This window comes from Sturnira hondurensis, unplaced genomic scaffold, assembly GCF_014824575.4.
Source record: "Sturnira hondurensis isolate 20B ecotype Veracruz unplaced genomic scaffold, ASM1482457v3 Scaffold0019216, whole genome shotgun sequence".
NCBI lineage: Eukaryota > Metazoa > Chordata > Mammalia > Chiroptera > Phyllostomidae > Sturnira > Sturnira hondurensis.
This window is the reverse complement of record NW_028091847.1, coordinates 2,171,602-2,459,314: the sequence shown is the minus strand read 5'-3', so window position 1 is coordinate 2,459,314 and position 287,713 is coordinate 2,171,602. Positions and strand designations below refer to the sequence as shown.

The following is a 287,713-nucleotide window of genomic DNA, read 5'->3' as shown; positions in this document are numbered from 1 at the left end:
TACTCCTCTCCCTCCCTGATGCTGCTCTCTGCTCCTGAGCTCTGCTCAATGTAAGACTTCTGCTAGAATTTGGCAGCCTTCCCAGATGGGTCAGGGGAAGTGGGCTTCTAACTCCCTGCCTCTGCTCGCTTCCTGCTTACCTGGATACTTCCGTGCTCCCACCTCAGCTTTAGTAAGGGAGCACTGACATACTGACACTAATCTTTTACTCTCCCTCTTTCTCCATGAAATTTATCTTAATCGCTTCAATTCCTCCTAGTCTCTCTGTGGTTCATAGCTTAAGACTCAGGGAGGTCTTTTGTACCTGTTCATATTAGATTGACTGTAAATTTCACAAGGACAGAAGCTGTTTTGTTCATCTCTGATTCTCAGTGCCTAACACAGTGCTTGGCACACAGTGCCAAAACACAGAACAGAAATGTAATACAAATTTGCTGAACAAATATTGTTAATCTGCTCTACCCCTACTAAACCTAGACCCCTTGATTCCTTTGTGCAGTACTTTGGAGTCAGTTCCTGGCCCTCTTATTCATTCATTAGCAAGTACTTATCAATGCACCAGGTTTGCTGTTGGAAATGAAAAAGTAAATTTGTTAAAACACTTTTATTAAACATTAAATACATACAAAAAGTGGATAATATGTAAAGTATAAGACAATCACAGAATGAACCCTCTCTAAACCTACCTACCATCCCTCTCCAGTGGTAAATCTTTGCATACTGAGAACAGATCTAAGTGGACAGAAACATTTTCCCGGAGACCACTGGGAGGCTAGGGCCACCCTGAGGGGAGAGATACAGGTGTCAGGAGCAGGGTAGTACAAGGTAAGGGAAAAGGTAGGGTGGGCTCAAGAGATCCTGGGAGGAAATCCGGACTTGATAGATTGTCACTCACTAATTATGTAACCCAGATAAGTCCCAGTCTTTTGAGCCTCAGACTCTACACCTGTAAAGTAGGCAGTAATAACTATAGCTATTTGTATTCCTAGCACCTAGCACAAAGATTGGTATAAGATGACACAAAAATCACAGCCACTGTGGTTAATCCTATACTGCGCAAGTTTCATAAATGCTGGCAGAATGAGGACTCTGACAAACCTGGGGCTGGAACCCTCCACCTCCTTTGGTAGGAAAAGGATAAATGATGGTGACTCTGCCGTAACCGATGCCCATACTTCCCAGGAAAGGAGAACTGGGTAAGAGTCTGGGCCAGGATCAGTTCCCATCCTGGCTCTGCCCTCATTCCAGCGGGCCCCGCCCCCAGGCAGCGCGCGCCGCCGCGCCGCGCGCGCACGCCCTGCCCCGCCCCTGCTGGTGACGTCGGCAGCGGAGCGGGCCGGGCGGGCTGCGGAGAACCTTGTGCTTCCGTGCTCTGGGGTCGGTGGGGCTTCGTCGCGGTGGTTGCGCTTTGCGGAGTTTCGCCCACTCCTTCACCTCGCCTGTTCTGTTTCAAGGAGTCCGGCTTGGCCTGCATTTCTGTCGGAGTCCAAGGAAAGGGTGAGTGTTGGCGGGAGCGGGATGGGACCCGGCGGGAGCGCGCTCTGCTCTCCCCGGCCTTGTCTGGGCGGGGGGTGGCGCGGGCACGTGCGCACCCCTCCCCCACTCCACTGGCCACCGGCTGTGCGGACCCGAGTGTTGAGCAGAGGGAGGCAGCGTGTAAGTGCAGAGAGTAGAAGATCTGGAGGAAGACACTGGCTCTCGTGTATGTCCGGGGAGTCTCCGGAGCCCGGGGAGTGTGTGTGTCTGTTTGTGTGTGTTGCGGGGAGGGGGGTTCCTTTCCTAAGGGCCACAACGCTCACTGAGGGATTGGGGGCCCCTTGAGCCTCAGTGGCCGGAGGGTGTTAAGCTTGGTGGCCTGTGATGGGGTTGGAGTCGAGATTTGGCCCCAGGTCTAGCAAGTTATGCATTTACCAGCAAGAATACCGAAATCTCCCTCCAACCTGTCGCCATCCCTACCGTCCCCCTCCTCCATGTAGGATAAGTAGGGTTTAGAAAGATTGGAGGATCTTCCACAGATGGTGCCCGCATCAAAGCAGGAAAGTGTGAGACTGCGGGGTTGGAGTGGAAAGCTTGGGAAAGTGAGTACTTGGAAGAAAGGCTGGTTTGGTGGGTTGTGGCCAGATTGCAAAGACAATGAGATTTATATCATAACATTTTTTTCCTGTTATGAATGCAGTTGTGTTAAAAACAGAAAGTAGAGGAAAATAATCTTTAGAGTTTTATATATGTTACCTAGTATTTAAATCAAAGCTTGTAACTTATAACAATTAAAGACCACCTACAATTTCCCATTCCCTTTTCTGGTCAGAATGTAAAATGCGACGAAATCTATAGTATTCAGCACTATCATTCACTCTCTCTTAATAAACGAGTAGCAAATAATTCATCATGGAAAAATTTAAAACTAGACAAGCAAAAAGAGAAAAAGTACCTATAGTTTCCCTGTCTACGGAGATTATCATTGAGTGTATATTTCTGGCTATGTATATTCTTTTAGAGATAGGAGCAGAGACTGCCCTGTTTCAAATTCCATTTTTATGGGAATTCTTTGGAGGTTTCAAGTGGGTGAGGCTCATAATCTGCTATGTGGAGACCAGTTAAGATAGTGTTTGCAGTATCTTGAATTCCATGATGGTGGATATAGGAAGGCTAAAAAGATTAAAAAATACTTTGGAGGAAGAATGAAAAAGACTTGGAAATTGATTGATTTGGAAGAGGGAGATGTCTTTGCTTTTCAATATTCTCTTTGAGCAACTAGGACTAGATGGTGCCATTTACTGAGAAGGAGAAAAATGGAAGAGAAATTTGAGGTGGGAAAAATCATGAGTTATGAAAGATTATGCTGATGAAATAAGCCAGTCAGAAAAAGACAAATGTCATATGATCTCATTTGTATGTGGAATCTAATTAACAAAATAAACTGACAAGCAAAATAGAAACACAGGCATAGACACATGGAGCAGACTGACAGCTATCAGGAGGGAGGCAGGAGGAGGGGAGAAGGGGGACTGAATGAAAGAAGGGGAAGGGATTAGCCAAAGAACATAGGCTATGTATGCATAGCAAAGAGAGGATAGATGGGCATATCTGTAATAGTGTCAATAGTAAACTATATATATCTCATGAGTTTTGTTTTGGATGTATTAAATTTGAGATGCATATTAGTTATGAAGTCAGTATGTTGAGGAGGCAATTGAATGTACAAGTTTGAAACTCACAAAAGAGAGCCTAGAGCTGCAGATAAAAAATTTGGGAGTACTCAGTTGTATCGATGATGCCAAAGTTTTGGGACTATATGAGGCCACTTGGGGAGAAAGAGTATAAATAAGAGGTGAAAATCAAGGCTCAGGCACTCCAGTACTGTGAGGTCTGGTAAAGGAAGAAAAGTGAGCACAGAACAGGAAGAAACAGCCAGTGAGGTAAGGGAAAAGCAAGAGACAGGTGTCATGGAAGCCAAGAGACAAGTTTCTGGAAGATGGAAAATTGGTCCTTTTATCAGCATTTCTAGGATGTTTTTGATAAGATGTGAAATTGGATTTGGCATCATGGAGAGTTTATTTTATTTTTATTTTTTTTTAAGATTATTTATTTATTTATCTTTAGAGGGGAAGGAGAGAGGGAGAGAAACATCAATGTATGGTTGCCTTTTGTGCGTCCCCTGCTGGGAGTTGGCCTGCAGGGAACTGGACTACAAGCCAGGCATGTGCCCTGACTGGGAATCGAACCGCGATCCTCTGGTTCGCAGGCCCACACTCAATCCACTGAGCTACACCAGCCAGGGCCTTATTTTTAACCCTTATCCAGGTATATGTTTTTACTGATTTTAAGAGAGAGAGAGAAACATTGATCAGTTGCCTTCTGTGTGCCCTGACTGGGGATTGAACTGGCAACCAAGGTATGTGCCCTGAGAAGGAATCGAATTCACAGCCTTTTGGTATACAGGACAAGGCTCTAACCAACCGAGCTACCTAGCCAGGGCATACTGTGGAGGTTATTGGGTTTGTTCTTGGTCATTGGAAGTACTCTCCAGAGTTCTAGAAGTGGAAGGTGGGAAACAGATTGGAATAATGGAATGGAATGTGAGGAAGTGAAGATAGTGAGTATGAATTAGAAAAGTGTCCCTTCTTCAAGACACCTATTTCCATCTACTCCAAAACTAAATTTGATAGATGAAAAATGGCTTATTTAATTTTTCCATTCCTTGATTACTAATATTGTTGAAGATTTTTTTCACATTTATTGATCATTTATGAATTTCTGTTCCTGTCCTCTGTGGGGTTTTTTTGGTCATTTTATAATTTCTTGCTTTTTTAAAAAAGACTTTATTTTTAGAGCGAGGGGAGGGGAGGGAGAGAGGGAGAGAAACATCAGTGCATGGTTGCCTGTCATACACCCCCAACCAGGACCCGGCCCACAATCCAGGTATGTGCTTTGACTGGGAATTGAACCAGTGACCCTGCGGTTCTCAGGCCGGCACCCAATCCACTGAGCCACACCAGCCAGGGTAATTTCTTGTTTTTTACTTTATTTTATTTTATTTATTGATGTGTGGTTGTCTCTTGTGCATCCCCGACTGGGGACCTAGCCTGCAACCCAGGCATGTGCCCCGACTGGGAATCGAACCGGCAACCTCTTGGTTCACAGCCTGCGCTCAATCCAGTGAGCTACACCAGCCAGGGCTGTTTGTTTTTTAATTATACTTTATTGCTTACACTATTACAGTTGTTCTGATTTCCCCCTTTGCCGCCATCCACACAGCACCCACACTCCCTCAGGCAATTCCTCCACCATTGTTCATGTCCATGGGTCTAGTGTATAAATTCTTTGGCTACTCCAGTTCCTATACTGTACTTTACATCCCTATGGCTATTCTGTAATTACCTATTTGTACTTCTCAATCCCCTCACCTCTACACCCATTCCTCCACACCCCCTCCCACCTGGCAACCATCAAAATGTTCTCTGTATGCATGATTCTGTTTTTGTACTTGTTTGCTTAGTTTGTTTTTTTTTTAATTCAATTGTTGATAGATTTGTATTTCTTGCTATTTTATTGTTAATGCTTTTTATCTTTTTTAAACAGAAAATTTCTTTTATTTTTAGACATAGGAGAAGGGAAAAAGAGAGGGTGAGAAACATGAATGTGTGATTGCCTCTTGTACACCCCTTCTGGGGGCCTGGCCCACATCCCAGGCATGTGCCCTGACTGGGAATTGAACTGGTGACCCTTTGGTTTGCAGGCTCGTGCTCAATCCATGCAGTCACACCAGCCAGGGCTGATCTTTTTATAAATAAGTCTCTTTAACATTTCATATAGCAATGGTTTGGTGATGATGAAGTACTTTAGTTTTTTTTCTTGTCTGGGAATCTCTTTATCTGCCCTTCAATTCAAAATATCTTTGCTGCGTAGAGCAATCTTGGCTGTAGGTCTCTGCTTTTCATGACTTTGAGTATTTTTTGCCAGTCCCTTCTAGCCTGCAAAGTTTCTTTTGAGAAATCAGGTGACAGGTCTTATTGGAAATCCCTGTAGGTAACTAACCTCTTTTCTCTCTTTATCTTTATCTTAGGCACTTTGATTATGATGTGTCTAGGAGTGGGCCTCTTTGTTTCTATCTTATTTGGGACTCTGTGCTTCCTGGACTTGCATGCCTATTTCCTTCACCAAATTAGGGAGGTTGTCTTTCAGTATTTTTTCAAATAGATTTTCAATTTCTTGCTCTTGCTCTGCTCCTTCTGGCAGCCCTATGATGTGAATGTTGTACCTCTTGAAGTTGTCCCAGAGAGTGCTTATACTATTCTGTTTTTGTGGATTTTTCTTCTTTTGTGTGTGTGTGTTCTGCGTGGTTGTTTTTGCTTCCTTATGTTCCAAATCATTGATTTGATTTTTAGCTTCATCCACTCTACTATTGTTTCCCTGTAAATTATTCTTTATTTCAGTTAGTGTATCCTTTGTTTTTGACTGGATCTTTTTAATGCTGTTGAGGTCCTTACTACGTTGCTTGAGTGTCCTCATAACCAGTATTTTGAACACTGCATCTGATAAGATTGCTTATCTCCATTTTGTTTAGCTCTTTTTTCTGGAGCTTTGATCTGTTCTTTCATTTGTGCTGTTTCTTTGTCTTCTTGTTTTGGCAGCCTCTCTGTTTCTGAATATTAGGTAGAGCTACTTTGACTGTGACTTGATAGTGTGGCCTAATGCAGGTGTCCTGTGGGGTCCAATGGCACAGCCTCCTCTATCACCCAAGCTGCGTACTCAAGGTGCTCCCTTTGTGTGGGCTGAGTACGTCTTCCTCTTATCGTTGAGCCTTGTTTGCTGTTGGCAGATCAATGGCAGGGATTTACCCAGGCCAGTCAGCTTCAAGGATTGGCTGTGACCACTGACCACCTACCTCCATCCTCCATGGAGGATCAGCTGTGCAGGGCAAGGTGGTGCTCCAGTGTGGTCTGTAGCTGTCCGCTGGATATGCTGGTTCAGGGGTTTCCTGGGTGGTGCTGGCCAAAGTCAGCCCCCACCTCTGTTTTGCCCAGGGCCACCCTGCCTGAGCTTTAAATCGTTCTGAGATGGCTGCTACTTGTGCTGGACTTGGAGATTCCCCGGTGAAGCCAAGCTGTGAATCTAGCCTGGCTGCTGCTAGTGCTGGCCTTGGTGTTCACTGAGGCCAGTTGTTGCTTGTTTGATGGGATTTAGGAAGTCGTGCAGCCATTCATATGGAAAAGTGTCTTGGGTGGGCCTGTAAATTGGTTGGGGTAGAGTCTCTGGGGATCTTCTAAGGCAGCTCAAACAATGTTAGCCAGGTTGAAGGAGCCTGGGATATGGCATCGGCTTACTGGGTCTGTGCAGGGAAGGTTTAGAAAAGACAATGGCTTCGGTTTGCCTTAATGGCAGACACTTCAGTTTCTCCCTGTATGCCACGGGTGCCCTTCAAGCTGCTACCCCTGGTGCTGAAGCTCAGAAGGAGTGAGTGAGTAGGTGAGTCCATGTGTGGATTCTTTAAGAGGAACTGCTTGGGGCTCCAGAACTTTCTTCCACTGACTCAATTCCTGTTGCTTTTTGTAGCTGGGAATTGTGGAGACTTCTCTTCCTGGCACTGGAACCGTGGGCTGGGGGCACCCCTCCTAGCAGTCTAGATGGATGTGCTTTCTTTAATTCCATAGTTGTCAGTTTTCCATTCAGCTTGCTTTCTGATGGCTCTGAGTGATGGTTGTTCTATATTTTAATTGTAATTTTGATGTGGTTGTGCAAAGAGGCGAGTCATATCTGCCTACACTGCCATCTTTACCAGAAATCTCTTAATTTATTGTTAAGAGTTCTTTATGTAGTAAAAATATGTAGCTGACAAAATGGAGTCATACACTATTTGTCTTTGCTTATTTCACTTAGTGTAATATCCTCTAGGTTTACTCATGTTATAGTTTGTGTCATAGGCTGAATATTGAAGGCCAAATAATATTCCAGTGTATGTCTGTATCTATTTTGTTTATCCAGGTGTCAGTGAACAGCCATGTTTTGGCTATGTGAATAGTGTTATTTGTATGACGACTATAGATCAGGGCCAAAGAATTATAAAATCATTATTAACATCTTAGAAACATTTGTGTATATGGAAGCAGTTGGAAAATGATTATGCTACTTCTCCCCACCCCTTCCTCTTTTTAAAATCAGATGGGCAAAGTTATCTTGAAAGAGCACAAAATTCAGTGGTTCTAAGGAGATTCAAATGCCATGAGGACCATAGAATTTTATATTGAAAAGATACCTTATAAAGTACATAGCAGATTTTTCAATGGCCTTACTTCTCAATTTTACCACTTACCCCAAGAACTGGCCACATCTCGTGAGATGTGTCTGCAAGACAGGATTCTTGGGGCTGTGTTTTAGGTTTCCTCTGACATGAGAACTGAAACCTTTTACTAAGAATTTCTAGTGACTGTATATTATTTGGAATTGTATAATTGGAATTCCAATTGTATTATTTTGGAATTGTATAATTGGAATTATTTCTGTAATTCCAATTATACAATTAAAAATTATTTTTCTTGCCCTGGCTGGTATAGCTCAGTGGATTGAGTGCGGGCCTGCGAACCACACGATTGCGGTTTGATTCCCAGTCAGGGCACATGCCTGGGTTGCAGGCCAGTTCCCAGCAGTGGATGCATGAGTGGCAACCATACATTGATATTTCTCTCCCTCTCTCCTTCCCTTCCCCTCTAAAGATAAATAAAAAAATCTTAAAATAAAAAATTTTTTTAAAATTCTTTTCCTTGGGGGTTATTTCAAAGTATAGAATATTAAAAGGTTTTGTTTTTAGACTTTAGCCTTTTCAAAAACTCAGACTAGTTTCTTTGAATGGATGCGATACAGGGTATTTCTGCTTTCTTATATTGTAAAATAAATAAAAATATACACTGCATTTTAAAGACTAAGAACAAAGATAAAAATGTAAAATATCTTATTGCTAATTTGTTTATGTTGATTACATGTTTCAAATGATAATATTTGGGGTATATTGGTTGAATAAAATATATTACTAAAATTAATTTACCCATTTCTTTTTCTTGTTTTAAGTGTGGCTGCTAGGAGGTACTAAATTTGTTTGTGGCTCACATTTCTTTTGGACAGTGCTGGGCTGGACAGCACGTCCTACACTGGCTCAGGACATAGTAACAAGTACCCACTGAGACCAGTTTGGAAGCAGAACAGTACCCAGTAGAACTTTTGTTTGTTTGTTTGTTGAGAGGGGAAGGGAGAGAGAAAGAGCAAGATAAACATCGATTGGTTGCCTTTTGCTCCAACTGGGGACCAAACCTACAACCTAGGCACGCGCCCTGACTGGGAATCAAACCAGCGAACTGGTGACCTTTCACTTTGCGGGCCAACACCCAGCCAACTGAACCAGATCACCGAGGGCTAGAATTCTTTACAATTATATTAATATTCTGTGTCTGTGCTATCAGTATAGTACCTACTAGCTACTGGTGACTAGTTCTGAAACATGAAATATTGAAATGTGGGACAATATTTAAAAATCAAATTTTAAATTTTATTTCATTTTAATTAAATAGCCATATATATTGGTAGTGGCTGATGAATCAGGACAGTGCAGATCTAGATTTATTGGATTTTAATATAAGTCTGTACAGTGTGTTTACTATAAGTAACAATAAATGATCAGTAACAATATTTATTAAGTACCTGTTCTGTAGCAGGTACTGTGCTGAGTACCACAGAGAGGGTTTGTATAATAATAATAAATTATTTATGGAGACTGTATTGCTCATATATTGTAATATGCTCGATGCTTTGTGAATTCCGAGATACTGTGTGGGCTTACCATGTTTTCATTAAATTCTGCTCCCTTCCCTTCTCTTTCCCTTCCTCTTCTCCTTCTCTTCCCCATCTCTTCCCTTTTTTTTCCTTCTTTTCCTTTTCCTTCTGTAAGGGCCCTTCTGTGAAAACCTGGCTTCTTCTGAAAAGTCTGAATAATGTGCTGCCTTGTTAAAGGGTTTTCTGTTGAAAGGAAACCCGTGATTTGTAACACATGATAATATGAGGATAGTAATTTTTTTCTTAGTAAACGTGTGAAGTTGTGCGTTTGGCTTTAAAAGGGATATGTACACATATATTTGTAAGTACCAGTATCAAGCTATTTTATTAATTAACTAATTATTGTTTCACAGTGAAGAACGGATGTCATCATGTCTGGAATCAAGCGGACGCTCAAAGAAACTGACCCTGACTATGAAGATGTATCTGTGGCCCTTCCAAACAAGCGGCACAAAGCAATCGAGAGTTCAGGTAGAAATTCAGATTCTTGGGCAATTACTTATTTCTGTGTTGGCACATGTCTCCCTGTGAGGTTTGTAGGAGCTAAAGTGAAATGCATTTCCACTGTCGTGTATAATTCCAAGAAGTTTGTGAGCAGGATTAACTGAGTGCTCTGTTTAACAGCAGCACACCGTGTGTGGCATGCACGAAAGGAACAGTCAGGAAGGCAGTAAAAGCATCAGTAGCGAGGTAGGCTGTAAATTTTAGCTACCATCATGTGTCAGGTGGAACCCTAAAGTCTTACGATATGTGTGCTAGCATGTGGTGTTAGATGAGTATAGATGGTACATAGATTCAGGGTTGTTTTTTGTTTTTGTTTTTTTAAGATTTTACTTATTTATTTTTAGAGAGAGGAGAAGGGCAGGCGAAAGGGAGGGAGGTAAACATCAGTGTAAGAGAAATATTGATCAGTTGTCTCTCATATGCACCCAGACCCTGAATCAAACCAGTGACCTTTTGCTTTGCAGGATGGTGCCCAACCAACTGAGCCATAGTAGTCAGAACTGGATTAAAAAATTAGGACTGGCTTTTTATGTTAGTTATAAATTATTTTAACGTCCATAGAAAAGATGATGGTTTCATGAGACTTGTGGTTTCACAACTGCTATTGCCAAGATAAGGCTAAGGTTATTTTAAAATATTGTTTTAAGTAGATGTTTCATGTGGTTCTCCGATGTGATAGGTGAGGGGTGCCCTTAAGAGAGGGCGGCATGTGAACGACGGAAAGTTGGGAAACATTGGTGTGGTTTACTCCTGCACATGGGGGCTAGTAGGTAAGGCCCTGGAGATTTAAATTTCTTGTTCAAAATCGTAGGATTAGTTGAAGAGCAGATCATCAAGTGTCTATAATCACCGAGAATATTTTAAGCATATTTTAGCATATTTTAATATGCTAAATTTGAGTTTTTAACACAAATTATTACTGAAATTTATTACTCTTTCAAGTAACAAATCCATGTGTTAATACTAACAGCTGAGTAAAGAAGGCCTCAGAGCCACAGGAAAGGTGTTGGAGCCCCACTAGGATGGGCCCCTGGTGTTTAAGTATGAAGAGTTCCTGTCTCTGCTTGCACTGGAGTCGTGCTGTTCCCCTGCCACCCCCAAAGTCTTTGTGGGTTGAAGTTAACATGTCTAATCCCACACAATGAAATATTTCACTGTCACTTTCCCTCCCATTCAGCTGTAATTTTATTTACAAGGAAATGTCATTTCAGAAACAACCCAAATAAATGTAAAAATATCATGAAACTCAAATGTATCACATGGCATAAATTTAAAAAAATAAAAGCAAGAATAAGGAAACCTGAACATTTTAGTAAACTTCATAATTTCAGTTTAAATTTAAGTTCCCAAATACTCAGCCTAAGCAGGGACAGCTTTTTGTTAATTGAGTTACAATTTGCTATTTTTCCTCTTTAGATGCCCATATCTATTTAATTCCCAACCATATTTTTTTTAGGTTTTATTTACTTGTTTTTAGAAAGGGGAGAAGGGAAGGAGAAAGAGGGAGAGAAACATCAATGTGCGGTTGCCTCTCACGTGTCCCCCACTGAGGACTTGGCCCACAACCCAGGCATGTGCCCTGACTGGGAATCAAACAGGTGACCCTTTGGTTCACAAGCCGGCACTCAGTCCACTGAGCCACACCAGCCAGGGCTGTTTTGTTTTTACTTATTCCATGAAAGAGATCATTTAAAAGAGTGGGGTTATTTTGCCCTTGCTGGTGTGGCTCAGTGGATTGAGTGCCAGCCTGTGAACCAAAGGGTCCTGGGTTAGATTCCTCATTGGGTCACATGCTGGGGTTGCAGGCCAGGTTCCTGGTGGGGGGGGGGGGGTGTGAGAGGCAACCACACATTGATGCCTCTTTCCCTCTCTTTCTCCCTCCCTTCCCTTCTGTCTGAAAATAAATAAATAAAATCTTTAAAAAATAAGAAGAGTTTATTTTTGAGGAACATGGGATAAAACAGCTTTCAGTGATCTTTGTCTCTAGGGAGACTTCCGGTCTTCTCTAAGCATGTCTGCTGGTTTCTGCATATAAGGTTTATATAAATAAGAATATATACAGTAATAATAGAAAATATTCTTTACCTCAGATATGAGAAAAATCAGTCATTTGCCTCTGCAGACATAACTATAATAATGTTTATACTGCCCTAGCCAGTGTGGCTCAGTTGGTCAGAACATTGTCCCATAACTGAAAAGGTACTGGTATGATCCCCAGTCAGGGCAAATACCAGGGCTGTGAGTTCAGTCCCTGGTCCAGGTGTGTATGATTCCTGGTCCAGGTGTGTATGGAAGGTAACCAGTCATCACATTGATGTTTCTCTTTCCCTTCCTTCCTCTCTCTAAAAGCAATGAAGTAAAAATGTCCTTGGGTGAGGATTTAAAAAAATTTTTTTTGGTTATTTATTTTTTAAAGATTTTATTTATCTTTAGAGGGGAAGGGAAGGAGAGAAGCAGAGAAATATCAATATATGGTTGCCTCTCATGGGTTCCCAGCAGGGAATGCACGAGAGGCAACCATACATTGATATTTCTCTGCTTCTCTCCTTCCCTTCCCCTCTAAAGATAAATAAAATCTTTAAAAAAAATTTTTTAATAGAATGTTTATTTTATTACTTGTTTTAAATTGCCAATCTAATGGTGTATTTCTGGGAAGAAAGGGACCTGGGTGATCAGAGTCCAGATTTTCTCTGCAATTTTTCATATACCCCAAAGCATGGTTGGTGATTTTTTTTTCATCTTACAAATATAGGATCATTTTGCAAAATCTCAGGTTGCTGAAGTAGTAGTTTAGGTCTTCTTTTTTTTAATACTCTGATATGAAACTGCCTATTTTGATCATTTTACCTTTGAGTTACATATTACTTTGAGTAGTCATTATCTGAATTCTGTAACCTTCAGAGGCATTTTCTTTTCTTTTGAATTCTTCCCAACTCATTTCTTCGGATGGTTGTGATCAGAAACTGCCGAATTCCTTGTTAGATCCTTCTCTACAGAAGGAAACATCCTGTGTTTTTATGTTACTATTGTAGCTAACTCTTTACTTTCTTCCTCCTGAGTTACCAGATATTTCTCTCAGAATCTTCATGGGTTTCTTTTTATTTTTTGGTAATTTAATGTCACACAGGAAAATTGCAAGAAGTACCCGTATATTCTTAATTAAAATTACCAGTTGTCTACATTTTGCCCCATTTGGTTTATCATTCTTCCTCACCTCCAAGTGCCAGTGCACGCACATGCAAATGCATGTGTGTGTGTATGTGCATACAGATACATGCAAACAGCATGCTTTCTAATTCATGGAGAAATAAATTGGACACATATAAACACTTTGGTGTATCCCTAAGAATATTCTCGTATGTGACCACAGTCCAGTTATCAAAAGCAGGAAAATATTAACATGTATCCATTACATTATCTAACGTGTAGTGCATTTTCAAGTTCTACCAGTGGTCCTAGTACTGAATCTTATAACTGTTTCTCCCTCTCCAGGATCCAGTCCAGGATCACACAGTGCATTTAGGTGTCAATATCTCTTTTAATCTCTTCAACCTTTCTTTGACTTTAATATTGAAATAGTAATGTTGGGCCATGGCTGGTGTGGCTCAGTGGATTGAGCACTGGACTGTGAAACAAAGGGTTGCCTGTTCGATTCCCAGTCAGGGCACATGCCTGGGCCGCAGGCCAGGTTCCTAGTAGGGGGCATGTGAAGGGCAACCACACATGGATGTTTCTCTCCTACTCTTTCTCTCTCCCTTCCCTTCTCTCTAAAAATAAATAAATATTTTTAAAAGACAGTAATGTTGGAATTATGTAGGCCAGTTATTTTGTAGAATGTCCTTCAGTTTAGGTTTGTCTGATGTCCCTGTGATTCGATTCAGCTTCCTTGGCAGGGATGACACGGAGTGATGTAGTTAAAACACATGAGGTTGGCCCTGGCCGGTGTCGATCAGTGGCTTGAGCACCAGCCTGTGAACTGTAAGGTCCCTGGTTTGACTCCCAGTCACAGCACATGTCTGGGTTGAGGGGCCAGTTCCCCAGTAGGGGGTGTGCAAGAGGTGACCTATCACTGTTTTTCTCACACATTGATGTTTTTCTCCTTCTCCATCCCTTCCCTTCTCTCTGAAAATAAATAAAATCTTAAACAAAAAACACTTTAAAGAAAAACAACACACGAGGTCTAGCTTGCCCCAATGTTATGATGTTAACTTTTCATCATTGGCTAAAGTGATGGCCACTAGGCTTCTCTACTTTAGAGGTACTGTTTCCTGGGTTTTATTTGTGCTTGCTGACTTAAATGAAGACAACCACTGATAATTAGACCTTGGATTGTTTTGTGTTCTTTGTGTAGCTCGAGATGCTGCTGTACAGAAGATTGAGACTATTATCAAGGAACAGTTTGCACTTGAAATGAAGAATAAGGAACATGAAATTGCAGTCATTGACCAGGTATAATGATGATAAATTTAAAAAAAACTATTGAAAAAAATCTGTACATGATGACTTGACTTTTTTTTTAAATGAATTGCAGGAAAAGATACATTTTTAAAATTACGTCAACTTTTATCCCAAAAGATAATCCTTCTTTGCTCTTGTGCTCAAGTTTTTGTGGACATTTCAGTGACTATGTACGTGTACATATGAATAGAAATATTAACCTGTCTGTATATTCTTGCAAAAACATTGGGTTTTGTCATTCTTTCAGATCTTTTGCCAATCTGATAGGTGGAAAAGGGTCATTTTTATTTGTCTTTTATTAGCAAGGTTGAGCTTTTTTTGGTTCTCATTTCTTATGAATTACTTGTATATCTGTCTTATCATTTCCATCTTTAAAATAATGAGTAACATTTGTTTTTAGCGACTGATTGAGGCAAGAAGGATGATGGATAAACTTCGTGCCTGTATTGTAGCGAACTACTATGCTTCTGCAGGACTTCTAAAAGTTTCTGAGGTAAGTTTTCCTCATATGCAGTCATTTCTGGCCATTCATATTTGTTGAATGAAGGAGAAATTAGTGTTGATGTGGAATTCTTGCCTTTGAAACATTTAAGAATCTTTTTAAAAAATTTTATTGACTGATTTTGAGAGAGAGAAACAACAATTTGTTATTCCACTTATTTATGCATCCATTGGTTGTTTGGTGTATGTGCCCTGACCATGTATCCAACCTGCAACCTTGGCATATCAGGACACTGCTCAGACCAACTGAGCTACCCAGCCAGGGCTCGAAACATTTTTTATATTGACCTTCAGATTCAAGAAGTGTAGCTAGCTTTCCTGGGAATGTACATGAGCCTACTGTGCTCAACCATACATAATTCTTTTTTCCCCCTAATCCTCACCTGAGGACATTTTTTCCATTGCTTTTTAGAGACAGAAGGAAACATAGAGGTGAGAGAAAAATACAAATTGGTTGCCTCTTGCACGTGACTGGACAGGGATTGTTCACACCTGGACCAGGGATCAAACCCCACCACCTAGGCATGTGCCCTGACCAGGAATCGAACTTGGAACCTTTCAGTTATGGGACAATGCTCCAACCAGCTGAGCTACATGAAGCAGGGCAACCATAATTCTTTAATTCTCTTACCTCTCTATATTGTCAATAATCCTAAATAATATATTTTTCTTTTTTACTTAATCTTACTCTTGCTAATATTTAGCTATGTTGTTAGGCTTTCCACATATAAAAATAACTTGCCTTATTCCTTTTCTCTTGATTGTGGCTGGCTTTGGAGTAAGTTATGGATTGATTAATTTTCCTTTGAACTTCCCCCCTACTTTTTATGAAAAATTTCAAATACATTGAAAAAGTTAAATAAACACCTGTTAATGTATTACCTAGATTCAGCTGTTTTAAGATTTTGCCATATTTATTTATCTATTTTACTTTTCTCTAAAACAGTTTAAAGTAAGTTCTAGGCATCATGACACTTTATCCCTAATACTTAAATATGTGTTTCCTAAAGGCCATTCTTGCATGTAGTCACATTACCTGAGAGAATTATTTACTAATATTACATGTTAACCAGTCCAGATCTTCCCAATTGTTCCCAAAATATCTTTCAAAGTTGGTTTTTTTTTTTTTTTAACAAGGATCTAATTAAGGTTCCTGGCTCCATTTGGCTCTTTTGTTTCTCTAGTTTCATTTTACCTAGACTGATTCTCCCACCCTTTTTCCCCCTAGGATACTGACTTAATTGAAGAGACCAGGCCATTTTTCTTGTAGACTGTCCCACATTTTGAGTTTACATGTTTCCCTCAGGTTATTTCTTCATTCTCTTTATTTTTCTGTAAACTGGAAGTCAAGTCCAAAGATTTGATTCTGTTAAGGTTCTTTTTGTTGATAATAATTCATAGGTGACACTGTATTCCACATCGGGAGGTGTAATAGTCAGGTTCTTAGTGGTAATAAGAGTAATCATTGGTTACTGTGAGCACCACTAGATTGCACCAGTTATGAGACGGAGGCAGGCTTGCACAGAAACAGAACAGATTATTTGACATTTTGGTAATTTTAACATAACTTTGTTATGTCTTTTTCCAGTTAGAATTAGATAATTCTTCTTTTGGACAGTACTGGCTTTGTGAGAATGGGGGGAGGTACGAAGGCATACTGTTTTGTTCCACTTCCTCTGGCTTTTGCAAATAAAAGGTACTTTCATGTTTAGGCTTTCCTGTCATCCCTTGGAGATTTAGGGTGCTTGGGCATTGGTGATACTCCTATATAGATACTCTACATATGTAGATACTCTAGAGATATATGGAGTATTATTTGAGTTTAATTTTAGATGGCAGATAGTTGTTTCTTCTATTGCAGGAGTTTCCATAAAAACATTAACATCGAACTACTTCTCTGCAGCTACCATAGCGGATTACTACACCTTGGTTGGCTTTGAACAACAGGAATTTATTGTCGTGATTTTGGACGCTAGCAGTCCAAAGTCAAGGTGTTGGCTGGGCTGTGCTCTCTCTGAGGGCTCTAGGGGGGAATTCTTCCTAGACTTCTCCTTGCTTTTGGTGGTTGCTGGCAGTTCTCGGGTCCTTTGGCTGGTAGCTGCATCACTCTAACTTCTGTCCATCTTCGCGTGGGTGTTTTCCCTCGGTGTATCTTTTCTTACACTCTGTGTTCAAGTTTCCCTCTTGAAAGAACATTAGTCATTGGATAGGGCCTACCCTAATCCAGATGATTTCATCTGAACCAGATTACATTAGCAAAGACCCCATTTCCAAATAAGGTCACGTTCACAGGGTTAGGGTGGACAAGAGTGTTTGGGAGACACTGTTTCACCCAGAGCAGATTCTGATGTCATCTGTTCGTGGCTTGCTTTTGAATTCAGCAAGATGGACATCGTGACCTAGTGCCTGCATAACAAAGGACCGTAGCTACTCTGAAGAGCTAGTTTTTTATTTAATGTTTTCTTCTTTTTTTCTTTCTTGTTTTACTATTAGCAGTTTTAAATCGTGCTATTTAAAGAAAATTATGATTTCTTTCAGGACACTTCTAGTGTTTCTGGCTCCCATAAAACAGAGCAGCGGTCTAGAAATGCACTGATTTTTATCTTGTATTCTGATTAGGATGTATTCAAGGATATTTAAGTATATTTTGTCTGTTATGATCCATCATTTATTTTTAGTTTATTGTAACAAAGTGCATTTATAGCTCTAAAAGATGGTACCTTTATTCTTGAAATTCAACAACTCTGTTGCTTTGACTCCGAAACACTAGTGTCAAGCTCCTTTTTTCTTTTTTTTTTAAGATTTTATTTATTTATCTTTAGAGGGGAAAGGAAGGAGAGAGAGAGAAATATCAATGTATGGTTGCCTCTGGTGTGTCCCCTACCGGGAACTGGCCTGCAACCCAGGCATGTGCCCTGACTGGGAATCGAACCGCGATCATGTGGTTCACAGGCCCACACTCAATCCACTGAGCTACACCAGCCAGGGCTCCTTTTTTCTTTCTAAAACAATTATTTTAATAGCACAGGTTTTAAAAGCTGGGCTTCTCAGGAGGCAGCTACAGTACCACATTATGTAACAGAACGAACTTTATTTTGAAAGCCTGTAACAAGATACAGAAAAATGCCCTAGGCTTCAGCACTGAATCTAGGGCAAACTTTTTGGCAGTATTAATCATTTTAAAGCATTCTATTCTATACGTGTATATTTTTTATTTTTGTATTTCTTATAGAAATATTTTTTTCAAAGTTGTTTATATAAAGTCATGTGAAACTTTTTCAAGTCAAATTTTGCTTTTCATACGTTGCTGTGTATTTTCCATTTACCTTCAGAGGACTTGTATCTTTAGCTTTTGGTTTTTTAGTACCTTTGCATAATTACTTATCACTGTTGTTGATTCAAACCACATTAAGGAGTTTGGACTTCATTTTATGGTGGTGGAGAGATTTTGAAAGATATTAAGCATGATCCTGAAACAGATAAGGGTTTTAGAAAGATCAAAATTGTGCCTACTTTTGGTGAATTTGGCTGTTTGTTTCTATTGCTTTTGTTTTTGCAGGGATCAAAAACATGCGATACCATGGTTTTTAATCATCCTGCTATCAAGAAATTTTTGGAGTCACCATCCAGGTCATCATCTCCTGCCAATCAGAGATCAGAAACACCATCAGCCAATCATTCTGAAAGTGATTCTTTATCTCAGCACAATGACTTCTTATCCGACAAAGACAATAACAGCAATATGGATATAGAGGAAAGACTCTCACACAGCGTGGAACAGAAACCAAGTCGAAATACTGGAAGGGTATATATATTTGGATGGATGGGAGGGAGCCAAAGGAGAAGGGAGTTAGTATTTACTGGAGTGTACACATGTTATTTCATTTAACGTTCCTCGGAACCCTGGGAAATAAGTTAATTATATCCCTTTTAGAGATGGGGAAACTGAGTCTCAGTGAGGTCAACGCTGTATTTGTCCACAAGTAGCAGAACCGATGTTGTTCTGATTTCCACATTGAGGGCTGCCGTGCACGGCACAACCCCTAGTGCCCGTTCCCGTAGATCTGAAAGAAACCCTGAGGCGCTGGCTGGGCCGCGGCCTTGCCCAGAGTCTCCCACCTTGTCCCGTTTGTTCTCAAGAGCAGTGATTCTCCAGCATTTTCCTCTGTGAAACTTTATAGGATGCCTTGGTAACTGGAGGAAATGTGATGAAGAATAAATAGAATTGAAAACCATTTATTGCTCTTTGATCCCCCCGCCAGTTTGTGGAGCTGCCGTCTCACGCTGCTCTGACGTTTGGGCTGTAATATTTGGCTGTAGGGATGGAACCAATGGTTTTTCTCAGGCAGGTGTTGTGCAATGGAGCAAATTTCCAGGTTGCTTTCCACGTACCCAGACATCAAGGATATGATTTATTTTTGATAAAAATAAAATTTAAAAAATTTCTGATTATAAATTTATGTATTCATTGCTGGAAAGTAAAAAGAATAGAAAAATTATTCATAATGCCACCAATCCAAAATCAAAGTCCTAATGCTTGGATTTATTGTCAGTTTCAGTATTATTTCTGGGAAAATACCGATATATGTTTTTCTTTTTATAATTAAAAAGAGTTTAGGTTGTGTTGGTTATTGATTTAAGAATTTATCATCTTTTATGTAACATACATGCTTATGTTTATGCAATAGATGCTTAGTTCTTCCTGTGTTTCAGGCACTTTTCTAAGAACTGTACAAACAATCATGTGAGGTAAAAACTGTTACCCTTATTTTATAGGTGAGGAAATTGAGACAGAGAAGTTAAATAATTACCCAAGTTTTTTCATATCTAGTACATGGACGAACCAGACTTTAAACCCTGGCACTCTATCTCCATAGTCAAACTTTAAATTAATCATTGTGTTTATAGTACTTCTCACTGAAAATGTTCGGTAGTATAGACATTTGAAAAGAAAGTAAATTCCATTGGGCCCTTTCCCCATTCTCATTTTCCAGATGTGACCCATTGTAATAGTTTCTTGCATACCCCACCGTATCCTTTTGCGTATACAAAACAGATGTGTATGTCTATTTGAAAAAACACATACATGCACGTGCAAATATAGTGTAGAAACTTTTTGTCTTGACGCAAAAATGATAGTAAAATTGTTCTTTTATGCTGTGAGGTGCCACAAAGCCACAGAATTTTGTAATAAAATTCTGAGTTATTCTGTTCATACCTTGTATGATTTTGCAGTTCCTGCCTGTTAAAAACTTTCCAGATTGAAAGTGAAAATTATGATTTCTTTCAGGACACTTCTAGTATTTCTGGCTCCCATAAAACAGAGCAGCGGAATGCTGATCTTACAGGAGATGAGACTTCACGACTTTTTGTAAAGAAAACAATAGTAGTGGGCAATGTGTCCAAGTGAGTATCCGGCTGAATTGTCTTATTTTCAGTTACCCACTTATGTTACTAGAACTCTGGCATACTCTTATCATAGTATTACAGTAGATAGAGGTCTCAGGGTTTCTTTTTTCCAAACTTTTAGTTGTTTTAAAAGTAAACTTGGATTCAGTGACTTGAGAATCTGCCTTAGTTGTCTGTTAATCTTTGATATAGAATAAAACTGGGCTTGATAAAAGTTTCTAAGACATGTACTTTTATACAGGCATATAAGTGTGGATAAGTTCGAAGGAATTTTTGACTTTCTCTGACCTAGTTTTAACCTTAGAGGCTTTAACTAGTTCCTAAATAACGTGCATTTGGTTGCTCAAATTGAAATGTTTGAAATCTGTAGTAGACAATTGCAAAGCAGGTCTTGACCACAGAATTCCTCCAAGTTAAAGGGCTGTCTCTTTAACAGTGTGATCTCGGGCTGTGGGCTGTTTTGTGGGAACGTTAGCATTTTTGCCAAATATCTACGAATGGGTAAGGATATAAATCTTCAAATAGTGTCAGAATGTTATTTCCTCAAAAAGTCTTATTTGCCTTTTCCGGCCTCGTTAGGTACACTTCCTCTGTTTCTCCTGTCATTTTCCCCATCCAGTCATTTCCCATAGTCATACATTTTCCCCAAGTCAGACTGGGGTCGCTTTTTTTGTAAGAAGTGTGTCTTACTTGTTTTGTTCCTTAAGTAGTTGATGTTCAGTAAATATTTAATTGAAGAATAAACTGATCTACTTATGCAAGTTGTAACTAGATTCAACTATTAAAATAAAGGATTTGGAATTACAGTCATTACCTGGGGAAAAATCAAATTGGGGGAACTCTTCCAAGCCCCAGTTAATGGACAAACAAGATGCACTTTAAAAATCTCAGGATACTAAAAACAAAGATTCTTACTGGTCTTTGCCAGAGATGTCCAACCCGTGGGCTGCATGTGGCCCAACACAAAATCGTAAATTTACTTAAAACATTCCTTAGTTTTATTACTTAGATATATACATTTTCTATATTAGTGGTCACAAACTTGGGACCTGCTCACTGATTTTAAAAGATTGTCAAAAGGGCCACTATCTAATTAAGGTCGTATGTGAGGAATTTTTTTGCTTATCTGTGGTGGTGGATATCACAAAAATTATGCACGGACCGTTTTTTTGCTCATCAGTTTTCATTAGTGTTTGTGTAGTTAATGTTAACAACTCTTGAGTTAACAACTCAAAAGAGTTAACAACTCTTCTTCCAATGTGGCCCAGAGATGCCAAAAGATTAGACACCCCCTGGTCTGTATAATAGTGTGTGTTTGTTTCAAAGATTTTTATTTACTTACTTTTAGAGGGAAAGGGAGGAAGAGAGGGAAACATCAGTGTGTGGTTGCCTCTCACACACCCCCTACCAGGGACCTGGCCCACAAACCAGGCGTGTGCCCTGACTGGGAATCAAACCGGTGACCCTTTGGTTCGGTTCACAGGCTGGCACTCAGTCCACTGAGCCACACCAGCTAGAGCTATGTACTGGTATTCAAATAGAAGCAGAAAATACAACAAAAACAATTCGATTTTTTGTTTTATAAATTACTTTAGAGTTAGCATGTATTTACCTAATGGGACTAAGTAGTTTGTGTGAAGTGTTAGAGTTGAGGTCTTAACTACCTTACAGAACAGATCAGCCCAGAAAAGGCCCAAACTAGAAATCTAGATAGACTCACCAAGACACAAGAATATTGAGGAGAAACAGTCTTTGACATTTGCAAACAGTTAGTGTAATTTGGAGACTTTTAAAGATAAGCTAGAATGAAAATACTGGCTAATCACGGATTTTTTAAAAATTTATTTTTAGAGGGGAAGGGAAGGAAAGAGGGAGAGAAATATCGATGTATGGTTGCCTCTCGTGCATTCCATGCTGGGAACTGGCCTGCAACCCAGGCATGGGCCCTGACTGGGAATCGAACCACAATCCTTTGGTTCACAGGCCTGCGCTCAGTCCACTGAGCTACACCAGCCAGGGCATGGATTTTAAATAGATAGGAATAAGTGGCATGAAAGTTGTAAAGCCTGTTCTGGGAGAGGGTAAAAATACTGATATACTTTAGACTTTGTTAAGAGTGCTTGCTGGAATATATAAGATAACTCAAGGAATAGATACAGAGATTTAAACTTTAAAAGTCCTAAGGGAGGGTGGAAATAGAATTTAAAAGGAGAAAAAAACTGATTCTAGAAAAAGGCAAGCAAGAGCAGGAGAGGGGATATGAAGAGGAAAAAACAAGACAAACAGTATAAAATAATTTAGTAACAACAAATCTTTATATATCAACAGTAATAAAAATACATATAGATTTAACTAGTTAAAATATACTAATTGTTATATTGAGATAAGATAACCTAAAATTCAGATCTCTATATTTATCAGTGACATCTAATACAGAAAGATTAAAAGTAAATAAGTAGGATCTTGCTCCTGGCATTTGCCCTCAGTTTGGCTCAAATAAACTCTTAGAAAAAAATTTGTTTTAAATCTAAAAAAGAAAGAAGACAAGCAAATAAGTTATAGCCAGAACATACTAACTAAAGAAAGCCATTGTGGCACATTAATATCAGGTAAAACACTTTAAGACCAAAAGCTTTCATAGAGGTAAAGATGGTTACTATATAGTGATAATAGGTTCTATTCACCAAGAATATAAATAAGTTCTGAGCTTCTGTGTACTTGATAACATAATCTTAAAATAACATCCTTAAAGTAGAACCACAAGCAGAAACTGCCGAATGTGATATCATACTGAGACATTTTATATACATCTCTCAGTGATGGATAGATAAGCAAACTACCCATATAAGTATAAAAAATTGGAATATCAGTTAACAAAACTTGATCTAAAGTACATGTCGAGAACATTATACAGAACAATTGAAAGAAACACTTTTTAAGCCCAGAAGGAACATGGATGAAAATAGATTTTTTTTCCTGAATGCTAGTGCAGTGAAGTTGAATGTCAGTGACATTAGGGTGACCCGAACACCTTTGTGTTACCTGGAAATTCACAGCACTTCCCCAAAACTCAAACCAATGAAAAATCACATTAACATAATCAGAACTAGATAAAATAAAAAGTTGTAGGATAACACTAAAGAGATCGTTAAAGGGAAATTTATAGTCTTTACTGACTACAGTAGAAGAAAAGCTTAAAATTAATTAATGAGATGAAATAATGGAGTGGGGGAAGCAAAGACATTAGAGAGGAAAATAAGTATAGCATACATAAACGAGGCGAAATTAAGTAAGGAAAAAAGACAAATATTGAAAAATATCATAGATACTGCACTATTAAAGAAATAAGACATTATGTACATCTTTATGCCAGTACATTTGAAAACGTAGAGGAAATAGATTTCCTAGAAAAATACAACTTAAAGTGACTCAATCAATAATGGAAAACTTTAAGTCGTCTTAGAACTACTAAGTAAGTTAATTACTGATTTTTTAAATATTCTTGTGACAAAATTAAACCAAGCCCCTTGGCTAAGAGTGCTTTATAGGCTGAGCAAACAGACAATTCCAGTTGTATACAGAGTCTTCTGGGGAAAAGAGACAACACTTACCAACTTACATTATGAGCATATCCTACCTTTGCTAATAAGACCTGACATAGAGTTCATAAGAAAATGAAAATCATAGGACATTCGCACTTAAGAATATAGATGCAAAATTCTGAACAAATCCTTAGCAAACTGAATTCAGTTACTCTAGAAATGGTAGTCATGAGCAAGAAATTTAAGTTTGGATTAACAGGAGAAATCAATAAATAGACACATGAACAGATTAAAGAAAAACACACAATCACCTCAAAAAATGCAGAAATGACATTTGACAAAGCTTAGTATCTGTTGATATTTGTAATCTTCATGGCAGACTTGGAATTTAATTAACTCAGATAAAGAATATCTTCAGCCTGGCTGGTGTAGCTCAGTGGATTGAGTATGGGCCTATGGACCGAAAGGTCACTTCGATTCCCAGTCAGGGCACATGCCTGGGTTGCAGGCCAGGTCCCCAGCAAGGGGCGTGTGAAAAGCAACCACACACTGATGTTTCTCTCCCTCACTCTCTCCTTCCCCCCTCTCTCAAAATAAAAAAAAATTATTTTTTAAAAATATATCTTAAAGAAACTTACAGCAAAATATAATACTCAGTGGTAAACTTAGAAGTCTTCCCTTTAGAATTAGGAACAAGCCCTGGGTGGTGTTGCTCAGTGGGTTGAGCACTGGCCTGCAAACCAAGAGGTCCTCAGTGTTAATTCCCTGTCAGGGCACATTCCTGGATTGCAGGCCAGGTCCCAGTACCTACTTGGGGATGTGAGAGAAGCAACCAAACAATGTTAACTTCTCTCCCTCTTTTTCCCCCTCTCCCCTTGTCTCTAAAATATAAAATATTTTTTAAAAATAGGAAGAAGACGAATACCTAGTGTCACTATTCCTATTAAGCATTTCTTTTGGAGATACTAATGTGCAATTGTAAAAATTAAAAAATTAGAGATTAGAAAATAAGGTACAAAATGTCATTAACGGGTCGTGTTGTCTGTAGAAAAATCTAAAACATTTTTTTATAGTTTTAGAGTTAATGAGAGAAGTCAGCAAGATTGTTGACTATAACAATACACAAAAGTCTGTTGTTTCTGTGTGATAACCACAAAATTGGAAAACATGATTTTTAAAAGATACATTTGCTATAGCAATCAAAATACATGTTGGCCTTCCATGAAGAATTATAAAAACTATTAAAAGTCATGAAATAACTAAATAGAGCAGTACACCATGTTCATCAGTAGGAAGGCTCAGTACTAGCAAATTGTTATGTAGATATTCTGATTAAAGTCCCATAGGGTTTGTGAAATTCACAGGCTGGTTTTGTATACGGAAGAGCAGAGAGTCAAGACTGGACAAGAATATTACTGAAGAAGAACTAGGTTAGGCAGCTTCACCCACTGTATCACCAAGGATAACCATAGGCATAGACAACCCACATAGAAAGTCATTACCACATTTTCCAACAGAATGTAAGAAGGGGCCTCATGAAATAAAACAACTGCAAAAGCAAAGGTTAAAGATAACTGGTTTTACTAACAACAGGACTTAAGGGAATGGCTTGTTTTGGCTTTTAAAAGGCCAAACCAGTTGCAACATTCTTGGTGGCAATGAGTAGGAACCAGAAGAGTCCACAAAGTTCTAGCACCCTGAAACCTGCATGAAATCAACCCAAAGTCTAGCAGGAGCATCCACCCCTAACACAGGCAGCATACAACCCATGATGGCTGTGAATGCAGTCCAACGCGAAATCATAACAGGGTTTGACTTAATACCTTTTTTTGCTCATCAGTTTTTGTTAGTGTTTGTGTGTTAATGTGTGGCCCAAAACAGCTCTTCATAACAGGGTTTGACTTAATACCTTTTTTTTGCTCATCAGTTTTCGTTAGTGTTTGTGTGTTAATGTGTGGCCCAAGACAGCTCTTCTTCCAGTGTGGTCAAAAGACACCAAAAGGTTGGACACCCCTGGTAGAGGTTCCCTAACCCATGAATAAAATATTTATCAGTTTATTTCTATAATATGTGCCCACTTGGTGGAAAAAGCAAGGTTGATTTTTTAAAATCGCAAAGGAGTCAGAACATGAAACAGTGCTCCATAGACCAAAAAACAAATTTAAAAGAAAAGAATTAACTGCAATGACTCACTTTGGTTAGTTGATACAGCTGTTAAATCTTGCTGCAATTCAGATTTTTTTAATTAAAAATTTTTCAGCTTTATTGAGATATAGTTGACAAAAATATAAGTTATTTAAAGTGTACATTGTGATTGTTGGGTTCCTCTTGAGTTTACACACCTGTCATCTCCTCACATGTTGATCATTTTTTATAGTTGTGTGAGAACATTGAAGTTCTGTTCTCTTAGCAAATTTATAGTACCATGTTACCATCTGTATTCACTGTCTTATGCCTTAGATCCTCTGTCATAGCTCACAGTTAGTACCCTCCTACCAGCCTCTGTATTTTCCCCTACCCTCAGCCCTGGCAGCCTTTTGAAGGTTCCACATCTAAGTGATGCTGTGCAGTCTTTCTCTTTCTGACTTATATCACTTAGCATAATGCTCTCAAGGTCCGTCCATGTTGTCACAACTGCAGACTCTCCTTTTTTCATGTTTCATGGCTGACTAATACTCTATTGTATATACATGTGTGTACCTGTGTGTACATATAAGTAAATAAATAAAAATCACATCTTCATTCACCTGCTGATGGACACTTATTTCCTTGTCTTGGCTGTTGTAAATGATGCTGTAGTGAACGTGGGTGTGCAGATAACTCTGCGGTATCCTGTTTTCCTTGTCTTTGCACGTGTATATGCACACAAAAATGGGGTAGTTCTCTGTTGTTAATTTTTGAGGAATCTTTGTACCGTTTTCCATACTAGCTGCACCAATTTACATTCCCACCAATAGTACACAAGATTTCCCTTTTCTCCACGTTCTTGCCAACACGTGTTATATCTTGTATTTTTTAAATTTTATTTTTCAGTTACAGTTTACATGCAATATTATGTTGTATCAGTCTCGGGTGACTTCTTTTATTTTTGACGGTAGCCATTCTCACAGATGTGAGGTGATAATGCAATGCGGGTTTGACTTGCATTTCCCTGATGTTTAGTGATAGTGAACAGCTTCTCATGTACCTGTTAGCCATTTGTAAGTCTTCAGAAAAAATGTCTATTCAGTTCCTCCATTTTTAAATGTTTTTTAGGGGGGGGCTATCAAATTACATGACTCCTTTACTTATTTTGAATATTAACTTCTTATTAGATACATGATTTGCAAGCTTTTCCCCCCATTTTGTAAGTTGCTTTTTCATTTTGTTGATGATTTCCTTTCCTGTGAAGAAGCTTTTTACTTTGATGAAGCCCCACTTGTTTATTTTTGCTTTTATTGCCTTTGCTTTGGGTGTCAAATCCCAAAAGTCATTTGTCAGACCAATGTCAAGGAGCTTACTCCCTGTGTTTTCTTTTAGGGGTTTTTTCTTTGTTTGTTTGTTGTAGGTCTTAAATTTAAATCGTTAATCTAACTTGATTTGATTTTTGTATATTGTGCAGATGGGGTTTCATCCTTTTGCACATGGCTGTCCAGTTTTACCAGTTTTGAGACTATCTTTCCCCAGTTGTATATATTAGCTCCTTTGTTGTACATATAAGCAAACCCTATATGCATAGGTTTATTTCTGGGCTCTGTTCCATTGATCATGTGTCTTGTTTTTATGCCAGCACCATACTGTTTTACTTACTGTACCTTTGTAGTATAGTTTGAAATCATCAGTCAGTGGGATTCCTCCAGCTTTGTCCTTTTTTTCCATACAGATTTTTGGATTGGTTTTTTTTTTATATTTCTGTGGAAAATACCCTTGGAATTTTGATAGGCATTGCATTGAATCTGTAGACCTCTTTGGGTAGTGTGGACATTTTAACAATGTTCTTCTAATCCATGAACATGGAATGTCTTTCCGTTTATTTGCATCTTCTGTTTCTTTTATCAGTATATTATAGTTTTCAGTGTACAGGTCTCTCATCTCCTTGGTGAAAATTTATTGCTAAGTATTTTACTGTTTTTGATGCCATTATAAATTTAATTATCTCAGTTTTTCATTTTGATATTTTATTGTTAATGTATAGAACCACAACTGATTTTTTATGTTCATTTTACGTCCTGTAACTTTACCAAATTTGTTTGTTTTAACAGTTTGGGGGGAGAGGAGAGTCTTTAGGATTGTCTCTATACAGTGTGTTATATGCAGACGGAGACAGTTTTACCTCTTCCTTTCTGATTTCTTTGTCTTGCCTGATTGCTCTTGTAGGACTTCCAATACTGTGTTGAACAAAAGTGGTGAGAATGAGCATCCTTGTGTTGTTCTTGATGTTAGAGGAAAGCTTTTAGTATTTTCACCTTTGAATATGATATTAGCTGTGGGCTTGTATATGACCTTTATTATGTTGAGGTATGCTCTCTGCACTCAGTTTACTGAGTTTTTAGCACGAATGGATGTTGATTTTTGTCAGACATCTTTTTGGCATCTATTAAGATAATCATATGATTTTTATCCTTCATTTCATGAATGTGGTGTAGCACATTGATTGAAATATGACTGTCAAGCTTCCTTGCATCCCTGGAGTAAATTCCGTTTCAGCATAGTGTACGATGCTTTTAATGTACTCTTGAATTTTGTTTGCTAATATTTTGTGGAGGATTTTTGCCTATATTGGCCTGTAATTTCTTTTTTTGTAGTGTCCTTGTTTGGCTTTGGTGGCCTTATAAAATGAGTTTCTAAGTGCACCCTCCTCGTCTGTTTTTGGAGGAATTTGAGAAGGATTGCTGTCAATTCTTCCTTAAGTGTTTGGTAGAATTTACCCTTTAAGCCATCTGGTCCTAGAATTTTCTTTGTTGGGGTTCTTTTTTGATTACTGATTAAATCTCCTAACCAGTGTTCCAATTTTCTATTTTTTTATGATTCAGTCTTGCTAGGGTGAATGTTTCTAGGAATTTATTCATTCCTTCTAGGATGTCCAATCTATTGGTGTGTAACTGTTAATAGTCTTACGATTCATGGTGTTTGTGTGGTGTCAGTTGTACACCTCTTTCACTTGTAATTGTGTTTGAGTCCTTTTTTTTTCTTGGTAAGTGTAGCTAAAGGTCTTTTAGTTTTGTTTATCTTTTAACCAGCTCCTAGTTTCTTTTATCTTTTTTATTGTCACTTTAGTCTGTATTAGTCTTTGTTATTTCCTTTCTTCTACTAACTTTGGGCTTAGTTTATTTTACTTTTTCTATTTCCTTAGGGTGTAAAGTTAGGTCGTTTATTTGAGATCTTGCTTTTTTCTTAACGTTGGCTTTTATTGGCATAAACTAACTTCTTAGAACTGCTTCTCCTGCATCTTCTAAGTTTTGATGTGTTGTATTTCCATTTCAGTTGTTTCAAGACATTTTTTTAATTTCTCTTTTGAGCCCTGGCTGGTGTAGCTCTGTGGTTCAGCGCGGGCCTGCAAACCACACGATCACGGTTCGATTCCCAGTCAGGGCACATGCCTGGGTTGCAGGCCAGTTCCTGGCAGGGGCCAGTTCCCAGCAGGAGATGCACGAGAAGCAACCATATATTGATATTTCTCTCTCTCCTTCCCTTCCCCTCTAAGATAAATAAATAAAATCTTTAAAAAAAATTTTCTCTTTTGATTTCTTCTTTGACCCAGTTGTGGTTCAGTAGCATGATGTTTAATCTCCACATAATTGTGAATTTTTCAGTTTTATTTTTGTAATTTATTTTTAATCTTGTTTTAAGTAGACGATAATTATTTTGTTAGGTTTTTGAAGGAAAAAAATTCAGTTTCTTTTTTTTTCTCCTCCTTTAGGTATATACCTCCCGATAAAAGAGAAGAAAATGACCAGTCAACCCACAAATGGATGGTGTATGTTCGAGGGTCTCGTAGAGAACCTAGCATTAATCATTTTGTCAAGAAAGTTTGGTTCTTCCTTCATCCCAGCTATAAACCCAATGACCTGGTGGAAGTTAGGTAAGCGTTCTTGAATTATGTAACCTAAGAAGTACAGCTTTATTGAACTGGAAGAAACGTGATTTAACTTGTAAACATTCCCTTGAAATTCTCATATTAATAATTTACTCAGTTTTGGCTCTGAGTCACAATGTAGTTTTAGCTGTAGTTCCCCCTTAGAGATTGCTGTTTCACTGACCAGCTAGCGTCCCCTCCTGTCAGGTTGTTACCACACAAACTGTATTAGCTGACTCTGCTCTCCTCTGGAAGTAACTTGTTTGTATAGATAAAAGTAAAATGGCTACTGTTTTTTATGACTAACAGAATATAACAGAATTAAATATAGGATTTTAGCATTACAGAAATATTTAATGTTGAAAGTTCCTCATGATCTTACCCTCTCAGAAGTAATATTTTGTATATATTATAGTTGCTGCTGTTATTATTAGTCATAAAGATAGAATGATTTTCTTGCATATTTATATAAACAATTCTGAAATTTGTTTTACTAAGGTGTAGTCTTGATATTTTTATGTGATGTTACATTGTCACATATACTTTCGTTGTGTGAATGTGTTGTGGAAATGGTTGTGGTATATTATCAGGGAAATCTCCTATATCCTCAGCTCTCTTCAGAACATGCCTTCCACTCCTGACTCTTAAACAAAACATACCTATCTCCTGAGAAGGCCACTTCTCCTGAGAACAGCGTTCAGGTGGTGGCTGCTCTTTTTCTCTCACCCACCATGTACCATTGGTTGTAGGGTAGGGAGTATGTCTTTCTTGCTCATATATGTGGCTTCCATATCACCTTTTCTTTTCTCACTTAAAAAAAACCTCAACTTTTTAAAAACATTGTATAACTTGATTCTCTTCTTTGTTGCAGGCATTTACTAATATTTTAGTCACTCCCCTCTTGTAAAAGGTTTTAGTACTGAACATACGGGTTTTCTATCTACCATCATTGTTAAGCACTGACCTGCATATAGATAGTTCATCCAAAGCCCTGATCTCTCAGTTCATCGATTTCCTCACTTTAATAATAAAGATATGCTTGTGATTATACCATAGATTCTAAGCTGAATAAGGAGAGGAGAAAATTGTGTAAGAGCAGTGATGGCTAGTGAAAGTTGTGTGGGCAAGAAATGAGAGTCCCAGTGAGGGCAGAGGACAGTTGGATTAGCGGTGCAACTGGAAAGATAGGAGTTGGTGGTTGGAAAGTGGAATACTTGAGATTTTTTTGTAGGTGGTATACTTTGTCTTCTTCGTATACATGATAATTGTCCCAACATCAGTTTTATCAGTTGATCTGTCCTTTTCCTACATTTAATATACTAAAGTCCCATATAAACATACATTCAATGCTAGATTCTGTTAATAATTTTTTAAAGATTTTTACTTATTTATCTTTAGAGGGGAAGGGAAGGGAAGGAGAGAGGGAGAGAAATAGCAGTGTATGGTTGCCTCTCATGTGTCCCCTGCTGAGAACTGGTCTGCAACCCAGGCATGTGCCCTGACTGGGAATCGAACCACAATCCTTTGGTTTGCAGGCCCGTGCTCAATCCACTGAGCTACACCAGCCAGGGCTCCTGTTAATAATTTTTATTCCCATAACCAGTATGCTATTTTAGCTCTTTTGGTTTATAGTGTATTTTGATATTTGGTAGAGTATTTTACCCATTCTAAAATTTTTTTCTTGGTCATTCTTAAGTATACATGTTGTTCCATTTTGCTTAAAATACAATTGTCAGGTTACAGTTTGAAATTGCATTGAGTTAATGATTAATTTTCACATTTTTTATGATATTGTATCTGTTGCTGTCTCCAGGAAAGTCAGTCAGTGTAGTTGTTTTCCAATGCAAACAAGACTTTCTTCCTTTTGCTGTTTTTAAAACTTTATTTTTTTGCCCTGGCTAGTATAGCTCAGTGGATTGAGCGCGGGCCTGCGAATCAGACGATTGTGGTTCGATTCCCAGTCAGGACACATGCCTGGGTTGCAGGCCAGTTCCCAGCAGGGGATGCACGAGAGGCAACCATACATTGATATTTCATTTCTCTCCTTCTCTCCTTCCCTTCTTCTCTAAAGATAAATAAAATCTTTAAAAAAACCCTTTATTTTCTTGACATATTTCACTGGATAGAACCTCAGAAAAGTGTCGATAGACTGTTTTATTCTGATGGCAGAGCTTAATTACTAAAGGAACAATTTTATTCTTAGGCTGTCAAACATTAGTGTTGAAAAGACTTTGTGATTTGTTTTAAATCTGTTATGATTTGTGCAACCTTTGGGAAATGCCTTATTTAGCTCATCAGGCCTCTCTTTGAATTGTGCCAGTGACTTAGGCTTATTTTCTCTGTCAGGAATGCAGTCTTCCTGTTGTCTGTCTTTATACACTCGCACACAGTGTGGCTGTCCTAAAGGTCTGCCCTTCATTCTTCAGGACATAACTTAGAGTTTCCTTCCTCAGTTAATACTTTTTTTGTCCTCCTTTCTTCCAGAGGTTAAATTATAGCAAATGTTCACTTACTTGAATGCTTGGGATATTAAAAATGTTCTATAGTTTAAGATAGCTGCTAGAGTGATAATATTTGCTAAGTTTGGATAGCCTGACTCTAAATTAGCCCTGGATTTTAATACAGATATTTTAGTGAGTTTGTTAAGAAATAGATGAGTTTAGCCCTGGCTGGTGTAGCTCAGTGGATTGAGCGCGGGCCTATAAACCACACGATCGAGGTTCGATTCCCAGTCAGGACACATGCCTGGGTTGCAGGCCAGTTCCCAGTAAGGGACTCATGAGAGGCAACCACACATTGATATCTCTCTCTTTCTCTCCTTTCCTTCCTCTCTAAAAGATAAATAAATAAAATCTTTTTAAAAAAAATAAATAGATGAGTGTAAAAAGTGTTGTGTCTAGCCCTAGCTTGTGTGGTTTAGTTGGTTGAAGCGTTGTCCCAAAAGGTTGGGGGATCAATTCCCAGTCAATGTACATACCTAGGTTGTGGGTTCAATCCCCGATTGGGTGTGTATGGGAGGTAACCAGTTGATGGTTCTCTCTCACATTAATGTTTTTCTCCCCCTTCCTCTCTCTCTAAAGTCAATAGAAGTTTTTTTAAATGCTGTGTCTATAAAAAGATAAGTAATAAAAAGAATATATGTTTTATTGTACAGATCAGCAAGAAATTTCCTTACATCTTACATGGTAAAAAATAAGTGCACTGTTTGGTAAAACATTTCATTTAATATCAATCATGTGGATTGTTTAAAATGTAAACCATATTTTTATTGATGATAAATGTCTGATTTACAAAAAATAGCATTAAAAACTCATTACATTAACAAGGCAAATCAATGCCTATTTCTTCATTTCTCACCCCAAGAATTAGAAATTTGTAAAACACTGATTTTATGTTGTAAAAAAGTATCATGTAATCCTGCCAATGTGGCTCAGTTCGAGCGTTGTCCCATAGCCTAAAGGTTGTGGGTTCAATCCCCAGTCTGGACACATACAGGAGGCATCCATTGATGTTTCTTTCTCATATTGATGTCTCTTTCTCTCCCTGCCCACCATCTCTAAAAAGAAAAAACAGATATTATATAGTAATATGGGAAATTGCGTTCACTAAGAAATCTTTAATAATCTGTAGGTAAGGGTATGCTAAATCATACTTAATAAGATGTATTATGACAGTCTGAGAAAATGCAAGGAAAAGCTCATACTATAGCTGTTTTTTAAATTTCTTTTATCTTACTCATCTGGAGTATTTTCTGTTTACAGTAAATGAAGTTTATTTTGTGACGTTATGCAGTTTCACGTCATTGAAATACCCGCTTTTATGCCGTTTGTCTGTCTTCCCTGGTGGCAGTTCTTTCTCCTCCTGTCCATTCACTGGAGTGTAACCTATGTGTATAAACTGGGGAACACAGTTCACTGACAATGTTCATTGTAAGAGAAATTCAGCATACAGCCAGTATAATTGCTGAACATTGCAAAGTGAATTTAGCCTGTCCATTTAGCTTTACTGGAATTTAAGTGGCCATATTTATCAGTAGCATATCCTTTACTCTTTTTTTAAAGATTTTATTTATTTATTTTTAGAGAGAGGGGAAGGGCAGGAGAAACATCACTGTGTGGCTGCCTCTTGCGTGCCACAGACTGGGGACCTGGCCCGCAACCCAGGCAAGTGCCCTGACTGGGAATCAAACCAGTGACCCTTTGGTTCACAAGCCTGCGCTCAATCCACTGAGCTGCACCAGCCGGGCCTCTTTACTCTTTTTAAGTCCACTGTGCCTCTGGGCCCCACTGTGTCTCTTGCTTTGGACCCCTTTTCAAACTGTTGTCATGAGTTGAACTTCTCGTTTGACCCAAGCCTATCTTTTTTGTTTGTGATTTGGCAGCCAAGAAGGGATCTGAATCCTGACCACATGGCTTAGTTAGTTGGGCGTCATCCAGCAAAGCAAAGGGTCACTGGTTTGATTCCTGGCAGAGCACATGCCTGGCTTGTGGGTTCAGTCCCCAGTTGGCAGCCGATCAATGTTTCTCTCTTGCATCGATGTTTCTCTTCCTTACTCCCTCCCTTCCCTTCTCTTTAAAATAAATTTAAATACTTTAAAAGAATAAGAAGGGAGTGAAACCAAGCCTATCTTTTTATTTCTGTCTGAATCTTTACTAATACCGTGGCTACTTCTCACTAACTTCACTGGTGTTCAGCTTGGTTTTTCTGTCCAGGGCATTCTAGTATTCTTTGCTTTCTTTTTCCTCTGGTTCATAGTGTAGCTGTTGCTTTCTGTACTTTCTAGGGCACTTGCGTACTCAGGGATTTTCCTGGCTTGAGGTCTCCTGGTGACCTCTGGCTCTGTGCTTCATGTTTCAGGTCTGTTGTTAGACTCCCTTGGACTCTGCCCTTACTGCATTCAGGTCCCTCCTTAGTTTTCCAAAAGCACATCTTACTGAAAGTTCCTTTCTCCCTGCAATCTTAGCATCTTCATTTCAGTAACTCCAAGCCAGTGATTCATAATGATCATTTTCATTTTAAAGCATTTTCTCTTTTCCCCAGTAACTTAAACAGTACTATTTTTGAGTGCATGGAGGTCTCTCAATTAAAGTTTTTAAAAGATTTTAATTTTTTTAACTTTTTAATTTTAGAGAGGGGAAGGGAGGGAGAAAAAGGGGGAGAGAAACATTGATGTTCAAGAGATACATCAACTGGTTGCTTCTCACACGCCCCCAACTGGAGACCTGGCTCACAACTCTGGCATGTACCCTGACCGAGAATCGAACTGCGAACTCCTTGGATTGCAGGCCGGCACTCAATCCACTGAGCCACACACTGGCCAGGGCTCAATTACATTTTTAGATTTTATATTATGGAAAATGTCAAACATATACAAAATTTCAAACATACACAAAAGCAGAGTAGCTAGAACACTCTTCAAACATACACAAAAGCAGAGTAGATAGAACACTCATGTACCTAACACCAATTATTAAAAGTTTGCCAGTCTTTTTTCATCAATTTTTATTTTTCTTTTCTTTTCTTTACAGATTATGTTTTGACTGAAAATTCTTTAGTCCATTTGGCATTCACACATGTTCCTCTCTATCCTCAAAAATCATAGTCGCTATTTGAGGGAGATCATATTGTGAACATACGATCTTTTAAGTCCTCTCAGCAGATACATTCAAATAAGTTCTCACTCTCAAAATGAGTATTCATGCTATGTTTTGTTTTTTGCCAGAGTGGAGGAATAAGTATGAGTGTCTGGGGTAGGGGACACACTTCACAGCCTGTGTCTGCCAGTAGCAATCAAGGGTTCTGATTCAAAAATTGTGACATTCATCGAATTACTTGAGTTTGTTGTGAAAGGAATGACATTGGCTTGAATGGTATAAATGCCTTAGCTCTAAGTATCCAGCAATTGAAAATTTGAGCCCTGGCTGGTGTGGCTCAGTGGATTGAGTGCGGGCCTGAGAACCACAGGATCGCGGTTCGATTCCCAGTCGGGGCACATGCCTGGGTTGCAGGCCAGTTCCCAGCAGGGGACTCACGAGAGGCAACCATACATTGATATTTCTCTCCCTCTCTCCTTCCCTTTCCCTCTAAAGATAAATAAATAAAATCTTTTAAAAAAAAGAAAGAAAATTTGATGTAGGTTTGAGTTGATTTTTTGTTTTTATAATTTAGCATTTTAGCATAATGCAACATACTGATTTAACTTCAAATGAGGAAATGTGAATGACGGTCAGAAGGATGTGAATTTCTAACTTAATCCATTTTGAGAAAACTTTTCCTCTAGAGTGATCACTCATGGATAATGTGTTAATATCTGCTTTTCCCTAGAGAGCCCCCTTTTCATCTGACCAGAAGAGGCTGGGGTGAATTTCCTGTCAGGGTTCAAGTTCACTTTAAGGACAGCCAGAACAAGCGGATAGATATTATACATAATCTGAAGGTATTGTAACAAAACATTGCTCTCTGGAAATGAAGTATATCTTTCACCTGATACTTAATATAGTAGGTTAGGCCCTCTGAGGGAAGCAGCCAGGCTGAGGATAGTGGAAACAGGATAAATCTTTTGGAGTGTGCTGTGCTTGCTGCTGTAACACCTTTGTCCTGTGAAGGTTGAGGGAGGGGCCGTTTTTACAATTGAATGTGCATTTTTTAAAAAGATGAACTGGACACTTGAATTTCTAACCAGAGCTCACTATAACTGTGTTACCTGGGGCTAATCTGTTTTATTGTTTTAATCTACTTCCTTTTCTATAAAATGAGGCAAATACAGAGAGTCTTCAAACAACATTTTATTCAATGTCGTAACAATGAGATGTCATGGAGCTAAACTCTTGTTTATAGTAATTAGCCTCTAGTCTGTTTGCTTCCATTCGTTGTGCTGTGTTTCCCTTGAAGTCAAGGAACTTATCAACAGCTTTAAGTGAGGGGTTACTGTAATAATCTTTGTATGTTTATCTCAAAAGTATAATAAACATGTTTATCTCCAAGGGTAAAGATTGAACTGACCGTGTTTCAGAAAACGTAAAATACTATACAAGGTTGTCATACTTTTGATTTGTGTTGTCAGGAATCCTTCACTGATATATCCACGTGATTTGTTATGCAGCTGTTACAAATTTTATTTTACAAAGTATTTTCTATGCCTGAGGAGAAATTGCCATTATATAGTAAGCAGAAAACACAGATTATCAAACTATACGTATAGTAAAAGGTCCAACGTGATTTTAAAAAAACACAATAGAAATATGGCAAAATGTTGGAGAACATAATTGAAGTAATGACATTGTGGGCTGTTTCCCCTGCTCTTTTCTCCTGTGTTTTTTAAATTATTTTTCCAACTTTATATAATAAACATTTAACTTTTACAGTGAGAAGACTTTTTTTTTAATTGTCCTCTCTGTAATCATCTTGTATACATTCCCTAAAGTTAAACTTCTTCCAAAGCACCCCTGCTTGTGGCTCAGCTCATGGTTCCTGTTAGTGACTCCCAGAACTGAACTGAACAGTCCGAGTTCACCTGCAGAATTTCGCTCTTGTTCCCTTAGTTCCACAGGTGCCCCTTTTCACCTTACGGCGTAGTGAAGTTCGCCATCCACCGCTTTCTGCAAAGTCATTGTAAGACCACACTGCTTCACTTCATGTGCAGATTGTTTTCTGGAGATTACTGTGAGACTAGGTTGATTTATGATCTCATAGAAAGACTCAGACCAAATAAAGAACATACATCACTTTGTCCAGAGGGGCAAAATACGGTCCCGCCTAGATGAAGGTCTAAATTCATTTCGGGCATACCATCTTACATCGCACTGCACACAGCCCTTCTCCCTAAAGTAAAGGAAGTTTTTTTGCATAGTTTTCATACATTTTTGAATTGTCCATATCACTCAGAGTTCCTGATGGAAGATTGAGACATGGTGTTTTAAAATGACATTTTTAAAACATTTCTTGTCAAGTGTTGGGAAAACTTAGATTTACTATTTACTACGCATAGGTTGGCCTCGAGCCATTCGCACCTGCGTTGTGATCATGTGGTCTGTTTGGACTGGAGTATCATTTTTCCTGTTTTTTCTGTGTTAACCCTCAGAGTCATTTTTTACTCTTCTCTCTTTGTTCTAAATATTCACTTGTAGACTGTTATTCTTCCTTCATAATCTTTCTTCTGTTCTACCCTTTTAATGGTTTTTGTCCCCTCAGTTCATCCTTCACACCACCATCAGATTAGTCTTTCTGAACTAGGAGAACTGTTACGGCATTTCTCTCTGAGAAACCTTGATTAAGATCCTGTTGTTCAAGTTCAGACTCCCCGGCCTACTGTTTAGGACTCTTCACATTTTTTTAAATTTTATCTTTAGAGGGGAAGGGAAGGAGAGAGGGAGAGAAATATCGATGTATGGTTGCCTCTGGTGTGTCCCCTGCTGGGAACTGGCCTGCAACCCAGGCATGTGCCCTGACTGGGAATCAAACCGCGATCCTGTGGTTCTCAGGCCCGCACTCAATTCACTGAGCCACACCGGCCAGGGCAGGACTCTTCACATTTTTACTCAACATACTCCCTTAAATTATCTCACGTGAATACCTTGCCTGAGCATCCTGCTCCAGCCAGGTCGGTCCACTCATGTGCTGGAAACGCCCTGGGCCGCCTTCTCCTGTGATTTCTTTCATGCTCTTCTCCTGGAATGCCTGTTGGAATTCTTTCCATTCTCCAAGTTCCAATAACTTTTCTTGGTTAGTTAAGCCCATAGTGATCTCTGTGTATTCTGAATTCTGTAGTACATACCAATTTATACTTGATACTGTAATAGTTGTGTTAAATATTAAACTAGTCTAAGTGTTAGAGTTATGTAAAATTTAAAGTGCCCAGAATGGATGAAATTGGCATATCCTGCAGCCCTGACAAGCGGTCATATAACGTGTTCTCAACCATCACCGTGGGGCACAGTAATTCCCAGCTAACCCGTTTATGTATTTAGTAAATAAATGTTTGGAAGAGTCTTTCATAAAACTGCCTTTAAAGGGTTGTGATCTCATTTCTCCTAGTTTGATTCCTGGAGAAGCATAGAACAGGACTTTGTTTTGCTTTACACGAACCCTGAAAATGTTCAATGACAGCATTCAGGACTCCCCTCAGTCATTTCTTCTCCAGGCAAAACCTGCTCTTGTGACCTGTCTTGTGTTCTATGCTTGCAACTAGAAATAGTTCCTCTTGCCATTTGATAACAGTTCTGTTTTATCAATGTCTCCCTTAAAATGTGGTCCCAAGAATGAATCAATGAAGGTTACAGAGGGGCTGTTTTTATAAACTAGAAACTATGGAAATGGTGTAGCCGAAAGTACTTTTGCATAGTTTTCGTAAACATCATCTAAAGCATAATACTTCACGAGTTGATGGTTCATGGTTTACTTCTTAAGCATTCTTCTGTAGTGGAGGTTTATGTTGCTTTTGTTTTCTGTGGTTCTAGATAATCCTGCAGTAAACATCTGCCTCCATTTTTAGGTTTTTTAGGTTGTCCTTAGAATGGGTTGTTAGAAATGTATAGTTTATATCGTAAGTATAACATCTACCCATGTCTCTGGATTATTTGTATTAATTTTACTCAACTTTCCCCCAGAATATCAAGGAGGTTTTTGTCGAAGTGATGAATTGATGGTTTATATTATGAAAAAAAGTAGATTCTATGTTACTAATTGGGGTGAAAAAGGTTTTAGGTGAGATTGCATCTTAAGATTTATAAGTAAGCACAGTGAAACTTAACTTTCTCTTTGTCTTTAATAGCTGGATAGAACTTACACTGGCTTACAGACTCTTGGAGCAGAGACGGTAGGTTTTTTTCTATAGTATTTTTTGGGAACAAATAGACTGAAAATTGATTTTCATTTTTAGGAAAAAAATGAGTGCTAAAATTTAAAAAATAGTTTATATCACCCTTTTTGTCTATTTTTTAGATGTTATAAAATACTCATAAAATTGACTATTTTTAAGCATTTTCCTCTGCCCCCAGCCCCTAGCAACCACCCTCTACTTTCTGTCTATGAATTTGACTATTCTAGATACAATGTAAGTGAATCATACAATGTTGTTTGTTGTTGTTTTTGTAACGGGCGTATTTCACTTAGCATAATGTTCTCAGGGTTCATCCGTGTTGTAGTATGTGCCAGCTTTTCCTTCTAGAAAAGCCTGAGTAATGTTCCATTGTATTACATACCATATTTAGTTTATCCATTTATTTGTCAGAGAGCACTTGCGTTGCTTACATCTTTTGGCTTTGCGAATAATGCTGTTAGGAATGTGAGTGTGTTTGATTGAGTCCTTGATTTTAATTCTTCTGGATGAATAAATAGAAGTGAGATTGCTGACTCATACTGTATTCTGTTTTTAATTTTTTTTCATTGCTTTTAGAGAGAGAGGGAGAGTGAGAAACATCAGTTTGCTGTTTCATTTATTTGTGCCCTAAGTGGGGATCAAACCTGCAACCTTAGTGTATCAGAGTGATGCTCTAACCAGCTGAGCTACCTAGCCAGGGCTGTTTTAAATTTTTTGAGGAACTGCCACACTGTTCTCCATAACAGCAGCCCCATTTTATATATAGTGTGTGTAGGAATTCCAGTTCTCCAGCACTTGCCATTTTATATCTTTTTGATACTAGCTATTTTAGTGGGTATGCAGTGGTATTTCATTGTGAGTTTGGTTTGCATTTCCCTAATGTTAATTGATGTTGAGCATCTTTTCATGGGTTTATTGGTCGTTTGTATAGCTTTAGAGATATGTCTTCAAGGCCTTTACCAATTTTTGAATCACGTTGTTTGCTTTTTCATTGTTGAGTTTTAGGAGTTCTTTCTATATTCTTGACATTAGTCTCAGCAAATATATGATTTACAAATATTTTCTCCTATTTGGGGTTACCTTTTCTCTCTGTTGATTGTGTTCTTTGATGCATAAAAGGTTTTTTTTGTTGTTGTTTTTACTTATTTATTTATTTATTTATTTTAAGAGAGAGGGGAAGGAGGGAAAATGAGAGGGAGAGAAACATCAATGTGTGGTCGCCTCTCATGTGGCCCCAACTGGGGACCTGTTCTGCAGTCTAGGCATGTGCCCTGAGTGGGAATTGAACCAGCAACCCTTTTGGTTTGCAGTTTGCACTCAGTCCACTGAGCTGCATCAGCCAGGGCAAAGTTTTTAGTTTTGACATGGTTCACTTTATCTATTTTTTCCTTTGTTGACTGTTTTTTTGTGTAATTTCCAGGGAATCATTCCAAATCCAGTGTTACAAAGCTTTGCCCCTATATTCTTCTAAGAGTTTTATTGTTTTAGGTCTTATCTTTGGTCTTTGGTCCATTTTGAATTCATTTTTGTATATGGTATAAGGTAAAGCTCCACCTTCATGCTGACACATGTGGATCTACTATTTTCTCAGCACCATTTTGCTGAGAGATTGTCCTCACATTGAGTGGTCTTGGCATCCTTGTCAAAAATCATTTGACCATCTATGTGAGGATGACAGTTCTATTCCAGCGTGTCTTTGTTTATATCAGTACCACACTTTCGACTGCTGTGGCTTTGTAATTTTAAGTTTTGAAATCAGAAAATGTGAGACCTCCAACTTTGTTCCTCTTTTTACCACCTCCCCCACTTTTTTGGTATTCATGATATATCACCAGTGGCCATTATAATTAGCTAGTTAAACTTTACTCTTTTTAGGGAAATGTGCTGTTATGTCAGAAGGTATTTATTGAGCACATGCTGTATGCTAGGCACTGGTCCAGTTGCTGAGCATACAGATTTCTACACAGATAGCTGCTATTCCCAAGAAGTTACATTCTCGGTTCTGTTGAGCACAGGAGAAGGTATACAGTAAGCACAAAAGCAAATAAGGTTTCACTTACCAGTATGTGCAATAGAGAATAGCAGGGGAACAAGAGTCTTGCTTTAGTTAGGTTGGTTAGGGAAGGTCTGAAAAGGTAACATTTGATTGAGACCTAATGGTGAGAAAGAAGCAGATGTGCAGAGATTTGGGGGATGAGTGTGCTAAGGCATTGAAACAACAAATGGAAAGACCCCAATTTTATGATTGGTTATAATTGAGCAGTCTCAATTATCTATAAAGCCAGAATAGACTATTTTCTGGGGTAATTCTTTAGTTCTTGAGATTGAAATTGCCTTTCAAGTATTACTAGAAATCCTTTGTCATATCTCAGAGTACCACATTCTTAGAAGGCTTGGGGCTTTCTGGGACACTGATGTTGAACTTATGAGCCCCACTATTGCCCCGTTTCGTAGGTAGTGGACGTGGAGCTGCACCGGCACTCTCTAGGAGAAGACTCCCTTTACCCTCAGTCCTCCGAGTCAGACGTCTCTGATGCCCCACCGTCTTTGCCTTTGACCATTCCAGCCCCAGTGAAGGCTTCGTCACCAATAAAGCAGTCTCATGAGCCAGTACCTGATACCTCTGTAGAAAAAGGTAATATATTTTTCCTTGTGTGGAAATGTATGTTTTCCTTATATGGAGGACTCACTCTGGGGCATTCTTTTCTCTCATTTGCATAATATAATATTGAACTGATGCCTTCAGAGACTTAGAGTGAATGGAAATTTCCCCAGGTGGGCATGCTGCCTCTACTGCACATTTCTACTGTGAAAATACCCAAATGCTTACTCACCTCAGAAAATATTTTTCAATAAGTTCTACTAATATTTTGTAGAACACAAAACTAACTAAAAAGCATTAAATTTTCTTAAAAGAAATCACCTCTTTTCTGTGGCCGTATTGCTATTTTTGTAGATTCAACAAAAAGCTATATTCCTTCTCTCTAGGACATACTTGAGTAAATCAGTGTTATAAATTAGACCATTCCACAAATCTTCTTTAGTATGGCAAATCATTAATTAAGGAATAGGTACTACTCTTCCCACATGAGAAAATAGAACAAAACATCAATTTAATGAGAGTGAATTGGAAAAATCAATTAGCAAACCTAAGTGCGCATTAGAGAAGGAGACTGGAACACAAGTTGCAGGTGCAGCTGAGCAGGGAGAAGCAAAACCTCCTCCACGGGAGGTGCACCAATGGGGAGCAGGGTCACCCTGCCGCCCCCGCCTCACAGTGTAAACGAACTCGTCCACATTTCCTGTGTAATTGGGTGGTTGCCTAACAAAAACTTCAGTCCTGATTTTGCAGTATTAGTGTTGGGTTTTACAGCACAAACTTTGTAAAACCATTTTCTCTGTCCTTTGGGGCTTCTTTTTGCAACAGGCAACTCAGAAAAGCACAGCTTATCCAAGTCCATAAGGTTGGGGCATATCATTAAACTGACTTTCTGCTCTAGTTTGGGTTTGTGGGTTTGTGCCACGGGGGAAGAACAGAAGAATGTGGGTATTTTAACAACCATATTAGAGAGAAGATGGGCATTAAAAATACAACAAAGATGAGGGGAAAGACCTGTTTTTACCGTGATAAAGACTTTTCAATCCAGCCTAGGGAACTATCATAATTAATACCAAGCAGATAAAGACAGTTGCATTTTTAAGTTGCATCAGTCTCTTCTCAATCATCGCAGCATGGAGAAGTTTTAAATAGCCGTCCAAGAGCAGCACTGTGTCGCGACTGTGTCCGGCACTGTCAGTCACTGTCGCTTTCGCTGTCCTGCAGCACAGGGCCTAGTGTCTCCCACTGTCATTGCACTTGAACCTTCAGTAAACGTGGTGAATTCCAACTAGTTCAGTGAGTTGCCGTTCTTCATATGTAGTAGGTTCTGATTAAAGATACATGTATTTTAAGCTATTTTATGTATAGTAAATATGGAAATATATTGAATTTTGACATTTTCAGGTGGAAGAAAATTGTATATTTTTTCTGGAATTAAAAAGCATTCATTTTTATCCTTCAACGACTGCAGTAGTTTCTTCTAATAAATTATAGGAGACTTTTCAGGTCTGATTCTCTATTATGTGAACTTAAATATGAAATACTTTATTTAAAATTTAAGATTCAGCATCAACAAGTGTTTAAGTATTTAAGTGTTCACTTACATAACTTACATGTAAGAAGTAAAATTGATTCTAAGTGGTATTAGTTTAGTCTCTTAGACTGTATTTTCATGTGATATTAATATTTTAGTTTATATATAAAATTTCAACTTTATTCCTCTTTAAATTTCAGTTACATATTTATGGGCGTTTAATAAGACATGATATCATTAGATTAAGTGAATGCTTTCTTTTGAGTTTTTCCTCTTTAATATAAACAGTTTTCAATTCATGTATAAAAAATTGGGAAAACATCATGAACTCATCTACTTTTTAAAAAAATATATTTCATTTATTTATTTCTAGACAGAGGGGAAGGAAGGGTGGGAGAAAGAGAGAGGGAGAGAAGCATCAATGTGTGGCTGTCTCCCATACAACTCCCACCGGGGACCCAGCCCACAACCCAGGCATGTGCCCTGACTGGGAATTGAACCGGGGTGACCCTTTGGTTCCCAGGCCAGCACTCAATCCACTGAGGCATACTAGCCAGGGCTACTTTTTAGATTGCTTAAGATTTATAGTTAATATGTTTTCTAATTTTTCTAAAGAAGCATTTTAACAAAGTGCTACACATATTTCATGTATATTTACATTTATTAAAAATAGGACAACAGGCCTCACGTGGGGTCACTTATACCAAGCCTCATGTTACCAAACCGAAACTGAATTACATTTTCAGCCTCTCCCAGAAATGGAATCTTAAAGCAGCGAGTCAGGAATCCCCTAGTCTGCACTAGGTAGGTAGTCTGCCCCTGCCATCCGCTCAGGAAGGTCACCTCACCACAACCAGTTTGCTTTTTGCTCATACAGCTTCTTCGATCCTGCTCCCTTCTGCCTCTGAAAGGCCTTCGTTTTGTACAGCTCCTGGAGCCCCTCTCCCTCTGCTAGAGTGGATGCTGCTTTATTCGCGAATCGTTGAACATCCTTCATCTCGAAATGTATAACGGAATAATAAATAACCGTGGAGTATATTTATTTTACTACTAATAAATGGCTTAACTGCTTACTGAAATGATGAAAGATTTTTATTGTTTCATTCTTTTCTCACAAAGGCAAAGTTTTATTATTTCAAAGTGATTAATGATTTATCATTTGCCTCTTTCATTTCAAGCAGGATTCCCAGCCAATACTGAAACTGAGAGACACACTACATTTTATTCTTTGCCATCTTCATTGGAACGGACACCCACCAAAATGACAACGTCCCAGAAGGTTATGTTTTGTTCTCATGGCAATTCAGCTTTTCAGCCAATAGCGTCAAGCTGCAAAATTGTGCCACCCAGTCAGGCTCCTAATCCTGAGTCACCTGGGAAATCCTTCCAACCCATCACTATGAGCTGCAAGATTGTTTCAGGTACACAGATGATGTGTGTGAAGTCGATGTGTATAAAATTGTTCAAATGACAAAACAAAGTACTATGGTTTAAAATTTTTTTTTTTAGTTCTACTAAGCAGGGTTTTTTGTTTATTTAAACAAGTACTCACTTTTGATTAGCAAAGCAAAGCGAAGAGGCCACAAAGCAAAAACAAAAGTCATCTATATGGAAACAACTTTAGAAATGAGGCAAGAAGTGAAACTCAAAGAGGTCAAATTTTCATCTCCAAGAATCAGCACAGGAAAATGTTCACTAGGATTATGGTTGAATTTGAAGTGGGAGTTACCTTTTGGGGATTATATAAGGTACCAGAGCAACTAGAAAACATGCAGAGGCCTTTTGGTTTGCAGTTGAAATATCTTTTATGCTGTCTAGCCACATGAGAAAATTATTTATTACTGTTATCGATAGGTAGTTCTGAGGCTTCATTTTCACCAAGGTTGAATTAGTCATTGCCTGAAGGCAATTTCACATTTATGTTGAATAAACTTTTAGTGGGAATATACTTTATGGTTTTGACTCTAATAAACTTTTAGTGGGAATATACTTTATGGTTTTGACTCTACCAACTCAGAAAAGACATGAAAGTGAGTCAGTAAAAATGTTTAGGCCCTGGGCGGCTTTTGTATGATACTTACATGAAGGGGGGCAGGAATGGTCTGTGTTAAAAATAGAAAATTAAGTGGAACTATGATCCAAGGCTTTGAGATTGATGAGAACTAAAGAATGCATCATTTTACCTACCAGTTAGCAGCACTTTGGAACTTGCTGATTCAGAGGTGGAAGAGGCTGAATGTATAAATTGGCTTGAAGTTTAGAGAAATTCGTGGGTGGCAAATTTGGTCAATAAAAGACAACAGAGGGTATTTAATGGTACATTGGGAACCCGGAGCATATTCTGTGGGAATGTGACTCTCTGGATTGTAGCTGTCACATAGTGCTGAGGGAGACTTGTTTGGGGTGAATGACTTTCATAGTTTCCTGTTGGAAATTAATTGCAAATCAAGACTCCTGGTTCCTAAGGAAAGCTGTTCACTTAACTAATTTCCTTACTAATTTTAGCATCTTCGAGTATAGCCAGTATCATAACAACCTGCCTAAGTTGTTAAAGAGATTTATCATCTAGAGATTGAGCAGTTTCACACTGTTATGTAAAGCACTGCTTATTGGACTTTAACGTGCCTTCGGGGGAACTTGTTAAAATACAGATTTATATTTGGCAGTTCTGGGGTAGGGCCTGAGAGTCTGTTTCTAACAAGCTCCCCAGTGATGCTGGTGCTCACGCTCCTGTCCCACGGATAAGGCTGCAGAGGGTGAAACACCCCGATCCCTGGCCACCGCCTGCTGCTGCTGCTGAGTGCCTGACGCATACAGTCGCGTTTGCTTTCCCAGTTTGTCACCTTTGTCCTGGCAGTCCTGCCCTTCTTTCTTTCTTTTCCAGCATCTTCTTACATGTATTGAATATATCTATTTTGTTTAGTGTATTTTTCTCTTTTTAATTAATAAAGGTTCCCCTATATCAACACCAAGTCCATCACCATTGCCTCGAACTCCAACTTCCACTCCAGTGCATGTGAAGCAAGGCGCTGCCGGCTCTGTTATTAGCAACCCTTACGTTATCATGGACAAGCCAGGGCAGGTGCTGGGAGCCGCCACTCCCTCTGCAGGTGTGTGTGTGATCAGTGCTTACATGATCCAGAGACTGGGTCTTTTTAAAGATGAAAGTCTAGCGTGACTTAGTAGCCATTTAATGGGAGAATGAAATCTTTATCCATGAGCAGAAGGGACTATATGAGTAACACCAGTGCTATTTCTGAGGGAAGATGTACTCTTTGTGAAAGTTCTATTTTAGTAGTTTACTTAAGATTTCTTTTAGTTTCTAAAGATTAAAAGTAACCCATAATTAATTTTCAAAAAAAAAGTCGATTCTTTTTCATTTGGAAGACATTCTTTCTTTTTGGGCCTGCAATCAGTATGGTTACTAAGTTTTTCAAAGTAAGCTTTAGTACAAGAATAATTTTGTGAGCCTTATATATTTCACCCCAAATTAAAAAGCCATCTTTACTTTTCTGTGAATAAAATTTTACATGTGGGAGGAAAAGTGTACCCCACCATTATAAGCAGAAAATGCTGATGGGAAGAGTAAAAGGCTGTGGACTCACCGTGTTGGTCACCATCAGCTCATGTAACTACAGACTGTGTTTTTTTTTTTTAAAGATTAGATTTTTTAAAAGATTTTATCGATTTACTTTTGGAGAGGAGAGAAGGGAAGGAGAAAGAGAGGGAGAGAAACATCAATATGCAGTTGCCTCTCACATGGCCCCCACTGGGGACCTAGCCTGCAACCCAGGCATGTGCCCTGACTGGGAATCGAACCAGCAACCCTTTGATTCGCAGCCCACACTCAATCCACTGAGCTACACCAGCCAGGGCTCAGGATTGTTTTAAAAGTACTTCCACTAACATTTTACTTATTCCTTTCAATTAACCTACTTAAACATGTGCTCCTAAGTGTAAACTTTACTGTAGTTTTCACTTCTAATTAAGAGAAAGAAAGAGAGAGGACTGTAAGGTAATGAAACTTCCCCCCCCCCCAAATATTTGATTTTAACACACATGAATGTGTTGGGCCATTCCGAGTAGGTTTTTTGTTTGTTTTTGTTTTTGTTTTGCTTTGTTTTAGAAATGTTGGTTCTTATAACAGTCATGGCTATTGTGGAACTCCTTTAAAAATAAACGCTGCTTTTCTGCCCGGCTTGGTGTAGCCCAGTGGGTTGAGCCCAGAATCGAAGGGCTGCTGGTTTGATTCCTACTCAGGGCACATACCTGGGTTGTAAGCCAGGTCCCCAGTAGGGGCTGTGCAAGAGTCAACCACACATTGATGTTTCTCTTTCTCCCTCCTTTCCCCTCTCTCTAAAAATAAATAAATAAAATCTTTAAAAATAAATAAATGAATGCTACTTTCAGAAATTATCAAATAACCTTTTGAATATACTTAGGGATGCTAAATAGGTGTCCTGTGAGGATGTTTAGTTTTAGCAATCAGCCAAACATCTTTGCAGACAAGTTTGTAAATGGGTAGATGATCAGATACCATTTTTGGTCTTATTTTTTGACTGTAGATAATGGGACTTATTTTTGTCAGACCCTAATGGTAGTTGTACGGATGGAGTATACAATGTGGAATGTTGGAGGTATTTTCAAAGAGGTATACCCTTCTGGTTACTACTTTGAAGGAGCAAGCATGCACTTGAACGCACACAGTTAGGCACATTGTTAAAGAACCAATACCACTGTTCTAGTATTATCTTTTTATATAGGTAACAGAGCATGTGTATGTAGGTTTACTTATTTTACTTCTTATTCTACACTCCCTTGCCAGCTTCTTATCCCTTTTCAGGTTAGGATCACCAAACCTTAGATGACCAAAGTGGTCATCTTTGTAGAATGAATCCTTGTATTTTTTCTATAACAGCTTCAGGGTTGTAAGTTTTCAGCCCTTAAAAATGAAATATAAATAGTGGGAGAAAGGAGAGGGTGGTAGAAAATGCTTTAAGATTCCATTTTGCAAATTATTTATACTTCACTTTTATATCTGCCTTGTTCACAGGAAGTCCTACAAACAAGCTCTCCGCTGCCTCTCAGGCCTCCCAAGAAACAGGTTCCCCTCTTCCTAAAATTCACGGAAGTAGTTTCGTAACTTCTACTGTCAAGGTAACACTCTGTTGCATCTATTGCTAGTTTTAAAGACAGTGTGTTTCAGTTCAACAATAGTTTGTCAGTTGATACTGCAAATTATGTGAAATAGAACCTTTTGGTGTCAAACTCATTCTCACCAGGGGCCACATCAGTGTTGCCTTCAAAGGGCTGAATGTAATTTCAGGACTGTATGGATGTAACTACTCCATAACAGTTAAGCTAGAGCTTGGCACTGCCGCCCGGTAGAAACAAGGTGCCGGGCCAGATTCCAACACAGGCCTTGTGTTTGCCACCTGTGCTTTAGGCTAATAAGTAATAAGAATCTTAAAGACCATCCTACTCCCGAGTTCTATACCCTACCTTGATCTTTTCCCCCTGACTGGTGTGGCTCAGTTAGTTGGGTGTCATCCGTGAAGTGAAAGGTGGCGGGTTCCATTCAGGTTGGAACACATGCAAAAGGCAGTCAATCCACGTTTCTTTCTCTTTCCCTCTCTTTCTAAAAAAGTAAATAAAATGTTTATGTAAGAAGGGAGGGAGGGACGGAGGCAGGCGGTCGGTTTCTCAACACTTCTTTCTATTGGTTACCCAGTATCTCTTTGAAAACTTACTGTGATGAGGCCACCTATTTTTAGGGGTGTGGGGGGAGCAGCTTTTTAATAAATTTTTTCTTATAAAAATATTCATCTGACAAATACCTTTTTCCTACATTTTTACCAACAAGGAGTAAATCTATTTCCTTATTTTCCTATATTTTTACCAAAAAAAGAAATATGTATTTCCTTATTTCCTTTTCCACATGTCAGTCATTTAGTTACTTAAAATAATTCCTCTATCCACTTTGGTTTTAATTTTTCAGAGTAATAAGTCCTTTGAAATTTGGACCTGACTTGTTCAGATCAAAGTGCTAGATATATGCTCACTGTTTAGCAAAGACAATACTTGCTCTTTGGTTAGTCATTCAGCTTATTGATCATTCTCATGGCTGCCTTAATGCTAGGCCTTTTGAGGTATAAACTCCTGTAGGAGAGTTCCGAAGAATTCAAAGAGTATTTCTTCCATGACTGGTGCCAACATAGCATTTCTTAGGCACTTACTGATGATGATACAGGCGAATTTTGTGTCTAAATTCAGTGTAGTCTGTGAGCATTATGTTATACAGATTCCTGAATTGAAATAATTCCCATTAAGGTCCTAATTCTTTGCCAGTCTGCTTTTTAATATTTGTTAATGGTCTTTTCATTACACAGTGAGGCAGTGTTCTTTGTTTCTTGCTCCTAACATTTATTTATGACAAATTACCTCTGAGATTTGCATTTTGTATTTGAGAATTAAAGACAAAGGACAGTTTTTTGGATGTTGACTTTTGTTGTCTTTGCCTTTGCTAATTGTTTGAGTTCTTTTGTCATTTTGTGTTTTAAATGCTTATTGAAAAATCTCCCTATGCCCCGGGTATTTCTTCTGTGTACAGATAACAACTCAAGTTGCGAGCACTCTGAAACACGGAAGCACTCTGACTGCCTGTCTCATTCATTTATTTATTTAGTACCTAGCCTCTAGGGATAGAAAAGAAATAAATACAACACGTGTCTTTTAGTAGCTTACCATTTGGCAGGAGACTGGAAGTGCAAACCAGCAAGGCAACTGAATATTAGAGGTGGTGTGATAGGAGTCTCCCAGCGTATCATAGGCACAGTGGCGTGGGTCCTGCCAGGTTACCTTGGCATTTCCTGCCAAGTCTTTCTTTGCATTTGTTTTTCTAAATGATATAAAAGTGCCAGTGATACAAAAAAGACCCCAAAGAGTTCTGGGCTTTTCGTTTTGGTTTGGTTTTTGGTTTATGGTGCTAGAGAATGTAACATACTCGTATTAAATATAAGTGACTATAGAGTATCTGAAACCACGCATTTTATCCTAATTGTACAATGTGTATTTTTACATTCACAGCAGGAAGATTCTTTGTTTGCATCTATGCCACCTCTTTGCCCAATTGGGAGTCACCCTAAGGTTCAAAGCCCCAAACCTATAACTGGAGGACTTGGAGCTTTTACAAAAGTGAGTGTTTTTTAGGGAATTATCCTACAAGTCGATAAGGTCTTGTTACATGGTCTTTTTTGCGGCATATTGGCGTGGACGTATGCTGCCCCGCAACAGGTAACTTACTGGTCTATCTCAGTTCTAAGACCAGGTCCTACTTCAGAGACTTGCTTCCATTTATTCAGTGGTGTCCACAGGGCAGCCTTGGGGCCCAGCGACACAGGAGCTTCAGAGAGCACAGTATGATTCTCTGCTGCCTGTCACCAGCATCTAAAACAGATGACTGGCTCAGTTTGCAGATGCATAGGATCAAGTCCAGATCCTACTGTGGTCCCTTTAATAACTGTTGTGGGCCACCTTGAAGCAGTATTTTTACCTTTCTGGTGGAGTCATTCTTTACAGACCAAGCTTCATTAATTTATTAATTCCTACAACAAACAGTATAGATTCAGAAATTAGTAGCTTTTATCTTGGGATGTTTATTCAGTATCATTATCATATTTGTTGCAAGGTAATCATCAAACAGGAACCTGGTGAAGCCTCTCACGTGCCCACAACAGGAGCTGCCAGCCAGTCACCACTCCCTCAGTATGTGACTGTGAAAGGGGGTCACATGATAGCTGTGTCCCCTCAAAAACAGGTCATAACTGCTGGAGAAGGGACTGCCCAGTCACCAAAGATTCAGCCCTCCAAGGTTTGTGTTGGGTAGGGATGGGGAGGTCAACAGGTAAATGACCATTATTTGCCTAAATAATTGACAAGTGCTGGAAAGGTAAAGGGTGACAGGGTTGCGGTCCCAGAAAACCCTGTAGATGACAGCCCATTGGGAAGGCACGTCAGTTGATGTGAGCTCCATCTGCTCTTCCGGTAATCCTTGACGAGAGCAGGGGCACACACGGTGTGACGAGGGCTCCAGGAACAGGCACAGAGGCAGAGGGACACTACATTACCTCTATGGCAGCGAAGGTGATTGACTTCACTAACACAGCTTTCCACTGATACATCCCAAAATGAATGGGTAACTGACAGCACCAAGGTCTTATGTACGGTTTACTCATTTATTTCTGGTAGGAGGGTGCTATCGTGTGTATCTCTGATGTCCAGGCTCTGTGATCTGTGCAGTGATTCTTGGCTCTTTGGAGAGTTTCTTTTCTGTATAATTCAGAAATGTGGGGAATTAATGTGTTGGGAGAGCTGTAAATTACATGCAGATCCATGTTTTCCTACAACTAGTGACAGAGGATTTGAACCCATGTCTGCTGATTCCAAGACTCCTCATCCTAGAGCTAATTAAAATGTGTGACATTGTCTGTACTTAAATGTGCCTTTAGAACATTCGAAGTTATATAATCCCACTTAGGGGGGCAGATATGTTCTAAAGCTGTTAAGAACATTATGTGAAGTATTTGTTTTTCAACTTGAGAGCCAGCCTATCTAGAGAGAGTTAATTGTTTTTAGGAGAATACAACACAAAAAGATTTTATATTGGTTAGTCTAGATAGCTACATATGGATTGAAATAAAAATTTATAGTGTCATATAGGTGGTCCTAGAATGTATAAGAGTCCATTACTTTCCCCAGTGTATCTGGTCATAAGAACCACTTGATGACTAAAAACACACAGAGATACCCAAGTTCCTATTTCAAACTTACTGAATCAGATCTTCTTGGGGGTCTTGGGAGTCTGGATTTTTAGGAAGCTCCCCTACTTACTCATATGATCAGGCAAATTGAGGAACCACAGAGCCACAGCACCAGTTTGACTTTGTGGCTTACGTGGCCAGAATCACTAAGACAGCCGCCCCAGCAGCTTGCTGATGTGCCTTCGTTGTTTTGGTCAGGGGCAGTGTTTTGTTAGTGTCCCCTAATGAGTGAGTTATTGTCATCTGGACTTCCTACTCAGGCACTTGGTGTATGTTCTTCAAAATCTATTTTACTTCACTTAGAGATACATGGTACTACCGATTCAGTTTTTTGAGTTAATACAGCATTGCTATTGATGCTCAGATGCTCTAAATAAGTTAATTTCCACTTTGTGCTGCTTTGCATGTTGCAAATCCACTCATCCAGTAATGCTGGGGAGAACTGGATTGGCTTTCTTGTCCCGTTGCCACCCACCCAGTGGCAATGAGGACTAAGAGGAAGTGGATAGGTTTGTGCTAGAATTGCCCTGATTAAAGTTTAAGGGCACTAAAAAGAAAAGCTACAGAAGAATGTGAGAAAACTGCAAAGAAGCACTAGGGCATGAGAAAAGACATCACTGTTTATCCAGGAAATTTAGTTCGTGCTTTGGACTCAAGGTAAGGAGCTATCTGCAAGTACAGGCAGTCCCTAGTTATTGATGAAGTACATTCCTAGAAACTGCTGGAAACTAGAAAGGATGAACAAAATGGGACTGTTTTCCTTTCTGTACAACTTTTGACCTGGAAAGAGATAGGGATCAGTGGGTTTATGTGGGAAAGCAGGCAGTATGTACAGTTAAAAGAGTATTCAGACTAGAAAAAATAGAGCTTCAGACTAGAGCTTGTTACAAATCCCAGATCTCAACCAGTGATTGCTGGTGTGGCCTGGGCAGGTTTATCTCTGGAAAAATACCCTCTGTCTTTCAGAGTTGTAGAATTAGATCATCACATGTCAAGGACCTAGCACAGAGCAGGTGCTAATGCACGTGACTGGGGACAAGCCCACTATGCACATGCACGAGTACCATGGTGACAGTGGTTATCATTGAGTACTAAATTGTAATTGGCTGTAATGTTCAGTGTCTGGAAAGAAAGTCACATGTACAGAGTCTTCATCTTCCTGTCACTGAAGTGAATTCTGACTTGCAAGTACCTGTAAAGGGCACAGGAAGGGCAGAAATAGAGACGTTGAATCAAAGCATGAATCCAAGTGATGTATTTATAACAATGCAGAAGGAAGGGTGCCTGCTTTGTGAAACTAGAAGGAAATTAGGAGTACAGAGAAGGTTCTAGGCCAAAATGTTACATTGTTTGAAAAAAAAGCAAAACTAATTCGGGGTTGTTGTTTCCCACTGAAGAGCCTTCCTTGTGTCTATAGAGAGCTGAGTGTCCAGTTCCCCCCAGAAGAATGCCCAACTTCCTCACTCTCCAGTTTTTAGAACGAAGGAGGAGCTGTTAATCTTTCAAGTGCTGTGCTCCTTAGTGGATAAGCTTTGCTAGTAAAAACTGCCCTCCCGTGGCCAACCCAGGATACCACGGTTTATTTGACTCTTGGAGAGATTGTGTCATATCCTGGAAATTTTGAATCAATTAGTGTGGCGATAGAGTTTGGCATAGGAAGAGAAAAGCAAGTCAGATGCATGGAATTTGGGGGAAGTAAGTAAAACAGGTTCAATATGTATGTATTATTTTGTAAGAACTTGGCTTTCTTTTGGAACACAAAATATATCATGTGTAATTGAGCTTATGCAATTGGCAAATTTGCTGTATTTAGGGTATGCGAAGATTTGTCATAGAAAAATGCTCAGTTGCTGTAACCAAGATATCCAAAAACCAGAAACTTAAAGTAAGTTCATTTCTTTTGTACATAAAAGACCAGTACGCAGTTCTGGTGTGCTGATCCCACAATCATCAAGAATCTAGATTTCTATTTAGTTGCTTCGTCATTCTCAAAATTTGATTTTCACCTTGTGGGCTAAGGTAGCTGCCTCCATCTCATGCTGCCATCTTCGTATTTCTGGCCAAGAGGGAGAGAGAAGGGGAGCCGGGGAGAGGAGGCACAGCCAAAAAGTTGCACTCATCACTTCTTTTCACATGCCTTGAGCCAGAAATCAGATGACCAAACCTACTTGTGCAGGGGCTAGAAAATATAGGTAGTGTTCTAAGTGGCCATGTCCCTACCTGAAAACTTGGGGCTCTATTTCTATGAGACAGAAGCAAAGTATGAATTTGAGGTTCAACTGGAAATTTCTGCTGTACACTAAAGATGTTTTTCTGTTACTAAGAAACTCTTTTAAGTGAATGCACGGAAAACTTCCTGATTATGAAGAAGAGTTTTTGTGTCTCCACATCTCTGGGGGCGTGACCCTCCCCATTCGGCAGCCACGGGAACACTGTGTTGTCTGCCGAGTGAGGCCCACACGGTCAGAATAAAGCGGTTTGCATGGCCCGTGGGAATTGTTTTAACGAAGCTAGATGGCTGGGAGAATTTCTCTTCTCCATTCCAGGTCAACTTGCTTCTTTAAAATTTGTTCTTTCATTCTTTTGTTTCTTCCTTCTTTGCCCCCTCCTTTCTTAAACTTAGATAAAAATGGGGAGACTATTGTAATGATTCCCACGTGCCAATTATCCAATTTCAGCAATTACCAGCATTTTCCTAATCTTATTTCTCTTCCTAGAATATTTTAAAGCAGAGATCAGATGTTACATACTTTAATTTCTGTTTGACTAACAATCTAGGGTTTAGGATCAAGGTCCTGTGCCCTGGACAGATGCTGAACACAGTGACAAACATTTATCCTTCAGCACTCTCTCTGTATCTGTTGAGTATCCAGGTAGTTGCATAGATTACCATTCTCCAGGTAATAGTGTCATGGTCAGCAGCAGCGATCATTTACTGTGTATTTCATGTTGGCTTGCATTTTATAGACTTATTTTCTTTTATGCCTCAATTTTATGAGATAAATATTATTGATGAGATGTCTAAAGCTAAAGCTCAAGTTAACAAGTTAAATAACTTACCAGCTACTACCTGAAGAAACAAAACTGGGAAACCAGGTCTGACTGCTTAGAAAAACCTGTGTGCTCTCTTTCCTGTTACTCTGTGGCTCATGTAGGTGATTAGCGACATTTTCTTGATATCAGCCATATTATCCAAGTACATGGCAAGTCTATTTCTCTGCACTCACTTTATTTGAAAACAAACCATGTATCATTTACTAATTATTTAACTTAAAATTCCCATTTATCAGCCGTATATGGTTGATCCTTTTTTCCATCTATTTAGTAATCCTATTTTTTAATTTAATTATAAAAATTCTAAAAAAGTAAGCCCTGGCTGGTGTGACTCAGTGGATTGAGTTCCAGCCTGTGGACCAAAGGGTCTCTGGTTCAGTTCCCAGTCAGATCATATGCCTGGGTTGTAGGCCAGGTTCCCAGTGGTTGGACACACCAGAGGCAACCACGCATTAATATTTCTCTCTTCTTTCTCCCTCCTTTCCCCTCTAAAAATAAATAAAATCTTTTTTTTAAAAAATTCTAAAATTTCAGGAAGATACAGAGAATAGTATAATCAGTACTAATGTAATGAATACTAACCCTGAATTAGTGTGTTCTATTTAATTTCAGTCATTTCTTCTCTAAATAAAACATGACTGATGAAGTTCACTTTGTTCTTTTCAAAAACAACACTGTCATGAATTTGGACATGGAGCTTTCCGTTCCATACTTTTGTTGTGTAAACACATAGCTGTAAGTAACATGTAATGTTTGTGTGTTTGAAAATTTACATAAAAGATACAGTTGACCCTTAAGCAACATTGTTTTGAATTGCACAGGTCTACAGTAATGTACAGATTTGTTTCAGAAAGTGCCTGTGCTCTTTTCAGTCTGTGGTCAGGTGTCCACAGATGCAGAGGGCTGACTGTATGCGTTGAGCTGCACTGTTTTGTGTAGAGGACTTGAGCATCCGTGGAGTTGGTATCCGAGGGGCTTCCTGAATCAGTTCCTGGTGGATACTGAGGGGCAGCTGGGGTAGTGAAGTTTTGGGGGAGTTGAGTTATACTTGTTTTTTTCAGCTGTGTGTGGGGGTGTCAGCACCCCAAATGTTCATGTTCAGGGGTCACCTGTAGTCCTGAAAGTAAAATTGCTACAACATGGGTTATGTGAGTTTTTAGTTTTATTAGACATGCTGATACCTTTTTAGAGTGGCTGTACAAATTTACTTTTCTACAGGCAGTGAACAAAAAGCTCCTATTTTTTTGTATCCTCTAGCCAGTTCTTGGCATTATCAGACTTACATTTTTCCCCTCCAATCTTATGAGTAAAAAGTACTTCCAACTTTATCTTTTTTGCCTTTTTCGGGCCGATCTTTAGCCATTCTCACAAAAACCTTTTAATCTAGTTTCTGGTGAGAAGTTCTCTATAAAATAAAGACCTGAGGAGTGGAAGATAACTGCCCACCATGCCGTTAATTACTAATTACGTTGTTTCTTCTAATTGAACATCCTGTTTGTTTTAAAAGAGCTCTGTAGTGACTTCCAGTCAAGGTGGCAGCATAAGTAAACACAGCTCACCTCCTCGAAAAACCACATCAAAACTACAACTAAATTGTAGAACAACCATCACTCAGAACCATCAGAAATGGAGTTGAATGGAAGTCTGACAACTACAGAATTAGAAAAAGCACATTCATTCAGACTAGTAGGAGGGGCAGAGACACGAAACAGACTAGTCCCACATCCACATGTATTGAATAAAAAATTCTAGAGGGATATCTTGGGAGCGAGGATTCCCAGCCCAGGGTTCCGGTGCCAGGCAGATAAATCCTCATAACTTCTGGCTACAAAAAGCAGCAGGTATTGAGTCGGTAGAAGAAACATGGCCCAAGTGAAAAAAACAGATCAAAACTCCAGAAAAAAAAACAAGCAATCTATCAGATGCAGAGTTCAAATACTGGTTATGAGGACACTCAAGGAATTTAGGAACTCAGGAGTATAAAAAAAGATCCAGTTAGAAATGAAGAATACACTAATTGGAGTAAAGAACAATTTACAGGGGAAGAACCGTAGAGTGGGTGAAGCTGAGAATTACATTAGTGTTTTGGAAGCAAAAAACAACCAATTAGAACAAGAAGAAAAAAGAATCCCCCCAAAATGAAGATAGTATAAGCAGCCTCTGGGACAACTCCAAGAGGTTTAACATTTGCATCATAGAGGAAGAAGATAAAGAGCAAGAAATTGGAAATCTATCTGGGGAAGGAAGAGTGGGTGAAGAGGTGAGGGGATTAAGAAGTACAAAGAAGCAGTTACAGAACACTCAGGGAGGTGTAAAGTACAGTATGGGAAATGGAGTACCTAAGGAACTTACGCTCAGGACCCATGGACATGAACAGTAGTGTGGGGACTGCCTGAAGGAGTGAGGGATGCTGAGTGGAGGGGAGCAAAGGGGGATAAATCGGGGCAACTGCAATAGCATCATCAATAAAATACAGTTTTTTAAAGAGCTCTATAGTATTTTCTTACTTTTAAAGAGTTCATTTTACAGTATTTTCAAAACCAGATATTTCTAACTTTCGTAGTTTAGGTACTGGGGTCTATCTTTAAAAATTCTATTAAATATGTCCTGACTGTTGTGGCTTGGCTGGGCATCATACGGCAAAGCAAAAGGTTGCCAGTTTGATTCCCAGTCAGGGAGCATGCCTGGGTTTCAAGTTCAGTCCCAGTCTAGGCACATACCAGAGGCTACCAGTCGGTGTTTTTCTCACACATCAGTGTTTTTTTCCTCTCTCTTACCTCCCTTTCCCCCTTTCTAAAAATGAAATATTTTTTAAAATTCAATTAAATGGCCTTTTTGTTTACACTTTTTCATTTTTAACCAAATGTCTACCTTTAGGAAAGGAAAGATTAGAAATACATAGAAGCCCTGGCTGGTGTAGCTCAGTGGATTGAGCGCCGGCCTGCGAACCACACGATCGCGGTTCGATTCCCAGTCAGGGCACATGCCTGGGTTGCAGGCCAGTTCCCAGCAGGGGACTCATGAGAAGCAACCATACATTGATATTTCTCTCCTTCTCTCCTTCCCTTCCTCTCTAAAGATAAATAAATAAAATATTTTTAAAAAAAGAAATACATAGAAAAACAAGATTTTCTTAAAAACAGTTAGAAGAGGTCACATGAGTTGCTAGGATTTCTAGAGATGAAGGAATAATCATTTTAGATGGAGATAACCTGGAAGGGATTACAGAAGAGGTGATACTTATTTTTTTTAAGATTTTTATTTATTTATTTTTAGAAAGACAGGGAGAGAAATATCAATGTGTGGTTGCCTCTTGCATGCCCACCCACTGGGGACCTGCCCCACAACCCAGGCATGTGCCTTGTCTGGGAATCAAACGGCGACCCTTTGGTTGACGGACCAGCACTCAATCCACTGAGCCACACGAACCAGGGCTGATACTTAAATTTTTATAGTGGAGTTTACAGTTCACTAATGACAGTGTTTATTGCACAGTTTTTCATGATGTGCAGTTTAAAATTGCCTAAGTATCTAAACTCATGAAATGTTTATTTACATACATTGTGGTGTATATATATTCTAATATATTATCATTTGGTCATCTAAAAGTGTTTTAAAAAATAGTAACTGGAAAATGGTGATGTGTAGAATTAAAAATTAGAAAATCATGTGTGATTCTACCCTTTTTAAATAAATATTGAAAAGAATTGGAAGTAAATTCACTAAAAATATTAAGAGGTTTTTTTCTGAATGAGTAGGATTTTTCTTTACACTTGTATTTTCTGTAAAAACATGTATTACTTTTTATAATTCAAATAAGTGATAAATAGTAGCTGGGGTGAAGAGAAAAACTGTAACCTCTAATTATAATAATATCCAAATTGTAAGAAATATTGCTGTTTCTCACATCTAACATCATTTGCTTTCCTGCATTGGATTGCACTCGTTACTGATGCTGGGGCTTTGCTTTGTCGTTTGCTAGTGCATGTAACTGTTCTGTTCTCAGAGCTCGGGGAGGACTGTGAGAAGCACCGCTGGGCTTTCCTCTGTTTTAAACAGGTCGTTGGGGTGCCTGTCGGGTCTACTTTACCTTCAACAGTGAAACAGGCTGTGGCAATCAGTGGCGGCCAGATCCTTGTAGCCAAGGCCAGCTCTTCCGTCGCCAAAGCAGTTGGTCCAAAGCAAGTTGTGACCCAAGGAGTTGCCAAAGCAATTGTGAGTGGAGGTGGAGGAACCATTGTCGCTCAGCCGGTGCAAGCCTTAACCAAGGCTCAGGTCACTGCTGCTGGCCCTCAGAAGAGTGGACCCCAGGGTTCAGGTAACTAACACTACAGGGGCCCTTTCAGCAGCACCTGCCAAAAATATTCTATGCTGGTGATTTCGTTTGGTATTTGATTCTGTCTAGCAAAACCTAGTGGGGGGGGGGGGGTGAGTGAATGTGAGAGAGAGAGCAGTAATCATAAAGATGGAGGATATTTTTTATGATGCTGCATTCAGGTTTTAAGAATAATTCTCATTCACCCTCATCTCCACTTTGGGGTGTATTCCAGACCTCAAACTTATGGTGGTCATTGCAGCATTTGGGGGTACTTAACTAAAGCATTCTCTGTCACACAAAGGTGTAAACACCCAGAATGTGTTTTAGGCTTTGATGTGTTGTTTCTGTGGAGGCATGAAAGACATGTATATGTAAGACATTAAGTATTTACTAACTTTTGAAGGTCTTGATGAAGCTGAAGAGCTGCTGCAGTGAGATGGAAGGGTAGCGGGGAGGGGGATGTACCAAACGAAGGCTCAGAGGTGGCGAACTGCCGGTGATGATAAAGCTCGTTTGTGGCATAGAACGTGAGTGCTGGAGACGCGCTGGAGAAGTGATGTTTGCAGTTTAGAAGATCAAGCAGCTGGGAAGCCAGAGAATTAAATGTCATCTACAGTGCTGTCACTGAGAATGACAGTCTTTAGCATAGAGAGGCTTTGAGTCAGGAGTCAGTCTTCAGCAAATGAGGAGAAGTGACTGGGAGTTCAGTAAATAAGAGCGAAAAAGGGAAGTGAGATGGTATAGCCAAGCATAAACCTCAGAGAATCTGGGTGTTTTGTTCTGTTTTGTTTTTCCCAGAGCGAGGGTTGATAATGGTCTAAAAGCCAAATTGGAGAGCAAAAAGGCACCTTCTTAGTCCTGGCTCTCAGATATTAAGGTAATATAATAAACCAAACAGCCCCTGGCTAAGGGAGCTGCTGGAGAAGTGACATCTTCGGAGGATTAACAGGTTTAATTATCACAAAAAGAAATAATGTTCAAGGAGGTTGAGGTTCCAGAAGGTGCAAGGACCATAGCAGGAATTCCTGGGGGCAGGGGAAGAGGGAGGAGGGAGGAAGGGGGAATGGGACTGGTTCACGCCAGGGCTGTGAGCAGTGGAGAGGGGACCTCAGTAAGGTGGCTGAGCACAGAGGTCTGTGCTTCTGGCAGTGGCAGAAACACACAGCGGTGTAAGACGGGATTAGCTCTGATAATGGAGAAAGATGGCACTCAGTTTTAATCAGTCCCTGATAGCTGGGGACAATTTCCAGGGTTCTTGCTTCCCAAAGTTTTGGTGGTAATGAGGAGGACCACTTTAGCAGGCTGGAGAAGTCTGTGAGGGTCCGTTCCCTTGTGGTGACTCATATTGTTCCGTGGGCTTCGTTTCATGGGGATTCAAATTCAAAGAAATTAGGGAATTTGATATGTAGGTCTTCAAGACTCACGTTTTGAAGATTTGTAGCCATATGCATCAAGAAGTAAATTCTCAGGAGTAAGTGAAAGTTCTTTGGCATAGGTTAGACTTTGAAAAGACGAACTACAGTTTCATAGTGTTTGTGCCTGTTGTTGACTGTAGCGTTTTGTAGCTCTTACAGTGAGGGAGGCTGGAGGTTTAGTCTCTCATCAGTGGATTCATCCCTTACTAGAAATTGACCACAGGGGCTTTAAACAAAGGGAGAACATTGTGTGTTTATCCACAGGTAGGGTGATTATTTTACTGATTGTCTAAATCACAGCACTTTTGAGAGTAACACGAGCCACTATTAATAATTACGAGACAGAGGTGGAAACTGGAATTGTTCTGGGCAAAACAGGACATTTAGTCACCATGTTGAAATACAAATATGAATTACTTTATAGCAGACTCTAGTATGTAAATTATTTTTAATTAACAAAATATCCAGCTTTAATGCATTCTGCATCTGAGAAACGAACTTTAGAGTTCCCTGTTTGTTAGTGTGTGTTTTTGTTTTGGGCAGAGCCAGCTGAGATGTTAGTGTTTTTTAATAGTTATTACTCTCTGTTTTAATTTTAGAGATAACATTGCCTTCACTTCCATTTTGTCTTAGTGTCTTTCCTCTTTTTTTTTTCTTTTTACCATTTTAGTGATGGCAACATTGCAGCTACCAGCCACTAATTTGGCCAACCTGGCAAATTTGCCACCTGGCACAAAACTCTACCTCACAACGAACAGCAAGAACCCTTCAGGAAAAGGGAAACTGCTGCTGATCCCTCAAGGAGCCATCCTGCGGGCCACCAATAATGCTAGTTAGTTCATCATTAAGTCATTCAGTTCTTGGGTCTCTGGGTATGTTCATCTCGTTCACCTGAGGGGCAGTCCTCACCTGTTCCTGGAAGCATTTCCATAGTGCTGCTTGGTGGCATAATGGTAGTATTGGCCCAAATGCACTGAAAACATATGCATAATTTAACTAGAGTTGGCTTTAAATAGCCATACTCTTAGAGGGGTAGCACTATTATTTTGGGCTTACCTACTGGGAGTTTGGGGTCAGGAAGGAATGGCACTAGGCAAAGGCGACCTGGCTGTGGAGGTGCTGTCGGGAGCCAGCCGTCTGTGTGAACTGAAAGAGGAGGAGGACCTCTGTCCTTCACTGGGAACTGAAACTGCTGGTCCCTGGGGAGAAGTTCTGTCTCCTTCCAGAAGCTGGAACCTATTTCTATGTAAAGGAGATAAGGGTAGGCCTGGAACCAAGTGTCCCTGCCTGCCATTCTTGAGACGTTCCTAAGTTCACCAGGTTCGGAGATGGAAAGGGAAATACGGCCTCAACCCAAACACATGTCCTAAAGCCCCAGTTAAATTAGGCGATTATCCAGATATATAAACTTTCGCTTTGACATGCAGGGAAAAATAGTTTGGGTAGTGTTGAAAAGGAAACAGTAAAAGGAATTATTGCCTTCTGAATCAGAACTACGATTGGTACAGCAATCAAGTTCATTAGAAATGAGCCACTCCTGCCAAAATGCAGTGCGTAAGCTAGTCGCCATTTTATGTGTTGCCTCTAATGGGTGATTCTCACTTTCTCACCTGGTATTTTTACCTCATACTTCAACAATGTTATATCAAGAAGTTAAATATGTAAGAAAAGGATAGTGTAAGTATTCCAGAACTCATCAGAGAGCTATTTGGATCTTAGTTGATGTATGTCACCAAAAGGGAAATAAAAAGGGTCCCAAATCTCTAAAGTGGAATTTGAAGAACAAAAAATAATGAGACCCTGGAGTCATCACAAATACAAGGAAAGTCTTAATTTTTCCCGGCAGTGAGGGGGGACCGAAAAGGGAGAGCGCTGTAAAATTACCCTAAATTCCAGCAGTTTCACTAAATTGAATCAGACACCAAAAGGTTTGGAGGCATGTCTGTGCTTTAATCAACACTGAAATGTTGCTTAAAACCAACACTGGGTTAGAAAGTGTCACCACGGCTGAGTCAGAACAGTTGTCAAAGATAAGTTCTGCACTGTCCTCAGAGCCGAACTTGCCAGCTGTCATTCGGGTGAAAGTAAATAGATGTCAGTCTTCAGCTCCAGGGAGTTCTTGCTCTTGTCAGAGAACGGAAGAGAGAAATAGGAAAGGAAAGGGATTGTGCTGTAAAGGAGGTCTCTGTGGGCTCACCTGTTTCTCTGCTAAGCTTCCTGCAACTGTTCATGATGTTGTTGCCAATCGTTGTGTTCGCAGACCTGCAGTCCGGCTCAGCTGCCAGTGGAGGAGGCGGTGCAGGAGGAGCCAGTGGTGGCAGTGGAGGCGGCAGCGGTGCAGGGGGAGGAGGAACAGGGGGCGCCCAGAGCCCTGCTGGGCCCGGAGGGATAGCTCAGCACTTGACTTACACGTCCTACATCCTCAAGCAAACCCCTCAGGTCTGGTCTTCGTGACTGGTGTCTATTTCATTGTTTCATTTGTTAACTGCCTTTAATTGTAGTGGATTTACCATTACTGATCTGGGATCAGGAGTCAAATACTGACATTTTAGCCATGTTATAAATCTATATTATTTTGGGTTTGTTTTATTTTGAGAGAAGAAGTAGAGATTTAGAAAGACTTAAGTAACTTATCAAAGGCCTATCTGCTAAGCCAGTAGTTACCTTTGGATTTAAACCGAGGTCTTTCTGAGTCAAAGAAAGATTTTTCACTATGCTGATGCTGCCCAAGTCATTAATACTGTTTATTACCTATGCTGAGGTAATAAATAGTATTAATGTACAGTTGAGCCCTGGCTGGTGTGGCTCAATGGATTGAACGCTGGCCTGCAAACCAAAGGGTTGCCGGTTCAATTCCCAGTCAGGGCACATGCCTGGGTTGCAGGCCAAATCCCCATTGGGCCATGCCCGAGAGGCAACCACACATTGATCTTTCTCTTCCTTTCTTTCTCTCTCCTTTTCTCTCTAAAAATAAATAAATAAATAAAACATATTCAAAAAAGACTTAAAAAATGTACAGTTGAGTATTTTCTCTCAGAAAGAAGAAACCAAAGAGATACTATGAGGCTGTAGTATTTGGAGTTCTTTTGGATTCAAGATTAGGAAAAGGTTTCCACCCTCTTTGCCTTGCCACCAAAGTCTTGTCTCTCCTCTAAAGAAAGTAGTGAATTTTTGGTTCCAAACATTTTTAATTGAAGAGGACGAGTAGTAATCAGTCAGAGTGATTAAATCTAGCTTTGGGGACTTGGTTGCAAAACTCGAGTTTCTAACACCTGCTCCATAACTACTTTGCAGAGGTTGAGAAATGGGGAGAACTGTTGGTTCTGACACTGGACACCATTCTTTTCGGGTCTTCTGACTGAGCTTCAGAACAAGAGGAACATTGTAGCTTGTAACATGGGACCTTGTGATTTTAAGGTTCAGAGCAAGTTATTTGAATTCAAAAATTACTGATTAGGGCTTTATTTTTCTAACTTAGGGTACATTTTTAGTTGGCCAGCCATCACCCCAGACATCTGGAAAGCAGCTGACCACTGGGTCAGTGGTCCAAGGAGCACTGGGAGTCGGCACATCTTCTGCACAAGGACAACAGACACTGAAAGTCATCTCTGGACAAAAAACCGCTTTGTTTACCCAGGTAAGCACACGTGCACAGAGAGATGAACAAATATATGGTGATTGTGGCATTCACATATTTACAGCTCTCTACAAAAAGAAATTAAGGTTACATAAGAAAATGAACAATAGTCCTGGCTGGTGTGGCTCAGTGGATTGAGCACTGACCTGTGAACCAAGGGGTCACTGGTTCGATTCCCAGTCAGGGCACGTGCCTGGGATGCAGTAGGGGGTACAAGGGGCAACCATACATTGATGGTGGTCTTTTCCCTCTCTCTTTCCCTCCCTTTTCTTCTGTCTAGAAATAAATACATAAAATCTTTTTTTAAAAAATGAACAATAAAATAGTATAGAAAAATAAGAATAAACTCTTGAGATTTAGGAAAACATAAGTAGAATGAGAAGATAAAAGCCAAAGTGTTATTTAGTATGCAAATAGTAATGTCCTATATAGTTAATAAATTTGCCAAAGCAAAACAATTAGTATGCTTAGTTATAAAGTTCATACTATTAGGGAGAGAGAAGGAAAAAATTTTCTTGACACTTCATTCTAAAATTTCTCTGGAAGGACTTTATATACGAGATTCTGAATAGCGTAGTAGGTAATTTTAGCCACAAATAAGTAAATGCTATACGGAGTTTGGTACATGTTTCTATAGCATTGTTTTAGTATAAGCCAAATAATAATGACAGGGAATTTTAACTGTGTGAGAAATACCATAATCGTCTGAATCTATAGCTAGATCTCAAAAACTTAATGAAGCAAGGATGTAGACAGCATGATACCAATTATCAGTAAACAGTGCATTTGTTTTAAGATTTTATTTATTTTTAGAGAGAAGAGGGGAAGGGAGAGAAACATCAAAGAGTTGCCCCCTGAATATGTCCCAGCTAGGGACCAAACCCACAACCCAGGCAAGTACCCTGACTGGGAATCAAACTGGTGACCTTTTGCTTTACAGGATTACCCCCAACCAACTGAGCCACACCAATCAGGGCCAACAGTGCATTTTCTGTGACTATAGAAACTAACAGTTCTCAAAGCATAGAATAGATACTGCATGTTTGTCAAATAATTTTTCTGCTGAGATGATCATATACTGTTTTTCATTTTGGTTTGTTAATATGTTGAGTTATATTAATTTCTCAAATGTTAAACCAACCTTGCATTCCTGGGGTAAACCCCATTTGGTTGTGATATATTATCCTTTTTTGTAACATACTGAGTTTAAGTTGAAAAATTAATTAGAACTTTTGTAAGGGATATTGGCCAGTAGTTTTCCTTGTAGTTCTGGTATCAGGGTAATGCCAGCCTCATAAAATCAGTTGGAAACTTCCCTCTTTGGTTTTTTGGGAAGAGTTTATATAGAGTTGGTATTATTTCTTCCTTACCTGTTTAGTTTACAACAGTGAAGCCTTAATGGCCTGGAGTTTTCCTAATTGGGGACATTTTTGACTCTGATTTCAATGTATTTAATAGATATAGGACTATTCAGTTTCTTTTTTCTTGAGATAGATTTTGTAGTTATATCTTTAAAGGAATTTGTCCATTTCATCTGTCAAATATATTGGCGTAAAGATGTTCATAATTGTCCCTCATTATCTTTTTAATGTCTATAGAATCTTTAGTGATGTTCCTTTTTTTTTAAGATTTTAATTCTTTATTTTTAGGGAGAGAGGAAGGAAGGGAGAAAGGGAGAGAAACATAGATTGGTTGTCTCTCTCACACTCCCAACTGAGGACCTGGCCCCCAACCCAGGCATGTGCCCTGACAGGGAATCGAATAGGCGACCTCTTGGGTCACCGACTGCCACTCAATCCACTGAGCTACACCAGCCAGGGCCCTTTTTTAATTCTTGATTTTGGTAATTATGTGTCTTTTCTTTTTTTTTTTTTCTTGATCAGTCTACCTAGAGGTTTATCCTTTTTACTGATCTCTTCCAATCACCAGCATTTGGTTTCCTTGAGTACTGGTTTCCTTTTGGTCAGATGCTCTTAACTATTTCAAACACATATGAGGCCCCAATATTTTTAGGCAGATCTTTAAAACCTTAGCTGATTTATTCTTACCTGTTATGCTGCAGCCAGTGCGGTTACTTTCTCTTTGTTCTGCCACAGCTGAGACAATTACTGTTGCCTTTTATTAAGGTATAATTTACATAGATTAATGCACAGATTGTGAACATACTGCTCAGTTAGTTTTAACAAATGTATATTCTCATGAAGCCACTACCCCAATCAAAAGAGAGAATGTTACCTTTCCAGTTTTTTCTATCACCATTTTTCTTTTTCTGTCATCATAGATTAGCTTTTGTCTGTTCTTACAGTTCACATCAGTAAAATTATGTAGTGTGTACTGGGTTATGTCTAGCTTCTGTTGTTCAACATAATGCTTTTGAGATTTAGCCATATGTATATCAGTTGTTTATTTTTTATTCTTGAGTAGTATTTTGTTGCATGACTTTATTTTCCTATCGGTGGACATTTGGATTATTTCCAGTTTTTGACTTATGGGTGATACTGCTATGAACATTCTTGTGTAGATCATTTTATATAGTAAAGTAGCTAGGTCATAGGCTAAGTATAAGGAATTTCATAAGAAACTGACACAGTTTTGCAAGTGGTTCTATCATTTCACTCCTTCATAATGTGGTAGAGTTCCACCTGTTCTTCCTCCTCACCGCCACGAAAGGTCGTTGTTCTTTTTAATTTTACTCATTTTGTGGAGTGTGAAGTAATATCTAATTGTGGTTTTAATTTGCCTAAGACTCCAATGCAAATTATGCCATGGCTACTACTCCTGGATTCTTCAGTTACTAGCTCTGTGACCCTGGTAAAGTCACCAAGCTTAATCTTTACGTCTTTAAAATGGGATTAAAATCTACCCTGTAAAGTTTGTGAAAAGATTAAATGACATAAGCTATATAAAAGTGCTTTCTGCCATTCCTGGCACATAGTATGCCCTCAGAGACTGATAAATGATAATGCATGTGGGGCACATGAATTTTGGGCACAAAGCAATCATTTAGACCAGGGGTCAGCAAACTATACCCAAACCTTCCTATTTTTGTAAATAACATTTTATTCCCTAGCTGATGTGGCTCAGTGGATTGAGTGCCAACCTGTGAACCAAAAGGTCTCCAGTTCGATTCCCTGTCAGAGCTCATGCCTGGATTGCAGGCCAGGTCCCCAGTTGGGTGTGTGTGAGAGACAGCCAGTCAGTGTATCTCTTATGCATTGATGTTTCTCTCCCTCCCTCCCCTTGGTCTAAAAATAAATAAAAATCTCAAGTAACATTTTATTTCCACACAGCCACTCTCACTTAATGCTACAGCTCCGAATTGAGAAGTTGCGGCAAAGATTGTACGGCCCAACAAGCTTAATCATGCCATTTACATGAAAAGTTGGCTGAACCTTAGCTTAAACTACTCAAACTATAATTTGTTAAATGATTCTCCAGTATGAAATGCTAATCCTGTGCTAGCCTAGAGTACCATAAACTTACTCCTTTAAATCTGGCCCCCCTGGTTCAGTTTTCATGTTTAAAGATTGTATCTAAGAGCACTTTGCCCTGACTGGTGGGGCTCAGTGGATTGAAGGTCAGACTGCTAAGCAATGGGTCGCTGGTTTGAGTGAGTCCCAGTCAGGGCACTTGCCTGAGTTGTGAGCCAGGTCCCCAGTGTGGGGTGCGTGGGAGGCAACCACACATTGATGTTTCTCTCCCCTCTTTCTCCTTTCCTTCCCCTCTCTTTAAAAACAAATAAAATCTTTTTTTTTAAAAAAGACTACTTTGGACACAGTTATTTTGGCAACCAATGGTCTGGCATTTTTTAAGACACTGCTGCCAAACAGGGGCTTGCGATTACATTTATTGACTCATTCTACATTAGGGTTAAAGGTAAAAGGTCATAAATTTGAGAATTTTTTGGAAAGGGGCACAAACACTCTATATAGTTTTGATTAGCAAGAGTTTCTTGGATAGGCTGTAATTCTAGGGGCATGTGTAAGTAAGGAATAAATTGTGCCTGCTACTACCCAAGGCAACATTATTACTTCAACCCATTTTGTTTCTGCAGGCAGCCCCTGGAGGACAGGCATCTCTAATGAAAATATCTGATGGTACACTGAAGTCTGTGCCAGCCACCTCACAGCTCTCAAAACCCGGAACCACGGTGCTGAGAGTCGCAGGAGGAGTGATCACAGCGGCCACTTCTCCAGCGGTGGCCGTGTCAGCAAATGGTCCTGCACAGCAGGTGAGAATCACCGTGACAGGAGAAAATCATCATGAAACATAAAAGTTGTAAAAACATAAGTAAGTCATTCAGCAGGCACACTAGTGGACCATACGGCTCTCTTTTAAAATGAAAATGTAATTTCCATACCCTAAAATTCACCATTTTAAAGGGTACAGTTTAGTGATTATATTATGTTCTCAAAGTTGTGCAACCGTTGCCATCTAATTCTAGAATTTTTTTATCATTCTGGGAAAAAGTGATCTGCACCCTGTAGTGGTCAGCAGACATTTGGGTTGTTCGTACCTTTTGACTACAATGAGTAATACTGCCGTGAACGGTCTTGTCCGTGTTTTTGTGTAATCATCTGTTTTCATTTCTCTTGGCTGTATACTTAGTACAAGGATTGCTAGGTCATCTAGTAACTGTGTTGAACACTTTGAGGAACTGCCAGGCTGTTTTCTCAAACTGCTGCACCAATTTAGATTCTTACCAGCAATGTATGAAGATTCCATTTTTTCCGTTTCTTTGCTGATACTCATTTTTGTCCATTTTTTAAAACTATAGCTATTCTAGCCCTGGCTGGCATAGCTCAGTGGATTGAGCGCAGGCCTGCGAACCAAAGGATCGCGGTTCAATTCCCAGTCGGGGCACATGCCAGGGTTGCACGCCAGTTCCCAGCGGGGGACGCATGAGAGGCAACCATACATTGATGTCTCTCTCCCTCTCTCCTTTCCTTTCCCTCTAAAGATAAATAAATAAAATATTTTAAAAATAAATAAATAAAAATAAACTGCTCATTTCTTTAAAAAAAAAAAACTACAGCCATTCTAGTTGATACGACCTGTTAGTTCATTGTGGTTTTACTTTGCCTTTTCCCATAGCTAATGAAGATACTGAGTATCTTTTTCTTTAAGAGTTGTGTGTTTTTGGAGAAATGTTTATTCAGATCCTTTGCCCATTGTTTAGTTGGGTTATTTATTGTCTTTTCATTATTGATTTGGATAAATGATGTGACATAGCCACAAAACTGAGTATTAGCTGTGAAAGGGAAGGAATGAAGGAGCCCTGATAGATGCTACAGCACATTCTCTCCTGGAGCTCGTTCCACTCTCTGCCCTCCCCGGCCCTGAATGGGAACGGTTGCTTTCCTCTCATTTGACGTGTGACGGTGCCCTGCACCTCTGCTTAGTAGCCTCTGTGTAGCCTTTGTCCGCCTCTTTCTTGGAGGCTTTTATCTCCGGGCCGTGTAGTAGATGTTTGTGGAATGGATGTGGCAAGCTTTAAAGCATTATAGGGAGTTTTTAATAAAGCTCATTTTAATCTAGTTTTACATTCTGAGAGTATATCCTACTTTTTTGGTGTTGAAGTACCCTTTTTTAAAGGGAGGTAACCCAATGCTACTGCCTCATTTAAAAATTTTCTGGCCCATAAAATCTAAAAGTGTAGTATCCACCAAACTAAAGAAGCAGTCATTTTAAATGGCATGACATTTAATAGGCAGGTAGTAACAGCTAGTATATAATATTTATGAAGTGTGCTACACTGCAGTCCCTGTTCTCTGTAAGTTGCACTCTGCTTTCTTGTCAATCTTTGTTATTTCCGTCCTGTGCATGTGCAGTCGGAAGGAACAGCTCCCAGTTCATCGTCAGCTGTGGGCTCTGTAATGAAAACTTCTGGGCAGCAGCCAGTGTGTGTGGGCCAGGCCACCGTGGGGACCTGCAAGGCTGCTGCTCCCTCTGTCATTGGTGCCACGTCCCTTGTGTCCACACCAAACCCGGTCTCTGGAAAAGCTACAGTATCAGGTCAGTTGTGTTGTAAAAATATTTCTATCTCCCTTCTTTGTGCTAGAATATTTGGAAGGTCTTAAAGGTTTTATTTATTTTTAGAGAGAGGGGAAGGGAGGGAGGAACAGAAGGAGGGAAACATCAATGTGTGGTTGCCTCTCACATGGCCCCCACTGGGGGACCTGGCCTGCCACCTGTCCATGTGCCCTGACTAGGAATCGAACTGGTGACCCTTTGATTAGCAGCCTGCACTCAATCCACTGGGCTACACCAGCTAGGGCCTTAAACAATATTTTTATATTAAGTTATTAAAAATAATTCAACATTTTCCAGGTAGCTGCTTTTTAGATAAATTCTTATTTAAAAATCTATGTATAAACTTCTAAGTCTGAGATGGTTTTGTAGATTGAGTAATAAGATTTATTTTTTCTTGAATAGTAATTCTTAAGTGATACAATAAAACCTCAGCCTCTTGGAGCTCCATTGGGTATTTTAGCTGTTTTCAATTAACTTTGTGGAAAGCTGAGGGTTCACTCTCCTTAAAGTACCAGTAGCTTTTCTAAAATCAGTTTTAAATGGAATTCATTATAAAATATATGTCTCTCTGCTTTCACAAAGCATGTAAAATATCAATTAGCCTAGTTGACTCCAAGTCATGATTCTTAACATTAGTTATCTTGGTCAGTATTAAGGTGACATGCTTGAGGTCTGACAAGATGAATGGTATGTTTTTGACACTAAGGGACCCCAGAAAAGTGTGCCTTTCACTTCATTGGGTAATGCATAGAGCCCAAATCCAAATTGCCTTAATTAAAATAACTTACCTTAGCCCTGGCTGATGTGGCTCAGTGGATTGGGTGCCGGCCTGTGAACCAAAGGGTTGCTGGTTCTATTCCCAGTCAGGACACATGCCTGGGTTGCAGGCCATGTCCCCAATAGGGGCGCTCAAGAGACAACCACACACTGGTGTTTCTCTCCTTCTCTTTCTCCCCCTCCTTCCCCTCTCTAAAAATAAAATAAACAAAATATTTTAAAAGACAAAAAATAGAATAACTTGCTTTAGTTGCCTGATAATAATACCTACCTCATCAAGTTGAGAGGATTATAAAGTTGAGAGGATTGAATGATTTAATAAATGTATATTAATGTATGTCCAATATGTAGCCACTTTATAAATAATTGCTACTATTATCATTTTCAGTGCCCTCATTGTTGTTAGTCCACCTTCTTTTATCTGCAATTCTAAAATCCTAAAAACTGTGAAAACCAAAGGTTTTTTTCTCCATAATGAATTTTAAAGTGAAATCTGGCCTCCATTGATAGGCTGTTTATACTACCTAATAGCAATGTCGGTATTTTGCAAAGAAATATTAATGTATTTGATCGCAAATGCTAGATACCAGGGGCTGATATAATACACAGCATTGCTTCTCAAATTTAAGAGATTACTTTTGTTTTTCTATAATTCAATATGGACAGATACATTTTTTAAAGACTTCATTTACTTTTAGAGAGAGAGTAAAGACTTCAGAGAGAGACATCAACATGCAAGAGAAACAACGATAAGTTGCCTTTTGCACGCCCCCAACCAGGGGCCTGACCCGCAGCCCAGTCACATGCCCTGATCAGAAATTGAACCGGTGACCTTCTGCTTTGTGGGATGACGTCCAAACCACTGAGCCATACCAGTCAGGGTCAAATACTTCTATAAAATATAATAAAAATTACCCTGGCTGGTGGGGCTAAATCTTTAAAAAATATATATAATAAAAATGTCACAACAATGTCAAACTGTTACAGAAGTTTCTGAACACTCTTAATTTCTATAATAATGTGACAGATTAATGTCTTACTGTAGAATGGTAACAGTGTACCAAGTGACACTGATAAACAGACAAAAATGAACATCACTGAGCTATATATCTTCACACAAACATACATAAATACACAACTTAGTACCTTTTAGTAACAGATTGAGGCAGGTGTTATTCTTATTGTTGTGGCTGTCGTCACCACGTTCCGTACAGGACTCAAAGGAAGCCCCTCTATCTCATTTGCTTTGGGGCAGTTAGGGACCAAAAGATTAAGGACAGTCTGTTTTTCTGGGACTGACTTCCACCCCCTGGTTAAAATAGATCAAGCTCTATCTAGTATACGGAGTGCTTTTCTCACTAACCGAGTGTTTGGAGGCACTGAGTCAGGACTGGAGAGGAGATAAAGGGAGTTACTGTCATAAGAAATGAATGCCCTCCTCTTCTGACATTTTAACATGCAGTAAATGAACTCTCCCTGCTTTAAGTTCTGGATTTGTAATATGGTGCAATGACACTCTCTGAATATTTTTTAAATATGTTATTGATTATGCCATTATAGTTGTCCCATTTCCCCCCACTTCATTCCCCTCCACCCTGCACATCCCCTCCCCCACCATTCCCCCCCTTTAGTTTATGTCCATGTGTCACAAGTTCTTTAGATTCTGTATTTCCCATACTATTCTTGCCCTCCCCCCATCTATTTTCTACCTTCCATCTATGCTACTTACTCCCTGTACCTTCTCCCCCCTTCTCCTCCTCCCACTCCCCTGTTGCTAACCCTCCATGTGTTCTTCATTTCTATGGTTCCATTCCTGATCTAGCTGTCCTCTTAATTTGCTTTTGTTTTAGGTGTGGTTGTTAATAACTGTGAGTTTGCTGTCCTTTCATTGTTAATATTTTTCATCTTCTTTTTCTTAGATAAGTCCCTTTAACATTTCATGTAATAAGGGCTTGGTGATGATGAACTCCTTGAACTTGACCTTATCTGAGAAGCACTTTATCTGTCCTTCCATTCTAAATGAAAGCTTTGCTGGATAGAGCAATCTTGGCTGTAGGTCTTCGGATTTCATGAGTTATAGAAGAGTCAAAGTATTTTCAGCTGACTGATAGTTTCTTAATTCAAGTTTGTGTGTGTTATAAACCACTTTGAACAAGGCCAGTCACCATGGCGACTGGAGCAGAGGGAGCAAGCGAACGAGCACTAAGAGACGAAGCCAGAGTGGGGAAGGGGGTCCCAGATCACTCAGAGCCTGGTAGGCCATTCGGAGAACTTTGACTTTACTCCAGGGGAAGCCACGGGAGGGTTTTAAGTGGAAAAGTAACATGGTCTGTCTTACCTTCTAACGAGATCACTGGCTGCAGTCTTTAGACTAAACTTTGGGGCACAGGGTGGAAGCAGGGAGCGGACCAAGAAGTAGACACTAAGAAAGAAAATCTGATGATGTGTTAGGGAGTCCCAGGGACACCAGATTAAAAGGAGTTCCAGGCAAAAAACAACAACAAAAAATAGTGGGAAGGAAATTATCCAAGAAATGAAACAATTTATCCCAGAATGGAAGGGCATGAACTTCCAGGGTCAGATGTCTCAGTGCCCAGCACAGTGAGTGAAAGAAGGCTCTTACGGAGGCACAGTTTGTTCATGAAATCACACCACCAGGGACAAAGAGAAGATCTTAAAAGCTGTCAGAGATACGAAGTTCAGAAATTACATTCTCACTGGGCTCTGCAGTGGCAATGTTGGGAGTTATAATACAGCTTTTCAAAATTCTGGGGGAAAATTACTTTTAGTTTAGAATTCTGTAGTCAGCCAGGTCATTACTCAGTGTGAAAACTGACATATTTTCTGACAGGCAAGGTTGCACGTCTATTTCCTATGCGCCCTGTCTCAAGACATCACTAAAACCCACGTTTACCAAAGGGAGGACTGGTAGACCAACCTAGAGGGAAGGCAGAGGGGGCTCCCAGGGCAACGGCAGAGGGTATCCCGGGGAGGAGAGCTTTGCTGCAGGCCTAGAGAGCAGCAGTCCAAATTGGAGCAGGTCAGAGAGCTTCAGGAAGGGTATCTCTTACAAAAGCGGGCGCTGTCAGTTACTTAGGAGATTTGACTAGGCAGAGAATTGTATTAAGGGTGGTTTATAACCTTCTTGAAGGATATGGGAAGACTTAGTAAGATGTGAAAAGAGAACTAAGCAAATGAAAAGGAGGAAACTATTAAGCCCAGAAAATAAAATGGAATCATAGTATTATATTTTTAGATCAATAGAGAACCACAAATATTGGAGTATTAGGAAAGAAAGGGTGTAATTGCCTTAGAATTATCTATCCTAGTAGTATGTAAAATCAAAATGCTACATCATAATGAATCAAGGCCTACAATGTATACATTCTTTTTAAAAATAAAAGAAAGGACCAAAAGGGGTAAAAGTGGGTGCTACTGAGGAAATAGATGAGGCTGGGGGGGTGCAGCGGAGGGCAGCTATTTTTAGTAGTAAGCCTTCTAGCACTTGTTACTGTTCAGCTGATAAGCATGTCATATTATTATAAAAATATGATACATTAAGTCATTGCATTACTCTCTGGGGGCACATCTCAGGAAATACTTACAACAACTGATTCAACACTAATCTATCGCAAAGAAAAATTTCTTGTTTATTTACAGCTTTGTTCTAGAAAGTATTTAAGATGATTCCATTCCTTGAAGGAACTGCTTTCCAGAGTCGTAAAGTATCTTTAGCCACTGATCTGTGTTGTTTCTTATGTGTTCTCTCACGGTAAAGCCCTTTGTCTTATCTTTTTTTTTTTTTTTTTTTTTTTTTTGTGGGCACTCTGAATGGCTGGGCTAGTTCTGTAATAGGAAAAGGGAATATGGAAATGACCTTTATTTTTATTTTTAAACATTTATTTACTTATTTTTAGACAGATTGGGGAGGTGGAAAGAGGAGAGCAATATCAATGTGTGGTTGCCTCTCACACATCCCCACTGGGATCCTGCCCTGCAACCCAGGCATGTGCCCTGACTGGGAATCTAACCGGCAAACTTTTGGTTTGCAGGCTGGTGCTCAATCCACTGAGCCACACCAGCCAGGGCTGGAAATGACTCTAAAGGAAAGTGGGAGCCCTGGCTGGTGTGGCTTAGTGGGTTGAGTGCTGGCCTGCAAAAGAAGAGGTTGCTGGTTCGATTCCCAGTCAGGGCACATACCTGGGTTATAGACCAGTCCCAGTTAGGGGCATACAAGAGGACTGATCAATGTTTCTCTCCGTCTCTTTCTCCCTTCCTTCCCCTCTATCTAAAAAATAAAATCTTTTAAAAAATAAAAATTAAAAAATAAAGGAAAGTGGGAGAGGATGATCCTTTCTAAAATGGTAAGTTGAAGATATCTGATGTCTGAAAAGTAGAGGTTGCACAGAGACAGGAAATTATAAAGTCTAGTGAGTGGAGAGGTCGGAGTACCGGGTACATTGGGTGGCAGGAAGGAGATGCAGCTCAGTTGGGACCAGATTAAAACGGCCTCTGAATGCTCTGAAACCGACTTTGGGAACATTCTCTAGGCAGTAAGGAATCAGAGAAGATTTTTATGTAGGAAAATGGCAGTTATCCTAATCAAAGTACAGAATTTTATATCCAAGTTTATGCATGTTACAGCTGTATACAAAACAAATGGTCATAGATGGTGGGAGGGGGTACAGGGCAGAGGAGAACAAAGGGGAGAAAAAGATGGGACAACTCTAATAGCATAATCAATAAAATATGTTGTTTAGAAAAAAAACAAATCTGGAAAAGAAATACTCAATACTGCTTGTCTCTGCAGTAGAACTTTGGGTGGTTATTTCTCTTTTCTGCTTTTCCAAAAATTTCTGTATTTTTGATTGTGGAATAAAAATAAATCATCATCACATCATTGTTTCATTGTGAAATCTGCCACATTGCCTCATGCTTCCAGCTCTTTGTTTATTGAAAAGGTAAATGTCCTAAGAACGTCCTCTTGTGAGAAAATATAAATGCTAAAGAGGGCAGGTACTTTGAGGATGCATCTGATCTTCAGCTTGGCCCTGTCTTCCAACTTATTTTAGGATTGTTAAAGATTCATTCCAGTCAGTCCAGTCCCCAGCAGGCTGTGCTGACGATCCCCAGCCAGCTCAAACCACTCAGTGTAAATGCATCTGGAGGTGTACAGACCATACTGATGCCTGTGAATAAGGGTAAGCCCTTCACTGTGGGCCTGTTGTGGGGTGTTGTCTCCAGGTCTGTCTTGGGAGGAAGTCCATATTCTGTTAGCTGGTGACTGCTCCCCCCTTATATAGTCTGCCCTTTGGCCATCACTGGCACCTTGAACTCGGGAGCAACAGCTATAGGACTGACAGTAAAACACAAATGACTCATTGGCGTCTGATGGCTTCCCATTTGTAAAGTTGAATAGAGGGGGGATAATTTAAGCATTTATGAAGATTCAGGTTAATTAGATTTTAATTTTCTTAGTTCAGTGACAAGCTCCCATTTCCACAGCTGATGGAAAATAGTTACCCTAGTAACTAATGGTAAACAGTCCACCTTGTCAAAGATCACCGTTAAAAAGAACCTTACCATTTCTGTGGTACTGTGAATGTTTTTGTGCCATTAGCCTAAAATGGGGCCATCCTCATTAAAATAATTTCTATATTTTGCATATTTTTCCCTTTCTTTCTTTTTCTCCTTTTTTGTGTCTGCTAGTGGTTCAGTCATTTTCTGCCAACAAATCACCTACCATTCTGCCGGTAGCCGCCCCGGCTCCAGTTGTCTCCAGCTCTGCGCCAACACCTGTTACCAAAGGTACGTAGTTTCTCGCAGTAGATTTGCCTTTAGGTTTTATGCAACACTTGAGTGTAATGAGTCCCTTGAATTTTCAGCATCTGTGAATGAGCCACCTCAAAATGCGTACTGTATATAGTAGACTTGACATTGAGGGCAACATAGCAATGTAGCAATTTTTCTGCCCCCCAAGGACTTAAAATCGTGTTGAAGTGGATAGTAAGCATTGATAAATGCAGGATAAGTGATCTGGAAAGTAAATGTGGGGATATTTCTCTCTTTTTTAAGATTTTATTTATTTTTAGAGAGGGGAAGGATGGGAGATGGAGAAGGAGAGAAACATCAACATGTGGTTGCCTCTTGCATAGCCCCTGACCCCACCCCCAGGCGTGTGCCATGACTGGGGATCAGACTGGCGACCCTTTGGTGCACCCGTCAGCGCTCAATCCACTGAGCCGCACCAGCCAGGGAAATGCTGGAGTATTTCAGTCTAGGAGGTCTGATCAGAGTTGGGGGTAGAGGGGGCAGGACTGTGTGTGGGACGTGGACAGGAACCTGGACTTTAAAAGAAGGAAGCATTTTTAGCTGTGGAGAGGCCACGGCCATGCCAGATTAGGGCAACAGCAGAGCAAGGACCCACAAGACCCAAGCTAACAGCTCTCCTTTTGTCTGCTGGCTCTGTGCTGGTAGGCGCCATCTCGGTCTCCTGGCTGCGCCCCCACAGCAGCTGTGTGGCGGTTTCCTCACTGGGTTTCCACGGAAGGACTTTTGTTTCTGCCTGCACGTGTCCTTCCATCATTAAACCCTGACAGCACTCTCTTTTTTGCTCTTCCCTTGTAGTGAAGACTGAACCAGAAACTCCTGGACCAAGCTGTCTCTCACAGGAGGGTCAGACAGCAGTGAAAACAGAAGAAAGTTCTGAGCTGGGAAACTATGTTATTAAGTAATTATTTCAGCCCTTTCTGAGGGGGGGTGTATTTTGGGTGTTTCTCTGAAACTTTGAAAAAGCCATGCCTGTGACAGTTGAGCATGCACAGTTGTGTATGTGTAGTATTGGGACCTTGGCTGGGTGGAGACCTGTCCGTGTGCAGTGGGCAAGCATTGCCACGTGATGTACAGTGCAGAGTCTTCACTTTACACATTGACGTGACCGGAGGCAGCACTCGATTTGTTGCTTCAGAAGCCTCGGGTGGAATTACACATCACGTCTCCCTCCGGTGAGCTTGCCGGCATATACTCACTTTGCTCGTGATGTGTACACTCAGGTGTGTACACATTTTGTGTCCAAGCACCCACGTAATTGCCTAAACAGCTGCCTTTCCGTGGGCCATACACTCTCATTGCTTCTTCTAAAAATACTTCCCAAGATTTTCTAGTCTGTAGATTGGGAGCCCGCCTCAGACCACATATGTTGCTGTATCTCACACTGCTGGGGACTGTAGAAATTCAGCCCCTTTCACGTGACGGGTTGAACAGTGCAACTTGTACAGTGGATGTTCTGCTGTGGCAATCACAGCACAAAAAGATTGTGTTCCTATTTATAAACACAAGTAAAATGTTTGGTGTTTGCATAACTTGCCATTTCTAGGGCCTTGTCTATTTATTTAGTCTTGATGTTTCCTGCATAAGGCTAGAATGATCTTCTTTTATAAAGAAAGCTATCTGTGGAAGGAAAACCCGTCAGTGTAATGCATTTCCTCAGAAAGGGGGACGGATACATAAATTTATGTGTATATGTGGCCAGAAACTATTACATGTATTTACGACCTTAATTTTCTTTTCTTTTGTCCTTCTCAGGATCGACCATTTGGAGACCATCCAGCAACTCCTGACGGCGGTGGTGAAGAAGATCCCATTGATCACCACGAAGAGTAAGACAATTAGACTAAATATATGGATGCGTTTTTTTTTTAAAGCTGTGAACTGCTTGGGATATTGAGTCTACTGACTTAGAGCATATGTGTTGTTGATGAATATCGCTGTAGTAGTTTTCTTACAAGGTGTTAGCTGCACCTGTAGGTCATTTGCAGAGTTTTAAAATTCACAGTACCTTGGTCACTCAGTCTTGAACTGTCTTTTGCTCAAGTCTTGAACCTCCAGCAGGGAAGTCTGCTGTGTCACTGCCATTGTTAGCTAGACTGAATAATGGCTTCTCAGCACAGTTGCCCTGACCGAGCCCCCACTGAGGGGCAGACAGCCTGTGGATCCTCGGGTGTGTGCTCTTGGGCAAGATCTCCGCGAATGTTCAGAGGGAAGGGGTGAAGAATGTCCTGTTATGTCACGGTCATGTGCGTGTGACCGTGGTAGGCCAAGTACAGACTGCCTTGCTGATTTTCTTCCAACAGTAGTAACAAGGAGATTGTCTTTTTTGTTGTTGTTAAACTTTGAGGTGCATTTTGTAGTTCATAGCAAACTTTCAGCAACGTTCTCCTACCCCAGCAGGAAAAAACATTCAAAAAATCTTTAAAAATATAAATTTAGGTCAAAATAGAGTATTAGAGCTGGAAAGCAGTTCAGAAACCATCTTTCCCAACAGTCTCATTCTGCCATGAGAAAACTGAAGCCCAGGGAGGTATATGTGGCGTTCCCAGAGACCACTGAGGCAATTGCAGGCTGGAGCTGGATCGTAGGCCTCCCAGCTCCTGGGGGACGGCCATGTCCACTCACTTGAACAGTTTCATGCCAGCACATGGCCTTTTTCTACTAGATGGGCCAGTTTCCCAAGGGAGCGTGGTGGTTCTCAGTGCACACAAATGAGATGCCTTGTCTTTAAGAAGCATCTGAACTTGCCCAGTAAGGAACGTACTCAATAAAGAAGTCTGAAGAAACTTCTGGACATGCCCACAGCAAATAAGATTTCAGTTGCATTATAGCCTCATTCAGTTTGCCGGACATGTGCTTCTAGGTGAAGACGCCAGCTGTTTCTCCGCCAAGTCTCTGGAGCAGTACTGCGGCTGGAACATCGGGAAGCGGAGGGCTGCCGAGGTGAGAACCCCTGCCCGCCCAGCTGATGCCCGGCTGATGCCCGGCCCACCGCCAGGGGCCAGGCCTGCAGGGGAAAGAGCCAAAGCACACGTGCATCCTGGCAGCTTCTGTGAACCTCGTCATGTGGAACGCAGATAAAATGGGGAGCGTATTTTGTTAACTATTTGATAGGTTTTTTCCCTTGGTTAAAGAGCTTGTTTTTCAGAGACTTGTTGCTAGCCTTTGAAAACTGTCTACTTGCTTTTCTTGCATTGGTAAACATTTTTACGAATTTTTAAATGAACGTCAATATATTAAAATTAAGTCATATGTTATATTGAGTATCTACAGTGTGGCAGCTACTGTGCCAGACAGTGGGGTGGCGGGGAAAGAGCATGTACAGAGGCATGGGAGCTGGGGGGCGGTCGGCATGCCGGCTTTGGGGACGGGTGGGAGGGGAGAGAAAGTGGGAGGGGAGAGAAAGTGGGAGGTCATAGGTTGGGACCGGGTGGAAACCCTTACAGGCCAAAGCTAGGAGGTCCATTTTGTTCTATAAACATTAGGTAAAAGTTCTTTTCTTTTTTTTTAAAGTGGAGAAATAACACAGGCTTATTTTTCTTAGAAAAAAATGATTCTAACAAGATAGTAGGGTGATTTTTGATTAAATGATTTGTTTGAACATGTTGCTAAGCTGAAAATTTTGATAAAGGCTCAAAAATTCTTTTTAAGTGGCAAAGAGCAATGACAATGAGAAAAGTCTTACAAGAAATACTAGAGAAGAACCCAAGATTTCACCACCTGGCACCCCTTAAAACCAAGCACATTGCTCACTGGTGTCGCTGCCATGGCTACACCCCTCCTGACCCTGAGAGCCTGAGGAGTGACGGGGACTCTATCGAGGACGTGCTGACCCAGATCGACAGTGAGCCAGGTAAGCTGTTGGTGGACCTCACTGAGCATCACTAGCAACCCGAGGGGCTTGGCATGGCACACAGCCTCCTCTCTTCAGCCCCAGTAGGCGTGGGGCACAGGGCCCTTTGCTCTCCTCTGACCACGCGTCCCTTCCCACATGCCTCGCACTGGTAGAGTCCCTGCAGAACTGTTTGTGCCCGAGGGTCCCAAGTGCTGTGCTCCAGCCAGGAATGTGCTGGCCCAGGTCATACAGCAGGTGCACACCGTTGGTCAGGAGACCCCGCCTCCATGCCTTATCTTCTTGGCAGACTTTGTTAATCCCCCTCCTGCTTTCCAGGTGGGAGTGACTTCTCATTCCTTGTGACCTTATAGCCCCTCTCCGGCAAGTCTGTCCCGCCTCACTGAATCTGGGACACTGTCTGACCCTTACTCGTTCTCCCAACCTAGCTAGGAGGTTCACAGCCCAATGTCAGAGGCACAGACATGAACAGCGTACAGTGCTGCAGATAAAAGGAGTCGTTTTGTGACGTGGACCCAAGCAGCTGTGTTATGTGATTGGGGTGGGGGAGCAGGAGATAATGGGGAGAATATTTTGAGTTTCACTTTAAAGAGGAGGAAGGATTGTTTTCTCCTCCAAATCCCATTTCTGCAGAAAAAGAGGAGTCCTACCTCCTAGTCTGAGGGAGCCTGGCGCACAGGGAATGGAGGGCGCCCTTCAGACCTTGCACATATCCCGTTTTCTCCGTGCAGCTTTCCTGAGAACCCCAGTGCTGGGGCCTCCTCCATTCTCTGGTCTCCAGCAGCACTTAGATCAGAGCCTGGGAGTTGTCGTGCTTCTGTATCTAAGCTCTTTGGGGAGCAGAGACAAACCGTGTTGATGACTCCCGTGCTCTCTCAGTGGAACGAATTCACTGCTGAGCACCAGTCAGTACAGCAGAAGCAGCCAGGGGCTCGCTGCTCTGCCACCGTCCTCCGGTTCTCCTGAGCCCACTCTGTAGCTGGTCTGGACCTCACCGGCTCGTCCAGAAAGTGAGACGGGCTTGCTGGAAGGTGTGTGGAGCCCCTGCTGGCTTTAAAGTTCTAATCTCTTCATTAGATTTTGTATAGATCAACTATTAAAGCCTGGATGCAGGGTATGCACTAAAATGTTAGTAGTACTTACCTCTGAGTAGTGAGAATATGGGTGATTTTCATTCACTGTGCATTTCTAAATTTTGCAGATTTAAAATAGGAAAACAAATCAGTCACTAATCTTTGAAGGGTAGGGCGATGGCCTCGTTTGGGCGGCATCAGTCGGAATTGTGTGCTGCTTTGTCTCAGACTGCAGTTACAGCACACCCAAGACACCTTCTCTGCCTGTCCACCTCATGAATTACGGTCCTCACAGTTACAGATCCATGGACTGTCAGAACTGGAAAGGTGGTCTGTGCCCTTGATACTTACCCCTGTTCTCTGGGTCTCAGACCGTGTCTTACAAAGATGGAAAGTCCTTTTCTTTTGTCACTACTGCTCTCATAAGACTGGTGACCTCTCATTTAGAGTGCCTGTCGTCATTGTCCTCGGCCGACAACCTCTGCCGGAAGCTGGAGGACCTCCAGCAGTTCCAGAAGAAGGAGCCGGAGAACGAAGAGGAGGTGGATATCCTCAACCTCTCAGAGCCAGTGCAGACAAACATCAAAAAAGAACAGGAGGAGAAGCAGGAAGAGATGAAACTGTACCTGCCACCAACACCAGGCTCAGAATTCATTGGTGACATCACCCAGAAGGTAGGGGCTGTGGCCTGTGCTGCTGCCAGATCACAGGTCAGGGCAATGTGCTCGGCCATGCGGCCGTGCAAACTGGCAGCTGACTCCCAGGGGGAGCGAATAGTTTGTTTCTGCCTGACCAGCTCGGGGTCTGTTTCCCATCCCAGGGCCCTTGGGTAAGAAATCAACTCACACGTGGAAAGGCTGCTTGTTGAACATGGAATTGAAGCAAAGGCAGCTAGATAGTTTTTTCATCTCCTTTATTCCAGTGTGCCTCAGTAAAAACCCCGTTCTCTCATGAGGCATGTCAGTATTTCCAAGTCACACTTCAGAGGGTAAGCTGCCCCTCGAGTTTTCACTGCTCCCAGGTGCCCTGTCTGGTGAGGATGTACCTCGCGGTACAGGGGAGAAGGGACCGCCCCTTCAAGGGAACTCGGCAGCTGTCCACCAGCTGCCACCCGCAGGTACTTAGGACCCAGAGTGGAAGGCAGTGTGTGTTTTCACTCACAGGAGGAAACGAAAGATGGGGCAGGGTGCACATTTCAAGTGTGTCTTGGTCACCTTTGCAAACAGGGCCTGGGTCTGATTCCAGGCATCCCAGTGTGCTGATCCCACTGTCGGAATTCATGGCTAATCCCCCTCATGTTCTCCCATGAAGGGAATTTGGGGGTAAATGCGGGGTTGTAATAACATTTTTAACCGTCACTCAGAAACAGGGAGAAATGGGATATCCAGTTCCAACCAGCCCTCTCTTTGGGTGCCTGTTGAGAGAGGTGGTTTTAATGTAGAAACGGGAACAAGTGCCGCCTCCTGCTTTTCCAGATCGGGATTGCCCTGCAGCCCGTGGCGCTTCACAAGAACGTGTACGCGTCGGTGGTGGAGGACATGATTTTGAAGGTGGGTGCCTGCCCGCAGCAGAGGAGACAGCCAGGGGGACAGTCTGGGTGCCAGGCTGTCTTGAGTAAGGGACAAGGATAGAAATAGAACAGACATGACAAGTTTTAAGATTTCTCATCTTATTGAGACTTAAGTTTAGTTTTCTCTTTTTTTTCTGATTTTTAAATGAACTAAAGTATGGTTCTTCCCAGTGTTAACCTCCAGTAAGAGTTTCTTTGCTGATACCACTCTAACGTTATATTTAGTGTTATTTCCCGAGCTTTTTAAGTAGCCTGAGGTGACAGTTGATGCTCTCATTGCTGCAGGAGGTGACAAGGCAGAGCCTTGGGTTTCTCTACCTGTCACAACAGCAACAGAGAAATAGCTACAACTGTCCCTTCCCTGGCGTGTCCCCTCGCACGGTAGAGCTGCCTCACAAACCACCTCACTTGCACTCCTTAAGGGTGTCTGATGAGCACGGCCCCAGTGCCGAAGCCTGCAAGTTTGAGCCCCAGGGCACATACAAGAAGCAGCCAATGAATGCGTAAATAAGTGGAACAATAAATCAGTGTCTGTCATTCTCAAATCAAAAAATTTTTTGAAAATTAAAAAAGTTTTGATTAATGAAAATTACTCCCAGTTTCTCAGAGGCATAGCTTCTGTCATTGTGGCATGTTATTCATGGTATGTGACTCGAACCTTTAAATTTTCCTTCAAGACTTTCGGTCCTGAGATGCACTTGTTTCCAAGGTGCAGGGGTTGGAGTGGGGTCAGATCCATCCCTTCTCGCCTGCAAGCAGATGGCTGTTTTTGACAGTGACAGCATGTTCTGTTGTAGGCCACAGAGCAGCTGGTGAGCGACGTGCTGAGACAAGCGCTGGCAGTCGGATACCAGGCGGCGCCCCACAACAGGTAGCTCGGTCTCTGTAGTGGGTGGGGGCAGGCTCACAGGTGTTTCCTGGCCATGGAGTGCTTGTCAGGTACTGCTCACTTTGGCCAGTCCAGCAGGAGTCAGAGGCGTCCGTGTGTGGATGTGCTCAGAGCCCACAGGCCGAGGGTGGGCTTGGCTGTGGCGAGGGAGCTGCTTGGCTGTGCGAGCTTGGCTGTGCCCAGCGCTTGGTGGTGTCCCCGTCACTGCTGCACAGGCACAGCTCAGCAGGGCTCTGCTAGGTTTCAGGGTCAAACAGATACCAGCTCTTTGCATTAAAGATGATGCCAGTGCCCATTACCTGTCCGACGTTAGGGCCAGGTGTCACACAGATTACCTAAGTTCTTTTCATCACAGACCTTATAGTCCCTGGTCGTCAGCAGCTGGGAGACGTGGCTTTGCGGTGGTCACATCTGGCTCTCCTAGCAAATGCAGGGTAGAGTCTGGCTTCACACTTGGGTGTCACTGCTATAAAACCCACAGGCTCACCACTGTCTTCGCTGCCTCTCTAGTTATCAACAGTGAGAACATTGATTCACTCTTTTTCCTGGACCCTGAAGAACAGCAGATAGGCAGGCCTGTGTCCATGTCCTGGCAGTCCTTTCGCAGGGGACAGACATTGCGTCCCACTGGGCATAAATGCTCCGTGCATTCACAATGCTGTAGCCGTGCCTGCAGGAGTGAAGAGGACTGCGTGAGAGGAATATTCGGTCCGACTTCAAAGGAATGTAATGCATCGAGCAGCGTAGAGGAGGCCTTTAAGAAAAAGGGACAGTGAGGCTCAGCTAGTTGGTGTGGTCCCGCAAACCGGAAGTTCCTTAGTTCGATTCCTGGTTAGGGCACATTCCTGGGTTGCAGGTCAGGGTGCTTAAAAGAGGCAGCTGATAGATGTTTCTGTCTCACATTATTGTTACTCTCCCTTTCTTTCTACATACCTTCCCCTCTCTATAAAAATAAATTAAATCTTTTTAAAAAGAAAAAGGAGGAGGAAACAGGAGTTCCAGTCAGCAATGCTGCTCATTGTGCCGCCTGAAATCAGGAGTGGGCTGAGTGCCAATCTGGAGATACGGAGGGACTGGGGTGCTTTATTTTTTAAGTATATTTTATTGATTATGCTATTAGAGTTGTCCCAATTTTTCCCCCTTTGCCCTCTCTCTGCCTGGTACCCCTCTTCCCTCCAGAAACTCCCTCATTAGTTCATGTCCATGGGTTGTACATATAAGATCTTTAGCTTCTCTCTTTCTTATACCATTCTTAACCTCCCTGTCTATTTTGTACCTACCAATTATGCTCCTTATTCCCTGTAACTTTTCCCCCAGTCTCCCCCTTCCCCACTGATAACTTTCCATGTGACCTCCATTTCCGTGATTCTGTTCCTATACTTAGTTGGCTTAGTTTGGTTTTTTTTTGGTTCAGTTATTGATAGTTGTGAGTTTGTTGTTACTTTACTGTTCATAGTTTTGATCTTCTTTTTCTTAAATGGGGACTTGGGTACTTTTGATGGGAACATTTGACAGCACACTTGGCCTGGCGTGACTTCATCTCCTTCTCACCGAGAGACGGGAGACATCCCAGAGTACTGTGGGTGCTGACGCAGCTCTCGGTCTGCTGAGACGGAATTACAGAAATACCATTGTTCTGTTACACTTCACTTTTTCTCAGTCCTCAGCATCTTTTTTTCTTAATTATTCAACCAACTTCTTAAAATCCATCTCACACTTGTGACTGGGGAGACAGCTCTGAGTCCTGAATCAGACTGACCAAAGAGGGCAGGCCAGATCTTCACCACACAAAGGATTAATAGGAGAGGAGAGGGAGAACACACCTGGCCACTCCTGTCCCCAGGTGGCCCTAAACCACATTTGTCACTCAACCGTATCCCCATGTGTCAGGGCCTGTGCAGGAGTTGGTCCTTTAGATGAATTGTTTAACTTACTAGATGCTAGAGAGAATCATACCTAACAGCCTTTGTTTTTTTGAACCAGGATTCCCAAAGAAATTACAGTGAGTAATATTCACCAGGCCATCTGCAACATTCCTTTCCTGGACTTCCTCACCAACAAACACATGGGGTTACTGAATGAAGATCAGTGAGTGGCAGGAACGTGCCCCTGGAAGAGCAGGATCTGGAGCTGTATCTGAAGCTTTAAACCGCAGTCTCTTCTGTTTGGAGCCAGGGGTGGTTTTCTGTGCCTCAGAGCACCCCAGCTGCCGGCCCGTTCATTGCCTCCACCTGACTCAGTGTGTCTACCAGAGTGTCCATTCCCAGGTCAGATGCCTTCAGGACAGAGTCTCCTGATTCCAGAGTGAAGCCATGGGTGCGTGCTCTGTCAGCTTGCATTTGTGCACTCTGTGCAGCGCCACAAGAGGCTCCTGAGCTGGGCCGGGCCATGTGTCTCAGGTTCCTCTCTCCTCGGGGTGTCTTCATGGGGACACCTTGGGCCCAAGCTTCCTTCTAGGAGGCAGAACATGAATCCGGCAGGCTAGAGACTTCACCCATGTCGGGGGCTGGGGTTGCAGGCAGCCCCCGCAGTTGCCCTGGTTACATCTGGAGAAGGACTAGGCTTCAGCCTGGGGTGGGTGGCCACGGTGTGGGGGTCTGTGCTCAGTCCACGTCCATCAGCGGCAGGACGTGGCAACGTGGGAAACACAGAGGCCTGGGCGGTTGCAGACGGAGCAGAATTCTTTGTTTGCAGAGCACAGGAGCGCTACTACAACCAGTCTTGGAGACAAGGGGCAGACAAGCGCAGGTCGGGGATGGTGGATCGCAGCCCTGGCCTGGAAAGGTCTGGCTACAAGCAGGAAGCATACTGTGTTCGTAGTAGACAACACCCACACACCCGGGCTCTCGGCAGACTGGTGTGAGCTCTGCGTGTGCCCGGCAGAGAGCTGGTCCTCACCGTTTGCGTGGGCTGCAGGGGCTTCTGCTGCTGGTCTGTGCTGAGCGACAGGGACCAGCTCCTGTGACAGGCCTGCTGGGATTGTCCTTGGGTCCGTGTCCTGTTCTTACCAAGTTTTTCACAAGAAGGAAGGGGTTTCAAAGAGAACAGTTGTGAGTGCCTTAAAGGGAGAGAGATTTCTGCTGAAGCCAAAAGACAGGGGGGTCTGCCCAGAGGCCGTGAGAAAAGACTGTCCACAGTGGGTGGAGAAGCGGAGAGGAGGAAGAGGAAGGTTAGGTGTCTACCTGGATGGTGTCTGGTTCCATTTAGAGAGACTCTGGCCCAGGCTTCCTAACAGTCTGTGGAAGGAAAGGGATTGATTTATTCTATCGGGAAGCTGCTCGGAGACCGTTTGAAGCCCGGGAGCATAAAGAAACTTACCCAGGCGACCGTTCGTTTTCACCAGTCCTGCAGATGTTTGTCAGGGAAAGAAGGCGGGGAGTGACAGGGTGAGAAGTCACCCTCTTGTTCCGCATCTGAGGGTTTCAGGTGTAGGAGGGAGTCTTTTGGGTGAGGCAAGGGCAGGTCTCTGTGGGAACGCCCGGGCAAGGGCCCAGTGCACAGACCCATCTGGCCGTGGGCGTGGGTGGTGACGGCTCTGCGGGCGGAGGGTTTCATCCAGATGGAACAGGCATCCTCCAGGGGTGGAGGCCTAGAGAAATTATCTTTTTGCAAAAGAAATATTAAATGAATTAATCTCTATTTGTGTTAGTGTTTTAACTGTACTTGTATCATATTGTGTAACAAAAATATCTACAATAAATCTTTTAGTATTTGTGATGGGTTTTCTTAGTTTGAAGTGCTACATACACTTTGGGGGGTTCTTCTTACATTAGGTCGGAAAGCCAGAATGGGGTAAAGAGACAGGTACTTATGTGTTGAAGTCTTCCTCTTCTTCCCAAAAAGAACTTGAGGCTGTGCAAGAAAAGGGGAACAGTTTCGTAGAAGTCTGAAAATTTGGGGAAGATGCATGTTGACCTTGGACATTCTGATGTGTCGGCTTGGGGTAAAGGAAAACAACGCCGAGCCAAGGCCAAGAGGGAAGAGCAGCTCCTGGGTGGCAGGCTCACTGGTTTGTCTGGTGGGGTGGAGTTGACCCACACCTGTGTCCTGAAGAAGTTACTCCTGCAACAGTCCCACTGCAACCATCTGCCATCATAATGGCTAAAAAGATTGGCAAAAACGCCAGAACGTTTGTGAGAATGAGGACTTTCTGTATCCACCCTCAGGAAGAAACTAAAGGCTTCGAAAGCGCCCCCTCCTCGGCAGGAGGCATTGCGAAACGCAGGGGGCACAGCTTTCTTGGCACCCGACTTTGTGTCAACCCGCAGGGAGGAGAACCGCCTGGACGAAGGAGAGTGGGGGCTCAGCTCCCTCCCTGAATGGTGTCTCTGCCCCAGGTTTGACAGGAGCCACAGAGCAGGCAAACATTCATGCCCCAGGCAGCACCTTAACTGGGGCCTCCCTCTCACTGCAGGGGGGAGCTGGGCCAGCAGGGTCGGCTGCCCAAAGGTCGCCCCACCTGCCCAGCACAGGCTGCAGGGCTGCCTGCCAGCCGGTCCAGGCTTTCTCAAAAACTTTCTGAAGTCAGGCCTGCAATTGTGGAGTTATTGTGGGAATGGAAGTGTTGATGTTTGTGGTGGGTTTTGTTTGAAGCACCACAGAGCACGGAGATGAGGCACCTTGCTCTGAATGACTGCAGGTGGGAGGACCTTGGGGGTCCCCTTGGGCCAGTGGGCAGCGCAGCCTCACAGGTGCCACAGGCAGCTGCTGGCGGTGCTGTCTTGGGGTTCGGGTTGTTAATGGTGAGCTCTTTCAGCTGCAATCAGCTAACAGGTTGAGCTTTTTATTTTTAAAAACTTTTTACAGAATTCAATACAAAAATGCTTATATAGAACATTAGTAAATAAAGTGTAAAATGTGGGAAATTACCCATAAATTTCCATCTTGAGGCTAAACACCATGTTAGGGCTTACTGAGACCTAGCTTCAGAGATGAAGTTTCTTCCGAACCCTGATCTCCATATTTGGTCTGGTAAGGAAGGTTACCGGGTCGGATATTGAAAAGCCGTCTGTTCTAGGGCGTCCAGAAAGGTTCTTGGGCATGTGGTTATGCCGGAATGGAGCAGGCCCACCATGTCCCCGCTGGGATACAGCAGACCATGGACTGGATGGCAGAAGAATGAGTGGGCTTCCCAGACAGGCTCCCAGGGAGGGAGGGGCACTGTCAGGTGCACAGTGGGCCAGGCAGGGTCTAGTGAGAGGGGTTGTGCCGGTGGCATTGGAGTAGGTGGAGCAAAGCACAAGAGAACAGAGCCGCTCCCTGGGGAAGGGGGGAGGGGTGCCTGGGCAGGAAAGAACTGACCCCAGCTGTGCTCTGTTGGTTGTTTACGAAGCACCCTGCACCTAAACAGGAGTTTTCTTAGAGAGGTAGGGATTAGCCTGGTTGTGGAGATAGGAAATGGAAACCATGCACAGCGAATGAGCAGAGAAGGCAAGACCAGAGCCCAAGACCAGCTTCAGACAGTTGTTCTACCCTAGGCTCCTGGGAGTGAGGACATGGGTGGGGGAGGGGGGTGACAGGCTAGGTTGGTGGGTTTTGTGAAGGACTGCATGTGACACCAATGTCGACTGCAGCCCAAAGCAAGCGTTTCCGGTCTTGACAAGCCTCCAGGGATACCAGCAGCAGCAGCGGAGGAATTTACAGTCCTTATTACCATGGGGAGGATGAAGGAAGTCATAGGAGAAAGTGCTTGTTTATAATTAAAGAAATGATGAAGAAATTGAAACAGTACATTTTTGCACGTTAGTAAAATCTGAGGTTGTTCAGTTAACGTGTTCACATCCCACAGAATGCCCAGCAGGCAGTCTCTTAGAAACATCTAAAGAGCCGATGCGGTCTGAAAGAACTCTGTGAGCAGATGGTTGTGATTTTCCCTCCCAGTGTTCTCAGAGCATCCATTTCCTTTGCTGGAACGAGGGGTAGGGCTGTGCCTGCAGCGCTAGCACCTCTGCGGGTTTGCGGCCTGAGCGGGGGAAACAGCCCCACCTGCACTCTGAGGTGGTTCTGAGACCTGAATGCCACCTCTTATGGCTTAAGTAAGTGCTCCAGACTGGAGCCACCCATGGGCTGGAGAGGGACACAGATCCAAAGGGAAATTCTCAAGTTTTTTCCACCAAAATTGGCCTAAGCTGTGGCTCTGATCTTTAAGAAGGGACTAAACTCCTTCCAAGTGTTTGCAGGGCTGCAATGCAAACGGGACCAGGCTCGTTCCCCAGGCTGACCCCCTCACTCCCCATCACAAATACTGGTGGGACTTCCGGAGAAAGGCCAGAGCTTTCCAAAGACAAGAGTGAGCTGCCGGTCACTGTAGTGGGCAGGCCAGGTGGGCACGGCGGTCAAGGCTGGTCTTGCAGGGACGGAGGCTGAGGCGGTGGTCTTCTAGAAACTCCCAGCTCTTCGGGTGGGGGGTGGTTTCCTTCAAATTATCAATGTAGGGAAAAACTGGAACTGGAAATAGAATGTGGGGCTCAGAAACCTTGCACAACAGAAGTGGCATTCAGTTCCCTACTTCGAGCACTCATCCCAAGAAATGCTAATGCGTTGGTAAAACATAGTCCAAGGGATCTTGGCCGTAAATTGTGTCTTTGAAAGGGAAACCCTGTGATTGGTATCGTCTTCTTTCGGAAGTCACTTACTGATTATCATGAATCACAGGCAGGTGATAACCTAAGATTTCTTCTACAACTTGAACGCGTGGGGCCGTTTGTAGGACAGTCATTCCCTTGGGTTACCTCCCGTAGGTGATGACATTATCATGCAGCTGGGAAAACAAAGTGGACACGACTGGTTCTTCCAAGGACCTGTTAAGGCCACATGCCTCAGCCCCTCTGGACCAACTAATTCAGTTCTCACCAGAATTGGTCCTCAAGTTCTCCAGATTTAAAAACTGAAGGGTGTCTAAAAAAAGGCAATTTTAAAAGACCAGAAGCCTTCCACACACTTCCTTCTTCGAGGAGGAAGAGGATGGCTGAGGTCCAGCGTTGAGCCTGGTGGTGCCATGTCTGTCTGTGCCTCTGCTGTGCACAGGCCTCTGGAGCCTGGTGGCAGCTGGGAGAGCTGGGACGGCGCCCACGGTGAGAAAGACGAGCCCTTCCCCTCCGGCAGCAGGGGACTGTCCATCGGAGCTCCCGCCCCAGTGTCCTGGTGAGGCGGCTTTGACCCCCATCCCGGCCCAGCGGCACGCCTCGATGCTGGGCTGTCACACGTGGAGGATCCGGGGAGCTGAAGCCTGAAAAATGGCTGAGGGGTTAGGAGTGAACTTCTTCCTTGCCTCAGGCACCTAGAAAACAAAATGTGCCCACATGTCACTGGGCCTCCTCCACTTGCACTCCCCCAGCTCCAGGAAAGCACTTCCCCTTTGTCTTCCAGGAACTGAGACTACTAACCTAAAGGGTCTGCAGGGGACCCTCTGCAGTGGGCAGGGTCACTGCATTAGCAGGTCACACATGGCACATGGACTTTCCATCCTGCTCCCTGAAGCTGCCTTGGGGTGGAATCAGGAAGCTGAATGGTTCCCCTCTGCCTCCATCTTCCACAAATGCCTGTCACTGCTGCTCAGTGGCCAAGGGAAAGGCTGGGACGGAGGAGGGAAAGAGCCTGTGCACCCGAGAAGCCAGCCCTCGGGGGGAGACCCGCCTGGCCAGTAACAAAGAAGGCCCTTGTTCGTTGGGCGGATGACTGGATGCTCAGGACACTGCTGCCCCAGCCATACTGCCATTTTGCACCAGTAAATGTGACTCCTAGTCTGCAACCCAGAAAAGGCCTGTCCCCAAGGTGCCCAGCCCCTTGCCCTGCAGCACCAGCTGCTGGCTGACCTGGAAGCTGGCCCCAGGGCTGCCGTCCCATCTGGAGCTCTGGGTTGTGATAACCGTGCTGGGTTTTGCCTTCGTGGATCTTGATGGCTTCACCCCAGTCCAGGCCTGAAATTCCTGTCTGAAGCAGAGAACACGGTCACAGCCTCACACAGGGCCAGCCACCCCGTCCCCTGACGGTGCAGGGGCCACTGCCCTTGCCCTGTGCTGCTTGGAATATTCTTGGCTGTGCCCACTGCTCAAGTCCTGCTTCAGCTCCAGGTGCTCCTTTTTCTCTTCACAAAAACGACTAGGAGCCCTGGCTGGTGTGGCTCAGTTGGTTGGAGCATCATCCTGTACACCAAAAGGTTGCGGGTTGATTCCTGGTCAGGGCACATACCTAGGTTGTAGGTTCAATCCCTGGTTGGGGTGTGTATGGGAGGAGACCAATCAATGTTTCTCTCTCACACCTATGTCACATGCTTGCACTCTCCTTCCCTCCTCTCTAAAATCAACATACCTATGTAAAAACAAAACAGCCCTGGCGGGTGTGGTCCAGTGGATTGAGTGCTGGCCTGCAAACCAAAATGTCACAGGTTCAATTCCTAGTCAGGGCCAGGACCCCAGCTGGGGGTGTGCAGCAGACAACTGATCAATGTACCTCTCTCCCTTCCCACCTCTCTAAACTAAACAAAATCTTTAAAAAAAAAAAAAAAAAACATAGGGAGGAGGGGCACTCCCTAGGCAGAGCCACTTCTCTGGAGAAAGTTCGTCTAGCTGACCAGCCTGGCTCCCCGCCTCATCCACTGTAAAGTCCGCTCACCTGACCTGTGCCCTCCCCTCCCCCCAATTAAGTAGGGGAACCTGAACTCCCTTGCTGCAAATGAGCAACCGGCTCTGGCAGCTGCGGCAGGGAGTCAGGAAGGAGCTCCGTTAGCACTTGGATCTTATTCGCCCCACACTGCAGGCACCTGGTGGGCGCTGAGCCTCAGAGACAAACATCGGGCCCTTCCCTCCGGTGCTCCCTATTAAGGGAGCTCCCCAGCCACTTTAGGGAGCCTTAGAGGCCTGGAACCAGGGAAGACGGCTCACTTCCAACACGGGTCACTGGTGGCCCTACGTCCGGAGGCAGTGCTGGCCCGGAAGGACAGCGCCCAGCACAGCAAAGCCATCCATACCTGGCTGCCAGTGAGAAGGAAAGTAAGGCTTTTTTTTATGTTTAGTTTTTAATAATTTGCCTTATTATTGCAGGAACAAGTATAAAGGACACATGGATAAAAACAAGGGGGGGTGGAAACAGGAGGGAGGTGGGGAGGGCTGCAGAGGCGGGCTGGGATCGGGTAAAAGGCAGAAAACTACTTGAACAATTTAAATTAAATTAAAAATAATTTTTTAAAATATTTTATTCATTTATCTTTAGAGGGGAAGGGAAGGAGAGAGGAAGGAAATATCAATGTATGGTTGCTTCTCGTGCATCCCCTGCAGGGAACTGGCTCCTGCCGGAAACTGGCCTGCAACCCAAGCATGTGCCCTGACTGGGAATCGAACCGCGATCGTCTGGTTCGCAGGCCCGCGCTCAATCCACTGAGCTACACCAGCCAGGGCAAAAATAATTTTATTAACTGCTTCAAAAGAGAATAAATCAGTGACCATGACAAAAACCTGTAGGGCGTTCTGGCTCTTTGCAGGGCTCTGCACTTGAGCGTGGGTGCGCAGCAGGGCAAGCTGGCTCCCTGGGAGGCAGGGACAAGGCTGACCGCTTGCCTCCGTGTCCTCGGAGTAGAGCACCGAAGACTTAACTTCTCAGTTCCTCTGAATGAAAAAGACCTATTTTAACTGTACAACTCCACAACTGGCTGGTGAGCGCAGCAAGGCAGAGACCTGCTGTGCCCACCAGAACACCCAGTCAAGGCCACGTTCTGTGGAAAAGTGTCCACCTGGCTGGAGCAACACCCATGCGTGGGCTGGATCTGCTCCCTTCTCACCCCACCCACAGCTCTGGCTGGGTTTGGGGGCCAAGGTCAACAAAGCTGCCTTTTCTCCACGGCAGGGGCACAGCTGGCCCACACAGGCGGGCTGCGTGTGCAGGGCGGCTGTCTGGTGCCAGGAGGCGAGCTGGGCCGGGGCCCGGGCCCCAGTAGATCATTCTTGCTCCGGAGGCTGCAAGGTTCCAAAGACCAGATGCCTGAGCCATCTGCTGCTCCGGTTCTCCTGGGGAAGCAGGTCCTCCCTGGGTGTGCCCTTCTGTCCCCAAACATTAGCTGGGCCTTGGGCTTGGCATCCCAAACTGCTGCCCCAGGGTGGCTGCGGGCGTCCCAGAGCGGGCGTCCCTGAGTGGGAAGTGACGGGGCAGGGGCTGGAGCAGTTCCTGTGGCTGGTGCTGCAGCGGGGCCTGCCGGGGCCAGGGCCAGGGCCCCGGTGAGAGGGGCTGTAGCAGGGACACAGAAGGGACCAAGGACAGAATGAGCAGCACCTGCGGACTGATCAGGAGAGAGGAAGGCCGGTCCAGAAGGTAAAAGCCCTGACCAGTGTAGTTTGGATGGGCTTCGTCTCATAAAGCAAAACAATTCGTCGGATTGATTCTCAGGGCATACACACCTGAGTTGTGGGCCGGTCCCCAGTTGTGGGTGTGCAAGAGGCAGCCAGTCAATGTTTCTGTCACACACTGATGTTTCTCTCCCTCTCCTTCTCCCTGCGCTACCCTCTCTAAGAATAAATAAATAAATAAACAAAATCTTTCTAAAAAGGTAATGAAAATGTAGGACTGCCCTGGCTGGTCTGGCTCAGTGGACTGAGTGCTGGCCTCGGCACCGAAGGGTCCCCAGTTCGATTCCCAGTCAGGGCATGTCCTGGGTTGGGGGCACGTGAGAAGCAGCCAGTCGCTAGCACTTTGATATTTCTCTCCCTCCCTCCCCCTCTTTCTAAAGGTAAATTAAAAACAACAACACAACAACAACTAGGACTAGCCTAGGCCACTGTGCCTCCTCCCATAACCAAGCAGATTCTACCACTGCCCACCTCATGTAGGTCTCAGCAGGACCCCGAGGGCTGCCACCCCTCTCACTGAGGGCAGCGGGCCACCCAGGGCCACTCGGAGAGCCCTGGGCTGAGGACCCAGAGGCCTCTCGACATCGCTTCACACAAACCGCTTAACCTCTCAGAACCTTCATCCCCTCGGCTGGAAAGCAGGGTTACTGATCATGTCACGAAGTGTGAGCCTTCATGGTGGGCACTGGGAGACCTGGGAGTTGAGGCTTGTGGCACCCCGCAGTCGGCCCTCCGGCCACTCCCTGGGGAAGGGAGCAGGGAGATGACTGAGGAAGGAGCTCTTCCTAGAGTGGGTGGCGCTAGACCTGGGCCCAAGGTGCCGACCAGCAGGCACGGAATTCTGGGGGAGGATTGAAGAAGGGCCACGCCGGAGGAGACGGCGGGCTGGCTGCAGGCAGGACCCCGTGTGCCTGTGTGGCCCAGCAAGTGAGGCAGGTGGTTTCTCATGTGGAGACCAGGGGCCGGGCCAGGCCTGCTGGGTGCAGCGGCCACGACTGCTCTGACACTGCGGGGAACAGCTCACGTAGGTCAGGTGCACCTTGCAAGAGGGCAGGCAGGAAAGGTCGCACAGGCCAGGCTACAGCTGGGACAGAGGCCAGCTGGCCTCGTGCGGGGGGGAGCACGTGCGGCAGTGGTACTGTGTCTCTCGGGGTTTGGGGACCAGGAAGCCAAGCTCTCACGATTCACAAGTGAGAAAAGGGGCAGAGAGGCCCAGTGTCCCACCAGGTTTATACAGCAGAAAGTGGGGCCACCACTGCAGGACACCATTCAAGAAACCAAGTGGCTCAGAGGAGGCAGCATCTTAGGGGATAACCTGTGGGGGCTGCAAATTTCGTCTCTGGGCCATGACTGGCATGGCTCAGTGGGTTGGGCATCCTGCAGACGGAGGGGTTGCTGGTTCGATTCCCGGTCAGGGCACATGCCCACAGTGGCATGCCAAGTCCCCAGCTGGGGGCATGCCAGACGCAACTGATTGATGTTTTTCTCTCACACTGATGTTTCCTTCTTTTTCCTTCCCCCTCTCTCTAAAAGTAAATAAATAATACCTTTTAAAAAAACTGATCAAGGCAAGACACATGGGGTTTCACTGCCTGCTCTCCGGGAGTGTGTGCCAGCCGCTCAAGTCCCTGGTCTGTGAGATGGAGCCTGCAAGAACTGAGCCAATCCCAGAGCGTCACTGTGAAGTCAGTCCCGAGCCTGGTGCCCAGTACATGTTAAGAAGAGCAATAATTAGTGCCTCTAGTGTGACTGGAGCCGGGAGGACCAGTAGGACATTCAGACCCGCCATCTGCTCACCACAGGCGAGGGGCCACTTCTGAAGCCAAGCCATTGCTAGAACATCCCAGTGAGGGGAGCTCAGCACCACGGGAGCCAGCGGCCCCATTGTCAATTCTCATTATTAGAACGTGCTTCCCTCCCTGAGCTGAAGCTGCTCCCTGAGTGCACCACCCCCTGTTCTGCTCCTGGCACCTAGAACATCAGCCACGGGAAGGCGCTGCACACCCAGGACCTTGGCCTTCCAGGCCTCACCGTGCAGGCCCCTCCAGCCTGCTCAGGGCCACCTGGTGCAGCAGCTGGAACTGACCCCTCCTGCCCTGCCCCCAGCTCCCCCACAACTGAGAGCATGCGCCCCTGAACACACACCCACACTGCAACAACCAGTCCCTATCAAGTCCTTTTTTAAAAAGATTTCATTTATTTTTAAGAGAAGTGAAGAGAGGGAGAAAGAGAGGGAGAGAAACATCAGTTGGTTGCCTCTCGCACACCCCCAACTCAGGACCCAGCCCACAACCCAGGCATGAGCCCTGACAGGGAATCAAACAGGCGATTTTTCTATTTGTAGGCTGATGCTCAATCCTCCGAGCCACACGAGCCAGGGCCCTATCAAGCTCTTAAAAACTGCAGGCCCAGGAAGGAGCCTCTGGGGAGACAGAATGTTCTACACGCCTTGATAATGGTGGTGGTGCCCAGGCTTATGCAAAAGCCACCCAGCTGTACACTTAGAGTGGATGGATTTTACTGTCTGGAAATTGTACCTCAGTACAGTTGACTCAAAACTAAAGCTGAGACAGCATGGATGGAACTGGAGAGCATTGTGCTAAGTGAAATAAGCCAGGCGGTGAGGGACAAATACCATACGATCTCACATGTAAGTGGAAGCTAATCAACAAAACAAGCAAACAAAATATAACCAGAGGCACTGAAATTAAGAATGATATGACAGTAACCAGAGGGGATAATGAAGGGGGCCGGGAAGAGGGGGAAGGGTTTTCAGGAACATGTACAAAGGACACACGGACAAAACCAAGGTGGGTGTGGAAGCAGGGGAGAGGGGTGGGGATGGCTGTAGTGGGGGAGGGGGGAGTAGTGGGGGTAAATGCAGACAACTGTACTTGAACAACAATAAAATAATTACAATTTAAAAATAATTAATTTTAAAAAACTAAAACTGAGGTGGAAAGTTCATATCTCTTTACCCTTGAATTCCACAGGTAAGAATTTATGCTAAAAAATTATGATAGGAGCAAAGATTTAGCTATAATGATGCTTATCACGGAATTTTTTTCTAAAAAATTGCTTATTTTTAAAAGGTAACACCTGTACATTCTTTCTTAAGGTCATAGTCCAAGAGATAGAGCAGAGAGAAAAGTCACTCGGTCTCTTTCCTCTCTGGACAGGATCCGCCCTCCTCGCCCCTCTGCCTCTCTCTGGTCACCATTCATGCAGGGATACCCTGTGCTTATCTGAGTAGACAGGTGTATGTCAACATCCCTTCTGAAAAGGCAAAGAGTAGCAGGCATGGTATTTTGCACGTTGCTCGTTTGATGTGGACCTATTTTTTTTCTAGTTTTTATTTACTGGTTTTAGAGAGAGAGCGAAGCATCGATCTGTTGTTCCACTCAACTATGCATTCATTCGTTGATTCTTGTTTGATCCCCGAGAGGACTAAGCCTGCAACCGTGGGTATGAGGACAAGGCCCTGACCAGCTGAGCTCCCCGGCCAGGGCTTGATGCGTCCCCAGAAGCCAGGGCTTCTGTCATTGGTGCATCCTGGGCTTCCCAGCGGCCCATCCTATGGGGGAGCCATATTAACCAGTCCCCTTGTCAGCAAGACAGTGGGGCTGTTTCCACCTTTTGCTGTACAGTGTTGCAACAGACCTTACATCCCTTAGCTCTGCCCCACATAGGGAAAATTCCTGGAAGCGAAGTAACTGGACCAAAGGACTAGGGTTTGTAATAGCCCCAGATCAGAATATTCAATAACATGACAGTAGATGAACAGTATTTACATAGAGAAACATATCTATAGGATGAAATACTTCACATCTATTAAAAATCACGTCGTGGAAAAACGTCTGGAAGCATGGACAGACATCCACAACATACACAGTAAGAAACTAACCCTGTAACAATTATAAATGAACATGCACTCAAATGCATGTTAGCATCCCTCAGGGGTGTCCAAACTTTTGGTGTCTCTGTGCCACACTGGAAGAAGCAAAGTTGTCTTGGGGCCACATATTAAATACATTGTGGTGCGTAATCACAAAAAAAAAAATCTCACAAATTTACAGATGGCAGTATTCACAGCCATCTGGGCTGCACGCACCCCGCAGGCCACTGATTGGGCACCCCTGGTAGAAGGAACTACCAGATTGGGGTGGGCTTATTTCTGTAATTTCCAATTTTCCTACAGTGAGCATGTCTGCGTTTTGTAATGAAAAGAGGGAGAAAGCCCTCAGGTGTCCAGGGGCCGAGCTGGAAGGCGCTGGGCGTGGGGAGGACCCGCAGACCTGTCTGTCTTCAGTGAAAGCCAGGTCAGCGGCCCTCAGTGAGGTCTCCAAAGGACCAACAAAAGGAGCTCAGGTGGTCCGCCTGTGCGCGCCACTCCCATGGCTGGGCCCACCTGGTGGAAGTTAAGGGGAAGCAGATTTCAACTCGGTGAAGACATGGCTTTCTGACTCGGTGCGGCCCAAGGAGGGAGCGGGCTGGGAGTGAGGTCGTGAGCACCCCGTTAATGTTAACGGAGGTGCTCGCTCGTTCTCTCTGAGGCTGGTCAGGGAGCAGCGAAGGAGATGCTGCCGCGCTCATGGACCAAAGGGAATGAATGACCTTAGAGGCTGCTCGCCGCTCTTGAAGTCGTGTGGGATGACGGCTCCGGGCGTCCCCTCGCACCCAGCCATCCAGTCCTCACGGCTCCTGGCCCCCATACCTGTAAGATGTGGTCGCTGCTGCAGCCGCGTCCGTATCGCCGATGGGGAGCACGTAGATCCCCCGGTCAGGCGAGGCGGGGGACTTGCTCCTGAGGCCGCCTGCCCCTGGCCTGCGCCCCTGGGTCGCATCTCTCGTCCTGGCGGGCGCGGGCCACCCGCCGAAGTCCCGCTGGTACTGAGTGAGCGGCACGTCCCGGCCGGGGTCCCGGATGCCTGCGGGGAACGCACCCGTACACGAGGCAGCACCACCCGGACGCGGCTCTTCGTTCTCGAGGTCCGAGTAGTTGTGCAGGGTCAGAGGTACCGCCACGTCTGAGTGGTCGAGCTGGTTCCAGCGCCGAGCCAGGCAGCAGAGGCGGCTGATGCAGGGCCACGCCATGCTGGCCCCGGCCGCTGCTCGGCTCAGGCTCCGGCTCCGGCCGCGCCGCTCCTGCCTGGCATCCCCGCCCCCGCGGCCCCCCCCACCCAGCGCCACCGTAGCTCCGCCCCTTGGCCGGGGGTGGCCAGGTGGGAGGGGAAAGGGATCCGTGACAGCCCGGGGTGGGGGGTTGGGACCCGGGTGTGCACGGCTGGAGCGGGGCGAGGGCCAGGGACAAGCCCGCAACCTGAAGGGCGCAGAAGCGGGGATGGGAGAGACGAAACCGCCTGGAGACATTGACAAGGGTCCAACTTTTAGATGTTTAATTTAATCCAAAGTTTCCTAAATGTTATCTTATGAATCAGGCCTGGCTACACAGAGGGCGAGGGTCGGAGGATGCGATCCTTGGGGATCAACCTCAGTCAGCTCTCGGGACAGCCTGCCTCCACCTCCGCGCGGGTGTTTTTCTCGGGGGACCATCCGTGGCTGCTGCATTTGTGCCAGGCTGCACCGCGGTGACTCAGTCACCGAGTGCAGGTGCAGCGATGAGGGGGTCACAGGGAAAACTTGGGGCCACGCTTCCCAGAGAACACAAGTTTGAATCAGCTGTGAGTCACCCAATTATTTGCCTTTGCAATACTAATTTGTGACAGTCGATCGGTTTCCACTGAGAACTGGCATTAGCTCTCAACCGACCTTTCCCGGGGTTCTAATTTTAAAGCATGGTAGATTTTATTTAGTTCATAAAACTGCCACAAATTTTTGACCGCTAGTGATGCTACAAACGTTCCCTTCCCTCCTGGACCTACATTCTTGTTTTATTGCAAAGCTAAATTTGGGTAACTCTCCAGGCTAAGAGGTCAGTCTATTGCATGCGAGTATCAGAAGGTTCCTGAATATTTGATACATGGCCTCTGTGCACACCACAGACCAATTACACTAATAACGCTAATGAAACGGCACCCATTATCCAGAGCTCCATTTCAAGCACATCGTTGGATGGTATCCAATGTGTGGCAACTCAGGGAGGACTGCAGTACAGCCCCTGTGGTCACAATGCCAGTTTCTCTTCCAAACCACTGCCTGCCTGAGCCTGAAGTCACAGCAAAGGGACACAATGGCTGCCCTGGCAGAAGCACACTGTGAAGACTGGGAGATGCAACGGCAATCCCGACAGGCCAGCTGCCTTCGTGTGACCCCCGTGCCAGGTCCTGAAGTCAGCCACCTAGATTTGGTGACTAAAATATTCAGCTGTGTAGGGGAAAAAATCCCAGCCACCAAAAAAAGCAGCTCTTCTTGTGTTTACTTCATTCATCAGACAACGAAGGGCACTTGCAAGTGCCTAGAGCCTCCAGGAAGGCTCCCAACAGATGCTGGTGCCTTCAGGAAGTTCACAGTGTAGCAGGGCAGCAGGCAGGAAAACCAACGCAACACAACTGGATAAAGACAGCCAGGACTCACCCTGCGTGGGGCGAGGGAGGGTCATTGGCCTGTGGGAATGCAGGGTCCCAAGGAGTAAGGCTTCAGGCAGAGGCAGCAGGGGCCAGACAACAAAGGACGGACCTAGGGAGCCTTGAAAGTTTTTCACAGGTAACAATTGGGAATGACTGAAGTGTTTAGCACTCTGCACCCATATGGAAAAGCACAAGGACACTTTACAGACCAGCTGGAGCAGCGTCTCAACACTCCGGGTTAGGACGAGGCCCTGGACTACAGCGAGGCCCTGGGAGTAGAGAGGAGGGGCCGCATTCTAGAAGTGAGAGGTGAGAGGAAAATCCAGAACAGCTTCCGGGTTTCCAGTTCCAATGGCGGTATGGCTCCTTGAGCCAGCAGTTACAATGGAGGTGCCCGGACAGTGGGGCCCAGCACCTGGAACACACCTGGCGCACACTGGACACACTTACTGAGTCAGCGTTCAGAGACACTCACTCCGGGAGTTCAGAGCTCAGGACACGCGCTCGCCACGATGACTGAAGCCGCGGTCAGCGGCGAAGAGACAGCGGCAAAGGGGGCCTCCTGGGGATGCCGCACTGAAGAGGCCCCAGGAGGCAGCACAGCCTGAAAGGCACTCGATCCAGGCAGAACACCTCCTTGGGATGATCAAGTGTCAGCAGAGAAGCCAAAATGAGAAAGTAAAATACCCTAGGGGGCAAACAGGAGTGTAGGGGCAATCGCCAAACCCATGGACAGTAAGGCTTATGCTTCCAGAGCTGGGCGCCACCCTCCAAGGCCTCTCCTGGGGAAGACGGCAGGTACTCAGCAGTTCCCGGCTCCAGCATGGAGGGATGTGATGGAGACAGGAGTGCTGCAGGGACTGGATTTCCTAACGCTCCTCCCCAGAGCACCAACAGAGCAGGGAGAAGAGACAGGTCTCCACAGTTTCCCTGGTCTGCCCCTGGCAAGCCATGCGTTTCACTGAGCTCCCTGTGACACGTCCCTGTGATCTCAGCCTCCTATCCTATCTCTGAAAGCACTTCCTGCCTCATCCAGATGTCACAGTTTGCTGGCATCACACTCCAAAACATCAGAGCACAGCAGTGTGACCCTGGGCAGTTCTCACACAACTGCCCCAGTTCCTTTTAGGCAAAATGGGGACTGGATTAAAAAAACTCTCTCCTGGGAGTGGCATTGGTTTGCAGCAGAATCCTGTCTGGTAAGAATACTGGTACTTCACAGTCGAGTGAAAAAGACTTGAAAAAAATGCCAAATCCTGGACAATCAGATGGGAAAAAGATGTGAAACAATGCCAAATCCCAGACAACTCCTGTGCCCTGAGGACAGGCTGCTGTTCAGCTGCCCGCACTGTGTGAGGTGGGCACGACTCCCACGGCCTCACAAAACCCAGCGCTCTGTGCCCTGCACCTTGCAAGCCAGGGCCTCGACTCCTCTCCAGCGCAAGGCGACGGTGTGGTGTAACCTTCGGAGGCACTAAAACACTAAGAACTCCCCTGTAAATCTGCTTAAGAAAAACTTAAGTTCTCAAATTACGTTTCCTAGAAATACTTCGTAATCACGAGGGCAAGTTATTCCCACGAAAGTGAAGCTACTACGGGGGCCGCTGTCGGCCACGTCATTAAGATGTTTCAGCTCAAAGAACGTTCGTTTTCAAGTGAACGTTCAAGTGAGACGCAGTTAGACTCAGACTCATCCAAGTTTATCCAAGATACTTCTTGTAAGTCTTAATTAAGCTACAATTTTAACCTAGAAAGCAAAAACCTAAAAAGAGCTTTTTTTATGTCACTCATTGCCAGGAAACATTACCTTTGTTGAGGACATTTAGAAAATACTGCAGCTGTTGTTTCAGACCATGTCGGAGAGAAGATACTCTTAACTTCTGTCCGTCAACCCAGCGAAGGAGTGGGCACATAAAAGTGAGTGCTTAGCAGGGACTTGAGGAGGCCAATGTGCAGAAACCTGGGAGCTGTCCCAGGCTTCCCTCCAAGCTTCCATCAGGTCTGTCCCTGCGCCCTTGCTGGGCTCACGGCTCCAGCCGCGTCACATGTAACAAGATTCCAGGGCGGCCTCAGTGTTCTTCAAAAGAGACACACTGTCTGTTTACAAACTAGAGATACAAACCTTTATTTTGCAACTCTGTCACAGTTCACTTTCTAATAAGACGTGTAGTGAGGACACAGTTTAAAATACTGGGAAAGCTGCACATGCCGGGGCCTTCCAGGCAGGAGCAGAGACTGGGGCACTCCAGAGCCGATGGGTTCCTGGGGCTTTCGGGCCATGGACTGGGGGTGTCAGTATCGTCCAACCCCAGTTTTACTTTGAGCCGCCTCCTTTTTTGGGGCTGTTAGTCCTCATTTCATGCCAAATTTTCACTAGAGGCTCCCTGTTCTTCCAGATGAGTTCATGACCATAAGTAATATACCATCTGGGGAAAAGAAATAGTGTGACATATGAATGGTAAGTACAATGATATCAAATTGACATTGAAAAATTAATGCCAATTTTTGGTCATTTACCATCTAGCTTATTAAAATAGCTGACTGATTTATTTGCTATAAATCTATGCATTACCTTTAACATATGGAGTATGGAAAAGCTCTAGGAAGGGCGAGACCACGTGTGACTGATCTGAACAGTCTAAGCACTTCCTTCAGGCACCCGCCTCTGGGTTCACCACAGCCCGCAAGCCAAGCCCCCTTCTCCTGTTACAGACGGGAGGGACCACGTCTGAGAGAAGGTAATCTGCCCAAGGTGCTAATATAGCAGGTCAGACCAAGTCTCAACCTGGTGAGAAAATTCACAAGTGGAGTTTACTAATGATGGCTAGTTTAAACGCTTTTCATCATTTTCCACCTGGCTACACAAAGGGCCATCTGCTGATCCAAAGTCTGCCCACCTTTTAAATTACAGTTCCAATCCCCACTCTCCTGTTAAAAACTGCCTAAAAGGAGCCTGAAGCAATGAGCTGAGGAAGCAGAAGCAGAGTTTTAGTCTTAATTTGCTCACGCTGCACAGCTAGGAATCACCGGAATGCCAACATGACTCGGAGCCTGCGCTCTGACCGTTGTGCGGTACTACAGCACGAGGGAACATAAGCTGAAGAGCACAGAGTGAGTGACAGACGAGAGGGACCTGCTTTTGAGAAGTTGAGCAGTCTAGGTTCTGCAAGACCAGGCACTCTACTGAAAGGCAGCACAAGCTGCATGAGCCTCCTGTCCTGGGGGAGAATCTTGGAGGGCTTACTGGAGGAGGTGGGGTTGACCTGAAATGGCTGTCCTGAAACCTTTATTTCTGCCCTGGTTTCCCCAGATTTCTTGTCCCAAGGCAAAGACTAGGCTTTGTTCATCTTTGCATCTCTCAGACATCTGACTGGAAAAAAAACGCTCCTTTTGCTTTACATTGGTACCAAAGTAGCAGTTTAAGGTTTTGCCACTTTTAAATGTCATGAGCATTTTTTTTATTATAAGGTGATGGAACTGTACCTAAATCTTAATATTCACTCAAAATAGTTAAAATCTGATCATAAAAATAATCACCATTAAAATTTCAAAAGATTAAGAAAATTAGTAAAGTTACAGAATGAAAAAAGATACTCAAAAACCTGCAAATTAATAGGCATGTAACAGAATTCTTTTGGACTTAGAATCAAATTCTGTGGTGAACTCAGAACAAGAGAACAAGTACCACTCTAAGATTCAAATGAAATTATAAAACTCTTGCAAGAAATGAATCACTTGTCAGACGCTCTCCATTTAATAGTGTTCTTCCCCAAATTTTTTAACCTACTTATTTTAAGCAAGGAGTCAAATACTTTAATCTTATAGGTACACTGTTCTGATTATACATGTAAATTAAAATGTATCTGGTTATCTGGCTACATTTAAATTAAGAAAACATTTCAAAATAATTTAGCCTCACAGTCTGGTACTCCGTCTAAAACTCTAGGTCTGCAATGACTTTGTGACCTCGGGTAAATCCCCTTCTCTGAGCGGTTTCCTTTCTGTAAAATGGAATGCCCCACAGGACTTTCAGAGTATTCTTGTTACACTCAGTCCTCAGCTCAGGCATACAGCAAATATTCAATGTTAGCCATTACTGCTGCAATAGTTCAAGGTTAAGGCCACAAAATTTGGTGAAGGACACGAAGTCAAGGAAATGCACAGGAGGACACGAATGGACTCTTCGCCACTGTAAAGATTTTGAAACCTGGATTAAAGATGAGTTCTGGATGACTGAGATAGAGTAAATGAAAGAAGTTGAAATTAGAAACACAAAGAGAAAGGATTCCTCTGCCTTTCAGGCCCCAGACTTTAAAATGTATTTGATCCAATTATTTTCAGAATGGAAAAAGGTCATCTAATTATAGTTCAAAAGAATAAAAACCTGTTGGGGAGAAGATCCTTTAAGTATACATAGAAAGATCCAGATAAATTTAGAGTTCATAAAACAGAACCCTTGTTCATACATCTTTATGTTTCTCACACTGTAATATCAGGTCAGTTTCTACTATTTATAATGCATTGCTGTTAAAGCTAGAACTCGCATATGCTATTCTTTAATCACCACTGAAAATTAAAAATGGCATTTAATTCCACCGCCTACTGGGCAAAACTCCTCCACTTAGAATAGATTTTCCTACTTAAAAAAATTAACACTTAACTTTTCTTTAAATTAAAACTTATTGTCATGAAACAGTAAAAACCAAGTGAGGGCAAAAGGCAACATTTATACAAAGACAGCGCCCCTGCCACGGAGCCTCTGTGGTCAGAGGGCCCAGGAGCGTGGAGCCGGCAGACACTGTGCGCAGTGCTGTTTCAGGCAAACATCCCCTGTCTGAAGCACAAGCGAAAGGTCTTGTGGCCTCAATGCACCTGTCCTAAACCTGGCACAACAGGGGTTTGAATGTGGGTTAAAATCTCCGCTCTGCTACTTAAGAGCTGTGTGACCTGAGGAAGAGCACTTCTGAGCCCACCCATGCAATGGAGGCAGTGACAGTGTAAGTTCAGTGCCCACCAATGACAGATGCTCAGTGAGCGGACACTGGTGGTTTACGACGCCTAGCCCATCACTCAGCATCAGGCACACACTCTTTGCAGGCGGAGCACAGCCTTGAGCACTCAGTGTGCTCACTAGCGCCCATGTGGTGGAGGTCTGGGTTGGCTTTGGGCAGGGGAGAAGCCTGAGACTGGGGAAAGGAGAATACAGCCCACACTGGGGTCTGGGATTCATGACAGGTCAGAAGTCAGGGTGACCTGAGGTTAAAAGTAGGGTCTCTCTCTACAAATGACTGAGGGGGGTGGGGGGCCAATATTCTCATGTCCCACCTCACATGGTGAAATGGGCAAGACCAAAGCAAACCCTGTTGAGGGTTCCCCGCCCTCCCAACCCCACCTGCCCCTGCCTCACTCCGCCTTCCTTAGGGGTTGGAGAGGAAGATGCCCTGAAAAAGCCGCACAGCAATCAACAACACTCAAACTTACATGCCAAAGAGAGCTCCCCCAAGATGTGCCGCATGATCAAAAAACTTCCATCCCAGGACCATTCCTGCTGTGTCCATGGCAATAATGGCTTTTAGGGCCTGCAAGCCACAAAAGAGAACATAACTGATACAACTTTGACTTCAACAGCACTGCCACTTCTAATTTAAGGGTAAGAATAGTCAATATAGAAACATCACCACTGTCCCCACGCTTCACTTCATGAAACACTCACATTCCCTGCCGTGAATGTGAACATCGGAAGGAAGATGATGGCGAGCCTCCCTTCTGGGACCTTGGTACAGACAGCTGCAAGCACAGTCATGATGGCGCCGGACTGCAAAAGAGCACATGCAGAAACGTGAAACTCTCAACATGCTCAGAGACCACAACATCTAAAGGAGCAGTACTTTCCCAGGAAGTTAGTAAGCCACACATTTCTATGTGAGCACAGAGCTCACAAGCTTTCAGTTACTAATGCACAAAATACTGGGCAGAGGGGTTCCCAGTCTATCACATAGTAACCGCCTGGCAAGGATTTAACTGCAGGCGATAAGATGTGTAACAACCAGCATGTGAGTGCCGAATGAACTCCAGGGACCGTATTAAACATGTCAAATGCTGCGTTTCATTTAATAGCTAAAAAAGAACTTCTCAAACTTCAACAACAAAGCCCCCCAACCAGAGAGAGAGCATGAACTGCCCAAAGAAACCCTGATGTGTGGAATTTAAGTGGTGTATATCCACTGCAGTATCAAGAGCAGCCACTAAAAAAGTTATACAAGGAGATACACTCCAAAACACTACAGACAAATCAAAACGGAATTCCAAGTGAATATGCTGTAGTGACCATTTTATTTTACTTGAAACCTGTAAAGGGGAGACTAAAGAGTGCTGGCTGGGGTGGCTCAGTGGAGTGAGTGCTGGCCTGCGAACCCAAAGGTTCCCAGTTCGATTCCCAGCCAGGGCAGAAGCAGGGTTGCAGGACAGGTCCTGGGCTGGGGACCTGAGAGAGGCAACTGACTGATGATGCTTCTCTCACATCAATGGTTCTCTCTCTCTATTGCTCCCTTCCTTCCCCTCTCTCTAAAAATAATAAATAAATAAATAAATAAATAAATAAATAAAAGCAATTAAAGACATTTTCCTGACTGAGCAAGAAAATTCACTTTATGTTAAGGTTGGGTCAGTGATAGTTAAATCAATAAAATTACCACAAACAGATTATCATAATGTCAGAAAGCAAATTTGGCCTATGATAAATTTATAACTTCAAGTGAAATTTCTGTAACATTTTAACAAATACTGTCTCTGACAACAAACGTTTGACTGACCTTTGCCATCTCAAGATGAAGAATTATGTCTCACAGAAAATAAACTTTTGAAAAGCAGATTAGAGAAAAGCTTCCTGCCAATAACTAGTAAGAAACTCAATTTTTAAATAAGGTTCAGAATATGCACAGCTTTAACTAAAGAAAACCCTTGGCAAAATCTAGTGCCCTTAACAAATTCTTGCTTTCTAGTGCCAATATGGCAACTGACAACTATTCTTTAATAGTCCCCTTCATCATTTAACAAAGGATTATGATGAAGGCAATAAGACTAATATTTCACATTTTCTAATACTATTTTATGATTTGTAGCCCCCCCCCAATTCCTCGTTAAAAATACATTACACCTGGTGATTTAGTTCCCTTGACTTTTAACCAACGATGAATGCAAGTGTTTGGGGATAAAACTGCCCTGCCATGGCTCTACGGGGTTCTGATGAATGACCAGGAACCACCCCACTTCCACGTCTCTTCCTGCATGCTCCCGACTACGCTAAGCATGCTAAACCCCCTTGTATTACACATCAGAAATAGGTGTGCTTTTCCCTTTTATATGGGGAAACTGGGGTTCAGAGAGGGTAAGTAAAGTGCCCTAGAAATCACAGGTAAGTGGGAGAGCTGGGACTCACACGCAGTCTAATTCTAATACCATGCTGCTGTACTCCGTTCTGAGGAACACAGAAATCATAGGGTTATTTTACATAAGCACTCTTTACCAAAATTGAACTTTTAGAGTTGCTTTAAATATTAAATTCCCTATTTGCATTTAAGTACATTAGCATTTAAATATGTATATAGTCTCTAGAGAATATTATGTAAATATTTACATGCGCCTAGAAATCTGCCATGAAACTCAAAAAAAGGGCACATATGTAATTTAATTTTTTTCAGGCATCTGGAACATAGCTCCTGAGGGCAGGAATTTTGATTATCTTGCTCACTGGCTGTATCCCCAGTGCCTAGGAGTCTAATCTGCAAAGTAGACACTCAAATATTGTCTAAATAGATAGTACCAGATTCAAATCTACAATCAGAACTTTCCCGTGCTAGATTAGGCTTTCTGTTTTATAGGGATCAGATACCCACTGTTCTGACTAGTCTTTTTTTTTTTTTAATTTTATTTATTTATTTATCTTTAGAGGGAAGGGAAGGAGAGAGGGAGAGAAACATCAATGTATGGTTGCCTTTCATGCGTCCCCTGCTGGGAGTTGGCCTGCAGGGAACCCGCCTGCAACCCAGGCATGTGCCCTGACTGGGAATCAAACCGCGATCCTCTGGTTCGCAGGCCCGCGCTCAATCCACTGAGCTATACCAGCCAGGGCCTGACTAGTCTTTTTAAAAAATATTTTAAATTAAAAAACAAACAAAACATTTTAGCACTGGCTGGTATGGGTCAGTGGACTGAGTGCCAGCCTGTGGACCAAAAGATTCCTGGTCAGGGCACATGCCTGAGTTGCAGGCCAGGACCCCAGAAGGGGGTGTGCAAGAGGCAACCAATCCGTATCTCCTGTGCACTGATGTTTCTCTTCCTACCCTTTCCTAAAAATAAATAAAATTTTTAAATATTTTATTTATTTTTAGAGGGGAAGGGAAAGAGAGAGGGAGAGAAACATCAATATATAGTTGCCTCTCATGCATCCCCTGCTGGGAACTGGCCTGCAACCCAGGCATGTGCCCTGACTAGGAATCAATCTGTGATCCTCTGGTTCCCAGGCCCACGCTCAATCTACTGAGTTACACCAGCCAGGGCTAAAAATAAATAAATTTTTTTGGTAGGCATTTTAATCTTAATGTTTTATTTTTATTTTTTAAATATATTTTATTGATTATACCATTACAGTTGTTCTATTCCCCCCTTCATTCCCTTTCACCCGCACACTCCCTCCCCCACCATTCTCCGCCCCCCCCGATTAATTTATAACGTGTCTCAAGTTCTTTAGATTCTATATTTCCCATACTATTCTTGCCCTCCCCCTTATCTATTTTCTACCTACCATCTATGCTATTTTCTGTACCTTCTCCCCCCTTCTCCTCCTCCCACCCCCATTTCTAACCCTCCATATGTTCTTCATTTCTATGGTTCCACTCCTGATCTAGCTGTCCTCTAGGTTTGCTTTTGTTTTAGGTGTGGTTGTTAATAACTGTGAGTTTGCTGTCCTTTCATTGTTCATATTTTTCATCTTCTTTTTCTTATATAAGTCCCTTTAGCATTTCATATAATAAGGGCCTGGTGATGATGAACTCCTTGAACTTGACCTTATCTGAGAAGCACTTTATCTGCCCTTCCATTCTAAATGAAAGTTTTGCTGGATAGAGCAACCTTGGCTGTAGATCTTTGGATTTCGTGATTTGGAATACTTCTTTCCAGCTCCTTCTTGCCTGTGAGGTCTCTTTTGAGAAATCCACTGGCAGTCTGATGGGAACTCCTTTGTAGGTGACTGTCCCCTTATCTCTTGCTGCTTCTAGGATTCTCTCCTTCATTTTAGTCTTGGCTAATGGAATTATGATGTGCCTTGGTAGGTTCCTTTTTTGGGTCCAACTTCTTTGGGACTCTCTGAGCTTCTTGGATTTCCTGGAAGTCTATTTCCTTTGCCAGACTGGGGAAGTTCTCCTTTATTATTTGTTCAAATAAGTTTTCCACTCGTGGCTGTCTTTCTCCCTTCTGGTACCCCTATAATCCGGATGTTGGAACGTTTAAAGATGTCCTGGAGGTTCCTAAGCCTCTCCTCATTTTTTTTGAATTCTCATTTCTTCATTCCTTTCTGGTGGGATGTTTCGTTCTTCCTTCTGGTCCATTCCATTGATTTGAGTCCCAGTTTCCTTTCCATCGCTATTGGTTTCCTGGACATCTCCCTTCATTTCAATTAGTTTAGCCTTCATCTGTTCCTTTAATTTGTGACTATAATCAACCAGTTCTGTGAGCATCCTGATAAAGAGTATCTTGAATTGTGCTTCTGAGAGGCTGGCAATTTCTCGGTTGCTGAGAGTTATCGGCTCTAGGACTTTGAGTTCTTCTTGCGCCATCTTTTGGGCTGTTCGTGCCTGTTACGTATCAGGATCAGAGCCCTAAGGTGTTCACCAGAGCAGGGCAACTCAGTCGCTGGGTTGTGACTCTGTATGTGGGGGCGGGGTCAAAGAGGAGCAATGGTGTCCCGTCTGCCATCTCCTGCTGGGGCCCCCACAGGTGCAGCAGCTGCCACCGTCACCGGGCCCACGCGTTTCGTCCCACTGCATGTGAGTGTGCCACCACCGTCAGCCCTCGCCCCCCTGGGGCCTGCGCGGTCCGTCTTACTATGCGCAAATGTGCGACTGCAGTCTGCCCCACACCCTGACTGGGTCCGGGCCACTTGCGCACCTAGGTCGGGGGATCTGTCCTGCCCGACCGTGCTCCGCTGCTGGCTCCGCCTCTCTTACCGTCCCCGTTGAACGGTTAGTGGTTGCCGTATAATACAATTTTCTGTTTTTTGGCTGTGTCTTTGTTCTCCAAACCTTTGTTGTATTCAAACTTGGTTGTGGGAGAAGGCACAGTGTTTCCACCTATGCCTCTATCTTGGCGGAAGTCCTCAATAAATATTTTTTAAAAAACATTTTAAATTATAGCTGGCACACAATATTATATTAAGTTCCAGGAAGACGACACAGTGATACAACACATACACCTTATGAGGTGATCAGCATAGTAAGTGTAAGAACCACCTGTCACTGTAAGCAGTTATATGAGTGACTGTATTCCATATGCTGTCCATTTTAGCCCCATGATTGATCTGATCACTGGAAGTGCGTACTTCTTAATCTCATTCCCTCTTTTCAGCCACCCTTCCACCGCACCCCGCCTTTGGCAACCATCAGTTTGTTCTCTATATCTATCAGTTTGTTTCTTGTGTTTTTTGTTCATTTGTTTTGTTTTTTAAATTCTGCGTGCAAATGAAGTCACATGGTATTTGTCTTTCTCTGTTCAACTTAGTTCACTTGGCATAATACTGTATATATCCATCCATGTTGTTGCAAAAGACAAGAATTCATTCATTCATTTTTTTAAATTTTATTTATTTATTTTTAGAAGAGAGGAACAGAGGAAAGAGAGGGAAAAAAAACAGTATGTGGCTGCCTCTCACATGGCCCCCACTGGGGACCTAGCCCCCAACCCAGGCACGTACCCTAACTAGGAATCAAACCAGTGACCCTTTGGTTCACAGCCTGTGCTTAATCCACTGAGCTATACCAGCCAGGGCAAGAGTTCATTCTTCCTAATAGCTAATGTTCCATTGTGATTTTGTCTGTGTGTAATATATATAAATATATACATATATAAATTTTAAAATATTTACAATAAAAATAATAATTATTATTCATTTATTTTTTAAAGGGTTTTATTTATTTACTTTTAGAGGGGAAGGGAGAGAGAAGGAGAGGGAGAGAAACATCAAAGTGTGGTTGCCTCTTGTGCACCCCCACCTGGGGATCTGGCCCACAACCCAGGCGTGTGCCCTGACAAGGAATCAAACCAGCAACCTTTCAATTCACAGGCCAGTGCTCATTCCACTGAGCCACACAAGCCAGAGCTTGACTACTCTTGATATGTACTGTTCCAGTAAGCATATATAAATGGTCAATAGTTAAAAGCTATAACCTCAAATTTGTAAGGCTTTACAACTGTATAAATTCTAAATTAGATACAAATTAGTTAATAGAATTGTTTCGATGTTACTTTCCTGGCTTTGGTAATTATACGATCCCTCTGTCATTGACAGTAGGGTGAAGTGTATACAGAAACTCTTTCTACTAATTCTGTCACCTTTTTGTAACTCCAGAATTACTTCAAAATGAAGTTAAAACCTATATTAAAAATTTTTTAATTAGAAATACTTACTGCTCCAAGTGATGGTCCATATCTTCCTGTGGCAACTTTACATACATAACTGACAAAATTGGAAATAACACCTGAGAAATAAGTCAGAGTTCAGTAATTTTAGCGAGGTATTAAAATGATTTCCGTATCCCATCTCCACCCCAGAGACTAACACGCCAGGTTTCCACTGGAGTGACTGCAGGTGCAGGCATGAACTTATCCTGCAACTCTGTCACTACAGATATCTGACAGGGAAAGAAAAGCCTGGCCCACCGCACAAGCTGCTGAGTGACACAGGGTCTTTTACACTAGTTACCATTTCCCTCACCTACACGATGAAGAGACCAGCTTCCAAACCCAGCAACTGCCTGGGAACTCTCTGGGCTGAATTCCAAACACTAAATCCGAGTCTCTGGAGTGGGACCAGGGAGTCTATATTTTACCGGGCTTGCCCAATCACTCTGCTGTGGATTTAGATTAGATGATCCTTTACAGGTCCCTTTCGCTCCAATATCATCTGAGCCAGACGCTGTCATTTACAAAACAGCTTCCTATAGAGCAGTAATTAATGACAACTACAACAGGCTCTTTGTACCTACAACACAACTACTGCTTGGGGAAAGAACTACATAATTAATCTTTCAGGCCAGAGAAACTGCTCAGTTCCTAGTTTTAAGGGACTGGATGAACTTGAGTATTTAATTAACACCGATTAGGTACTAACTCTGGGCCTTGTGGTGGATGCTTCTATTTAATCCTGTCTACGACCCTGTGTCATAAGAGAGTATCATTATCCTCAGAAAGGTGTACAGTCTTTTCTGCAACGAGACACAGCTGGTAGAAAATGTATCTGAACCTAGGTCTTCCACGTCCAAGCTCAATGCTTTTTTCACTACAGAATAACTGCCAGATATACTGTTTTCAATGAAGGGATTTTAGAAACAATTTTTTATACTTCATGGCTTTAATTAAGTACATTCTGCAAAAAGAGAAAGAAATGGAATTTACCCAACCAAATGTCAATTCAGCAGCATCTGGGAACCTGGAATCCTGCACAATTTCCTGGCGGGAATAAGGAAACGCCACCTCCAGGACCACCACTGGAGGGCTCCCACGCTAACACATAGGCTTGCAGGAATAAACGCATTCTTGAGTCTTACTGGAGAGCTCAGATCTAAAGCTTTCTGGAAACTCAACACACTGTGGGAAATGAGCTTAAGATTCAGAGGACTGAGACAGCTGCGAAGTCTGGGAATTACTTATCTGTAAAATAAGGAGCCTGAGGCTAAAGCAACCAAGACCTACTGACATAAAAATGACATGTTTAAGTTGAACACTAAACCTTAACTCCTGTCTACCTGGCTAATTTAAAACTAAACAGTAGTTTCATAATTCAAGTAAGAGGAAACCTGCGAAATGAGAAGCAGGGAAGTCAACAGCCCTAGCCATCTATGGCACCTTCTCTACACCCAATCTGAGAAACAAACGCATACTCAGCACTTCCTATTGCGTACATAGGATGTGGCCATGCCCTTCTCCAGACAGGTGAGTGACAATACTCCGAAAGGCCCAAGAACAAAGCTCATTACCTGCAGACAAGTACACTGCCATGAACTGCTCCTGACCCAGAATGTTTACTATGCTGGAGGAGAAGCTCCACAAAACATACATATTTGCAGCCATGTGAAACAAGGAGAAATGACTGAATGTGGACAGCAACATCGGAGAACAAAGGACCTCTAAAAGAGAAAGAAAAACAGAGTCTGATAATCATGGAACACAAAGCCAGTAAAAGCTGCCTATTTAAGTTTTTCCATTATTATTGTGAAATCAAACATAGGAAACAAAACAGAGCCAGTTAAAAGGTTAAATAAGTTGGTTTACAAAAGCATTTTTCAAAGTGGTAAAAATATATCTTAAATCTCTTTTCTACTTATTAAGCAAGCATTAAAACTTTTCAGTTCAACAAAAACAACTTGTCCTTACAGCAAAAGTTGGTTAGAAGGAAGAATCAGAGTGCCCTGGCTGGTGTGGCTCAATGGATCGAGTGCTGGCCTGTGAACCAAAAGGTTGCCAGTTCAATTCCCAATCAGGGCACATGTCTGGTGTGTAAGCCAGGTCCCCATTTGGGGGCCTGCAAGAGGTAACTCATCGATGTATCTCACACATTGATGTTTTTCTCCCTCCCTTCTTCTCTCTAAAAATAAGTATGTAAAATCTTAAGATTTTTGTTTATTTATTTTTAGAGAGGGAGAGGGAGGGAGAAAGACAGGGAGAGAAATATCAGTGTGTGGTTGCCTCTCACACGCCCCCTACTAGGGCCCTAGCCCACAACCCAGGCATGTGCCCTAGACTGGAAAATGAACCAGAGACCCTTTGGTTTGCAGGCTGGCATTCAATCCAATGAGTATACCAGCCAGGGCAAATAAACCAAAATCTTTTAAAAAGAATAAATAAAAAAATTATTCTTGAAATAAAGAAGAATTAATAAACAATTTTAATTATAGACATGAGGTTGTACATAACAATCTTCTCAAAGAGTAAATTTGTAGTGATCACAAATCATAGGTCATTAAATAATATTTAGATATCAGAATGTGCAAGGTACATTGTAGGTACCTGGGACATAGTAGTAAGATAGTTGAGGTCCCTGTTCTCAAAGAGTTTACAGTCTACCCTCTGATTTTGTTTATAACTGTTAACAAGAATTCATCCTTTTTATAGTATTTCAATTAACATAGAGCATATTTTCATATTACCTCTATCTCAAAATAAAATCACACATTAGACTTACTTGAGGCTGGATTGGATGTAAAATATCTGATCATTGTCCGCTGTAGAGAAGGTACTCTCCATAAACAGAACACAAAAACATTTGCAGCTATGATACCTACAAAATAAATATTTATAATTTAGGGAGGTTAAAAATAAGAGCAAAGAACGTCTGATTAAAAGTCCACCTGAATAAGATTTTCTACCACAATTATGTAAGAGTTTTACATACTTGGGGAGAAAAGGTGGGCTAAGGAACGTAAGTGAAAGCAGTGTTCTGAAGAACCAAAACTGACATGGGTTGGTGAAGTCAGAGAATTCCTGAAAGACTGCAAATGCTCTAGGAGCTAACGTCCTTCACTCAGATCCATAGTTTATTGCTTCGCAACAGTCCACTCTTCTAAATCAATCATCAGATCTATAACTATTGTTTGAAGATGGCTGAGCCACAGACAGAAATAATGTACAGACTAGGTCCTTTGGCCAAGAGGAGAAGAGCTATATAACACCACTTCCTTTTTTACAAGGAATGGTATGCTTCTTAAATTTATGGACAGCTTATGAAACATCTATGATTATCTGTGTAGATGAAGATCCACATGTTTGATAAAAATACTTATTAGCTAAGAATTTAGTAGTACTCTGGAAGAATTTTGTAATTGCTTTTGAAAACATATTTATTTAGGGGAGTTGGGTGACTTTCATTTTTCTGTAAGAACTGATGCTACTAAAACTACCACTCAACTGAGTAGGTTTATTTAATGATAACGTTAGCTGTTTAATCACAAAACTGTTATTCTTGGAAACTACAAACGTTTAAAAGTATATTAATTTTATGTACCAAAACCCCTCGCACGCAGTAGGCACTCACCTACTTGAGTTAAAGAACTTTAAACATTTACTCGTTCTCTTGGACACAAAGGGCAACTAGCACCGGTAACACCTGCACTGCTGATGGGACTGACTCCAGCATCCGGGTAAGAGGATGTATTTCAGAGGACACTCATTGTCCAATGCCTGCCAGCTGCTACATCTTGGAGTTACCTTTTGCTTCCATGTTGCTTATTCACTAAGGCTCCCAGCTATCCCCTGGCATTCCTAGTCTCTCCAGTGTTTGTTCTCCTACTTGAGAGGTAGGCAGGAAGGGAAGATACCACTGTCATAGATTCTAAGGTATCTGTCCTATTTAATATCTGAAATCAAGATGCATCTTATAACTGGTGGTATATCATAGATGAACTGGAAGCATTTTTTTTCTTTCTCCAAAGTAAATGGTGTTTTACCGCATTTCACTGAATTGATTCCATCAATTTTATCAGTCTTACTAGTGGGGACTGAGACAGATGTGATTCCGTCTTCGGTGAAAGACAGTATTTATGAAAGGATGAGGAAAAGGAGTCCTCAGCAAGGCAAGTGTGAGCACTGTGTGTGCCTCCTAATGAGGAGCCCTGAACTCTGGGCGGGGGCAGATGAGCAGAGGAAGGGCAGAATCACCTCAGAGGGAGGAAGGGACTCCTAACTAAAGGAAATGGGCAGTGATTAGTGTGGTACTTCACCTGGGGTTTTTAGTTTCTTTGGGGAGAGTCAAACTTCCTTACTACCTAGAGAACTCTCTTAGGTCCAGGTTGTTGTACATAGTGATTGAGATATCTCAGGGTGAAAAAGACCTGAGAATTGTTTGGCCTAGGTTTCAATGATCAGAAAAATAGTCAGAGCTCTGCGGTTTGCTCCGATTGCGATTCAATACAAAGAGAGCAAGATAGGGTCCCTAAAACCTGCCTGCGAGGATGAAAAATGGCACCTATTCTGCCAGTTCCATGGGCTACTTCCCGAGACAGGTGGCACACAGAACACATGTCTGGAAATCACAAGCACCACAGCACTGTAGAGAATTAGAGAGCATCTCTGGCTGAAGAGACTACAACTAGAAGAAAGACAAGAAAGATGGAAACATAACCAAATATTTCAAGGTCAATAGTAGCCAAAGAGTTAACATTGCCAAGTTTTCAACTCAAATACAGGCAATCTTTCTGGTCAATTATGACAGAACACGGCACTGCTACACACACACTGTAGCCCAAACCCCTCACTTCACAGACAGGTGGTCTGGTCTACGATTAGGCACCCATCAGTAAACTACTGAACAAACACACCCAAACTATGTATACAAACCACTATTATTCTTTATAAAACACACTAACAAATTAAAAAGAAATGAGAAAAGTAGCAAGGATTTTCTTCCTTGCATATCCAATTATAGAAGAGAAAACTGTGGCTCTAAGAGGTACAAGTTTTCAAAGAGCCAAATTAAGTGGCCAAACCAGAATTCCTAATGTAGAGCTCTTTATTGCACATAGGTAGCCAATAGAATTTCTTTTGACCCTGGTCACTCTAAAACTTCAAACACCAGACAAAGGGCTCCTTATCTGGGAGAGAGCACAGGCCATCTGCCTATAGTAGGTGAAGAAGAGGTTGTACAGCAATCCTAGGCCTAGGAGGCAGCACGAAGGTAAGGTGGGTAAAGGAGTCCAGTAGAACTGACTCTGTCCTCCTTACACTATAACCTGGTCAAGAGGCCCAACCTCTCAGCCTCAGTTTTCCATTCCATAAAATGGGGGTAATAAAATCTACCTTAAAGGGTTGAGTGATATAGGCTTGGGGACTTCCGCCCAAGATGGAGGCATAAGTGGAAACACTGTGTCTCCTCGCACAATCAAGTTTAAAGACAACAAAGTTTTAGTAACAAAAATGCAACCAAAACATGGAAAATTGAACTGTACCAAAGTCCGACAACAACGAACCCTTCAGCCAGACCAGAAAGAGGGGCGGAGTCAGCAGCTGGCAGAGCAGGGTCTCACAGGAAAAGGTGGTCGGACCAACTCAGGTGCACAGGCAGCAGTTGGCAGATCCCAGGTGTGGGGTGGCAATGGGCGGACCCAGTGAGGGCGCAAGGCGGCAAGGCGGCTGGCTGATCGCGCAGATAAACCAGGCAGAGGAGCGAGTAGTGAAACAGACCATGCAAACCAGGGCCCCAGAGATGGGAATTAAAGCCTAAAAGCACCAACTGGGAAAACTTTCAGGGTCGAGGTGCCAGGAGAAGGTCCCAGGCTCCCAGAGAGTTTGTTGGAGAGACCCACACGGTCCAGGAGGGTGCACAAGCCCACACACCCGGGAACCAGCACCAGAAGGGCCCAATTTGCTTACAGGAAGCAGCAGAGGGGACCAAAATCCAAGAGAGACCAGAACAGACACTATTGCCCCTCTGTGACCCCGCCCCCACATACAGCATCACAACCCAGCTACTGGGTCACCCTGCCCTGGTGAACACCTAAGGCTTCGCCACTCATATGTAACAGGCGCGAACAGACCAAAACATTATGGCTCAAGAAGAACAGTTCAAAGCCCCAGAGCCAATACTTCTAAGTGACCAAGAGATAGCCAACCTATCAGATGCACAGTTCAGAACACTGGTGACCAGGATGCTCACAGAACTGGTTGATTTTAGTCGCAAAGTAGAGGAACAAATGAAGGCTGAACTAAGTGAAATGAAGGGAAATGCACAGGAATCCAATAGTGATGGAAAGGAAACTGGGACTCAAATCAAGGGAGTGGACTAGAAGGAAGAAAAAAAGACCAAACAGAAAAGAATGAAGAAACAAGAATTCAAAAAAATGAGGAGAGTCTTAGTAACCTCCAGGACATCTTTAAATGTTCCAACATCCGAATTATAGGGGTACCAGAAGGGAAGAAGAACAGCAACAAGTGGAAAACTTATTTGAACAAATAATAAAGGAGAACTTCCCCAGTCTGGCAAAGGAAATAGACTTCCAGGAAATCCAAGAAGCTCAGAGTCCCAAAAAAGTTGGACCCAAAAAAGGAACCTACCAAGGCACATCATAATTACATTAGCCAAGACTAAAATAAAGGAGAGAATCCTAGAAGCAGCAAGAGATAAGGGGATAGTCACCTACAAAGGAGTTCCCATCAGACTGCCAGTGGATTTCTCAAAAGAGACCTCACAGGCAAGAAGGAGCTGGAAAGAAGTATTCCAAATCATGAAATCCAAAGACCTACATCCAAGATTCCTCTATCCAGCAAAGCTTTCACTTAGAATGGAAGGGCAGATAAAGTGCTTCTCAGATAAGGTCAAATTCAAGGAGTCCATCACCAAGCCCCTATTATATGAAATGTTAAAGGGACTTATCTAAGAAAAAGATAAAAAATATGAACAGTGAAAGGACAGCAAACTCACAGTTATTAACAATCACACCTAAAACAAAAGCAAACTAAGAGGACAGCTAGATCAGGAGTGGAACCACAGAAATGGAGATCACATGGAGGGTTAGCAACAGGGGAGTAGGAGGAGGAGAAGGGGGGGGAAGGTACACAGAGTAAGTAGCATAGACGGTAGGTAGAAAACAGACAGTGGGAAGGGCAAGAATAGTATGGGAAATATAGAATCTAAAGAACTTGTGATACATGGACATAAATTAAAAGGGGGGGGAATGGTGGGGGAGGGGTGTGGGGGGTGGAGGGGAATGAAGGGGGGAAATGGGACAACTGTAATGGCATAATCAATAACATGTATTTTTTTAAAAAAAGAACCGAGAGTCCAGAAGTCCACGCATACATCTGTGGTCAACTGGTTTTTTAAAATGGTCCCAAGACAGTTCAATGGATAGAAAACAGGTTTTTCAACAAATGGTGCTGAGACAAGTAGATGTCCAAAATGAAAAGAATGGAAGTGAACCACTACCTCACACTGAATACAAACATTAACTCAAAATGAATCAAAGGCCTAACTGTAAAAGCTATAACTTTAAAACTTAGAAGAAAACAGGTGTAAATTTCTATGTCTTTGGATCAGGTGACAGTTTTCTTTTTTTTTTTTTAGTGTTTTTTTTTAAAGATTTTATTTATTTATTTATCTTTAGAGGGGAAGGAGAGAGGGAGAGAAATATCAATGTATGGTTGTCTTTTGTGCATCCCCTGCTGGGAAATGGCCTGCAGGGAACTGGCCTGCAACCCAGGCATGTGCCCTGACGGAATCGAACCACGATCCTCTGGTTCACAGGCTTGTGCTCAATCCACTGAGCTACACCAGCCAGGGCAGGTGACAGTTTTCTTGACAGAATACTTCAAGAACAAGTAATAAGCCCCAGCCAGTGTAGTTCAGTTGATTGGGCTTGTCCTGCAAACCAAAAGGTTGCTGGTTCAATTCCTGATCAAAGCACATGCCTGGATTGCAAGTTTGGTCCCCTGGGGCATGTATGGAAGCCAAGCAGCCATGTTTCTCTCTCACATCAATGTTTCTCCCTCTCTTTCTCCCTTTCGTCCCCTCTCTCTAAAATAAAAAATAAAGTAAAATATTTAAAAAATAAAATAAAAAATAGATGAAATAGAGCTCATCACAATAAAAAATGGTAGTGCTTCAAAGAATACTATTTTTTTCAAAGAATACTATTCATAAAGTGAGAGACTACCCACAGAATACGAAAAATATTTGCAAACCATATATCTAATAAGGGTCTAGTATCTAGAATACATAAAGAACACTTACAACTCAACAAAAGACACTAGTATTCTAGTCATTAGGGAAATGCAGGTCAAAACCACAAAATACCACTTGACACACATGGATGGATACTATTTTTTTAAAAAAAAGAAAATAATTACTGTGCAAGAATATGAAGAACTAGAACTCTTGTATATGATGATAGGAATGTAAAATGGTACAGGTGGTGAAAAACATTTGGCAGCTCCTCAAAAAGTTAAACATAGAATTATCATGTGATCCAGCAATTCTACTTCTAAATATATACCTCAAAGAACTGAAAGCAGGGACTCAAAACAGACTTGTACCCAAATATTCATTCACAACAGCCAAAAGGTGGAAACAACTCAAAAGCCCATTAACTCATTAACACAGAAACAAATGTGATATATCCTACAACGAAATACTATTTGGCCATAAAAGAATTAAGTACTGGCACATGCTACAACATGGGTGAACCTTGAAAACACTATTCTACATGAAAGAAGCAGACACAAAAAGCCACATATTATGCGATTCCACTTGTATGAAATGTCCAGAACGGGCAAATCCACAGGGGAAAAAACAGATTAGTGGCTGCCTAGGACTGAGGGCAGAAAGGGGACGGGGAATGACTGCTGATGTGTTTGGGGTTTCTTTCTGGGGTAATGACGACGTTCTGAGAATAGATGACGATGATGGTGATGATGATGGCTGCACAAGCTTGTAAGTAGAAACCACTGAACTGTACACTTTTAAATGATGAATTGTGTAAGTGAATTATATCTTTTTTTAAAGATTTTATTTATTTATCTTTAGAGCGGAAGGGAAGGAGAGAAATATCAATGTATGGTTGCCTCTCATGAGTACCCCGCTGGGAACTGGCCTGCAACCCAGGCATGTGCCCTGACTGGGAATCGAACCACAATCATGTGGTTCGCAGGCCGGCGCTCAGTCCACTGAGCTACACCAGCCAGGGCTAAGTGAATTATATCTTGATTAAAAAAAGAAAGATACACTGATTTGGGAAGCAATGCTTGGTTCAGTGACCTTGATCCATTTTCCTCCTTATCTCAAGGACCGTAGTACAATCTTTTTTGCTCTTCCTAAAAAAGGACTCATTATCCCACTTGGAGTCTAGTAGCTAAGCACAAGATTCCCTGTTTCTGAGGTGGGCCAGTTCATCCTCCCGCAGCTCCTCTATCTGAAGGATGCCAGACCTGGCCAGTCCTGACACTGACAAGCACACACATGCACAACAGCCCAAGAACTGAGACCAAGTGGGCCCCTATCTCAGGTTCTGGGAACCAGCAGTACGTGCACAGGGACCATCCTGTGGGCCTCACACAGTGGCTGTGATTTCTCATGCTGGGCCGTATCCAAAAAACTAGTTAGGGACTGGTCCTGCAGCTTCCTGGAATCAAAGAAATACAGCGAGACTACCCATCTTCCATCCTCCTACTGAGATAGAGACAGTTGGTAACTAATATGGGCAGATGGAAAGAATGGGGCAAATTCATGATAAAGGAGGCAAATACCTTTACAAGAATCACTCAACACAAAAAAGAATTATTATTTCTCTGCATCCTTCCTACAGATGAGAACCCCTAACACCTCCTCTGTGAGCAATTTTCAGAAATCAAAATAACTTACTTAAACTCCACACATTGTTAGAAGATGTTTAAATTGGTATACAGCTTCTTTTAAAGCAACTTGACAATACATAAAATTTTAAATGTATATACTCTCTGGACCCAGCAATTCTATTTCTAGTAAATTACCCTGAATATATACTTATATAATAATTATTAATTACAGTATTTATGTATATAAAGTACCTAGCATAGTACTTGAAGCCTAATTGGCATTCGAGCATTAGTTGTGCTATGCTTTCCCCAGAAATAATGTCTGAAAATGGGGGCTGGGGGTGGGGCTGCACAGAGAGAGTTACAGGAAAAATAGTGATTGATTAAAAAGTTGAGCTTAGCTATAAGACCAAGTGAAACACTACAGCAACTTCAGGAGTAGGGAAGGAGACCTAAGTCTGGCAGGTGTAGCTCAAAACCTTTGAAAGGTATCAAGGAGAGAAACTGAAACTAAAANTGAGCTATACCAGCCAGGGCTAAGTGAATTATATCTTGATTAAAAAAAGAAAGATACACTGATTTGGGAAGCAATGCTTGGTTCAGTGACCTTGATCCATTTTCCTCCTTATCTCAAGGACCGTAGTACAATCTTTTTTGCTCTTCCTAAAAAAGGACTCATTATCCCACTTGGAGTCTAGTAGCTAAGCACAAGATTCCCTGTTTCTGAGGTGGGCCAGTTCATCCTCCCGCAGCTCCTCTATCTGAAGGATGCCAGACCTGGCCAGTCCTGACACTGACAAGCACACACATGCACAACAGCCCAAGAACTGAGACCAAGTGGGCCCCTATCTCAGGTTCTGGGAACCAGCAGTACGTGCACAGGGACCATCCTGTGGGCCTCACACAGTGGCTGTGATTTCTCATGCTGGGCCGTATCCAAAAAACTAGTTAGGGACTGGTCCTACAGCTTCCTGGAATCAAAGAAATACAGCGAGACTACCCATCTTCCATCCTCCTACTGAGATAGAGACAGTTGGTAACTAATATGGGCAGATGGAAAGAATGGGGCAAATTCATGATAAAGGAGGCAAATACCTTTACAAGAATCACTCAACACAAAAAAGAATTATTATTTCTCTGCATCCTTCCTAGAGATGAGAACACCTAACACCTCCTCTGTGAGCAATTTTCAGAAATCAAAATTGCTTACTTAAACTCCACACATTGTTAGAAGATGTTTAAATTGGTATACAGCTTCTTTTAAAGCAACTTGACAATACATAAAATTTTAAATGTATATACTCTTTGGACCCAGCAATTCTATTTCTAGTAACTTACCCTGAAAATATACTTACATAATAATTATTAATTACAGTATTTATGTATATAAAGTACCTAGCATAGTACTTGAAGCCTAATTGGCATTCAAGCATTAGTTGTGCTATGCTTTCCCCAGAAATAATTTGTCTGAAAATAGGGGCTGAGGGTGGGGCTGCACAGAGAGAGTTACAGGAAAAATAGTGATTGATTAAAAAGTTGAGCTTAGCTATAAGACCAAGTGAAATACTACAGCAACTTCAGGAGTAGGGAAGGAGACCTAAGTCTGGCAGGTGTAGCTCAAAACTTTTGAAAGGTATCAAGGAGAGAAACCGAAACTAAAAAACAAACTTTTCCTGGTAGAAACAAAATTATCTACAACAACAAAAAGAACAGACTGTGGAGGTTGGGCAGAGGGTTAGGGCCTAGGGCACTGCAGTACCTCAACCTCACAGCTGATAACAGATGTGTGAACTAGCAGAGCAATGGGGGCAGTTTTGAGATTTCTCTTCTCATTCTCCTTCCTGTTCTCTCATCAATTAGATGTAATAATTTGGCAGGTTTCTCCCTCTTAGCTTTACCTAAATCCCAATATAGTAAAGTCAGGATTCTGCTGAGTTAACAGGAAAGCCTGGAAAGTACCTCACAGGTATTCCTGGAAGGTTGAAAGGCAGAGGAAACACTCTGCTTGGGTGTTGCCTGGGGGCCTCCAGGGTAGGCTTTAAAGTCTTGTAGATCAAGGAAACTAGCCGAAATGTAAAGCACAAGTCTAACTTTGACAAATGCAACCAGAATGCAACCTCATCCTACAAATACCAAGTGAGCTTGTAAAAACTTTTTCAGAGCAATGTGAAGTTTGGGAGTATTTCTGTATAACAATAAAGATTAAGATTAAACAAAAAAAGCAAAAAACCAAACCCACAATCCAGACATGTGTCCTGACCAGGAATCGAACCAGCGAACTGTCACTTTGTGGGACGACACCCAACTAACTGAGCCATACCCTTAAGGGACAGACTCTACCTTAATACAATAAATTACAGATATTCCTATGATCTGAACTGTACTTATCCAAAACTAACAACTAAAGAGATATAAATAAATCTGAGATATTGCTTGCTATAACAAGTTCAGGAACCAAATGCATTTGCATAGAACATTTTGCTACCTGAACTTAGAAGAGCCAAAATCTTGCCATCCAAATTTGAGTCCATTAGATTCAAATACCAAAAAATCTTTACACAAAATGTTTGGTATAACTGTGAAATCTTCAACCTACTAGAGCTTTCACGCTGCCATTGTCTGGGCATTAAGTACTATAAACCAAAGAAGTACATTGGTCTCACAGAGCTTTGAAATTCTAGCTCAGTGGCTTCCCAAGGGTTTGTCAAGTTCTTTCAAAATTCAAAAGGGAAAAAAATTAACACTCAGAGAACATCAATAATCCAAAGAAAGAGAGTGAAACAAGTGACTCTGTCACACCATGAAACCATCCTCAATTAAAACCAGGAGCTGAGCCAGCCTAACTTAGGATCAGCCTACAGGAAGCAATCAGGAGCGCTCAGCAGGTAAGAACTGGCACCTCTGAAGAGACAAGACATAACTAAAGCACATGTTTATTAACCATGAGAATCTTCGTATATAGTTCACTGATTATTGAGCATCACTAATAAATGTTGTAAAATTAGAATCACTACTACCAGAATAATTATTTCCCACAAGAGAAACCTGAGGTGACACTGAACCGATTCAAAGAGTTTTTCCTCAGCCTTTAGAAGTCACACAGATAATCTGACAAGGATTTAAGATCTTAACATAATTATTCACATTTTATGTGGTTGAAGCACTGTATACCTGAGTTGCAAGTCAGATCACAACGCCTGCCTCTCTATTGCTATGTCCCTTTGCCAAATAACTGACTTCTGATTAAAGAAAAAGAAGGCTAGGAAAAAAAGAACTGATTTTTAATTATATACTGACTTCTTCAAATAAAGTATTTACTGGCATGAGAAAGGTCTTAAATTCTGATCCCAGGTTTCCTCAAATGTTAAGTGACACAAAATCTTTACCATCTTCAAAGAATACTAGATATCAACTAATTTGAAGATAGTTTGAATCAACTGAAGAAAATCAAAACTTTGCTTTCCTAAGGAGTTAATTTTAAGATACTTTCAGAAAACAAGTAGACCTACAAAAAAATCCCTCAAATCCCTGTTAATTCCAATGGAAATAGATATTATAGAGTTATCTTGAAATTATATTTATTAAGACCTCCATGACTAACCAATTCTACAGGATGGCAATATACCTTTGAAAAATCTCATTCCTTTGATTCAAAATCCCACTCAACATTCATTTCACTCAACAGACTTTAACTGAGTGCCTTTCCTCTGTGCAGGTTATGTTAGGTGCTACAACCAGATGAAAAACCTTATTACTGTCCTCAAGGATGTTACATGTAAATTATATAAGGCAAGTTCTGTTATGAATGATTAAAAGGTGCAATGAGGTCAGAAAAAAAGACCTGCAGGAAGCAAATACCTGAACCATAAGCTTTAAGACCAGATCAGGTTCCAATACAGAAACAGAAAAACTGAACCTTCCTGACACAGAAAACAGCCTGAATGAAGAGAGTTAACACGTTTTTTCCACTTAGGTGGATACAGAAAATTAAGAGTACCACTAAGACTGACTATATTTGAGAAAAAGCAGTATTTTGCTATTTCCCCAGGAAGATATATTTTTCCTGCCTGCACAGTTGTTCAAGAACTTTCAAATACATTTCTCAAATTTCTTAAAAAAGTCCATAGTCAGATTTGTCTTTCTATAAAAATTTATAAACAAAAATTATCATAATATGCTCGGCATGCTTAAGAGGATTTTATAAACGACAGGGTATAACAAAGAGAAAATGGCTCTAGAATCAGACAGATCCAGGTTTTGAAACTTGGTTCTACTACTTACTAGCAGTGTGACCTTCCAAAAGTTCCTTCTCTGAAAGCCAGTTTCCTTATCTGTAAAAAGGGAAATAACTAACCTGTAAGCAACCCTGTGAGGTAGGGAGAGACAGTGTACAGTATAAAGCATTCTGCAGAAAGAAGGTATTCAATCAACGTCCCCTTTAGTTTAATAGTGGAAGTAATAATTATTTATAACTCTTTCACAAACGAGGATTCTACAACAAAGATAGGTAAAAATTAGAAAATAACTGACCCAGAGCATCATGTATACCTTTACACCACATTATTTTTCACACTTTTACATTAGCCTGAAGGTACAGAGACTCCCTATGTCTTCTAAACCATGGTGAGCACGGTACAAAAGCCATCAACTATGACATACTGTACCTTTTGGTTTGATTTCTCTTTCCTTGAATGGTTAAAACGTGTAAGCTAACACAAACCTGTCACAGTCCGCTGGCCATCACTTAGGTTATTCCACCACTTGTTAATCTAAAACAGAAGGAAAATTGCGTATCACCATAGGGTAGATGGTCAACAGACATAATAAATTTGTGCTACAGTGCAAAGCATGCAGAGGTGCCTTATACTAGACTGATTAGCTGTATGAGCTTAGATTACTTCTGAACTTCAGTTTCCTGATTATAAACTGGAGAGTGTCAGCAGTATGGTTGTAAGAACTATCGACAAACTAAAGCACTTACCACACTATCAAATATTGATAAGTATCAAGTAAGTGCTTATTCACCAAGCTCCAATCTAGTTTTAAAATTCTAACTGAGAATATTTTCTATTAACATTACCCTTTTTTAGGTGTACTAATACTATTGAGGTTTAGACAAAGAGAGACAGATAAAGAATCATAATCTTTCAGAGACACATATTGAAATCTTTATGGATGAAACAGGCCTAGGATTTGCTTTACAGTAATCAGGGGTGGGGAAGGGAGGGAAAAATGGGACTAGATGAAAAACAAAAGTGGCTATGTGTCAATCACCACGGAAGCTGAATAACAGGAGTTCATTATACTATCCTCTTTACATTTTTTATCTGTTTGAATTAAACTTTTTAAATAAAAAACATACTGTACTAAAAAATGAGCCAGGCTTTGTATATGAATACAGAAAAGAAGTCCAAGGTTAAAAAAAAGTTACAGATCAATACGCACATGGACCCATGCACAACTACACCCGTACTTCTGAACTACGATCACACTGCGTCTGAGCTCTGAGAGCTCACTCACCGCTTACGCGGTGTATGGACGGGCCTCCCAGACTTCACTTCCCACGTGACGTTAATATATTGTTTCAATATTCTCTAGTGGGCATGGATTTTATATTTTATAACCTACCATTTAACTACAATAAACAAATCCAACTTTAGATGAAGATTATGTATACTGCCTCTGTCATTTCCAACATTCTAAAGAGGCACTTTGCATATCAAATCTTTATAGTGCAGACGTGCTGGAAATCTGTAACTTTCTAAGGGACCTGGGATTATGGAATAGGTTAGTTTTACTATTTCTCAAACATACTGAATTGAATAAAACTCTCTACTTATTGCAGTTTTTCACCTATATATATATTAAACCCATTGCTCTGCTGACATAAAGCCTCTGTATAACAGGTAGGGACCATGCTTCTTATCTGTGTCTATGGGAAACCAAGGTGAAATGAATCCTTCTCCCTAAAGGAATCTTTCATTAGGAAAAAGAAAACCCAGGCTGCCCCCTCAGAATCTTGCTGACCATGATTAAGCTCTTAGGAAGGAGAAAACTGAAGAGGACACAGACCCTCTCTCCAAACTGGAGGGGCAGTGTGTCACAAAAAAATGAAGATGCTTAAAGACCACATGCACCTGGATCCACGTAATAGCTTCTGGACCCAGAACTCATCATTAGGTATAGTCAAGCGGAATAAGTAAACATTTTATCTAAAAGGTAGCATTTTTCAAAAAATCATTTAAGGGGAAAGAGGGCCATCAACTTGCATATGAAGAAAGGAAAGGGCAAAAAGCTCTGCATTGTACCCTCCTCCCGAGCCCCCACCCTCTGAGCACAGTCAGAAACACTCCGTGGGGATATTCACCAGAGGCACATAAACATCACATCATTAAGAAGCTTTTTAAAATCCACATAATTCTCTATCCCTAAGGCATAAACATTTTAGAAAACTACCTGTAATTCCAATAACCCAGCAAGCTGATGTAAGTAAAACAGGCCCTTAAACTTCAGTAAACCTGGGAGAGGCGCCAAAACATTAACAAATATCCCTGGTGATTCATGATACACATGGGTAGACGGACAAGCTGCTTGGAACACTGTCAAGTACAACACTGCCAGATATACAAAATATTAATAAATACCTGATTGTAAAGAAGAATATTAAGGGCACTGATTTCACATCTACAGATTTAATGTTGCCATTAACTAAAAACACTTCGTAAGCAACCAGACTAAGAACTGTTATCAAAAGAACAAAGAAAGCCATGTTTATCTTTACCTCCTTTCTGAAGTCTCCTTCCTTTTGTGGTCTTATGCTATCCAACCAATCAGCTTTTATGCCATCAAAGTAACTCTGGACCCTGGATTTCAGTGATTCGTATTGCCAAATAGCAGCTGTTCCAAATGCACAACCTGTAAACTACACAAAATACATCACAGAATAAATTTAAGAGTGCACGGTTCCAAGAACAGTAACTACTGCATTTTCACTGCTTTTAATGAATCAACAGAAGGAACAACTGGTGCAGTGAAACCTATTTGGTGAAAATAACACTTGTTTCCCATTTTTTAACTTCATGGTACCCTGGGGCTTGTTTATAGCTGGAAATTTTCAAAGAAAATTCAAAATATTAATTTAGTATCACATGAAATGTGATACCTAAATCCCCATAAGTTCTTCTCTAGGGCTTACATAAGTGAACAAGATTCTAACAGCAATTACTAAAATTTATGTTCTCCTGTAATCATTCACGACCCCAAGACACCCAGACCCTTCTGACTGCCCTGCCCCCATTCGTCTGTAAGGGCCCCGGCAGGACAAGCAGTACTTTGACAGTGCACCTGCAGCAGGGGATGAACTTCTAGTGGTCTGAGCTCTTACCCCCACAGTGAAAAACAAAGGCTTCACGAGAGTCCTTATAGGGTAGGGAGAAGGGTAAAAGGCTGTTTCTTCTACAGGAGGAATCAAAGCACTCCTCTTGTATGCTTCACCACTTGTTCCTGTGTCTGATTTTCGAGGTTCACCCTTCCTGGGTGCTTTTCTGAATCCACATTTTTGCTGAATAAAGAAGTTAAACCTAGAGGGGAAAATAACAGATTAGAAACAGAGCTGCAAAAAAAAAGAGAGAGAGAGACAGGGAAAAGAAACAGAGCTGCATCTTGCAAACATCAGCACCTCTATGAGCCTCCCACTCGGCCTGCATCATCACCACCTCACATTTGACAGCCCACAAAAAGCCAAAACACCTACTCCCAATTAGGATTTAAAGTCCGATCACTGAACTGTTCCCCTTTGAAAAAGGGCAACAAACTACAGCAACTTTAGAGAGAACTTATTTGGGCTGTTATTGTATATTAATCAACAAAATAATTTGTATCAATCCTCCACACAGTTTGCAGTCCCGTAAAGAGCTAAAGAAGCCCTGACTGGTGTGGCTCATCGGGTTGTGCCATCCCTGCTACCCAGGGTACATTCATATGCTGCAGGGTCTGGAAAGCTAGATAAGAGTATTTCCCAGGTGGTGAACACACAATACAGTATACAGATGATGTGTTGTTGAACTGTGCACTTGAAACCTGAATAATTTTGTAAACCAGTGTCACCCCAATGAATTCAATAAAAAGAAAAAAAGAAAAACTGTATTTTCCAGGTATCCTTTTGGTTAGGGTTCCAGATGTGATCAGGGTCTGCTAATCAGACACACTGGCACAATACCCAAATCAGAAGTGAGTTTGGTGACAAGCAGGACATGAGGCATCAATTTTTGCCACTGAAAATAATGGTGGAAGCAGCATAGTTTTACTTTTGTCAGGAGACCCTGATTTGGCAGCAGCTTCTCCAATAGTCTCATTATTGCACATACACTGCTCTAAAACCATAATCTATTATTTCTCATGAGTGCGTAAGTTAGCTGGCTCAGCTGAGCAGTTCTGCTGGTCTCACCTGGAGTCACTCATATAGACAGTCATGTGACCACTCAAGTGGAGCTATAGTCTAAGATGCCCTCACTCCCATATGCGGAGCCTTAGTACTGACTGTCAGTGCACCCTCTTTCTCCAAAAGGTCCCTTAGTAATCAGTAGTCTAGCCGGGGCTTCCACGACAGCAGTGAGAATGTTCCGAGGCAAAAGGCTAAACCTGCAAGGCTGCCTGAGGCCTAGACCCTGGACCTTGCACATTAGTTCTGCCACATTCTACTAGTCAAAGAGTCACAAGGCCAACCCTGCTCTAAGGAGTAGGGAAACAGACTCCAACTCTGGAAGAGAGGAGCTGTAAATGACTGTGGCCATGCTTTTTCATCTATCACATCAGCAGTGGAAGAGACAGTCATGACTGTGAAAGCTTAGTCTAAAACACTAATTCTCAATCCTGGTTCCTGAAGAGTAGTAGAATACGCCACCCCAAATATGCCACTTTAGCCTAAGAGTTATTTTGAACTGAAGCCAACTGAGAAGTAGATAGAAGAAAAGTGCCCTGCCCTACCCCTATTTGCTTAAAAGGATAAAAATTTGTAAAGGAGTACCCAGCCTCCCCTCTACTAGAAAAGACAGAAGTTAATCACAAGACGACTCCAAACACAGAGGAGCCCAGAGAAGGCACCAGAGGGAACTACATAACTAGCCCTTATCTTCCATCAGTTCCCTCATATAGCACCTTCCGATAATTTGCTGCTCTAGAAACTCAGTCCTTTCCTTTGTCTTACCATTTTTCTAAAACTTCATTCTTTTGTTAAAATGTATATAAACCCAAGTTCTAAACACTTCTTTGGTTTACTCATCACTGAGTACCCCTGGGTATGCACAATGCACATGTTCATAAACTGCAGGTGAAAAGGGGGGACTCCATAGAAGTACTCTAACAGGGCGATCTGATCACAAACTTTTAAAAAAGACTTTATTAATAAAAAATTAAAAAACAATTTTATTTATTTTTAGAAAGAGGCAAAGGGAGGAAGAAGGAGAGGGACAGAGACATCCATGTGTTGTTGCCTCTTGCACACCTTATTCTGGAGACCTGGCCCGCAACTCAGGCATATGCCCTGACTGGGAATCGAACCAGTGACACTTTGATGTGCAGCCCGAAATCAATCCACTGAGCCACACCAGCCAGGGCTCTGATCATAAATTCTTAATTGGGCACATCATGGTGGGTATTCACATCAAAGGCATATAACTTCTTTACTAAAAGGCTTACCTTGGTCTTAAGCAAGTTCTATTGTTTCTGCGCATCTAGGTTAACGTACCTTTGAAAATGCCCCCTACCTTTAGAAAGATTTTATCTATTCATTTTTAGAGAGAGGGAGAAAGAGTGGAAGAGAAACATCAATGATGTACAAGAGAAACATAGATCGGCTGCTTCTCCCACACCCTCAACTAAGGACTGGACCCACAACCCAGGCATGTGCCCTGATTGGGAAATTGAACCAGAGACCTTTGGGTTCCCAGGCCAGCACTCAATCCACTGATCCACACCAGCCAGGGCTGAAATTCCTCCCTTCTGACTTCCAGTCAGGATGGTGGTATAGGCAGATAGGGCTCCCCTCTTCGTACAACCACATCAAAATAACAGCTAAAATAAAGAACCACCATCACTCAGAATTGTCAGATATCAAGTTGAATGGAGATCTGACAACTACGGAATTAAAGAAACCACATCCATCCAGACAGGTAGGAGGGGTGCAGACACGGAACAAGCTGGTCCCTCATCCATATGCGGTGGATAAATATTCAGGAGGGGTTCTCAGGAGTGAGGAGTCCCAGCCCACACCACGCCCCCCTCACCCCACCTCAGTCCAGGATTCCAGTGCCAGGAAGGTAAGTCCCACAACTTCTGGCTGCAAAAATTAGCAGGGATCAAGTCTGTGGAATAAACTGCTAGAGCCCCACACAATTCCTCTAAAAAGAACTCACACACAGACTCACCTACTCAGACTCACTCCCTCTGAGCTCCAACACCAAGGTAGCAGCTTGAAAGGCAGTGACATAGAGGAAAGAACTGAAAGTGACTGGCATCAAGGTGAGCAGAGTTCACTGTTCCTTTTCTAAACCCTCCTCCCACAGAGCTCGCAAGCAGGTTCCATATCTGAGATTCAACCTGGCTGACACCGTCCCTGGAGATCCCCAGAGACTCCATCTCACCCAACTTACAGACCCACCCAAGATGCATTTCTTTATGAATAGCTGGTATTGGCTTATGCTTCACAACTTCTAAAATCCTCCCAAACAAGCAACAGCTGGCCTCAGTGAGCCCCAGATCAGGCATTAGCAAAAGCCAGCCTAAGAATCTCCAAGCCCAGTAAAAGTAGCACCCATCTGACACTGCTTTATAGCTAGGTAGGGTGGCCCCAGGCAAAACACAAGTGGGGGCAGACCTAGGCCAGAACCTCACAGGAACCCCAGAGGCAGCTCAACAATGGACAGCTAGAGACGGCTTCGGAGCACCACCACTTTTTCCCTGCACAGCTCATCGTCCATGGAAACCAGAGGTTGATGGTCAGTGGTCACAGCCAACCCTTACAGCTGACTGGCCTGGGTAAATCCCTCGCATTGAACTGCCAACAGCAGCCAAGGCTCAACTACAAGAGGAGGACACACTCAGCCCACACGAAGGGCATACCTCACATACCCAGCTTGGGTGATACGGGAGGCTGTACCACTGGACCCTATAGGACACCTACTACATTGGGCCACATAACCAAGACACGGAATAAAAACAGCTCTGCCTAATACATAGAAACAAACAAAGGGATTCTACCAACATGAAGAGACGAAAAAACAGCCCAAGTGAAAGAATAGATCAAAACTCCAGAAAAAGAGTCAAACGAAATGGAGATAAGCAATCTATCTGATGCAGATTTCAAAACAATGGGTATAAGGATATTCAAGGAACTCAGTGAGAACTTCAACAGCATAAAAAATATCCAGTCAGAAACAAAGGCTACATTAACTGAAATAAAGCCCAATTTAAAGGGAAATAACAGTAAGGTGGATGAAGCCAAGAATCAAGTCGATGATTTGGAACATAAGAAAGCAAAACAAAACAAAACAAACAAACAAACAAAAAACAATCAGAACAACAAGAAAAAAGAATCCCCCCAAAAGAAGGATAGTATAAGCAGCCTCTGGGACAACTTCAAATGTTCTAATACTCGTATCATAGGGCTGCCAGAAGGAGCAGAGCAATAGCAAGAGATTGGAAATCTATTTGAAAAAATACTGAAAGGCAACTTCCCTAATTTGGTGAAGGAAATAGACAAGCAAGTCTAGGAAGCACAAAGAGTCCCAAACAAGATGGATGCAAAGAAGGAAGCCCACTCCTAGACACATCATAATTAAAATGCCAAAGGGTAAAGACAAAGTGAGAATCTTTAAAGCAGCAAGAGAAAACAAGTTAACTACAAAGGAGTTCCCATAAGCCTGTCAGCTGATTTCTCAAAAGAAACTTTGCAGGCTAGACGGGACTGGCAAGAAATATTCAAAGTCATAAAAACTTGGGGTCTAAAGCCAAGATTGCTCTACCCAGCAAAGCTATTATTTAGATTGAAAGGCAGATAAGGAGCTTCCCAGACAAGAAAAAACCAAAGGAGTTCATCATCAATTATATGAAATGTTAAGGGACTTATTTAAGTAGAAAGATCAAAACTATGAACAATAAAGTGACAACAAATACACACCTATCAACAATTGAACCTAAAAAACAAACTAAGGAATCAAGAACAGAGACAAAATCATGGATACTGAGAGCATTTTGATGGTGACCAGAGGGGAGAGGGTGTGGGAGAATGGGTGGAGAGGGGATTAAGAAGTTCAAGTAGGTAGTCACAGAATGGCCATGGATATGTAAAGTACAGTATAGGAAATGGAGTAGCCAAGAACTTACACACATGACCCATGGACATGAACAAGATGTGGGGTCTGCCTGAGGGAGTGGGGGATGCTGGGTGGAGGGGAGCAAAGGGGGCTTAAGCTGGGACAACTGTAATAGCATAATCAGTAAAAAAGAAGTTTAAAAAAGTTAAATTTAATAGTTAAATTTAACTATTTTTTATAGTTAAAAAAAAGAAATTCCCCCTTTCAGACCCTTCCTTCTTCTTTTGTATATTTTTTATTTTTAATAGTTCACTTTTAATTATATTTTCCCATTACTATTTACCCCCCATACCCTCTTCCAACACCCCCCACACCTCCGAATCACCTCACTGTTGTACTAGACCCCTTCTTCTAAAGCCTGTGAGAGCACATAATCCTAACTATTTTGTAATCCGATCACTGTCTTACTTCCTCCCTCTTCCATGTAATCTTCCTTATTTCCCCCCTTTAATTTCAAATGCATAACGAATCTGCAAAACTGGTATTTTGAGATTCTGCTCCCCAGCATGCTACCAGTTTGGCTCAAACAACTCTTGCAAAAACACTTTTCCCCCCCCATACTATACATTAGAATTGCCTGGTGAGCTCTTAAAAATAGAGGCATACCTCATTGCATTGCGCTTCACTTTAATGCACTTCACAGATGCTGCGGTTACAAATTGAAGGCAAGCCCCTCCACCGGCACAAAGATTACAACTCACTTCATTACAGCTCCCTCTATTGCGAGTCGCTTTATTCCAGTGGTCTGGAATCGAAACCGAAATAGCTCCAATTTATGCCATACTTAAAAATGCCAGAGCTCCCATGCATACCAATGAAATACTCTCCAGGGGTGAGAGTCCCACCCAGGGGTGGGACTGAAGCATCAATTTTTTTAAGGGCTCCCCAGGTGATTCATGCCTGCTGTCAGAGTTGCCATGTACCGAAAGTATGGAAAGACTTTATTTAGTGTGCATGCATATCACTTGGAGATACTGTTAAATTCAAGTTCTAATTCAGTAGGTCTGAGGTGGGGTGAATCTGAGATTCTGTATTTTCTAAACAAGTCCTAAATTATGGACTGACAAAATATGGCTTGAAGGGTAGATTTGCCCCACCAGCTATGGCTTTTGCAATTTATTTATTTATTTAAAATCCTCACCAAAGAATATGCTCAATGACGAGAGGGGAAGGGGGAGAAAAATCTACCTGTTTCTCATGTAGATTTTTCTCATCCCTACGCCCCCAACCCAGGAATCAAACCCGCAACTTTTTGCTGTATGGGACCACGATCCAACCAACTGAGCCACCCGGAAAGGGCTCAACTATACTCAACCAACACACATTTTTTTTTAAAAGGCCAGGAAAAAAGCTTAACGAATAAGAAGGTCAAAATCTCCAAAGGAAGGAAAAGAGGAAAAAGGAGAGAGGGAGGTGGGACAAAGGCGGAGAGGAAGAATAAGAAACTGAGAGGAAGAGGACCAGACTGAGAGGGAGAGTGAAAGAGAGAAAGAAGAGAGCGAGAGGGAGAAAGAAAAGAAAGGAAGAGAGGGAGGAAATGAGGGGTCCACTATCTTCCTCGCGGGGTTAGGAGGCGTGGCACGCAATCAACTCTCAGAGATTAGTTCCCCTTCCCGTCACTTCCCTCCCAACGGGGACAGTGGGGTCTCACGGACACAGCTGGACAGGGCTGGCCACTGTGCACCCGGGGCGTGGGGACACGGCAAGAAGCGAGAACTGGACAGAGGCGAGAAAAGAAACGGGGAGAGAAGAAAAGGGACCGAAGGCGATGGGATGTGCCGGGAGCGGCAAGAGAGGCTCGCACGGCCTCCGCCCCCGAGGATGCACAGTCAGAGCTAAGGGCCGAGAGGCGAGAAGCCAGAAGCGGTGGTCAGTACCTGCGTCCGAGCAGCCGCGGCGAGGCGAGGGTTACAGGGAGCTCCCCGCAGCTCCAGCAGCCCCCCGGCGCAGCCCACGGCTGGGCACAGGCCCAGCCTCTCTGCGCCCAACCTCGCCACGCCATCTTCCCAACCTCTGCCCTACCATGGCCCGACCTCACCAACCCAGACCGCGGAACCACTTCCGGGGCGAAGGAAAAAAAAAAGAGCCATAGAGTGCCGAGGAACAGCCTAGAGCGCCCCCGCGCGGCTCAGCCGCAGCGGGATCAACCGGAGGGTCTGGGGACCAGGTCTTGGGCTGGGTTCTTCCTGGACCGCTAAGCCGGGACTTCGGAAGGGTGTGGAAGAGCGGCCCGCCTCCATCCCATTTGCAAGTTAGGAGGGAAAACTAGCGTTTATTGAAGTAATGCCAAGCACCAGGAACTTTTCCTAAGTTATTGTACTAATCCTCCCCAAACCCTTGAGGTCGATATTTATTACTGTTTTGCAGTGGGTCAGAGGTTCAAAGAGAAGCAAGTTTTCTCAATTACTAGTGTTTTTTTCTCCTGCATTTCACCATTTCATGTTATGACACACTTAAGAGAATGTACCTCATAGCTTTAATAAAAAGTCAAGCCTGAAATGAAATTCTGGATTTTAGATAAAACTCCAACTTCAGGACCCAGCCCTTACTACCTGTCAGTCAGCTTAATTTCCTGCCACTCCATCTCTCCCTCCGTCCTTAGCAGCAACCACACTAAATCGTTTGCGATTCGAAAGATACCTACTTCTCCTGGGTTTCTGTTTCTCCCGGAGTTCGCATACCATTGTCTCTCCCTTCTCAACCTGCCTAACCAACTTGTTTGGACGAACCCCAATCCCCACCTCCTCTAGGAGGCTGTAGTGAGTAAAAAGTTTCCCTTGACTAGCGAGGTCTCAAAATTAGCTGACAATGACAAATTAACACAGAAAAGTACACAAATCTTCTTACTGAATTTTCACAGTGTACATGGGGGTTTTCACCAGAGAATGAAATGAAGTGACCAGAGCAGAAAGCTTTTATAACTTTTAGACAAAGAAAGAATAATTTGTAGCTAATTGACAAGACAGTGGGGGTTTGTGCTAGGGGTAGTCCACCTAAAGCCAGGCAGTCCTTAACTTCTTTAACTCTGAGGATAAGAGTTTCTAAAGGTTTGTTTGCGGATTACTGGTGCCTGCTCTCTGGTCTCCTGGTCTGAACCAGGAAAGGAGACATTTACTTCTTTCCTTTAGGCAGAAAAGTGGAAACCTTTTCTACATTTGCTGCTTCTCAATTGCCTATAGCCCAAAATAACTTTTATGTCAAAGACGCCTATTTTGTGCCAAAGAGGGACATTCTGGTTTCCCTTAAGGCCCTTCCTAGACCTTTGCTTTAATTTAGGTGACTTTTATTTGTGCTTCTGTAGTGCTCTATGATATTAGTACAATAGCACTGCATTCATTCCATAAATATTTATTAGGCATGCCTACAGTATGCCAGACAATGTACTAATTCTGGGATGTATTTTAGAAAATACTATCTCTGACCTTGAAACTGGAAAAGTCGGCATTTGTGCAACCTGTCTCTACCAGAACCAACAAGCAGCGACTGGGATTGAATCTTTTTTTTATATTTTATTTTATTTTATTTATTTTTAGAGAAAGGGGAAGGGAGGGAGAAAGAGAGGGAGAAATACATCCATGTGTAAGAAAAACACTGATCAGCTGCCTCCTGTACACCCCCAACTGGGTACCTGTCCCACAATCCAGGCATGTGCCCTTGACCGAGAATTGAACCAGTGACCCTTTCATCTGCAGGACAATGCAGACCCACTGAGCCACACCAGTCAGGGTGTATTGAATCTTTATGGGCACTTCATTCAGATAACCTGCGATCTGAGAAGATCTCAGGTTATGTACCCTAACATACTGTCTTACATTTTCTTTCAAGCCAGCCTTTTTATAAGGAGGAAAAGTGTCATTAAGGGATTGGGAATTCAGGACGAGGTTAGTCAGATAAAGCTGCAGTCTGCAATTTCCCTAACATCCTTTCATCTGTTTGTCACCGCAAGAGGGCACAGGTAAACATGTTCTTGGTGATTGCAGACAAAGAATTGAAACAAATACACAGCGTTTGTAGCATAAAGAGATAGAGCAGATTTATTAAGTGATAGTACACTCCACAGAACATGGGAGCAGGCCAACTCCGAGCAGAGACTGACCTTTGGGTCTGGAGGGATTCTCTTCTTATAGGGTGGATCCTTCCTGGCTAGTTTTTGGCAGGCTTTTATTGCACATATACAAGTAGTTGTATTACTTTAAAGCTACTGTGCATGTGATCTCCCATGATTTTCCATGACTGGCCACCAGGTAAGGGGGGTTGCACAATGTTAATTTATTATAATGCTATTATAACGAAGCAGGGGTCATGGAGCATCTACTGAGCAGGTGCATTCATGAGTCAGCATGATGTAGCACTTTTCCGGATAGAGTGCACAACGGGTCTTAGAACAGGGTCTCTGTCCTGTAGGGATGTGCTTTATCTTAGCCCTGGGGCACCTCCGGAGTTTCCTCCCTCCTGACTATCTGCTGCCTCGTGTTGACTGGTGATTTCCCATCTAGGTCCCGTGTCTTGTGTACTGGGTGATTTTATTTGTGTTTCAGGGATGTCTCTCCCTGGACCACAATGGTTCGGATACCACNTAGCACTTTTCCAGATAGAGTGCACGACCGGTCTTAGAACAGGGTCTCTGTCCTGTAGGGATGTGCTTTATCTTAGCCCTGGGGCACCTCCGGAGTTTCCTCCCTCCTGACTATCTGCTGCCTCGTGTTGACTGGTGATTTCCCATCTAGGTCCCGTGTCTTGTGTACTGGGTGATTTTATTTGTGTTTCAGGGATGTCTCTCCCTGGACCACAATGGTTCGGATACCACCTTGATTGCTTACGGTCTCTTCTGGAGCACAAAGTTCAATTGCTTGTGGTCTCCTGGAGTCAGGGTGGGCTGTACCTTCAGTTCTGAAACAATGGCATTTTACCTGCACTAACTACTAAGCTTATTAACCATTAGCTAAAACTAAAATTTTCTAATTTTTGAGTTCCCCCATCAACATCACAGAGATCCTACTCTATTGGGAGAGAAAAAAAATCAAGTAAATAAACAGGCAGTTGCAGTGTGCTGGGGAAAGTGCTATTATCAGAGAAGCAAAAGTCTCTGCAGGAGTTTATGGAGGGGAAAATAGCACAGGTGAGAGACGAGAATGGGAGGCAGGGCGAAGGCTTCCCAGAGAAACTGAAGCCAAGAGCCAAAGTGTTCCAGGTAGAGGAAATAGCATTTGTGATGTCTTCCAGGGCATGACTTACTTGAGAAACTAAAATAAATCCCAGATGTCCAGTCTGGGATTTTGATTTTACTCTATTTGCAAGCTAATCAGTTTGGATGCTGGCAGAAACCAAGAGACTCTGGAGTCAGAGACAAAAGTTTATCGGAGTAACACTAATTCAATCATGAGGACCCCACCCTCATGACCCCCTCTGCATCCAACTATCTTCCAAAGATCCCATCTCCAAATAGTATCACATTGCAGACTAGGGCTTCAACACACGAACTGTAAGTTTTAGGGAGACACAATTCAGTCCGTGACATCTTGAAAGAAAAAGATAGTGTTGCCATATGGAACAAAGGCACGCGTACTTCCTATTCTAATGGATTCCAGTTCCCCGAACTCAGGGTTCCTCTCCTATAACACAACCCACCGAGCCTGCAGGTGTCACTGAGCCCTCCCATGGGTTCCCCCATAGGAACTGGAACTCAGGGAACTGGCACAAAAATCTAACACTCGGGCTAGTGCTATTTCTGTGACAGATAAATTGTCCTTCATCTGTGACCCCAGATTCTTGTGTTTTCTACCAGCATCCGTAAAACTGTACCAGGCTAATTTGTCAGCTCTCCAATCAGGTAAAATACCAGAGCTCTCACAGCTCTCGATTGGGACCTGTTCTCAACATATGAAACATCCAAAACCTGAAGAAAATCTTTATGAGTTTATTTAAGCCAAACTGATGACAGTTACTGGGAAGCAAGATTTAAAAATGCTCTAGAGAATGACAGTTGTACAGTTTCTTTTTAAAATTTTTTAATTTAATTTTTTAAAAGATTGTATTTATTTATTTTTAGAAAGAAGAGAAGGGAGGGAGAAAGAGAGGGAGAGAAACATCAATGTGTGGTTGCCTCTCGAATGGCCCCTACTGGGGATCCAGCCTGCAACCCAGGCATGTGTCCTGACTGGGAATCGAACTGGCAACCCTTTGGTTCACAGGCTGGCACTCAATCCCCTGAGCCACACTAGCTGGGGCTACAGTTTCTTTTACAGATGTGTAGTTAAGGAAGAGTACATGCAGGTGGGAAAAAGCGAGGTGGGGGCTGGATTGTGAGATAGTTAATAAGCATATGTGCTCCTGGAGGGTCGTTATGCTTCTGAGTGGTCTGAGAAAGGGTTTCCTGGCATTTCAAAGGTGTGTTGACCTAGATGCATAAGAAGAATGGACAGAGTTTGCTTAAGGCAAAGACAAGCCTTTTCCTAAGGAAGTTGTGGGCCTGGGGCATGACTACACACCAATAACCTGCCTAATTAGGAATTTATGGCTGGATCACCCTCATACTTTCCACAGAAAGTATCGCCCTGAGATACTTCCTGTAGAGCCCCTTTTGTTCACACTGTGAATTTTCCATCCGAGAGAGAGAGAGAGAGAGAGAGAGAGAGAGCCTTTGTGGGTACTGGCATGGTTGGTGGCTGAAGAAGAATGAAGCTGGAAATTACTAAAGGTGAGGAGGCCCAGAAACTGGGAGTCCTGGACGTTGGCTGGGCCGTTTACATTAACCTGGGTCACTATTAGGATGACAGCAGGACTTGGAATGGAATCCTGAGACATCGGCGAAAGAGAGGCCGTGAGCAGAGGATTGATAGTGCTGAAGAAGGGCTAGAGACGCAGGGCAAAGTGTCAGCAGAGAAACTCATGCTCAAGGGGATCTGTGGACATCTGATCTGGAAGAATCATTAGGGCACGATGAGGATGTGCCTGCCTCCTGAGCCCCAGGGGTCTGAGGTGGGGATGTGCTGGATGATGTTCTCTGCCTGTCCCTTCAGATCATCCTTCTACATGGTTCCAGGCCTCCGAAGTCCGACCTTCATAAACCACGTCAATGTACTGTTGCCCCCTGGCTTTCAGCTGGACTCAGCCAATTGCAGGTACCAACAGGAGACAGGAGCAAGGGGGGAGAAGAGCACTTATTTCACCCACTCCCTTCCTTCTTGATCTACATGGGGTGGTTCCTGCATTCTGCTACTAAGCTCTCCCTGTTGCTCAGTTCGAGTTAGGGTGCTCTTTCTGGCCAGAGCCTGAAATGACACAGGAAGAACAAGCAGTTTCCATTCAAAGGCTGTAGGAGAAGCAGAATCGTCAGAGGAAAGCCAGGGGTCAGGGTAAGTGAGAAGGATCTGTGGAATGTGATGACAATGGTCCAGGCACAGGAGTAATCATTATTATCATTTGCCATTATTGTGCACTTAGTATGTCCCAGCTACTGTGCTTGGCATTTTACATGCATTATCATATTTAATTAAATATTTCTATAAACCAAATGAGTTAGCCTTATTATCCCCACTTTGCAAATAAAACTGAGTTTTACTGGTATTCTGACACTTTGACTCTTGTGGGAGAGGAAGAAGTTCTATTCTGCTCTTCCAGGCTCTTCTAGCAGCTTTTTTTCATTTTTATTTATTTATCTTTAGGGGGGAAGGGAAGGAGAGAAGGAGAGAAATATCAATGTATGGTTGCCTCTTGTGAGTCCCCTGCTGGGAACCAGGAACCGGGAACTGGCCCGCAACCCAGGCATGTGCCCTGACTGGGAATCGAACCGCGATCGTCTGGTTCGCAGGCCCACGCTCAATCCACTGAGCTACACCAGCCAGGGCAAGGCAGCTTTAATAATCAAGTTGAGAGAGATGACTAAGAGAAAAATAACCAAATTTAATTACATAGGTATGTGCGGGAACCCTACCCAGAGGAGTCAGAGACCCCATATACATGAGAGGGTTGGAGACAAAGCTAAAACAAGGTACATAGGACATTCTGAGAGAAGGGTTAGGGGAGGGGCCTCGGGCTTCAGTGGGGAGGAAAGTCACCCACAGGATGGCGAGAAGAGCAGCTGTCCAGTAACTGGATGTGTTCCCTGCCCTACAGCTAGTTCATAAAATGTTATTTCTGCCCTGGCTGGTGTAGCTCAGTGGACTGAGCATGGGCCTGTGAACCCAAGGATCATGGTTCAATTCCCAAGCAGGGCACATGCCTGGGTTGCAGGCCAGTTCCCAGCAGGGGACCCACAAGAGGCAACCATACATGGATATTTCTCTCCTTCTCTCTTTCTCTCCTTCCCTTCCCCTCTAAAGATAAATAAATAAAATCTTTTTAAAAAGTTATTTCTTCTTTTCCCATATAAATATAAATATGGGCAAAGCCCAATTTATATTCTCTATGGGAGAGGTAAAGTTTCCTGTGAGCCTGCGAGATCTTGATTGCCTTCAGCTCAGAATAACCCACACACCAGAAGTAGCACACCTTCGGCTCAGAATAACCCACACACACTTCCTTAGTAGCACACCTATTCTGAAGCCCTTTCACACTCGTTCCTAGAAGTTCAGATAATAATTTCCACCCTGTCACTTTGATGACTTTGTGTGTGTCAGGCACCCAGTTGCAGATGGTTGGCTCTCAACACATCGAGGCTATCACCATATCGTCATGTGATAGTAATTAGAAACTGAGGTGGAAGCCAATACAAAGGGGGAGGGGCTCCTGTTATCATCGCTTTTATTTTAGGGCCATAACTAAAGATGTAAATGGCTTATGTGTACGTTTGGGAGAAAGAAATGCCCACCAGCATGCATTGGACACTTATGTGCCAGCCTCTGTGCCGAGTATTGTCGCTTAGGACGGGCCTAAGGGACAACTACTATTATCACCCCATTTGACAGATGAGAAAACCAAGGCACACAGAGGAAGGTTATTGATAGCAAAACTGGAATTTTAACCAAGGTCAAAGTTCAAATGAGGAAAAGCTTCCTGGAGGAGGTGGCTTTGAGTGGAGTGACATGGGCCAGGCAGGATCACAGACAGGAAGCTCCATGGTGGGTGTCAGAGGTGCTGCAAGCTCCAGATAGAGGCCCCAGTGGGTGTGTTTCAACGCCACTAAGAAATTAACTAACCTCCCTGAAGGTAGAGTCAGATTCTACAGATTAAGGGATAAGCCCCACGGGACAGCTCATCGCTCCTGCTTCTAACCGAAGGCTATGGATCTGAGGTTCTCATGATCCTCTTCTTGGTTTGATCAATTTGCTAGAGCAGCTCACAGAACTCAGAGACATATTTACTTATGTTTACCAACTTATTGTAAAAGATATTATAAAGGATACAGAAGGTTAGCCGTATACAGAGGTCTGTACAGCAAGATCCAGAAGGTCCCCAGTACAGGAGCTCCTGTCCCCAGGGAACTGGGCGGCACCACCCTCCCAGGGTATGGATTTGTTCATCCACCGGAAAGCTCATCAAATCATTTGTTCAAGAGCTTTTGCAGAACTTGATCTGTCGTCTTCCCCACACGTTCCTGTGTGAGGCTGAAAGTTCCAACCTTCTGATTGGGTCACCAGCCCCATTGCGAGGCTACCTGAGGGTTCCATCCTAAACAATCTCATCATCAAAAAGGGCTTCTTATGACTAACAAAAGGCATGCCTATCACTTGGGAAATCCCAGGGGGTTGAGGAGCTTTGTGCCAGAAACAGGAACAAAGGACAAATACGTTTCTTAATCCATCACAAGGGCTCTAAAAGAAAGAGAACTGGCAGAGGGCTGGGAGAGTGAGGCAAGAGGCGGCTGAACCAGGACCTGCTTTGCTTTCTCAACCGTTGAGCCTGCCTGGCTCACAAACCGCTGTCAGCCTTGGCTGGAGGTCTCCAGGCAAGACAGCTCCAGGTTTGCTGATGCTTTCTGGGATCCCACTTGTCTAGTGGGTCCCAGTCTAGACACTCCCAGCGTTGGGTGTGGTTCCACGCAGAAAATGAGGTATCTGGGAGAAAGCTTCAAGATTTCAAAATGCCTAGAGGAACTTGTATATTTGCTTGCAAACAGGCCAGAGGCTGACTAATACATCAAGTTCCCTTATTTCTGGCTGGAATTCTGCCAGCTCAATGGAGCAGTGATGATTGGTATCCTATTAACTAGAAACACTGGTTTATTAATATGCACATCTTCTGAATAACTCAAAAGGTAAAGGTAAGACATTCCTTTTTTAGAAGTCAGATTTATTGAGGTATGATTTATATAGAATAATATTCACCCTTTTAAGTGTACAGGTAAATGATTTTTTGACAAACACATACAGCTGTGTAACCATCACCACAATCAAGATACAGAAAATTTTTATCATCCCAGAAAATTCCCTTGTGTTGCTTATAGTCTTAAAGCCCTTTCTCTTTTCTGTAGCTTAATTAATAGATTATGTTTTATTTATGCAACAACTAATCATGTCTCTACAGCAATCCTGTTAATTTTTGTACCCACCAATGTGTTCATGAGCTGTAATAAGCCTTTGAATTTGTGCTGTAGCTTCATAAATCGGATAGATCTTGGCATCTCTCATTATTCTACAGGGTATTCTGTATTAAATCCATTACCTCCAAAAATCTGTACAGCATCAGCCAACTGATTTGCAGAATCTCCAGCAAATGCCTTTGCAATAGATGCATAATAGGTATTTCAGTGACCAGAATCAACCTCTCAAGCTGCTCTCTGGTAATTTAATCTAGCTAGTTCAACTTTCATTACCATTGCAGCCCGCAAAAATGACGTTCCTTGGCACTCTACAAGCATCTTTCCAAAACGTTTCCCTCCCGTGCATACTTGGTAGCTTCACCCAAAGCAATCTAAGCCAGTCCCACAGCCCCAGCTGCGACTGGAGGTCTGGTTTCATCTGAAGTAACCACTGCAGTTTTGAAACCAGCTCTCTCACCAACCAAAACCTTTTCTTTAGGCACATCCATATCTTCAAAGACAAGTCCTCTTGTGTCTGAACACCACTGGCCCACATTTAATTCCTTTGTTCTAATCTGTATTTCTGGGGTGTCTGCTTCCACAGTAAATCCAGTAAAGGCTTTACTAGCAGGAGCTGACTTAGAATCTGGATCACAATGAGCCAGTAAAAAAATACCAACTGTTTTTTTCTCCATCAGTTATCCACGTCTCCTGATGTTAATAACATACTGAGCTCCTTTCTCTTCTGCCTTGGTGCCTTTCTCTTCTGGCTACATCAGAGCCTGCTTTAGTCCTGTTACACAGTACACGCGTGTCGCTGGCGCTTCAGCCATCCTCCCGAAACACTCCCTTTGTTGTTGATCATTGCCAGCAATAATAGGAGGCATTTGCCAAAGAATTTGCTTCAATAGAGTCTGGACTCCTGACGATCCATAAGCCAATTCTTCAATAATTAAACAGGCATCAGAATTTCCAAGTCCAAGGCCTCCACAAATTTCTGGAATTTGTGTGTTCATTAAACCAAGTTCCCAGACACTTTTAATAGCCTGGGAACTTCCAGGGTGCTCGCCAGTTTGTTCATATTCCGCAGCAACCGGGATTATTTCCTCCCTGGCAAATTCACGAGCAGTAGCTTGAAATTATTTCTGTTGTTCGGTGAACTCAAAACTAAATCCCAATCCTTGTTCACGTTGTAGGGGCAGGTTTTGTATGTTGTGATGTCTAGTCAAAACTAGAAAGACCACGCAGCTTCACCTAAAACAACGCTACCAAGTTGAGCAGTCCAGCCACTTGGTCCGTCACCCACTTAAGTCTGTTATCAGGCTCTTCGGGCCGAGTCGGGGGGAAGAGGCCAGAGACGGGGTGGGGTGGGGGGGTGGGGGGGTGGGGAGCAGCCAAGTTGGGTCACTTTACCTTCCCACCAATAGCATACGAGAAGTCCACCACTACTTGGGATTGTTTTTAGCAATTCTAATAGTGTGTTAGTGTGTATTAGCATCCTACGTTGATTTTAATTCGTATTTCCTTAATATTACTCTTCTTTTTTAAAGATTTTATTTATTTTTAGACACAGGAGAAGGAAAGGAGAAAGAGATGCAGCGTGCCCTGACTGGGAATTGAACCAGCGACCTTTTTATTAACAGACCTGTGCTCAATCTGCTTAGCTACACCAGCAGGGGCCAGTGCAAGTTACTCTTTTTAAATAAACAAGACTTGTCTGAATGTTTGAAAACTTGGGGATCCTTTGGGGGATCTGAAGCAGAGTAAAAACTTCGAATGAAAAGAGTTGCGAGCTTGCTGCTGGCTTTGCCTGATACGGAGGCTAGGGGAAGTATTTTCCGGTCACGGGTCCGCAGGGACCTGCACTTCTTCCCTTTGGTCGGTAGAGGGCAGGAGAGGGCCGAAAATAAACTGCCCATTGTTGGCTTATCAGGCGCGGGTGTCAATCGTATTTGGATGCATTTTTATCTTTACAGTTTTGCTTGAATGACTTTCCACTGAATCTATTTAGCTACTATCTTGTGAGGCTTGACTCCCCATATTAATCTTGCGCAATGATTCAATGTTGAATCATTAACTAACCTTGTAAAATCTTTCCCTGCCAAAGCATAACTAACCTGAGCTACCGAAACTGATTCACTGTTGTAAAATGCTTAGTAAGTCTACTCTTTAATGTCACTCCAAAGAGCTTGTGTTAGAGGAAACTATGAGCAACTGAGTAAGGTGGATTCCTGCTCCTCATCTTCTCTAAATTTGTGGGAGCCAAGAGACACCAAGGAAAGATTGAGGAGGATAAGTCTCTAGATCCCCAGCGAAGACCCTCTCCCTAGGGCCTGGGGCAGGGCAGCTCGGGTGGAGTATTACACAGATCTTCTGGGGCTGGGGCTGCAGAGTGCCCCCAGAGGTGCACACCAGACTAAGCCCTAGGCTCTCCTCTGGCAGTTGGAACCAAAATGTCCTGAGCAGGGTGGTAAACCTCAGGAAGAGCTCCATTCGAGCCAGCCAGTCACCTGGGCATGCCCAATGCCCTGGAAGCAGAGGAAAAGGTCAGAGGGCAGCTGTCCCTGTCCCACCACACCTCCTACTCACCACCCATGACCCAGTGCTGTGCTCAGTACCTTCAGGGAATGGTAGGAAGGCCTCACTGCCCAGGAAGTGACTGAGGTTGAACTTTCAGGGGGTCTCCCAAAACTCAGGGTCATTGAGCACAGAGGCCAGGTTAGGCAAGATGGTGGCGCTCTGCGGAGAGGAGCCGGTGTGGCTCAGGGAACCTCCGCTGGCCCAGAGCCCAGCCCTGACACTGGGCTGCAGGTGAGCTTGGGGAACACCCCATGTGCTGGTGAGAGCTGCCCAGGGGCCAGGGGGCCCCTCGAAGACTAGGCAGGCCCTTTCCGGGTTCCCCCTCCAGGCTCGCATCAGTGACGTGGCTGAATTATACACTCTCCTGGCTTAGGGCCACCCACCCCTATTGTAAAAACTTCCAACCCAGGCCAGAGATGGCCACTGCCCCCTAAGGAGGTGGCCAGAAGCAGTAGGCACTGCTGGAGGGAACTAGTTTCTGCACAGGACAGCAAACACTGTGTGTTTGTGTGTGTCAGAGGAAAGAGAGAGAGAGAGAGAGAGAGGAGAGATGAAATGGCAGAGAGACAAAGAGAAGGAAAGACTGAGTAGTGAAAAGAAGAGACAGAAAGCTTTGCTCTAGGGTTGGGGAGAGTAGAGGTGAACCCTAAGCCTAGCCCTCACTTTATCTCAGAGGAGAAGGGAGTGATTGGAAAGAGAATCCAGCTGATCAGATGGGAGCAGAAAAGAGACAAAGGCCACTTCGGTCGGTGATTTCTGCCCCTTACCCCATGGAACCTGGGCTGCCCAGGTGACCAAAGTGGAGCCTGGACCTGGGATACTTGGCTGCGGGGTCTGAGGAGGGCTCCTTTAACAGACTCCAGAGAATTAAATTGTCCACCCCGGTGGGGACCAGGGGACTAGCTACAGGATTCTTGGCTTTAACAAAGGTGTCTGGGAATTAAAAACAAAACTAGGAAAACTCAGCAGAGTTTGAAGCCTGAACACCAAACAGAAGCCAATAAAAATGCAGAAATTCAAGCAATGTAAATATTTTCAGAAGGCACTTTCTTTCTTAATTTTTTTTTTTTTACTTTTTAGTTGTACTGAAGCTTAAGGGAAGGGCCTGGCCCTGGTCGTCCAGACCCACCGGCACTCAGACCTGGTCTCTCCGTGGTTTCAAACAGAGTGTTTGGGAGGCACATGCTTTGCTGCTGCCTTTTGAGCTCTGTTTCCTCATTACAGTCCTGGGAATTCCCCCCATTTCCCCTCCCCAGGATGAAGTAACCTCTGTGTTACAAGGGTTCTCACTTACTAATCACCTGCAGATGCAGAGGCTCCTGGTGAAATGCTCTTTTCCTCCAGAATTACTTATATCGTGTTCTGGGCGATGTTCTGGACTTCTTGCAAAGTGAATGACAGAACTGGATTCTTGAAACAGGCTCTGAGTATAACCAATCCAGTACACTAAGGCCAACCTTCCCTCCCCCAGATTACAGAGCCACCTGCGTGCTGGGTACCCCCTGGGGACTCTCTGCCAGCTTCCTCCCGGTTAATGGCAGTTTGAAGTTCATAATCAAACAGAATGTCTGAGGAGAGAAGGCTCAAAATGCCACCATGGCATTAGGAACCACTGCGGTTGTCATCACCACCCGATGGAATGGCTCAGAACGGTTCTGGAGTATCTGTAACATTTAAAGACCTGCTGTCAAGCCTCGATTTTGCCTTCAGGAGACATCTCTTGCCCAAGTTGGAAAAGCTCCATATGGATTCCAGGCTGTTCATAGTCCCCTGGAGCTCTTATCACAGAACTTGTAAAATCAGATTGGCAGGCATGAACTCTTAAAATGGAAATTTCTAATCCCAAATGACATTGAACTGAGCTGAACCCCCTGGTTTCTTCCTTTTCAACTTGACCTCATTTGGCACAGCTTTTAGACTCCAGAGCATCCTGTCAGGCCAACAAATGAGCTGATGACACGGTCCTGTCCTCACCGTCTGGGAGACATTCGTCAAACCTATGGACTTGCTGGCCAATGACTGCCAAGGGCAGTTCAGAACCAGCCAATCTGGCAGAGCCATGGACAATGCAAAACAGCCCTGCCTTGCCCACTGGTTCATTTACTTACGTAGAGGGGTATTTCTGGGGCTATGCAAACGGTAGGGAGAGTGGTGGAAAGAACAAAAGCTTGGTATCCCAGGCACAGGAATTTGAAACTCAGTTAAGTCACTTACTGTGTGTTTGGGGCAGTTACTTGAGCTCTCTAAGCTGAAGTTTCCCTGTCTAGAAAAAAAGAATAAAAATAATTTCTAAAGAATAGGGTTGTTGAGCCCTTGCTGGTGTAGCTCAGTGGATTGAGCGCGGGCCTGCGAACCAGACGATCGCAGTTCGATTCCCAGTCAGGGCACATGCCTGGGTTGCAGGCTGGTTCCTTGCAGACTAACTACCAGCAGGGGACGCACAAAAGGCAACCATACATTGATGTTTCTCTCCCTCTCTCCTTCCCCTCTAAAGATAAATAAATAAATAAAATCTTAAAAAAAAAGAATAGGGTTGTTATAAAGAAGAAATGTGTGGAAGCAGGAATCTCAAGTCTGATGAAATTAATAATAATTAATAATTGCAACCTGGCAGGATGCTTGAAGTCAGGTCTGCCCTGAACCAAGAGTTCTAAGAGTTAAACAAAGATGGTCATGATGGAGGAGACTGGGCCCCCTACCTTTTTCCCCTGTTGTTTTCATAGTGTACTACACGGTACCATCGAGGCTTCTACCATGGACAGGCTAGAGCGTCAGTGCTGAGCCAAAGCTGCTCTCTGAGAAAAGCCGTGGGGTTTTCTGGCCACGACCTCCACGCACAGAGTAGTCTCCCTACACCAGCACACCATGGTGAGTGTTTCATCTTCATTAAAATGTCAACATTGCTGCTACATTATTTTAAAATACCCCCCAATAATTCTCACCTCTTGCCACTCACTCCCTATGAAACCCCTCCTCTTGCTGGTAGGCTGGATCTAGTGACTCACTTCTAACAAACAGAATACGGCAAAAGTGACGGGGCTATCACGTCTGAGATTAGGTTACTGAAAGACCGTAGCTTCCGTCTCGGGTGTTCTCTCGCGTGCTTTCTCTAATGCAGGGGAGCTGCCATGCTTTGAGCAGCTGCATGTAGAGGCTCAACGTCAAGGCCCTGGGAGTGGCCTCCGCCAACAGCTCTCGAGCAAGCGAATCCTGAAGCTAGCCTGCGAGTGAGTGAGCTTCAGGTGGCACCTCCCCAGGGGCACCTGCAGATTCACCCTCGGCCCCAGCCGGCCACCTGATTCAGAGGCACCCGGCTCATCTGCACACAGATCCTGGTCCTCTGAAACAGGGAGACAATAAATGCTGTTGTCTTTGGGGTAATTTGTTACACAGTAAGATAAATAGAGGACTAATTCAATCAGCATCTTTTATCTCGAATCTGGATGGCCCAGTTACTATGAAACCTGACTGATGTGCTTCGTGCAAAACCCTTCTCACCCAGTAAGCCTGGGCAAAGAGAGGGAATTATTATGTTCCCATCCAACACATGTCAGAAATCCGCATGGAAACCTGTCTCAAGGTAGGTCCCAGAGAGCCACAAACCTCAACTATATTTTTTTGACTCCCTGAAGAATGTATTCAACTGCATGTTAAACTTTTATCTCTTAAAAGGCTTTGAGATAGAAGAAGTTACCACTTTGAAGACTATTTTTGCATCTTTTAAAAACTCCTACTGTAGTCCTGGCTGGTGTAGCTCAGTGGATTGAACACAGGCTATGAACCAAAGGGTTGCGGTTTGATTCCCAGCCAGGTCCCCAATAGTGGGTGCACAAAAGGCAACCACACATTGATATATCTCTCCCTCTCTCTCTCCTTCCTTTTCCCCTCTCTAAAAATAAATAAGTGAAAATTTAAACAAACAAACAAAAAACTCCTACTTAAGCCACTACCCAGTGCATTGTCCACCTTGACCCACCAGAAGGATGGTATGAATGATGGTCTTTATAATAATTTCTTAGAGGATGCTGGCCAAAGCCTTCCTGATCCAGGCTTGTCTCCTTGTGTTAGGTAATGACAGTTCGGATTGACTGGCTTTTCCTTTTTTGCCTTGACTCCAAGGAGGCTCAGGTTCAACATTTATGTACACGTACAATAGCTGTTCTTGACCTAAATATCCTGATATAACTCTCTTCCTCTTCCTCTCCTCATTTGATACTTGGTTTCCTAACCTGGTTATAAAATGAAAGAAATAAGACAGGTTAAGGAAATAATACAAAATACAGATCAAGCCTAAGGCACTTAAATTGTGAATAACCTAAACGTTCACCAATAAAGGGTAAGAATCACCACATCCATTTGGTGAAACATTCTGCCTCATTAAAAGTGATGTAGAGCAGTTGTTTTCAAAATGTGGTCCCTGGACCCAAAGCACCAGAACCACCTGGGAACCCGTCAGGCAAATTCTCAGGCCCCACCCCCAGACACTCTGGGGGTAGCTTCAAGCAATGACTATTTCAGCGGGCCCTGCAGGTGATTTCCGTGTACCTGGAAGTTTGAACCACTCATGTAGAAGAATCTGAATAATATGTTAAGTGGAATGAAATATTCAGAATTATCTATTCAGCACAATCACAACCATATAAAAGTATATGTAAACAAAAAAGATTGGGAAGAGGTGCATTCAAATGCCTGCAGGGGTTACCTCTAAACAATAAGGAACTTTAAAAATTATCCCTCATTGAGTACATTCTTTTAAGTATTTTATTTTATTTTATTTTTGATTTTAGAGAGAGGGGAAAGGAAGGAGAAAGAGGGGGTGAGAAACATCAATGTGAGAGAAACATCGATCTATACATGCCGCAGGGGACTGAACCTGCAACCCAGGCATGTGCCCTGGCTGGAAATTGAACCCATGCCTTTGGTTCATGGGACAATGCCCAACCAACTAGGCAACACGGGTCAGGGTGAGTATATTCTTTTATAATCATAACCCTCCATCGTGAGTGCCATTGATAGGAGTGGGTAAATGGATGGATGGCTAGATGATTGATTGGGAGCCCACAGACAGGCAGAAGCTGTAGCCGGTGGCTGAGCTGGGCAGGAAGACCAGGAATGGTGCTTTCCGCAGACACTGGATCAGGCATGGAGCCACTACCTCAGGCACAGGGTGGCTGAGCACATGGGCGGAGGTCATGCACCCACGCACCGTACCCACTGCCATGACGCCGCTGAAGTGTTGTACCTCGTGAAGGACTGCCTGGGTGTAGGCAGTCGCTCACAGCCCCCAGAGCGGATGCCCTGTACAGTGCCCAGCTCTGTGTCCAGCGCCTGCTGCACCCTCCCCGTGGGAGGCTTGGCGTGAGCCCCGGGAGGGTGCTGCAGCCCAACCCCCCACCACGCCCCACTGTCCTGACCCACTCAAGGCCGCCACATCACCCCACTCCACTCAGCCACCATGGTCCTATAGTAGCAGGTCCTCTCTGAGGTAGAGCTTGTGAATAAGATTTTTCAGGGTTTGCTCCTCCAGTGGGCACTGGAGGGAGGGGGAACAACCCAGACTTGAGCACCCACTGTTTGCCAGGGGCTCTGTATACAAAGAGTCTCATGGGTGAGAACTGTTGTCTCCCCCTCACAGATAGAGCAGCCGAGGCTCTGATAGAATTGTGTCTTTTTAAAAAATCCTCATCCAAGGACATTTTATCATTGCTTTTAGAGAGAGAGGCAGGGAGAGAGGAAGGGAGAGAAACATAAATGTGACGGAGAAGCATTGATTGGTTGCCTTTCCATATGCACCGGGCCAGGAATCGTATGCACCCAGACCGGGGATCAAACCTGAAGCCTAGGTATGTGCCCTGACCAAGAATAGAACCCACAACATTTTGGTTATGGGATGGTGCTCCAGCTAATGGAGCCATTTGGGCCAGGGCCCAGAATGATGTGTTTATTATACTCAGTACATTCCTCTTATGCAAACAAGATTTATGGCAGCTTTTACTTAATATTAAATATATTCAAGACGGTCAGAAGGAAAGACCCAAAATCTCATGAAGGATAAGGGAAACAATTGGAGATGAATGTACTTATGGTACCTGAGCTTCCTGTCAGTCAGAATAAGCAGGCGGAAACGATGTGCTCCAGAGTCCTCGCTCATTGGTGGGTCGTCTTCCCGACACTACAGTCTGAGAGGGAGACTCGTTGGTCTGTTATCTAGTAGACAATGTTGCCAACAGGGATTTTCTGGAAGATGTACCAGCAGCTTTCCTTGTGCACCTGTTTCTGAGGGTGACCCCAGTAATGGTCAAGGACAAAGTATTGAAACCGAAGGAGTAGAGGTCTTTCTGTGAGTATAACATGGCGAGACCAGGGTGGGTGATTGTGGGCAGGACCGTATCAGATCTAGGAATGGATGGATGACACGTACCTTCCCAAAGTATCACTTCTCTTAGCCAACCATTGGTTTTCTTATCTACGTATGAATTTTAGTGGTTGTATCACATGGGACGTGGCCAGTCTCAACCAGCTGCTGGGCTTCCAGAGGCAATGTACATGGAGGTTGCTTTGGCGAAAACCCTTCCATTGCTTTCTTCAAGGCATTGTCCATGTGTCTGTGAAGGCTGGTTGGCCCTGGACCAGTCCTGGGTGATGTCACTTCCCTTCAGGAAGTGGCTGTGCCATGGCCATGGGAGACCAGTTCCTAACCCTGACAGTTCTCACTTGGGCAGTGCCTGGCTTAGTCTTCCTAAGCTGAGTCCACCTGAGAAGACAGGTGGGAGCTTGCCTGAGCCCAGGAAGAATGTTGAGCTCAAGCCTGAGGGAGAAGATTCCAGGAAGAGAAGAGAGGTACCCTCCTCCACCCACCACCACCCAAATACATATCATCTCCCTAATGGGAGCTAGGAGTGGGCATAGTGCTGGAGTTATGCTTCTCATGAAGTTATCTGGATCCAGGTTTTTCAGGACGTATTTATCAGTCCACGTTAGTCATAGAATTGTGGCCAGGTAGCTCAGTTAGTTAGAGCATCGTATTGATATGCCAAGGTTGCGGGTTCAATCCCCAGTGAGGGCACATACAGGAAATCAACCAATGAACGCATAAATAAGTAGAACAACAAAACCAGTATTTCTCTCTTGCTCACTCTTTCTCGCTCCTCCTTTCCCCTCTCTAAAATCAATCAATTAAAAAAGTCTATGGCCATCCCACCCCGAATGCTCAATCTCATCTAACAAACTAAAAATATATAAAAAGCATTTTATTTTGCTCAGGGATTTGGGAAGGGCTCAGCCGGTGGTCCCTTGCTGATCTAAGTGACAGGAGCTGGGATGGCTGAGGCTGGAGACTCCGCTTCCGAAAGGGTTTCTTTTCCCCTGTGTCTGCTGCTGCTGCCTGGCCTCACTTTCTCTCCATATCCCATCCTCCAGGAACTCTCCATGTGGCTTGTAAACCTCACAGCATGGTGGTGTCAGTCTATTTGCACTGCTTACATGGGGGCTGGCTTCTGAAGGGCAGAAGTGTGAGCTACTAGGCCCCAGCAGGGATTTGCGTTGAACTGGCACAGTGTCACTGTATTTTATTGGCCCAAGTAGTCACAGAGCTCACCCAGATTCAAGGGGGTAGGGAAACAAACTCTACTTCTTGGTCGCAGGCTGTCAAGGTCACAATGAAGGAAAGTACGCGGGCTGAGGGACACTGCTGCAGCCAGGTTTGGGACATACACTCTGCTACGAGAGAGTACAGGCCGCTTTCGTCTTCTTCATTGCACTTTTCTGCATGCATTAGTTTTATAATCAGGAACAAGTTAGTAGAAGAAATAGGGTGCACAGCAGTGCAGGCAGCTATCTGTGCAAGGTAAGATTTCAGTTAGCTGGGACTTCCTGGGCCCCCTTGGCTCATTTCCTTTCAACACTAAGCCCTACTTCTGGGTGATCAACTGGAAATTGGGTAGGGAAGGAGTGTCACCTCACAAAGCTGTTCCCCGAACACTGGGCATTCTTCTCCTGTCTTTCCTGCAGTCGTGCCACATAAGGGTCTCTTCTCCTTGATGCCATGTCTCTGTCTCTTTGAAGCAATTAAATTTCTTTTTGCCACGACCAAAAGAATGAAAGTCTGTAACACTGATTTTTTAAATTTATTTTTTATTTTCAAAGAGAGGGGAAGTGAGGGAGAGAAACATCATGTGTGGTTATCTCTTGTGCATCCCCAAATGGGGACCTGGCCCACAACTCAGGCATGTGCCCCGATTGGGAATTGAACCGGTGACCCTTTGGTTCACAGACCAGCACTCAATCTACTGAGCCACACCAGCCAGCGCAACGCCGATTTTTATTCACATTCTTTGAGCATCCATGTACTGGCACTATCAAGAGTCAGCTGAGTAGTGTGACACTTACTGAGCTCCTATTTTGTGTAAAACATAATACTTAAGCCAGAAGTTATAAGGTCTACAAAATTAAGATGATTTGCTGCCTTCAACAAGTTTAAATTCACGGGCAGAAATATAAGAAAATAATCAACTAGATTATGCAAAGTAATAAAAGCTAAAAAACCTTAAATAGGTGTGTAAGCAATGGGCTGTAGGAAACCAGAAGAATTTGGTTTGAAGAGAAAGGCTTTGTGGAGGAGACAGTATTTGAAGTGAGTTTAACAAGATAAACATGGCTTCGTCTGACAGCATGACCGAGGGATTCCAGGCTGAGAAAACTGCAGAGATTTAAAACTGCAAAAACACTGGACTGCTCTTGGCAACGCTGAGCAGGAGGGGGAGAGCCAGATAATGGGCGCCCGATGGCCCCTCTGTCAGCACCTGACTGTCCCCTGAAGATTGCAGCCATGGGTCTAGTCTGTCTTTTTAAAAAATTGAACCTGCCGGGGGTGACCTGGTTCATAAAGCCATACAGCTTTCAAGTGTGTGACTCAACAGAAACACCGTGCGCACACTGCACCGTGTGCCCACCGCCCACAGGCTCTGTCCATCCCCATTTCTCCCCGCTTTGCCCACCTCCACCTCTGGCCATCACCCCACTGTTGTCTGTGTCTGTGTGTTGTGTATAAAAATATATACCTGTTTTTTTGGCTTAATCCCTTCACCTTCTTTCATCCAGTCCCCCAAACCCCACCTCTCACGGCTGTCAGTCTGTTCCATGTAACCGCGCCTCTGTCTCTGTTTTGCTAGTTAATTTTGCTCATTAGTTTACACATAAGTGAGATTGTTACAGACCAGGGCCAAGGGGGGTATGATATACTATTACCAAAAGGACCCCCTACTAGGTTCACTTGTCCACCGCCAGAGAAAAGACATCTCTCAACGCCAGAGATTTGTGAAAAGAAAGGAAATGTTTATTTGAAGCTATCCAGACTTAAAGAAGTGACCTAATGGCTTCATTAAAATATCAAAGTCCTTTAGGATACCCACGGATGCACATAGTACTTCCTTCTCCCTCCACCCTAGACTGGGGTACCACGTCTCAGGAAAAGCAGCAGACGTCCATGATCCAGGCTGCTGGCACCATCAGCTTACTGAGGTTCAGGATATTCAGCTAATCCAAAGCCATGTAGCACCTTCTCATGGCCTATTGGCAAGAGTTTTTTCACCCTTCTTTAAGGCAAAGTCTCATCTGCTTCCTAGGCCACACGGCCAAAGAGAGCACCCCAAAGCCATGTGGTCCTCTTCTACCAAAGCTGTGGAAGTCCCTACTCTGGCAAAGCCGCGTGGTTCTCTCTCCCAATGGCTACCAAGTCTGGGTTTAAATCCCTGTGCCAATCTTCCTCTGTACCCCCATTTCCGACTCCTCCTACAATCAGTTACACCTGCCAGCATTCCTGTATTATTCCAAGTTTACTGGGCTGCCATTGTGAGTCTGGGCAGGTGTGGCCACATGTCATGGAGCCAATCTTCTCCAAGCTCCCACGTAGGCCCTGTAACTCGGGGGACCTGCCCCCCAGTTACATCTTGGGTAGAAGTCCCTTCTATCCTCCTGGCTCAGAGCATGGCCAGAGCTATTTAACATATCTATGCAACCAGTTAAAGATTATAGATATGTTAAATGACCATGTCAGAGGTTAGCTGCAGAGCTGTTGCTGTATATGTTCCTGCTCCATGTGTCCCTTCCCCCAACTCACACCTGTGGTGGGGGAGGGGGAGGACATCTTATATGTCTTTCCAATATTTCCTGGACACCCTGAGTTCTGGACCCCATTCCAAATCCCTGTTTGGGGCCCCCCTCTTGGCTGCACTCTGAAGCAAGATCATATGGTAACTGTCTTTCTGTGAGTGGTTTATTTCACTTAGTGTAATGCTCTCCAGGTCCAGCCATGACGTTGCAAAACGTGAGTTCCTTCCTTTTTATGGCGGAGCAGTATTCGATCGTGTTAATGTACCACAGCTTTTATTGACTCATCTACTTAGGTTGTGAAATATTTCACCAGCTTGCCTTTCCGGTTTGCATAGTCAGTGGTAAACATTGTGCAATGGTTCAGAAGGACATCAAGGCAGGCAGACTAGTTACGAAGCTGTAGTTACAATTTGAATGGAGGGCGGGAGAAGGGTTGTTGGTGGTGATGCCTAGGACCTGAAGTGACTGAGTTTACTGGGAAAGGGCAGGAGAGTTAACATAACTCCAAGCTTCTAGCCTGAAGACTAAGGAGGGCAGTAGTACCACTAATTCGGACAAGGGGCGCTGATTTCCAAGAGGCTGTTTGAGGCACCGTCGAGATGCCCAGTGGAGGCACTCAGCAGGCACTGGGGACTGGTACCACAGGGCGGCCAAGCCCAGTGGCAGGTTTGACACTGTAGGTGTGGCAGTGACAGAGCCCATGCACAGAGAGAAAAGGGAGTGGACAGAGGTGGGAAAATGCCTCCTCTCATGGGCCAAGCAGGTTGAGAGAGGCGGGAGGAGACCAGAGAGACACGAGAACAGGACGGGAAGTCACGGTGCAACAGAGAGCCCGAGCAGGACCCCGACCTAGAGGCTCTCCCTGCTGACCGCGCTACCCTCCTGGGCAGTAACTCCAGGGCATCCATGCAAGTGGTGGTTTATGTCACGGCTGTCCGGCAAAGCTGCCTACGATGACGGGAATGTTCTGTATCGGCCGACGCTGCCCTACACGGCTGCCACAGGCCACGTGTGGCTCCCGAGCTCTCAAAAAGTGGAACGGAAATTTCAGCTTGAGAGCCATGCCACTGCTGTTTCAAGACAGTCGTTTACAAAAAGGGCTGGGTGTAAGACGTGATTTTTGCTGCTGGTCAGCAGACCCAGTACTGAACAGTTTAAAAGCTTTCTTGGTTGCACCCAATACTGTATTGAGAAACTCTAGAATGATTACCCTTTTGAATGGATACTTAATTCTCAGTGAGTTGGGCTGAACGAGTTGGCCGAAAGGGCAATGACATCGTTTGAAGCATTCACGCCCCCATGCCCAGCCCCCTTACTAGCAGCACAGGAGCTTCATCTGGTGACCACGCCCAGGACACAGGCTTCACGGACCAGGGCCACCACAGGTGATGTTGGGCTCACTGGGCCCCAGGCCCCCTGCACGAAACCAGCTTGAGCACTGGCCCTTCTCAGACCGAACTCCATCGCTGGACATTCAGAACCAGGCCCCAGTATTCCAAAATCATTCGAAGACATCGCTCCCTTCCAAGAGAACTACTTTATACACCAGACAGACGTTTTACAAAATCCAAAATAATTTTATTCACTTTTTCAGATTTTTGCTTCCACAAGGTGTTCAGCAAACATGCTAAGGCGACAGAATGTCTAGTTGGTCACGACATGCAACGCTGACCATTCAACTGATGACAGCAGCGACCACGCCCACCTGAGCTACTGGCCCCACGGCACGAAGGGGGTTTGCAGGAACACGCCGAACCACACAGCAATCAGCAACCTGAGGTAGGTCTCTTTACAGTACAAAAAACTTCTACACCAGTGTGAGACACTGATTAGCAAGAGCTGCTTAAAGTCGCAGACTTTGGAGAGGGAGAGAGATGGTGTGACAACTGTGGTGAGAAAAGGAAACAGACCCACGAAACCCTGAAGCCTGTCACTGGACTGTGGGGGCGGCGGGACCAGGCAAATGCAAAGGTGCCGCTGGGAAGAGCAGCGGTCGGCTCCAGGGCTCAGGACCAGGAGGCCCGGGAGCTGGAGAGCTCTGTGCAGTGGCCAGCGTGAGGAACCTGAGGCAGTGGGACACTCCGTGAACAGACTTGATTCTGCTTTAGAAACAACAGCAAAAAGAGGAAGGCAGGAAAGAGGAAACTTCCTTCGCCCAGGAATGTTGCTGGGGTTTGCATCCCTGGCGGAGGGAGGGGCAAGGGGTCTGGGCTTTGCCCCACTGCTCTGCACGCAGAAACGGGGAAGCAACACCAGGACAGAAAGCAGGAGCCCTGAGAATCCACAGCGTGCTGCCCAGCCCCCAGCGGTCCCCCTCCATCCACCCTGTCTGGGGGTGGTCATGGGGAGGTGGCAGAGCGGCGGCTGGAGGGCCCACTACTGCCACCATCTTCCTTGTTTTATACCTAGAAAACCTGGCGCCGTGAAACAACCAGCGAGCAAAGAACAATACGCTGCCCTTCCTATCGTCTAATAGCAAAACCAGATCTCCAGTACAGCAAACTGTACAAAAATGATAGAAAGGAATTTGCACTGTTATTAGCACAGTGCTTATTTTAATATAAAATAAACAGCTTACATTTTCACTGTAAATATAGGCTATGTACAGAATTATATATAGATATAGCTACACGTATAAAGCTTCATTATAGGCCTCTGATACATTTATAATAACGGTTCCCTGAACCTTTAAGAGTGCAATTAGGAACAAAAACTAAAATTTGTTTACATGAATGTGGAATAAATACAATAATCAAAATATGACTCTCCCTAAAAGTGAAACACACAAGCCAATCCTGAACTGCTGTGCGAAAAGATAAAATCGGGAAAGGCAAGGTTTCGGCAGGACAGGAAGAGCGCCCGCCCCAGGCAGGGAATGGCGATGCTCCGCAGGAAAGAGGCTCCGCGGCAGCGGGAGGAGTTAGCCCTTGACAGCGATCTTGTTCTCTGAAGCAGCAAACATGGCATAGAACCGGGAGCTGTCATTGGACAGAAGGACCGATGGGGTGTCAAACTCCACCACCTGCAAAGGAAGGAGATGGCATCAGTACGTGACTCGGGGACACTCGGCTGATATAGAGAACCCCCTGCTCAGGAGGGGGGCAAGCCTGAGAGCCCCCGACAGGGTGCTTTCACCCGGGAATTCAGGTGCTTTTCACCAGGAATTGCTAGTGGCAATTGGACTAGCCCTGCCGTGCCCAAGGAGGGTTTTTTAAAAACTAACCAGGGTAAAGGGAAAGGCTGGAGAGAAAGCCCTCTAGACCTCCTTCCTCTAGTTCTCTCAGCCTTAGGTATGAAGGAACCGATCCGCAAGACGCTACAAGCTGCAAGGGAAAACACTGCATCTCAAGTGAAAGGCATAGCAGCCAAATGTTATCTTGTTTTGCAAGCTGATCTAAACCTACAGATGGAAAAGGAATAGCTCAGGATACCTAGATGGCAGGAAAGAATGGAGGTAAGGGACAGACTCAGTCAATGATCTGTTCCTATGGACTTCTATGCAGCCACCAGAAATTGTATCGCAGTAGCTAAGTGAGCAACATGCTGGCAGAACCTGCCTCCCGTGATGTTGGCTGAAAATGCCACATACTTTCCCAGCCTCCCTTGCTGCAGGACAAAAAGCACAGGACACCACCTTGGCCAAGGACATGTAAGAGAAGCCTCCTGGGAGCTTCTGGGAAAGGCTGTCCTGCCTGGAAGAGATAGACCAAAGGACAAAGTGTCTTTCCTTAGGACTGGTTGTGTTAGGGTACAACATTGGCTGCAGACGCTGTACCATGAGAGGCCAGGTAGACACTGGCTTTCTTAAGGGATGGGCAAGTTGTGAGCAGGTAGACACGGGAAAGGGAACAAGAGGGAAGGGCATTTAGGTAGATGCCCTATAGGCAGATGGAACTATATGAGTAAAGACAGAGGTGAAAAAGCTTAAGGGATGCAAGACTGCCTAGAGCCAATAGCACCTGGCAGGAAAGAGGGAAATGAAGAAGGCAAGCCTGGGCCAGACTGTGGGGAAGCTTGGAGCGGCAGGATGACACGTTTAGCACCACTGTGCAGCTGCAGAAAGCAAACAACCCATGGTGGCTGGTCTCAGAACACCTTGTGCATTTCCTGTGTATGTGAATTAGCTACTAACTAAACACGCTCTTGGATCTAAGTCAGGCACCCCTGTTTTCAAGCAACAAAAGAACAGGCAGTAATGCAACACGAGAACCCAAGTGTGTCCCTCACTCAGTCCCTTGTTGGGAGGGACTGTATCACCCTTCCCCCACCCCCCAAAGTAACCAGACTAGAGCCACTATGGCTGCTCTCCTGGATGCTCAGACCCCGCTAAGATGTCCATCAGCCCAGTCCTCCCAGACAAGGGTACATGTCAAGCACAGGTCCGTCAGGGGCTCAGTACCTGTCCCTGGGCCAGCACCATAATCCTATCAGAGCCTAGGACCGTATGCAGGCGATGGGCAATCGTCAGCATAGTGCAGTCGGCAAAGGCTTCTCGGACAGTCTCTTGGATCAGCAGGTCTGTCTCTGAGTCCATGGCTGCTGTGGCCTCATCTAGAATCAGAATCTGCCGGAGAAGAGGGGACAGAGATTCCAGCTACTTCCTTAAGCATTCTGGCTAATTTAGGTTTTATGAAAACGTATTTTAGCATTTCAATTTTACCCCATATGTTGCTTTTTCTCAGTAGATGCACATATGTAAAAATACTGTTTTGCGTAGAACTGATGTAACGCCAAATCTGTATGTCTGCCTTGATTTCCATAAATACAGGGGTATTCGTATAATACTCATCTAACAAAACACTCACCCTACTTGCTCTGACTGCAAACACAATAAGTAATCTTTCTGGACCTCCCTCTTCCAGTTTCTAAAATGAGGGGACTGTATCTGATGACCTGGGTATGTCTTGCAGTTTTAAGATCTTCTAAGTCTACAGTTTCCAGTCTATGACAACTGGCCAGAGTCAAAGGTTGCCCTTGAGAACTGAAGGCTCGGGGAAGTGAGAAATACAAACAAACAAACAAAAAACACCCATATACCCAAACTGTTAAGGTTAACTCAGAAACTCCCCTAGGCATTCTCTTAAAAAGTGCCACTGGGCTCAGAGGCAGGAACGCAGCAAGGAAAGGCTGCCCCTCCAGCTCCTGCTCCTCCTGCCGTTGCCCTCCCCCAGCACCCACCACACTGCCTCACCTTACAGTGACGGAGCAAGGCTCTCGCTATGCATAAGAGCTGCCGTTCGCCCACTGAGAAGTTCTCCCCATTCTCCAGCACTTCAGATTCAAGTTTCAGAGGTAGCTGAGCAATCTACAGAGAAAGCAAGTGCAAGTTAGAAGGGTAAAAAAGGTTGGGGAAAAAAAACCCAACTCTGACTTTTGTCAAAAATCCAGTGGCCAAGGTAAATGATCCGGAAACAGAAGAAGGAATTACTAGCTGAGAGCTTGGCTCCCCCCCAAAACAAGCACAGGTGTGGCAATCACACCCACCAGGACCCACACTTTCTAGGACAGTCCCCATTTTGAATATGCTACTCTGTTAGCCTCTTACTCTCAGAAGTACCTGGAAATTCCAATATTTTCATGCCCACACACCCAGGCATATAGTGGGCCTAACTTTGGGGCCACCGAAAACATGGGCGTGCAGGAGGAGGTGGGGGAAATAAAACTGCTGTCTTTCTGAAGTGCAAAGCAGTGGTCCACAGTTGTCCGACTTTTGTTTTTGTAAGCTAGGCAACCTAGTCTTCAAATGAAATTATTTGAGAAAGCTCAATCTAAAAGAGATAAAATCAGTGGTGGTCTAATGGTATTAGGGCAGGGGATCCTGAGCTTGACTTCAGCAGGGACACGAGGGCCCTCCTCCAGGGGAGGGGAGTCCATCTGCAGATTTGGGCCTCTGGAGGGGGCCTGCTGAGCTACCGAGAGATCTGTGAATCCATATCTATGCTTCATGCTTTCTGCACCCTCCACAAATAATGTGTCTTTTGCACATATATACTCTGAAATCATGTTATACTGTTATGATTAATAAAATAGAAATTAATTAAAAGCATTACTGAATTCTGAGTGGCTGTCATTCATCTCTGCTCAATCAATGGATAGTAAGAAGGGCAATATGATCATGGGTGGGAGGAGGGGGAGGCAAGGAGGGGTCAGGATATAGCAACTTTTATGCCCTTACTGGGACATCTGGGAAGCCCTGCTCTAAAGTGTCCCTGCACAGACATCCTGCAGGTGGGGGGACAGACCAGGCTGGACAGAGGCAGCCCCAGCAGGCTGAGGAGTGACCACAGCATCATTGCGTTTCCACCCATGAAATTGTAGCAAAGCTCATCCTCAGTTGTTTTTTTTTAGATTTTATGTATTTATTTTTAGAGAGAGGGGGAGGGAGAAAGAGAGAGAGAAACATCAATGTGTGGTTGCCTCTCACATGTGCCCCCTCCACCCCCCCGGGGATCTGGCCTACAACCCAGGTATGTGCCCTGACTAGGAATCGAACTGGTGACCCTTTGGTCTGCAGGCCAGCACTCAATCCACTCGCCCTCGGTTCTTTACTTACACATTCTTTCATGTGTGTCCTTTCTAGGGCATCCCAAATCTGGTCTTCAGTGTACTGGTTGAAGGGATCCAAATTTGATCTAGGGAGAAACATAAGAGGACTTTCTCAGCGATCCGACACTTCATCAACCACACAGCCAAGCTGCCTGGGGCAAGCATTCAAACGCACACAGGAAGAGGGCTTCAGCCCCTCAGGGTCGCAGAGGGCTCATTCCCTAACCAGCCAGAGTGGAAGCTCGGATGCCTGCTTCTGTCTCTGAGAACAGACTTTCTTCTTCACTAAATGTTATTCAACTTTCATAATATAGATACATAGAAGAATTAAGAAATATAGATATACAAATCACAAAGGGAGAGTGTGCACACAAAGAAGACCTGAACAGGCTGGGCTCAAATCCCTGCTCTGCCACCCACCATCTGTATGACTTTGGACAAATTACTCCTGTTTCCTCCTCTGTGAAATGAGGACAGAGTGATATGGTGTGGTAGGTTGCTGTAAACTTTAGGTAGTACGTGTACAATGCCCGGAACCTGGCGGGTAATCAATAATTGGCAGCTGCAAAAATTGACAAGGTCTGTGTGTAAACATTACATGCCTTGGTTCCAATGTTTGGTGGCTTTCTGACTCATATATTCAACATATCTTCCGAGCAGCACAATAACCCCAGGATCTGGAATACCAGGACCAGAAATTGTTCTGCTAAAGCCCTACCTGTAAAGGGTCTGGGGCAGGACGATCACTCCCCACAGGCATGCCATCCAAGGTGGGCCTCTTGATTAAAGGTCTGACTTGTCGATAACCTAAACCAGTAAACTTGTCTTTTACTGTTTTTGTTTTACTTTTTAATTTGAGAGTACATTTATTAAAGCTGCAGACAGGGAAACAGGAAAGGCCTAAGATAGAAGAAGCAACAAGAGAGAGACTGGGTGGGCTGCTGTTGGCTCACTAGAGAGTCAGAGAAAAGGGGGCCCTGGAGACAGGTTCAGGGGGTCAGCTCGTGACGAGCTGCCACTGCTCTTTGCTTCCCCGTTTGCATGTCTCACGGGCACCCTTAGAGTTTAGGAAAAAAAATCACTTGAAAAGGAGATTCAGGTGGTCATGCCTCAAGAAGGGAATGCTGAAATTTCCCTTAAAAAAAAAGTCCTTACCAGACTAAGACTATCAAAAAAAAAAAAAAGTAAAGAAAGAAAAGAAAAGGGAGCTTCTTAAAGCAATAGAATAACTCAGAGACAACTGGAAGACCTTGAGATCCTAAGAATCTGCTGCAAATCTGAAGCATCTTCCATGCCACCTAAAGTACTAAATGCTTTTCTGAAGGTGTGTGGGCCCAGAACGAACCCAAACAGGAGTCACTTGTGGACTCAGCCACTGCTATTGTGATGGTGAGTTGAGAGCTAGAGATAGACAGACTTCAAAAGTTCAAAAAAACCCCCACAAAAACATTGGGTGGATCGAAAAGGAGAGAGGGCACCAGACTAGGAAGAAAAGAGAACACTGCTTCTTGGTAATGAATGCCAGGCAGAGATGCTCCAGGTGATGAGAAGGTGCCCACCCCACACAAGGAGACTGAGACTCAGAGACAGACCTGAGTGACAGCAGCAGCCAACCCGTCTTGCTGAAGGGCAGGTTACCCACCAGCCAAGCGGGGCTGCAGAGAGCCTACAAGGAGGGAAAACACTCCAGTGGGGGCTGGTCAGGGCAGGGGCAAGGGGTAGGCTTCCTGAGACCAGGAGGCAAAGGGACTTCCGGAGAAAGAAAAGTATTTCCAGGGCCACGGAAGAGGGAAGGCCAGCAAAAGTGTTCAGGGCTGGATGAGAAGGGAACTCTCTTCTTAGAGTCAGTTACTGGAGCAAAGGGCAGAGGAAAGGGACTGGCCACAGAAACAAAGGAAGGCCTTAGGGCTCAAGCCCAGACAGGCAGACAAGGGAGGGTTGGACGCAGCTATTGGAATGGACTGAGATTCCAGCTAATCTAGATGGCGCTGTGCCCCAAATGGACTATGATTTAGATTGTGGTTTTCTTTTATGTAGAATTCAGACACTTTATCTTGTGACTTTTTCTGAGTTTTGTCTGTTTGGTTTTGGCTTTACCTTGCTTTCCCTCTAAGAGTTTTTTATATGTTTTAGCTGCATATTCTTATCTCAAGAAGATGTACTCACCCATAATGCTGGTTACAAGTGATTGAGAAACAGTTTCTAAATTCAGGGTTTCTAGGAGGAAGCTGAGGAAACAGCTGATCTACCCATCCCTTGTTTCGGGAAACTCATTACATAGGCTTTCTAACTTTCTAAGAAAAGCACAAGAATTTCAAATGTTGAATGTTCTTTGGAATCCGTAAGAAACCTGAGAGTGTACAGGAGGATAGAAGGTCTGGGATTTTGTTTGTCCTCAGGGTCTACTACTGACTTAAAAAGACAAAATTACAAATAGCAGAAATGAAACTTATGATTTCCTATGTTTGCACAGCTGATGACCAAACCGTACTCTGAGCTCAATAACTAAATACTCAAGGCATAACAAAGGATCCCAACTCCCACAAAAGCTGTGCTTCCATGGCGCCCTGCGGACATCAGCTGCACAGGCCGGCAGGTCAGTGCTTAGCAGGAACTCCAGAAGCCCTGACTCCAGACCCACATGAGGCGCCGTGAATGCACTGGGCCCTGGTGGCAGCACCTCCAAGGGAAGTGGGAAGTTCAGCATGCCCGATTTCCTGACTCTCTTCCAAATGACAGCTAAAAAATTAAGAAAAATACGGTTTCATCCTGAGTCAAAATTGTAAGGCCAATTTTATTCTCAAAGGTGTTCCCGTGGCATGCTAAAGTGAGAGATACATAGTAAGGAAGAGCAGATTTAGCAATACCTCTCAATTTCTTATTTTTAGATCTGAATCTTCAATAAATTCTCTTCTCAGGTAGCTTATTTGACCTTGTTACCTTAGTGCCAAAGAGAATGACTTATTATCACCAACAGACCCAGTTTATGCTGTCCAAATTCATTCGAGTTTTAGAGAAATGTCCAATAAACACGAAGGCAGGTGAGAATTCCGTTTATCTACTAGACCTCCCTGATGAGTGAGGTGCCAATTGCAGGGAGAAGGGGAGAATAAGGGGACTAAACGGTGATGGGAAAAAATTACAATAAAAATTAAACTTTAAAAAAGTGTCACTTCCAAAGAAAAGGGGTGGGGCTGGGTAGGGCAAAGGAACTAAGTATAAACACTGCCTGTGGTTATTTGAAATTAAATTAATACTAAGTTTTGGGGGAAATGATAAAAATTAAAGAGGAAATGGTAATATTACTTTTAGAGTGATTAAAAAAAAACAAGTCCTATTTAGGTTGACTATAGAGTTAAAACTGTTTTTATTTTGAAAGAGAAGCAACTTAAATTAGAATAGACACAAATTATGGAAACCCACTGTTTTTGGAGGCAAAAGCTTAAGGCTAAAGGCAGGACAAAATATAAGAGAAGAAAACAGAATCCAACCATATTTCCTTCTTAGTTACTATTGTAACAGGTCAAGAAGAATTAAAAAAAGAGAGAGAAGAAGAACTATTTTATCTTTGGCATGCTGGCAGATTTCAGAGAGGCATCCTTCCAGACTGTTAAAGGTGGGAGAAGATGCTGGGAAATGGAAAAACGTGAGCAGTAATAGTGCCTGAACACCACCGCTGGAAGGGCAACCTGCAGTGCCCGTCGGGGAGAGGACAGCGTGAACATGGAGGATGATGGCGACAATGGCTGCTGCCATTTACTGAATGCTCATCATGTGCTAGGCTCTGGGCTCGTATAATTTGTACAAGCTTATTTAGTCTCCACAACAGGTCTTGATGGATGGGGAAGGACATTTGGGAGTGGTCGAGAAGCTTGTCCAAAGTCACAGAGCAGAGACCTGAGCGCCGGTATCTCCAACTTGCTCACCACCATGTGGCAGGGCCTCCAAGCCCTGCTTTGTTGACGAGGCGCCCAGTACAGGGGAGCTGCCCCAGCCCTCTGCAATGGGAAGCACACAGTGTAGTGGGAAAGTGCCAGACTGGAGGTCGCCAGGTCTCAGCCCCAGGTGGAGGCTCTCACGTGCCCACCTGGCCTTGAAAGGAGGCACAAAGCCCGTGGGCACTCGGGTCCTCACCTGACAGTGCCACTGAACAGCACTGGCTCCTGAGGAATGATGGAGAGTTTGCTGCGGAGGTCAGCAAGGCCAATCTCACTGATTCTCACGCCGTCGATCTTGATGCAGCCTCCAGATAACTCCACCAGGCGGAAGAGGGCCATGCCCAGGGAGGACTTCCCTGGTGAGTGAGGAGACAGGCGGAGAGGTGGCCCATGAGCAACGTACAAAACTGGTTTATGCAATCCTTATTTCAAAGGAGTAACTCAGATAACATATAAAACAATTGCCAGAAACAGGAAAAAGGAAAAAAAAGGATGAACTTTCCTGAGCTACCAAGCACATACATTTAAATCATACAGCCTCTGCCTGAGAAGGAATTTAAAGGACTACCATACTCTCCTGGGAGTAAAATGGAAAAATGCTTCTCAGCCTAAGTGAGGAGGATAGAAGTCTTATGACGAGGAGCTGGGGGCAAACCAGAGGACAAGATGTTCCCCCCTCTCTGTCCCTTAATCTAGCTGAGAGAGAAACAAGACAAAAAGCCATCCACAGCCACAGCCGCAGCCAGGGAGTAGGAGAAGCTCTGGGGTAAGTGCGCGAGGGAAGGAGGCCTGGGTGGAGTGAACAAGTGGCTGCGGACGGCTCTGCCTGGACAGGGAGCTGTGGGAGAAGAGCAGGTCTGGGGGGTCAAACAATGGGTCGGTATCACGGTGACAGGCAGAACAGCTTTTTGTTTTTTAATTTTACTTACTGATTTTGAGAGAGAGGGGAAGGGAGGGAAACATCGATGTGAGGGAGAAACACTGATCGGCTGTCTCTCATATATGTCATGGGTGGGTGCTGAACCTGCAGCCCAGGCACGTGCCCTGACTGGGAATCGAACCAGTGACCTTTCACTTTGCAGGACGGTGCCCAACCAACAGAGACACGCTGGTCAGGGCAGAACAGCTTTTCTTAATGGAATCCACATTTTTTTTTTAAAGATTTTATTTATTTATTTATCATTAGAGGGGAAGGGAAGGAGAGAGGGAGAGAAATATCAATGTATGGTTGCCTCTCGTGCGTCCCCTGCCAGGAACCGGGAACTGGCCTGCAACCCAGGCATGTGCCCTGACTGGGAATCGAACCGCGATCGTGTGGTTCGCAGGCCCGTGCTCAATCCACTGAGCTACACCAGCCAGGGCTGGAATCTACATTTTAAGTTATGTAAGTAATTCAAGAAGATCACATCAATCTCTCGCAATCACTACTGCTGTGTTCAATGCGTTTCCTTTCAGTCTTTCTCAGAGGCGAAATCATACCAGGCATGTAACATTCTAATTGCCTTTTCCACTCAATGGCACATAACAAGCATCTAATCGTATTATTACTTTCCAAGATAAAATTTTGGTGGCTGCAACACAGTCACCAAAATGTGAATGTACTGTTGTTTTTAATCCTCATCTGAAGATATTTTTAAATTAATTTTAGAGAGAGAGGAAGGGAAGGAGAGAGAGAGAGAGAGAGAAAGAGAGAGATCAATTAATTGGTTGCCTCCTGTATATGGATCAAACCCACAACCTTTTGGTGTGTGGGACGACGCTCCAACCAACTGAGCCACCCAGCCAGGGCTGGATGTACTCTTACTTATCCGGTCCTGTAACACTGGACACGTAGTTTATTTAGAACTCACTACTTAGTTACCACATATGGCACTGCTCCAACTTTGCTCCTGCCTCAGACGATTTCCTTGGGATAGACTGTCAGAACATACAAACACTGAAAAAGCTGTCTAGTGCCCCGCTTCCCTAAATCAGTTTGACCAAGTGCTAGCTACCTTCCTACAACTCAGATTCACGGTTTAGATTTAGAACTATGGGATTTCAGCTGTTAGACCACATTTCCTTGGCTGAGTGCTGGATGCCTACCCTCCTCCGGCCCCCAGGCTCTGAAAGACTACTCAGGAGAACCTCATGACTCCATCCATTCAGGGTACAAACGCGTACCTTGCCTCAGGGTCTGCAGCCACATCCCTGCCCTCCTTATGTATCCCCCAGGCCGGCCCCTGTCATGGAACCTGGAGAAGCGTCCACCTTCCTACAGCAGAATTCCCCACATCCATCTACCAGAAGTAAGTTGGGAAACCCAAGCCCATGTAGCAGGACTGCCGTTGATGAGACCTTCTCCTAAAGTGACTGGCCTTACTCGGGGATGGGGGATCTGGTGAGTGGCCCCTTACCCAGGAGTGAGGAAGGGGAGGGAGACTCTCCCTCAGTGCCCAGGCAGTGGCTTACGATCCACACTCAGAAAGGAAAGGAGCTCGAGTAAACAGGTTAAGCTGTTAGGACGAGATGCCCAGGTTTGGAACACAGGGTCTGAAGCTGCAGTTCCCGGAATCTCTGGGAACGTGCTGGTAAAAAGAGCAACAAAGCCCTCACAGCCACAGCAGGACCAGGGCCTGTGGGCCTTGGCAGAAGCTCATTAGGATTAGAGTATAGACTTTGTAAGTCAGGCTATTTATAATGATTTTATTTTTCTTGTTTATTTCTCTTCATCAGTACTTAGGGTTTAATAACGTCTTGGTGAGAACTTCGGTCTGTCTCACTCGTGTGAAAGGGAAATCACAGGAAGGGGCACCAGCCAGAGCTTTCAGGAGAGTGGGCACCCTGGGCGCCAACGTGTAACCACAGGGGCAGTTCCAGGCGGAGAGGAGCAGGTGGGAGCCCTGGCGTCAGTCACCCTCCTCGGCCGAGCAGCCTCTTGCCAGTGCAAAATACCTAGAGGCAATATCTTGTTTTGACATGAAATGATTCCTTCAAACAGGGAGCAGGAAATGACTTTTTCTTTTCCTCCTAGCACGTTCTTTAAAGCAAACTGGCCAGAAAAGATGCTGGCTTCCCCACCCCCTCCCCCCATGGCAAGAAAGAAAGCTAGAAGAGTTCTGATGAAAAGGACGCTTGGCGCCCAGAGAGCTAATGAGAACTGACCCGGAGAGACCTCTTCCACAAGGGCAGCCAGGGAAAAAGGAGACAAGACTCTCTCTGAAACCCTGTCCAAGAAGAGGAGGAAGGGATTAAATTACTGAAGTCTTGACCCTAGAAACCTAAAGGGATTATTACACAGCACACTTCTAAGAGTCAGAACAAGTAAAATGCCTAAAACAAAGGCCAGTTCGCTAGTTCTTTGCAACTGACATCGGACCAAGGAACTAATTTCTGTCTTCGAAGGAATGTGGTTCCTGAGGTGGAGCTGCGCTGGCCTCTGACACGCAGGTGGCCACACTGGCAGCACATCACACGGACCTCACACACTGACTGCATGGAAGTCACGATGCCCACTGCCACACTCCTCAGCACAGCTCCCTCCTCAGGGCAGCGGGTCGCCCTCAGTGCCCTACGGCTGGGACTTACTGAGTATAAATTACGGTGATCCATGAAATAGAATTTCCTATCACGCTGTGGAGAAACCACATCTGAGAATATTAACTGACATTCACAGGGTTGGTCGTTTTGAAAGCAGGCCATGAAACAATTGTGTGCAAAGGGACCTCATTTTTGTAAGTGCATCTGTGGCTAGGAACCGCCTGAAGGACAGCCGCTGACATGCCCACAGCCACGATCTCCGGGGAGTGGGGTTATGGGTGCCTTTCCCCTCCACAACTCGCCACGTGTTCCGTGTGTTCTGCGGTGAGAGTGTATAGTTTTATGATTGCAAGAAGCACTAGATGTTAGAAGGGCCGGGTTGGAAATAGCCCTAGAAAACCGGTTTCGGTGAGACCTGAGACACTAACCACTCATCAACGGGGGACTGGTTTGAAGGGATGAGACAGTCGGTAACTCCAACGGGTTCCAAGTTTTCGCCAGAGCGGCCTTGGAGTGTCCTTACCTGATCCCGTCCGCCCCACGATGCCAATCTTCTCCTTAGGTTTGATGGTGAAGGACACTTTCTTCAGGACCAGGGGCAGATTTTCTTGGTACCTCATCTCTGCATTCTCGAAGGTCACCTCTCCTTCCTGGGGCCAGTCAGCTGGGGGAGCCTTGTTCTTAATTCTGGCAGGTGCTTCCAAAGAGAGGGTCTGGGGAGACAGAAGCGGCCCATTCAGGCTGACCACAGACTCTGGGGGCTTTGTCATGGCGAATCAGACCAGCACAACCACTGCCCCACACGGAAGCAGCTGTAGCCCCGGCCCCTTGCTGTGAAAGACCCCCTCAGCAGTAAATGCTGAGATGGAGACAGAGCTCGACGATTTACAGCGGCTAACTACTACGCAGCCGCTGGGGCAGCGCAGTGACTTTGAATTGCCCTCTGTCGTGAGGAATTCTTCCACAAAACTCCCTGGGAGGCCAAGGGTCAGCGGTGTGAGGCCTTCTATGCCTCTTCAACCCAGCATTTCGTATTGGAATTCTTTGAAAATATTCCACTCACTACAGGATCCCCCCATTAGGAAACCACTGCCCTAAACCCAAAGAAAAGTACCATTTATGGAACTTTTCATCAGATCCTGGCATTCTGACGTATCTCACTCAATCCAGGAGACACAGACTCTGATCCCAATTCCAGGTCTTAGATTCTCATCTGCAAATTGTGGGACTGGATCAGACCATCTTGGAAAGCCAGTCCAGCTTTGGAGTTCCATGTGAATATAACCGCTCGTAATTTTTGTTATCAACACTCAAATGGAGAACTGTTTTAAAACTTTCTGGCCACTAGTCATGGGACTTGTAACCTTCTAGGGAAGAAAGGGCCAAAGACTGTAGTGCTCTGGGGGTGGAGCCGAAAGTCTAACACTCCAAGCTGGAAGGACTTGTGTTGGGACCAGCATCCAGGGTGGGGACGCGCAGGGGTTTGTGCAGGGTTCACGCTGTACCACGGCTGACGACCCCCACCCCGAACTCTCCAGCAAGACTCTGAGCAGCTGCGGCACGAAAGCAAACACTACATATTTGTATGTACACCCACGAATCCCCCACAGACCAGAGCACTGGGCAAAGAGGCTAATGTGTAACTATAAGGAGCAGCTATTAGCAGATACATTTATCTCTGTGTGCCATTTTTCAGAACAATCATTTGTAACTTTCAGAAATATTCTATGACTAACGAGATAATGAGGTTCATTGTCAAAACAAGTCAGTGAGGCATGTCTCTGCTAGAAAGTGCAGCATACACAACATCCTGGTTCTCAACTGGACAGGCAGTGTTTCAGCAGTGCGCTCCTAAGTGAATTATGTGGAACTTGGAATGTATTCTCCCCATGTAAACAACAGTATAAATGCTGGTAACGTCTCTGGGCAGTTCGCGAGGTACGTAACGCCCAAGAACTCAGTTAAATTGGAGAATCCTAACTTCTCATGATGCTGCCTCCCTCTGCAGAGAACTGCTTTCAGAGTACCAACTAGGGCACTGGCAAGATGCTGCCCACGGCAACATGGCAGGGTACTAGGGGAAGGCGGGAAGAGCCAGGTCATCTCAGTATGGATTAAATTAACTGGTTTTTAAGCGAGGAGTGCAGTTCAGAATTAGCTGTGGAGCTGTTAAAACTTCAGAAGCCAAGGTCCCACCCAAGACTTGCTGTGCCCGGATGTCTCCAGAGAGAGGCCCACATACGTTTCTGCCTTGAGCACCAGAGCGAGCCCCAAGGCAGTGTCTGGTTAACGAGTGACCCGGGCTGACACGCACACAATACATGGCTTTACACAGTGTGAGAAAAACGCTACATGGGTCAGGTTAACTGAACTAACAAGGTTCGGGACATTTTGGAAGTTAGCTGAGGAACAAAAAGTTCTTAATCACACACTTCACAAATTATTTAGAAACTCTTATGCTAATCCTCTTCTCCATTCCCTGCAGGCTGGAGAGACTGCTGGTCCACTCCTGTGGGGTAAGAGAAGGCAAAGAGGCCATGCCTCCTCCTCGCACATCCACCCGAGGCAGCAAAAGGGTAAAACGGCTCCGTGAAGGGTGAGAGGGCAGTGCAAGGCCAGTCGCAGTCTGACCTGGATGTAGTGGTTGATCCTCTCCACGGAGGTGAAGCGAGCTTCTGTCTCAGTTGCCAGTCTGACGGTGAACTGGAACAGCCCCGTCAACTGATGATGGAAAACAAAAATCCAAGACGGAGGTCATTATCAACACACGCCAGGCCAACGCTACAAAACCTCTTCCACCTAGGGGACCACAGCTCAATCACAAGAACTGGGCACAAACAGCAGCTGGTTTTAGGAGCGGAGTCCTTCTGTAAACAGCAACGCCTATGGCCCCCAATCATCTGTAGTTCTCTGTGAGTGCAGGTGGCACTGCAGTACAGCTGGCACTAATTCCCCACCCCAAAGGCTTTCCATCCATCTTTACAGGTCCTCCAACAGGTTTCTGCAGCCTCCTACTTGTACCCACACCTGCCATAGGAGCCACGACAAATAGAGATACATGTCAACCTGTGAGCAACTAGTGGGACGCTTCCAGGAAAGTCAGCAAAGAGAGGTGGGCTGGGCAGAGAGCGCGTGCAGAGCCCACGTGCACTGCAGCCCGAGGACTCTGCTACCGCCCACCCGACAAGTCTGCGTGATGCGACAGACTGCTGGTTTGGAAATCTGGGAAGATATGTGTCTCTTCTCAGGTTTCCTTTGAGTACTTCTTTTTTTTTTTAATTTTTAATTTTATTCATTTATCTTTAGAGGGGAAGGGAAGGAGAGAGGAAGAGAAACATCAATGTATGGTTGCTTCTTGTGCATCCCCTGCTGGGAACTAGCTCCTGCAGGGAACTGGCCTGCAACCCAGGAATGTGCCCTGACTGGGAATCGAACCGTGATTGTCTGGTTCACAGGCCCACGCTCCTTTGAGTACTTCTTTGTTTATCTTTTCCATATGGAAAAATGACAAGCTTATACCAGAGGAGAGAGGACTGTATAATAAATGCCAATGTACCAAACATCCATCTTAAAAAACTGTCAACTCACAGATATATTGTTTCATTTATGTCACCCCACCCTTCTGTTTTATGTGGAAGCAAATCCCAGATATTCTGTCACTTCATTCATGAATATTCCAGCTTTTACCTTTCTAAAATATAATCACAATAGCATTATTCAATATGACAATAATATCTAAAAAATTAATAGTAATTCCTTAATATCTTCAAATACCTAGTCAGAGCTCAAGTGCCTGGTTGTTCTTTGAGCTAAAAACCTTAAGCTATCCCTGAGGGCCATCCCTGAGGGCCATCCCTGAGGACCATCCCTAAGGACACAGGTAACGTCATCAAGAAAAGCAGGATCCTGAACATAAATTGCATCTAAGAAGCATACTGAGGAGACAGTATATCTTAGAAGACAATAAAGAGGCCAGAGATGGCAGGATGGTGAAACAGAAATTTATAATTAAAAGACTACTTGCAAAATCACCTTTGTGAAGAAAACAGCACTTATTTCTTAAGCACAGGCAACAGACTTAAATCCCTCTATTCCTATCCACCACTCCACCTGCTCTCCCATCCTCCCGCCCAAGCCACACCCAGTGGTACCTGTCAAAGCTCTGCAAGAAGCTCTAGAAAACAGAGGTTAAATGGTAGCTCAGCGCAGAGGCCCCTGCCATGCCACTCCCCGGCCAATAAAGGAAGGACTCCAGGGAGCAAAGGTGATGCCCTGCTCCCAGAGACTGACCTGGACAGCGTAAGAGATGGCAAGCCCGGCATAGGCGGGGGAAATGTGTCCATGCATGAGGACAACCATCAGCCCCGTGGTGGTGATCAGGGCGATGCTGATCAGGTCGAGCCGCACAGCCAGCCACCGCATGGCGCAGGTGAACAGGAAGAAAGGACTTTGGTTGTTATCCAGTAGCTCCTGGTACCTGTGACAAAGGTGGAACAAAAAAGCAAATGAACTACAACCCTACCCCGGTCACAGTTGACGTGCAAGCTCTGGTGAATAACGGACGAGAGTGGGGGCGCTAATATTTAACTACTTCCTGTTTGTCACTAGAATGATGTGGAAACTTCAAGAATGTCGTGAATGCAGAGTATTCCATGCTCCACAGGCAGGAGGACGTGGGTTTGCTAGTTTTACCCTTTCAAAGAAGCATATTAAAGATGTTCAGGGGAAAAGGAAAAACTATCTACTTTAACAGCACAGGAAAAGCATGGATGAACAAGACCAAATAAAGAAGCTGTGCTCAAGGTCAGAAAAACATCTTCAGTCAGGGGTCATTTTCTCAAAGAAAGAGAGGTCACAAAGGCAAATGGCAGAAACAGCCCAAGGCCAGGAAAAGGCAGCTCTCAGACTGGACACGGTGAAGTGGACGCTGTTTTCTGACACAGCTTCGTTGGGCAGCACGGTACCCGTGTGCCAAGGCCACGGGATGCCGAGCCAGGAGCTAAACCAGAGCAAGAAGATGCAGACCGGCCCTGCCAGTGACGGGGGAGGCCCTGCCACCATCAGGGATCCGAGAGAGCGGGTCAGACCCCATCGGGTCCACACACAACTGGGGGCCCAGGGCAGGAAGCCTTTCCAGGCAAGTGTGCTTTGCTTTAACAAAAAAAATCACATTTCTTCTTTAGAGTAAGGTCTGTGCTTACTCTAAGAAAGAAATACCCAGCTGTATTTCTTTCCAGCATTTTTCAAAGCACTTAATGTACATGTATGTATGTGTACACACATACACAGTTATTTTAATCTCTTTCACTGAAAGGTAAGATTATTCTTCTGAGTTGTTTAACCTAATCTTTTTACTCTAGATTTTCTTTTAATAATTAATCACTTAATTTTTGGAACAGACAGTTTATGAACAGGGTGGACTACTTAAAAGGTATAAAAGTTTCACCATGAAAAGTCAGTTTTTCTCCTCCCCATTCTCCAGCTACCCAGTTCCTCCCCTAGTGGCAGCTATCAGATTGGCCAAAAAGTTGGTTCTGTTTTTTCCGTACGATGGCTCTAGTCACGCTTAGTTGTCTTTAACGTCATTTGAAACAATTTGTTGGGTTGTATTGTGACAGCTGTCATATCAGTGTGCATTTGTTAAAAAAACAACATCAAAATTGGTGAATTTTTGTGTAGCTATTTTAATACTGAAGATGGAAAAAACAACATTTTCAGCATATTATGCTTTATTATTTCAAGAAAGGTCAAAATGCAACTGAAATGCAAAAAAGCCTTGTGCAGTGTATGGAGAAGGTGCTGTGACTGACTGAACGTGTCAAAGGTGGTTTGTGAAGTTTCGTGCTGGAGATTTCTCGCTGGATGGTGCTCCCTGGTTGGATGGAGCAGCTGAAGACAACGATCAAATCGAGACATTAATTGAGAACAACCAACGTTCTACCACACAGGAGATAGCCGACATACTCAAAATATTCAAACCAACAAAGTTACTGGTAAAAATGAAAAATGTGTCTTTTATTTTATGGAAAAAACCATACAGACTTTTTGGCCAATATTAGTTTCTTGTGTATCCTTTCAGAGATATTCTAAAGATTATACATACAAACCCACACTTAAATATTTTATATACAAACCCTCCCTTTTAGTACACTTAAATATTATATATACACACATTGTACTTTGTTCTCTCACTCGGGTATCTTAGAAGTCATTCTACATCAACAGTTTTAGAGCTGCCTCCTGTTTTTTAAGGGCCACATAACATTTCACTCCATGAGTATACCATAGCTGCCGCTGCTGCTTCTTCTTAAAGGTTTTATTTCATTTTTCAAATAAAACCTTCTTAAAGGTTTTATTTCAAGAGAGGGGGGGAAGGGAGGGAGAAAGAGAGGGAGAGAAGCACTTATGGTTGCCTCCTGCACAACCCCAAACGGGGACCTGGACTGCAACCCAGGCCAAGAAACAAACAGGCAGGAGACCTTCCAGTTCACAAGACGACGCCCAAACGATTGAGCCACACCAGTCAGGGATACCACAGCTTCTTCATCCAGTCCTCTGCCGAAGGACTTTAGGTTAGTTCCAACCCCTTGTTAGCACAAATCTCCGCAATGACTATCCAGGTACCTAAATGGCTCATGGTAACTAAACAATATTTAACAACTAAATAAAATGTCAGTCTACTATCAACAACCATCTTTTGGTATTCTAAAAAAATCAAACCTCCATCAAGTATGGCCGGTGAGAACCAAAAGCCAATAGACTCCACATCTGTGTCTTTGGCTTCTCATCTGCTCAGAAGGGAGTTCCATGAAGCAAGTGACTTTTAATCAGAGATCAGTAAATCCCGAGTACTCTTAGTAATGAGCCTGGTAATCCCCTATCCTGACCAACTAACCTGTGCAGAAACTCGTGCCCTTTGTTGTAGGCGTGGATGGTGGCGAGGCCCTGCACACTGGAGGTGATGTGGGAGAGGAAAGGGGACTGTGTGATGTTGTCCAGACGCTTCAGCTCTCGAATCAGAACCCTGGAGAGAGAACGAGTTCCATGTCAGAGGGCAGAGAGCAACTCTGGCTCCATGCCCTCAGCCCTGGAGGACACGAATCCTCCCTCTTTACCTGGACACAATGTGCAGAACTGCAAAGAGGATGATGAGGGGGGCCACCGCCACCAGGAACCATGGGAAAACCCCTGCGATCATTCCAACACAGAAGAACACCAGGATGATGTTTTGGATGAACATCTCTGCCTGGAAGGGCAGCCGCACGTCAACTGGGGGTACAGTAGAGAAACAAGGGTCAGGCTGTGGGGACCCGCAGACAGGGAAAGCAGACCGGAAATGTAAAAACAGAAGACATTCCCCAAAATCCGATCTGATATTTACGTGTTGTCTTTTAAATAGTCTGATCAAAGAAAAATCTAGAAACTTGGTTGCCCCAATTTTTCCCGTCCCAAGAAAATTTAAGTATTCTTTCTCCCCTGTGCCCTCTCTTGGGTTCGCTGTGCTGCCCAATCCCTTTAAACATTTTCCTCTCTAAAAAGTAATATATGCATCATTTTTACTCTTACCAAAACCAACATCATGGAAAGTTGTAAACATACACAAATTATGTTTGCATAGAAATGCAAACATTTTGTTATCCACATTTTCTTCATCTCCTTTTTGGCTATCTCCTCTTCCTACCTTCTTTTGGAGAGAAAGGAATCAGGGTATTTTCATGCAAATGCCGGATGTACCGATACCACTGACTTTTTAATTTCAGCCTTTTCTCAATTTGTGTTTGTGTATGTGTGTGCTCAGCAGAAATGGAGTCATGTTACACATCAGTTCTGTGTACCAGTGATGGTTTTGATCCCCTGCTCCCTGTGGCCATGGCTTTGCACTGCTTACCAGCATCTGGAATGAACTCCAATGGGGGCAGCACAGTGCAGTAAAAATATTAGCTCTGGGGTCAGAAAGATCTGAGCTCAATGCCGGTTTTGTTATCTAATAGCTGTACGATCCTGAGCAGATTATGTACCCTTTCTAGACATCCAATTTCTCAAATGTTCAGTGGGTGAAGCAGTACCCACAGCATAGGGCTGCTGTGAAGACTAGGATGAGGCATGCAGGACATTCAGCACACAGTAAGCCCTCAATAAATGGTGGGTGGGGTTACTGACAGTCTGGGATCTGGGAAGTATCTAGGTTCTGGTGCTGGCCCAGCCCCTGTAGCACCAGAAGACCTACTAGAGGCTGTAGGTGTCCAGAAAGCAATGAGCTACACCCAACATAAATATATGTTTTGAAATCTCAGATGCCCCTGCTCCAAAGCCTTTATACTAACTCAATCCTCTGAATTTGTTGGCAGGGTAAATAAGATTGAATGAAAACTCAGATGAAAGGTGAAAAATCAGATGGGTCCTCCGCCTGAATTTAAGTGGCATCCCAGGGGAAATGCCCAGACAGCAGTGTTCCTAGAACGGACACCAGCAGCCAGTGCACTCTCGAAATCTCAGGTGGACAGATGTGCTTATCCAGGAATGCCATTGAGAAGGCTGGACGGCACAGCAAGCAAGTGGTGAGCAATACCTTCATCCATGTCTCTGGAAAACCTGTTGAGAATCCTCCCGGTGGGGGTAGTGTCAAAAAACTTCATAGGGCTTCGAAGGATTCTTCGGAAAAGCTCATCATGGAGCCGGGAGGAGGCTCGCAGGGTGCCCTACGGAACAGAGCGCAAAGCGATCACGGGCCTGAGGCCCAGGGACACAGGCAGACTTGGTTCCTCCTCCACAGGACACCCACTCCCCAAACTGGAGAAGGCCCGATGGCCGCAGAGGAAGGTGGTAGCTGTTAGAAAAAGGCCAAGGCTAATGGGATACAGGTCATTTCAGAGAAGGCCATTATGCTTCAAAGGAGCTCCCCTCTTGCGAATAAACCCGAAAGAGAGACCTCTCGCCAGGGTGCGGAGGAGCGGAGGCCGTCACTGCATACCTTGACAAAGACCACTCCTCGGACGGCTTTCAGGACCAGCATGACAGCCATGGAGAGGGCGTAGACACTGGCATAGTACCGCATGTGAGGGTTGTCCTTCATGCTGCTGCTCACAGCGGTCTTGTTCCCATGAGTAACTGTGGTGTTCTGTTTGAAGGCAAAGCTTGGTGAGCCAGGGCTCCTACAAACTGCCAAACACCCCACTAAGGGCCTTTCTCAGCTCCAGGGGAGGGTGCAGGGTAATCACTCTGGGACCTGGTGCAGCAAACATTGGGAGAGCTCTGCCCCCTGCCTTCTCTCCTTTTTTAATGGATTTAAGGGCAGGCAGCCCACAGGTGTGCTACTGATCAGCTCTACTGCTTCTTGAGTTGGTCAGGGAGCAAGTGTCCTGTGGGGTTACATTAGAGACTCATCTTTTTCATCCTGGGTGACCCTTGTTCATTGTGTCTTTTAATCGAAAACCAGTTTCCTTAAGCATGGCCAGGGAATATGAACAGATGGCCATATTCTTCAACATATAATTTTCCCACTAATGAATAAACTTACCCCACTTCCTTCCTTGATCCAGTAACTCAACCACCAGTTGCTGAAGGCAGTACTGCCCACATTCAACATGAAAAGGGATATAATGAACAGGAAGGCCAAGGGGCCCCCAGCAGCCTGGATGTAGACACCATACACTGACCATGGCACTGAACCCTGCCCCTTCTCTTCCACTTGCACCAGCTGCCCTAGGTAAGAAAGAAAGAAACACGAACTCAGAAGGAAAAAGCCACTTTCCCAAAATTAGGTCACCTACAAAAAAGCAAAATCAAAGAGAACTTCTAGTTTCACAGATGAGAATTATTTCCTCTTTATCAGTGCATTCACTCATCCATTCAACATTTACTAAGCATCCCCTATACACAGGCCCAGGATGAGGCCCTGGAGCAGGGAGGAGGAGTAAGATCAAGTCCCACCTGTGAGATCCACCTGAGGATCCTTCCACAGTCCATTACATTCAGCTTAATAAGCACATAATGCTACTAAAATGTGTTCGATGCAAGGCCAGAGCTATATGCAGGGCAGCAGGGAAATTCAGGAGGTGTATGTAACCTACCTGGGGAATGGCGGGGTGGTGGGCAGGGAGGTGTCGAGGAAGTCTACGTGTAGTATATACTGCCCCTCGAAGGTCAGTGAGAGTCAGCCAGGTGGGGAAACAGGAAGCAGAGGAGATAAGGTGAACACTGGTAGAGAGGTGGGGAGACAGCCATGCAGCAAGGATGGGCGACGGAGCCAGCACAGCTGGAACAGGATGTGTGCCCGCAGAGTGGCAAGGGATGGGGCTGATTAGGCAGGCTGCAGCCAGAGGGATTTGAACGTTATCCCTCAGAAAAGAACTTCTCATGAGACTGGGCTACAGGTGTGTGGAGAGCTGACCCTCCCCTCGCCCCTGCAACCCTATTATTGGACTAGATGGGTCTGGGGTGGCAAGTCCAGTCACCTGCAGCAGACAGCCACCTCCTCTGTGCATCCCAGTGTCCCACACAAATAATGTCATGTTCTCTGTGCGCCACATAAGAGATTAGAAAACACTGCTTTGAAAATGGGAGGAGGCCACCGAAAGACTTCCTGCAGGAAGGTGAGCTGGTTGGTCCCGTTTTCCGCTCTATCTCCCAACTGTCAGCATGACGCACAGACAGCTGGCACACTGGGCAGGGATGACAAAGGCCACACCAGAGTCGTGGCCATGGAGTGGAGTCTCAGGAGGCACACTCACAGGAGAGGAAAGATTCAGGGATGGCTCCCAGGAACTCCCAGGTGTGGCCAGGTGACTGATGCTAAGGTGAGACCACAGAGAAAGGGCCTGGCAGGAAACCCCTTCCTCCTCGTCACACACCTTTAACTGCCTTGGAACAAGCCACACAGGCCAGGAGCACTTTAACAGTGGCAAGTGTCCAGGCTCGGTGGCTGTGTAGATAAGAACAAATATTCCCTAAGGATGTTCTGGTTTTTATACTGACTCTGGCAGGAACTGACAGGTGCCTCCACTTTGTGTTGTCTGCTCAGTGTGTATGTGAATAAGCTACTTTAAGTCACACCTGAGTTCAAAATTGAACTCTGGTTTATTGAAAGAAAGAAAAGAGGCAGGGAATGGTAAACTAGGAGGCTCATCTCCTAACACCAAACACCTGTTGCAGTTTTGCAACCAAAGGAGTAAAAACAGCGGTAAACCCAGGATTCAAAACCTCAAATACTTCAAACCTCAGACTCCAGGCCTCAGGTGAGGAGGTGACACACAGAAAGAGAACTTCAAAACAGGCCTGCGGGGGCCAGGGCTGGGGGTGGGCAGGGGACTAAGTGGAAAAGGGAAAAAATACAATAAATAAGTAAATAAAGTTAAAAAAAACCCTAAAAACAAAACAAAACAGGACTGCATTCATTGGAGGGGAGAGAAGGTGGCAAACTGACTTGCAGCTTAAAATTCACCACAATGAAAATATCGGTTGTAAATCACCTTTCTTTCTCTCGAGACTTGTTCCAGTTGATAAGAGAAAGCACTGAAAGACCAGGATTCTGCACAGGGGGCAGCAGGTGGGAAAAGCCCTAGGGGTCACTCTTTCCCAGGGCTCTGGGGCAATCTTGAGAAGTGTGCCATTCTAGCAGGGGACTACTGAGAACACAGGCACCCTTGGGGCTGGAACACCTTTGCGGTGGTTGGCACTGACTTTGAAAGAGCAGAGGTGAATCACAGGAAGGAAGGGTATACTTCTGCCCACCATTCAGTTTTCCCACATGCAGGTGACTGAGCTACCATTACCTATACCTGCCCTGCACTGCCCTGCCCTGCCCTGCCCTGCCCTGCATGGGAGGAGATAGGATCAAAAGGCTTTCTGATCCCCTTGGTCTGTTTAAGGAAACAGATGGTGCCTCTGGGTCTTCTGCTATTATGTAAGAATTCTGTTATTGCAGGAATATAAGGCCAGATACTCTGCAGCACACAATGCTATCAAACATCATGAATCACACACATGTAACTGCCCACATGCTTTAATGACAAATCTAAAATCTCAGAAAAGGTCATTACCTTCCTCTGGCTTCACTGCTTTCTCCTTCTTTACTGATCCGGTTTTAGGACCCTTGTCTTGTGATTTCTTCTGTGAGCCACTGGTTTCCTTTTTGGAATTAACCTAGTATTTTTTTAAAAGGGTCTCCAGTTATGACACAGCCATTCAGACAAATGTTCACAGACATATAGAGGATCTTCTATCAAGGGGCTGCTGTTACTGAAGAGAGACACGTCCAACTTCTTAATAGGGCCACCTACACTTCTTTCTGGGAATGACCCTCCCCCTGTCCCAAGGCAGTCACAGGTACCCCCACCCCAGTCAAACCTTACACCCTCCCTGAGGCAACTCCGAACTGTCTAGGCAATTTGTTAGAAGTAGTCTATCAACAGCACAGTTGCTGTAAATGGGACCTGGTGCAAGAGAGCACAGCACCTCGATCTTCCCTAGGAAACAGTGGGGGGGGGGGGGGGATGACGTCTCACTCATGGTTATAACCCACACAGGGCCTAATACCCAGAACTTCCCCTAACAGGGCACAGAGGAACTTAGTGAGCATTCACCAAATGGAACCTGAGAGATTGGGAACTATTTAATGTTCTCCTAGGTTCCGCTTATATCTTTATACAGAAAATTCTCTTAACAGAGTTCACTACATTGCATTCTATGCCATAGTCACCCTCATTACCGCAGGTTGCTCTCCAACTAGACTTTTGAAATAGACAGTGAAAAAACTCACAAGACGTATAAAATTTAGAGCCACGCCTGGAACATAAGTCAGGACTCTAAATTCTATAATTACTGCCATACATGAATAAATGCTCTGTCTAAAAAGAAAATTACTATTTGCTGACCACTTACTAGAGTAAGGACATGACATGTTTCATTTAATTGATGCAACAAATCAATTAAATGGCAGGTCCCATCCCCCTTTTCAGATGAGGAAACGGAAGCTCAAGAGAGCTAAGCGACACGCTAAAAGCATGCTCCTCCACCACAGCCATCAGCTCGCGAAGTGTACCGTCCTGTGGACATTTCATGTTTTCGCTTCTCTTCCTCTCATTTCCCCTCCACGTCCACAGTGAGGAAAACTAACCGGGAGGGTACTCTGAGGGTCACAGGGAGCAACCATAAACCCAAATCTGCATCAGGGTGTCTGTGGAAGTCACTGATGCCACCTGGAATATCTGAGTTACTCCAAAAGGCCAAGAACAAATCGGTCCTGAATAGTCAGTTGTACTGTACCTGAAATCAGACAGGATGACACCCACACACTCCCAGAAAAGATCCGAATAACTTCCTGCTTTTATACCTCTCAGACATCAAAATGACCTGATAGCCTTGAAAAAGCTTCTGGCCCAGCCTGAGTGTACCCCTAGGACCCAAGATGACCACACAATAGGAGTTCGTATGAGAGCAGGTTGGCAAGAACGAAGAACAAGCTCCTTGGCTGACTCTAAGTAAGTACACCCACATGTTTGCCTAACTCAGAGCCAAGAATAAAGCCATGGAAAACTGCCATCTTTCTGTGTGGCCACAGGGTTGTAAGGCAGAGTGGCAGAGAGAGCACTTTAGAGTCAAAGTGCCCTTGTTAGTGTTAAAAAGAAACGACCAGACTTCTGGCTAGGATGGAGGCATAGGTGGAAACATTGTGTCTCCTCGCACAACCAAAATTAAGGACAACAAAGACTTAGAAACAAAAACACAACTAGAACAGACAGAAAATTGAACTGTACAGAAGTCTGACAGCCATTCAACCAGACCAGTAAGAGGGGAGGATTTGGCAGCTGTCAGAGAGGGATCCTGGCAGGAAAAGGCAGTGGCAGCCAGACCTGGGAGTGCAGGCGGCGCAGGGCTGACCACAGTCACACATTAGCATGTAGATAAACTAGGCAAAAACAGGCAGTGAAACAGACCATGCAACCCAGGGCCCCAGGAACAGGAAATAAAGCCTAAAAGCACCGACTAAAAAGGTGCTGGCTTGTGGGAAGCAGCAGAAGGGACTGAAATCCGAGAGAGAGCAGAGCCAGAGCCATTGCTCCCTCTCTGACCCCGCCCCCACATACAGCTTCACAACCCAGCCACTGGGTTGCCCCACCCTGGTGAACACCTAAGGCTTCGCCACTCATATGTAACAGGAGCAACCTGAACAACAATGGCTCAATCAGAAGAACAAATCAAAGTCTCAGAGCCAATACTTTTAAGTGACCAAGAGATAGCCAACCTATCAGAGACACAGTTCAAAACACTGGTGATCAGGATGCTCACAGAATTGGTTGATTTTGGTAGCAAATTAATGAACAAATGAAGGCTACACTAAGTGAAATGAAGGAAAATGCACAGGAATCCAATAGTGATGGAAAGGAAACTGGGACTCAAATCAAGGGAGTGGACCAGAAGAAAGAAAGAAACAACCAAACAGAAAAGAATTCAAAAAAATGAGGAGAGGCTTAGGAACCTCCAGAACATCTTTAAACATTCCAACATCCAAATTACAGGGGTACCAGAAGGGGAAGGGGAAGAGCAACAAGTAGAACACTTATTTGAACAAATAATAAAGGAGAACTTCCCCAATCCGGCAAAGGAAATAGACTTCCAGGAAGTCCAGAAGCTCAGAGAGTCCCAAAGAAGTTGGAGCCAAAGAAACATACACCAAGGCACATCATAATTACATTAGCCAAGATTAAAATGAAGGAGAGAATCCTAGAAGCAGCAACAGATAACGGGACAGTCACCTACAAAGGAGTTCCCATCAGACTGTCAGCGGATTTCTCAAAAGAGACCTTACAGGCAAGAAGGGGCTGGAAAGAAGTATTCCAAGTCATGAAATCCAAAGACCTACAGCCATGATTGCTTTATCCAGCAAAGCTTTCATTTAGAATGGAAGGACAGATAAAGTGCTTCTCAGATAAGGTCAAATTCAAAGAGTTCATCATCACCCAGCCCTTATTATATGAAATGCTAAAGGGACTTATCTAAGAAGAAGAAGATAAAAAATGTGAACAGTGAAAGGACAGCAAACTCACAGTTATTAACAACCACACCTGAAATGAAAGCAAACCAAGATGACAGCTAGATCAGGAGTGGAACCATAGAAATGAAGAACACATGGAGGGTTAGCAACAGGGGAGTGGGAGGAGGAGAAGGGGGGAGAGGTACAGAAAATAGCATAGACGGTAGGTAGAAAATAGACAGCGGGGAGGGCAGGAATACTATGGGAAATACAGAATCTAAAGAACTTGTGACACATGGACATGAACGAAAGGAGGGCAATGGCAGGGCAAGGGTATGCAGGGTGGAGGGGAGTGAAGGGGGGAATGGGACAACTGTAATGGCATAATCAATAAAAATATTAAAAAAGAAAAAGAATATAAAAATATGAACAGTGAATGGACAGCAAACTCAAGAGTTATTAACAACCACACCTAAAACAAAAGCAAACTAAGTGGCCACCTAAAACAGGAGTGTAGCCACAGAAATGGAGATCACATGGAAGGTTAGCAACAGGGGAGTGGGAGGAGGAGAAGGGGGGAGAAGGTACAGAGAATAAGTAGCATAGACAGTGGGGAGAAAATAGGGAGAGGGCAAGAGCAGTGTGGGAAATGTAGAAGCTAAAGAACTTATGACACATGGACATGAACTAAAGTGGGGGAAGGTCAGTGGGAGGGGGTGTGCAGGGTAGAGGGGAATGAAGGGGGGAAAATAGGACAACTGTAACGGCATAATCAATAAAATGTATTTTTTTAAAAAAGAAACGGCCAAAATGGAGTTACTTTTGCTAAGCCACACCAGGACTTGGTCCCTATCCTAAGTGCAGTCTCATCCTCTCCTAGGAGTGGGTCTGGAATTTCCTAATCCACATTAGTAAGGCAAAGTGCCTGATAAGACCCTCTGCCTTCCCCTAAGGGAAAACGAACTTTGCCCAAAATAATCCACTCTTTTAAATCTCCTTGTCCCACCCTCTTTCTGCCTAAGGAAACCTTTTATTTTGTACCACTCCTGGGAGCATCCTTCTAAATTGCTAGTTAGGTTGCTGCTCAATTCACTAATCACTCAATAAAGCCAATTAAATCTTCAAATTTACTGGGTTGAAGTTTACATTTAACAATAGCAAGCTGCTTAACTCTTCTGAGCTTCCATTTCCTCAGCTGTAAAAGTGAGGAATGATGGACCCTATGTTGCTACAGAGCTCTGTTTAAATGACTAACTAGGACAACATCTGTGATGCCTCTACTCCAGTAACCAGGACACAACCGTTGGTAGTGAGTGCCAAGTCAGCAGCCAGGACACCATGGGTCATTTTCAAATGCATACAATGTTTAATTTCTCTTTCCTGGCTCTTTAGTCACTTGTTTATTTAAAAAGGAGCTTCATACGCTTCAATCAGCATTGATGGAGTTTTTGAAACGAAACTATGATTGAACAACAAACACACTGTGGACCCTATAAAAAATCTCACTGAAAGGAACCTCGCAGGGTGACCTAAACATTAATTCCTAATTCCTAACTGGGCAGGTCAACTTGGGTAGTAATGCCCCTGGCCCATACCTTCTTTGGTAAAAGGTTTAAGCCAGCCCTGTCCACTGTCCTTGAGCATCCAGGTTAACAAAGCTTTGAAATGCCAGAGTAATCCTGTTTCCCAGACCCCTGTACAGCTCAACTGCCCTTGAGAAAACGTATCATCTAGTTAACTACTATGTACCGGGCAACACACAGAGCCCACAATGTTCCTCTCCGTCACTGCCTTATTAACAAGTTCTCGGTGACAGAAGTCCTTGGCCCGCCAGCCCCACAGCCCTGCTCTCCTAGAGTAGAACTAGCACATCAACTAAAGCACAGCAGTCTGGTCGTCAGAGAATAGGGCCCTGCCTGTAAGACACAGGCACTGAACTTAGCCTCGACCCAGCCATCATAGTAAGGTCACACCTCCCTGGCGAGAAAGGTGGAGATGCAAATAAACACCATGTGATTCTTACCTCGACTGGGGGTGTCTCTCCCAGCAACAGGTTATTAAAAATGGTAGCATAGTCACCATTTAGATTCATTAGTTCCTCATGGGTGCCCCTTTCTGTAATGCAGCCCTCTTTCATGAAGATCACTTTGTCACAGTCAGCCAGGTACTAGAGGTAAGGGCAGGGGAAACACAGTGTCGCTGATATTTGTGCAAATAGTACGATCACTCAGACCTCAGTCTGGTGGTTCTCAGTTGGAAGCGATCGAGCACCCCCCAGCAGACATCTGGCACTATCTGGAGACACTGCTGGCTGTCACAACCTGGGGAGGGGGAGGTGCCACTGCCACCTAGTGGGATAGAAGCCACGGATGCCCAGGACAGCCCCTCACATCAAAGAGCTATCTGACCCAAAATGTCAACAGTACCAAGGCTGTGAACCCACTTTAGTTTATTATGCCTTGTGACGTAGTTTGTGCAGTTCCTCCAGTTTTTTATATAAATCTACTGGTGGAGCCACAGGAGCCTTGCATTAAACTTCACCCCCTTTTACTACACTCAGAAGTACATGTGTTTACTGACTTTCTGCGGCAGAACAGGGGTTAAACCCTGAAAGCTGACAACACAGGCAAAGCAGGTGGGCAACACTCTTGAACTGCTCTCCACAGCAGCTGCTTGTCATGGAATGACAGGCGGAGAAGACCTTGTTTTCCCTAAACCATTCCCATTTAAATTAATACACTATTTTCCAAACAATCTCAGACCCAAATTCTATTTTTAGCCTACCCCTTCTACTTACTGACTTCTATGTAGAAGCTAACACACTCCAAGAATCTCTGCCACCTGGTGCACTGGTACAACAAAGCTTTATTGTTACAATGGGCCAGTCAGCTATTTGCTGAGTTCATAAATACTCATCAGGAACTTCTAGGAGACCACAAAGGTACCAAGAAGGACCAAGCCCTACTTGCTGGCTCTGATTTCTCAAGGCACTGTGGGCAGCCTGGGGAAGGAAGAAAGCGCCATACCTGTAATTGGTGGGTAACGAAGAGAACCGTCTTGGACTTGAGGTGCTTCTGGATAGCACTGTTGAAGATGTGGTTGCCCACATGGGCATCTAAGGCACTGAGGGGGTCGTCCAGGATGTAGATGTCCCGGTCACTGTACAAGGCCCGGGCAAGGCTGATCCTTTGGCGCTGCCCACCACTCAGGTTGGCTCCTCGCTCGCCAATCTACAGGAGCCCAGAAAGCACAGTGAGGCCGCCAGCTCAAGTTCAGAACTGGGCTTAGTGATCATCCCAGTCACTGCTCCTCTCCTCCCCCTGAAACGGCTCCTTCTACTGAACTCCCCACCTGGGTAAGCAGCCGCTATGATCCACCAGGGCCCACACTGGACCTGGAAGAATCAGCCCAGATGCCTCCTTCTTTCCCACAACCACCTGGTTACTAATTGGTCCTACATCTGGCCTTGCCACTCCCCGTGGACACCACTTTCCTGTTCATTTTCTGTGGGCAGAATGAGCTTTCCAAAACACAAAGCTGACCATGTCCCGCCCCCACTTAAAACTCTGCAAGGGTCCGGAAGGACAGACTCTAAACAACCAAATATGGTGCACGAAGCAGCTCCCAGTTTCCTTGACAATCCCCTGGCACACCCTGGGATCCAAGCCGTTTTAAATACTATACATATTACGAACACACATGACTGCTTCATGCCTTTTTCTGTACTGTATCTGTTCACTTCTGGCATCCTCTCCTCTGCCAAACATGTCTGCCTCTCATTCACTCATACTCAAAAGAGAGGGGATTCTTTCATCAGCTTATGTTGTGCCTCGCGTGTATATCTTCTCAACTATAAGCTTTCTGAGGGTGCAGGTGATTGTCCTATTCGTTTACAGTCCCAATGCCCAGGAAAGCCTGCATGTGTTGCTGGCACACAGCAAGCACCTGATAAATGTTCCCTGATGAATGGACAGATGAATACATCAATTACCAACTGGTGACTGGCCTTGTAATATTTAAAAATCTCATCCTTAAAAAAACATTCAACCAATTCAAAGGTTTGCAAACTTGAGCAAGGATCAGAATTACCAGCAGGGCTTGTCCAAACAGGTGTTGGGCCCCACTGCCAGAGTTTCAGGAGGTTTGGGGTGGGGCCTAGTAATTTGCATTTCTAACAAGTTCTCAGTGTCACTGATACTGCTGATCTGGAGAGCCTGTAAACTAATCAACACATTCACCAAATGTGGTTTGAGGAATTTTACTGAAATCAGCAGAATAAAAGTGCCAGCCCCAGAGACTTCTGGGGCTGGTCAGGGAGATATCTCAGGACTCGGAACACCAGTTCCAATGATGCCCCTCTGGGAACTGTGCCCAGGCAGGGAGTCACAGATGGGTTTGTGTGGCAACCTCTTTCTACTTCTCCTTTTCCAAAAAAATTTTTATTTATTTATTTTTAAAGAGAGGAAAGGGAGGGAAAAACATCAACGAGAGAGAGAAACAGCAATAGGGTGCCTCTTGCACGTGCCCTGACCAGGGGCCGAACCTGCAACCCAGAGTGTGTCCTGACCGGGAATCGAATGGACGCAACCTTTCCTTTTGAGGGATGACGCCCAACCCACTGAGCCACCTCAGCCAGGGCGGCAGCGGCCTTCTTCTTTCTAAAGGAAGAGGGCTCTCCAAGACTACATCCGGGTAAGCAGGTTGGCAGAATGCAGTTCAGGGAAGAAGCTCAATGTGCACATGCTTGACCCACGGTGTAGGAACCAGGAACTCTGAACCAGCAACGGGCTTTTGTTAAAAATCCACCTGACATATGAAATACCGACAAGCTTAAAACCTGGGATGTTGCTATCCCTGTCCTACGGCACAAACACTTGCCTAATATAAAGTCCCCGTGAAAGTGAATCTCACTGTATAGGCTCTTTTCCCACGTATCTGAGATGCACCCCTAGGAGGCGGCTCTGGCACAGCCCTGCCACCCACTTCCAGGATCCTCTCTGCTAAGCACACACCCCGTCTGGACCACAAAGCTTGTACCTCCGTCAGGTCACTGTTGGGAAGGATGGCCAGGTCAGGCCTCAGGCAGCAGCTGTTCAGCACAGAGTTGTACCTGCAGGACATAAAGAGACCCAGCATCAGGGACGTGGCTGGAGCAGAGCCCACTGACTCGGGCTGCCTTGCGTCTCACATGGCCGAGACAGAAAGCACGGAAACCAAACACTCCTTGCCTTTCTTCATCAAATTCCTTCCCGAACAGGATGTTGTCTCTCAGAGTGGCATTGAGGATCCAGGCCTGCTGGGCCACGTAAGCAAAGGTTCCACTGGCTGCGATGCTGCCGTCCAGGAGTGTCATCTGCAGAGACGGGCACCATCCGATGGTGTCATAAGGCAAAACCACCACCCTAAGCCAACAGAGCCCCCCACATTCCACAGTGAAGCTGAAAATTTTAGCCATTTCCTTGGATGCTTTTTGGACCCCAAACCAGACTTCACCTTTGTTCCACAGAGCTACAGCTGCAAGGAAAATCAAAGTCTCCCTGCTGGTTCGCTCAAGTCATGGGAACCCAGCACAAGCCGTGATCTGAACCAACAAGCACTTCATTCAGCAACCTATAAGCTACTTTACATCCTTCCTTCCTAATTGCAAACTGTTTTAATTAAGGGAAGCACAGGCAGAAGGCCCTTTCAGAATCCCCTGGGGAGGATGCTATAAGGATTTACAGCCTCAACTTCAGGGCAGGCCAGTTCATCTCCGGAATTAATCCAGGCTACTGGCTGGATCAGCTGACACTGAAAAATGAGGACCAAAGGGAAAAAACTTCCAGTTACACATCAACTGATATTCAGAGTATCCATACCATGATGGCAACCCCACCCCACCAACATGAAGAAAGTGCACGACGAGCCATTAGCTTTGAATTGCCTTCTTAGTCACAGCAGTTGATAGGAACTATTTTACCCATTTTATCTTTGGTCAGGATTCCTTTTGGGACTGACACTTACAATCTGTCTTGGGTCAGGGCCGTTACTAGTTTGGCCAAAAAAGTCCGTCAGGTTTTTTCCCATAAGATGGTTCTAGTGCGTTTAGTAGTGCTTGGCTTCATTTAAAACAATTTTGTTAGATTGTACTGTGACAGCTGTCATTATGCTTTGAAAAAAGCCAATCAAAACTGGTGAATTTTTGTGCAGCCATTTTCATATTGAAGATGGAAGAAGATATGCCACATTTTTGGCGTTTATGCTTTATTATTTCAAGAAAGGTAAAAATGCAACAGAAACACACAAAAAGATTTGTGCAGTACATGAAGAAGGTGCTGTGACTGATCAAACATGTCAAAAAGTTTCCAAAGTTTCTTGGTACTATTAAGATATTGGCCAAATAATTCTTTGCTGTGAGGCTGTCTTCCACATTGGAAGATGTTTAGCAGTACCCCTGGCCCCTACCCACTAGAAGCCAACAGCAGGAGAGAGCCGACATTGCTGTCCAGTGGTGGGGATGGAGTGGGGGATGGGGGGAGGAGAGATGCAGATGAAGGGTTCCTTTTGTTTCTACCTTTCCTGATTCTCTCCAGGAAATAAATTCATTCTTTCTGAGACTATTCTAAACCAGAGTCCAGAGAAAGAAGCAAAAAATGCCAAGGACAATAAACAAAATCTTACCTGGCCTAAAATGGCTGAAATGAGAGATGTTTTTCCACTTCCCACACTGCCACAGATTCCAACAAGTTTACCCTGGAAAAAACCAGAGCGAGAGGGAGGTCATTAAAGGACTACCGACCACTCATCTCCGGGGACCTCCTAGTTCTTCGAGGAAAAACATGTTAATTACAGTCCATCAATACGGAAACTGCCTTCCTGAGCACCAAGCAAGTCGCTGACCTCCATTCCCCCCTGCCAGCCACCTACTTTGTAGGGCTTCTGCGGAGGTACGCTAAGGTAACAGATGTGCAAGTCTGGGGGGAAATTAAATAGGCCGCACACATTACAGTATCCCACATCACTTTTAAAAGGATCGAACACCTTTCCTACTTTGTTGGTAATCCATGTTTTTTGATTGTTTATTTGGTTGTTATTTTTGGAAGAGAGAACTCAAAAAACTATTTTATTATGATTTTTTTCTTCAGGGCCTAGAAATTATTTTCAATAAAAACCATGTGTACTATTGCTTCCATTTTTTTCCTACAAAAACACTTCTAAGAATCTGAGGAGTATCTCTGCCATCATTCCCATGTAAGAATGGAAAATCAAGCCTGGGATTAACTGAAAATCCCCAGGCAAAATAAACAATGAGTTCTCAATGGGCAGCGTTAAAAGTTCTTAAGAACGGACGATTTTAACATGGCCATCTGTTTAGCAACCTTGTACTGAATGAAGTCTTACAGCAAAGGAAGGAATGAAGGGTGGTGGTGCAGAAAGAAGATGGACTCTGGCCCTGGCTGGTGTGGCTCAGTGGACTGAGTGCTGGCCTGCAAACCAAAGAGTCACCAGTTCAATTCCCAGTCAGGGCACATGCCTGGGTTGCTGGTGTGACCCTGGTTAGGGGCGTGTGAGAGGCAACTGATCTATGTATCTCTAGCACAGCAACATTTCTCTCCTTCTCCTTCTCCTTCCCTTCCCCTCTCTCTAAAAAATAAATAAATAAATAAACAAATAAAAAGAAAGAGCACAGACTCTGGAGGCAGAAAGGTCTTGCTCTGAATCCCAACTCCACTAGCATTTGCCAATTGTTTGATCTTGGCCTTGTTACTTAAAACTAATACTCTCTCTCTCAAGGGGCTTTGAGCAACTTGAGGAATGGAGTTACCCTTGAGAAGCAAGTAGTGTCCAGTACTTAATAAAAATATGTGGCACAAAATTTTTGAGGTGGTCCCAGAGTTTGAAAGATTACAGCCTGATAGTAACGAGAGGACCAAACCAAGGTTCAGTCTCCACTCCAGTTAGGTTTTCACAAAGAAAACGCTGTTCTGATGACTAAATGGTGACTGAAGAAGATATCAACAGTGAAGTAAGTGAAGATATTGGACAACATTAAGTTCCCTTCCTGTCCCTAAAGAGGAGGGTGGGGCCCTGGCTGGTGTGGCTTCAGTGGATTTAGCCCACACCTCTGGACTGAAAGGTCGCCAGTTCAATTCCTGGGCATGTGCCTTGGTTGCCAGCCAGGTCCCCAGTTGGAGTGTGTGAGAGGTGACCAATTGATGTTTCTCTTGCACGTTTCCCTCCCTCTCTTTCTCCTCCCCTTCCCCCCTCTCTAAAAATAAATATATATATTTTTTAAAGAGTAGGGTTGGGAGAATTGTGGTCTCTCTTAGAGCCCAGATTCACAGAGCTTTAGCTCTTTGAAGAGAGACCACAATGTCCCCCACTTACTGACTCTGTCTTTGCCCAGAATGTGAGGCCCAGGAGGGCAGGGATTTTGTTTGTTTGGGTTTTCCCTGCTACGTCCAGGCCTACAACAGTGCCTGGTGTAGAGCTGTATTAAAAAAAAAAGGCTGTTAAATAAATGAATATGTTACCACCTCTGGGACCCTCTGCACGATGTAGCCCTCAACATGGTGCTGGCTCCCAGTCATATTCTATACTTTAAAGGCTTGAACCAAGGAGTCTCTGTTCCAGCCACTCTCTAAAGGAGGGCCTCTGAGAGACTCTAGTCCCATGCCACCTGGGCTGTGATACAATATACGCGAATGGTCCCTGAACACAAGCATCAAAAACAAACAATCCCCACAGAATCGTCTGGAGCAGCAACACTGCAAGTACCTATTGCGCTCCAGGCTCTGTGTTGTGCATCGCGCCACGGTAACGAGAGGCTCACACAGGGTTAGAATAACCAGAAATGGTTATTACAGCTCACATACAACTATAACAACCAGAAATCAATTCGGGGCAAAATCCTGGAAAATCCACTTGAATGCTTCATATCCTTGCTTACACAATGAGTATCTCATGAGGCCAGCTGTAACTCACTTCTATTGTTAAATGCCTAAATATTCCTTTTAGAGGTGGAGCTGGCCAGAACTGCTCAGTAGCTCAAAAATCACTCCCAGCCACAGAAGTACTTTTCTAAAGGAAACGGCAGCTGCCCGCTCCTGCCAGAACAGACACCTGGTAGACAGGGCAAGGGGAGGCCGAGCGGTTACCTCTTCGATTTCCAGGTCGATGTTGTACAGCGTCCTCTGTAAACGGAAGCTCCCCAGGTGGACGTGCTTGCCCTCTTCCTCCTCGGGACTGGGCCGCTCGTCGCTGTCCAGGAGGAGGTGGCCCTTCTGCTCCGCCAGCACTGCCTGATGCTCAGCGCGCTCCAGCTGCCTCACCTTCTCTTTCTTGCCCCTGGCAGCCCTCTTTTCTTTTTTCGTTTTGGGGGCCAGCTTGGGTGAGTTCTGGATACTGGAGTGGGAGGAGTCCCATGCCAAGGTGGCATTTTTCACCTCTATCTTGATGTGAGGACTGGCTGGTTTTTTCTTTATCATGTGAACCTCTTCCATCAGAAACAAACTCTGATAGGAGTTGTGAGAGAGGTGCAAAGATGAGACACTGGATCAAGACCAGGGAGACAAGCCTAGGGTGTACACTCACGCAGCAAAACACATCAGGCTATACAGTGGAAGGAAGCTGAAGGGCAAAAGGTAGCTCATTAGTGTAGCCCAGCCTCAGACCCAGCGAGAGGTCACAGGGGTGTGGGGACACCCTCAGGAGGGACAGGGCCTTGTTAGTGGCCCAACACACTACCAATGACATGCCTTTTCATTTCCTACCAGTCTCCTGGGACCCCAAAACATCTAACTAGCCCATATATGGGTCCTCGTTCTCCCCCAGGAGCTGCTGAGCTGCAGTGGGAAAGTGCAAGCAGAAAAACCGAAGGGCACGCTGCTTTCCTATGCAGACGCTCACCGCACGGACCACTCCAGAGGGGCCTCAGAGCCTGCACGCTTCCCTCACTCACAGCAGGCACGGGCCTTGGGGGAGAGGCTGGGCTGAGACTGTGACCAGGCCTCACGTGCTCACAGTTAAAAGAAGCGTCTACGGTTTTATCGACGGCAGAGTACACCTTCTTGCCAATAAGCTCTCGTATCTTCGAAATCCTGCCTTGGAACTTGTGGAAACTCAAATAACCAAAGGAAAGGACTGGGGTGGAAGTGAAGGGTATCTCCTTCAGAAACATCCTTGAGAAGAGGGAACAAAACTCTTTCCCCCCGACTCATTCCCAGAGGCCCTCTGAGTTCTGTTAGGGGGAGAAAACGGAAATGCGTGGAAAGACAAGTGTTTCTGAAACACTGACGGAAATGAACCTCAGCTCGGGACGCTGATGTTCCCCTGACTTTGAACCCACTTCTGACAACACTCTTAAACAAGGGGTCTTCTCTACAGAATGGCATCCCAGTTAGAGTCCCAATAGGATTTAGAAAAATGAAATTTTTAAATAAATTCAAATCATTAGAGAGTCTTTAGAGAAAAGATGATTTGTAGGGTCAGAACTCTCCATTTAGTTACTAAGAACCCCAACCTGTTTAAAGCATGCGGTACTATTAAATGTATCAGATACGATACGTTTACAGATATGATAGCATGATATATACGCTAAATGTATCAGATAACCCTCTTCCCGGAGAGCAGGCCCTTTCTGCTGGATCCTGAACTTCTAAACCTGCTCTTTTCCTCCTTTAAATCGCCAGACATCCTGTTCCCCAATCTTCCCAGAAGTGACATAGTTCTAAATCTCCTAGATAAGCTCTGGCTGGTGCGGCTCTGTGGACTGAGTGCTGGCCTGCAAACAGAAAGGTCACACGCCTCTGAGTTGCAGGCCAGGTCCCCAGTTGGGGGCATGCAATAGGCAACTGACAGATGTATCTCTGCACATGGATGTTTTTCCCCCTCCCTTTCCCGCTCTCTAAAAATAAATGAAATATTTTAAAAAATAACAAATTGTCCTGTCTAGTGTAGCTCAATACATTTAGCACGGGCCTGAAAATCAAAGGGTTGCCGGTTCGATTCCCCGTCAGGAAACATGCCTGAGTTGCGGGCCAGGTCCCCAGTTGGGGACACATAAGGGACAACCACACACTGATGTTTCTCTCCCTCTTTCTCCTTCTCTTCCCCCTCTCTAAAAATAAATAAATAAAACCTTAAAATAAATAAATAAATCTTCTACATAAAAAAAGAAAGAAAGCAAAATAAATCTCCTAGATAATCTTCACACTTAGTAAACGTAGGTTTAGTTTCTGAAAACAGCGGCTGACTTCACTGGTCCAGGCAGAGCCTTTTCCTCAAACATTTAGCGTATATATCATGCTATCATATCTGTAAACGTATCATCCATGAGCTAAGAATAAAACACCAGATATCGTGACCAACTCCATACAGAGAAACCATATGCTGACAGAACTCCCACACTTCTCTCCACTAAAGAGTTACTCCAAGGGCCTTTTAAACCTCAGTGGATTTTTTTAAAATGTGCTCAGGCCTCCAGTTTGCACAGTTTCTTCCCCGCATTTCTTCCCCATGTTTCCCTACAGCCCGCACTCCTCCCAGGAGGATTTCGGCTTCGGGTACCCTCTGCCTTGGTGTGCTGAGTCACACCACCTGAATGTATATCTACATGGGTTCGCACCCATCGGGACAACAGAATCTTAGAGGTACAGAAACCACACAACTCAACTTCACCACGTGACACTGGCCATCAAAACACTACCCTCATTGACCAGAAGAATCTAATCAGAATGTACCTGTTAAGCACGAGAGGGGACTACTCGAAGGGCTGCTGAGTAACATACAGGAATCCCAGTTAAACTGTGATTCCCGAGAAACAGTGAGTCGTTTTTCACTGTAAGTATGTCTCATGCAACTATCAAATGGGTATCTTGTGTTTTTATTTGCTAAAGCCGGCAACCCTACACTGGTGACCATTTTATCAGGAAAGTCACGAGGTGGCTTCTCACTGCCTTTCTACAGATTACCCCCTTGTGGAAGGAAGAGAAGGGGGGGCAGAAGAAGATGGAGAGAGGCAGAGGGAGGTCTCGGGGAGGAGGACACCGCCAAGGGGTGTAAGATAGACAGGGACTGAAGTCTCAGGGTCATATAATAGAGCTGTGGCGGATTCTGCTTCCATTACTAACTTGGACGCTTCCTGGATAGAGGAAGGACTATGTTGAGAAAACCCACTTGCTAACAATGTAAGTCCTTGCTAGTAAGTGAAAACAGCTGTCGAGAAACGGGGAGAGAACAAATTTATACTGCAAACTCCTATTTCTTCCCCCAAAATGCCATCAGATCAGCTCACTAACAAGGAGGGGGAAAATTCGTACTCGTTATCATTTGCTTTCTTCCATGACTGGATTTTACGGGTTCAGCAAAATAAAGCTCTGGTTACAATGCGACCACTTCTTTTTCTTTGGCTGTGGCTCTTCACCTTCTAGCAGCCAAATGGGGTGAGGGAGGGCAAGGGCTGGGGTGCATTCTTAATTCAAATTCACCAAGTTAACCATAAACAAGTAGAATAGAAATAAATTGGAGAAAGCTCTTCCTCATTCTTCTTAAGAGGTAAACCCTATTTGTTTTCTTTCAAACAACTAAGGTCATGCTATTAATCCCTGAAACACCTGTGCCTTCACCCACCAGCACCACCTGCTTTGCTGCAGGTGTGCAGGAAGCCCTCTGCAGTGGCTTTGTCAGAGAGTCCCCGCCCACCCAGGTGCGGTTCCTTTTTTTCTTTTCTTAAGTGTTAACTGCTGTCAAACACCCACCTCCTTCTACTCTTCCAAATACAGCTCCCTCTGGCATCATATATTTGTATTATGCTGAAAGCACAAAGAACCCGGGCAAGCCAAGAACCACCCCCCCAAAAAACCCTGATACTTAACTGCATTTCTCCACAGGATCTAGTTTTATGACTACCCCATGTCACTGAAGTCCCTCCCTGTATCATGAGTGGCAACCACAGGCCAGGAAAAGGAAAGAATCACAAAGGGCTCAGCATACTGACCAGACAAAATGAGGATAGCATTTTGGTGGAGAAACGCAGTTGATCGAGGAGAGAAAAAGCTGACGGTCACCTGACAGTTCTGATCTAGGTCTGAATCCCTTAAAGGCCCAGTAAGTCACACAACACAGGCCCACGTCCGATCTGGCAGAAGGGACCAGCTCTGAAGAGAAGCACTGAAATCCGGGGAGCCCCAAGCTAGGTGGGCCATCTACAGATGGCGAAAACTCACTTACTGGAAAAGGTGACTAGTTCCACCCTTAAGTCAGTCTGCTCCACTGGCCCCTTTCTTACCAATTTGTCAAAAGGCTAAAAGTGAACAATGGCCAAGGTCAGCCAGCCTGTGTGGCCCACTGGAATAAAGGTAGCAGGTAGTTTTGCCAGGGACGGCTTCTGACGTGGAGGAAGAGAAGGGACCACTCACCTTAAACCTGTCGGCAGCAACTGAAGCTTCTGAAAGGGATTTTACTGAGAATGGAGTTACTTTCAAAGCAAAAGTCATGGAATTGAAGACAGTCACCACTGTGAAAGCCTGAAAAGAGGAAAAGAGAAGAAACTGCGGTTGACGAGGCTTTGCAACTAAAATCACGGACCTCATCAATCTCCTTTCAGGAGGTTTTAAGGAAGGCTGCCGCTTGACTCTCCAATGTTGGTATGAAGCAGATACATTTTTTAAAATCCTTACCTGAGGATATATTTATTGATTTTTGAGAGCGAGTAAGAGAAACATGGATGTGAGAGAGAGAGACACTGATTAGTTGCCTCCCGTCTGTGCCCCGGGGATCAAACATGCAACTTAGGCATGTGCCCTGATGGAGAATCGAACCTGAAATCTCTTGTTGTACAGGACGACGCTCCAACCAACTGGGCAACCCAGCCAGGCCTGAATCAGATACACTTTTTTAAAGATAGAGCTTTTGTGAGCACTTCAATTAAAATTTGCAGCAAATCTGAACCACAGGATGATTTGCATTTTCAGGATCAAACCCAAAGTTGAGCCGACTAACAACGATCTGCACATCATTTGTATATCGGTGCTGAATCCTCTCTCTGCCACTTCTCAGCTTAATCACACTGATGAAGAAACACCTTCTGATTATTGGGGGAACCTCCAAACCCAGAAACAAGAGGACCAGAGCATCCCTGCACGTGGCAACTCTGAATTCCCCCAGCCCTGAGGGCTCACTGACCTGTGCCGCTGTGAGATCGAAGCCCAGGACCATGTGCACCGAGAACGTCACCACGCTGGCGATCACCATCACGATGGGAGCCACACCGACGGTGATGCTCTGGAAGTACCCGGCTTTTTCTAATATCCGCCGTTCCTCCTCTCGGGTTTCTGAGAACAAGAAGGAAGCCAGTTTCTAAAAAGCGAACCAAGAGAAACCTGCAGTATCGCTCTTCCACCACCAAGTAAGACCCAACAGGTCTTCTGCCACACACAGGTTTTAAAAAGACCCTCTAACACCAGCGGTGCAAAGACTAGGTCACCAGGACTACCAATCCCTATCATGGGCTGGCACACAAGCCTGAGGTCTGAAACGGATGGAATCACAGGAGTGACTTAATGGCAAACTGCATTGCGTATCTATACAACGATCACCTTCTGCCTCCGTCAATCCTCTTTGCAAATTTCCTCTGTACAGAAGGGTCAAACACATGTGCCTGCAACTGGCAGTTTTGCTTGCTGACCTAGCTGCTGTTTATTTTTTGCCTAGGTGCTTATAGGCAAGACTGTGCAACGGCAATGAGAACTAAAAGGAGCTAAGGGTTCTTCGAGCGCCTGCTGTAAGTGGGCACTGAGATCGGGACTTTCACACAAAAAGCAGGAGGGTGACCAACAGGTGAAATACAACTGCTTTGGGTAGGATAATTTTCTTAAATAGTTGCCACACTAAGACTATACTTTCAGGGATCATTTCTATAGTTGGTTAATAGTTGCCACACTGACACCTTTATTCACAGAGCAACCCTAGAGTAACGAGACCACGATGTAGGAAGTATGATAATAAAGTGGTGAGGTATTTTCAAACAAACTTTTCAACTTAAAGGAAGTTCTCCTGAGAGGCTATGTATGGACCTGAAGGTATTGCGCTGCCCAAGACACTGCAAACTACCTTCAGTCAGCTCATAAGCCATATTTTTAAAAAATGTGGCTAAACCAATTAATTGCTTTAACAGTTACCATACACCTTATCTGAATCTGTAATGAGCAAGAATGCTCCTTTCAAACTCAAATAAAGATATCAATGTTAGGGGTGGAAGGATGAGTGGAATCTCGGGAAAGGTTACAAAACTCCAGAACCTGAGAGCCGGAAAGGCCCATCAGTGGTCACCTTGCTAACAACATGCTTTGCAGATTTCTAGTTGGCATCCATTTTTTCCATTTTTATTGGCAACAAACTCACTACTAAATGAAGCAGCCTAATCCACTGCTGGGAGTGATCCCTCTCTGGATGACCACTCACATATGAAGTTTATGAAACTGGACACAATGCTCCTGGAGGTTTAACTGACAAACCAAGCAATGAAAATAATAATAAGAATAATAAGCTGTCAGTGCAACAAACAGCTTCCTTGATCTGAACATGGTAGTTCCATTCAACGTACAACTGCATTTCACTTTTTAGCTGTAGTGTATTTGGGTCAGCTCACTATGAGGTCGTGGTCAATGAACATATCTTTTATATGTAAATTAAGTTTATATGTAACTGTATCTTCTTTTTAACCTCTAAAGTGTCTCTAAATACATCCCTCTTAAATTTCACTTTTAAAGGCCCATCATTCCAACTTTTGCTGAGATCTGTTGAATGTCCAGTCTGTGCTAATTACTCCTCCATGCTTTGTAGCATTAACACGTCACATCTATGTCTGTGTTCAATTTATGGATCATGGATCAGAGACAGACATGGAGAGCCTTGTAACTCAACATAAAGTAATTGACTGAAAAGTTAAAAATAAAAGAACAGGCCCTGGCCGGTATAGCTCAGTGGATTGAGCGCAGGCCTGCGAACCAGACAATCGTGGTTCAATTCCCAGTCAGGGCACATGCCTGGGTTGCAGGCCAGTTCCCGGCAGGGGACCCACGAGAAGCAACCATACATTGATATTTCTCTCCCTCTCTCCTTCCCTTCCCCTCTAAAGATAAATAAATAAAATCTTTTAAAAAATAAAAAGAAATAAAAGAACAGGCCAGAAAAGCCTATAAGTGAGTCACTGAGCTAGTCCAGGGTCCATCTGCCTTGACCCCTCACCTAGCGCTTCTCCCAGCACCTCCTTCCCCAGGGTCTCACACCGAACTATTGCGGGGGTGCGTGCACCCCCAGAGTACCAAGGGTGGCAGTGGAGCTCTCAGCAGCCACATGGTACCGTTTCCTGAGATGTCACCACGGCCAGACCAGAAACAGCCTGGGTGGGGTGAGAGTACAGGACAGGGATCTTTAAAATGGAATGAAATTGCTCACAATGAGCTGAATCACCTTGGTGGGAGGGTGGAAATCACAGAGTTCTCAGGCCTCAAGTTCCTCCCTCATCTGTGAGATGAGGTCATGAGTCCAAGTGGCTAAGGTCCTTACCAATGTAAGATATTACAAGAACCTAAGTTATTATCTCCCAGGACTTTAGGGTTCCTGGAGCTAATTTGCTCAGGAAGCAGAGGAGTCAAAGTCCTCCTACCACGTACGCAGGTGGCATCTGTACACTCACTTTGGACACTTTGAGAAAATGCTTTGACCCAGGCATACATTTTAATAAATTTAATGTAGGTGAGGACTTCGTTCATTTTCTGGACACGGTCATCCGTGGTGGTTACACATTTTCTTCTGAAATATGCAGTGATCCGTGACACAAACATCTGAAAGGAAGAAGAGGTGTTAGGCCAAACCAGGGCTGACCAAAGTTAAGAACTGTCTAGTCTTCCTGGGAAATAAAATCTATTTAAGATTTTTATAAATCAAATGAGTGCCATGTAGTTGTACTGCTTTTAATAAAAGCGGTTTATTAAATTATAATAAAATATAATTTGAGATTTAATACTTAAATATTACTAATTCTTAGCCCTGTGTAAGACAAATACTGTTTTTATAGTAAGCACAGATATCAAGTGTTAGCAAAGGGGAGCAGCAGAGCCCTATCAGTTAGTATGAATTTGAGACAGAATGACTCAAAGCACTCCTGTGTTACACGGGGGCAGGGTTCACCTGCTGGTCTTTTCATTCATTCAAATTTTCTCTTTTAAAAATCTCTACTCAATCCCTGGCTGGTGTAGCTCAGTGGACTGAGGGCGGGCCTACAAATCAAAGGGTAGCTGGTTTGATTCCCAACCAGGGCACATGCCTGGGTTGCAGGCATCGTCTCCAGTAGGAGGCGCACGAGAGGCAACCACACATTGTTGTTTCCTCTTTCTCCCTCCTTCCCCTCTCTCTAAAAGTAAATAAATAAAATCTAAAAAATAAAAATAAATAAAAATCTCTACTCAAGCAACACCTCATTTCCCCAAGTCCAAATTCTGCCTATGTGAACTGGGCGCTATCTCCAGCTCCTTCTAGACTTTTCCAAACCAGGATCTTCTTTGAGGAAATTTCCAGTAAGAGATGTGATACTTCAGTGGTGCCTACTATATATAACACAATGGAAGCAACTAATCTCAGAAGCTGCCAAAATACAGTAAGAAGGCTTACTCACCATTGCTGGGTAAAAGAGGATAAAAACAGCTGATCCCAGGAAGCCTGTTGGTCCCAGAATAATTACATTATAAATCATGCCCAGGATAGCAACTATGGGTCCTCCAGCCAACAAGCTGCCAACGGCGGCGGCCTCGAACATTCTCTGCCCGTCGTTGGAGCACAGGTTGACGAGCTAGGAAACACAAAGAACAGTGAGAGGACCCTGTGAGGACAAGAGCCACTGTGTCAAGAGGAGGAAAAAGGACAAAGCAGGAATCTAAAGGAAAGAAAGAGCTTGGCCTGGGAGGCCTTCTCTTTGTCCTGAAGCAAAGACCCCTTACTCACCTCTCCCACAGACTTCTCCTTAATGTTCTTTAACTTAAGGATCTTCTTAAACGCCATGGTGAGGATGGCCCCCCGCAAGCGAATGCCAGTTCGGTAATTCAATGCCCAAGTCAGTGCAAGCGACCAAGAGCGCACGATTTCTGTCAGGAGGAGGCCCAGGACTAACAGCAAGCTGTACTTGAGATTAGAATCTGTGCCCTGGGAGTACTCCAAGAGGTGCTTCACCACGAAGGCCTACAGGGAGAAACACACACCGCCGTCAGCATCTGCACAGCACCCACACACCACGCAGCAGCTTTATGTTAAGTTAGAAAGAGGAGGCAGCTCCACTGTTCAGTGATAAGTGGACAAGCAGGGAGAAACCTCCTTGGAAGGCAATCTGCCTGCAGTCATTTACTGAACGCGTCTTGCAGGAGGTAGTTCCGATTTGAAACGTTCTTCCTTAAGGACACCACCACAACCGATACTCTTTCTAATGTAACATAAACCTGTCCATCAGCTGAAATTAATTCTACACACATGGTCATTAAAAAAAGTATGTATTTGACTTTAGTCCAGCAACTCCACACATTGACACATTTCTTTAAATGAAATTATGAACCTTTTTTGGATCGTTTCAAGCGTGCTTATTTGATAAAAAGGAACAGTGTACCTACAGTTGGACTGGGGAAGAGTGAGAAGTGCATTTGCAAAACATTCCTGAAAATAAACATCAGCAGTTTAATAGCACAGAAGGGAGCAAACAAAGCAGACTTTCACAAATCCAGAGACCCTCCCGTGGGCCCTCCCCACTCCCCGCTCCCTCCCAAAAACAAAAACATGTTACCTCAGGTAGCATATGTCTAACACCACCTGCAGTGAGGAAGGCAGCAGCCCCCAAGAACCGCCGCGTGCCACCTCCAGCTCTGAGGTCCTGCAACGCCGGAGCACACACTCATACGAGGCACATTCAGCAACAGGATTAAATACCAGCAAGTGGGAGGTAATGTACTTTTATTGAAAATGAAAAAAAAAAAGTACCATCTTCAAAGAGCATCTCACAGACACTGTACAACAGGAGGAGCATTGCAGTAACATACATGGGAACATACAGAGTCAAGTTATACAAGGCTAGCCATCTAACAGGTCATCTGGCCTCCGCCCGCCGGATTAGCTACACACAGTGGAAATACAGAACAGAGCCAGCATCTGTTTCCAGAGTCCGGAGGAGTACAGCAAGCTGACAGCACTTAATCGGTTAGGGCTCCTGACGCTGCAGTGAAGCTGCAATGGAGGAGACTCTCCCGGAATAAAGACCTTGCTGCTAAGGAAAGAGAATTAAAAAACAAAACAAACAAAACAAAAAAACCCCAAACCCAAAACTCCCCAAAGCAGTAACTCCACTTAATATTGCTGGCGCTATTGGGTCACTAGATTGTGAGCAATGACTGACTTCTGCTCAGGACAGAAGACAAAAATCTAGGCCTCGAGGAAAAACGGGTGGCATCCTTCAGTCTTTCCAAGTCCCAGCAACTAAAATGGGTCTTGCCAAAAATGAAACAAAACAAACCAGAGCAAAAGAAAGCCAAACCAATCTCCCACCCAGAAGGAAGAAAAAAAAATTAAAGAGAAACCCATCCACCCATCTACCCCGGAACCTTCTAGCAGAGGGCACTGGAGCTGGAAGCCAGCTCTGAATGACAGACAAAAATGGAGGCCAAACACAAGTGTCCTGAGGCAGCTAACGCTGAATTCCAGGACCCAGACTTGCTCTGGGTGAGCTGGGATTTCTCACTTCTCCCAGAGGAGGTTGATACCAGATGCCCACTAGACCCTAGGAGATCCCCACCCGTCAGAGGGATGTCAGTCTCTGTAAACAACCTGATCACGTCAACAGGAGATTGCAGCTGCCAAGAACTATCGTATTCCACCTTTCCCCTCCCTCGGATTTTTAGGTTTATATCCATTGTTTGGGTCACCACTGCATACGGCTGGGTTGTTGGTTTACTAGCAAGAAGATTGGCGTCTTTTCCAGTATGCAATCCAAAATGCAGAACTGAGTCACTGAGTGGCAGGGTCGAAACCCCATTTTCCTCACGTGAAGCGACTCAGTAAGATGGCGGTGCAGTAAAGCATTTTCTCACACACCTCGGCACTGACGGAACAGTCTCCAAAGGAAGGCGTGAAAGGACAGCAGGATGAAGTTGGGGGTTCTTTCTCTCCCACACCTTTAGAGTGCCATGTTTCGGCACGGTAATAGCGCGACTACCTCCCACAGGGGAGGAGCCGGGGAAGGTAAAAGACATAATGAACGCTTACACTATGCAAAACTTTCAAAGGGGGAGGGGGGAAAAAGAGGAAACAGCAGATTAAAGAATTTCCAACACAGAGGGTTTTTAAAAAAACAATTACATTTCAAACCATTTTGTATGGGGTAAAGAGAGAAAAAAAAAAGGTTTTCATGGCAAATCCAAACAAAATTTAGTTTTAAAAAGCTACAAATATATCACGTCAATTTAAACAAACTGGGAGAAAACTTGAGATGGTCAGCATAGCTGTCTGGCTGTGGAAAACATTCCCAGTGAATAAACATTACCTTACCTGAACTCTTGGCGAGAGATTCTGCCCAGCTTGACTCTCTCATTCTGACCGCAGAATACAGCCAATCCTGAAAATTCTAAAGAACAGCTTCTGTCACTGGTTCCACTACAGAGAGACTCCCCCCAAGTCCAGATTCTGACAGCACCAAGCAAGCTGCAGCTGGAGAGAGGTTGGAAGGGTGGGAAACTTACCTCTCTAGAGGCTTTTCACTGTCCTTTCCCCCAAAGGCCCTCGGGCTGAGTTAGCATTCACCAAGAGATATAGCACTGCAGGAGGCAGCCTTCTCTTGCAGATCTACAGGGCGGATGCTAATTCTTTACACACACATCATAGGTCAGGCCTGGTCTTTTAAAACTGTTTTAATCCAAGAAGGCCACAGATCATCTCTGTAAATTCAGCAATTTGGCCCCTCGTCTTAGGTCAGGACCACACCCTTACAGATGCTGGTATTCCATTAACGTGATGGTGACCCTTGGATACCCTGCACAGAGTGCCGGTCCACTGGCGTCACTGACTCCTTGGATCATCCTGATCAGAAATGTCCAGCCCTGGCTGGCCGGCAGTTGAAAACAAAACACAACCACCTGACTGGGTTGCATCTGCTCTGCATATGGCTACCAAGGTTCAGTGAGGCCTGAGGGGAGATAAGAAACATGCCATATTCGGGGAGTGGGTTCTTACGTGGATTTCTGTAAGAGCAGACTAAGCCAGTTTGGAAGTTGTGCCACATTTGCAAATGTGCAGAAATCTAAATGGGGTGTTCCTCGAAGGGATTTAAGTCCACAGACAGAAGGTATGCTCATTGCTAGTACCAATCTCGAGACCAGCCTGATTGCTCAATTTCCAATTGGAAAGGAATCAATTAGAATCGGAGCTCCAAAAAAGACGTTTTGCATTCTTTACAATTTTAAATGATTTTATCAACTAGAGAGGCTGTGGACGGCCACTGCTTTGTCAACTGTTCTAGGATGCATCTCGTGAACTCCTACAGGCCTCAAGGTGCTCTTCCCCAAGCGCGGAGAGAAGAAAAAGCATGCTGCTGTTTTCCTATTAAAGGAAGACTCTCTCAGCTTTCCCTGGTATGTAGAAGAATTTACTGAAGATTAGTATTTCAGTGAGCGGTGCCTTGAGAGAGAGATTAAGGAATACACACACAGATGCTCAGCAGAGTGACTGCAGGCCCCCAAGTAAACATGCATAGGTAATTTTTTCCCAGGTGAAAAATTAAAATCCCAACAATCTATGGAGTAAGTTTTTTTTTTTTTGGTGAGGGGAGCCATAGAAGTTCTTGCATTGTCCAAATGTAATCAAAAAGCCTGTGCAGTGTGCTACCCGGTGGATAGAATTCCATGAGGGATCAGAGCAGCCACCAGCCCTGTAGTGAAACAATGACAGAAGCTCTTCTTGGGGGAAGCTGGCCCTATGAAAACGTTTGCCATTTTGGTCAATAACATAATATTCAGTTACATGGTCCCTCTTACTTAAAACTTACACAAAAATGTGTTAGTTGGTCGATCAATGTAGAAACCCAATAACAGAAAAGTAGTTTTTCTGCTTCAGAAAAAGAGATCAAATCTTTTTTAAAAGGCATCAAACATTTAAAAAAACAGCAGAAAAATTGTAAATTAGTTTTGCCTAATCACTATGCATCTTAGGTACATACTTACCAAAACCATGAACCTCCAGCTTACCCACACACGGAAAATGCACAGTATAGTAGCAGCGCTACTGCTTCGATGCCTCAAGGCAAATATGTAGAGAATAGATTTAATCAAAGTCTCAAGGGTAAGGCAGCACAGCAGGTGTAAAAACAGGTGTCCAGAAAACAGGGTGCAGGTCACGCTTACCTACTCTGCTCCAGCACACACTAGGAAAAAACCATGGCTGCCACCCTGACACTTGCCACACAGTTTACACTATAGACCAAACTGAAAATGGACTCCGGGTTAGACACTAAAAACCTCAACAGTCCTCTAGTGTCCTCGGGACTCATCTGCCATAGAACCGTCAGACAGGTGACAATGCTGCCTCCAGGTAGCTGGTGGACCACCAGCACTAGCTCCACAGCTTATGCCATGCAAGACTCCGCTCGCCCACTCACAGCACTGAGAGACACACCTTCCCAAACCGAGACTGTCATCTCATGTCAACACACAGCAAAGGAGCACAGTCCTGCCCAGAGCCAGAATCACTCAGTTTCACCCCCGCCCCAAGACAGCAAGCCTGTTCCACTTCTTATCTGGCAACACAGGCCCCACATCCTTCCAGCTGCTGACCAGCCGCCACTCACTCCAAAATCAATTGTTCCCTTTCCTCAGACCTGGAGGCATCTCTAAGGCTGCTAACTAGCCCAAAGGTGAGCGCAACCCCTGCAACAGAACAAGTGTTAGAGCTGGCCATGGCTGGGCCCCTGGAGACTGTCAGAAAGGATGGTTAGAACTTACTGGTCCACTGAAGCCAGCCAGCTGCGTGATCATCAGGCACACGATGGAGAGGATGAGCCTGGTGCGGCAGAAGATCCACACAACCCTTCGGAGGGAAGCAGCTTCTGGCCCAACTTCATTCAGCTCTTCTTGCCACAGTCTCTCTAGTCTTAACAAGGGCACATGTCCTCCGTTACACATCTCCCCAGGGAACATACACACCCTAGCTTCCCTCCTGCCATCACTTTTTGTCTCCAGGCTTTGACACCACGCACACAAGTCTTTCCTTTGAAATTATGTTACATAGCATTTGCCTTCAGGGGAGAAAACAAAAACAAAAAACCCATCCTGGGTGACTACACATTTACTCTGCATAGGGAGCCTCTCAGGATACAGAAAGTAATGAGAACAAAAGTCTTTCCTTCCACCCCGAAAGATTATCCATCCCTGCATAGAATTTCTGGATAAGAACTTCATTTCTCAAGGGTCCCCAACCCTCTCTGAAGGGCCCCGTTGTAAAACGTAAAGGTGTAAACTAGATTTTAATCATGACAATGAGCTACCACAAAAATGTATTCTGTCACAAGGCGGCAACATAACCTCCCTGTAGACTCAGGAAGAGAAGCGGGGCTGAGAGAGAGAGAGAAAGCCCGTGGTTAAACAGGAGTAAAGGTGAAATAGGAGATAAAGCAGAAGAGCAAAGAGAAAGTCATCCCAGGCTCCCCTCCCTCCGTCGGCTAGCTCAGATCCTGAAACGACACAGAGCCGAGGACTCCACACTGCCGCACCCACACTCCTAGCTCAGGCCCTACGTATCCCGTGGGTGGGTCGCTAGAGTGGACCGGACATGCCTACCTTCTGCAGTTCACGTCGGAAGACTCGTACTTGGACAAAGACCAGACATCCTCCATGGAGAGCTCCCTCTTCTTGTGGGCCAGGCGGGCCAGGGGAGAAAGCCAAGAAAAAGTCATACAGGAGAAGAGCCCAGCATTATCCACTGGGTGCTGGTGTCTAAGGAAAGAACACCCAAAGCACAAAACCGTCAATACACACCAAGGCACCAGCCGGCGTTTATAACACCATCTAGTAAATGGAGCTCCTGACTAAAATCCAGGCTCCCCAAATGGCACGATCTTAGCCTGCATCGCCAACACCCCTTTTGGGGCTTCGCAGAGAAGTCATTAAGCAGAAGAGTCTCTTACTTAGACGTGGTCCGAATGGGCTTCAGAGCACTTAAGCTGTGGTGGTACTTCCCCTTCGGATGGTCCTCATCCAGGATTCTGAGCTGAGAATGCGTACAGACATCCAAGGAAAGGCCCTCCGCTCGGGCTGCTGTTTCCAAGGCGTCTTGGCATTCCAACTGTTTGGACAGAGAGGGAGAGAAGACATCAGAACAAATCTACCTGACACGGAGGCCCTAACTGCAAGCCAGGTTCATCTTAACTGAGAAATTCCAAAGGTTCGGGGGGCTAAATGTCAACTTGGGTGGTACGAACTCGCTAAGGAACATTAAACCAGACACCTAAAACTTCTAAACTAATTGACTTCATTTTTTTTAAAACATTTTCAGGTTCAGAAACATTGAGCAGAAAGTACAGAGAGTTCCCACGCACCTTCTCATCTGCCCTCTCTGCTCCCCATCCACTTCCCATTATAAACACTTAGCACTATTGTGGAACGCCTGCTACTGATGAGCCAATATTGACATATTACTCTGAACTGAAGTCCATAGTTTACATTAGAATTCACTCTTTGTGTTGTACATTCTAAAATGTGTATTTTGTCCCCCAAATGTTTTATCTTTCATTTCCCAACATGGACTGAGAGTCGATTACTCTACTAACTGCAAATTCTTTTACCCATTTTCTTTGACAAAAAATTCGAAATCACCCCCAATTAAACAGCCCTGTCATGCAGAAAGAGTCAGCATGTGCACAGGCCTTCTGTCTTTCCTTTCATCAGCAACAGGGAAGGCAGAACAGCTAAAGAGCTCTGATATCAGATTTCTGCACCATGAAGCAGGGGGTCTCATGAGTTGAAATACAAAGTTATACATATTTGCTATAAAGCTCATACATATCAGTTAATCAGGTGAACAAAAACGCATGTAATTCAATGTCTGACTCTGGCAGAAGAGTCTGGGCCAAGAACCAGGACACATCTGTCCCCACTTGCTGTAACAGTAACTCCAAGTGTACGCCTCCCTGTCCCCAAAGCAGAAGTATTTTTCCTCAAGAAGGATAATGAGTCCATCACCCTTTTCTCACACCGTCACAAATACTTCCAGCAATTACTGTGAAATAGAAAGAACAGAGCCCCGAACTGAGAAAGCGTTAAGAGCTATAGCACCTAACACACTGCGTGCCTGGCACGAAGTAGAGTCTCTATTGTTCCCTCCCCGCTTTTCCACACAGAACAAACGTCAGCGGAACAGAAAGAGCAGATTTCACGCGTGGGGCCCCCAGTCGGCATGGGTGCCTAGGTGCACTGCTCTTCAAACACAACAGCTTCGGTTCACAGGCCCGGCACTGCTGTCCAGGATCAGGAAACTGCACAGTCCAGGCAAAAGGGAAGCACACTTTTTTCCTTTCATCAAAGGCAAGGCAGACCAGTTTCAAGAGAATAACAACACAACGACAAGTGAGTCAACACTGAATTCAAAGAATTAAGTCCTACAAAGTCCTTTGGCATACCGTGAACACTTATTTAGTGGTTAGGGACTGTGACACCTAATAATGAACTAAGTAAAGGCTGCTGAGATTCAAACACACAAAGGTTGTGTGTTTGTTTTAAGCCTTTAGGCTGCCTATAACCACAAGGGGAAGAAAAGAAAACCTTTGGATTGATAAAAAAGAAAGTTACACTAAAAATACAAACACACCTATCATACGAAAGTAGAAACTGGGAGTATGTACGAAGTAAGAACAGACTATTACAAGGACCACCCTTATCGGATATCCAAAGCTTCAAAAGAAGAAAACAATGAAGGCAATACCACCTCACGTGCGCGCTGGGTAGCTGCCAAATTGGACCATGTGCTGGGCCATAAAGCAAACCTGAACCAAAGACTGACATAACACAATGCACAGTCTCTGATCACTCGGGAACTCAGAAGTAGAGATTCTGAGAAGGAATCTCAGAAGGAAAATCTCTCAATATTTTGGAAGGAAATAAACAGAAGGAAAATCTCCCAATATTCAGAAATTATGCAGCACACCTTCAAATAATATGCATTAAAGAAGACATCAAATGGAAATTAGTAAACAGTCTGAGGCAAATGGTTAAGAAAAAATGATAACGCATCAAGCTTTATGGGATGCTGCTAACGTGAAGGTGGAGTGAGGCTGTGAGTGCCTTAAAAGCGTGTATTAGAAAGGAAGAGTGAGAAGTCACCGCTCCAGGCTAGGGCCTGGCAGCACTGCCTACAATGGGCCAGACTGCAAATGTTTTAGGCTTTGGGGACCAAGAGGTGCAACTGAGGATATTATGTAGCTACTTACATTACAAAAGAAATGTCCACAAAATGTTTACTGATGAAATTCAAAATATAATAATAACAGTACAATTTTTCTGTAATACAGTCTACTCACAGAGTAACATTTCACTTAATTAGAGTTTAAAATGGTTTCCCTTTTCATCAAAATCAATATGAAATCTTAATCTGCTCATGCTGACTTGTAGTAAGATTTTACAATTTCCTCTTTGAAAATGTCTTTTCACCCAGACAGGTCCTGCCAAACACTGAAAAGCAATCCATGAGTGTGTGACTTTGATTGGGCATGTTTACCTCTTGGACGGCACTATAGAACTCCATTAGATCTTTCTCTTGACGGCTGCCTTTTGTATGACATTCCCTTGCAGCTGACACTGCATTGCATTCTAACTGAAAGTTGGTGGCAGCTACTGAATGACTGAATGAGATGGATTTTTTAAATTGTGGCAAAATATATATAACATAAAATTTGCTGTTTTTACCACTTTAAGCGTAAAATTCAGGGGCATTAGCTATATTCACAATGTTGTACAACCATCATCACTATTTATTTCCAAAATAATATGGAAATTTCCTTTATACTTCATGGAGTACACGAAGTAATCTAAGCTGTAACTTAAATTACAGAACGGTAATTTAAGCTCAGATTTATATATTGCATATATATAAATCTCCACTACAAATTTGCAAGGGAATGGAGATCTCAATTCTGGTTTTACCATTCAAAAGCACGTGAGGTACACAGGGTGGCGGGACATTACTTACGCTTCAAGCATTAGCTGTCACAGAAATTCATCACAGCACCATTTACATTCCCACTAGCAACATATGGGAGACCCAGCTTCTCCACATCCTCATCATCACATGTGACTGTCATTCTTTTATAGTTTAGCTATTTTAAAAGGTGTAGCTCAATCTCTCATTATTTTTTAAAAAATATATTTTATTGATTATGCTATTACAGTTGTCCCATTTACCCCCTTCACTCCCCTCCACCCTGCACACCCCCTCCCACCCACATTCCCCCCGTTTTAGTTCATGTCCATGTGTTATAAGTTCTTTGTCTTCTACATTTCCCACACTATTCTTGCCCTCCCCCTGTCTATTTTCTACCTGCCATCTATGCTACTTATTCTCTGTACCTTTTCCCCCTCTCTCCTCCTCCCACTCCCCTGTTGCTAACCCTCATGTAATCTCCATTTCTGTGGTTCTGTTCCTGTTCTAGTTGTTTGCTTAGTTTGTTTTTGTCTTTGTTTTAGGTGTGGCTGTTGATAACTGTGAGTTTGCTGCCATCTTACTTGTACTTGTTTTTTACTTCTTTTTTCTTAGATAAGTACCTTTAACATTTCCTATTATAAGGGCTTGGTGATGATGAACTCCTTGAACTTGACCTTATCTGAGAAGCACTGCATCTGCCCTTCCATTCTAAAAGCTTTGCTGGATAGAGCAATCTTGGATGTAAGCCCTTGCCTTTCATGACTTCAAATACTTCTTTCCAGCCCCTTCTTGCCTGCAAGGTTTCTTTTGAGAAATCAGCTGATAGCCTGATGGGCACTCCTTTGTAAATATAACTCATTTTCCCTTGCTGCTTTTAAGATTCTCTCCTTATCTTTCATCTTTGGTGATGTAATTACGATGTGTCCTGGTGTATTCCTCCTTGGGTCCACCTTCTTTGGGACTCTGAGCTTCCTGGACTTCCTGGAAGTCTATTTCCTTTGCCAGATTAGGGAAGTTCTCCTTTATTATTTGTTCAAATGACTTTTCAACTTGTTACTCTTCCTCTTCTCCTTCTGGTACCCCTATAATTCGGATGTTGGAATGCTGAAAGATGTCCTGGAGGTTACTAAGACCCTCCTCATTTTTTTTGAATTCTTGTTTCTTCATTCTTTCTTGATTGGATGTTTCTTTCTTCCTTCTGGTCCACTCCATTGATCTGAGTCCCAGTTTCCTTCCCATCACTATTAGTTCCCTGTACATTTTTCTTTATTTCACTTAGTGTAGCCTTCATTTATTCATCTAATTTGCAACCAAATTCAACCAATTCTGTGAGCATCTTGATTACCAGTATTTTGAACTGTGCATCTGATAGGTTGGCTATCTCTTCATTGCTTAGTTGTATTTTTTCTGGAGACTTCATCTACTTTTTCTTTTGGGCCATTTTTTTCTGTCTTGACCCACCTGTTACATAGTGAGGGGCGGAGCCTTAGGTGTTCGCCAGGGCAGGGCAACCCATGTATGTGGGTTGTGGTGCTGTATGTGGGGGAGAGGTCTGAGAGGGAACAATGGTGCTTGCTTGGCTCTCTGCCAGATTTCAGTCACTTCCCCCACTTCCCACAAGCAAAGTGGGCCCCTCTGGTGCTGATTCCTGTGTGGGTGGGCTTGTATACATTCTAGGACCCTGTGGGTCTCTCCAACGAACTCTCCTGTGAGGCTGGGAGTCTCTCATGGCACCTCAACCCCACAGATGTTTTCAATCGGTGATTTGAGGCTTTATTTCTCCGTGCAGGAGCCCTGGGTTGCATCATCTGTCTTGCTCCCCATTTTTGCCTGGTTTATCTGCACGTGAATGTGAGACCGCCCAGTCTGCCAGCTGCACTGCACACCATAGTGCCCCCCCACCCCCACCCCCTGCAATCCACTGCCTCACTGGGTCCACCAGCCGCTGCTTTGCCGTGAGTCCTCTCTGCCCGGCTGCCCATTCTCCACTCCTCCTACCGGTCTGGATGAATTTGTCTTCAACTCCTTGGTTGTTGGACTTCCATACAGTTTAATTTTCTGTCAGTGCTGGGTTGTTGTTTTTTTTTAATTGTTGTCCTTATTTTGGTTGTGTGAGGAGGCACAGTGTGTCTACCTATGTCTTCATCTTGACAGAAGTCTCATCATGATCTTAATTTGCACTACCCTAATGGTTGATGATGTTTAACATCTTTTCCTGTTTACTTGCCACCTATGCATCCTTTTTGGAGAAGTATGTGCCCCAGTCTCTTGCCTATTTTCTAAGTGGATTCTTTTCTTAGTGTTGAGCTTAGAAAGTTATTTTCTATTATGTATTCAAGTCGTTTTTCAGATGATTTGCAAATACATTCTCTCATTTAATGGCACACATTTACCTTCTTAACTGGGCCATTCAGAGAGCAACAATTACATTTCGATCAAGTGTAACTTACTGATTTTTTTTCTTTTAGGGATTGTGCTTCTAGTGTCACGTCTAAGAACTCTTCATCTAACCCTGGGTTGTGGGCCTTTACTCCCGATTTTTTTTCCTAAAAGTTTTATAGTTTTACATTTAGATCTACGATTCGCCTTGAGTTAATTTTGTATAAGGTGTGAGATTTAGGTAAAGTTTCCTGTTTCTTCCTTTCTTTCTTTGCCTATAGATGCCTCTTCGTTCCAACACCATCTGTTGAAGACTGTCTTCCCTCCCTCAAATTGCTTTTCTCCCACGTATAAACCAGGTGACCAGCCCTGCGTGGGTCTGCGTGGGTCTGCGTGCGTGCGCCGCTCCGCTGGTCCCCTCGCCGACCCTCCGCTGCTCCTTCGCCAACCCTCCGCTGCTCCCACCAACCTCGCTCCTCCAGCAGCACAGGAAGTCTCAGAACAGGGAGGATGAGTTCTCCAACTTCCTTCTTCCTTTCAAAAACTGCTTCAGTTATCCTCGTCCTTTTGCCTTTCCAGAAGAACCGAGTTCAAGAGTTGGAGGGTTTTATAGACATCTTTTGACATTACCGCATCACAAAAAGAACAGTCGGTATGCCATCCCTTAGTATTCTTGTGTAAGAATGACATAGTAGGATTAAGAGAAAATGAAAATCTTCACATCTTGATTCACTCTTTCAACAAACAGTTATTGAGCATCTACGTGAAAGACTGTTCCAGATGCTAGGAATAAGAATATGGCCATTTCTATTTATTTAGTACACTAATTTCATTTTCTTCATCTCCAAAATGCCTAGTTACAATTTTCATCGAAACCTATGAAAAATAACCCTGGCTGGTGTAGCTCAGTGGACTGGGTGGGCCTGTGAACCACATGATCGCGGTTTGATTCCCAGTCAGGGCACATGCCTGGGTAGCAGGCTAGTTCCCAGCAGGGGACTCATGAGAGGCAACCATACATTGATATTTCTCTCCTCTCCTTTTCTTCCCCTCTAAAGATAAATAAATAAAATCTTTTTAAAAAACCTATGAAAAATAGAACCAGAGCATGGAAGCAGGGAACAGACTGACAAGGACCAGAGAGGAGGGGGGAGGGGGATACGGGGGAAAAGAGGGGCAGGGACTAGTCAAGTAACATGTATGAAGGACCCATGGACATGGACAACAGGGTGGGGACTATGGGAGGCAGGGTGGGCAGGGCATGGGAAAGCAACATGGGAAAATAGGGACAACTGTAATAAAACAATAAAAAAATTAAAAAAATAAAATACCCCCTGTTGTACAATTACAGAAAGGAAAAAAACCCTATGCACAAAGATTGCTGGCAGTCTGCCACGAGCAAGAGGTTGCTGGAAAGGTGCCCAGCCACGCAGTAACGCAGGGGAGGTGCCTGAGCTCACGAGGAGCCCACGGCGAGGCCCACCAGCCAGCTGTTTATAAGTCCTTGACCTGGAGATATCACCAGTTACAAATAAGGACATGGAGGCTGAAGACAGAGGCTTGTCAGAGGCCCTGGATGTGCAGGGAAGGGCTGGGGCCTCACAGAGCAACCGTGCTGCACATGTGCAGGGATGCCAACAGGTTCTGACTTAATTTTCCCTACAGGAGACCCCACAATGCTCCGTGTGCACCCAGAGATCTGAAACCCTCTGGCACACTGGGGGAACAAAGCAAAAGCAAGGGCACCCAGCAGGACAGAGGTGCATATGTCAGGGCTCCCAGTCATTCCGACCCTGGGCTCTGCACCTGGCCACCTTCCCTGGAAACAACCCCCCCAGACACCAAGGCTCTGACCCCCAGGCTGCCTCCCCAGCCCCAGTGATGCCCCTCGATGTAGCTTAGAAACAATGTGGGATGACACAAAACTCAAATGAGCCTCAACAGAAGCAAAGCCCCCCCCCCCCCCCCCGGTGAGGCTCCTGAGGCTTCTCCTAGAACAAACACACCCCAGGCTCACCTGAGGAGTTCCCACCAAGCTCCAGCAATAGTGGAGATGGCTCACAGGACCCTGCTCAGGACTGGACCCACTCAGAGAAGGTCATCCCAAAGAGGAGGACAGCTGTGAGCAGAATGCCGTGGTGGACCTGCTAGCTCCAATGCCACCTGCCCAGGTCCCAGCCGCCACGAACATTTTGGTCACAAGGCAAGGGGATACCCTTCTGCCCAGATTTCTCAGGTACTTCCTTCTTTAGAGACACCCCAGGTACAGAACACCTGCACACAATCCCCTACAGGTGTCATATTATTTATCTTGCTGGTGTGTGTGGGGGTGTTTAACATAAAACTCCCAGCATTAGAAAATCAACTAGAGATGGAAACACATGTGAACTATGACCCCTGGGCAGAAGTACCAGCTAGAAGGACTCAGGGTCCCTGGCAGCAAACGTCCTGTGGTAGTTCTGCCAGCCTGGGCACTGCAGATAGGACACTTGCCAGGGGTTCACACCTGAGCCCTCACCACCAGCTGTCTCCACAGCCACCTCCCTGCTGGCTCCCAGGTGGCCTCTGCTCCCTCCCTGCACTTGGCCCTGCTGGCAGATCCAGGGCAGAGTCCTCCCCTCTGGAGCCCAAGGGCAGGCCTGCAGCCTCTCTGCTCCCTCACCCCCTCCTCCTGAGGACCACTTCCTACCCAGTGCTGCCTGAATCTCCTGTTTTAAAAAACCTAACTAAGTCTATCTATTGGCAATGAGAGGCTGGCTCAGCTCATCCTTCCAGAATCCTCTCCACCCACCCAAACCTAACTTGTAAAACCAGGCCAAGGTCTTGGGGGCCCAAGTTCTAAGGAAACCAAATCTATCAGAACACAACAGTGTGAGAGACACTAGGTGCACCCCCAACTTGGATTATGCCAGCTAGCTAGAGCGCATCCCAACACACACAGCGACGGCACGTGAACTCTGGAGCACTGTTCTCCAGGCTTGAAGGCATCCAGTTTCTTGCAAGAAACCTCAGTGGCTGCCTACGAAGCTGTCCACCTCCCCCAGGGCATGGGCGGAAACTCACTCTCCGGGGCCTGTTCTAAGACAGGCCAGGGGCTCTAGGTGGAGCATGAAGAGGTAGCCAGGGAAGCAAGGGAGACTGAAGGACAGCTCACACACAAGGGTCTCGCTGTGGGCACCATGAGGTTTGCAGTGAGCAAGTGAGTACATAGTTTCCAAAGTCCAAGTCACAAGTAGGTGACTAGAACACTAGAAATAGTAAACAAACTATTTCTACTTAATTGCAAAACTGCACTTCCTGATTGTTTTTAAACCAAAGATGAGCAGATACTAGAAAACATACATTACAGACTGGTATTTGAACATAAGATAAAAGCAGGTTTATACTACTCTCATCTGTACCCACAGACGTCTCGCACTTCCGACGATTCGGTTGGATGCCTCATTTCTCTTCCTCACTAGGCTTCCTAAAAAAGCTTCGCGTGGCAAGCATGCCAAGGGGAATAAAGGGTGCCTGTTTAAAGGTAAAAATAAATTTCTCCTACCACATTAACATTCCGTAAAGTGAGTTATCAACATTCTAAGGTTGAATGAATTAAAAATGGATATGAACCAAGAGAGAAGATTTAATACCTTCAAGCTATAAGGGCTTACTATAGGAAGGCACAAATAACATGACAGTTCAGTCACGGTCCACCCCGATGGGGGTTTCTGTAGACCTGCATTGTTGGAAACGCCCTGCAGATTAAACACGTTGCTTCCTTCACTCACAGAACCATGCGTTCAATCTGTGAGGAGGAACTAAGCACCTAACCAGGACTAGAGCTGCCAAAGCTATGAAATACCTGACAATCACATTTGTTTTACCATAGGGATCTGTATATCCCTGAAGACCTATTCTAGGATGTAATAACTGAGGAGTAAATAAGACCTGAACTTACTTATGATCAGAGGATGTCTGAGACTGAGATGCCAGGGGGACCCATCTACAGGGACCCTGCCCATGGCCCTGAAGTCAACTGTTTGAAGAAACTGGCTCCTAAGGATGATAGGTGAGGAATTTTTTTTTTTAAGATTTTATTTATTTATTCAATATATGGTTTATTCAATATATGGAAACATCAATGTATGGTTGCCTTTGGTGTGTCCCCTGCTGGGAGTTGGCCTGCAGGGAACTGGCCTGCAACCCAGGCATGTGCCCTGACTGGGAACCGAACCTCGATCCTCTGTAGGTGAGGAATTTTTGAAGGATGTCCATATTCAAGCAGAGAATCAAAGAAACTCAACTAAAAGAATTATAAACTGACTGCCATGGCTATACTTAGCAAAAATTATTTTTAAAAGGTATTAAAACTCAAATCTGAAAGGAACTAAGGCAGTGGAAAAAATCAGAATATGTGAAATTCCTCAAATAAAAACTTACTGATTTTAAAAAATTGTGCCTATGTCACATACAATAAAGAAAGCAAAACACTTTACACTTTTTGCAGAAAAATAACATGACAGGGTAGGGAAATGGGAGTCAGAGACTATTTGGGGGAACCAATAAATACCAGATTGGAGAGGAACTAATTGACACCCAAGTTTCACACTGCATGTAAGTCCATCTGAAATTAACCCCCAAAAGTTACATAAAAATCATAAAATAAATGGGACAGAGAAAATTAAATGGCATAATCAGTCCAACTATGGAAGGGAGATCGCCTCCATTTTTCCCCAAAGCCAGAAACTATTAAAGGTAAAATGGATAGGTTTAAATAGGAAGAGGAATACTTTTTGCATAATGAAATTAGCATTAGGGGGAGAAGAAATAAAGTAGTGACCAGGTAACTAAGGTATTTTAAATAGTGTTATAATCTGTCATTCAACAAATATCTATTGAGGGTTCCGTACCAGGCACTGCTCTCGGTCCTGGGGAGGCAGGAGTAAACAGACCCACACCTCAAAATCACCGTCCTCACACTGGTCACATCTAATATCGCCTTTTTTCTAAGTATATTTTATTGATTATGCTATTACAGTTGTCCAATTCTTTTTCTCCCCTTTATCCCCTCCCAGCCCTACACCCCCCTCCCTCCATCATCACCTCGCCCTTAGTTCATGTGCATGGGTCGTACATATAAGTTTTTTGGCTTCCACATTTCCTATACTATTCTTTTTTTTTAACATTTTACTTATTTATGTTTAGAGGGGAAGGGAAGGAGAGAAGTATCAATGTATGGTTGCCTCTCATGAGTCCCTTGCTGGGAACTGGCCTGCAACCCAGGCATGTGCCCTGACTGGGAATCAAACCACGATCCTGTGGTTCCCAGGCCCGTGCTCAATCCACTGAGCTACACCAGCCAGGGCTTCCTATACTATTCTTAACCTCTACCTGTCTATTTTGTACCTATCAATTATGCTACTTATTCCCTGTGACTTTTCCCCAGTCCTCTCCTTCCCCTCCCCCCTGATAACCCTCCATGTGATCTGCATTTCTGTAATTCTGTTCCTGTTCTAGCTGTTTGCTTAGTTTTTATCTTTGTTTTTTAGGTTCAGTTGTTGATAGTTATGAGTTTGTCATTTTACTGTTCATAGTTTTTCATCTTCTATTTCTTAGATAAGTCCCTTTAACATTTCATATAATAAGGGTTTAGTGATGACAAACTCCTTTAACTTGACCTTATGTGGAAAGCACTTTATCTGCCCTTCCAGTCTAAATGATAGCTTTGCTGGATAGAGCAATCTTGGATGTAGGTCCTTGCCTTTCACGACTTTGAATACTTCCTTCCAGCCCTTTCTTGCCTGCCAGTTCTCTTTTGAGAAATCAGCTGACAGCTTTATGGGAACTCCTTTGTAGGTAACTCTCTCCTTTTCTCTTGCTGCTTTTAAGAGTCTCTCTTTATCTGTAACCATGGATAACTTGATTATCGTGTGCCTTTGTGTGTTCCTCCTTGGGTTTATTTTCTTTGGGACTCTCTAGGCTTCCTGGACTTCCTGGAAGTCTATTTCCTTTGCCAGATTGGGAAGTTTTTCCTTTACTATTTTTTCAAATAAGTTTTCCATTTCTTGTTCTTTCTCTTTTCCCTCTGGTACCCCTATGATTTGGATGTTGGAGTGCTTAAAGTTATCCCATAGGTTCCTAAGCCTCTCATTATTTTGAATTCTTGTTTCTTCATTCGGTTCCAGTCCGATGCTTATTTCTTCCTTTTGTTCTATATCACTGATTTGAGTCTGGGTTTCCTACCCTTCACTGCTGGTTCCCTGTATATTTTGCTTTACTTCATTTTGTGTAGCTTTCACTTCTTCCCTCATTTTGCAACTGACCTCAATCAATTCTGTGAGCATCCTGATTACCAGGGTTTTGAACTCTGCATCAGATAGGTTATCTATCTCCTCATTGCTTAGCTCTTTTTCTGGAGTTTTGATCTGTTCTTTCATTTGGGCCATATTTCTTTGTTTCAGGCACCTGTAATATTGTAAGGGGGCAGAGCCTTAGGTATTCACCAGGGCAGGGCAACCCTCTTTGCTGCACCGTAGCACTGTCTGTGGAGGAGGGGTCAGGGAGGGAACAGTGCTGTTTGCCTGCTCCACTCTAGCCCTACTTTCCACCTAACTCTCCTGTGAGACTGGGACTTTCTCCTGTCATTGCAACCCGTTTTTACAGCTAGAGGTTTTCAGTCTTTAGTTTCCTGTTCAGCCAGCCCCGCCTCGCCCCATCTCCACCCCACCTCTGGTCTGGATGAATGTTTCTTGAACTCCTTGGTTGTCGGGGTTCCATGCAGTTTGATTTTCTGACAATTTTGGTTGTTTATTGTTTTTAAATGGGTTGTTATCCTTCTTTTGGTTGTGCTAGGAAGTGAAGTGTTTCTACCTACACCTCCATCTCAACTGGAACTCCTCCGGGGATTGTTCATATTCTAATATTTCTAAAAGGTCAAAATCCAGAATAATCTACTAAATTGGTTCAGAAGTTTTTCTCTCAACTTCTAAATGCAATGTAAGAAATAGAAGAAATATAAGTTATTTAAAAGAACTATAAGTTATTTAAAGAAATATGTTATTTAAAGATATAACTATATATACCTTAATAAAAATAGAGATAAATCTAATATGTGAAGAAAAAAGTCAGACAAACCTACATTATCTTAATGCTGCACCAATTTTTAATATGTTCTTAGCAGAGAGCAAACTGGTAACATGTTCTTAGCAGAGAGCAAACTGAGAATTTTAAATTCTCTGTCTCCATAACTCTACTGTATGAAGAAAATTTTTCGTAAGGAAAAAACATATAATTTAAATTGAGTGGTTTACTGGGAACTAAATGTCTAGTACAAGATTAGTGGTTAAACTACAGCTTAGTGCTGTCCAACAAAAATATAATGCAAGCCACAAACATCACTTAAATTTTTCTAGTAGTGCCATTAAGAAAGAAAAAGATACAGGTGAAATTAATTTTAATAACATATTTAACCCAGCATACAAAAAATCTTATCTTTTTAACATGTAATCAGTAAGAACTTTTTAATGAGCTGCTTTACACTCTGTTTTTCTTTCCTTGGTACTAAGTCTGCCTGGCTCACACCAGGATCACTGGGGGAATCCGGTGTGTACTTCACACACACAGCACATCTCATTCGGACCGGCCACGTTTCAAATGCCCTACAGCTGCATGTGGCTTGTGGCTACAGTATCGGACAGTGTAGCCCAGCAGTTGCCAAGTGAGGGTGATTTTGCTTGCCCAGGGCACATTTGGCAATGTTTGAAGACATTGTAGTTGTCACTACTAGTATCTAGTAGGTAGAGGTCAGCAATGCAGCTGAACATCCTGCAATGCCCAGGACAGCACCCCAAAATAAAGAGCTATCTGGCCCCAGATGTCAGCCATGCTAAGGCAGCCCTAGATAGTTAAACAGCTAGGCCAGTACCTGATGTACGCTGATCTAGGTAGGTGGATGTATTTTATGAGGCCTGTTTTTTACATTATGATGCTTTAAATAATCCTTTTTAGAAGTAACATTTTACAGACTCTCCTGAGAAGGGATGAGGATCCCCACTTCTCTTGATTTCTCTCCAGGGTCACTACATAAAGACTGAAAGCCTCTCCATGGCCAGAGGACACGGCCACAGGGACAGCAGTTGGCTCTTTCTAAGGGGGAAATACTGCTTGATCCAGGAGTTAAGAAAACGTTAAACAAGGAAATCCTAGTGCTATTTATATCTTCCCAAGGACTATATGACTAGGAGACATTGAACATTTTTTTTTCCTACTCAGGTGATGCAGACACATCAGGGTGGGGACGCTAGAGAGTTAAATGAAATAAATTTGGGTTCAGCTTGGGTTTAAACAAAGGCCAGGGAAACAGTCACACACCTGCCCCTCTAGTAAAGGAAACAAGGAACATTTGAAACATAAGCAAACAGAGATGCTTGCAAAAGAGACGTTCCCTGCTCTGTGTGTACTAACCCCATGCTCGTGACTGTGGTAACTGCCCGCACCCACCACACTGCAGGGACACCGATTACCTGGCGTGGCTCATCTCATTTTCACAGGCTGCCACAGCGCGATGTCTAATGACAAGGCAACCGTGGGCTTTCCCCCTGCGTGGAGGCCCCTGGGACAAGCTACAGGGGCCAGAAATCATCCTTCAGGCAGAGCAATCCATTCCTGACAGCGGGACAATGGCAGGGTAGCCTTCCTGAGCCTGGGGACGGAGGATTCAGCCAAGCTCTGGCGAATGCAGAGAACGACAGGCAGCAACGGGCAACCCAGAGGTGCCTCCCAGCTTCCAGGGGTTTAAAGGCTGTGCTGCCCCTCCTGTGCGGCGCGCCCCACAGACAGCCATCTCCGAGGTGCAGTCAGAACACCCGACAGCATGCTTTCCTCCCCTCTCCTTAGTGCACACAACCTGAACACAAACACAGAACCAGCAGCCTTTTCTTTTCAACCCTTCTGGCCCGGGCAAAAGCTCTTCTGTCCCATTCCCCTTGGGCGACACACTTTTAAGGGGAATTGTGCAATTTTAGGTACAGGTTCCAAGAGACTCAAAATATTAAAAACTAAATTCAAAAGAAACTAAAATTTTCTTTTAAATGAACAAAATTTAAAAAGATGAAGTCTTCCCAAGACCAGCTGACACCAGGCTTTCCCACCTCCCCTACCTGCAAATCAAGGAAACCTACCAAGGACATTTCCTCTTTCAATTCTCATCACATCTACACTCCAGCGGGTTATTTCCATTATCCTGACCATCCCTAGCTCTTCCATTAAGAACTTCCAGATGGTGGCCACTGTAGTCAAGAGGGACAGCAAAATGCTATGATGACATCCTCACGGGGAGGAAGCAGAACAGAGTAGAAGAGCCTACTCCTCCGTTAGAGAACTGGTAACCTCAGCCCTACAGCTCAGCAGCTACGAATTAACTGACACATCTCATCTGTAACTACCAGTTCACTCATCTCTGCCTGTGCTGTGTTGCACCTCATGCTGAGGACAGCTATTCATAAACCAATGGACAGAAGTGCATATCACCACCACGGTAAAACAGGTGTTTTCCCACAGTTCAGAATCTAGAATTACTCCATAATCAGCAGGAATTGGAGACCTCTTATTTGCATAAATAAGCTAACTCCCAAGGAACTTATTCAAAGTTCCTATTACATTGGGGTGTGAGATTAACTTTGTTATTACAATGATAAGGTTTCAAAGGATTACACTGAACTTGAATCCCAGAGGGGAAAACCTTACGGAAACACTTGAAGCCCCACTGATTGACGGGATAGAAAAGACTGCATCCCATGAGATCTGGGGCAGAGGTTCTGTGCGGGCTGCACAGCAGAGTCACCAGGGGAGCGTTACAACAACACGGATGCCTGAGCGCTACCCCAGAGACCAGTTTAATTGGTCTGGGATGGGGCCTTGCATCAGTATTTTTTGAAAGGTTCTTTACAAAATGCAGCCTGGGCTGAGAACCATTGATTGAGATAGTGGAATACTGTCTTTTGCATTTGACAAAATGGCTTAAGATTTTCAGGCTTTGGCTTGAAACAAAAATGCCAAAATGAAATTTATAAATAAAACTCCCTTCAGGGCCTAGTACCACGTGTGTGCTCCTGTTAAATGCTTCATAAGAGACATCAGTGGTTCCAGGATGTGACCCTCCAAGAATGAAGAACAGGCTGGAACTGCTGACAATGGTGAGAAGAAAACACAAAGTGAAAATTTGGGCAGTTTGGCTATTTTTCCACTGTGAGAATACAACATTTAAGGTAATTAAGTGCTCCACACCATACCTGCTTTAGTAAATGGAAGTTTTCGCCTACTATAATAGAGTTACGATGATACTTTGAACAGCTAATTCAAAAAGTAATCTTAACTAATTTAAACATACATAACTTCTAATTATCTAAATCAGCTAACTCCCTAAAAAGGGGGTGGGGAGGGAAAGGAGTACAAACTTAATCCTACTTATCAGTGAACTTCACTGTGGCCAGTTAACTTCACATTAGTCTGTAATTTGGATATTAACAGAGCCAACCCTTGCTACACCTTCTGCAGGCCTGGTTGCCTGTTCTGGCATTGACCTTTCCATTTCTGATTAAGAGAGAGGGGATGAATGGTGAGGCATTAAAAAGAATTTGCAGAAGGCTACCTAAAAGCAGAACCAAGATTCCACTGAAAAAGTTTTCATAGCTTCCAAGTTATCTATCTTAACAAAATAAAGACTGAGGTATTTAAAACTGCTTTAAAAAAACAGGAAGCTAGTTCCTATATCTTTTCTTCCTTTTTAACAGAAAGCTCCTTCAACTCATGCCAAAAGGCTGTATTTACTTCCCTGAAGCAGTATTTCCTAGGAAAGCGGCAGCAGCCCTGCTGCCGATGGCATAATAGAGCTCAGATCTCTACCAACCTCAGGAGACCCTCGCGCTGTCAGTTCAGTCACCGCGCAGCAGAGCCACTTGGGCTCTGCACCAATAGCAGCACTGTTGTCATCTCCACCAGGGAGCTCTGGGCTGCTATTGGAGACCAACACCTGGCACCAAGCCTGAAACCCTTATCATATGCATACCGGACCGACCGAGCTCTATACGGCTTTGTGGATGGGGGAAGTGGGGGGACCAACACACAAAAAGGCAGGTGTTCTTACTCATCCTGTCACTGTCCACAAAATGTGCTGAGTCACTGTGTACCAATTGGGAGAAAAATAATGCAGTGACTGCAAGCACTAACCCGCTTCACCCTGCCCTTCTCTTAAGTAGACTCACAGGTAATGTTCTTGACTCTGAAAACACAAGGGCATAGACAAATTCACAGGCCCTTTTTCTTATCCCTAAAGAAAAGCTTTCAGAGTCAAACTCTCTAAAAGTGCAAGGCACTAAACAAGACTACTTCATAACAACAACTATGTCTCTGGGTTGAGAGGATAATGGTGATTTATTTTTTTCTATAAGGGTCTACATTTTGCACAGTTTCTATAATGAGATCCTAATTCTTACATAACAATTCACCTTAGAATCATATTTCCTGGTAATTAAGAGATTAGATCCACATCCTGATCTCTAGGGTATAACTTCAAAATATTTCAACTCACTAATTATAAAACCCCAGCCCAGATTAAAGGGTCAGCTTCACATGAAACTAAAGGAAATGCTAAGCAGCGGTCACTGGACTTCGTGAATGTATGCTTTGTTACCTTGCCCAGAGGCAGAATATTCTAACTTGGTAGAAAGAAAACTCCACCAAAGGCACACTTTTGAGTGGAAAGGGGAAAAAAGGAGAGAAAGCAGTCATATGAGCACATGAACTTTAGCTGACTTCTGCTTATTTTCCATTCTTCCTCCTTTTCCAGATTCGACATGCTAATAAAAACCAAGTCACCCTCAGGTTTGGGAGCAGTAAGAAAACAACTACACAATAAAAAAAGCTGACAAAGCATTTTATAGTTTTATCTTGCTTTTGCTTAAATTTCAATTTAAAGCAACTAAAATCCAAACTCCTTGCCCTATTATTCAAGAACACACACACCATCTGAAACTCACCACCCTATTCCTCTACATCTACGACTTCACACTTGATGCTTAAAGCCGACCGCTCCCCGTTGGCCCTATCCACAACTCTCTGCTAGGCATGTTCTTCCTTTCTCCAAGTTCTACCTATTCCTCAAGTCTCCAGTCAATTGCTACCTCCTCCCGAAGTCCTCTGGTTTCAGAGACTGAAGCACTCTCCCCTTCTTACTAATTTCCAAAGCATCTGCCTTACAGTACTATGCACGTGTCTCTGAGCTGAAGTTTCTGTTGGAGGGCAGGCAGGCCCAGCGTCGATTCAGCTTAACCCGCAGCAGACCCACTTCATCCCCTGCTGTGCGTGCATCTCAGTGAGTGCTCAAATGTTCACTGAATTTTTTAAAAAATGAATAAGCATCACATCTTAAAATAAAGAAATAAATAAACCAGGGCTCGTGGAGTTACAGTATCTACATAGGCCAATACACGGGAGCAGTGATGAGAAAAGGAGCTGTGCCTGCAGAGCCTGCCTCAGCCCCAGTGCCGGTGTGAAGGACTGGTCTAGATGTAAATCTTCGTGCCTGCTGAAATTACGCCAGCCTAAGGCCAGCCAACACTACTACTTAGGTCAAAGAACTAGCCGCACAGAGGGCACCCCTCGTAGCGCGTCGGGATGAAACGATGTCTGCTAAGCACGGAATTGCGTGTGGCCGCAGCATTAACTAAATAGTCATAAACAAAGGTTGGTATAAAATGCATTATTTTTACCTTCATTATTTCTAAGCAGGTGTGATACATATATTTGAGGATGTGACTGATTAGAGCAATTTTCCTCAAAGGGTATTTCAAAGGAACGATGTGGCCACAAATACTAAGGAGTCGGCAGAGTCTGCCCTCTGCAACTTTGCTTACAGATTGATTAAAAAAAATCACTGGCCCATTTAAAATCAAAAGTTTTTCCTCAGCGCTTTGCTTCCAAGTTCTGGACCTCTCAAAGGCTAATGGTGGTGAGTATGACCTTGTTTTCCAATTAAGAGCCACAGATGAATTCTTATCTTTTGTTCCTTGCAGTAGTTTTGTTTTGTTTAATTTCTGAGGGATAGTAGGTACACTTGGCAACTGGGATGTTTGATCCCAGATTTCCTCTCTGTAACTACTATAGAAATGATGGTTATGATTATGTGACATGAAATTGTAATCTCTACCCTCTCTACCCAGTTACCAGCTTACATTCTTTTAAAAAAACTATATGCTTAGATAGCCATTCTGCTTCTCTACTACTTATATTATCCATTTTTATACCATCTCTGAACTAGAAATTTTTTGTCACATTGCTGATTCCCTCTATCAGCAAACTGTTAACATATAGGACAAGTTCAAGATCAATAAATCTAAGAAATTTTTGTTTTTGACATGTTAAATGCAAGAACATTCTATGTGATATGTAAACTTTTAAAAACACTTGATAGTTACGAATTCACTTTAATGTGCAGAAAAAATGGTTTCATAAGCCTACAATTTTATTGCTTAGGTCACGGCTAAGCAAAAAAGAAAAAGAGAAAAAAACTAATGGAAAGAAATATTTTAAGTAAAAAAAAAGGTCAGAGGGTATAAGAATATGATAAAAACAAAACAAAACAAAAGAGCCAGGATTCAAATTTAAAAGTTTAAGAAACATGCAATGACAATAAAAATGAAATTCATGTCAGCCTCCTGAAACTTGAAGAAAGTGTTATTTATTAGCCTTCCTGTTTCTTCCAGATGAAGCTCAGTCATATGAAGGAAACCGTCTGATGCCTGACTTCATAATTTTGGGGACCAAAGGCACAAGAGTGACTCTATTTCCAGTTCTTTTCCACCTGCACAGGAAAAGCTTACTGCTGCCACTGCCGGTCCTAATGTCAGTTCTCCTCTAACCAACTGGAGAGGGGCCCTGTCCCTAGAGACTTCACAGGGCCACACACTGGCCCCCTGGGTTCCACCTGTTCTGCTCAACACACCATCCTTGGGCAAACCTGCTCACTCCCAAGGCTTCATCTGCATGGACACACTGATGACCCTCAATTTTTTTTGGTTCTCCTTGCCTGTGCTCTATCCATCACTTTACCTGGATGCACTTCAAATTCGCTATGCGTAAAAGCAAACTCATTATTACCCCCAGTGCTAGGCACCTCAGTGTGCCCCTCCCCTTCCCACCTCACTATTATGGATACAGACCTGTGGCTTCTCCTGCGTTGTGGGCTAGCACAGGGGCCTCCCGACAGCTCTCTCTGTTTTTTTCCTCCCCTACACAGGTTCCTGCCCAGTCCCCAGCATAAGTTCCTCAAAACTAATCTTCCCAAGATAATATAATATTAAGTCTTATTATTAGCTTAATAATAAGACTCAACCTCATTAGCCATTGGGTTACACATATTAAGACTACAATGAGCTATCAGATATGCCTATCAGAATGGCTAAAATAAAGATTCCAGGGGAGGGCAGGTGGAAGAGGGTAAACGGGACAGATGCTGATGACAGGAGACAAGGCTTTGGATGGAGAGCACGCAAAGCAGGGTGCAGATGACTACTGTAGAATGTGCACTCAAAACCTATGGAATTTTGTTGACCAATATAACCCAAATGAATTCAATTAAAAAATAAAGATAACGGTAACACCCAAACTGGCAGGAATGCAGAGAAACTGGATGCATCTTACATTATGGGTGGGAATATAAAACCGCACAGCTCCTGTGAAAAGAGTACTGATGTTTCTTACGAAACTAAACACGTACTTATTATATGACCCAGCAACTGTGTTTCTGGGCAGTCCAGAGAAACAGAGCTTATCCACAAAATCTTACACAGAAATATTCAAAGCACCTTTACTTGTAATAGCCACAAACTAGAAATAACTCTCGTGTCCTTCACTAGGTGAATGGTTAAACAAACTACGGTTTACCTACAACATGGACTACCACTCACAATTAAAAGGGAAGAAATATTGATACACATAACATATAAGATAGATCTCAAGGGAATAATGCTGAATGAAAAAGCCAATCTCAAAAGAGTCCACACTGTATGACCCCCACTTATATGCAATATGCCATTCGTGGGAAAACGTTAAATTAGTAAGACAGCCAAGGAGGGGCAGCAAAAGTTAGGCTGACGAAACTCTGGTGTCAGCAGCAAAAACCACATCTTTCCCAAGTTTTTCACATAACAAAGGCACGAACACAAACCTGACTTCCTAAACCCAGTCGCCCCCCACTTCCCCTTATTAGTTACTTTTGTAAGCATGAAAAGAAATAATTTCTTTTCTTAGAAGATACTTCCTCCTGTTTAAAATGTATATTCGTTGTTTCCTTTGGAGGAAACTAGATTATTACATGGATTTACTTGAGAAGCTCACTGATTACCCTACAACAATATACAACTGTTTCAAGTACTATCTGAAATCTGAATGACTCTCTCCAAAGGAGTCATGTTAAACATGGGCAATGGAAACAAAGGGGGGGAATTTTAAGCACATGAATGAAGTGTGATGGTTCCTATTCCCCCTGCTCCATTCCTCCTCCCCTCCCACTCGTTCTCTTCTCTTCAGCAAAGCCTTTTCCGAGGGCACCGAACAGGAGCCTAAGTAGCAGAGAGAAGCCAAAGGGAGAAACAGGTGGAAGGCTGACCGCCAACCTCTCCTCTTTCATAAGTGACCATAAATTCTTTTTTTAAAGGTTTTATTTATTTTTAGAGCAAGGGGAAAGGAGGGAGAAAGACACGAAGAGCAACATTGACGTGAGAAACAGCAATGAGTTGTCTCCATGCCCCCAACCAGGGGCCTGGCCCCCAACACAGTCACATGCCTTGACTAGGAATTGAACCAGGGACCTTTCCGTTTGCAGAATGGCGCCCAACTCACTGAGCCACACCAGCCAGGGCGATAGATTCTTAACAGTTACCTAAAGTCAAAAGAAACTTGTTTTAAACTATGTGTGACACGAACAAAGATGATGTGTTCCAGTCAACAAGCAGATAAGGAAAGGGACTTGGGAAAGGACATACTGACCAGCCGCGTCCTCTTGTACTTGGAGCCCTCGTGGTCTTTGTCCTGCCGGGCAGTGCTGGTTCTCTCTCTCACGTTTCTGTAACCGGGACTGGGGATGATGTACTCTTTCCCTATGTCGATATCCTTCATCTTCTCTGAATGGAGGTGCCAGGGCTCATAGAGTCCTAGTTTCACTTAAGAATGTCTGAAATTAAAAATTCATCAAGAACAGACCTTTCCTAAATTGTGCTTAATAATACGCAAATATACTTTTAAATAGAAAAAATGGAAAAAGCACTAAGATTTTCTGCCATTATAACTATAAAAGACATTTAAAAATTTAAGTACCAAAAAAATTTAGTGTACTTGAAATAAGAATTATCTCCTCCTACTGCTAAGGAAAACAAAAAAAACATTAGCAAAAATAAACCCACTGGTAGAGACCTGCTCTCTCCAACTAAGTTCGAACCCAATGTATAGAGGCTTTGGATAGGTCTTTTAAAAAACAAAACTTACTGAAAACATTTTAAGTTTGTTCTAAGAATATCAAACTCCACAATTTTAAAATGGGTATCATTCCTCCTACTAAATTTTACTAAATGAAAACTCACAAAACACTTATTCTACAAATGATCTATCCCATCTCTGCATTTTCACAATTAGGGAATGAATTAGCTGATATTATTTTAAAGCAGCATGGAGTTACATAGCTAACACATAAAACTGTATTATACCCTAACTTTAAAAACACATTCCCCTTGGGATAGGAAAGTGTTCTAAAATTAGATAGCGGTAATGGCTGCACAATTCTGTGAATATACCAACAAAATACTTTAAAAGGCTGAATTTCTATGATTTATAAATTACATCTCAACTGAGCTGTTATTAAAAAACAAACACCAAACCAAATTCCCCGCCCTGTCCTACAAAGTCTAACCTAGTATGACCTGAAACTCTGTTCTACATCTGTTTGCCTGGCCAACTCTAATCAATATCCTATATCAACTTTGGTTACTTCTTCAAAAATAAAGCACATACATAGCACTCTGAAGCATTTCCCCCACTCTAAGATGGTTCAAAGCTTCCCAGATACAAGCTGAGAAAATCCTCTCATACCAGCCTCACTAGAAATTGAAGTATTGACGTGCTGCCTTTTGAATTCCACAAATTCCTAGCTAGCAATCGTGGTTAATTTGAAAGCACTACTCTGCAGACAAAATTCGGACTGCTACAATTCATGTTGTAAGGCATCAAAAAAAAAAAAGGAAAAACGTACTAATTCTCTAAATAAAAAGGACCAAATCTCCTCCACAGATATGTTTCCAGCACAAAGAAAGCTTGACTTCTTCTTACCTTTCAGAGGTCTGACTCGCATACCTGAGTTGATACTGCTAAGTTACTTCTTTTCAAACAAACCAATACAGCCACCTTGTCCAATGACAAGTTCCACCCTAAAGAACACCAGCTGACAACCGAGAACACAATCACATCATGGAGACCTCCACAAGCCTAAACTGTAAACAGACCTGGCACCTGCCAGTGCTCCCCATGTCTGCATGCAGCTGCAGAGAAGAGTAATTAATTATTCTTGTTACAGGGGTCACAGAAGTCCAACCTTCATCTCCAAAGGTTCCCAAGCCTAGCTAATCGAAAAGATTAGCCCTTCTTTGAGAAGAAGCAGGAGGAGGGGAGGGAATCTAAAAGGGGGGAGGCCCAAAGAACTCATTTATAATATCAAATGCCATCTCGTGAGGAACATGGAGGTCACCTCGACTGTCTAGGAACTCATGATAACCACGGTTTCTTTCCAGCACTTTATCTCACGTTATCCTACATGTGAAGGATGTGGGGAGCAGTTTCCCAACACCTCGCATACCCTTGCTTCTTTCATTTCCTGGGGGAAAAGGGCAGGGCTGAGGGAGCACACAGTTACTATCTCCTGGCCTTGAACACACAGGTGATTCCACCAGCTGTGTATCGGGGATGTAAGACAGGGCATTCCACATGGAGGCCAGCCTCGGGCTAGGAAGCCGGACAGGTCTGGGAAAGAAACAAGGCCCCAATTTGAACAAAGCCGGTAAGGAAGAATCACTAGGCTAAGCTATTTTTAAACTGATAAGAACATACTACAGCCAAAAAGACCAAGAAGCCATGGGGTAAACTATTTTTAAATACTATTGGTATTTACTTCTTTTCTTCCATTCTCCCTTGAAGTTGTTTTAAAGTCTCTTTAAAATGCTAACTTGCTTTAGTTATTAAGTGAGGAGAAGAAAGGGATTTTTGTTCAAGTTGGAGCCAGAGCTGTGGGATGGCACCAGCAGAACCACCAAAGTGGGAGGACCCCAAAGAAGTGCCAGACTAAAAATTACCAGAGCTGCCTTTTTTTTTTTTTTAAATAAAATCAAGACTCTCCTTCCAGTGATACAAGGGTACAATGAAGCAGATGAAGCTGCACGGGGCGAGGGCAGTTCCACAGGACTAAGAACTTTAATTAGCCAGATTGGTGTTTCCAAACTGCCTCAATAACTTGGATTTCCAACATCTCAGGAATCTGGATCCAAGCCCTGAAGCTGCACAAGAGGACCCGACTGGAGGCTGAAAGGAGGATTCCCATTAATCCCCCTCCTCCAATCCCCTTGTATTTCCAAGCCTTTGCACCTCTCACTTACTCATGCTGGAGACCCTGGCACAACCTTCACATCTCCCTACCCATCTCCACCTTCAAAACCTGAAACTTTGTCAGTCATTCCTGTGCCTCCTACCTCCCCACGTCTGTGCAGAAACCAAATGACCCTTGTGTAATAAATACAGAGCATCATGCAGCTCTGTGTGGTGGAAGTGGAAAGGGCGATGATGACAGTCAAGAAATCTGGATTCCATTCTGGGCTCTGCCCAGGGTTTGCTGTGCGTGCTTAAGTTACAAACCTCCATTTACCCTTTTGCAAAAAAAAAAAAAAACCCAAAAGGATGGCTACTCAAGTCCCTGGCAGCTCAGTCTCCGGTGTGCGGCTTGAGCTGGAGTGTCCCATGCCGCCCTCCCCACAGCCCTAAGGATGGGAGCTTCTCTCAATGCAACTTCGTCTGCGATGCCTCGGACCCTAGGGCGTTCCCACAGCCAGTTGGGGCCTGACAAGCGATAGCGACCCACACCCACGGGCCGCGGGCACAGCACCCCCTGGTGGCCGCAGCCGGGAATGTAGCCAGCACCCTTGACCACTCATCCCACCCTACCTGCCTTCCCAGGCCTGTACCGCACCACGAGCCCTCAGGGATCTCATCCCAAGGAGGGGTCGGCGGGAGACAAGACGAAGGCCAGGCCTTTTTTTCAGGTCTCTGGCTTCCCCCGAACTGCTCGAGTCCCGATCACAGCCGGCCGCCTCCAGGGCAAATACACGGGGGTGACCCAAGTGACAACCGAGGGGAAGGACGGGATGCGGTGGCACCTGCTACCTACCTGCGCCCCAGGACCGGGACCACCGCGCCGGCCACTCGACCACGCTCGCGAGCATCAGCTCCGTAGCAAAACAAGCCTTTATAGCGGCATTGGCCGCCAGACTGCGCAGGCGTGCTGCACAAAGACTGCCCAAGACTGAAGGGAATTGTAGTCCTCCTTCCAGGAGCCCGAGGCTGAACTCGCGGCAAAAGACTCTATTTCCCAGAAGCACCGTAGCAGCGCCGGGGGAGGTGCTGGCTGCTCCCCTCCACAGCGTTCCTACCTCTGCACCATCCTTCCCAGTACTTCGCGGTCGTGTCTGCAACCTCCTGTGAAAGCGCGCACCCCCGAGGGTGGCCGGGGGGCTGACAGTAGCCCCGTGTGGTAGGGCAGCCCAGTGTTGGTAGGCCGGGAGATGGTGACAGAGTGCGGCCGTTTATGCACCAGAAACACCGTGAAGGTCACCGTAGCTTCTATGTCCTTGTCGCCAGTCAGTTCCCAGTCTTATCTGTTATGACTGGTTGTTCTGGAAGCCACCCTGCATTCTGATATCACCTTTCTTACTTTTATCCCACTGCCCAAGGCGTGGTGTGTGCTGCCTGGTTTCTAGATAGAAATGCTATGATCACGGTTTCTAGAGTGGCAAGCCTCTTAGAAACAGTGTGCTAACTCATCCCTATCTCTTTACAAATGAAACTGAGGTTCCCTTTATCTTTCTGTGTGTGTGTTTCATCGGTGCCTTCAACATGATCATAATATAACTACTCTGTTGGGTGTCTAACTACTCAATACCTGATGCTTACATACAATTCTTGTTTCTTTTAATCTCCATGACAACACTCTGTGTAGGTATTATGATTATCCATTTCAGAGATTTAAAAAGTAAAAGAGGGTAGAGTGACTTTGCCCCCTTTATACAACCAGATAGTGTGACCACACTAGTGTGTCGTAAAGCAGAAGCAATTAGCACAGTGCTTTTGCACAAGACTGGACTGATAAGCCAGTGCGGTAGAACGGAGAGCTGAGAAACACACTCATGCATGTATGTGAACTTGAGCTTTAACAGAAAAAAATTACAAATCAGTAGAGAAAGGAAGAAGATTCCTTAAATAGTGCTGGGATATTGCTTATCTATATACATTTTTTAAAAACTCAGGGATTACTGCTTTATACATACCACTTGAAAAGTCCATTTCAGGTAAATCAAAGACCTAACTGTGAAAGGAAAAACTTTTAAGAGAGAGAAAAAGAAGGAGGAAAGAGAGGGAGAGAAACATCGATGTGAGAGAGAAACATAGATCGGTTGCCCTCCCTACTCCTCCCGACCTGGAACCTGCATCCTAGAAATATGCCCTGACCGGAAATCAAACGAGCACCCTTTCTCTTTGTGGGATGACGCCCAACCAACTGAGCCACACTGGTCAGGGTTGAAAGTGAAAACTTTGAGACAATTAGAAGAAAAGGCGAAATATCTTTGTGAACTTGAGAGTAGAAAACTTCTTAAACAAGATATAAAAACAAGAAAGGAAAAATTGGTGACATTTTACTATATTAAAATTTAACCTTTTGTACAAGACACTATATAAAGCACAAATTATAATGGACAAATGTTTAAATATAAAACAGACAAATAATTTCTATAACTCAATAACCCAATAAGAAAATAGGCAAATGATGTGGACAAACAGTTCACAGAAAAGAAACCAGAGAAGCTACTGGAGTATGTCTGAAAAGACACCCAATCTCACTAAAAATCAGGGAAATGGAAATTAAAATAGCAATGAGATGCCTTTTCGTGCCCATTTTATGTTATGGGGAAACATGAAAATCTGACAACACCAGGTTTTGCAAGGATCTGCAGAGGCAGAACACGAGTTATTTCACATATTGCTGGTAGAGTTCAATTAATGGAACTTTGGAAATGGGCTGTGTTGTTAGGCCTCAAGCAGATCCCTTGAGGGATCTGTGGCTTGCCCTGGCTGGCTCAGTTGGTTGGAGTGTCATTACCAAAAGGCTGAGGGTACCAACCTCAGGGTACCTTTTGGTACCAACCTGTTACCAAAAGGCTGAGGGTTCAATTCCAAGTCAAGATACCTAAGTGGTAAGGATTTAAAAAAGAAAAATTAAGCAGCTTGAAGTCAAGAAGTTTATTTCTAGGTGAGTCTATCAGATCAGCAGTACAGTTCTGCTTCTCACAGTTCTTCAGAGACCCAGGGCGACAGGTTCCATAGACCCGGATCGGTCAGGGTCAACATTTGGCTCCCGCAGTTGTTCCAGGAGTGTCTGACCTGCAGCCCGGCAGCCGCGTGCAGCCCAGGATGGGTATGAAGGTGGCGCAAACAAAATCTACTTTTTCAAGTAAATTTACGTGAAACCTTTTTTTGCTCATCAGTTTTCATTAGTGTTTGTGTATTTAATATATGTCCCAGGACAACTCTTCTTCCAGTGTGGCCCAGAGACTCCACAAAAGAATGTGAAGGAGGTATGAGCTGGTCTTCAGGCACGAGCCAAGAAGCTCTAATTTCTAATCACATTCTGTTGGGGACAGTTCAGTCACATGGTCACATGTGATTGAGAGGAAAACTGGGAAATGCAATGTTTAGCAGAGCAGCAATGAGCCATCTACAACTTTGTAACAGTGGAAGAAGAAAAGAAGAAATGTGGGGGAAAGCTAATAGTTTTTTTACACCTGTCCTTGAACCCAGCAATTCCACTTCGGCAGGTGTGCTCCAGACTACCCTTCCTCAGCAGGGGTTTCTGCAAGTGAATTAAGCCCTATACAGAATGATTTAAGTGACTATTTTCTTAATTCTCCCAAGGATAACACAGAGCTAGTATCATTCTAGATGTGGAGGGGAGAAGTGAATTTACTACACACGATGAGTACCTTAGGACATTAGGGGCTAATGCCATTAGCTGAGAAAAGGCGACCCTGAGGCGTCTTCCACACGTCTGAACAGAGAGATACATTCATTGTGCATGGTGTGTAATAGTGGAAAGAATCTAAATTCCACTAATAAGAGAACAGATAACAAGTTATGGTATTTGTACAATGGGGCATTATATAGCAGTTTAAAAACAAGGGCTACTATGTATCAATATGTGTAAATCTCAAAAACAATGTTGCGTAAGAATGAATTACGAAAAGACTCCAATTGTATGACTCCATTTGTATTAACTTTGCAAACATGTAAAAACATGATGTTACGTAAAGATATGCACGTGAACTGTGTGTGATAGACCATTTCAAAGTGAAACTATCTCTGCTGCCGAAGGGAGGAGCACAACTCCAGGGAGTGACACTCGAGGGGCTTTGCCTGTGTCTGTGATGTTTTATCTCTTTTGAAAAGGACTTATAAACGTCAAAATTTAGCAAAGCTAGGAGGTGGGTACATGGGTACTCCTAATATCTTTTGCTGTATTTTTGGTAGCCTTTAAGTATTTCATAATTAAAAGATTTTCATATCGTAGAAACAAACATTTCTCCTGTTGTTGGAGACGTGTGCAGTTTAACACACACAAAGAGTTGCTACTGATAAGAATCGCTGACATGTCTCTGGCCATCTGACTGGATAAGGAAAACGCCCAGCACCCCTCAAGCCACCTCACTACGGCACACGAGCACTTCTCACCGTGCCTGAAACCCCGCAGCCCGCAGAAGCTGCATATCTGATACCCTCATATAAAACAAAACAAACACTTCTAAAACCTCCCTGAAATATATCAAATGTATTAATCATAGGTTTAAAAAAAGAGGAATGGATGAGCACCGTGCGGCCCCAGTGCCAGCCTCCAATGCGCTACGGCACACTTGTGGTCGGTCTAAGGATAGCCTAGGCCACAGGCGGCGAACACAAGGCCCGAGGCCGAAGCCTGCCTCCACCTTGTTTCTACCCGGCAGCAGCACCAAGCTCCTTGCCCCTAGTTAAGGAAGAATTACATTTATACAGTCCTAAAATTACACTCAGCCCTTTGAAGGTGACGGCGAGTCTGATGTGACCCCTGGTGAACGTGAGTCTGACACCCTTATACTCATTTACATAATATTGATTGCAAAGCATCCTTCTTTGAAATGTGTTTCTGCTGTGAAGTGTTTGGGGGGTGATATTCACCAACACTCAGGCAAGGGGCTGGAGAATCTATAGCAATACAGACTTACTTGTATTTTAAAATAAGTATGTTTTAATATACTGAATATACTCATTCATTCGATATTTGATGGAAATGCAGTGGAGATAAAAGAGATGCATCTCCTGCCTTCACAGGGCTTAGCCTCCCAGGTAACCATTAATTCAAGTTTAAACTGTACTTGCATTGAGTGCTAGAAAAGGAAGGTATATGAAGGACAGTAGGAGTCAGCGAGGGGAAGATGGTGGAGGTGGCAGCGGACAGAATGCTCTAGGCAGAGGGCATGACAGAGACCAGGTGGTGGGAGAAGGAAGGATACATTTCTGAAGGCCTGTGGACTGTGCTACAGGTCTTGAGAGTAAGAGCGAAAGGCAACCACTGCAAGGTTTTAAAGGGTGAGTAGGTTAGGGCTAAGAAATCGAATGTGCATTCTGAAAACGGCGCTGCAGCCAGAGGACTTGAGACAGAATTAGAAGCAGCCAGAACAGAAGAGAAGAGTCTAGCTGGAAGTGATTGTTGTCCAGGGAAGAGGGTGACGGCTTGGGCTAGGGTGGTGGTGGGAAAGAGGACGAGACATGAGTGGACTCGAGAGCGATTTAGGAGGTAAAATCACAGACCTCGTTGACGGATTAGATGTGGCAGTACGGGACAGAGAGGTGTCAAGGGAAACACATGGCGGCAGAGCTGGATGGACGGTGGCACATGCACTGACCTGAGAGGGCTGCCACCCTCCCAGTAAGCCTCCTGACACCCTCCTCTGCCTAGCCTGTCAGCAGACAATGTCCAGTGGTGACAAGCGCCCCTGTCCGCTGTGGTGCTCACGTCAAATTCTTCTGCCAGTTATACAGGCCGAATTTCTGTTTTGCAGATCAATTTCACCATGAAAGTCATTTTCATGAAATGAGGCTTTTAAAAAATAGTTAATTGACTGAATCTTTTATTTGACATCATGGAAACAAGACAGTGTGACAGAATAAGGCACCTCTTCAATGATCTGAGGCAAATTAGAAAAGAGGATTCAAGGTGTAAACAGGGCCGGATGAAAGCCAATGACGCGGCAGCACGTTACGCACACAAAGGTTTCACCGCACTTTTGACAGAGAACTGCAGTGAGTAAGTTCGTGCGCACAGCACACTGTGGCACAGTCACGTCCCAGGGCACATCACACGTTCGCTTCATGAAGGGATCTATCACACACTTCCCATCATTGTAGTAGTAACTTCCCAAGCTCACTAGCAGTAGGGTAATAGTTAGAATGAAATAAAGAATTGCTTTAAAATGATTTTGAAGTGCTTATATTCAGAGGCACTATCAAACTGGCCCCAAACATAACAGATAGGTGTTTAAAAATTAGTTCCTTGTTAAAAAGAGGGAAATAATTTAGAACAATTATCTAATTTTAGCAAAATAATATTATACACCACACTGAATTCGTGTTGTGTTGCTTCTGTAGTCTTGTATGCATGTATTTTGTACACTGAGTTTAATTTTATAGTGGTGTAAGAGCTATAAGCATAAGAACTTTTTACATGGTTTCATGAAAGTACATATCTAAGTAATCTCATAAATAATTTAAGTAAGCATCAAGGGTTTAGGAGAATTATTCCCCTTCAAGTAGGTCTGAAGCTTATGCAGGTTTGGGAGACACTGGACATTAAACCAAACATCGTCTGGTGGACAAGGCCTTCCAGGATCTGGCCCCACGTGACACCACAGCTTCGTTTCCTGCCACTCTGCTGCTCACATCTGAGGTCCTGACAACACCGTGCCTTCCATGCCTTTGCCGGCTGTTCCCTCCACCCAGAACAAACCCAACAAACCTCAGAGCCTGCAGACATGCCTTGGGATTTTAATGCTCCCAGAATGATAATGAAGGATTATTTACTCAACTGAATGAGATGATACAGTGTGTCTGACATCTCTAATGGTCAAGTGTGCGTGGGGGGTTCTCCCCCACATTATTGAGAAGTGTGAGCTGGACACCCATAAGCCCACAATGGGGAGGCATACGGCTCCGCTGGGAGAAGGCAGGGCCAGCAGTCCAGCCAGGATGGGGCCTTCTCACCAAAACAGGTCCAGGCATTTCCCAAGTGTCTTCTTATCAGAAGAAGAGATAAACAACTTTGGGCCACATCGGTGATAACCTTTTTGGCATGAACGTCAGTTCAGAAAAATTTAAAATCTATGCAGGCTGCATTTATTTTTCATTCAAAATAGTTCATTTGTTGAGTCCTAGGATGAAGTCATTTGTATTCATTGTAAGACCACCAATGAGAAACATTACTATTACTTTTTAGCTACTAAAATGTTACTGTCTGAGAATATTTGAGAAGTAACAATACCAAAGCATCTTTTTTATTTTTTATTGTTTAATCTTTACTGTGTTGTTTTTACATTACCTTTTAGTCCCCTACCTACCTTCTTCCAGCAATCACCACACTGGTGTCCATGTCCATGAGTCCTTTTTCCTTTTTGCTCAACCCCTCCACCCACTGACGTCCCCCAACCCACTGGCTGTCATCTGCTCTCCATCTATGAGCCTGTCTCCGTCTTGCTTGTTAGTTCAGTTTGTTCATTGGATTCCACGTATGAGTGAAATCACCTTTTTAAACTCTTATCCTGAAGTTAGATCTCGGTGGATAATGGTATGTGGCTTGAGCTGGCCACTGTTCTAAGGAAAAAGAAAAGAAAAAATATCACCCCTAGATTCAGACCAAGTTTATATTCCTCAGGGATTCAGGACAGCTTATAATTCATATTTTACTTTCTTTTTCAAGTAGATTAAAAAATATTTTATTGTTCAATTACAGTTGTCTGCTTTTACCCCCACCCCTCCCCACCAACCCAGCCAAACCCTCCTCCCTCCCTTGCATATTTTACTTTCTATTTGCTAACAGGTTCTTACAGTTCTAATAAAATTTCAGGTTTTAAAACGTTTATCTATCTATCTATCTATCTGTCTATTTATTTATTTAAAGGTCTTATTTATTTATGTTTGTTTTTAGGGAGAGGGGAAGGAAAAGAGAAAGAGGAGAGGAACATTGATGTGTGAGAGAAACGTGGATTGGTTGGTTCTTGTTCATGCGTCAACCAGGGACCAAACCCGCAACCCAGTCATGTGCCCTGACCAGGAACGAACAGGCAACCTTTGGATTTGCAGGATGACATCCAACCACCTGAGCCATACCTGTCAGGCCACTATTTACTTTTAAAAAAAATATTTGGTTTATTTATATATATGCAGCTTGCGTTCTATATTCTATATTTAGTAAGTTTAAGACACTTTTTTCAACTTTTATCTTATGGATTTATTCTGTTTACCTAAAGCAGTATTTCCCAAAGTAATCCATGGAGTATTAGTCCTGCAAGATATTCTGAGAAGCAGAAATTTTCAAAGTCCACCAAGTTTGGAATATTGTGTACATGATATTCAAGTCACATGAGCAAATTTTAACTAAATACTCTGAGAAATTCTGCAATAATAAAACCTATTAAGCCTTGTTTAATTTCGTATTTCTCAGACTTATTTGAACTTGAACAAAAATAATTTTTAAAACAAAAATAATTTTTTAGAAACAGCATTTAACATCCTGTAGAACTAGTGTTCTGTGGGGAAAACTTTGAGATATGCTGATCCAAAGTCATCTTAAAAAGAAAAAGAACGTCCCAGAGGGACAGGGATTCTCAGATGATGAAGGATCACACTGAGGAGAGCAGAGGGACGGTCCTTACTGGTACCTGAGACTGAGCAGAGAGGGCTCATGGGAACTGGGGTGGCTTTTGTCACCCCAGACAATTTAAGTCCACAAGATTCCATTCCGGGTGAAGCAACCCGGGCAACCTCAGGGGAGCCGGGATAGCAGTGACAACTACTATTACTGCCATTATTTCTGCTTCAATTTATTCATTGCTCAGGACAGGGAAGGCACTATATACACATGATCTCCAAACACATAATCCCCCCACCCCCACACCACGAAAGGTTGGTTTTCTCCTCCCTATTTCAGAGAGGATGAAACTGAGGCTGACAGGAGGTGACATGATTACAGTAGAAACAGGATTTGGTTTAGACCTTCCTTGCTGCATCCCAGCGACTCAGTCCGTTAAGCTTCTTCGTGTAAGCAATTGCTCTCCGGCTGTTCTCTAGGCCACTGATCGCCCTCTCTGGAGTCTTCCCTAACAGAAACAATTCTAGAGTAAAACCAGGTAAACCACTGATTATTTTGGCCCACTTAACCATACCATGTCTGATTTCCTCTATGAACCAAATTTTGCACACTCTAAGCCAGATGAGAGGCATGAACACCTAGGCATGAAACAGTATTTTGAAATTACTTCTTAACACTCTTGAAGAATCACACAAGAAAATTAATCCTAACAGCCAAAGCCAACGCAATGCTGATGGAGGCCAGGCAGGTAACATGAGTGAAGGGAGCCGGTCAGGAACAAGACAACAGGTGGTTGGTGAGGCTGTAATGATCTAGAGAGAATATTGCTCCACCAAAGAGCTTAACTGCTCTTCTTAGCTTTGGCACATTGTTGTCAAGCAGAAATGAGAGCCTGACATTGCTTGATCTCATTTTTCAAATGAATCCAGAAACACAGTTGTTATGTAAAATCTCCCAATACCAAAGCATTGACAACTAATTTTTTTAAAACACTAGCATACCCCTGGCTGGTTTGGCTCAGTGGATTGAGCACCTGCCTGAGAACCAAAGAGTCACTGGTTCGATTCCCAGTCAGGGCACATGCCTGGGTTGTAAGCCAGGTCCCTGTGCGGGGACATGTGAGAGGCAACCAATCAATGTATCTCTCACACATTGATGTTTCTTTCCCTCTCTTCCCATCTCCCTAAAAAATAAATTAAAATCTTTAAAAATATTTTTAAAAATTAAAAATAAAACACCAGCACAGCCAAAAACAATATAACCTTGCAGGCTGATCTCTGGTGACCTCACAAGTCAACTTCCACTAAAAACAGCCTTCCCTCTGCCGCCTCCGCTCTACCCCACCATTCCCTCCCTCCATCCAGCAGACACAGGTCCAGGTTGCTTTTGATACACTTACAAAAATCAGAAGTTAAGACCTGTCAGTACTGGAGTTGTGTTTAAAACTTTAGAGCATAAAGCTGATTATAAAAAGGAGACCTCCATTTTTCTGTGAAAGATGGCAAGAGGTTTAAAATAGTGCACGTGTCCCTTGAAGACAGTGGCATTCATGCTGTGCCTTTTCTAGGATGCATGACATGCCAGAATGACTCCACAGTATGAAGAAGCCATTAGCACTGCTCCAGTGACCAAATATTTTTGCTTCCTCTCCTCCAAAGTGATTTTCCAGATTCCTTTTGGAGACTAGATTCAGGTCCCATTAGGTCACAGGGTGGGTAGTCTTCCATGGCATTCTCTTAGCACTAGGGGTGCCTGTTACAGGGGTGGCTCACGCCACCCGACACCTGTATTATTCAAAGCCAGGGCTCAAGGTGTGGCCTCCTGGTCTTTGAAGGTCAACATCATCACTAAGTCCCCAGGGAGGAGCTACGGAGAGGAAGATGGAAAGAGGTGGGCTCCATGGGGAGGGACCCCTCCTCTGCCTCCTTGTCCACCTGCCGCTTCAAGGTAAGATGGGACAAGAGCAAAAGCAAATCGGACATATAAATGCTGAGAAACAGAGAACCAGGCAAATTCTCGTTTTTCCTAGGTAGTCGATGATTGGGTGTTCATTTTGGTAAAAGTGGAAACTTAGAACACTGATGGTTTAGTACCTCTTTCTAGGATCCTAACAGCTGATTCACTCTTCTCTTTAGTTACTTTTCCACTCTCCTGCTTCTATTGGCCTCTCCTTCCCTATGTCTTTCTCTTTACAAGCATATAGTCTATCCCCATGGTTTCTGAATATCAGGTGATGTTATGTAAAAGAGAATTCTTCTCAGCGCTCTTGAAACAAATGAAATGGAACAGGAAAGATGCCAAGAGGTAGGACATGGATGAGACTCGTCATGAAAGAGGAACAGTTTTTCAGTATAATTTTCTCAGTCTAGAGTATTTTTCCTGTTCACTAGTGAAACTGAGCAGTGAGGGATAGTATAATATCAGAGAGAGATAAAAACAGATGTTACCACATCATTCTCAGTTTCTACTCCACGAAGTAAGACCAGAAAGCAGTTGGGTATAAGACTAGTATCAAGGAACTCTCTCTGAGAGAGTTTCAGGGGCTATGATTTAGAAGAGAACAATCACAGCACATAGTAGACACAATAAATACTTATTAAATTGAAAAACCGGATTCCTTCCTTAAGGCCCCACATACCTCACACTGCCACCTGACGCCGGCAGCATGTCGGGCCACACCACCCTGAACACCCAATCTCACACTACCTACCTGCCAGATTACTTCCCTTGTCGTTAATTTATGATCATCTATACCTTATTAATATAGTGAAGAGGAGAACTGTGGTGGCAAAATTCATCACTGACATCACCCAGATGGCTCAAGGACAGAGAGGAGCGATGGAAGGACATTGAGGGGAGATGCAAAGGTCTGTGGTGAGATTGCGAAGAACACAGCAGGACATGAAAAGCAGTGCTCAGGGCTGAGTTTGCATACACCTTTGGACAAGCTTTGCGTGGAGACAGAAACAATGGGATGGAGGATGGGGCCCTGACTCAGCTCACCTCACCAACTTCCACCGTTTGCCTACTTGTCCAGCCCATGGTCCCTGGCTCAGGAAGGAGGGGCTCACAGCCTCGTCCGTGCCCCCTATTCTCTCATGAAAACATCCCCTTGACCCCAGTGCCAGCACTCCTCTCACAGAGTCCCCACTCTCCACAGGAAGAGGGGACACTTTTGCCATCAATTGCTCAGGCTTTGAGCAGCATGGAGTGGATCCTGCTGCCTTCCAAGCAGCGTTTGACAGAAAGGCCTTCCTCCCGGTCACCAACTGCAGCAACCCCGTCCGTGTCAACATCTCCTTCACCCTGTCTGCCATCCTGGAAGTGGTGAGTCCTGACCGAACACTGCAATGACATGGTGGGAAGCGGTGGGTCTCCTGACTGGATTTTGTAAAATTCAGAATTCCTTCCGTGGAGTAGGGAGACATAACAGGAAATGCTACAGTGATATCGCTGCAGGTAAAATCGGTCCCTTTTGGGAATACTCCACAAGAAACATAATCCCAATGTCCTCATACTGGTTTTTTTTCACTGTTTCCCATGTGCCCTAGATTATTTGACCTACAGTTTTCAGTGGCTTATGATTAAAAATCCTAATTGCCACATAGAACAGCCTTGGAAATGAGTAAGAGGTGAGTGGTGGCATTGGACCTGGCTTCATAGAGTTAATGATCCTACATGAAAATTGTTTTTCCAGAATGTACAGCTTCAAATCATGACATCATTCCTGTGGCTAAGTATGGTATGATAGACTCAGTTTGCCCTTTACTATAGTACCTTCCTTTTTCTGCCCCTGGGTCCAACTTTGCAGATTATGATGGATAAAGCTGAGAATACCCATGAATTAGATGAGTTCAAACAGAGCCAGACCAACAGTGAAAACAACAAAACTTTTTTACCGTTTCACCAATTTAGCAGGACAGAGATGGGGCACAGGGAAAAGGCAGAATAAAGCAAGGTCAACATTTAAATGGCTCCATCCTTGGAAATCCAAAGCCAAGCTCAAGGTCTCCCTTGAGAACATTGAGGGAGAGGTGGAAGCAACACTTTGTTAGTGATACTGTGACAGCTCACCAGAGAGGAGCTGGGAGAGTGCAGAAACGAGTGGGGAAAAGAGTGTAAAGTGCAGGAGACCTTAGAGCAAGACTAAAACTAGTTCCCGCTTCATTCATCCCAGGTCATGGTTTCCTCTAGAAAAGGTACAATCGGTTTATCAGGTGGAACCCAGAGGAATGTGGGGGCATCAGGAAGCTCAGCATAGCAACCGAAAACCTGTGGCTTCCAGATATCTTCATCAAAGAGTTGTGAAAAAACAACTCTTTTCATCCCTTCATCAAAGGGATGAAAAAAGCAAGAAGGAAACCTTATCTCCAGAGAAGAGCATAGTGTAACCAATGGGGCTACACAAAGACTCAGTTTACAAAGGCGCAGTATTTGAACTTAGGAGTTTACCAAAGCCCCAGAACATGGAGATGGATTGAAGGGGGAAATCAATTTTCCCCCCAATTTTAAGTGGGGCTGGAGCCCAGGAATGGGGGAACCTGAGAGAGAAAGAAGGCCAGGTCTGACAGGGAACCCACAGCACCCACCAATCCATCCTTCTCATATACAGGTTAACTGTGGATCATGCACCTACGGGGCTCATGGCTTATGTCAACAGTGAAGGGCAAGTCCAATATGGCAGGCCAATGAAGGCAACCACCGTCTGTAACCTGGACATCTTCTGTTTCCCCTTTGATGAACAAAACTGCACATTCACCTTTAACTCTTTCATCTACACAGGTGAGTGAGGCTCATAAATAATCTGCTGAGACACAGAGAAAAGGTTTTGGGTGAGAAGAGGACGGAAAGCTGGGAACAGTGAAGGAATCTTCCTGAAAGGGGTGTGTAAGCTAAGTGCAAGAAATCCAACAGTCTGGGCAAGGGGGTGGGAGAATTTGGGGAGGCTGAGTTGTCTGGGTCTCTTTGCAGTGGAGAACATTGTCCTGGGCATGGAGAAGAACGTGCAGGAGATTTCGAACATATCACAGAACCTCATGCAGAGCAAGGGGGGAGTGGGCACTTCTGAGTATCCACCAGAGCACAAAGAAGACGACTGTGGGCACCAACCAGTACGAGCAACTTGTTTTCTATGTGAGCTCAGGGGCCCTGGTCGTGATCTTCCCCTGAGATGCATAGCTTACGTGCCCCCAGAGCATAAAGTTTTCCACTAGAAAGTAAGCTTCCTGAGCACAGAGATTTTTATCACTTTTCTACTGATAAGTCTCCAATACCTAGCACGGTATGTAGCACTCAGTAAACATTGATGGAACGAATCCTCCCTGAGGATGAAACAAAGCTCCTGGAGCAGGGATTCATGCTGCGGGGGAGCCTGCCCTCCCCCGGGCCGTCAGAACTGTCTGCCGGGCTGGGATTACCGGGTTTACTTTTAAAGAGGGAGGATGGAAGACAGTATGGGGATTACCAGAGGGAAAGTGGGGCAAGGGAGGGAGAAGAGGGTAAAAGGGGGGATAAATTGTGATGGGAGGAGACTTGGTTTGGGGTGGTGAACACACAATACAATATACAGATGGTATGTTATAGAATTGTACCCCAAAACCTATATAATTTCATTAACTAATGTTACTCCAATAAATTCAGAAAAATTTTTTCATGAAATAAAGAGATGCTAGAAAATGTATGCAACACTCTCTTGGGGATATTATGATTCCAATTCCTGGTGATCCCACGATATCTGCCACTGTCTTGCTTTCCTTCCTACTAGTCTTAAATTCCACCAGCAAAGTCACTAGATATTAGATCTTGATGAGGAGAGCAAGCAGAAACACAAGGATAAAATGCACATGCTAACCTAAGAATCTGGCCCCTCAATCCTGCTAAGAGCATATCGTAGGGATGAAACTGAAAGAAGAAATTGGAGAAAAGAAAAGAAACTGGAGAAATTGACACTTCAGGCCAAGAAGGAATGAAATATGTTTCAGTGGTAAGAGGCATGGCAGAATCACACCCTGGGAAGGCAGACTGTGGTGATTAAGATGACTTTGTTGGAGAGACAGGACAGTGAAGGTGACTTTTCCTTACTAGACAGTTTGTTCTGGGACGAATCTCAACTCTTGCTCTTAACTTGCTTGGCCGCCTCCCATCCTACTCCTCTCTTGGCCCTCTCTCCTCCCCACCAGGTGGCCATCAAACGCAGGTCAAAACTCTGTCATAAACCTTCTGGTGCCCAGTAGCTTTCTGGTTGCCATCGATGCCCTCAGCTTCTACCTGCCAGCAGAAAGCCAGAACCGCGCCCCATTCAAGATGACACTTTTGCTGTGTACAATGTCTTCCTGCTCATGATGAATGACTTACTCCCTGATACTGGCACCCCCCTCATCAGTATGGCCCCTCCCACTTTCAGTAGAATAAAAGCAGTGTGGGGGGATGGGGTGGGGAGAGGGACCAGGGGAACCAGTTCAAAGTGAAAAGGGACCTTTAAAAAGTGTCCTTTGAGATTAGTCAAACAACATATATGAAGCACCCATGGACACTGGTGTGGGGATTGACTATGGAAGTGGGGGTGGAGAGGTCATGAAAGGGTAAAATTGGAACAACTGTAATAGCATAAACAATAAAACATTTAAAAATAATTTAAAATAATAAAATAAAAAATGCCCTTCGGGCAAATAAGAAACAAGAAGTGAGGGAGGGTCCACTGGTCCTCACACAGGCCTGCCTTGACTTCCCTCCAGGTGTCTACTTTACTGTCTGTCTGTCCCTGATGGTGCTCAGCCTGCTGGAGACCATCTTCATCACCTACCTGCTGGACCTGGCCACCACCCAGCCCCCACCCATGCCCCCGTGGCTCCATTCCTTGCTGCTGCACTGCACCACCCCAAAGAAATGCTGTCCCCCTGCTCCCCAGAAGGGAAACAAGGACCTGGGCCTCACCCTTGCCCACCTGCCTGGTAAGGAAGTCAACACTGCCCACACTTCCTCTTGCAACACCTCCACTTCTCTGCTTCTGCCTCCTTCCCTGTCCCCCTCCCTCACAGGTGAACTTTGAAACCCATAGCCTGGTCTCTGTCTTTCCTTAGGTCTGAAGGAGCCCATGGAGTTTGTGGGGAAGGTGCCAGGTCCCCAAGAGGCAGAGTCAAATGGTTGCCCTAGGTCAGCAAGAATCTGTCAGGAAGATGCGGTTCAGAAGCAGCACTTGGTCAGCCTATGGATACAGTTCAGCTGCATGATGGACACCCTGCTGTTCTGCCTCTACCTGTTCTTCATGGCCACCTCCATCATTACAGTCATTGTCCTCTGGAACACCTAGGCAGAAGCCCACCTGCAAGCTCTAGCCTGGCTCTCACGCCCATTCAGATCTCAGCCTCACAGCCCTGACAGCCACCTTATTTTTCAATCCAGTCCTTCTGTGCAGTCAGACCAGACGTGGGTGATTTCCTATATCCTCCGGGTCAGGTCCTTGCTCCTGCACGCTGTCAACTCCCCCCAGCCTTCCCGCAAGTCTTGCTTGCCTGGCTTCTTTGGAATACTTCCTTGACTGAATCACCCTTAATAAATCCCTTCGCAGAAAGCACTGATTCTTCCCTGTATTACATCATAGTACAAAAAAATCTTGGGATTAAGAGTTTTATTACAGAAACTTCTCATTACCCAAAGGATTTCTTTTTTTTAAAAAATGGTTTATCAGTCAACTTGGGGAAGTAAAAGACGGGAGAGAGAGGCCAAATGTATTACAAGAAACTATAATAAAAGAGGAATTAACCTCCTAAATCCAGTTATCCTGGATTTCAGAATTAACAGTATGTCAGAACCAGGCATCTCTGTCTTAAAGAGTGAAGTCTTTTGTTACCACCTGACATATGACTCACTCATCATTAAGCACTTAGTGTTAACATATATAATCCCGAATTACTGTTAACTATGTTGCAATGAGTTGATCCACCTTTAATCACACTGAAAAGAGAACACTGGGCCAAGGAAAGCACATTTGAAAATGGCATTTGCTTTATTTGGGAGTTACAGAAAGGAACTGGAAAATTTGATTTTTGAAAGTCTTTGTCTACTGGCCGTCTCTTCCACTGGCTGCCTGGGGGAGTAGAGGCCCCTGTGTCTCTGGGGTTGAGAGCTGGGGCGTGATTTGCTGGACAGCCCAGGTTCAGAAAAGCACAGATTTGAGAGCAACTTAATTACAACCCAAACCTAATCTTCTCCTTTTAGCAAACATTCCTTTTCCTTTCTTTTCTCCTACTCTGTCTAAAGCCTAAATTTCCCAGGTCCCAACAGGCTAGGAGTGAAAACAGAGCAGTAATACTGTTCCCTAAATGGTATTTCCCTGGTTCCCCCTCTCCACTGTTCCTCCTCAAACGCCTCAGCTCCCTCTGGTCACCGCAGATGCCCAAAGGTGGCAGAGCTGCCAACGTCCACTCCCACCCCAGGGCTCTCTGCAGGCGGGAGCATGTGCCCTCTCAGCCCGTGCCCAAGACACTGGAGGGCTGACTCCTGTAGCACAGATGTTCCCAGCTGGAAGCTGAGTCACCAGGACAACCTGTTCCTTGCTCTATCCTTGCTTCCCCTTCTGCAGGCAGGAGTCCATGGGAATTGGAAATTGGAGGTAGAAATACCCCGCGATATTCCGAATCGCTCCTTTCACTCAGGCACCTGGTCTTTCAACTAAACTTCAGTCCCTCACTTCTTTTTCCCCTCTGCATTGTTTTTCCAGGAAGATCTTTGGCTCCTGTTTCTAGAACCCTGTCGAATACTCCCATGACCATACTCCAGGCACGTCCAAGACCCAGTGCAATCTAGGCTCGAATCAGGAGCCCTGAATTCACCTACACAAATGAATGTGTCTTATTATTTTGGCAGTTCCTCACCTCACAGCCTTCTACCGAGTGGGCCTTCAGAAAGGGTGTGGTATAGCAGTACCAGTATCCAACATTTATCAAGTCGTTAGCATGTGGCAGGCAGTCTCCTAAGTGCTTTATGTGAGTAAACACCTCCAATCCTTACGGTTACCCTATGAAAGAGAAACTACAGATCGACGAACACAAAGCTGAATGTGTTTTGGAATTTGAACATTTTCAGATTTTAAAAAGGTAGCAATGGTGCATACACTGTATATTCTGAACAAGCTGGGTACGGTGCGGCACCTGACCATCAAACATTAATACCGCTGCAGCGGAATCTACAGTAGCAAAAACGAAACTACAAATGGTTTCGTCCGCTCCGATCAGGTTTTGCCATGAAACAGTTTGTGAAAAATCATTTGATTTTCAAAGCTCTTTAGGTTTTAGAACTGTGGTTTTGTTGTATTATCCCAATTTTATATATTCAAATAAATGAGGTGAAATAAACGAGAAAATGAAGCACAGGGAGGTGATGTAATGGCCAGTGAGCTGTCACCTCTGGCTCTACAGCTAGTTAGGTGGCAGAGCTGTGGTTTGAACCTAGGCAGGCTCTAGATACCGGGCTCCTACCCTCGCTGCCCTCCAAGCCAAGGATGAGAACCAGACAGGTGCTCTAAGAGTCCTGTGTTGAGAGGTCAATGCCACTTCAAGACTTTATCAGGTAACACGTTAAGAGAATTAAAACAGAAGGAGCAAGGCCCTGATTGGGGTGCCAAAGACCAATTTTCTTTTCCTCCCTCCCTCAGTTTTCCCCACTTCTCCCGCTGTCCCTCCCATCCCCATCATAAGTCATAACACCCAAGTTCATTGTTCCCACTTTATCCACTTCTTTCAAGAATGTACTTCCCTAAATCTAATCTGGGCAATTCATCTTACCTCTGTGCTCCCTCAGGTTTAGAGTCTGCTGCCGATACCCATCGTCAGATACTTTCAGATACTCCACCCGTCCGCCCTGTCCTGAGACCGTCTCCTCACCTGGAAACTCATCGTTCCCACTGCGGAGTAGCCCAGTCACCCAGAGTTAGAGCGGTTCTGAAACTATTGAAGATCAAGTTGCATCACTTTGTTTTTTCTATCCATTTTCATGGTATATATTTCTCTGCTTATTTTCTTCACATCCATTCCAAGTAAGTGGCTTTAAGTTATATTTGAATAGGATACGTGCAACTTATCCTTTCTTGACACATGAATTAAGATGCCATATCTCCTTTCAGTATGAGCAGGGCATAGTATAATCATAAAATCACTATTTTATCACTATGATAAAATCATAGTGATTTTATCTTCTCCAAAATCCAGATCCAAACATGTGATCTTAACACATAACCGATAATCAGATAGAACCTTTTGAAACTAGAGCTTTCCCAGAAAATGGACAGATGTGGTCACTGCCTGTCTGTTCCATCTATAACAGAATCATATGATAAGCACACTTTGTGCTAAAGATTTTCCTCTTGTTATGTGGCAGGCCAGTGAAAGGCTTTGCACAGTAATGTGTGACCTCTTTAGAAAAATCTGCTGACAGGCACCTGGTGGGGCCTGGGCTGTCTTGCATGTGATGACCTAGTTCTGCCTAATCGCTCCTCATCTTGTTCATTCATCTGCAGTGCTACCCTGCGGTCCCTGCACACATTTTGTTCACGTTCTTCTTCTCTAAACCCTTATAAACCCAGTATTTTTCATGTTTTCTCCATTTTCATGTTTCATCTTACCCGGACATGAAAATTTCTTATCTCATTGCCATCTTTTCCTCCTCCTCTTCCTCCAGACTTGCTCCGGGATGTGACGTTGCAGACTCCATTTCAAGCCATGTTTTTCTCCTATCCAATTTCTGATCCTTCCTTTGATAACCTCTCTTATTTGATCACTCATTGGCACTGGTTATTGTATATAGCAGGAAAAAATAGTATAGTACAGAGACTTTGGCATCTGGCAACCCTGGGTTCTAATCCGACCCCATAACTTGCTAGCTGGGTAACCTTGTACAAGTGGCTTAACTTTGCAAGTTTAAATTTTTTTATTTGTGAAATGGAGCTCGTAACACAGATTAAGTTATTTTTAAAATTTGGATTTAAAAAATCATTGATAAGTGTGCAGAAACTAGAAAGCCCCATGCGACACACGAAAGAGCATCTATTTACCGTGTAGGCTGACACCTAGAGACCAAACCAATTTTAGGTGGGAGGCAATAGACTTAAAGAATTACAGACCTTACAGTTCTTGTTATTTAGATGAGAAAAATAAAGTGGAGAAAAGTAAAATGATAAATATGGGGTTGTCACATGTCGAGAGAGCCTGGGATCAGAGCGTGAGTCTGTCAAAGCGGCAGCCACAGGTGAATGCTTATCTGTGGGACTCTTTTCCCAGGTGCTTTTCAGGAGTCCCAGGACCCTCTGTCTCTCCTGGTCCAGGCACCATCATGAGCCTGACCTCAGCTATACGCCATCCTGCAGTTAGCTGATTTGGCTGCCTCCTGTACTTCTGGCTCCTGCGCCCTGGCCAGCAGTCTGTGTACGTGATTGCCATCCAGACGGGCTGCAAAACGACGACTCTCACTTCCCCCTTCCACCATCTGATTCTGCCCTTGTCAGGTGACAGCTATTTTCCCAAACCTGATCCCCCAGGGTCCCAGATGAGTGGGGCCACCAGAGAGCCAGGCAGTGTGAGCCCTTCCCCCCTTAGAATAAGCTAAGGAGGGAGGTGTTGGTGCCTGTGACTTGTGACAGTACAGCTCCCATCGCCACTGTTTAACTTTGGATTCAGGAATTATCTAGGCCTGGGGATGTCATTGGTGGAAACCTGGAGGCCTACTCATCATTCCACCAGATTCTCAGCCATGGAATAATAAAAAGAGCAAGGAAAGAGCAATGGAATCAAACTGACTTGGGTTTGAATCTGGATTCTACCAATTTCCACTTGGGTGGACACTGAGCCAGATTTTTTGTACCTCTCTGCACCTCAGTTTTCTAATCTGTAAAATGGGAGTAGTCATAGTGCTGGCCTCTCAAAGCAGTTGTGAGGATCTGAATACTACAAGTAAAGTCCCAACACAGTATAAATCACATGATGAATCACAGTATAAATCACAAAGCACGAACTCAATAAACAGTAGCTCTGGTGAGGCCATTCTGAGCCTGCCCTTTACTGGCGACTTAGAGGGGCAATCAGGAAAAAAAAAAAAAAAAGGCAGGGCCCTGGCTCCAGCCCCCCGGATCCCACCTGCTTCAGACTGCTGTGCTCCCACCAACCCCTACCTCCACCTAACTGCACCCAAGGAGGGGCCCCCCTCAGGCACGCCATGGGAACAATTTCTCTGACATGACCTCAGGACTCCATGAGGTTCCCAGCCACCTTTCTTACATCTGCCCGAAGATGCCTGTGTCTCTTTCCTCATCCACAGTGAACTGTCGGGCCAGGCACTTAACTAGCGTTTATTAACTACACACTACTGTATGCCCCACTCAGAGGGAGGGTGGGGGTGGGCGGGGGGGAGGCAAGATACGCTTTCTGGTCTCAATGAGCTTACAGAGCAAGAGGAGAGAGGTCCATGGAAAGAGATGTTTCCAGTTGAAGGTTCACAACTGAGTTCATCATGTGTGTGTTTCTGTGTGTCTGTGTGATAGTGGGGGGGGGGGGAGAGAGGAGGGAGGGAGGGAGGGAGGGAGGGAGGGAGGGAAGCTTAAAAGACTAGAAGCTTGAATTGAGCTGAATCTTTAAGAATTTATTAGTGGAGTCCTGGCTGGTGTGGCTCAGTGGATTGAGTGCCAGGCTGTGAGCCAAAGGGTCACTGGTTCAATTCCCAGTCAGGGCACATGTCTGGGTTGCAGACCAGATCCCCAGGAGGTGGTGCATGAGAGGCAACCACACACTGATGTTTCTCTCCCTCTCTTTCTCCTTCCCTTCCTCTACTTCTCTAAAAATACATAAATAAAATCTTTTTAAAAAGAGAATTTATTAGTGGATCAAGAGAACAATGGTAGAAGATATATTTGGGGTTGAGGGAACATGGAGGAGTAAAATTATATATTGAGCCCTGACAAATACGGTTCATTTGGTTGGGCATCATCTCACAAACTGAAAGGTTGCAGGTTTCATTCCCAACTGGGGCACATGCCTGGATTGCAGGTTTGGTCCCCAATCGGGGCATGTACAATAGGCAACCAATTGATGTTTCTCTCCCTCTCTTCCTCCCTTCCCCTCTCTCTAAAACTATATAAATAAATAAAATCTTTTAAAAAATCACATACTGAGTCTTGAGACGCTATTTAACACGCAGTGTTTTTTCCATGCTAGTCCAAGGCCCACAAGCATTAGAATCAACTGTGGATCTAGTTTAAAAATGTCAATTCTTAAGCACTGCTGCCTGCAATTCTGATTTGGGGCTAAGATTCTGAGTTAGGGTCAGAGGGGTGAGGGTAATATGCGTAAGGTAATTCTTACACATTTTAAAGATCAACGCAACTTTTTCAGAACATAAAATCAAAGGCAAAATTTATAAAAAAGATAGGTAAGAGTTAAGTCAGAGAGAGCCTTTTAGTCTTGCTAATGAGCTAGATTTCATTCTGTGGGCCAGTGGCTCTCAGTGTGGCCCCAGGATGTGTAGCCACATCATCCCCCAGAAATTCGTTTGAAGTACAAATTTTCAGCCCCATCAGTCTTAACATAACTGCTAGAGACAATGGGAACCATTGAAAGATTTCAGATAGAAGAAGGATATGGTCACACCTGCATTTCAAACAAATCACACAGGCTGAACGGTGGAGGATAACGTAGAAGAAGTCAGACTTGGAGTGAGATCACTAAGGAGGTGACCAGGGCTTTGATGGCACCATATAGTTTCTAGAGAGACTTTTACAAAGATTTTATGTATTTATTTTTAGAGAGGGGGGGTAGGAAGGGAGAAACATTTCTTGGCTTACAAGAGACATGTACTTGGAGCTAAAATGGGAATTTTAGGGACTTCCCAGGATATTCCTGGGAATGTAGGGTAAAGTTATTCCTAATGGCCCTAGAAAATGATAACCCAGCTACTGAAGCTCTGTCTAAATATCACAGAAAGCCTACTGGAGAAGGGAAGGAGGAGGCGGGCATACACAGGAGGGATGCCCAAAGCACATTTGTAACAAGGAACTCTGTCCTGGGATGAACTCTGAAAGCTGGCCTCCTAAACAAGCCTTCCAGGTGCTTAATTATTTGTCTGAGATGGCGGGTTGTCCACTGTGGAAAGTACATTGTACATCCAAAGCACTCTGAGGGCAGAAAGAGACCTGATGTCCATGCTGAGACTTGCATATGAGCCCTGCATGGCTTGTTCTAAGCTACAAGCATTAGGAAACCTACAACCCTGGTTTTCTTAAATACTATCATTTTTACTGCTTTATTTGAAAATGGTTTCTAATTCATCATTTTAGATTTCTTTGAAAGATCATCTACTAATTGTAGGTGCTCATTTTTTTTGTTAATGACAAAGTTTATTTTTCCTGAAATTTACTATGTCCTAAAGTAAGGTTGGGAAATACAAAGTCCAGTTGTCATCTCTGTTTCCTTGGCTCCCTTCCTTTTCCGCATGTGCTCTTGTCTGATATCTCTGTTGTAGCACTGTGGGGAAGATTACATAAAATAAGGTTGGCAAGAAAGACATCACAGTGCCTGGACACAGTGGGGCGCTCCGCATGCTAGTTGATGGCATTACCACCGCCAGCAGCAATAGCACCTGAGATTTCCAGAGCCCCGAGTTGCAACCCTGACTCCCAGGCAGGAAACAAACCCACGCCTTCCCGTTCTGCTCCTCCTGCCTCTATCATCTCCATCTCCTGGCAGCTAAATCTACTCCTGAGTCCAACCACTAGATTCAGCGCAGTTTTTCAGCCAACCTTGATAAAAACAAGATACACATCAACCATCTTCAGCTGCTTTCAGCAGGCTTGATGTTAACCCTCCTTTTCTGGAGCCAAGGTCCGGCAGCCTCGCCTGCCTGCAGAATGCAAGCTCCCCTCGAAAGCCCTTCACCTTTAGCCAGTCCAGGAGCCCAGTGTCTCCCCGGGTGTGTGTCCGTGTGGATACAGACATAGCAGTACTTTGGTCCTACATGACAGGATGGCCCAATCCTTTGGCCAAGTTTCTAAAGAAGGAAAGAAATGATTTACAGGAAGCACAGGGCTGAAGGACTGCACAGACAGCAAATGTCAGATGGAAGGAATCACAAGCCTCTCTCCGGTGCTTTCCTGCTCTGAGCCCCGAAGTCAGTCCTGCCTTCCTCAGCACTTTTTATTTAGGGTTATCATGATCTTTCACTCCAAAGTTTCTTTTGTATTCTAAAGGAAACTTTACCCTTCTGCAAGAAAAAAAATTCTGTAAATGTAACTAATATAACATAACAATGCTCCAATTCACTCATTTGTTGTTTGATTGTGTGTTTTATAAAGATGGGACACAAAATTTAATATTGATACAGGTCATTAATATTTCTGTTAGCTGAGGTTACTAGTTTATGATCATGAATAAACACTACTGACAATGCAAAAACATGAAAAACAGCTCTGTTATCTGCTAACTTTATGACGTCTACTATCCTATAGTTAATGCATAGAGTAAAAACTGTATGTAGGACATTGATTTGGGGGAGGCAGAGAGACTGGAAAGAGGAAATCTAGTTGAGGACTGTTGGAAAAATAAAAAAAATAAGTGGTGAAGACATGAGTCAAAATTATAATTTGGTATTCACAGTTAAATCTAATGAATACATAACCAAATCCCTAAAATATTATCACCTTTCCAAATCTGCAGATTCCCTGGCCTTAGAAGAACATAATTCTTATTTCCCTAGCCCACAGTCCTCACTAAGGCAAGTTATTTTATTATCGATCTCAACACAGAGCAGCCAAATGGGTGCTTCTCCCTGAGTCCTGGCCCGACTTCCTCCCTGCCCAGAGCCCAGAAGGCACCTGGACGGGGCAAAGCAGGACATTTGCTGTGACCTCTCTGGCCACAGCTTCTCACCTGGGAGTGGTCACCTGGCATGAACCATATTCAAAACTAGGAACCAAGGTGTGGTCTGAGCTCCTTTAAGCTCAAGGGTTTGGGGGCTAGTGGGGAGTCCCCAGAGAAGACTTCGGAAGAGCAGCATGGAAGCGGGGTGGCCCACTGGAGGGGGCCTCCTCCTCTGCCTCACTGTCAGCCTTCTGCTTCAAGGTAAGATGGGGAAAAACAGGGAAGACTAGAGTGTGGTTCTGAAGAACAACTAGAAATTTCCCTCGAGCACCTGGAGGACTTTCAGAATGAACACGTTAAATATTTCTTCCATGATATCTGTGTCTTGATTTCCTTTTGGTGACAGATAGAAGGGCACTCCACTGATCAGGACACACAGCCTCCTCCCAACCCTACCTGACAGGCATCTACCAAACTGCCCCATTTCACCACCTCTCCAATTTCACCTTTTCATCGACTTCCAATGTCCCTTCCACCACCTGTCATCCCACCCTCCCTATCTCTTTGATATTTCACAGATATTTGATACAATATCTGTGAAAGGGTGGCCACTAATTTTAAACATGCCCTGAAGGAGTAAGCAAAACAGCGACGAAGGATGGGGAGACAGCTGAGGAAGAAGGAAGTGGATATTTTGCTTCCATGAGGGAATATTTGTTCCCAGTCAGGGCACATACCTTAAATATTATGGAGATGAAGAGGAGCAGGCAGAGAAAAAGATCATATAAAGACGAAAATGGGGCAAAGATTCTGCTCAGGCACCACCCAAGTGGCTCCCGAGCCTTGACCAAGAGACAACATCGCACAAGCCACACTGTGTGGTTGGCGCATGGAGAGTGCTCCGTGGTATCGCCTAGTGATCCCAAGTGCTGGAAATAAACTCCAAGATATCTGAGATGAGCAAAATAAATGTGCATAGCACCAAGGTAAACATCCATTCAGAGTACCTGCTACATTCCCTATTATCTATCTAGTTAGTGCAGTTGTTTACTTCTCTTATCTTTTTGATAAGTCAGTTCCTGCAGAAGTCCCTGAGGAAGTTCAGAAGAGAAATACATAAGAACAGCCTAAACTACTGGTATTAGGGCAATGCTCAGCTGCAATACTAGGTGGACCCAAGAAGCTTGTAATAGGTACACTAGAACACTCCTTGAAGTGGCTGCCACTGCACCAAGGCTGATTTGCCTATAGAGTTGGGCAGATTTTGCATGAGGACAAGACAATGGGAGTGAGGATGGAGCCGTGACTCAGTTCACCACTCGACTTCCACCATTTGCCTACCAGACCAGCTCATCTTCTCTGGCCCAAGAAGGAAGGGGTTTGGCCTTGGGGAGTTTGGGCACAGGAAGGATTCACCTATTCCTCCCAGTGTGTCTCTTGGCAAGAGACCCTCTCTCACAGAGTCTGCTTTCCACAGGAAGAGGAGACACTTTCACCATCAATTGCTCAGGCTTTGACCAGCTTGGGGTGGATCCTGCTGCCTTCCAAGCAGTGTTTGACAGAAAGACCTTTCGCCCAGTCACCAACTACAGCAACCCCACTCAAGTCAACATCTCCTTCACCGTGTCTGCCATCCTGAAAGTGGTGAGACCTGGTCCCCACCTTCCACAGCTTCTCTTCTTTAAAAAGATTTTATTTAGGCCCTGGCTGGTGTAGCTCAGTGGATTGAGCATGGGCCTGCAAACCAAAGGATAGCAGTTCGATTCCCAGTAAGGGCACATTCCTGGGTGGCAGGCCAGTTCCCTGCAGGCCATTTCCCAGCAGGGGACGCACAAAAGGCAACCATACATTGGTATTTCTCTCCCTCTCTCCTTCCCCTCTAAAGATAAATAAATAAAATCTTTTAAAAGAAGAAAAGAAAAAAAATAAAAAGATTTTATTTATTTATCTTTAGAGGGGAAGGGGAGAAGGAGGGAATTATCAATGTATGGCTGTCTCTCATGTGTCCCCTGCTGGGAACTGGCCTGAAACCCAGGCATGTGCCCTGACTGGGAATCAGACTGCGATCCTTTGGTTTGCAGGCCTGTGCTCAATCCACTGAGCTACACCAGCCAGGGCTTTGCTTCCCTGCCCCCCAGCCCACAGCTTCTTTTTTTTTCCCCATAGCTTCTTTAAAAAAAAATTATTTACTTTCAGAGAGAGAAAAGGAGGGTGAAAAAGAGGGAGAGAAACATCAATGTGAGAGAGAAATATCGATCAGTTGCTTCTCATACACACCCTGATGGGGGACCAAACCCACAACCCGGGCATGTGCCCCGACCAGGAATTGAACTGGTAACCTTTCTGTTTGTGGGACAACACTCCAACCAACTGAGTCACACAAGCCAGGGCTCTATGTCTCCTAACAGGGAACAAGGATCCTCTGCCCTGTTGACCCAGCATTGTACTGGTCCAGTGGTGAACAGTAGGTACTCTGAATGGATTTCGTACAAACAGAGGGGTTTCTTAGCAATGGGGAGACATAAAGAAGGCTGCAGTGATACAGTTTGCAGGAAGGATTTCTCCTTGACTCCTTTTCTTTCTGTATGCTCTAAAAGGAAGTGGCCTGCCAATTAAAACCTGAATTGTACCTAAAAACAAGAGGAGGCAAGTAAGGAAAAGACAGTCCAACATTTAGAACTATGCCTGGCTCAATAAATCAGTAAATATCACTAAGAATATGAGGTGGAGATGGGCCAAGTCTTTAGGTCCTAATAATCCTGCACGGGAATTTCTTTACCAGGATGCACAGCTCCAGCTTCTGACATCGTTCCTGTGGATTAATTTGGTAAGGCAGATTCAACTCTCTCCTTCCCACTCCCATTTATAAGTTTTACTTGAAAAGTGATTTAAAGGTTTTCCAGTCTGAACCTCTACCCAATGTATAAATCCTTGTGAGACCAAATAATTCCATTTAGAACTGTAGAGACACAAATCTCCCTGAGCAGCTTAGAAAGGTAGAAATGGTGACCCAAGAAAATAGCCAAATGGTTGCAAGACGACCTATTGGTGTGTTCCTGGGCCTAAGTGGTATTACGCTATATTCAAGATGTGCCTCAACCAAAGGCCATTCATTGATACTTTGTCAATGACACGTGGCTGGATAAAGAGAAGGAGGTAGGCTGTGGTCATTAGGAACATGAGTAGAGTTCGTGGAGCAGAGTTTAAAGAAGAATGGGAGAGTCAGGAGAGGTTGACTAGACAAGCTCCATCATCCCTTGCCTCAGTTTCCCACTTCCCTGCCTGCAGATATGGGACAATCCTTTCATCAGTTGGAACCCAGAAGAGTGTGTTGGCATCAAGAAACTTACTGTATCAGCGGAAAACCTGTGGATCCCAGATATCTTCATGGTGGAAGCGTGCGTATCTGGGCTGGGGAGAGCCAGCATGGAGCCCGTCTGCAAAGAACAGTCTAGGGTCATGTACAGGGCACAGGGACACTAAAAAATTCAGATAGGGACACAGCCTTAATTAACTGACTCCCACAAAACACTATGAGGGGTAGATGAGATAAGATAGAGTGACATTAGAGAAATAACCCGAAAGGAGAGCACAGGTGGGGAGGACCTGGGAAGAAAGGGAGACAAAAGCTGATGAAGGCACCCACAGCACCCACCTCTCCCTCCCTCTCACAAGCAGCATGGATATGGATCGGGCACCTTCAGGTCTCTCCGCGTATGTCAGCAGTGAAGGTCGAATAAGGTATGATAGGCCAGTGCGGGTGACCAGCATCTGTAACCTGGACATCTTCTACTTCCCTTTCGACCATCAGAACTGCACCTTCACCTTCACTTCCTTCCTCTACACAGGTGAGTGAGACCCGTTCTCGCAGCTATTTAAGATTCGGAGGAAGATATTTAAGTGGTATAGGTATTACCAGGGAAAACTTTGGATCAGCGTTTCTCAACTGTGGCTGTCCACAGCTTTTTAAAAATACCAATAACTATATCACCCCAGAGATTCTAATTTAATTGTTCCAGGTGGCAACTCAGTTACTGTTATTTTTATATATCTCCCTAAGTTTCGCTAGTGTACAGAGTTAAGAATTACTGCTTTAATTCCTCAGTGAAGTTCTTTTAAAAAAAATATTGCCTTAGATCTTAGATGGCCCTTGCCCTATGTCTGACCCTGAGCCTCTATAATTTTTAGCTCAACCCTTTTAACTTTAACAGCTAACACTCTTAAACCAGTAAATCAGTGGAACTGAATGCCACCAGGTATCACGTGGCAGATTTGAATAAATCAATCACTATAAGGGGCAGGCATGTAATTATCAAAATGTTGAGCTGTTCAAGATTGATTCCACTAAAACAGCATCAGACAACTGGGGAAATGAGAAGGAAAATGGGAATGACTTACATTTTGAGTCATATCCAAAATTCCCGTAAAACCTTTGACTCACCCTTGTTTTCAACCACCACCAACAACAACAAAATCAGGGCTGCAGGCCACACGCATACGAATTGCTGGTCCTGTAACCCCCTTCTGAGAAGCTAGATGCCCTGCTTTAAAAGGACAAAGAGGAAAGTTTGTTGAAGAAACTTGGTGGGGGAGGAATTGACTTTTGTGGGCAGAAGGCTCAGGAACACTGTGCACTGAGCTGCCCCGGCCTCCCTTGCAGTGGACAACCTGCTTCTGGGCATGGCCAAGGAAGTGCGGGAGATAGCAGACACGTCTCGTAACATCCTTCAGACCCAGGGAGAGTGGGAGTTCCTGGGCATCAACAAGGCCACCCCAAGGCTGTTGGTGGGCAGCAGTGTATATGACCGGATCATATTCTACGTAAGTCCAGGGGTTGCTCTTTGACTTCTGGTCCCAATTGCTCTGTGATCTTCCTCTTAATCTAAGGCTCTTTGAGATACCAAAAGAAGCTTTAGAGGTGGTAGATACACAATAAGGCTACAGATGATGTGTTGCAGAATTATGAAACTGAAACCTGTATCACTTTGTTAACCAGTGTCACCCCAATAAATTCAATAACAAGGAAAAACTAAAAGAAGCTTTAGGGGGTTAGCATCTGCTCCCCACTCTACCCTGTACCCTAGTGGCCCTAAAGGAGAATCCCCAGGACCTCTGCCTTGCACAGAGGAGGAGCAGCTGGGCTTCTACCAGAATGGGGTAGTCACCATCTGATGGTGCCAAGGGCCCTACTCACCGCTGAACATCTACAGTTGTATTCCTAGCAGGTTGGACACACACAAAAAATTAGAAAACAAATTGGGGGCACTTCTGTAGAGGAGCACGAGTTACTTAAAGAGATCATCCCATAGACAGCTGAACAGCACATCGGCAAGGATTAGACAAATAAGCACACAGTTGAGCTCCTGCATCAGTTAATTGCCACGTTCTCCACACTCTCTCCTCCCCACCAGGTGGCCATCAGGCGCAGACCCAGACTCTATGTCATAAACCTTCTGGTGCCCAGTAGCTTTCTGGTTGCCATCGACGCCCTCAGCTTCTACCTGCCGGCAGAAAGCGAGAACCGCGCCCCATTCAAGATAACCCTTCTGCTGGGCTACAACGTCTTCCTGCTCATGATGAATGACTTACTCCCTGCCAGTGGCACCCCACTCATCAGTATGGCCCCTCCCACTTTCCAGGGAAGCAAAGGCAGCAGAGGACAGGGAGGGGAACCCAGAGAACCAGCTGCTTCTCCACTTAAGGAGTAAAGGGTTTCTGTAGAAAGACTTAATTTGGGGAAAGAGGTTGAAGAAAAGCGTAGAAATGATTTGCCCTGGTTTAATTATAGTTTGCTTTGCCCTCAGGTGTCTACTTTGCTCTCTGTCTGTCCCTGATGGTGCTCAGCCTGCTGGAGACCATCTTCATCACCTACCTGCTGAACCTGGCCACCACCCAGCCTCCACCCATGCCCCCATGGCTCTATTCTCTGCTTCTGCACTGCACCACCCCAAAGAAATGCTGTCCCCCCACTTCCCAGAAGGGAAACAAGGACCTGGGCCTCACCCTTGCCCACCTGCCTGGTAAGGAAGTCAGCAATGCCCACACTTCCTCTTGCAACACCTCCACTTCTCTGCTCCTGCCTCCTTCCCTGTCCCCCTCCCTCACAGGTGATCTTTGCAACCTATAGCTGGGTCTCTGTTTTTCTCTGTAGGTCTGAAGGAGCCTGTGGAGTTTGTGGGGAAGGTGCCGAGTCCCCAAGAGGCAGAGTTAAATGGGTCCGCTGGGTCATCAAGGGGCCAGCAGGAAGACAAAGCTCAACATCAGCAATTAGTCAGCCTATGGGTGCAGTTCAGCCACATGATGGACACCCTGCTGTTCCGCCTCTACCTGCTCTTCATGGCCACCTTCGTCATCACGGTCATTGTCCTCTGGAACACCTAGATGGACATCCACATCCACCTCTTCCTGCAAACCATAGCTTGAATTTCTCCTTGCCTTAGAGCCAGCCAGTCTCTGACCTCTTTCCTAATCTTAGCCGCTTAACCCCAGTGACTACCACGTCCTCTTCTATATTCCCAAAACTTCAACACAGTCCTTCCGAGGAGGTTCAGCACAGCCAAGGCCCTCTCACATGCCATGGTCCTCATTCCTGCTCACTTTTAGGGCCTCTCAGCCACACCTAACTTCTGACTCCTTTATCAATGAAGGTCCAGATCAATGGAGTCTCTCCTTCATTAACTGTCCCAATAAACAACTTTCTAGGAAGCAGTGGCCCCTCAGTACATTTACGATAGGCCCATAAACGCTGGGGTGGAGAGCTTTGATACTTCACCCTAAACAGGTATAACGTGATTTGATTTTAAGTTTTTCAGACACTTTCAGAGTTTAAAAGAATAAAAAAATCAAGTCTCATTTGCAAGAAATTACTATAAAGTAGTTACAATTGCAAAATATGCCTTTCATCATTATTTCCATTTCATTCTTCTTTACTAAAATTACTAAAATTGCTCATTGCTAAAATTGCTCTTTGAAATAAATATTGGGTCATTGTTTTATTCTGACAGGTTCTTCTGATTTCACAAAATCAGAGAGAGCCTTCTGAATATACATGTTTGGAGGAGGGCCAGGAAGACAGTTAAGGACCTCATTTAAAAATTCAAGTTAGCCCTCGCTGGTGTAGCTCAGTGGAGCACGAGCCTGTGAAGCAAAGGGTCAAGGGTTCAATTCCCAGTCGGGGCACATGCCTGGGTTGCAGGCCAGGTCCCTGGTAGGGGCCGTGCAAAAGGCAACCACACACTGATGTTTCTCTCCCTCTCTTTCTCCTTCCGTTCCCCTTTCTCTACAAATAAATAAATAAAATCTTTTTTTTTAAGTTCAAGTTAAATAAATCATCCTACTGCCACAGAATGGAATACTTCGTAGCCATTTAAAGTAAGAATATAGATCTATGTTAATAAACACAGAAATCGATCCATGACATACGAAGTGGAGAACATGAGTTACAAACAGTATGTATACATTATTTCTCTTAAAAAGAGAGAGACAGAGAGAAAGAGAGCACTACAGAGAAATGAAGAGAAAATATATAAATGTCAAGACACCAAAACATGAGCAAATTTTATCCTGGATAACGGGATTACGAGTGATTGTTATTTTCTTTTATATCTTTATTTGTGTTTTCTTAACTGTTCTTAATGAGCAAATATTATTTTTACTATCAAAAAATCCTATTTTGAAAGTTTTGTAAATATTTTTGTCTTTTTTTTATATTTTATTTATTATCTTTAGAGGGGAAGGAGGGAGGGAGAGAAATATCAATGTATTATTTTTGTTTTTTAATTACAGTTGACAGACAATATTACATGAGTTTCAGGTGTACAACACAGCAAGTAGACATTTCCATAACTTACAAAGTGATTCCCCCGATATTTTTAGTACCCACCTGGCACCATACATAGTTATTGCAATATTATTGACTGTGTTCCCTAGACTGTATTTTACATCCCATGACTGTAACGACCAATTTGTACTTTTTAATCCTTTCACCTTTTTCACCCATCTCCTCCAACCTCCTCCCACCTGGCAACCATGAAAATGCTCTATGCATCTGTTTCTGTTCTGCTTGTTCATTTATTTTATTTTTTAGATTCCACATATAAGTGAAATCACATGGCATTTATCTTTCCCTGTCTGACTTACTTCACTCAACACAATACCTTCTAGTTCCATCCACGCTGTTGCAGATGACAAGCTTTCACTGTTTTTATTCTTGCTCAGCAAAGCTATCATTTAGAACTGAAGGACAGTCGATAAAGAGCTTTCCAGGCAAGAAAAAGCAAAAGGAGTTTATCAGCATCAAACCAGTATTACAATAAATGTTAAAGGGTCTTTTCCCAGAAGAATAAAAAATAAATAAAAATATTAATACTAAAATGGTAATAAATACATATCTATCAACAATTACTTTAAATGCAAATGAATTAAATACTTCAATCAAAAGACATATGGTGGCTGAATGGATAACAAAGCCAGACCTTTACCCATGCTGTCTACAAGGAACTCACTTCAGGGGGAAAGACACCCACAGACTGAAATTAAAAGCATGGAAAAGATATTTTGTGGAAATGAAAATGGGGGTGGGGCGGAGGGAAAGCTATGCTAGCACTACTTAATACCAGACAAAATAGACTTTAAAGCAAAGGCTATAACAAGAGACAAAAAAGGACCTAGCAATTTCACTTTTTGATATTTATTCAAAGAAACCCAAAACACTAAATTGAAAAGACATATACATCTGTATGATCATTGGAGTATTATGTACAAAAGCTTAAATGCGGATGAAACCTGCATGTCTATCAATAGATGAATGGATAAAGAAGTGGTGCACATATACTATGGAATAAAACCCCCTTTAGGGGGAAAAAAAGAGTTTCCTATTAATAGTAGTTCAGCCCTGGGTAGGTAGCTTGGTTGGTTACCTAACAAGGTTAGGTAACCTTGGTTGCATCTCCTGATACACCAAGGTTGAGGGTTCGATCCCTGGCCAGGGCATATACAAAAAAACAACCAATGAATGCATAAATGAGTGGAACAACAGCAACAACAAAACACAGTACTTCACACCTTCATCAGCAGTTATCATCCTGGGCAGGATTCTAACAGCTAGCTAGGAGCAAGGCCTGGAGGAGAGACAGAAATTGAAAAGGGGAGTGAAAAAATACCAAAGAAAAATATCTGAATTATATTTAAATTAGGTGAATACATTTCAGGGATTTATGTACATATCTGCCTCCCCTGAGAGAATGTGCTTTCCTAAAGGTTAGTTATAATGTCTGGTCTATTTTTATAAATCAGTATACGGTACCCTGCCCGACACATCATAGGTGCTTAATACAGACTTGTTAAATGATTATATGAATGAATGACAGCCAATCAAGAATCACTATTTTACTAGCTCTAAGTGTAATCCCTTTATCCCATCCTGGTATAGTTTATTTTACTTCTGCACATCTAATATGGAGAATTAGCAGCCCATTTTTACCTGTGGACTTAACTATCTTTGAGTTCTTAGAGATATTACTTATACTCTGGTGAGTTAATTTCTACTTGCAAATTATCTTATGTTTTCTTCTTTTCATTACTTTGAAGTATTTCTCCTTCAGAAACCTATCCTTGACTTTTGCAATAACTTAAAATGAAGAGTGTTTACCATATCTTTGAGGAATTTCAAAATTCTTAAGCTCACCTTTGCATCATTTTCTTTCCCATTCCCACATTTATATTTCTCTAAAGGTTACTTTGCAATTTTTTTCCCATCTTATCATACGTACCTTCAGGTGCCAAGGTCATTATAATTGGCAATGTTCTTTGCAAAAGAACAACCTGTTCATATGTTAGGGTTGAGGTGAGCCTTGTAGTTTAAAATATGACCCGACACTGAAGGAAAATATTTGAAGCTAGAACTGGCCTAGTATATCAGCAGAAATGTTGGGGACAGTTCACAACTTAGGAAGACGTGCCTTGGTTTCTGATGATCTCTCATTTAAATATATATATATATACAAATATATACATATGTAATTATATATAAATATTGTGAGGTAGCCCATTTGATAATAACTTACTTCCTTTTCCTCCATTTTCTATTGCAAACCTGTGTTACTCGTGTGCATTGGAAGTCTTACAAAGGCTTTAGGAAGTCCTTATAAAGCCCTCTTCATTTATGACTCGGTAGTTTTCTGAGGTGGTATGCTTTGATTCCTTTCCCTTAATTTTTTGTGTATCAACTGGGAGGTTTTGCTTAGTGGTTACCATGAGACTTATATAATGCATCTTTGGGTTATAACAGTCCATTTTAAGCTGGTAACAACTTTACTTCAAACCTATACAAGAGCTCTACATTTCACACTCCTTCCACATTTTATGTTTTTGATGTCATAATTTACATAGGTAAATTATTTACATAATTTATCTTGTTTTATATTGTATATCCATTAACAAATTATTTTCATTATAGTTATTATTAATTCCTGTCTTTTAATCTTTATATTAGAGCTATAAGTGATTACCAACCACTATTATAATAGCAGAGTATTCTCTTTTTTATAATTAAATAGATTTTATGTATTTATTTTTATAGAAAGGGGAAGGGAGGGAGAAAGAGAGGGGGAAAAGCATCATTGTGAAAGAGAAACATCATTGGTTGCCTCTCCCCCATACCCCGGCAAGGGACCAAACCTGTGACCCAGCCATGTGCCCTCAGGAGGAATCCAACCAGCAACATTTTGCTTCACAGAATAACACCCAACCAACTGAGCCACAGCAGTCAGGGCTACAATGTTGTTATTTTGGGAATTAACTGGTTTCTTCTTGACAAATTAAAATCCAAAAATCACATTTTTGCATGTACTCTATTCTTGATACATCTGAAGAGACAGTTAATGAGACTTGAGACCTCTGAAACCAAAAGTGCAAAGTTAATTCCAATTAATGTTAAAATATTAGCTTGATGCCATATGTTGACCTTATTTTCACAACTCTCCAGGTAAGTTGCATTCAGTGGCTCATCAAAAACCCAATTTCTTAATATGGAATTCATGCAAGAGCATGGTATCTGTCCTGAATTTTCTTTATTCTTATTCTTTATCCAGTCTGTGTAATTGTGTTGGCCACAACACTGTAATGTTTTCTGTAAAGCATTCAGAGCAGTCCACTCAGGTATGTCTTCAGGCACATCTTTAGACCCATACTGAGAAAATGGCTAAATCAATTTCATCACGCCATACTTGGTGAACCTCTTCTTTCTTTGTGAAGGTGAGTGCCGAAAGTGCAACCTGAACACCACAGGCCCACACTAACAGTACTGCATACAGAATTAGGAGACATCTGATTTCATTGTGAATTCCCAAATAACCCAAGAGACAAAGAAAAACAATAGCCAACCCAGTTCCAATAAAAGTTCCAAAAATATATACTATCAAGTGATTATTTTCCATCTAGAGCAGTGAAGAAAGTATTTCTGTCTAGTAAAAGCCATGCACCAAATCCCATGAATAAAAGTCCAAAACCCAAGAAAGCTCCATTAATAAGATTAAGAAAGTACTTTAAAATTAATAATTTGCTCTTCCTCAACATTCTTTTCCTCCTCACAAAGTGATGATTCCAGCTCCTGAGATGCAGCATTAGTTCCAATATCAGAGTATTCTGAGTTTAATGATATATTTACCTTTACAAGTGAGTTTTATACTTTCATATGTTTTCATTTTAGTTATTATCTTCCTTTTGTTTCAGCTTGAAGAACAGCCTTTAATATTTCTTGTAAGGTTCATCTGGCAGTGATGAATTCCTTCAGCTTTTGTTTGTCTAGAAATATCTTTATCTTTTTCAACTCGGAAGAACAACTTTGTTAGGTACAATATTCTTGGTTGGTAGCTTTTTTCTTTCAGCACTTGAATATATCATCCCACTCCATTATAGCCTACAAGTCTCTGCTGAAAAATCTGCTCACACACAAATCTCCTTGGCTTTCAGAGCTAGATATTTTGTGACTTGACCATTAAGTGGGACCTTAAAAGCTGAGATGCTAGATGTACAGTCCAAACCCTTCACTCCTCAGGAGAGCGTTCGCTCAATTATATGGTGTTGTGTTAGGGGTGGAATGTACAGTGAGAATACCTCTCCATCTTTCCCACACATTACCGTGTTAGTATTTTCTCATTTAACTGATGTGTAGAAGTCACTCGGTTAGTTTTGGGATTTCTCTGAGATGGAATAGCTCTAGGTGACTGGGGGAAGAAGGAAGTTTAGATTCCTATGTCATCATCTTGGTCCCCTGTCTAAATGTGTATGTTATTAATTTTTAAAAAGAATTCCTTAAATCACAAGAATGTGTGGAGGGATCTGTTTGCTTGTTTTTGTAGAAGATAACAAGCTGACTCCAAAATGCATATAAAAATGGCAACTGTGGAACGTGAAACCACCCCTACCCCTAATCCCCCACCGGCAAAAGAAGAGAAAACAGAATCTAACCAGGAGGTTGCTAACCCAGAACACTATATTAAGCATCCTTTACAGAACAGATGAGAACTCTGTGTTTTTTCTTTAATGATAAAAGCAAAACTTGGCCAGTAAACCTTCAGCTGATCTCTGAGTGTGATACGATTGAAGACTTTGGGGCTCTGTACAACCATATCCAGTTGTCTAGTGATTTAATTCCTGACTGTGACTGCTCACTTTTTAAGGATGGTATTAAGCCTATGTGGGAAGATGAGAAAAGCAAATGAGGAGAACGATGGCTGATTGCATTAAGCAAACAGCACAAAGTGACCTCAACCACTTTGGCTAGAGACACTGCTAGGCCTTACTGGAGAATCTTTTGATAACTACATGATGATGTATGTGGAGCTGTTGTTAACGTCAGAGCTAAAGGTGATAAGATAGTACTATGGACTACTGAGTGTGAAAACAGAGATGCTGTTGCATATGTAGGGAGGGTATGCAAGGAAAGTTAGGGCTTCCTCCAAAGATGACAGTTAGTTATCAGTCCCATGCGGATACAGCTACTAAGAGCAGCAACACCACTCACAATAGGTTTGCTGCTTAAGAAGACCTTCCGAGTGTTCTCATAGGAGACTGCGTCAAGCAACTGAGATTTGGGAGCTGAACCAAAGCCTCTTCAAAAGCAGAGTGAACTGCATTTAAATTTGATTTCCATCTAAATGTTGCTAGGATGTAAGAGAAGTCTCATTCGCCTTTGTCTTGTATTTCTGTGTTCATTTTTAAAAAAATTTTGGCTAGAGTGTCCACTTACCCAGTCAAAGAATTACAAAACACATCATCCCCAGAATCCATAAATGTGTTTCTGGCCCACTCTGTAATAGCTTAGGAAAATTTTCATTACAAACATTTTACCCATCCACAAAGTTGAAAAAGAACTTGCATTTCTATAACTTACAGGAAAAAAGTTCTGTTTATGTTCCATTGTGAGATATGTAAATAATATTGATAATAAAGTAATGAAATATCATTTTTAAAAGAACAAAGTTTTACTATTTATGTTCCATTACATTGGGTGAAAAAGGTAAAGGGATTAAGAAGTACAAATTGGTGGTTACAAAATAGTTATGGGGATATAGAGTACAGCACAAGGAAAATAGTCAATAACATTGTAATAGCTAAGTATGGTGCCAGGTGGGCACTAGAATTATCAGCGTGATCACTTTGTAAATTATATAAATGTCTAACTTTGTTATACACCTGAAACTAACATAAAATAATATTGAATATCAATTGTAATTAAAAATAATAATAAAACAAAATGTACCCATGGTAAAAACTGAAATATTATACAACAATGTAAAATGAAAAGTGAAAGTCCTTCTGTACCTCCCATCTACAATGACTCATGTCTTGGAAGTCTTCCACAAGCGTCTTCTCAAGCACAGCCATTCCCCTTTCCTCCAAGTAGGTAATAACTGTCCTAAATTTTTGCATTTATTGTTATCTTACTTTTTGTTTTAGTTTCACTGCACATGGATGCATTTTAAACTATGTATCATTTAAATGTGTATGTTTTAGAATGCACATACCATATTTTTTGGACTATAAGATGCACTTTTTTTTACCACATTTTTTTGCTTCAAAATTTTTTTCCTATCTTCCTCCTCTAAAACTGAGGTGCATCTTATGGTGCAGTCCCCAGACACACCTAGGTTTTAGAGGGGAAACTGGGGGGAAATTTTTTGAAACAAAAAATGTGGTTAAAAAAGTGCATCTTATAGTCTGAAAAATACGGTACATGTCACATAATATCATACTTCATATATTTTGCAGTTTGTTTCTATCATTCAATACTATGCTGTTACAATTTATTCATATTGATGGGTAAAGTGAAGTTAAGCTCTTTGCCGCATAGTATTCCATTACATATTCTGCACTAATATACATATGTGGTTATCAAACATGTGAAATAGTGCTCACTTCAGCAGCACACATATACTAAATATCTGAAATACGGCTATTGTGAAAAGAAGAGAAAAATGTGGCTATGGTGACTGGGGAATTGAGTTTGTTATCTTAATTAATTTAAATTTTAATGGCCACGTGAGACTAACGATGCAGTGCTGGTATAGGCTTAGGAGTAGAATTGACAGGTCCTATAACATATACATCTTGTATTTTAAGGGACCATGACAAATTGCTTTATTCCCACCCATAGGGCATAGGAGTTCCTGTGGCTCTACAGCCTCACAAACACTTCTACTGTCAAAGAAATGTGAATCAGAACTATCTGAGGAGCTTCTAAACACACACACACACACACACACACACACACACACACACCCTTCTGTAGGAGGAGGAGGGTATGAGTGCATGTATTTTCAAAAAGCTTATCAAACGATTTTCTACTCACATGTTCCCTGGTGGCCTCAGGGCTGAAGGCCTTTGGAGACATTAGACAAGGAAGGGTAAGCCCTACAGTTCTGTTTTAGAATAATAGCGAAATGAAGGATTAGACGGGAGGACTAGATATCTACAGGAAACCTGGTGAATTAGCTATCCCAACCGTGCAAACAAGGGACGATGCAGAGCCGCACTATGGTGCTAGCTGTGGAGACAGATCTGGAAGCCATGTTCATGTCACGAAAAAGGAACTTAACTCCTCAATCAAGCTTCTTAACTCAATATTGACAATAACCACTGATGTTCACAGCTGAATAAAGGACACATTTCTAGGTCTGCAACACAACAATTACATGGTTTTTTTCAAAAGATTTCACTTATTTATTTTTAGAGATGGGGAAGGGAGGGAGAAAAAGAAAGAGAGAAGCATCTATGTGTGAAAGGAACATCGATTGGTTGCTTCACACACATGCCCCACCCGGGGACCAGGCCCACACCCCAGGCATGGGCCCTGACCAGAAATCAAACCAGTGACCTTTCCCTTTGCAAGACGCTACCCAACCAACTGAGCCACACTGGCCAGGGTAATAATTACATGTTTTTGCCTTGTGAAATTAGCAGGTGTTCCCACATAACTATTCCTTTCCCAAGGTTCCATACACATTCTCTGAAGCACAATAAATACAAGAAAGACCTGATGAGGCCTTCATCTTCCAAGTCACCCATTTTCCGTGAAAAGTACTTAGAACTCAAACTTAAAACCACTCACCTAGACGAGGTTGCTAAATAGGCACTTCTCCCTTGTCTAGGCCTCACTGCCTCCCTGCCTGGAGCCCGGAAGACACCCGGACAGGGGCAAAGCAGGACACTTGCTGTGACATCATTGGCCACAGTCTCTCACCTGAGAGTGGTCACCTGTCATGAACTGTATTCAAAACCAAGAACCAAGGTGTAGTCTGAGCTCCTTTAAGCTCAAGAGTTTGGGGGCTAGTGGGGAGTCCCCAGAGAAGACTTTGGAAGAGCAGCATGGAAGGGGGGTGGCCCACTGGAGGGGGCCTCCTCCTCTGCCTCACTGTCAGCCTTCTGCTTCAAGGTAAGATGGGGCAAGAACAGGAAAAAATGAGAACACTGTTTCGGGCAAAATCCAGAAACTCTCTTACTCTCCAGAACTAGAGTGCAACCAAAATAGCTTGCTTAAACATTGCCTTTCTTTGTAGTGTCTATATTTTTGTTTCCTTTGGGGACACGTGAAAACCTGTTTCACTGATCAGTACACAGTCCCTGTCTCATTTCCCTGCATAGGCATCTACCAAACTGTCTGTCCTACCATTTTACCACAATTCCATCCCTTTATAATATCCAACCGCTCCTTTCTGCCAAAATATAATAAGTATGGCCCTGGCCAGTGTGGCTCAGTGGGTTGGGTGTCACTTCACGAACCTAAAAGTGGCCAGTTGGATTCCCAGTCAGGGCACGCGCCTGGGTGGCAGACCAGGTCCTCGGCGGGAGGTGCATGGGAGGCAAAAGATTAATATTTTTCACATCAATGATTCTCTTCCTCTCTTTCTCTCTCCCTTTCCCACTCTCTAAAAATAAATAAATAAAATATGTTTTTTAAAAGATACAGTAACTGTGGACAAGGTAGCTTGGTCCTATTAACAATAACATAACTCGTCACCCACCTCACATGGGAAGACCTTGTAGAAGAAGAGCATGGAGAGGAAAGGACAACGTTGGCTTCCCTTAGTATCTTTCTCCTTAGCTTGGATATGTACCTTACGAGTTAACCAACATGGGGAAGAGAGTGGAAGAGGCATGGGAAAGAACTTGCTGGGCTATAGTTACAGGAATAACCACAGAGCCACCTAGGGTTGGATCGCAGGTGAGGTGGGCAAAAGGGCTTTTCTCATCTTTTGATGAGAAGGGCTTTTCCATCTTCTTATATAGCTTCACCAACCACACAGTGAGTGGTCACTGAAGTCTTCTCAAGGTGGTGATGATGAAAATGGCTCCCACTGATCTTAGACGAAGTCATTGAATTTGAGAAGGGTGCGGGACAAGCACACAGCAAGTAGTCAATAAATTCACATACAACTTCCTTAAGTCTCCATGTATTTACACTGCACTCATGTTTATGTCTCTCCAAACTTTTCCTTTCCAAAAATGGGAAAACGTGAAAGTGGGAAGGGAAAATTGAAAAAATTTTAGGGAAATTTTGGTTAGTGTCTATGAGGAAGAATTACAATAGAGCTAGAGAGAAAAAAAGTATGGTCAAACAAGAGCCAAACTTTAAATGCATCTAAATGTTGCAAGTATGGAAGGAATAAGACTCCCCAGAGGGCCTATTTGCATATAAATTTGGGTAGTCTTTACATGGGAGCAAAAGCACAGGAAGAAAGTGCTGATCCCTGAGCCCTGAAAGGTCAGCTCACCACATCACCTTCCGCCATTTGCCTCACAGACCAGCGCACCCTCCCAGCCCTGGCAGTAAGAGCTTGGCCTTCAAGAAGGAGGGGCTCACATGCCTCACCCCACGTCCACATGTTGTTTCTCTGTTGAGAAGCTCTCAGACCCTGGCACTCTTCTCACTTAGGAAACACAAAAACCCTATTCCCATCTCCTAAGGTCTCTGCTCTCTACAGGAAGGGCAAGCACTTTCACCATCAGCTGCTCAGGTTTTGACCAGCATGGGGTGGACCTTGTTGCCTTCCAGACTGTGTTTAAACAGAAGGACTTCCGTCCAGTTATCAATTACAGCATCCCCACTCAGGTCAACATCTCCTTCACTCTGTCTGCCATCTGGGAAGTGGTGAAGTCTAACTACATTCTCTCCATAGGCTGCTAATAGGGAATAAGGGGTCTTTACCCTGTTAACCCAACTTCGCACTGGTCCAGTGGTGAGCAGTGAGTCCTCTGAATGGATGTTGTACAAGTTAGGTGTTCATCCCATGGAGTGGAGAGATATGAAGGGGAATGCTGCAGTGACATTTCTGCAGGGTACCTTTGTCCTTGAATAATGCCCTTGTGGGAATATTCTATAAAGAACATATCCCCAGTAGGTCTCATACTGGCTTTTTTCTCCTACAACCTGCATTTTTCATACAACTGAAAAATTTTCATGCAACCTGTGTTTTTTTGACCCACCTTTCTTTTGGAACTTGTGAGTGAAAAGCTGAACAGTCACGTGGGGCCATTTAGGAAACAAAGGCAAGAGGCAGACTAGGACCTGATCTCAAGGCATTAATCATCCTGGATGGGTTTTTGTGTGTGTGTGTGTGTGTCAGAATGCACAATTTCAGCTGCTGACATCATTTCTGTGGTTAAAGATGGTATGTAATGTCATTTTTCTTATCTCTCCTTCCCTTTTTTTCTGGCTTTGCAAAAATCACATTTCTGGCTTTGCATTTGACAGTGCCCAAGAGAATAGACACATCTGACTAGGATGAGGCCAGTAGTTTTCTGGCCCACCAAACAACTTTGAAAGACAGATGGAAAGTAGAGGAAGAAGAAGGACAACACAGTTGGAAGCCCCCAAGGAAGCTTCAGGGCCCAAATATATGTAGCACCCAGCTTAAGATTTCCCTGAGTGGAAAGTGAAAGCCAGTAAGACTGTGTCAGCTAGAGAAGGGGAGGTGTTATCGTGAGGATAAGACGAACCAGAGTGCAAAAGAAAGTGAGCTCAACAAACCAGCATGCATGGCAACGTGTACAGTATGATCCTGTCTGTGTAAGTAAAAATGCGTGCTGGAATATGTACTAAGTTTTTTCTAGAATGACACACAAGAAATTATTAATAATAGAACTGAGCTGGGGATATGAAAAGAGCCAGAATGAACTGAGAAGGAAAAAGATCGCTTTTTATATTATAACTTTCCAGAATGGTTGAATTTTTATCATATACCCATAGTACATACATTTAGAAAAATACATACATATGTATATCTTTTTAAGGGAATGGAAGGGCAGGGGATGCTGACATAAACTAGTTCCAGGTTTCAGCCATAACCATCCCTCTGTGCTCTGTGTGCTCTAGACCTGGAATAATCCATTCATGCGCTGGGACCCAGGAGAATGTGGTCATCTCAATAAACTCACTGTAACAACTGAGAACCTGTGGCTTCCAGACATCTGCATCATAGAATCGTGGGTATCAGGGCTGGGGAAGCTGGAGGGAAGACCTTTTCGCAAGGAAAAGACCTGGTCTGCTGGGGAGTGCAGGGAAAACCCATTCCATGCAGCCACTAACAACTTATTTCAGGGAGGAGTACAATCACAGCTGATCAGCTTCCCCCCAGGACCTGGGAAAGCGGTGGGCACAAAAGATGAGAGTAGCCCTCATGAGCAAAACTGGGAAGCCTTGCCTTAAGAGAGAAACTTAAACTGATTTGAAACCAGAACACTTACTTCCCTCCCCTCCTGCCACCTAGCAGGGAGGTGGATCAGACCATGGAAGGCCTCTCTGCATATGTGGTTAATACCGGTCACACTGTGTATAGCAAACCAATGCAGGTGACCAGCATCTGTAGCCTGGACATCTTCTTCTTCCCCTTTGATCAGCAGAACTGCACATTCACCTTTGGCTTTGTCCTCTACACAGGTGAGTGGTGGTGAGGGTTTCAGTTTGAGGTAAAATGAGATCAACTAGTGGGGTAGCAAAAAAGTACACACAGCCAGAGTCATTTTAACACATAAAAAAAGGGACAGTCGAGTATATGCTAACTGGGATAATGTGGATGGTGAGGTGGGGGACTTAGGAAAGGACAAGACTTCCTGAGAAAGCCCAGAATGAAAAGCAGGCAATTGAGAAGCAAGGAAGTGATGCCTTAGGGCAATAAAAAACATAGCTAGCCCTGGCTGTTGTAGCTCAGTGGATTGAGCAAGGGCCTGCGAACCAGAGTATCGCGGTTCGATTCCCAGTCAGGGCACATGCCTGGGTTGCGGGCCAGTTCCCAGCAGGGACGCATGAGAGGCAACCATACATTGGTATTTCTCTCCCTCTCTCCTTCCCTTCCCCTCTAAAAAAAAAAGGTAGCTAAATCAGTTTTCTAATTCATCTCTCTGAGCTCTGCACAAGTCAAGACTGGAAGTGAGTGAGTTTCTTTGTCTCCCCTGCAGTGGAAAACATGTTGCTGGGCATGGAAAAGGAAGTGTGGGAGAGAGCAGATACCTCGAGTGACACTGTCTGCACACAAGGGCAGTGGGACCTCCTGAGCATCAACAAGGCCGCCCCGAAGATGAATGTGGGCTCCAGTCTTTTTGACCAGATCATGTTCTATGTAAGCCCAGAGACTCTGGCATGGGTGTCCGTCCCCAGATTTCCATCTTTGGACCCTTCTGAGTCCCACAGCCTCTTGCTTCTTGCTCCAATACCAGAAGGCCCCTGGGCACCATATCCCTCAGCCTTCCTCTCTCCTGAGTGTCCCTAGGCAGCCCCCTTTCTGAGACTGTCAGCTCTGGCCTTGGTTTTCTTTGGTGGGCATTGGGGAATCTCTTTCTCTAAGATTTTATTTGTTTGTTTGTTTGTTTGTTTGTTTTTAGAGAGGGGGGAAGGGAAGGAGAAACAGAGAGAGAGAAACATCAATGTGAGTGAGAAACACCAACCAGTTGCCTCTTGTACACATCCCAACCAGGGACCAAACCTGCAACCCAGGCGTGTGCCCAGACCAGGAATAAAACCTGCAACATTTTGCTTTTTGGATGCAAAAAGTGGCTCTCCATACTGAGCCACACCAGTTGGGGCAGTATGGAGAGTCTTGTTAGTCATATGTAAGCTGCTCCTCACCATCAAGTCCCAGAAATAGCTCCTGTTGCAATGAGACACTAAGAAACTAAGGAGCTGGAGCATCCTTAGGTCTCCCTTAAGTCTCCTAGCTTCACCTGGCTCTCTGCTCTCTCCTCCCCACCAGGTGGCCATCAAACGCAGGTCAAAACTCTATGTCATAAACCTTCTGGTGCCCAGTAGCTTTCTGGTTGCCATTGATGCCCTCAGCTTCTACCTGCCAGCAGAAAGCGAGAACCGCGCCCCATTCAAGATAACCCTGGCTGGCGTAGCTCAGTGGATTGAGCATGGGCCTGCGAACCAAAGGATCACGGTTCGATTTCCAGTCAGGGCACATGCCTGGGTTGTGGGCTAGGTCCCAGCAGGGAACTCATGAGAGGCAACCATACATGGACATTTCTCTTCCTCTCTCCTTCCCTTCCCCTCTAAAGATAAATAAATGAAATATTTTTTAAAAAGATAACCCTTCTGCTGGGCTACAACATCTTCCTGCTCATGATGAATAAACTACTCCCTGCCAATGGCACCCCTCTCATCAGTATGTACCCTCTTCCCCAACTATTGGACAATAGTTGGAAAAGAAGGGGAAAAAAGAGGCAGGGTAGGCAGTTGACCTGGCTAGGGCTGCTGAGCAAATATGGCAAAAAAAAAAAAAGAAAAGAAAGAAATCATCTCAGAACGGGCTCTCTGTGTAAGACGGAGAAAAGGAGGAAGAGAGTTTGGTAGTTCTTCTGCACTTGCCTCACTCTGGTGTGCTCTTTACCCCCACCCCAGGTGTCTACTTTGCCCTTTGCCTGTCACTGATGCTGCTCAGCCTGCTGGAGACCATCTTCATCACCTACCTGCTGCACCTGCCCATCACCCAGCCTGCACCCATGCCCCCGTGGCTCCACCCTCTGCTCCTCTACTGCACCAGCCCAAGGAAATGCTGCCCCACTGCACTCTGGACGGACAATGTGGACCCAGGGCTCATCCCCACTCACATGTCAGGTAAGGGAAGTCAGCACTGCCCATACTCTCTTAACTTCCACAACTCCCCACTTCTCTCATTGTGTTTCCTTCCCCCTTCATAGCGAGTATCTGTCTTCTCCATAGGCCTGAAAGGGCCCAGGGAATTGGTGGGGAAGAAGCTGGAACCCAGAGAGGAAGAGTTAAATGGGAGCTCAGGATTGACAAGGGCCCAGCTAACTGACCTGTGGGTACAGTTCAGCCGCACGATGGACACTTTCCTCTTCCGCCTTTACCTGCTCTTCTTGGCCTCCTCTATCACCACCGTCATCGTCCTCTGAAACACCTAGGAGCTGAGATCTAATGTGCCAGAGTGCCCCGGTGTCCGGATTTCCTTAGCCTCAGCTGACCATCCCAGACCTTGCTGTTCCACCTGTGCAGTCCCAGATGCACCCAGGACCCCTGTCCAGGCCTCCCTGCTCCAGTCACTGCTGACTCTCAGAAACAGGAAACCCCGCCCCCCAATAGAATGGAAAATAGTGCAGATACTTTAGAAAACAGTTTGGCAGCTCCTCGAAGTGTTGAACACAGAGTTACTATATCACCTAGCAATTCCATTCCTAGTATAAACTCAAGACAAATAATAACATATGTTCACACAAAAATTTGTACTCAAATGTAGCAGCATTATTCACGATAGCTAAAATGTGGAAAGAAACCAAATGTCTATTAACGGATGAATGGATAAATAAAATGTTATATATCCATAAAATGGAATATCATTCTGCTATAAAAAGAAATGAAGCACTCGTACATGCCAAAACACGGATGAAAGTTGAAAATATGACAAAATCTAGTCACAAAAGACCACATATTATACAATCGCACTTACATGAAATGTTCAGAATATGCTAAACTATAGCTGTAGAAAGTAAATTAGTGGTTGCCTAGGCCTTGGTGGAGAAAGGGGCAGGTGAATGAGGAATGATTAATAATGATTACAAGACTGGGGTGATTAAAATGTTCTAAAATTAACCCTGGCGGGTGCATCTCAGTGGACTGAGCACCGGCCTGTGGACCTAAGGTTTGCCAGTTCGATTCCCAGTCAGGGCACATGCCTGGGTCGTGGGCCCAGTCCCAAGCTAGGGCTGTGAGAGAGGCAACTGATCACTGTTTCTCTCATACATCATGTTTCTGTCCCTCCTTTCCCCTCTCTCTAAAAATAAATGAATAAAATCTTTTCAAACAAAGTTCTAAAATTAGATTGTGCTGATGATTACATAACTCTATATTAAATATACTAAAAACCACTGAATTTTGAACTTTAAATGGATAAATTTTCTGGTATGTAAATTATATCTCATTAAAGCTGTTAAACAACAAGAAAAAATAAATAACCCCACCGCAAAATTGTCTCTGCCCACCACTTCCCCCTTGCTTACTCTCTCATTCCACTGCTCCCCACCGCCATATCCTCGACTCTGACTCCTGGATCCGTATATCCAACTTCCATCGTGTTTGCCCCTGCTGTCCTCCACCATCGATGACTCCCAAGCGGCCCAACTGGACCTCAGATCCCCACTCACCTGTCAGGTTTCTATGCTTCCTTCCATCACCGCAGCTTCCACCACTCCTAACTAAACCAAACTGTCACAGCCAGACCAGCTCAGGGCTCCTTAACAGACGGTGGCAATTCAGACATTGTACCTAAAATGGTAGTGCCCAGAGCCTTGAACGATTTTGCATGGGGAGGGAGGAGGGTGGGAAGTGCAGTGAATAATAGCAGCCTTGCTTCACTTTCTGCAAGTGAAGGTGAAATACAGGACTGGGGTAGGGATGCCCACATTGTTCAGCAGGCAGGTGAAGCCCTGTGTGTGCAACTTGCCATCAGGCTTAAGTGAGAGCTTCTGCTTCTATGGACAGTCCAGTCATCTGGTTCCCAGAATAGCTACATGGAATGAATAAATGAGTGAGACATTCATTCATTAATTCATTCATTTATCCAATCTTTACTAAGTGCTTACTTACAAAGTAGACTTTTTTTCCTAAGTGCTATGGAAATGGCAATAAATAAGACATATGGGAGGAGACTGATTTTCTAAAATAACATATTAAATAAGATAATTTTTACACTGACAACTGTGCTGAAGAAAATAAAAAAGTGTAATAGGACAGAGAATGACACACAGATTAATAGGATGCTCCAGGAAGGCCTCTCTGAGAAAGTGACATTTGTGCTGGCCCAAAAATGAACGATGAGACAAGGATGAGATAGGCCCTGGGATGTCACACTGGTATACCCATGAGGGAGGGTGGGGTGACACGTAACAGGCACTACATTCATAGAAGCCATCAGAGTAGCTGGGATCTTTGGATGAGTGAGGTGAAAACTGGAGGGAGAGTCCCATGTTGGTTATTCGTTTCTATTGTGTAATGCTTAAGAACTGTGAGGGTAAGCACTTACACTCCACTCAAAGCATTTAGAACAGTATCTTTGAAACAGTTTTGATGGCAGAATCTACTTTACTCATCCATGCATACTGCCTCACTCAAAAAAGAACTGGTGATGATATAGACTTACAAAGGAACAAAATGAAAAGTACCAACAAAAATTGCTAGAATTACATATGAATTTGCTTACTAGATACTATAGAAGAGAATATGAGTTTACACATGTTTTTTTAATTATAAAACAATGCCGGAAAACTTTAAGTAGGTAATATTTTTATTACACTTATCTTGACATTATATTACAAGTTATTCAACTAGCTTGTACTATCTGAAAGTATATCACCAACGTAATGTCACTGCACAAGCAGATTTGGGGGTATTTTATGCACCCCTCAAAGAAATAGAGACCCAACCACAATAAGAAATAGAGACCCAACCACAAAGCAGAAAACTACTTTTGACGAAAATATGGGTCACAACACCCTAACAGAGAATCAAACAATCCACGTGACATTAAATAGATGATGGATAACTAAACAAAGCTAGCAGTTTATTACTAAAAAGCACGCACAGCACCTCAGGTCAATGCTGTTGATGCCCTAATTGGGAAAGCCCTGGCAATGGAGAGAATTCCAGCAGTTCCCAGGTCTGCCGGCAGGCTGTTCAGTGACATTCCCAGAGGCTACAGGATCTCAGTACAATGCCAAATTTGAATCCTGAGGACACTTGGGTAATACGTAAATTTTGGTGTACAGTTGCCCCATTTGAGCAATCCTGAATTAGCACGTTCTTCGTAATAAGTAAAGCTAAAAGGAAGTCCTGAAGGAAGGACTTCCTTCAGCCTTTCGAGAGGCCCTTACTGCCCTCTAGTGGGGACCCTACTCAGGCCTCTCTGAGACCGTAGTGACCTTAGGATCGGAGAAAACCGGTATACTATGCGTAGTGTACTTACCTTATCCATGTATCCCCAACTAAAATTTGGACACATTGTCAGGTTTTTTCTTTTGATTTGTAAAATCATTTCTTTGAACAGCTTTTTAAAAATCTATAAATAACATTGCATTCATAGACTTAGTGGCTTGCTTTTATTAAAAAACTAAGTGACATGAAAAGAAATACGACAGCCACAATGAAAACAAAAGAACACGTATCAGCTAACATGCACCTGTAATTTCCATCATTGACTTACTGTTTGAGTTGATGAGCTATTATTCCATTAGTCCTTGCTGAGCAAGAACGCTTCTTGTTTGAGTAGCAATGGGTCCACAGTGAAAGAGACATGTGGGGGCTTCCGCTGCAGCGGTCATGAAAGGTTGTTAGGTTAGGCTTTTCCCTGGCTCAGACATAGAAAAGTTATTTTGATAATAGTAGCCATCACTGACTGAGTACGTACTTCCTAAATGCAAAGTTCATTACATTCATTATCTCATTTGATCCTCACGGCAATTCTATAAGGTGGATTTTAACATTATTCCCAGTTTACAGGTAAAGATGCCAAAGAAGAAAGAGGTTAAAATCCTTCCCCAGGATCACACAGCAAGTAAGCTGTGGGACCATTCTGAACCCAATTTTGTCTAATTCTTCATCTTATATTTTACCACAACCAGATCATTGCCAAGGAATGCAGAAATAATCATTCTTGAATATGAAAAACTAAGCATTGAACTCAAATCCAGAATAATCTCTGGCAAGGATTCTCCCTCACCATTCTGTTGGATAACTCCTAACCTCAGGGTGTTACTCTTCATGGTGGCCACTGTCAGTGAAGTGCCTCTCACACACACACACACACACACACACACACACACACACAACTGCTGAAATCTGAATGAGCTCTAGGGACTACGCTGTTCAAAGACAATTTTCAAAAAAAGACTCATAAATATGTATGAAAGACTTGACTGGATTCACACACTGCATGAGAGAACAGGAGACTGTGATAACTGGTTTGAAGAAAGAGTCAAGAACCACAAATGTGTATGGAGTAAAGAGAGTGAGTTGCGAATAGAGGCAACTTTTCCACAGGAGGACAAGATAGAGTTGGCAGGTGGATGATGTTAAACTTTACCCGAGCCTTATGTCCCCAGAAAACCATGATGGTTAAGAAAATCTTCCCAATCATTTGCTTTCTGAACCACCCCCCACCTTTTTGTGTCCCAGCACATGGCTGACTGCAAAGAGCTGCCTATCCCCATAGGGCCTGAACAAGACCCAGTGCCCACTCTTTCTCAGGACCCCCACAGGAGTCAACTGATTCCCCCGTTTACCTATAACAAGGCCAAACGTGAACTCTTCCCTTTACTTCTGAACCTGCCGAAAAGACCAGACAGATCCTCCAACTCCTGGTTCTTTGTCACATGACTGATCCACAGAGATTAGAACTGTTTACCTGCTAAAACTATCTGGACATAGAGGTCAACGTTGCTCTGTTGGCACCTGCTGTTTAAAGTCTGCCTCTGGAGAATTCTCAGCCTAGCTTTTTGTGGTTATAGTTTTTTTGTTTTTGTTTTTTATATTTTTGGGAGGGTGGGGTTCTTTTTTTCTTAGACAGAGGAGAAGGGAGGGAGAAAGGGAGAGAAATATCAATGTGTGGTTGCCTCTCACACGCCCCCCTACTGGGGACTTGGCCTGCAACCCATGCATGTGCCCTGACTGGGAATTGAACTGGTGACTTTTTGATTCACAGGTTGGTGCTCAATCCACTGAGCCACACCAACCAGGGCTGGGGGTGACAGTCTTTCACCTGGCACTGGCAGAGTCCCACCTCAGCAATCACTGCTGCTGCAGACCCCTCTGAGCCTCACCCAGGGCCTCCACCTTGCCTTCATAGTCCACCTCACAATGTCCACTATGGAGGTGCATTGTTCATCACGGCCCCCAGGGCAGTTCTGGGGCTCTCAGTGCAGCCTTCGTCCACCCTCCACTTGGGGCACAGAGAAACTTCTGGCATCCTTTCACATCTGATAGAGAACAAGAGAGGAGCAGGAGGGCTAACTCAGGCCCTCCCTTGGCCTAACCACTCTGCACTCTTACAGCTTCCACATATCTATCAGTTTGGGGCCACAAGGCACTGCAGTCCCTTTCCGGGATCCCAGGTCAGTGGTAGAACATAAGTCCTCTCTCCTTTGGCTT

At 43.8% G+C, this 287,713-nt stretch overlaps 7 protein-coding genes and 3 pseudogenes across 13 annotated transcripts; 5 read left to right on the top strand and 5 right to left on the bottom strand.

Moving 5' to 3' along the window:
* The first annotated feature begins 1,322 nt into the window (after nucleotides 1–1,322).
* On the top strand, nucleotides 1,323–88,730 carry YEATS2 (YEATS domain containing 2). 4 transcript variants are annotated; one of them, XM_037070966.1, is made up of 31 exons: nucleotides 1,323–1,497; nucleotides 9,678–9,795; nucleotides 14,180–14,277; nucleotides 14,687–14,779; nucleotides 18,347–18,592; nucleotides 20,078–20,193; nucleotides 29,638–29,799; nucleotides 36,118–36,229; nucleotides 39,563–39,607; nucleotides 42,065–42,245; nucleotides 44,922–45,164; nucleotides 46,695–46,853; nucleotides 48,797–48,900; nucleotides 50,830–50,937; nucleotides 51,431–51,613; nucleotides 59,676–59,934; nucleotides 62,020–62,181; nucleotides 63,610–63,788; nucleotides 64,828–64,986; nucleotides 69,041–69,217; nucleotides 70,818–71,001; nucleotides 76,869–76,997; nucleotides 77,506–77,604; nucleotides 78,424–78,526; nucleotides 79,381–79,454; nucleotides 80,489–80,568; nucleotides 81,277–81,478; nucleotides 82,999–83,225; nucleotides 84,027–84,101; nucleotides 84,919–84,992; nucleotides 86,994–88,730. In XM_037070966.1, exons 2-31 carry the CDS (start codon nucleotides 9,696–9,698, stop codon nucleotides 87,100–87,102), a joined length of 4,242 nt encoding a protein of 1,413 aa, XP_036926861.1. In that variant the 5' UTR covers nucleotides 1,323–1,497; nucleotides 9,678–9,695; the 3' UTR covers nucleotides 87,103–88,730. The 4 variants fall into 4 exon arrangements, with proteins under 4 accessions (XP_036926861.1, XP_036926863.1, XP_036926864.1 ...); XM_037070968.1 differs by having other exon boundaries at nucleotides 44,925–45,164; nucleotides 86,994–88,729; XM_037070967.1 differs by lacking the exon at nucleotides 1,323–1,497 and adding an exon at nucleotides 1,564–1,702.
* A 1,097-nt stretch (nucleotides 88,731–89,827) lies between these two features.
* MAP6D1 (MAP6 domain containing 1) lies at nucleotides 89,828–100,458 on the bottom strand. Its single transcript, XM_037027626.1, has 3 exons — nucleotides 100,062–100,458; nucleotides 92,825–92,942; nucleotides 89,828–92,289 (listed from the first exon to the last, which is right to left on the bottom strand). Exons 1-3 carry the CDS (start codon nucleotides 100,439–100,441, stop codon nucleotides 92,209–92,211), a joined length of 579 nt encoding a protein of 192 aa, XP_036883521.1. The 5' UTR covers nucleotides 100,442–100,458; the 3' UTR covers nucleotides 89,828–92,208.
* A 3,512-nt stretch (nucleotides 100,459–103,970) lies between these two features.
* Nucleotides 103,971–137,850, bottom strand: PARL (presenilin associated rhomboid like). 2 transcript variants are annotated; one of them, XM_037027534.1, is made up of 11 exons: nucleotides 137,672–137,756; nucleotides 136,401–136,539; nucleotides 130,808–131,003; nucleotides 130,205–130,345; nucleotides 128,144–128,192; nucleotides 116,327–116,422; nucleotides 115,122–115,271; nucleotides 113,554–113,624; nucleotides 107,588–107,689; nucleotides 107,356–107,453; nucleotides 104,125–104,300 (listed from the first exon to the last, which is right to left on the bottom strand). In XM_037027534.1, the coding sequence occupies exons 2-11, from the start codon at nucleotides 136,403–136,405 to the stop codon at nucleotides 104,189–104,191; spliced, it is 1,020 nt and encodes a 339-aa protein (XP_036883429.1). In that variant the 5' UTR covers nucleotides 136,406–136,539; nucleotides 137,672–137,756; the 3' UTR covers nucleotides 104,125–104,188. The 2 variants fall into 2 exon arrangements, with proteins under 2 accessions (XP_036883428.1, XP_036883429.1); XM_037027533.1 differs by lacking the exon at nucleotides 136,401–136,539 and having other exon boundaries at nucleotides 103,971–104,300; nucleotides 137,672–137,850.
* Nucleotides 137,851–146,266: 8,416 nt separating this feature from the next.
* Nucleotides 146,267–148,746, bottom strand: LOC118974168 (medium-chain specific acyl-CoA dehydrogenase, mitochondrial-like; annotated as a pseudogene).
* Nucleotides 148,747–160,499: 11,753 nt separating this feature from the next.
* On the bottom strand, nucleotides 160,500–237,159 carry ABCC5 (ATP binding cassette subfamily C member 5). 3 transcript variants are annotated; one of them, XM_037027631.1, is made up of 30 exons: nucleotides 236,951–237,159; nucleotides 233,518–233,701; nucleotides 212,105–212,262; nucleotides 211,758–211,913; nucleotides 210,924–211,071; nucleotides 205,900–206,133; nucleotides 205,574–205,747; nucleotides 204,596–204,743; nucleotides 202,081–202,229; nucleotides 201,315–201,422; nucleotides 197,055–197,411; nucleotides 194,578–194,649; nucleotides 193,146–193,270; nucleotides 192,955–193,027; nucleotides 190,944–191,147; nucleotides 189,941–190,084; nucleotides 184,985–185,087; nucleotides 182,464–182,648; nucleotides 181,918–182,064; nucleotides 181,516–181,645; nucleotides 180,062–180,215; nucleotides 179,842–179,970; nucleotides 177,237–177,423; nucleotides 175,578–175,667; nucleotides 173,470–173,659; nucleotides 169,624–169,783; nucleotides 165,497–165,575; nucleotides 164,135–164,248; nucleotides 163,343–163,507; nucleotides 160,500–161,965 (listed from the first exon to the last, which is right to left on the bottom strand). In XM_037027631.1, the coding sequence occupies exons 2-30, from the start codon at nucleotides 233,644–233,646 to the stop codon at nucleotides 161,864–161,866; spliced, it is 4,314 nt and encodes a 1,437-aa protein (XP_036883526.1). In that variant the 5' UTR covers nucleotides 233,647–233,701; nucleotides 236,951–237,159; the 3' UTR covers nucleotides 160,500–161,863. The 3 variants fall into 3 exon arrangements, with proteins under 3 accessions (XP_036883526.1, XP_036883527.1, XP_036883528.1); XM_037027632.1 differs by lacking the exon at nucleotides 233,518–233,701 and having other exon boundaries at nucleotides 236,951–236,973; XM_037027633.1 differs by lacking the exons at nucleotides 205,574–205,747; nucleotides 205,900–206,133; nucleotides 210,924–211,071; ... (2 more) ...; nucleotides 233,518–233,701; nucleotides 236,951–237,159 and having other exon boundaries at nucleotides 204,592–204,716.
* A 9,466-nt stretch (nucleotides 237,160–246,625) lies between these two features.
* Nucleotides 246,626–252,058, top strand: LOC119004273 (5-hydroxytryptamine receptor 3C-like). The gene is given in 12 exon segments (XM_037071051.1): nucleotides 246,626–246,673; nucleotides 247,838–248,053; nucleotides 248,424–248,468; nucleotides 248,921–249,030; nucleotides 249,339–249,508; nucleotides 249,698–249,771; nucleotides 249,773–249,859; nucleotides 250,906–250,931; nucleotides 250,933–251,042; nucleotides 251,045–251,107; nucleotides 251,461–251,676; nucleotides 251,806–252,058. Coding segments are annotated over 12 exon segments (1,395 nt in total). The 3' UTR covers nucleotides 252,036–252,058.
* Nucleotides 252,059–260,700: 8,642 nt separating this feature from the next.
* LOC118974215 (5-hydroxytryptamine receptor 3C-like) lies at nucleotides 260,701–267,161 on the top strand. Its single transcript, XM_037027597.1, has 9 exons — nucleotides 260,701–260,823; nucleotides 262,040–262,206; nucleotides 263,345–263,389; nucleotides 263,851–263,960; nucleotides 264,241–264,410; nucleotides 265,223–265,383; nucleotides 265,974–266,178; nucleotides 266,367–266,582; nucleotides 266,714–267,161. Exons 1-9 carry the CDS (start codon nucleotides 260,757–260,759, stop codon nucleotides 266,941–266,943), a joined length of 1,371 nt encoding a protein of 456 aa, XP_036883492.1. The 5' UTR covers nucleotides 260,701–260,756; the 3' UTR covers nucleotides 266,944–267,161.
* Nucleotides 267,162–271,393: 4,232 nt separating this feature from the next.
* On the bottom strand, nucleotides 271,394–272,188 carry LOC118974252 (tetraspanin-19-like; annotated as a pseudogene).
* Nucleotides 272,189–272,955: 767 nt separating this feature from the next.
* LOC119004272 (eukaryotic translation initiation factor 4E-like) lies at nucleotides 272,956–273,604 on the top strand (annotated as a pseudogene).
* A 2,825-nt stretch (nucleotides 273,605–276,429) lies between these two features.
* On the top strand, nucleotides 276,430–282,471 carry LOC118974237 (5-hydroxytryptamine receptor 3C-like). The gene is made up of 10 exons (XM_037027614.1): nucleotides 276,430–276,496; nucleotides 278,046–278,212; nucleotides 278,688–278,732; nucleotides 279,437–279,546; nucleotides 279,831–280,000; nucleotides 280,519–280,679; nucleotides 281,310–281,450; nucleotides 281,642–281,720; nucleotides 281,957–282,172; nucleotides 282,278–282,471. Exons 1-10 carry the CDS (start codon nucleotides 276,430–276,432, stop codon nucleotides 282,469–282,471), a joined length of 1,350 nt encoding a protein of 449 aa, XP_036883509.1.
* Nucleotides 282,472–287,713: the final 5,242 nt, after the last annotated feature.

Bases quoted from the DNA above. Each gene is read 5' to 3' on its own strand.
- PARL (XM_037027533.1), bottom strand. From the start codon at position 137,796: ATGGCGTGGCGAGGTTGGGCGCAGAGAGGCTGGGCCTGTGCCCAGCCG. The intron at 115,272-116,326 runs GTAAGTCTAATG...TTTCTCTTTTAG, and splicing joins TACATCCAATCCAGCCTCAA to AGGTCCTTTGTTCTCCGATG. The intron at 107,690-113,553 runs GTAAGTATTTCT...GCTCTTTTGCAG, and splicing joins ATGGACCATCACTTGGAGCA to TCCGGCGCCATCATGACTGT.
- YEATS2 (XM_037070966.1), top strand. From the start codon at position 9,696: ATGTCTGGAATCAAGCGGACGCTCAAAGAAACTGACCCTGACTATGAA. The intron at 63,789-64,827 runs GTCTGGTCTTCG...TTTCTAACTTAG, and splicing joins TCCTCAAGCAAACCCCTCAG to GGTACATTTTTAGTTGGCCA. The intron at 80,569-81,276 runs GTGAGAACCCCT...ATTCTTTTTAAG, and splicing joins GGAAGCGGAGGGCTGCCGAG to TGGCAAAGAGCAATGACAAT.
- LOC118974237 (XM_037027614.1), top strand. From the start codon at position 276,430: ATGGAAGGGGGGTGGCCCACTGGAGGGGGCCTCCTCCTCTGCCTCACT. The intron at 278,213-278,687 runs GTGAAGTCTAAC...TGTGTGTGTCAG, and splicing joins TGTCTGCCATCTGGGAAGTG to AATGCACAATTTCAGCTGCT. The intron at 281,721-281,956 runs GTATGTACCCTC...CCCCCACCCCAG, and splicing joins CAATGGCACCCCTCTCATCA to GTGTCTACTTTGCCCTTTGC.
- MAP6D1 (XM_037027626.1), bottom strand. From the start codon at position 100,441: ATGGCGTGGCCCTGCATCAGCCGCCTCTGCTGCCTGGCTCGGCGCTGG. The intron at 92,943-100,061 runs GTATGGGGGCCA...TCTCTGCTTCAG, and splicing joins GCAGCGACCACATCTTACAG to ACAGGAATTTCAGGCCTGGA. The intron at 92,290-92,824 runs GTCAGCCAGCAG...TTTGTTTTCTAG, and splicing joins GCCCTGGGGCCAGCTTCCAG to GTGCCTGAGGCAAGGAAGAA.
- LOC118974215 (XM_037027597.1), top strand. From the start codon at position 260,757: ATGGAAGCGGGGTGGCCCACTGGAGGGGGCCTCCTCCTCTGCCTCACT. The intron at 262,207-263,344 runs GTGAGACCTGGT...TTTCTTTACCAG, and splicing joins TGTCTGCCATCCTGAAAGTG to GATGCACAGCTCCAGCTTCT. The intron at 266,179-266,366 runs GTATGGCCCCTC...CTTTGCCCTCAG, and splicing joins CAGTGGCACCCCACTCATCA to GTGTCTACTTTGCTCTCTGT.
- ABCC5 (XM_037027631.1), bottom strand. From the start codon at position 233,646: ATGAAGGATATCGACATAGGGAAAGAGTACATCATCCCCAGTCCCGGT. The intron at 211,914-212,104 runs GTAAGAGACTCT...TTCTTTCCTTAG, and splicing joins CCCATTCGGACCACGTCTAA to ACACCAGCACCCAGTGGATA. The intron at 211,072-211,757 runs GTAGGCATGTCC...GCCCTTGTTAAG, and splicing joins TCCGACGTGAACTGCAGAAG to ACTAGAGAGACTGTGGCAAG.